Source organism: Mytilus edulis, chromosome 3, assembly GCF_963676685.1.
Source record: "Mytilus edulis chromosome 3, xbMytEdul2.2, whole genome shotgun sequence".
In the NCBI taxonomy this organism is placed as follows: Eukaryota; Metazoa; Mollusca; class Bivalvia; order Mytilida; family Mytilidae; genus Mytilus; species Mytilus edulis.
The window spans coordinates 49,761,774-50,050,131 of NC_092346.1; the positions used below are offsets into that span (position 1 = coordinate 49,761,774).

Consider the following 288,358-nt stretch of genomic DNA (forward strand, 5'->3'; position numbering starts at 1 on the left):
TATATAAATGATGTTCTCTCACCAAATAGTTCAAAGTTTGGTAACAATGTCATCTATCCCATCGAACTTGCGCTAAAGGATACAACAGATACAGTTAAGTCTGCCTCCTTTCTTGACTCACATCTAGAAATTGACAATGAGGGTCGGTTGAAAACAAAACTTTACGACAAAAGAGATGATTTCAGCTTCCCAATTGTGAACTTTCCATTTATATGTAGCAACATTCCAGTAGCGCCTGCATATGGAATATATCTCCCAGTTGAGGCGATATCCAATGCAGTGCTTGTATTTCCTATCATGATTTCTTCAATAGAGGGTTTCTGCTCACAGAGAAGCTAACCAAGAGTTCCAAGTGTTGAAGTTGAAATCATTCCTTCGTAAAATTGTATGGACGCCATCACGAGTTGGTTGACCGTTATGGAATATATGTTTCTCAAATAATGACGGATATGTTCCATTTGTTGGATCACAATCACAACGCGTTTCCCCCAATGTGACCTACCGAATTAGACTTACCTTATATGAGAAACAAGATGGGTGCCTTATGTGAAGCAGGATCTGCACACCCTTCTTGGGCACTTGAGATCATCGCCGGTATAGTGGGGTTCATATTGCTCGGTCTTTAGTTTTCTATATATAAAAAAGAAGATGTGGTATGATTGCCAATGAAACAACTCTCATTAACAATCATAGGTCACTGTACGGCCTTCAACAATGAGCAAAGTTCATGACCGCATAGTCAGCTATAAAAGGCCCCGAAATGACAAATGTAAAACAATTCATACAGAAAACTAACGGCCTAATTTATGTACAAAAAAAAATGAATAAAAAACGAATATGTAACACATCAACAAACGACAACCACCGAATAACAGGTTCCTGACTTGGGACAGACATATACAACAGAATGTGGCGGGGTTAAACATGATAACGGGATCCCTGATATGTTGTGTTTTGTGTGATGTTGTTTGTATTTTGATTTTTTTCACATTTTTAGCTCACCTGGCCCGAAGGGCCAAGTGAGCTTTTCCCATCACTTTGCGTCCGTCGTCCGTCGTCCGTCGTCGTTAACTTTTACAAAAATCTTCTCCTCTGAAACTGCTGGGCCAAATTAAACCAAACTTGGCCACAATCATCATTGGGGTATCTTGTTTAAAAAATGTGTGGCGTGACCCCGCCGACCAACCAAGATGGCCGCCATGGCTAAAAATAGAACATAGGGGTAAAATGCAGTTTTTGGCTTATAACTCAAAAACCAAAGCATTTAGAGCAAATCTGACAGGGGGTAAAATTGGTTATCAGGTCAAGATCTATCTGCCCTGAAATTTTCAGATGAATCAGAACTACCCGTTGTTGGGTTGCTGCCCCTAAAATGATAATTTTAAGGAAATTTTACTGTTTTTGGTTATTATCTTGAATAGATAGAGATAAACTGTAAACAGAAATAATGTTCAGCAAAGTAAGATTTACAAATAAGTCAACATGACCGAAATGGTCAATTGACACCTTTAGGAGTTATTGCCCTTTATAGTCAATGTTTAACCATTTTTCGTAAATCTTAGTAATCTGTTACAAAAATCTTCTTCTCTGAAACTACTGGGCCAAATTAATCTAAACTTGGCCAAAATCATCATTGGGGTATTTAGTTTAAAAAATGTGTGGCGTGACCCTGCCAACCAACCAAGATGGCCGCCACCGCTATAAATAGAATATATGGGTAAAATGTAGATTTTGGCTTATAACTCAAAAACAAAAGCATTTAGAGCAAATCTGACATGTGGTAAAATTGTTTTTCAGGTCAAGATCTATCTGCCCTAAAATTTTCAGATGAATTGGAAAACCCGTTGTTTGGTTGCTGCCCCTGAATCGGTAATTTTAAGGAAATTTTGCTGTTTTTGGTTATTATCTTGAATATTATTAGCTCACCTGGCCCGAAGGGCCAAGTGAGCCTGTCCCATCACTTTGCGTCCGTCGTCGTCGTCCGTCGTCGTTAACTTTTACAAAAATCTTCTCCTCTGAAACTGCTGGGCCAAATTAAACCAAACTTGGCCACAATCATCATTGGGGTATCTAGTTTAAAAAATGTGTGGCGTGACCCCGCCAACCAACCAAGATGGCCGCCATGGCTAAAAATAGAACATAGGGGTAGGGGTAAAATGCAGTTTTTGGCTTATAACTCAAAAACCAAAGCATTTAGAGCAAATCTGACACGGGTATAATTGTTTATCAGGTCAAGATCTATCTGCCCTGAAATTTTCAGATGAATCAAACAACCCGTTGTTGGGTTGCTGCCCCTGAATATGTAATTTTAAGGAAATTTTGCTGTTTTTAGTTATTATCTTGAATATTATTATAGATAAAGATAAACTGTAAACAGCAATAATGTTCAGCAAAGTAAGATTTACAAATAAGTCAACGTGACCGAAATGGTCAATTGACCCCTTTAGGAGTTATTGCCCTTTATAGTCAATTTTTAACCATTTTTCGCAAATCTTGGTCATCTTTTAGAAAAATCTTCTCCTCTGAAACTACTGGGCCAAATTGAAATTAAAGTGGTCTAATGAACTTAAATTATTTTATTTTTTTGCTTTTGTGCAATACAAAAGCAGTTGAATATAAGTCCCCTCAACAAAATATTTGAAGAAAATTCTTTTTAAATTTCTGAAATCTGAAATGAGGAAAATTTTAATTTTATCAGGGGGGGTTAAAATTTTCCTCATTTCAGATTTCAGAAATTTAAAAAGAATTTTTCTTCAAATATTTTGTTGAGGGGACTTATATTCAACTGCTTTTGTATTGCACAAAAGCAAAAAAATAATAATTTAAGTTCATTAGACCACTTTAATTCTGTGTCAGAATTCTTTGCTTAATTTAATTTTATTTAATCACAATCCAAATTCAGAGCTGTATCAAGCTTGAATGTTGTGTCCATACTTGCCCTAACTGTTCAGGGTTCGATCTCTGCGGTCGTATAAAGCTGCACCCTGCGGAGCATCTTGTTGAGATTTTAACTTCAAATTTAACTCAGAATGTTTGTAGATGCCTCTGCTGTCTGTATGAAATTGCCCCAGCTCTCCTCTAAAGCTTTCATTTACTACACGTATTTGTCCTTTTAAACAAACGTTCACTTTCCTTGAATCTCGCTTTTTTAGCTCACCTGGCCCACAGGGCCAAGTGAGCTTTTCCCATCACTTTTGCGTCCGGCGTCCGGCGTCTGTCGTCGTACGTCGTCGTTAACTTTTACAAAAATCTTCTCCTCTGAAACTACTGGGCCAAATTAAACCAAACTTGGCCACAATCATCATTGGGTATCTAGTTTAAAAAAAGTGTCCGGTGACCCGGCCAACCAACCAAGATGACCACAATGGCTAAAAATAGAACATAGGGGTAAAATGCAGTTTTTGGCTTATAACTCAAAAACCAAAGCATTTAGAGCAAATCTGACAGGGGCTTAAATTGGTTCTCAGGTCAAGATCTATCTGCCCTGAAATTTTCAGATGAATCAGAACTACCCGTTGTTGGGTTGCTGCCCCTAAAATGATAATTTTAAGGAAATTTTACTGTTTTTGGTTATTATCTTGAATAGATAGAGATAAACTGTAAACAGAAATAATGTTCAGCAAAGTAAGATTTACAAATAAGTCAACATGACCGAAATGGTCAATTGACCCCTTTAGGAGTTATTGCCCTTTATAGTCAATGTTTAACCATTTTTCGTAAATCTTAGTAATCTTTTACAAAAATCTTCTTCTCTGAAACTACTGGGCCAAATTAATCTAAACTTGGCCAAAATCATCATTGGGGTATTTAGTTTAAAAAATGTGTGGCGTGACCCTGCCAACCAACCAAGATGGCCGCCACCGCTATAAATAGAATATATGGGTAAAATGTAGATTTTGGCTTATAACTCAAAAACAAAAGCATTTAGAGCAAATCTGACATGTAGTAAAATTGTTTTTCAGGTCAAGATCTATCTGCCCTAAAATTTTCAGATGAATTGGAAAACCCGTTGTTTGGTTGCTGCCCCTGAATCGGTAATTTTAAGGAAATTTTGCTGTTTTTGGTTATTATCTTGAATATTATTAGCTCACCTGGCCCGAAGGGCCAAGTGAGCTTTTCCCATCACTTTGCGTCCGTCGTCCGTCGTCGTCGTCCGTCGTCGTCCGTCGTCGTTAACTTTTACAAAAATCTTCTCCTCTGAAACTGCTGGGCCAAATTAAACCACACTTGGCCACAATCATCATTGGGGTATCTAGTTTAAAAAATGTGTGGCGTGACCCCGCCGACCAACCAAGATGGCCGCCATGGCTAAAAATAGAACATAGGGGTAAAATGCAGTTTTTGGCTTATAACTCAAAAACCAAAGCATTTAGAGCAAATCTGACAGGGGGTAAAATTGGTTATCAGGTCAAGATCTATTTGCCCTGAAATTTTCAGATGAATTAGAACTACCCGTTGTTGGGTTGCTGCCCCTAAAATGATAATTTTAAGGAAATTTTACTGTTTTTGGTTATTATTTTGAATAGATAGAGATAAACTGTAAACAGAAATAATGTTCAGCAAAGTAAGATTTACAAATAAGTCAACATGACCGAAATGGTCAATTGCCACCTTTAGGAGTTATTGCCCTTTATAGTCAATGTTTAACCATTTTTCGTAAATCTTAGTAATCTTTTACAAAAATCTTCTTCTCTGAAACTACTGGGCCAAATTAATCTAAACTTGGCCAAAATCATCATTGGGGTATTTAGTTTAAAAAATGTGTGGCGTGACCCTGCCAACCAACCAAGATGGCCGCCACCGCTATAAATAGAATATATGGGTAAAATGTAGATTTTGGCTTATAACTCAAAAACAAAAGCATTTAGAGAAAATCTGACGTGTGGTAAAATTGTTTTTCAGGTTAAGATCTATCTGCCCTAAAATTTTCAGATGAATTGGAAAACCCGTTGTTTGGTTGCTGCCCCTGAATCGGTAATTTTAAGGAAATTTTGCTGTTTTTGGTTATTATCTTGAATATTATTAGCTCACCTGGGCCGAAGGGCCAAGTGAGCTTTTCCCATCACTTTGCGTCCGGCGTCCGTCGTCGTCGTCCGTCGTCGTCCGTCGTCGTTAACTTTTACAAAAATCTTCTCCTCTGAAACTGCTGGGCCAAATTAAACCAAACTTGGCCACAATCATCATTGGGGTATCTAGTTTAAAAAATGTGTGGCGTGACCCCTCCGACCAACCAAGATGGCCGCCATGGCTAAAAATAAAACATAGGGGTAACATGCAGTTTTTGGCTTATAACTCAAAAACCAAAGCATTTAGAGCAAATCTGACAGGGGGTAAAATTGATTATCAGGTCAAGATCTATCTGCCCTGAAATTTTCAGATGAATTAGAACTACCCGTTGTTGGGTTGCTGCCCCTAAAATGATAATTTTAAGGAAATTTTACTGTTTTTAGTTATTATCTTGAATATTATTATAGATAAAGATAAACTGTAAACAGCAATAATGTTCAGCAAAGTAAGATTTACAAATAAGTCAACATGACCGAAATGGTCAATTGACCCCTTTAGGAGTTATTGCCCTTTATAGACAATTTTTAACCATTTTTCGCAAATCTTGGTCATCTTTTAGAAAAATCTTCTCCTCTGAAACTGCTGGGCCAAATTGAACCAAACATGGACATAATCATCAATGGGGTATCTAGTTTTAAAAATGTGTCCGGTGACCCGGTCAACCAACCAAGATGGCCGCCATGGCTAAAAATAGAGCATGGGGGTAAAATGCAGTTTTTGGCTTATAACTCAAAAACCAAAGCATTTAGAGCAAATCTGACAAGGGGTAAAATTGTTCATCAGGTCAAAATGTATCTACCCTGAAATTTTCAGATGAATCGGACAACCTGTTGTTTGGTTGCTGCCCCTGAATTGGGGTAATTTTAAGGAAATTTTACTGTTTTTGGTTATTATCTTGAATATTATTATAGATAGAGATAAACTGTAAACAGCAATAATGTTCAGCAAAGTAAGATTTACAAATAAGTCAACGTGACCAAAATGGTCAGTTGACCAATTTAGGAGTTATTGCCCTTTATAGTCAATTTTTAACCATTTTTCGTAAATCTTAGTAATCTTTTACAAAAATCTTCTCCTCTGAACTACTGGGCCAAATTAATCCAAACTTGGCCATAATCTTCATTGGGGTATTTAATTTAAAAAATGTGTCCCGTGACCCGGTCAACTAACCAAGATGGCCGCCACGCCTAAAAATAGAACATAGGGGTAAAATGCAGTTTTTGGCTTTTAACTCAAAAACCAAAGCATTTAGAGCAAATCTGACATGGTTGATAAAATTTTATCAGGTCGAGATCTATCTTCCCTGAAATTTTCAAATGAATCAGACAACCTGTTGTTGGGTTGCTGCCCCTGAATTGGTAATTTTAAGGAAATTTTGCTGTTTTTGGTTATTATCTTGAATATTATTATAGATAGAGATAAACTGTAAACAGCAATAATGTACAGCAAAGTAAGACCTAAAAAGAAGTCAACATGACCAAAATGGTCAATTGACCCTTTAGGAGTTATTGCCCTTTATATAGTCATTTTTTTTAACAATTTTCACAAAAGTTGTAAAATTTTACAAACATTTTCCACTGTAACTACTGGGTCAAGTTCATTATAGATAGAGATAATATTAAGCAGCAAGAATGTTCAGTAAAGTAAGACTTACAAACACATCACCATCACCAAACCACAATTTTGTCTTGAATCCATCTGTGTCCTTTGTTTAGTATTCACATAGACCAAGGTGAGCGACACAGGCTCTTTAGAGCCTCTAGTTTGCAAATGGCGTTGTCAGTTTGTTTTCGACATGAGTTGGAATGACCCTTTGGTATCTTTCGCCTCTCTTCTACTTAGACAAATCTGTTAGTAGAAAAGGCATTTTTCTCAGCAACTGTGGAAAATAAGGATATGAAAGTGGTATTTGTTTTTATAATTATGACAATTACATGTGATCGTTGAATTTCAAGACATAAGAGGTGTTCCGACTAAAGAACGGCAAAATATTTTGATGAAATAGTTGAAGTTCGATCAAAGAGAACCACAAGAGACCAAAATGACACAAAAATTAACAACTATAGGTCACCGTACGGCCTTCAACAATGAGCAAAGCCCATACCGCATAGTCAGCTATAAAAGGCCCCAAAATGACAATGTAAAACAATTCAAACAAGAAAACTAACGGCCTTAAATTATGTATATAAAAAAAAAATGAACGAAAAACAAATATGTAACACATGAACAAACGACAACCACTGAATTACAGGCTCCTGACTTGGGACAGGCACATACATACATAATGTGGCGGGGTTAAACATGTTAGCGGGATCCCAACCCTCCCCCTAACCTGGGACAGTGGTATAACAGTTCAACATAAGAACGAACTATAAAAACCAGTTGAAAAAGGCTTAACTCATCAGATAAGTCCGTTTTTTAGATGATTGGTTGTATTTTTATGCAGCTTTAACACGGTTGGCTTTATCGTAGAGGCAATGTCAGAGCATGGAGATAATCACAGATCTAAGGCAGGAAAACTGGCAGTCCTTGCCAATTAAGATTGGAGTCGAACGATGCGTCACGTGCGGGGTTCGAACTCACAGCATCGGTGTTAACAGGCTGACGATACTGTCTTATACCACCTGGTCACAGAACGTAAATGTCTTTATGATTCACATAACCTATTAATCCTTTGAATAAACCTATTCTGAAAGGTTATCAAATTTATCACCGAAGTAAGATCGTGGAATATTGTTTTTTTTTTCTCTTGATATACTCACATTGATTTTGTTTTTGATAACTGAATATGTAATGCTATATCTTTATGAAACCCGTTTATAGTCCTACAGCCTGTAGTTACTATGTACTTATATTTTGGCATTGCACAAGGTCATAATTGTAAGAATGTCAGAATGTTAACTTGATGACATGTTCACGCTAAATCCATTTGATGTGTACTGATTAATATTTCAGTCTGAGAAAACATGATTTATGTTATTTAGATAGAACTAGGTTTCAGTAACTGCGAGAACTCTTGTATCTTGTATCTGTTGTCTATGTGATTGTTGTTTTTGCGTTTCTTACCAATCGGAACAGTCTATTCATTTCTAATTGGTTATCTACTATTTGTTGTTATGTTGTGCTGTCAAAGCATTGTCCAAGGTTATGGGAATACTGTGTGCTTTTTGACATGGTTAACCTCGCCACATTATATCTGAACCTGTAATGCAGCACTTGGTTGTCTGTTGGATAGATGTCTCATTGACAATCATAACACATCTCTTTTTTTTACATCGGATGACCTTGAGGGCATTCCGGTGTATTGTTGCAACAGACATTTTTACATTCGTTTTTGACTAAAAACCGTATAACTACGCGGATATTATCGTGTTCAAAATAACATTCCTTATCGCTTGTTATTTATTAATTGTATTAATTGTATTAATAAATGCTCGTGGAAATAATATTTAAGAACATAGATACATGATATGAAAATGTTTTGTCCTGAGAAATATATATCAAGAATACAAAAAAATTGTGTTAACGCATGCGGAAGAATATCTCAAGAACGTTTTGTAATAAACGCGGGAAAATATGAATGCCTACTCAAATCCAATCTATTTGAAAAACGAATTATTACAGAAGAGTGTCCACCATGCTCTTGCACTACACTATCGAGAATAAGAGAATAGAATGATATACTAATGGATGAAAAATATATAAATGATATACAATTTATGAATTTAATACATAACAACAAACCAGAGTATACTGAGTAACAAATATGTATATCACTACAATATAATAGTTATTACTTTGATGTTGAATTCTTTCATCATTCACACTCGAACTTGTCTCAGAAAAAAAATATATCTATGACCCTTAACCGGTACCTTTCAGGTATAGAGATGTGATTTTTTTCTTAGACAAGTGCTTGTGACCATCCACCAGAACTTGCGGTCATCCAATGTTCGAAACTTATGTACTTTGATCAATAAAGTTATGAACAACTCTAAAATTACTACATATTAGGGGGAAATTGATAATATATAATAGGAAAGGTATAAATTGAACGTGTTTGTTATATAAAAAAAATACGGAGATGTGGTATGATTGCCAATCAGACAACTATCCATCATCTATAGGTAAATAGTGTGAGATACTAAACATGTTGATTCTTCTGCACTTGATGTTCTAAATAAATCCACCTTAAATATCTTAAATTTATCATAAAAAATTCTCGAGTAATTAACCACCATGCATCATTTAATTGATGAAACACAGACATAAACATTATTGATAATTACTTTTAAAAAATTTATTGGACAGATATAATGCATCACACCAAACACATAATCTATTTAAAAAAAACACATCTTGATATAAATAGCACCGTCCGTTCCATTTGACAGCAAGATTGCGATAGAAACACAGCTAAAATGAAGACATTCTTGCTTGCAGTAGTTTTCAGTGCTTGTTTGGCTGTAACTTCAGGACAAAATTTCTTAGGATCCCTTCTAGGTCTTGGTATCGCGAGTGAACTTTTAGGAGGTGGAAATTTTTTTGGAGGAGGTAATAATTTTAATGGTGGTAACAGAGGAAGAGAAAATGTCCTGTTAGTTGAACGTGATAATGGTGGCTTTGATCGTGGCTTTGGAGGTGGATTCCCTCGTGCTGGATTTGGTCAACCATTCTATGTACCAGGTAAGTTATATTTTACCTTCTCCCTGAAAAGGATAAATAAATAAATATGAACATTAAACAATGCAGATAAAATTTGACTTGCGAAATTATTTGATTCCGTTACTTCTTCCATTTTTTTTCGGAGCCTTAATTTGGTTTCATTAGAATCTATGTATAGATAGTAATGGTAAGAGAGAAAAAATTCAGAGAAATCAACATTGTGCCTGGCCTGGCAGGCACATGGATGTTCTAACTTTTTTATATTTATGATTTTATAATTTTATAGCTTTGCACTATTTTTTCTAAAAAAAAATTCTATAATATATATGCCTGAACATTCTTCTTTTTAATATAATCTTGCGCATTTTTATTCGCTATTGTTCTTAAAACTTGATACGGTATGAATTTAGACCAGTAGATTAAGTACTCTGAGCTTGCTTAAATGACTGCGAGATTTCCTGGGCACCGTATACTTGTTTATAATTGTTTTATTTGTACCTAAGCTCTTTGTTGTCTGTTAACCGATATTACAGAATTCAGCGCTTTTCATGTATGGCATTTTCTTCTATGTCCATTTTGTTTGTCAAGGGGTGATTTGCATTAAACTACTCAAGCTGAGATATGTGCCGAACGGACGGATATTTCTATATTATGCGTGCCATACAACAAATTAGTACTACGATTGGATATATTAACTTTAAGCGGTGTGTGCATATCAGCCCAGTATAATACACAGTCAGTGGACGGCAAAAGTGAGCTCCCACTAAAAAAAAATATCCTATATCATTTCAACTATTGCTGATATGTATATTTACTTTGTTGTTGAATTCAAATGGTATTTAGACTCATTTCAATTGTTTTTATTTTTATTATTTCTTGTACATTAAACATGTGTAAACATAATGATTAAATATGTCGTGTTTTTTTCTTCAGATCACGGTTATGATGGATATAATGATTATTGGTAACATCATCCAGCTAGTAAATAATCATTTGAAGTCTTCAGAAGTCACATAAAATCATCACAAGAATAAAAAATGTGTCTTTCACTTATCATAAATAAATCAACAGGCCTTATGATTTTCAATTTAGTTTTTATCTGTCTATATGGAAAATGACAACAGCAGTACTATGTGTGTATATGCTATGAAGTATGTTGATATAAGGATGACTTTATACAAGAACATTTTAGGACTAATGAAGAGAAAGTAGTATTATCCTTTAACTGTAAATGGTGCAATGTCACAAAATAATTCAAATTTTTGGTGACAAAGTTGAACGAATATCAAGTTCATCGAACTTGGGATAAAGACTACTACATATCAAGTTAGAGCTTTTTTGATATTCCATGTTGATCAACAGTTTAAATGCCTAGTGCAAACTTTTTTGGTTGTTTACTTAATCCTATAATCAAGATTGACCCGTGCAAAGGGGTCTGCGGGGGAAAAAAAGTTTAAAGGTGAACCAATTTTGAAATGTATCAAAGATGTAAAGCATAAATAACTCATTTTAATTCTAAATATATAATTACTGTTACTATGATAATTGGTTAAAATATGATTTTTTTGGGTTACTAATTACGTTATGACTGTATAATATATTCTGCAAGACTTGAAGAAAAAAACTTCAGATCGCTTTCTTGAAAACTCTTTAAATTTTTACGATTTGAAAAATCAGTAGTTTTCGATTCTTTCAGGGCCACTGTATTAGTATTAATATAGGGAATATGACTGACAAACTCAAACATTTGTATGTATTTACTAACTTATGAATTAGAAATACATGTATTAACACAATTTTAAAAACTCATTCATTCATGTGTCTGGTTTAATTTTAACAAGCGTGCATTAAAAAAAAAATGAAACATATATATAGTTTTATTATAACAATCCAAATAAACCCAGGGATAGCATTTTATCAATTTATGAACCAACAAAAAAGAAGAAATAACTAAAAAAAAACACACACGTATATTGACGTCTTTACGCTTAATCCATTGGATGTTGGATGTGTACTGATTGATAATTTAGTCTTAGATGCATAATTTTTTTTATTAGTTGTTAGTTGCTTTGAACTAGCTGTCAGTAACTGCGAGTACTCTCAGATCTGAACTTAGTGTCTTTTTGTTGTTGGGATGTAAAAGTACCCGGCCACGTCCACATATATTTGTAGTATTTGTATCCATCTGATGAGTTAATATAAAAAAGAAGATGTGGTATGATTGCCAATGAGACAACTCTCCACAAGAAACCAAATGACACAGAAATTAACAACTATAGGTCGCCGTACGCCCTTCAACAATGAGCAAAGCCCATACCGCATAGTTAGCTATACAATGACCCGAAATGACAATGTAAAACAATTCTGTTCAATTGTATATTTCTTCTTTTTTAGCCATGGCGGCATCAGTTTTTGTTCGATTTATGAGTTTGAATTTTCCTTTGGCATCTTTCGCCTTTTTCACTTATTCGTGTAAATTGTATTGATAATATGAAAAACAAAAGTATTTATAAACATGATGATAAGAAATGTTGTTTCGTCTTCCAGTATTGAAAAAAAACCAAGTGTGTGCACAAAACCTTTCGTTCTATATAATAGAACAAATGTCATTCATCCCATCAAATCTTTCTTTACTGTCAAACTTGTATTAGTATCATTAATTAGTTTTCAAAATTGGTTCGCATTTTAAATAACTAAATATCCTTTTTCCTGTACACCCTTTACGTGTCTGACTAGAAACAATATAATATTATTCATTGTCCATTAAAATCTAAGAATATTCTTTGTATATAGTAAATGGACTGTTACTCCCTATCCATAGTTTTAGGTGTCAATCTCAGTCGGAAATCCGGTTGAAATAGAACAAAAGAATCGAAACTCTTTGTTAGAGAAGGCGATAAATGTGTAATGTAATGTTTACTAAAGTGACAAAAAATTTAAAAGTTAATAGAAACAAACAAAATTACAATTTTCTTCTTAATAACGAAGTCTTTTATTTTAAAAACACCATTTGCATAAGTTTTCAATTTATCTAGTACATAGTTAAGAAGAACAATTAGATATCAGGTCGACAACATGGGTATCTTTCAAGTTGGATGTAGAAAATGCATATCCTCCGATTTCTTTAAAAAAAAAATTACCACGGACGGAAAACATATCAATCTATTAGTTCAGTAATTTTCGTGTCTGCCCTTCTATTATGTGACTCAAGAAAAAATTCCAAAAAATGGGTAACAATAGTATCGAAAAGAGAAAATCGAGTGCACCTTTTTATGTTAGGGCGTGTTTGAGTTGAATATTTTGTCTTGATATCGTACAAAGCAAGAATATTTCATACACCGTCTCGCTTCAGATTCTATCATTTTTATATATCAAAGCTACAGGTTGACTTTATAACTTATAAAAATCACAGTACTAAAAGATGAAATATATGGGTCAAGTGAAATACCTATCTAATGAATCACAAAAACAGAGTAGGTGTGTTCGAATAGCTATTCTTTTACTAAAAGTACTTGACGACAGTCTTTCAAGTTGGATGATGAAAATGCATATCTTCGAAACATTATAATTTTTTGTGTGTGATAACTAGGGTTTATAGTCTTCAACCACTAAAAAAATCTAGTCTGCCCTTCCACGAAATATTTAATTAGAATTTCATTAACTGATGCTCATTAGCGAGTTGATACATTTCTCTTATAAAATGCAACTGACACATAAGGATCGTACTGGTGCAATGTTGATAAATTTATTGGTTTCCAAGAGCAAAATTGGTAGCGCGTCATCCCTACAATGGCTTCCATTTCTACGATTGTGAAAATGAACTGGCGTAATTGGGAGATAATTTTGACGAAGTAGGATCCTGACGATCTTAATTATAATGTTTGAAAAAAATTTGCGAGCAAGGCATTTAAACTTTTGATCAACCAGAAATATTATAAACGCTCTAAGTCTGCCTCATATCTTGACTTAGATCTAGAAATTGACAATGATGGTTGGTTTATAACACAGATATAACAACCTTTTACGACAAAAGAGATTATTCCAGCTTCCCAACTGTGATCTTTCTAATACGTAGCAACATTCCAACAGCGCCTGCATATGAAGTATACATCTCCAAGTTGAAACTATATTCCAGAGCTTGCATTTCCTATCACGATTTCCTTAATAGAGGGGTGTTCCTGACAAGGAACCTATTAAACCAAGAGTTCCTATTGCTGAAGTTGAAATCATCCCTTCGAAAAAATTGACGGACGCCATCACGAGTTAGTTGACCATTATAGAATATCTGTTTCACAGATGACAATGGATATGTGAATTGTTCCAATTGTCGTAACCACAATTTCGTCCTAATGTTGTGACCTTACGAATTAAACTGATCACTGGGTTGGTAATAACACGGACTAATTATTACTACGACGGGTTTCCCATGTGGAGCAGGATCTGCATACCCTTCCAGAACACCTGAGATCATCACCAGTTTTTAGGTGCGGTTTATGTTGCTCAGTCCCTAGTTTTCTATGTTGTATTTTGAGTACTGCTGTTTGTCGTTTGGTCGTTTTTCGTTTTTTGCCATGGAATTGTCAGGTGGTTTTTTTTATGACTTTAAATATCCCTATGGTATCTTTCGTCTCTCTTTTATACTTATATTTTCATTACTGTTGTTACACCCCGTCATCAAACACCACTCTTGTGTATTCGTTTAATCATTTACTGCTAGAGAAAAAACACATTGACGTCCATGTTTACATGTATTTTTGGGGTACCTGTAAAGTGCCCATTCAACGGTCAAACCCGTTTTTTTCGTTAAAAAAATAATAGTTTTCACCATGCACATCACTTATAAACCGGTCGTTGCACCTTCTCCGTAGTCAAATTTCGATGAAAAAAAGGATATTTCTTTAATATTCTCGAAAATATAATAACCATTTGACATTTCTAGTATATACACAAGAATGAACTCTTCGACGGATTAATCCATTCTACATTGGCACAGCCAAATTCAAAATTCATGGAGAGGGGGAATAGTTATGACCTTTTCAAAACCGACTTTAGCTTACAGAAATATTTAAAAAGATCGTGAAAATATTATTTAATAATAATAATAAAATTTCAATAGAAAATGGTAAGTGGCAAGGAGAAACGGTGTCATCTCTGTTGCACATCAATTGGAAACGAGTTCCATTATTCGTTTGAGTGTCAATCTATCATTGTAAAATAAACATGAGAGGATTAAAATAGAAAAAAAGTTCATGAAACCTAGTGGTTTTTAAAGAGTGAAAATAATATTCTTTAAATGTTTTCAAATATTTTTGCAGGTATCTCATAAAACTGAAAAGTTATTTTGCAATATGGATGGCTGTTGAAGATAGTTTTGATACATTTTGCAATTTCTACCAATGTTTCGCAAAATTAGCGCATCTTTTAACAAAATAATTCAATGCGTTTGAGAAATGTTCTACATATTGGGTAACTCCTGGTCATTTAAAAAAATTTTTTTTGTCCTGTTTGGAATGGTCTTATTAATTTTTAAGAAAAATACGCAAAACTTGTGTAAAAATCTACCGAAGTTGCCTTTTCAACCTCTCTTTAAGTATTTATAATTTGGTAACACATGGACCGTACATGTATTACACTGTCACCTATGAATATTTTTTTCAATTCAATGCAAAACAACTCTTTTGCAACCACATTTAACACTTTTGTGTAGTCTATTTTTCTATAGGAACACTTTATTTTACAACCAAGGCCAATTGTTATTCTAAACACTCTGTAAATGTAAAATAATAGATGTTCTCGTTTTATTCTGGGAGAATAAGCCTTATAGAGAAGAAAAGACGAAATAATGCGTAGCTAATGAGACAAATAACCATGTATACGACAAAGAAGGATAATTGTTTATCTTTTAGATTATGAGAGTAACCGAAATTGATAGTGATAATCAAAGGTACACTAAAATGATTTAAAAAAAAATCAATCTAATTAAAATATAGATCTCCGATTTCGTTATACTACGTTACTACATATGTAGTAACGTAGTATAACGAAATCGGAGATCTATAATATGTAGTAACGTAGTATAACGAAATCGGAGATCTATATTTTAATTAGATTGAAAAAAAATCTCTTTAAAGTACAACTGAGTAAAAAAAAAGTAAGTTCATTGCTTAAATCAAGAAAAACTCGTCCCAAAGAGATACCTGCAGCTACTAGTGTACATATTCTATACATGATAACTTCATATTTTGAGCAAACATCAGTCGGGTTTTAGAAAGAAAGATTCGACTAATCATCTATGATGGAAGAATCTGGAACAAAGTAATACGGTACTATTTGTGATTTGTGAAATCTCAAAAACATTTGATCGCTTTTGGCACAAGGAACTATTATAGTACACCTAGAAAATATGGGACAAAGAGAATCTTCTAAACTGGATCAAACGTGATCTATCAGATAGGCAACAAAGGGTGGTTATAAATGGATATTTCGTTCGAAATGGAGAACAGTAAATGATGGTGTTTCTCAAGGTTCTATTTTAGGTACTTTCTTATTTCTATTGTTTGTCAATGATATAGTCGAGCTTAAGATCAAACTTTTTTAGATTATATTGCTTATACTGTATTGTTGATGATGAGATGTCTGCTACTGAGTATGATTATCTAACTGATTAGGATCTATATTCTTGAAGTATTGGTCTTCTAACTGGGGTTTGAATTTTACTTTTAATGATACCAAAATCAAATCTGTTTTTTTTTAACAACAAAAAACAATTCTGATATTGCATCACTGTACATATGAATAAAATTCCCTTTGACATTTTTTCTAAGCTTAAACACTTGGACCTATGAATACTTTTTTTTTTTGCAAATGTCAAGTGGGCAGTTCATATTTAGATAAATGTTTATTAATTCCTGTAAGCGCATTAATATCATGGCATGAGATATCTAAAAACAAATAAGACTGACAGAGATACCTTAAAAAAACACTTTATCTCGGCTTTATAAGACCCATTATGGAATGGGAATATCATTAGAGATAACTGCAGCCAGGAAGAACCTGATTTTTTTTATTCAGTCAAAAAAGATGTTGCTCGAATAATAACTGGTCTAAGAAAGGGCACACTGGGTGAACAAATTATAGAAAGAATTTGAATGGGATTTCCCAGGCCTCAGACTATAGAAGAACAGAAAATAATTTATTATATTGTAATATTGTCTTATCTGGTAAGATCCCATATAAATGACTAAGGCTCATTTGAGGGGTGGTCTGAGAGGCCCTGATCCCGAAATCCCGGGCTTAAAAACATGAAATCCCGAGGTGCGTATTTTAACGAAATTCATATCCCGACATCCCGAAATTTAAAAAAAATTATTCCCGCACCTCGTAAAGATCAATCCCGAAATCCCGAGCTTAGAAACACCCGATCCCGACGTCCCGAATAAGTCATGCCTCCCTCTAATCTCCACCCTACTTTCTTTTTGGCCACTTTCAACAATAAATTTGTATGCCCCATTTATGGGAATTATGGTTTCTAGTCTGTTCGTCCGTTCGTTCGTTCGTACGTCCGTCCTTCTGTCCGGCTTCAGGTTAAAGTATTTGTCGAGGTAGTTTTTGATGAAGTTGAAGTTCAACCAACTCGAAACTTAGTAGATATGTTCCCTATGATATGATCTTTCTAATTTTAATCCCAAATTAGAGATTTTACCCATTTCACGGTCCACTAAACATAGTAAATGAAAGTGCCGATGTGGCATCCGTATCTGACTATGGACACATTCTTGTTTCCACATGTTTTACTTATTTCAATATATATGCAACTGGTATAACCCCTTAGATAGTAAATTTTTCAGAAAAAAGTAGAGAGAATACAGTGAGTCTCTGTATATTATAGTAGTATAATCGTAGTTTACAGGCGGATAAACGCGAAAACATAATTGTCTCTAAGGAGGTATAATAGTTGTGGTTTTTGCGATCTAATACCCATGATATGGAGAACGCTCTGATTGGCTTATTTATTTTTCATTTTTGTAATCTATCATACGATTGGTTGTTCTTGTGCATGTTTAAAAACGGAAGTCTTATCTATGACCAAAAGTCAGTCTGATAACGGAAACAATATCCGGACACCTATTTTGTCGATTTTCTCACAGGCACTTGTCTCAGAATTTTTTTTCCTATATACCTTATTATAACACCTTATTATACGTATTAAACGTGTTATAATAAGGTATATAGGAAATTTTTATTCTGAGACAAGTGCCTGTGGTTTTTCTCCCAACTGAAATAACTCAATCTGAATAATCATAAGAACGGATGACAAATGCGACTATGCATGTTACCTAAAGAACACAGAGGCATGATGATTAATTTATTGTGGAAAGAAGAGAAGCGACACATAAAATGAGGTCTTCTCGTTTAATAGTATAGATATTTATTTACTTTTTGGTTCGTTTTGTTTGAACATTTTACTTTGGTGTTAGTCGTATCTGAGTGGTTCTCTGCAAGAACCTACCGGAGTAAAACTATTCTTCTAACAGATCATATTTCAAAACAAACATTTTAGGGAACATGACCACGCGGGACTAGGAATGAAAACCAGAAGATATGAATTTTGTACAAAAACTCCAATTAAGAGAGGTAGAAATAAATTTATCTATAAAATACAGACGCAAAAGATATTCGTTTGCACATAAAAAGTATCAACATCTTTGGTAGAATGTGTTTACTTATCGTTAAAATTTGTCGTATCGCCTGACGGTTCTCCTGTTCGCTTTGACAAAGACTTTGCCTCTTTGGTCTATCTATAAAAATATTTCATAAAATTGCAAGAAAAAAAACAATAATATTCTGTCGTTTGTAGTGGTACATAATAGATTGATCGACATATATTCCAATGTTTAGGTGTAGCCAGGTGTATAGTGAGGCTGATAGAAAGTGACATATTTGATGATAAGATCTTTATTGTTTTACTAGTTAACAAAGGTGGCAGGTAGTCCTGCAAATACACAAAAAGAAGGTTTTTATAATACAATTGTCTACATGTAGAACACAACTTCAGTTATAATGTACACTATAATGTAAATGATATCAGCAAAATACATAGTTACAATAATTTGCTTGCCTTAGCCAATATTACTCAGTATTAATACCAATAACTCTTGTATACATTTAATATGACAAAGTATGGTTTATATGCAGTAAATATTGCTTAAATCATTTCATTAACTCTCTTTCATATTCAAAATGAAGTTTACTTAATCAAAACACTCATTTAAATTGAATTACAAAATATTGTTAAACATGCGTTCCATAACAAGACACATTAATGTTAAACAGGCTTTCCATAGTTTTTATAGCAAATAGCTCTCGTTTGTGTACAAAATAAATGTTAATTAAACTTTACAGAAGTGAACACGGATGGTTATTGTTCCATCATTATAGATGCATGTGATTAATATACCAAAACAATTATTTAACAATGAAAAATACAATGTTTATGCAACAAAAACAACTAACCTAAATTATAGTATTCTACGTGACATAAATTATGTGTCACATAATTACAGAAGATATAATATGATATGTTTGTCAGTATTATTAATTCATAGTGCTGCTGTATACACCGATAATGATACAAAAATATGGAAATACGTCGGCAATGGTTTGCCGTATGAATATTGTTTGTTTTGATGTGTTTATCATGTTTATATATGTGTTGAAGACTTTACACAAACAATAAAAGCAATTTATAATAATATAAAGGCCAGGAAATAATTAATACAATAATAATTTACCTGTAGATGGTATAAAAAGGCTTATTTTAAGACGTTTCTTTCATTCATTCCAGCGTTATCATAAGTGCATATTAATACGTCATCAAAACGGTGGTTCCGGTTACAATAAAAATAGAAAATTACCGGTTACACATGAATAAATTCCGGAATCATAAGTGACTTGCTCACATACTCCCCTGCTTATAAAAGTAACGTCCTCGTTACTGCAACCATAACACAAAAAGTACAATTTTACAGTATAGGACTCAATTTCAAAATATGATACAACTCATAATCATAATAAAACACACACACACACAAAAATAATTTCTTACTAGCAAGGTGTGATTATCTTTAACTTCAAATGCAATTACAAGTTATCTTTGACTAGAACTTGACTTCAAAACCTTCAATGCAATAACAGATTTACACAAAAAGGAAAAAATCAGCAAAAAGTCCAATTTTAAAGTGTCAAGAAAATAAAAAAATTCAAACAGGCACCTTTTAAAAATGAATTAAACAATTAATCAAATAGCATTAGCAAACAACCTTGACTAGAAATGGTAACGTTCACCCCTTTAAAAGTCATTAAACATTTTACATTGGTACAATATAAAAAAAATATTTGATTGTCAAAAATTTTCAAAGGCATGAATATACAATTTTAAACAGTCGATCTTGGTTCATTATAAACATTTGAGTGTTCACCAAAGTTAGTTCTGTTTGATCGTCTCAGCTGTCGGTATCCGTTGTATCCAACTGCAATAGGGTCTTCGTCTGAACTACTGTCACTGTCTGTTTGTGACTTGAATTTGCACACTTGTAAATTAGTTCTATTTTCGACGCGAGGTTGTCCAGATTTATCAATTGGTTCAATGAGATAAACATGACGGTCAGCGTCTAAGCACTTTATCACTTGATATTGTAAAGAATTCCACTTGTCCTGAATTTTATTTCGGCCTTGTACTCTATTACGAATAAGTACTCGAGTACCAACTTCAAGTTTATGTTCGGACGCTTTTGTGTTATGAGCTTTCTCTCGTAAAACAGCTTCTTTCCTTAAGTGCTCCCCTGCTTTTTCATACGCAATCTTCATTTTATTAAGATGTTCAGAGACATACTCATGTCTATTGTCACTAATATTTTCATCATCTTCAAAGTCAAAAAGAGAGTCAACAGGTAGTCTAGGCTGTCTACCCATCATAAGATAAAACGGAGAAAACCCTGTAGACGCATGAACTGTTGAGTTGTATGTAAAGATTAATTCTGGAAGAAAGTTTGGCCATTGTTGTTTCTGTTTTGGTGTTAGTGTTCGAAGGAGGTCATGTAATGTTCGATTAAACCTTTCACACTGACCATTACCTTGTGGGTGATAAGGAGTAGTTCTGCTCTTTTTGATGTTGTAAATATTGCAAAGCTCACTAATAAGTTCAGATTCGAAGTTCCTCCCCTGATCCGAATGGATACGTTCGGGTATTCCATAACGCATGAACCATGATGAAACTAGTACTTTGGCCGTAGATGCTGCAGTTTGATTTCGTGTCGGAATTGCTGCTGTAAATTTCGAAAATACATCTGTTATTACTAATACATTTTCTCTACCATCACTTGCTGGTTCTAGAATAGTAAAATCTATAGCTAGGATTTCATTTGGTTTGCTTGCTAACAAGTGACTCATTGGAACTGATATGCGCGGACATGGCATCTTTGCAACATTACAACGTTCGCATGTCTTGCAGTAATTGTCGATATCTTTGAACATTCCTGTCCAGTAACATCTTGAACGAATCAAGCTTGTTGTCCTTTCTATTCCTTGATGACCTGCTTGTTCATGTAACATTTCTAACACTTGCTTTTGTAAAGCCTCTGGTACAACGAATTGATGTGTTTCACCTTGTTGTGGATCAATCACTTTTCTATAAAGAATCCCTTTCTTGAGAAACATTCTGTCCTTTTGACGTAACATAGATATTACTTTAGGTGACTCTTTCATTCGCTCACTTGATGACGGTTTTCTTTGTTCATTGAAGTATACCAAAAACTGTTTAATCGTATTGTCAATATTTTGCATTAGTTTCATGTCAATGTTACTATATCTAGGTAATGCACTAACTTCATTACATAACGCTTGTAATATTCCATCCTTGTTAGGCTGTTCATGTTTCTTCTCAACTTCATATTCGATTGATTCTACGGTTCTCTGATATGCTATAACACGTAAATCGGTCGGTACATCTGTCGTGTAACTGGGTAATCGTGATAAAGCATCAGCGGCGCCATTTAATTTTCCAGAACGGTATGAAATTGTAAAGTTGAACTGAGCTAACTGAGCTGCCCATCGTTGTTCCACTGCTGCTAGTTTCCCGCTAGTTTGTAAATGTGACAGAGGATTGTTGTCTGTTATAATTTCAAACTTAGAACCAAGTAAGTAGTCTTTCAATTTTTCAGTTACTGCCCATTTGACGGCTAATAGTTCAAGTTTAGCAGAACTATAATTGGCATCATTTCGTTCACTAGGCCTAAGTGTGCGGCTAGCATAGGCTATTACACGGAGATCTTTTCCTTGTTTTTGCATTAAAACTGCTCCAAGTCCTCTGAAACTAGCATCAGTTTCTAAAATAAATTCAGATTTATAATCTGCAAACCCTAATATAGGTGAAGTTGTCAGCTTCTCTTTTAGATGTGTAAATGCGTAGGAGCATTCCTCTGTCCATGAAAGTTGCATTTGTTTGTTTGACTTCTGTTTTGTCTTTTCCTTGTTACAAACACTGATAAGATGATATAAAGGTCTAGCTACGTGTGCAAACTTCGGAACGAATCTACGATAATAACTCGCAAATCCAAGAAAAGAGCGCAAGTCCTTTACAGTCTCTGGTTGCGGCCATTTCTTTACAACATCCACTTTGTCTTGATCGGTTGCGATGCCATCTGAAGATATAATGTAACCTAGATATTTTACTTGTTCTTTGAAAAAATGACATTTCTTTCCTTTTAGTTTCAAGTTATGTTCTTTTAGCTTCGTTAGCACTTTATCTAATCTTGTCAAATGTTCTTCTATCGTTGAAGAGTAAATGATCAAATCATCTAGGTATATGAGCAAAATTTGGAAGACAGAATCATTAAAAATGTGCTGCATCAACCGTTGAAATGTGGCTGGACTGTTGCACAATCCGAATGGCATTCTAGTATATTCAAATAACCCAAATGGTGTACTGAAAGCAGTTTTCTGTTGGTCATCGGGGTGCATTGCAATCTGGTGAAAACCACTGGCAAGGTCCAAAGTACTAAAATATTTTGCTCCATGAAGTGCATCCAAAGTCTCATCTATCCGTGGTAGCGGAAATGCGTCACGGACTGTCTTAAGGTTCAACTTCCGGTAATCAACGCATAGGCGTATAGTCTGGTCCTTTTTCCTTGCGACAACAATTGGGGCCGCATACGGACTAATACTTTCTTTTATGATATTTTTCGCCAAAAGGTCTTTGATATGCGTTTTAACTTCTTCGTACTGACTTGGTGGTATACGTCTATAAGGCTGAGCTACTGGTTTATCATCAGACAACTTAATTTGATGTTGCATAGTAGTGGTGTATCCTAGATCTAATTCTTCGGATATGAACACATCTTGATGCTTCTCGATCAAATCCACTATTTTCTGTTTTTCAGTTTCGCTACAGTTTAATTCTTTTAAAAAGTCCACAGAAATGTCTTGTTTAGAATTGATTTCATTAATTTCAGCTTTTAAAACTATTGTTTCTTCATTATCATTGGTTTTAAAAAATTCTACTTCTGATTCCTCTTGGTTTACCAAACAAGTTACTTCTCTTATAACACCAATCCTAGTATTTGGTTTTAGCCATAAATCAGATGATTTTAAATTTGCTATCCTCACCGGATATCGGTTTCTTTCTGTAGTTGACACAGAGTCAATTACCATAACTTCTGTATTTCTAGATAATGGTTCAATGTTTATAATTTTGTCCTTTGACCTTGTCTGTGTTGGTCCTACAACTGTTACAATACTAACAGAATTAGCTGGTACACAAATTTCAGAACTTCCGGCTACTCTTGCAAATCCCTTAATTTCAGAATGTTCTGGTTTAATTGAGTTGTTTATAGTTTTGAAAAGATCCATACATTGAGATATTATGTTCATACCAATAAGGCCAGACGAGTCCTTCCTGTTTACTCCAGGAGAATCCTTTAAAATCAAAATTCCTCTGTCCCTAATAGTTTCACCAAATAAAGGTAAGTATACATCTGTTTCTATATATCCAACGTACGGAATGTCTAATCCATTGGCTGCCCTAAGCCGAAGCCAACTCTTATCTTGATGCAATTCAAAATTTGACTTTAACATCTTATTGAAAAACGATTCGGAAATAGTACTAACCATTGATCCAGTATCTAAAATACATGATACAACAACATCTCCAATTTTCATGTCAACAATAGGACTACTTCCAACGGATTTCTTAACAAGGGACGAGCCATTTGTACCAGCGCCTACGGACCGGCTCCCTGCCGTAGACTGTTTTCGTTTAAATCATTTGTTTCATTTCTTTGGTTATGTGTAGCATTACCTTGATCTCTGATGAAGCTGCGACAGTTTCTTTTTATGTGCCCAGTCTTACCACAATAGTAACAATCTCTAGGTTTTCTATATGCTCCTTGTTTTTCTTCTTTTAACGTTTTTACCTCTGATTTTATGCTTTGGAGTTCCGATTTGAGATCTTCAAGTACTTTTGCTATGTCGGAAGCTCCAGATGGTTTGGCTTGAGTAGCGAAAATGGGGACTTCAAAGTCGTCTGTCCTGTTGTCTTGTTGTTGGCTAGTTTCTTGTACATCGCCGTCCTCCATGAGCAAAGTTGCTTCCTCCCGAATATCATTAAATGAAATAGTGTTTGTACCTCTTATGCGTTTCTTTAATTCTCTTTTGAGCCATGTTGGTCTTACATTCTCAGCAAACTGGTTGCGCAAGACAATGTTTCTATCTGTTATGCATTTGTTGTCTCGCTTGCATATCTTGTCTAGTTTACACATGAGGATATGTGAAAATTCTTGCAGTGTCTGGTTTTCTGTTTGTCTGCAAATGTAAAAATCTGACAATAGTTCTGATATTGTTCCCCTTTCACCAAATACTTCCCTCAGTATACTCAACACACTTTTTGTTGTTTTCTTTTCAGAGAGTGGTCGGTACCTTATCTCTTCTTTAGCTGGACCTTCTAGGAGACTAATTATAAAGTTAACCTTTTCTTCCTCTGGGGTGGGCCTACTCTTTATTGTCAATTCAACATCTTCGATAAACTCCTCTAATGTTTGCGAGTCCTCTTTCCTACCTGAGAATTTCTCTATTTTCCTTTCTCTTGGTGTAAAAACAACCTTCGGTTCTACTGTTTCTTTACATGCTATTACCTTAGCTAATCTCAGCTTAACATCATCTAGTTCCTTTTTCAAAGCATTGACATCTCCGTCGGCCATCTTGAATGTTGTTCTCCGTCTACCACCTTCAGTAAAAAGTTGTCACATTAATCCTGTCGACGACGCCAAATGTAGCCAGGTGTATAGTGAGGCTGATAGAAAGTGACATATTTGATGATAAGATCTTTATTGTTTTACTAGTTAACAAAGGTGGCAGGTAGTCCTGCAAATACACAAAAAGAAGGTTTTTATAATACAATTGTCTACATGTAGAACACAACTTCAGTTATAATGTACACTATAATGTAAATGATATCAGCAAAATACATAGTTACAATAATTTGCTTGCCTTAGCCAATATTACTCAGTATTAATACCAATAACTCTTGTATACATTTAATATGACAAAGTATGGTTTATATGCAGTAAATATTGCTTAAATCATTTCATTAACTCTCTTTCATATTCAAAATGAAGTTTACTTAATCAAAACACTCATTTAAATTGAATTACAAAATATTGTTAAACCTGCGTTCCATAACAAGACACATTAATGTTAAACAGGCTTTCCATAGTTTTTATAGCAAATAGCTCTCGTTTGTGTACAAAATAAATGTTAATTAAACTTTACAGAAGTGAACACGGATGGTTATTGTTCCATCATTATAGATGCATGTGATTAATATACCAAAACAATTATTTAACAATGAAAAATACAATGTTTATGCAACAAAAACAACTAACCTAAATTATAGTATTCTACGTGACATAAATTATGTGTCACATAATTACAGAAGATATAATATGATATGTTTGTCAGTATTATTAATTCATAGTGCTGCTGTATACACCGATAATGATACAAAAATATGGAAATACGTCGGCAATGGTTTGCCGTATGAATATTGTTTGTTTTGATGTGTTTATCATGTTTATATATGTGTTGAAGACTTTACACAAACAATAAAAGCAATTTATAATAATATAAAGGCCAGGAAATAATTAATACAATAATAATTTACCTGTAGATGGTATAAAAAGGCTTATTTTAAGACGTTTCTTTCATTCATTCCAGCGTTATCATAAGTGCATATTAATACGTCATCAAAACGGTGGTTCCGGTTACAATAAAAATAGAAAATTACCGGTTACACATGAATAAATTCCGGAATCATAAGTGACTTGCTCACATAGGCAACATCAAAACAAACTTTTTGACTATTGTGCATCTTAAGGGCATAACTTAAAGGTTCATCATAACAAATGGACAAATATGGCCGTATTTTCACCTCAAAAACTGCTCTGTGTACAGACTTACCTGTGCAGTTTGGAAAGTTTTAAGGCCTGGCATTCACTAGATATATAAAAGTTAAATTTAAGATATAATCGTTTTTGGATTTTGATGGGCATTTTTTTTCGTTCCTGCAAAAGGTGTAAAAATAAACTAAGTTGGGATACAACGTTGAGATTGATTGTCCTTGATTGGCATGGACAATAGATATCTACACATCTATAGGTGAGTTAAAGGTAGTAACTGAGTGGACAGTATCAAATGCAATTCAGGTGTTTATTTTTACACCTGCAGGAAGGAAAAAAAATGCCCATCAAAATCCAAAAACGATTTTATCTTTATGATATGCAAAATAAATTTAACTTTTATATATCTAGTGGATGCCAGGCCTTAAAACATTCCAAACTGCACAGGTAAGTCTGTACACAGACTAGTCTTTGAGGTGAAAATACGGCCATATTTGTCCATTTGTTTTGATGAACCTTAATTTAATTTGAAGGAAATAAATAAACCAATCTTGAGTTGTTTTTATACGACCTCAAAAATTAAAATAATTTTGGTCGTATATTGGAATCACGTCGTCGTTGTCGTCAGCGCCGTCCAAAGATGGTTTCTGGATAATAACTTCAGTATAAGTAAATAGAAATCAATAAAATTGTAACACCAGGTTTATAATCTTTAAAAGAAGGTTGGGATTGAGTTTTGGGGTTATGGTCCCAACTGTTTTACCTATTGTTGTGTAGATATCTATTGTCCTTCTATTGTCCATGTTAATAAAAACAAAACAGCAGATTTTGAGAGGGAGCATCTGAAAGATTTAATACAACTTAGATTAATTTTACACCTTCTGCACCTTTGGCATGAACAATGTACATTGTACAATACCCCCCAGTACTGAGAAATTGATATTGAAAGTACAGGAATTGCCTTTAGTACATGATACCGGTTCACTCAGGTATTCTTTCTATTTTTAAAACATGTAAAAAATCAGTTCAAATTCCTGAAATCCTGTATGGAGTAATTATTGAATCTGATTTGATAAGATAAAAATAGTGAGGAAAGGATTTTCAACTTTCTATTTTGGTGACACCAATATTATTTTTAACTAGTCTCTCCTGCATAATGGTTGATAAGTTTTGAGGTAATTTGCCTGAGGTAGCCCTCCACAGTTAGCATCTGAAGGTGAAATTGCATCTTAAAGTCCAGGAACATGAACATGCATTTTGAAATGGATAAAGCCACTTTTACATTGATACCCAAACATGTATACAGTTTTAGAATCCTGTTCTTCAGACAATTCCAAATCATTAAAAAAAAGTTAAAACAATAATGCTTAAGTTCAGTATCCATGGATATATCTTTTCATTACAACCACTTACATACATGTAGCAACATTATTTGGTTTTACTAATTTTCAATTACTTTTACCATTTCAATTTGTTTTACAAAAAAATCCACAGGGGCCATATTGCAAAACTAACAATCCTAACTGTGGATATTGAACCAGGCTGGAATTAGTGGTTCTTTACCTCAAATGAAAAAGGCTATTTGGAACAATATCCCAGTGATCGTGAACGACGTGCGCCCTGCGCCTATAGCACATATTGACAATAAATGGCGCATACAGTGACAAATGTAAGCGCCCACGTGGCGCACAATATTTTTCACTTCGTTTCGAAACGTTTAGATATCGTCAAATAAATTTCCGATCGTATTCCGTGCGCCATGTGTATGTACACAACTGTGTAATGTTCCTCCAATAATAGGAGCACCTATATATTTTTGGGACCTCTCGGGTGTTTCCCTATGATAATAGAACCATGCGATGTAACATCTCGGGTGTTTTCCTATTGTAATAATAGAACCATGCGGTCTAACTGATAACCCGAAAAACGTAATTAAGCATCATTCATGATATATATGGAGGGTATAATGTTTTTGACCCGTCCGTCCGTCCGTCAGTCCTGTTTCTTGTCATCGCAACTCCTCTCAAACCACACAACAGAATTTCACGAAACCTTTTCAGATAATAAGGACATACTATGTAGTTGTGCATATCGACGGGAAATTGCGATTCAATTTTTTTTCTAGGAGTTACGCCCCTTTGAACTTATTTACTTTAATGTACTACTGCAACAGTTTGTCATCGCAACTCCTCTCAAACCACACAACAGAATTTCACGAAACCTTTTCAGATAATAAGGACATACTATGTAGTTGTGCATATCGACAGGAAATTGCGATTCAATTTTTTTTCTAGGAGTTACGCCCCTTTGAACTTATTTACTTTAATGTACTACTGCAACAGTTTGTCATCGCAACTCCTCTCAAACCACACAACAGAATTTCACGAAACCTTTTCAGATAATAAGGACATACTATGTAGTTGTGCATATCGACGGGAAATTGTGATTCAATTTTTTTTCTAGGAGTTACGCCCCTTTGAACTTATTTACTTTAATGTACTACTGCAACAGTTTGTCATCGCATTTCCTCTCAAACCACACAACAGAATTTCACGAAACGACATACTATGTAGATGTGCATATCGACAGGAAATTACGGTTCAATTTTTTTTCTAGGAGTTATGCCCCTTTGAACTTATTTGCTTCAATGTACTTCTGCAAAAGTTTGTCATCTCAACTCCTCTGAAAACACACAACAGAATTTCATGAAATTTTGTAGATAATAAGGACATACTATGTATATTGACAGGAAATTATTATTCAATATTTTTTCTTATACAATTTTTTTTCTTATACTTATTTAATTTCTCCAATGACAATGTGGGGACATGGGGTATGTGAGCGTGCTCACTAAGGTTCTTTATTTTTTGTAAACAACTTTACATTTGTGAAATTTGGCTAGTACAGACGAGATCTAATTGTAATAATAATCTCATATAGTTTAGCTTGTTATTATTTCGATTAAAGAACCCCAAAGACTTTTTAGGAATATAGTTTTTGTCTCCATAAAAGACGCTTTATTGTCCTTGTCATTTTTTGGTCTTTGGCTCGTTTTGACATTTTGTAAACATGACTTCAGCTATTTGTTGTTTTGTTCTATGAATTAATGGTACTCTATACTGTTATTCTTGTCACCGTGATGACGTTTTAATAATACAAGAAGTGCAGAGGAAATGTCTGAAATGTCCTCTGATACGGAACGTCTGGAATAAGTATGGTATCGACGAAGACCCAAATTTAATGTAAAAAAAAAAACAAGTTAAGACAAGTATAAATATGGCCAAAATCAAGTACACCTTTTAGGGTGTGCTCGACTTAAGTGACCCAGCACGAGGTGTTTTTGAATTTACAGGTTACTTAGAACATTTGTAAAAAATAAACACTAGCACATCATAGAAAATCAAGTGAGTAATTTATGTTTCAAATTTTATAACAAAAATCTCTGTATTAAAGGCTGTGGATTTTCTATAAAAATCTTGATTTATTTGCCACAAAGTCCTCTTTTTCTATCAAATGCAATGAAACAGTAAAAAATAATGCTTTGCATCAAGTTTCCCCTTGGAACATTTACTAAATGGCCTATCTCTATTATTTATTATATCTTTAGTTTTGATACAATTGAGGTTTGAAAAATTCGTACAAAAATGGCTACAGAAGGGTACATAAACCTTAATTATTGTTGGGGTTGGAAGAAGTTATCGTATATTCATTGAAATTGAAATTACAAAATCACAGGAACAATATCCAGTAAGTACCAACACCTCTTTGCCAAAATATACTGATACTTTTTTTTTTTTTTACAGAAGTCAATTCAAAGGGCCCACTCATTTGACAACATGGCCCATTATTTTTTAAAATAGCCCATTGAATTCATTTTTGAGGGGCCCTGGGCCCATAGTAAAAAAAACCTTCCAGATCACTGTATCCAAAAATACAATGTATGGTCAGATAAAAGGGATACACAATACTGGTTTTCTCTTGGGCAAATTCTAGTGATCTCCCCTTAATTCATTTCTAATCATCTCCCTTTTAATTAATTCAAAATGGTATCACTTTGGTTTTGAGATGACAACAGTTGACATGGTTGACTGTACATATAACTATTGTATATAATGTTGTGTTATTTCAAAAAAGTTTCCTTTTTTTATAGACTGCTGGTTCATTGAAGAAACACAGAAAATCAACATCAGCAAGACTGTTCAACAGCATTCCTCGACGCATGTGTTATCGTCTTTGTGCATTAGTTCCGCAAGATCTTCTTGAAGAAGGGTATGTGCTCAATTTCTACACTTTGTACTATAATAAAGTATTTTAAAAGTATATGCAATAGTATATCGATTCAAAAAAAAATTAATGATTGAAAATAACTAGCTACCATCCTGAAGTTAACCTATATGTTATTCACAGACACAATTTATGTGGATAAGGTATTTTAAAAAAGCAAAAGATTTACAGTTAATTTATAAAAAAAACTTGGATCATTATATTTAGATAAACCTTAAAAGCTTTATAACAATTAAATAATATTGATGTGCATCTTACAGACTTGTTTTTCTTGGATTCACCAAATGTGGTCAGTTTGTGGTATCGTATTCCTGTCAGTTGCTGGTTGCTGCAGAACATTCAACATTACCTGTCTATGTTTATAAACTACAATGGTGGAGATTTATACCCAATAGTCCATTACATATGGTAGGGAAATAAGTTTAGAAAATAAAAATCTGGTATCAAATAAAGGACAACTTATAATCCACAGACTTATTTTGGAGACATAGTTTTTACGTTTGGATTATGAAATATATCTCTTTTTATGCCCCCGCCGTAGTGGAGGGGGCATTAAGTTTTACTCTTGTCCGTCTGTACGTATGTATGTCATCCCAAAATTGGTATCCATTCTCTTACTTGAGTTTGCCTCAACCAAATCTTATAAAACTTATACACAATGCTTATAACCACAAAATACAGATCAAGTATGAATTTTGGTTAGGTCACTTTAACCATTCTCGAGTTATGCCCCTTTATAAATGAAAAAAAAAATGCAAAATTTTTAGTTTCTGTTCTCTAACTTAAGTTTGCCTCAACCAAATGTTATGAAACTTATACACAATGTTTATTACCTAAAAACACAGATCAAGGTGAATTTTAGTGGCATCACTATAACCATTATTGAGTTATGTCCCTTTATAAATAAAAAAATTGCAAAATTTTAATTTATGTTCTGTAACTTAAGTTTGCCGCAACCAGACATTATGAAACCTATACTCAATACTTATTACCACAAAACTCAGATCAAGTACAAATTTGGGTAGCGTCACTTTTATTGTTCTTGAGTTATGTCCCTTCATAATGTTGTATGCAAGCGGGGGCATCATCTGTGTCCATTGGGATACATTCTGCATTTATTTTCTATTCTTCCATGAATGAATACCTATCATCTGCAAATTTCTAATTATGTGCTTATACATATAGTATTTTGATCAAGCATTTAAAATCTTGTCCATTGAATAATATAATGTAAAAGTCTTGTTTTTGGTGTATATTGGCGTAAATACATACATGTACATGTACAACAATTTTAAACATTGATAAGGTTTAGGTAATATGTTGACAGTATTCTGAAAGGGCATGACAAGTATATATATTTATACCCCCGCTTTAAAAAAGGGGGGGTATACTGTTTTATACTGTTTTACCTCTGTCTGTCAGTCCGTCCGTCCGTCAGTCCGTCCATCAGTCAGTCCGTCAGTCAGTCCGTCCCATGAAACTTTCGTCACATTTTTCTCAGGAACTACACATCCATCCTTTCTGTAATTTGGTATCAACATTTATATATGTTAGCCATACCGTGTGATGCGTTTTCAGATTCATCACTTGACAACTTCCTGTTTACCGAACACTTGTATGATTTTACACATGATAGCCAAGTTGAAAATTTTCGTCACATTTTTCTCAGGAACTACACATCCACCCTTTCTGTAATTTGGTATCAACATTTATATATGTTAGCCATACCGTGTGATGCGTTTTCAGATTCATCACTTGACAACTTCCTGTTTACCGAACACTTGTATGATTTTACACATGATAGCCAAGTTGAAAATTTTCGTCACATTTTTCTCAGCAACTACAATACAAGAATTTCTGAAATTTGGTTTCAGGATTTATACAAGTCAGCTATACCGTGTGATGCGTTTTCAGATTCATCACTCGACAACTTCCTGTTTACCGAACACTTGTATGATTTTACACATGATAGCCAAGTTGAAAATTTTCGTCACATTTTTCTCAGAAACTACAATACAAGGATTTCTGAAATTTGGTTTCAGGATTTATATAAGTCAGCTATACCGTGTGATGCGTTTTCAGATTCATCACTCGACAACTTCCTGTTTACCGAACACTTGCATATTTTTACACTATTAATATTATCCACTTGCGGCGGGGGTATCATCAGTGAGCAGTAGCTCGCAGTTTCACTTGTTGGATCTTTTTTTTTCTTTCTTTATGAATCGTTTGACATAATTATAATATTCATAACCCTAGATACTAGTATTCTGGATTTTGAGTGTATCTATGTAACTTTTAAAAGTAAACTTGTTTTTATACGACTGCAAAAACATTTGGGGTCGGATATTGGTATCACGTCATCGTCGTCCAAAGACATTTGGTTTCCGGATCTAACCACAAAAGAAAGGTTGGGATTGATTTTGGGGGTTATGGTCCAAGCAGTTTTAGGAATTAGGGGCCCATATACCGGGTAAGCATTTTTATACGCCCGGGACGGGACGTATTATGGTATACCGTTGTCCGTCCGTCCGTCTGTCCGTCCGTCCGTCCGTCCGTCTGTCCGTCCGTCGTCCACACTTCGGACAATAACTCAAAAACACCTTCATCAATTTCCATGAAACTTAAGTGAATTGTTAATATCTATTGACGTAAGCTCCCTTTTGTTTTTTTTTAATTTCAGATTTTAAGTTTTTGATTTATGGGGCTTTATTCATAAAAAAAGGGGGAATTTTCAACACTTCGGACAATAACTCAAAAAGGCTTTCACTAATGTCCATGAAACTTTGGTGAATTGTTTATATCTATTGACGTAAGCTCCCTTTCGTTTTTTTTTAATTTCAGATTTTAAGTTTTGGATTTATGGGGCTTTATTCATAAAAAAGGGGGGATTTTCAACACTTCGGACAATTACTCAAAAAGGCTTTCACCAATGTCCATGAAACTTTGGTGAATTGTTTATATCTATTGATGTAAGCTCCCTTTCAATTTTTATAAATTTCAGATTTTAAGTTTTGGATTTATGGGGCTTTATTCATAAAAAAAGGATGATTTTTAACACTTAGGACAATAACCCAAAAAGGCTTTCACCAATGTCCATGAAACTTTGGTGAATTGTTTATATCTATTGATGTAAGCTCCCTTTCAATTTTTATAAATTTCAGATTTTAAGTTTTGGATTTATGGGGCTTTATTCATAAAAAAAAGGGTGATTTTTAACACTTCGGACAATAACTCAAAAAGGCTTTCACCAATGTCCATGAAACTTTGGTGAATTGTTTATATCTATTAATGTAAGCTCCCTTTCAATTTTTATAAATTTCAGATTTTACATTTCCGTGTTATGAATTTTTATGCTTAAAAAAGGGGGGATTTTTCCAATTTTGGGACTATAACTAACACTTTTACAAAATTTTATGTATGGATGAAAAATTAAGAAAACAAACTTAGTTAAATTTGAGGTAGCCTTAATAGTGCCAATTTTTTTGTGCATTTTTATTTATTATTTGTATTTGACAGGGCTCACACTATTTCTAGTTGATCATATAAATTCATTTAAAGCATAAAAGACAAGTTAAAAGAGCAACGGGCGTATCATGCGCCTAAGCGCAGCCCTTTATTCTAGTTTCCAGACAATAACTTGTGTGACAGTGTATGGATCGCTCTGAAATTATACCACAAGTTTCCATACCACAAAGGGATGGTAAGGATTGGCTTTAGGGGGTTATTTCTCAAACTGTAGGAATTAGGGGCAAAAAAGTGAGAAAAAACAATTATATGTACTTAAGTACAATGTTGTGTTTGAATTACCTCCCTTACACTGCTTTTAAATTATGTATAAAGAAATGTTGTATTGTCTTGAGGTGATTAGGTCCGAGTACACAGTTATCGTCCTTTGATTTTCATTGTCCACGAATATAGTCCTTAGTGTGGACAGTGTGTTACTTGCCAATTTTTGTTATACCCTTCCAAATTTATTTTTCCATGTTTTATGCCTCATATAGCAAGTTGGGGGTTGGAATGACACCGAAAAAAAATTTGGGTCATAAATATTAATGTAAAGTAGTGATTAGGTCCAGCTTAAAAAGGTAAAAAATTATCACTTTGGAAGCTGTCAAAAGATTTCAAGACCCCCTTAACATAAAATTGTCCATATTTTGAGTTAGAGCTGATGAAGTTTTCTATAATTTTGATATAATTTGTCCCAAAAGTAGTATAACACACTGTAAAAATATTATTGAGAAAGCGCAGGTGGGATTTTTTTAATTTTCATTTATTGTCTAAAAGAAATGCACTACGAAATAACTGTGTACTCGGACCTAAGAGGTGAAATCAGGAAATATAGAATCTGTACTTTGGCAACTTCCCTGAATGATTTGATGGTGTCAATTTGTCAAATAGCATAAAACTAAAGGATTTAAACTTTTATTTGATAGAATTTCTGCAAAAATTACCAATTTTGGCATTATATGGTCAAAATAAGCATTTTATAGCTTTTTCAATTTTGATGCATAAGTGGCATTCTGACTTTCTATCTGACATGTTTTCATGTGTCAATTTTTGTGTTTCTATGCTTTAATCCAGTTTTATTACTCATTTGTGAACTCTGAATCTACAGAATAGAAGATTATCTCAGACAATATGTATGAAATGTGTTGTATAAATGACCCTCGTCTAACGCCCTGTTTGGATCAAGTTAAATGTGAGGAGCATGGCACATAAAAGTTGAAGTCCATAATAAAGACCTCACTAAATTTGTATAAAAAGCACTTAACAATGTCTTTTGTACCTGTTTCATTTCACATAATATCTTTCTTTACTTCTGTAGGATAGCATGTGGTTCAATTATAAGCCTGTTGAGACTAAAATTGCATGCAAGTTTTTCACTAAAAAGTGAAAAATCTTTGTATCAGACCATACTGTCTGCTAAAAAGTTGAATGTTAGAGCCTTTTTGTGCTCAGATTTATTGTATCATGTCACCTGAGTATAGAAATGATAGAAAAGACACAAATTTTTATTTCCTATAGCTTCAATATGCATTTTTAAATGTAAATATGTGCTACGGCCTAAATTGACCCTAAATTATTTTTAGTCTTACTTGGCCTAAATATAAGACCCTTTTAAACTAATATGATATGTTATTTGCAAGTTTTGTTTCCATTTAAAGTACATTAAATACATATGCAAGGATTATTTATAATCAAAAAGCTTCACAAATTTAAAATTGCTGGAAAATATTACATCTTCATGTAAGGCCCCCCTTCATTGGAAAACCTCCATTTTTAGGCACAGGCAGTGTTCTCCCCAGGCCGTTTTAGCGTCGCGGTACCGCGACGCTATATTTTTTCACCGTGATGCTATAATAATTCCCGCGACGCTATAATTATTTTGAAGATGCTATTTTACTTGTCCTCAATTTTGAACTTTCATCTATTATCGATTATGATCATAAAAATTATATCACCTTTAATTGTAATCCCTTTAAGTCGGACACTAAAGGTAATTAAGAGATTAAATAGCTAGGTGTTAATTGCCCTCAGGGTGATAACTGTTTGGATGCGAATATCCCAAGCTGACACTTGTGACATGACTAATACCACGTGTCTGCAATCACCAATATCGACATGGAAAAATGCAATCACAAAACAATTCGAAATCTACGTTTTGTATTACGAAATTTCAAAGATTGAAACGATTTTTATTTTTTTTAAAATGTAGTTTATTTGTGCAACTCTCCAAAAATTACTTTCTTTCTCTTCCGGTAATACGAGAGCGAGAATTTTGGTTTAGAGCTAAAATAAGTTTAATACTTCTTTAAAAAGTTATCATAATTGGCTTCAGTTTATGTCTAATCCATTTAATGCATTAAAAGCGTCTTATTCATTCACAATCTCTTGTCAAACAATGTTTATTCTCGGACTCATTTTCGTAAATTTTACTACGGCCGCCATTGCACATTTTTGTGTAAACTACGGATCGGAACCGGACCAGATATGACAAAAATCCGCATTTTCACGATAATGACAACAGATGAACAGTAGACAGAAAAATTAAACCAAGAGAGAAAACTACGCATTACCAGACTATTTGTTCGATAACTGTGTTAAAAATACATATGATTTTGATGTAAAGATAAGAAACAACTGGGACTAATTCATTGAGTGGCATGAAACAATGAATTTCATAAACATGATAAAAAAAAGTTTTTAAATTGATTTTTTTTTGCTTCTTTTGTTACTTTATCTTTACTTGATATAATATAAAAAGCAGTTAATTTTGTGTACTAGATAATTTAGTTTTGTATATATACAGGTTGCACTCATTCATTTGACTTATTGTTGGGTAACTGAAACCACATATTTATTTTTATTTGGCACAAGAGGAAAAAAATAATTCTGTTACTATAAATGAATAAAGAAGACATAAACTGAAACAACTGTTTTTGTGGTTATAGTTTAATTGTATTCTCAGTTATGAATTGAACAATATAAACTAAAACGTATAAAGGAAATAGAGCATCAATGCGACGCGACAAACGACATTAAAAAAAATACAGTTATTTTTTTTTACGCAAAATGTGATGCTATCCAAAATTTCTGGGGAGAACACTGACAGGCTCATATTAATTTGACTTTTGAATAATTATGCTAAGTCTGATATATCAAATGAGTACTCTATTGCTTTAAATACATGATATATTATATATTAAGGCATTTTAAAAGTGTTTTTTTGCAATATTTAAATTTTAAAAGCCCCAAATGTTGATAGTTGAAATTTCTCAATTTTAACGTCTAAATTTAACACGCAAAGTTGAATATAGAATTACCCGGTAATCATATTGTCTATAATATATATCCTATTGCTGTGAAACTTTGTAAGCAGTCTTATAATATATTAAGCTTTAGTCATACCAAGTTTTATTAAGATTGGTCAACTTTTTCTATCCTATTAGGTCCAAGTACACAGTTATCGTCCTTTGATTTTCGTTGTCCACGAATATAGTCCTTAGTGTGGACAGTGTGTTACTTGCCAATTTTTGTTAAACCCCTTCCAAATTTATTTTTCCATGTTTTATGCATCATATAGCAAGTTGGGGGTTGGAATGACACTGTAAAAAAATTTGGGTCATAAATATTAATGTAAAGTAGTGATTAGGTCCAGCTTAAAAAGGTAAAAAATTAGCACTTCGGAAGCTGTCAAAAGATTTCAAGACCCCCTTAACATAAAATTGTCCATATTTTGAGTTAGAGCTGATGAAGTTTTCTATAATTTTGATATAATTTGTCCCAAAAGTAGTACAACACACTGTAAAAATATTATTGAGAAAGCGCAGGTGGGATTTTTTTAATTTTCATTTATTGTCTAAAAGAAATGCACTACGAAATAACTGTGTACTCCGACCATTAGCTGTCAATTTATTTTTAGAAGTTACTATATTAATAATTTTAAAAATGCTGATTAAGGTATATTAATTTTAGCCATGATTATGTAAGTTATTTTCTATTTTAATACTTTTATGATGTATTTAAATGGGTAATTATGGTTGCAAACTCCATTGCCATTGGAAATTTGAATTGAGGTTATGATCATATCTTGAGTGAAAGAATTAAACCAAATTGGGGGGGGGGGGGGGGGGGGGGGGGGGATGTTTAACAAAATTTGTGGTGGGTAAATAAAATTTTTTTTTTGGGAGGGAGGTCAATTCGCCACAGCATGTTTTATTGCACAAAAGCAAAAAAAAGGGGGGGGGGGGTAAATTTTTTTTTTTTCTGGGGCTGGGGGTCATTTTGCAACAGCATATGTAGTGTATTGCTGAAAGGCAAAAAATTGAATATAAATTCTAGTCATATAACTAATTCCAAGTTCTTTGACTACAGTTATTCTGTGTCAGAAACCTTTTTTGTGTCAAATATTGAATTACAATCCAAATTCAGACCTGTTTCAAGCGTAAATACTGTCCATTTTTGTCCCAACAGTTCAGGGTTGACCCTCTGCGGTTGTATCCAGCTGCACTCGGCAAAGCAATTTATTTAATTATCTATTAGTTGGAGCCAGAGGATAAGCTTTTTTCAATGCTTATTTTTTTTTAAACTAGATTTTGATTATTAACAAACTTTCTTCAAGACAGTTCTTTTTTGCTATCATATCATATGACAGTTCTTTTTTGCTATCATATCATATTTACTTATACTCTCTTTGCATTTTTGTTCTGTAAATATGATATTTTGTTTGCAATATAAATAAGATATCTTAAGTTATTTTTTCTTATTTTTCCTAATGTCCCAAATAAATTATTTATGTAAAAAGGCAGTCTTTTCACTATGTAAAAGTACTATGTTATGCAATATAGGAAAGGTGTAGTGACACATTAGCTCCAAATAGAGCTTTCGTTAGTAGAAGCCATATTAATTATGTGCATCAGCGGGGGGAAAATGTAAACATAAAAATATAGTTGATGTGCCAATACACATAATTAACAGCGCCTGGTGATGTTTCTTAGCCTGACCGGTAAAAGTACTATGTTACTTCATTATAGAAGTATTTTTTTGTTCTAATCTTTTCAGGTTTCTGAAGTATGGCTATTTGGAGAAGAAGATGTCACACAAGATTTGTTTATATTTTCAGGTTTCTGAAGTGAGACTGTTCGGAGAAGAAGATGTCACACAAGATTTGTTTATCACATTTTGTCAGTGGCAGGATGATAGTTCTAAAGTCCTAGTCTTGGGTCAGAGGTAAGATAGATTTAAATTCCAGCACATGTACAGTACCCCATTGATTGTGTGCTATTAAAACAAAAATTGAATCCTTGGGGTTCTTTGATATGCTGAATCTAAACATGTATTTTGATTTTTGATATTGGACCATAATAGGTAATGTCCAATTTAAAATTTATAGTTTTTGTCGAGCCTGCAACTTTTGTTGCAGAAAGCTCGACATAGGGATAGTGATCCGGCGGCGGCTACGGCGGCGGCGGCGGCGGTGTTAGCTCACTTCTTAAAAGCTTTATATTTTAGAAGGTAGAAGACCTGGATGCTTCATACTTTGTATATAGATGCCTCATGTTACGAACTTTCCGTCAGTCACATGTCCAATGTCCTTGACCTCATTTTCATGGTTCAGTTACTACTTGAAAAAAAAGTTCAGATTTTTTGTGATGTTAAATTCTCTCTTATTATAAGTAATTGGACAACTATATTTGATATGTGCGTACCTTGCAAGGTCCTCATGCCTGTCAGACCGGTTTCACTTGACCTCGACCTCATTTCATGGATCAGTGAACAAGGTTAAGTTTTGGTGGTCAAGTCCATATCTCAGATACTATAAGCAACAGGGCTAGTATATTCGGTGTATGGAAGGACTGTAAGGTGTACATGTCCAACTGGCAGGTGTCATCTGACCTTGACCTCATTTGCATGGTTCAGTGGTTATAGTTAAGTTTTTGTGTTTTGGTCTGTTTTTCTTATACTATATGCAATAGGTCTACTATAATTGGTGTAGGGAATGATTGTAAGGTGTACATGTCTAGCTGACAGGTGTCATCTGACCTTGACCTCATTTTCATGGTTCAGTGGTCAAAGTTAAGTTTTTTAGTTTTGGTCTATTTTTCTAATACTTTATGCATTAGGTCAACTATATTTGGTGTATTGAAATATTTTATGATCTATATGTTGGTTACACAGGTTTTATTTGACCTTGACCTCATTTTCACGGTCCATTGCTAAGTTTTAAGTGTTTGTGTTTTGGTCTGTTTTTCTTTATTTATAAGCAATAAGTCAACTATATTTGTTGTAATGAAGAATTGATAGCTGTACATGTCTGCCTGGCATGGTTCATCTGACCTTGACCTCATTTTCATGGGTCATTAATCAATGTCTCATTTTCTTGGTTAATGTTGAGTTTATGTGACAGTTGTAATAAAGCTTGATATTTAGGTCTATCAAGATAGTATCAAGGATTAGTAAAGAAGGCGAGACATTTCAGTGTGTGCACTCTTGTTAAGTTTAAGTTCTGAGACCACATTCATTATGTGTCAGAAACCTTTGTTGTGTCAACTATTTAATCACAATCTAAATTCAGAGCTGTACCAAGCTTGAATGTTGTGTCCATACTTGCCCCAATGTTCACAAGAGTTGTTTGAAAGCATCGTATAAAGCTGCGCCCTGCGGAGCATCTGGTTTTAAGTAATCAGGATGGATTCCGAAGTTTATGCTGCGGCTGTCTTAAAACCTAATTCTATATTGAAAATGGACAGATATATATAAGCTTACAGAATCTCAGTCTCCCCTGACATTACAATAATTTAAACCTCAACTTGAACTTGACTATCTCATGACATTTCAGTTTACCGAGTGGCTATAGAGATAGTTGTTATCAGTGTTACATAAAAATTATATTGTGTATTACAGTTTACCAAGTGAAGATAGAGATAGTTGTTGTCAGTGTTACATGACAATTACATCGTTTCCTACCTCCTACAGGTGCTCATTTTGTCAGCTGCTTCAGACAGGTAAATTAGGGGGGAGTTTATTTATTGCAAATGATGTTGTTTACAATGCTGGTCAGTAATTTAGTTGATCTTATATGTCTGCCCTTTGAACGTAATGTTAATGAAATGAATGGACCTACCAGACAAAGCATGTACAAGATACCATTCATGAAAGTACCCTTTACGAAAGAATGAGTGCATTCCTGTCATTTAAGTACATTGAAAAATAAATACTTTAAACTTGGTGCTAGTAGTACCGAAAGTGGCTTTTAACACCAACTAAGAATCAATCAGTCAATATACTTATAAACTTTCATTACAGCTAAACTATTTGAATGTGTACCTTGTGCATAAAAGTTAAGTTTGCTTGACTGTTAGGTGAGCCATTTTTTCAAACAATAAAAATCATTAAAATAAAAATACGAGTGAACCAACACCTGAAGTGGTGATTGTGTGGTAGGGTAAAAACGAGTGGATACCGCTAGGTATTCACAGTCATCTTGAAAATAAAGAATGTGTCGACAAAAAAGACAACAACACTCATGTTTTTACCGCATAGTATCTGTTTATTGGGTCTACATGTTTCGCCTAATCGATAGGCATCATCAGGACAATTGTACAAAGAAATATGACAGTGAAGTATGAATTTAGCGGTTAGCGGTTTTAACCGGAAGTGTAAGTTACATAATAGTAGTTATGGTGACGTTATATAAATAGAAAGTGAAAGTAAATTAAAATAGAAAATATATAAATAGAAATGTTAGTGTTTTCTTGAAAGGTAACAGCATCTCGTGTAGTTGACATCTATCTCCTTCTGTGTAGTTAATCTCATGGGATTATATTTATATTTAGTGTTGTTGTCTTTTTTGTCGACACAATAAAAATCATTGTCAAAAACTATGTTCAACTTAGGCACCCTGTGTGCATATGTTAAAAATCATTTCTGCTCTCTAACTTTCACAACCCTTATAGTTAGGTAATAAAACTTGGCACTTCTAGCACACTGACTCTTTATTTTATTCATGTAAACTTATTTTATACTGTTATCTAAATATACTTTTTTTGTCTTCTGCAGCACCAAAAGAATTACAGACGATATCAAAGTGCCTTGCTCATAAATATGCCTTTCATACAAAATTTGAATTGACTCCACCTTACCCACCGTTTTGTCCTAGAACTCAATTAAAGATTGATGGAGTAGCAGTGGTAAATACTGGTGATTCTATTGTGGCTCTTTCTGTATGTGTTGGTGATTCTTGTAAACATTCACCCATGTGTAGAATGGACTGTTCCGTAGTGGAAAGTATGGATGATCCTGGTTCTACCGATGGTGTCATTACTGATACTATTAAATATACTGCCGTAAGGAGTCCAGCCTCTCCGTCACATTTATGTAGTGAATGTAGAAAGAGACCGTTTTGTAAACATGAGTATGTGTTCTCTCCCTCGCCTAAAAACTTTTCTGATGAAAGTCAGAAGGAGAATATGGAAGCATATTTGTTAAAAGAATATAGCAAGCAAAAATCGCCAAAATCTCCACGTGTCATTGATTCAAATCAACGAAAAAATGGTAAACATGGGTCCCAAGGGATGAGTTCACAAGAGTGGTTTGAAAGCATGGGGGATGAAAATCAATCAAACGGAGTATTGACTGCTCATTCATCATCTGTTATTCATGAAATTCATGACGGTGGATCTAATATACATAGTATGGAGGTTGAACAGGACAGAATCTCCAAAGACAGGTGCTTAAGATCACCAAAAGATGAAAATTCTTGTGATTCAAAAAGTAGTGTTCAAAGCAGTATTTACTTGCCTTCTAAATCTAGTCCTTTACATGTGTCAGATAATTATGACTGTTCTGACAATCAAGTGGCACACAGTCCTCTCCGTATTACGACCAATACCCAGAATTCTCAATCAAGACAGGCATCACAACGATCGTTTTTCTCACCGTCCAACAGCACAAGTAGTAGAAGTACGACAGACAGTCTTGTGTTACAAGTGAATGATTCAAGGACAGTCACGTTTTCTGTGAGAAAATATACACAGTCACTTGAACAAGATGATGAATCACAAGAGGTTGTTGAAGGTAGGTTACATTGGGCTTCCTTTATGCATAAGTTCAAAGAACAAATATTTGCATAATGATTATCTGTAGTAGATAGACAAGTTACATGTCCATGTTGTCTGCTCTATGGTTTGGTTGTTGTCTCTTTGACACATTCCCCATTTCCATTCTCAAATTTATTGATAATTGTAAATTTCAGCTGAATTCAGGTAGCAAGTAAAATAATCTTGTTAGAAATCTCATTGTCTTTCCTAGGCAGACAAATTAAAGTCATGAGATGAACTGGAAATGATATAGGTCTGATCGATTGTTCAAATATTCTTGATTATGCATTGGTAAATTGTACATAATCAGTTTCATATATTGTACTGAGAGAATAAATACTCCTGATTGATTGTTCAATCGATATAGAAGATGTGTATGAGTGCCAATGAGACAACTCTCCATCCAAGTGACATTTTGAAAAAATAAACCATTATAGGTTGAAGTACAGCCGTCAACACGTGCACAGAGTCTTGACATTGTACATTTACATCGTAGACTATTAAAAAAGTGAATGACAAATAAACAGTGCACAAAGAACACATGTACAGAAAATCAAAGTTTGAGCAAGAAATTAAAAGTGGGAAAAATTTTAGCGCTTCTGAAAGGTCAGCAGTTATTGGTGGTACGTCACAGTATCTAAACAGTGAAATGTGGACAGAATTATTAAATCTTTCACTTTTTAAACTTTTTTCAGATGATTTAGACTTGGCCTATCGTAGTGTATTACCAGTTGATGTACAAGGTCCTGAGGGGAGATCACTCCTACTTTCACAGAAAAAAGACGTTAATCAGGTTGGTTGGATAATTTATTGTGAAAAAAAATTTGAAACTTATGTATAAATGCATTTACTTTATACATGTAGTAGCTTATCATGCTAATCTCATTTATAAGACATAAGAACACTGATTTGGTTTCTGACTTATGACAATCACATAGATAGATATATTGGGATCCTAGCTGAAGAACAATATACTGTATTTTGAATTTATTAATATACTTTTTGTTTTTGCAGAAACATTTGAATACTGTTAGTTGAAATTTTATAATAGATATAGGAAGATGTGGTGTGAGTGCCAATGAGACAACTCTCCATCCAAATAACAATTTATAAAAGTAAACCATTATAGGTCAATGTAGGGCCTTCAACACGGAGCCTTGGCTCACACCGAACAACAATCTATAAAGGGCCCCAAAATTACTAGTGTAAAACCATTCAAAAGGGAAAACCAATGGTCTAATCTATATATAAAACGAGAAACATGTATTACTTACATAAACAAACGACAACTACTGTACATCAGATTCCTGACTTAGGACAGGTGCAAACATTTGCAGCGGGATTAAACGTTTTAATGGTACCAAACTTTCTCCCTTTTTCTGAAACAATAGCATAACATCACAACATAGAAAAACACACGATAAAATATAATTGGAAGGCTTAACTCAATTATGCTTTTTAATTTTTTCCAGAAACATTTAAAGGTTGTGCAGTTAACGTTTGATGTTGAGCATTACCTTGAGGAAGTGATTGGTCAAAAAGCAGAGTGGGGTCATCGTTATGTTTCTTTTACAAACTATGACCTACAAATTCTTGATGTAAGCAAACATTAAAACTAATATCTAGATAATCATGAATAAAAAGTGTTTCTTTATATAGGTTAATATTTCATCTGTAGTAAGTTACTGCTCATTAAATGGCACATATAAAATATTTTTAAAATTTCTTTCCTGTTTAGAAAATTAGAATAAAGACAAATTTTTATGCCCCACCTACGATAGAAGAGAGGCATTATGTTTTCTGGTCTGTGGGTCCATCAGTTTGTTCGTCCGTTCGTTCATCCGTCCGTCCGTCCGTTTGTTCCTGCTGCTTCAGGTTAAAGTTTTTGGTCAAGTTAGTTTTTGATGAAGTTGATGTCCAATCAACTTGAAACTTAGTACACATGCTCACTATAATATGATCTTTCTAAGTTTAATGCTAAATAAGAGTTTTTACCCCGATTTCACGGTCCACTGAACACAGAAAATGATAGTGCGAGTGGGGCATCTGTGTACTTAGGACACATTCTTGTTCAACATCTTGTGGAGATGAGACACATTTATCTATAAAATAATTTCCATTTTATCAACACGAATGTTAAATAAAAGGGTTTTCGACAATTAACTTATATTCACTACTCTAGTCTATGGTGTCACATATTTTTCATCTGCATTTATGCATTCATCCTGAACATGAATGAAATATTTACTCTTCGAAATTTAGCAAACATCAGTCAATTATATTGTTTTGCTTCACTTTTAATGGACACCCTTTTGAGATGTTTATTTGTTTCTTAATTACAGGTATGTGCAGACAGAAATTTAGTTGTTGGAAAAGTCATTGTTTTATTACATGCCCGTGAAGAAGTAGACCTGCCAAAGAAAGTAAAGAGATGGTAAGGAATATATTATAAATTACAACATCCAGAAAAAATATAATTCAATCTACACTTTATATATAAAAATAAGAAAATGTTGTACGATGGTCAGTAAGACAACATTAACTATCCATCAAGGTTCAAATGAAGTAGAGGTGAGCAATTATAGACAACTGTACAGCCTTCAACAATGAGAAAAATGCATGTGACAGGGTTTATGTATTTTTTTTTGTGTATACACTAGATTTTCTGATAACTTGCACCATTGGATTGTTCCATGTAAACTTTTAATTACAGGACTTTGAATATTTATTAATTAAAGAATTGTGGGGTATTTGTTAGCCAGACAGAAATTGAACAAAATCAATAATAGAAAAAAAAGAACATCCTGAGATACAAAATAGTCTTTATTGATCATAGATAAATGCTACACATTGTGAATGGATTCAACAGAGACAGCAACAGATATAAAAAACACACTGAAAAGATTCCAGACCTGTGTTTAGTCTCGTAACAACATATCTTCTTGTTATTGACAAAATTAGGGTTGCTGTAATTATTGAGTATAATAAGGTTTAGAACTAATAAACTAGGAACTAAGAAGTGTTTTAAAAGTGCATGGTGTATCTTGTTATAAGTGTTCTAGAGGTTTCACATACAGATTTGTGCTGTTTTCAGAATTTTTGTTTTTTTTTCTTTGGGGAATTTACAGGTTGTTAGCAGACATTTTAGCGATACATTAATTCAAACTTTAAAAATATCATAATTAAACCAAATATGGAATATAAAATAAAAGTTGAGTATTCATAATTGCATGAAAATTATCTATAAAATGTGTAATTTCAAATTTTGTGATTCTTTTGTAGCAAAAATTCCATCAAGATGTACCAGACCAGTTTTTGTTTTACTTGGAATTTAACAAATGGTAGGTTGTCGTAATAGTATTATAGGCTTGATATGAGTTTAATCCCTACTTTCATTAATAATAAACCCAGCATATTGTTTTGATTACAAGATAAGTAAAACTTTGACTTTTTGAGGTGAAAGCATCCCATGAAATCAGTTGTACATGATAAAGGAGAAATTTGCATAATGAAAATGATGATTTTGAAATATATATATTGAATAACACCAGTGGAGCTATATTGCGATCACCAGGGACTAAGGTCATAAAATATTTTGAGTACAATTATTAATAAATTACCTATATCTATTAGCATATTTCTGTGCCATTATAAAACTTTCATGATATTTTAATATTTAAGTGTCTTTCTTGAACAAATCAGCCAGTTTGCAGGACATGCTATTTGCACTTCTAAGAACCACATGTACAAGTTCAGGTAATACTTGATACAATCAGTAGATTTTCACAGTCTACCACGAAGAGTTGCAATGCCAGGAAAACAGATCTTGAAAAAACTATTTTTAAATTTTGTAGGTTTTTATGACACAGTAAACATTGACAGATTAACTGAGGTCAATGAGACAGAGATGAGAAGGTATTTATTTATATATATATTTTGAATAAGTAAAAATGCAATTTTATTGTTTGCGATATAAAAAAAATCAAAAAATTTATTCATAAAAAAAATTTCAAAATGCGAGTTTTAATTATTGCGATTATAACCCTGTTGCATTTTTCACAATAATAAAACATTGCAATAATTTCTGAATTTACAGTTGTAGCAGTACAGGAAACCAAAGGATAAATGTTCTATAAAGTTTTAAGAAAGCTGCATTACATCAATGTTGATATTTTTTTCAGGAAAGAATGGAAGCCTGGACATAGAGAATGTGCCTTATTGAGACGTCAGATGTTTGTCCCTCAGTCCACTCATAGATATATCAATGTTCTCACTAATGAAGCTGTGTTCAAAGGTATGTATATAGGTTATGTTACTTAGGAACTTTTGTAATTTAGAATCTCAAAACTGTATTGTAAAAATGTTGTTCCTGTATGAGTAAGAGCAAGAACTGGTTCGTTGATGTTCTGAAAAATCTGTTTATTAAAGACGAAATGTATTCTGTGAATTTTCAACCAAGTGAGCTCCCTTTTTAGCTCAACCGGCCAAAAGGGCCAAGTGAGCTTTTCTCATCACTTGGCGTCCATCTTCTGTCGTACGGCGTCTGTCATCCGTAAACTTTTACAAAAATCTTCTCCTCTGAAACTACTGGGCCAAATTTAACCAAACTTGGCCACAATCATCATTAGGGTATTAAGTGTTAAAATGTGTCCGGTGACCTGGCCAAATAACCAAGATGGCCGCCATGGCTAAAAATAGAACATGGGGTAAAATGTAGATTTTGGATTATAAATCTGAAACCAAAGCATTTAGAGCAAATCTGATATGGAGTTAAATTGTTTATCAAGTCAACATTTATCTGCCCTGAAATTTTCAGACGAATTGGACAACCTGTTGTTGGGTTGCTGCCCCTGAATTGGTGATTTTTATGGAAATTTTGCTGTTTTTATACGACCGCAGAAATTGAAAATTTTTTGGTCGTATATATTGGTATCACATTGGCGTCGTCGTCTGAATACTTTTAGTTTTTGCTCTCTAACTTTAGTAAAAGTGAATAGAAATCTATGAAATTTTAACACAAGGTTTATGACCACAAAAAGGAAGGTTGGGATTGATTTTGGGAGTTTTGGTCCCAACATTTTAGGAATAAGGGGCCCAAAGGGTCAAAAATTAAACTTTGTTTGATTTCATCAAAAAGTGAATAATTGGGGTTCTTTGATATGTCGAATCTAACTGTGTATGAAGATTCCTAATTTTTGGTCCCATTTTTTAACAAAATGTTTTCCTCTGTAACTATAATGGGCCAAGTTCATTATAGATAGATATAATTGTAAGTAGCAAGAATGTTCAGTAAATTAAGATCTACAAACACATCACCATCACCAAAACACAATTTTGTCATAAATCCATCTGTGTCTATTGTTTAATATGCACATAGACCAAGGTGAGCGACACAGGCTCTTAAGAGCCTCTAGTTTACAATTTTTATTTATTTGGTAAATTTTTGTAAATTTTTACAAAATATTTTCCTCCGTTACTAAAGGGCCAAGTTTATTATAGATAGAGAAAATTGTAAGTAGCATGAATGTTCAGTAAAGTAAGATCTACAAACACATCACCATCACCAAAACACAATTTTGTCATGAATCCATCTGTGTCCTTTGTTTAATATGCACATAGACCAAGGTGAGCGACACAGGCTCTTCAGAGCCTCTAGTTTATTGAGCCTGCAACTTATGTCGCAGAAAGCTCAATATAGGTGATATAGTGATCCGGTGGAGGAGGCTATGGCAGAGGCTTTGGCAGCGCCATTAGCTAACTTCTTAAAAGCTGTATATTTTAGAAGGTGGAAGACCTGGATGTTTAAAGATGTATTATGTTAAGAAGTTTCCATCTGTCACATGCCCATTTTCCATGACCTCATTTTAATGGTTCAGTAACTACTTGAAAAAGAAGTTCAGATTTTTTGTAAAGTTAATTTCTCTTATTAGGCCAATTAAAATTAATTGATAGATTTTCATCCCCGCCCGCCCCTCTAAAATCGCCCCGCCCCGAATTTTTTTATTTTATAAAATTTACCATTTCCGGATTTTGTTCAATCCTGTTACCAGTAACCTTTAAAATTTCGTTTCATTCAATGCTTCCTGTTTCAAATTTCGGTTTTGTATCTCGAGTAAATCTAACCAAAATGATTAAGTCGACCTTTCCGCTGCTCTATGACGACAACATCATCTTCCGAGAGTAGAGATTGATAACGAGAATGACATGAAATATTGGTGTTACGAGAAAAATGCTGTTTCCAAGACTGCAAATCGCGGTATGGCACAAATTTGTGTGATTAGAAAACTGCGGACTTTTTTATTTATGCAATGACTTTGTCTCAGGAAATTTAAACTCTAAATGATACCCAAAGCACAAGATTCATGGAAACCATCGATACAGAAAACATGACTGAATTATATTGAAACACAAGCACAAACTTGTCAGATTTATGACCGTTTATTGAACTAACATACGCATTTTATTTATGCAAGTCCTTTGATTTTACCCATGGCTGTCTTTTTATGTTGACAAACAGCAAATGTCCCAATACACCCAGAATGACTCATTGAAGAACAACTTTTTTTTTTATTATTAAGTTCATGTTTTACATGATGATTATATTTTCATCTTGCATATAAACTACCAACCCCATTATTTTCAACACTCTCTGAGTTTTCATTTTATGGTAATACAAACCATTGTTTAGAAACCCAAATACATTTTGTGTAGGTAGTCTAACTGAAGAGAGTATTTCTCACACGGTTTTTTTGTTAAGTTTTTAAAGCTGCAATTAGATATATTCATTTAAGGATTTGGAATATTTTGTAAGATTCCTCATACTTGTGTATACATAATATAAGCTTATTATTACACTTGCATATATAAAGAACTCGTCACAAAAGGGTTTCATATGAAATAAAATTTAAAAAATAAAATCCTCCCACCCGCCCCATTATTTTCAAAAATTTGGATGAAAATCTACTTATTAATTTTAGTTGGCCTTATGAGAAAATCTGTACTTTTGATGTCTTTTTCAGATAATTTTTTAATATTTTAGATTATTTTATTTCAATGTAGCATTATCCCTGGAATAATACACTACATTTTATTATTAATACATAATTGTTATGGTTGATAGAAATAATCATCTTTTATTTATATTTCAGGAAAATCATTGTCAATGATAGTCTCCCCTCAGCATTTTGTCGCTATTCTAATGTGATTCTGGTGGTGCCAAGAGAAGATGGCAGTTATCAAAATGTTTTGTTACAAGACTCATTAATGATTTGACACATGACTTTTTAAGTTGTAGACCAAGACTTTGTAATTAAGCAGTGTCATATTTTAACTCAAACATCAGTGTTCAGATTTGTCAAATAAAAGTTTTCATTTGAAATGATTCTACTTTAAATATCATGCCAATGTTTAAAGAATATCAGGAACTTTGTTTCTAATAAAATGATACAAAACTGTAAAGAATAAGATCCTTATTTTATAGGAACTTGAAAAAATTGGAACCACTCAAACACATTTCTATTGTTGTAGAAATCGAGCTTGTAAAATTGAAAGCTCAGTTTATAACATTTATACAATAGGAGATCTATACAACTGCATGCCATTAATTGTCTCTAATTCTAACATGACGTCCTTCAATCGCTTTGAGTACACACCTGTGGTAAAATATGAATATACTGCCTGGGCTGTTCCGATTTTACTCCCACGTCATGTGCTATTTTTTATAAATGAGCTACCTGACGTCATAGAACAATGACGTCAGATTATAAGCATTTTACAAGAAAAATACACGCTTGTGAAACCAAAAATCCTCACAAGGAAACGTAAACAAAAGATGCTAAAATGTGGTATAAACCATTTTTTTAAATACATATAAGACATATAAGTTAATTATCATTTAAATTCATCCAAAACTATCTAAATACGTTATTGTAAATAGTTTGAGCATGTGACTTATTCTGTTTGCTCCGTTCTTTTACGCCAATTTAACAGTGCATTTATTTATGGGAACGGCAAATATTTGCCTCCTTCTAGGGTGCTTCGATCTAAAAGAATTGCCGTATTTGTTCTATTAGAATCAAAATAATTCATGGGGGCTTGAATATATCTAGGTTTTACCACGGGTTGTCCCTCTAGCTATCGCTCAGGGTAAAATATTTGTCATAAAGGGCCAACCCGTGGTAAAATCATGATATATTCAAGCCCCCATGAATTATTTCTTAAATTTAGCACTGGTCATTGTTATTCCATGACCAAACTTTTATATTGGAAAAAAGTGCAGAGTATTATGAATTTAACTGTGTGTTCAGCAGTTTCCTTAATGGAGCTATTGGGTTGAATTGCTGAAACTTATCCAAACAGATGTAGCCTGACTTTGGCCAAGAGATTTAAAGTAGACCAAAATACCTGTAAAACAGTTTTATTGAAAAAGTACAAAGTAACATATATAAGAAATAACAGACAAAAAATTATCTATAAACAACATATTCAAATACAACTTGAATAATACCCCATATATATAAATAACAATATTTTACGGTCATTATAAATGGACGGCATGAAAAGTATCACAGATATCTGATGGATAAATTGCTGATTAAAAAAACAACCATATTAAATAATACATATTACATTGTGCACATTGAATAATATATAGATACCATACACTTGACTGTCTTGAGTATTTAAAATAAAACGCACAACTATGCCGTCCTATTTACTATAGAATTGGTATTCAATATTTCACACACTACGGTAAAAAGTCTAACAAATGTCAGTTTTGTGTAGATTCTACTGAAAGGCTCAAGTTTTAAACATGTTCATACATTAAAAAAAATTGCAATGTAATGTACCGTATTGCCCAAACAAAATGTCTTGTTAAATTGTTTAGTTGTTAAGAATCTTATATGCAAATATTTACAAAATAAATTTTATGGATTAAACTTTATTGTCCAATTCTGTTTACATTAATTCAGATAATACAGGATATATGGACCATTATTATTTAGATCAAGCTTTCAACATCTATATTGACCTCACTCAAACCACAAAAATGAAAAAATGGAAATGTAATATACAGCCATACGTCACTTGTATTAATTTGATTTGATTGGATTAAATTTTTCAGATATTTTATTCTGAACAAATCAAATAAGAATATGCATCTACACAAACTTTCACAATTCTATGTTCATTTTAATAATTAAGAAATCATGGACTCAAGAACCCTAACTTGGCATGTATTCCAAAAGTTAACATAATGTGGAAACTTTCAAATTGAAGTGACCACAACTTCACGGTTCACTACCTAAATCAAAACTATTAAGAGGCTGCCCAAGTAAATATCAGGCAAATCCTATGATATGGGTGGCACAACATAATTTTTTTCCCACTGAATTTTTGGTTCCAAAGCAATGTTTATATCATACAAAGGATGTATATGTCAAAGATATTTTTGTATCAACAGTGGATGGATCAGAAAATGATTTTGAAGTTCACTAACAACGCAACCAAATTTTGTACAAAATGAAGAGTTATCTCCCCTTTTCAATGGATTTTCAGTGCTTTCTATGTATTTTTTTTGTATTTATTTGTTGCAGTTAATAAAAAAACAAAATTCAACTTTGAGAAAGAATGAATTTGTGATATGAAATAGATGAAAAAATTTTGAAAACAAAATATGTCATGTGCCATCCACTGCCTGGTTTTTCCATGGACACCCTCTTAACATGATAGGATTGATTAAGAGACACAATAAAACAGAATATAATATAAATATACATAAACATGTACTTCGTTGGACATTTTAATTCATGATTTACATTTACCTAAGGTGTTGTAACCCTTAAATAATATTGAAACCCCATTACTCGAAATGAATAATACTTAAACACTCACTGTGAAGGAAAATTTACAAAAGCAACTTCAGAAATTGCAACACAGACTGTAGAAATATGAACTTTGAGGAATCATTACTACAATTCCTTTAAAAATATTGCTTTTTTATTGCTTTAACAATATTAAATGAAAATTGATAATTCAAACTTTCAAGAAATTGACTCATTGATATTTTATACAAAAGTGCAAAAGCTTGAAACATAATACACCTTATCGCTATTTGTCCGCCATTACTGGAGATCACACAGGTTCCCGTAAAATTTTGACATCATAAATTATCTGACGCCACAATGGAAAAGTGATGGTTGTACGAGTCAAAAGTTCAAGCTGCTGGGTCAGCCGGGATTAGCGATAAGGTGTATAGATGTAGTTTCCTTTTCCAAAAAATGTTGACATCAGAATATAACTATAGATTTTATAATATATATATAAAAATAAATTAAAATATGAATGAAATAGTTCATGTTTCAGAAGATAATTTCTAATATTCTAAATCACTGCATTCCTCTTCGCTATCCTCTGGTTCTTCAGGGTCAGTATCTGGGTCATCTGGTTCAACTGACATGTCTTCTTCAGTTTCAATCTCCAGTTGAATGTTATAATCTAAAACAATTTAAATATATGAATGGTTTTTGGAAAATGACGCGTCAGCGGCATTGTTCCAATACCATTGACCAGAACAACAGGAAGTCGATTATTGCCTTCGCCTACCGCACTCGGTTTCATATTTACTATTTTACAAACTAACTGGTATATGCTTGTATTCTGCTACAGTCAAACACCGTGTTGTAGTCGGACGGGAACCAGTTTACATACTTTATTTTATTTACAACAAAAATGTTGACCTATCCATAGAAAGGCCTGTATAGTCCGCGGTTTTATTCACCAAAATTGGACCTTCCAGTGGGGGTGCGGACTATAGAGTACAATAAGCAAGAAATAAGAGAACAAGTTCAATTTCGCGGCGAGGTGGTTTGTTCATGTTCCGCCATCTTTGTTATTGATATTGTAGAGGGCGCTCTAATCATTTTTCAAACTAATAATTTTAACTCATCAATATTAATAAGTTATTTCTATTTAATATCAAATTAAAACTGATAAATATAAAAACAAAACCTTTCATTACAAATTTCTCGTTTCTTTTCAATGCATTTGAAATAAACTGGTATCTGCTAGATTGAAACGATTCAAACATAGTAAAAAAGACAACCGTAAACCAGCTTAGAATTTGTAAACTACAAAACGTAATCGGTTATTGTTCATTCCGTTTTGGTGTTTCATACCGACTTATATGGTTTGTATAAGCTTAAGACCCTTCAAACATTAATGTGATAGGTATATTAAAGACTGTTTTACAAAAGGATGGAACTGTTTTATTTTCAAAGTTGTATTATGCTTTTTAAACTTCCTGTTGAAACATCGCAAGTTTCAAAATTGTTTTTTAAGTGAATTAAACTTATTTTAACAATCATGAAGCGTTCTGGAATCATTTTCAGGCAGTTTCTACTTCTGTTTGATGATCGAAAACAGGTTTTCTCAAGAAAATACAGCAAACGATCGCAGAGGATTTGAAATGTACATGTCAAATCGGCACCTGGTTAAATCGACATCTAGTCAAATCGGCACCTATTTGAAGTCAATTCGGCATCCAATAATATTTGTTATAATATTTTATATTCAATTAAATAATAACTTTTACCAAGTATATAGTTAATATGTTGTTGTGTATAAAGGTAAACAACGAAGCCCTTACCCAAGCTGTTGTTTTAACAATGAGACAATTAGAAAAAATAAAATGGAAAACTATGAGTGAGTCCCTTTCAATAAATCAAACTTTCATGCCAAATAATTAGCAAATTTAGGGTGTTTTTTTCAGGAATGTTTAAACAGCATTAAACCATCAATCCTGTATTAAAAATGCTCAACTGGTTAAAAAATGCATAAAAAATATCCAAGACCTTTAATTCCTAAATATACCTCATATATATAATTAAAAATACACATTTAGTTGAGAACAATAAATATATACAAAATGTACATGAACCCCCCAAAAATGTGAAAGTTAATATATTTAGACAATCCCTTCCTTAGGTATTTAACTCTTTTTGCTTAAATACTGAAAAAAATTCTGGCAACCCCTTTCTTATTTTTACTCTTTTTGCTTAAAATACTGTTAAAAATATATATTTAACATGGGTGACAAATTGACTATATCAGGTGTCGATTTAACCAGGTGCCGATTTTACCAGGTGTCGGTTTGACTAGAATTCTTTGAAAATTACCTGAGTTTCATTAGACCTTTGATAATAGTAACAAAAAGATTATTTACCTAAAATTTTGTGGGAGAAGGTGGTTCGGACTATGTACCAGTGAGAAATATACAAGCCTTTCTACGGTATTTATTTGTACAATTCAGGTAGTCTTGACCTATTCATTTGTCTTAAAAAAAACCAGCCAGTTGTCATCTTCACTTCACACACACACATATACGAATATCAGTTATATGCTTACGAGACATGTTGCATTGTTAAACTAATTACGGTATGTGAAAATCAAGACTTGCATAAAAAATATCCCCATATTAGAGACAGTGGCGTCATTTTTCCTCAGAGCTTTCAGCTCTTTGATTATAATCAAGTATTCATTTTCATATTTTAGTGATTTAGTATAAATGAAATGACATTGCACAGTTCAAAGGATGCAATGTCATTCAAAAGAAAGAACCCATTTAAAAGTACGAAGTCATCCTGTTTACTCACTGTAAACAAACTCCTTGCTTTTGATTCCCAGATGGTTACCCGAACCCCATCAAGCTCCAAATCTAAAGACATTAAAAATAGGATAAAAGACTGGCTTAATTTTGTTGCTGAAAACCCTGTTTTCCATAGGGCAATATGACAAAATATTCAAGGGAGATAATTTCACTAAATATTTTACCCAATATTTTGCTAATGTAGATATTTAAAGATATTTATAGAAAAAGTTACAGGAAACATAGTGTATTTAAATTTGTCCTTACTTTTCCTTTGTATTTTAGGATAATCCTTTAAAGCCTTGGCAGTATGTCCTCCACCATGTAAACTCCAGTGTACAATGTTAACAGGATTATCTGTTGATGTTACAAATGTTTCATTGTCTCCACAAAAATGAAGATTCTTAAGCTGAAAAGAAACAGATAACAAAAACATAAATTATAAGTCCTTGGTCACAAATGCTTAATTTTGATTTTTATATATTTTTTTAAGAACAAATAGAAGTGTGAGCTAGAAAAATTTGAATGTAAAGTTTTTCATGAAGGCATTTTTAATAAAAGCCAAAAATACATTTCAATGGAAGTTTAAAAATGTTGGTACCCAAACCAGAGGGGGTCTCAGATGCTCTAGAAGACTTAGTGTTGGTACCCAAACCAGAGGGGGTCTCAGATGCTCTAGAAGACAAAGCCGATCCTGCTTCATTTGTGACACCATTGTGTTGTGAATTTAAGTACAAATTTGGTGGTGCCAATTAAGCAAGTACTTGTAATTAGAAAAAATTGAAAAATATTTGTAAGCTGTAACATTTTTTACTGCATTATTACACACAGAATTGCAGTATATCCCTATAGAGCAACTAAAATGATTATATATATATACTGTGGATTTGTTATTAGTCGTTTCGTGGAGCCCAGTGAACAACAAATTTAAATGTTCAACAACTTACAACTTATATATAGGCTTGAATAGAGACATCTAAACAACAAAATGCAAGTTTTCCTCAATCCATTGGTATCCATGAAAATAAATGAATTCACAGTAGTTTGGATAAAAAATATGTAAAATTAAAATGTCATACTTACAGTTGTGTCAAATTTAAATGATGAAAGGCACTTAAAGTTATTCCTGTCCCAGAGCTTGATGACTTCTTCATCCATAAACCCATAAGACAAGAAGTAAGGTCCATCGTATGGTACTGTTAACATTGCCTGTTTACTGTGCCCTGTTAATCTGTTCAGCAGTTTTCCTAATGAAACATATATATGAAACATACATATATATGTACTTTTTGTTGACAAATAATGTATTTAAAGTTTAAAGGCTTACTTGGGAAATAGGTATTTTTATGACACACTATTCAATGGACAAACAATATTTTTTTACCTATGTCAATACAATTTTTTGTACTAGGAACTTCAGTTTATTACATGAAAATAATTTTGACTGACATTAAGATATGTCACTAAATTAGGTATGCAGTTGTTTGAGAGATAAAAATATGATAGGCAGTGGTTTTAATCACATCTGAAATAACTTCTGATATCCATAATATTCAGATAGCTGTGATCAAAATTGAACAAAATTATTACATAATTAATCTTAATTTCTTGCTCTTATCACTTATAATGCAACTTGAAATATTAACTTATTACAGCGGCAAATACCAAAAAGCTAAGTACAATGTAAAAAACTGACAATAGCCAGCATTATAAATAAAACCCATTATTGTTGATTTGTAATCTGAAAATTAACCTAATTTAAAATTTTGAATCACTGTGAACATAATAAAATTGAGAATGGAAATGGGGAATGTGCCAGAGACAACAACCTGACCACAGAGCAGACAATTTAAGTAAAGTCTTACCACTTTCAATATCCCATATTCTAATGATAAAGTCATCGTGAGCGGACACAACTTTCTCATCATCCAGGAACTGCACCTCATCTAATGCTACTGATAAAGGACTGTCTATCCTCTTATATTTCATGTGATAAACTGAATCCACCAATTGAAGTGACTTATCTTATAAATAGAAAAAAATCTTTCATGAGTTTTTTTTATATATGTTACATTAGTCTTTATTACTGTGCCTAACCAATCACCTTTGGGGTATTATAATACCTACAGTGTTACCTGGATAAAAAATTGTCAACACAATTTGTCCATTTAAACTGTACAATAGGTTTTGTGAGAGATTATCAATAGGTGGTCATTTAACTACCTGTAGATTTTACCTGGTTGTTTTTTGCCCTAATTTTTTTTTCTTCAGGTAGTTAAATGACCACCTATTGATAATCTCTCACAAAACCTATTGTACAGTTTAAATGGACAAATTGTGTTGACAATTTTTTATCCAGGTAACACTGTAGGTATTATAATACCCCAAAGGTGATCGGTTAGGCACAGTAAAATGTTAGTCAAAATGCATCAAACATAATAGTTAATCTTTACCAGAATCTTGAATCAAAATTACACAATCCTTGATATTTACTTCCCAAGATATGTGTTAGAATATAGAGGTATTTAAACGACAGGAAGTTTATGAGAGATAAATTGGAAAATACATTTCACACTGTACATCATATTCCTATGAAACATTAAACCTATTGAGAGCTCTTAGAATGTTTAACATATGGATATCAGCAATTCAAAATCTTAATACGCCCTATGACAGGGGAAAATAAATTGATATTCAGTGATACCACTTTGTCTGAATATCATGATATTCTACTGGCCTGAATGTTCTTTAATAAAGACTTTGCAACAAATGACAACAATTTAATTTTGGATGTAACGTGTCTTCTGATTGGCTGACGTTATTTTGTTACGAGCCCATAGACATAATTTAGTCATGTGACCGTGACGTCATCAACGTTTTTTCATGGTTTTCTACGGTTTAAAATGGAATTTAGAATTTAATTATAAGAAATGACTGTAATATTTTTTCTGTCTATTCGAAATAACATAAAAAATGTGGTGCACACTGTTAAATAACCCGCTACGTGCGTTATTCATGTTATTTCTTCATAGACAGAAAAAATATTACAGTCATTCCTTAAATAACAATTAGCTACCTGTTTGAACATTCCATAGAAAGCCAATAGGTTCACTCTCCCATTCCTCAGTTGTAACAATCTTACACGCAGAGAGAACAACATGATTGCCATTAGGACATACTGCAGCTACTTTTGATAATACTTCCATTTTGAGATCTTTTGGTGTGACGGTACAAGTTTTACCATTTACTATATCAAATATGATAAAAGTTTCATCTGCTTTAGCCACAATAGTACTGCCACTTTTATTGGTCTGAAAAAGAAGTGAAATCATATCAATATTACATGTTTTTTTTTTAGAATCCTTAGAATCCCTTAAAAAAAAGGCAAGTTGTCATCTTTTTTAATTTTAAAACATGAATACACAGTTGGTTTTGATAGTTTTCAAATCCCTGCTTTTAAAAAAAATATTATTTGTTTCCTAAAAATGTGCCTTTTCCGAAAGCTGGTGACATGTAGGTATTAATATCACATACCAACTAAGAGGTCATAAATCCTTTTAAATTCTTTGTCAGCTGTAGATGTATGTTGGCTTGGTTTTGGTCACTTTTTAAATGTCTTATATTGAAAACCAATTTATTTTCATGGAAGCTTTGTTTTGTGTTTAGCCCTTTCAAGCCCAATTAATTCAGATTTATTTTTCACGATTTTTAAATTTTTTATGCTTTTACATAATATATAGTTCTTTCCTCTCAAAAAAATACTCATGAAAATTTGGAGAAAAAGAAGTAAATGGGTATCCATCTATGGCACATAATCAGTATTATGAACGGCAAAAAAACACAAAAAGAGAAGGAGCAGCCCTTTTCTTGCTGTTCTTCATCCTCACTGTGTATACGTAGCTTTCAGTTCAGGCATCGATTCTAAAAAGAATTCTGGTTGGGTTACGGTAATACTTACAAAGAAATCATCGATTCTAAGGTCTTTGTCAGCTGGTGACTTATGTATTTTAATCACTTTACCAGTTGTGGTACTATACACCTTAATATTTCTTCTTCCTCTGGATATACATATAAACTCTGAAACAATTAGATGATACAATTAATTTGTTACAACTAATTTGATTAGACATTGTCATTTTCTTTGAGGGACTTAATTCCACATAGTTTTCTACCAAAATGTTCTCCACAATCACACATGATGTTGTCTTACCTCTGTTAGTCTAAAATAAAATGTTCACACAATTTTACAACTGCTTCTAAACAAGAATATGAGACATGAAAATTTTGATGTAATTTATTTCTAGTCTACTTCAATTGTTGATTTTACAGTTACAACTATCTGTTATAAAAAAACTCTTAAATGAAATGTATTGGCTCAGATATTGCAGTGCACAGTCATCCAAGTTTAACTTATTGCAAACCAATCACATAAGCATTAAGTGCCAACCTGCCTAAGAATCACTCAGCTTTTCATTAATTTAAGTTCAGAATGTAAAATAGTGCATGAATATAGCATATGTTTCCGTATCATGTTCTGTTAATCCAAGATATGACGGAAATACACTAGAAAATATCAATTAAGGGGAGATAACTCAATAATTTGCTATATTTCTAACCAAAAAAAAAAATTCATGTTTTTTTTTCTGGTCAAGTTTAGAAATTTTTCTAAATAGCCTGATTCTTACAAAGACTGGCACTGTAAAAGTATTGAAGTCTAACCTTTTCCATCATTAGTCATTTTATATCGTTTACATCTGTCACAGACTCTGCCTTGGAATATAGTTTTTATGGTCATGGTTTGTAAATCAATTGTCTTTGGCTTCAGACTCATTGGTAGTACAAGTACAGTGTTATCATCTATAACTTCAAGTAGATGTGAACCTTCATCCTGTTCATAAAAAAAATCATCAACAATTAACAAAAATTTTTAGTTACTTTTTTTTTTTCACTTTTCATCCTTAACTTTCTTTTAAAATTCACATATAATGCATTGCACAGACAGTTTAAACAGTTTAACCAAATTTAGATTGTCTGGTTTATATATGACTGAGTTATACATATGTCTATTCTAATATTTTAACTAATACATATACCGTACCAATTCTACTTTTTTGGTAAGATTGCATGAAATATGCAATCGAAACCCTATGGTACTGACTTGATTTCTAGATCTTCCAAAGGTTTATCACTACCTTTAATATACACACAATATAGTGTATTGATCATAACATTCTTTATAGCTATTTTTTGCATTCTTTGATCTTTTTTGCTGATAATTTTTCATATGCTACTCGCTTGAGATGGAAAATTATAGCTAGAAACTAAGGAGGCACGTGGCGTTGCTAATGAAATTGACAATGTCGTCATTGGTAAAATAGCGTTAAACAGATTATCATTGGTCATCTCAACTCGATTGCTTTTCTAGCTTTCGCAGTACCAGCTCAAGCGAGAAAATCAATCTCGTTGAGATGATCAACGACAATCTATCAATACATCCGATCCATGAAGATTTTCATAAATTTATCAATGAAATATATGTTCAGATATTCAAGTCACAAAATTATGTTATACTTGTCCGGAAATTACATCACTTTTGCAAGGTGCAAGAATCTACTATCTGTTCTAAAAATATCAATGTCATTGTTTGTCATCTTTAAAATTTGAAGTTATCTTCTTTTGTCCAGAATTCTAGTTGAACAACCAATGCTTTATACAATACAATATGTAATTCTGCTTCCTACTGATAAATTAAATAATCATAACTCTTCAGTGCCTACAAGCACTTTGATTAACTGAAACATGTGGTCTGAGGTCTACTATAAATAAGAGCTTGCTTAAAAAAACATGATCTTACCAGTTCTGTTGACTGCACAATAGTTTTGTCTACAAGGTCATACACATACATATAGTAATCATCAGTCTGTGTAGAATCAGGGTTTCCAATCACGACTACATGTCTTAAGTTTGGTAGGGGTTTAAATTTCCTGAAATTACAAAATATATTTACAAGATAGAACTGTAACAACTGTTACACATAATAATATATCATCATGATCATAAGTTTATTATCATGAAACAACAATTTGAAGAATCTTTAAGAATTAAGTCCAGTAGTTTCATAGGAGAAGATTTTTGTAAATGTTAACAGACAACAATGGAAGACAAGTGATAGGGAAAGCTCACCTAGAAAAAAGAGATAAACAGATACCACAGGGACATTAAAACGCCATTACAAAAAAACAAAAATGAAAAAAAAGACAAGCTAATTGGTAATTGACTTTCTCTAATTTTTGTGCTATTTTCACATTTCCTGACCGGTGTGAGAAAAATATTTCTCCTCACTAGTGAAAAATCTGTTCTCGGCAAATGATTAGTCGAAATTTGATTATGACGTCAAAATGTTTTGTTTTCTTCTCAATTTTCCTATTGTGACGTCATGAAAAAAGGCGACCTTGCCTGATGACGTCGCATATAAAGAGCACAATTTTCTGAAAATCTTTGAAAAAGAACGATAAAAAGCATTAGAGAAACAGATTCCGACACTATAACTCGTGTATTACGATATTTCTCCACTCTCGACAGTTAAATTTTATTATTTAAAGGGCTCGGCAAGCCTCGCGCTTTAAATAATAAAATTTAACTGTCTCGAGTGGAGAAATATCGTAATACACTTGTTGCAGTGTAAGAATCTATATTTAATCTAAACCTAATCTTGTTCTAAGACCAATGGATATAACTTACACAATACAATGATTCTGTAAAGGTTTATCCTTATCTTTAATCTAAACCTTATCTTGTTCTAAGACCAATGGATATAACTTACACAATACAATGATTCTGTAAAGGTTTATCCTTATCTTTAATCTAAACCTAATCTTGTTCTAAGACCAATGGATATAACTTACACAATACAATGATTCTGTAAAGGTTTATCCTTATCTTTAATCTAAACCTTATCTTGTTCTAAGACCAATGGATTTAACTTACACAATACAATGATTCTGTAAAGGTTTATCCTTATCTTTAATCTAAACCTAATCTTGTTCTAAGACCAATGGATATAACTTACACAATACAATGATTCTGTAAAGGTTTATCCTTATCTTTAATCTAAACCTTATCTTGTTCTAAGACCAATGGATATAACTTACACAATACAATGATTCTGTAAAGGTTTATCCTTATCTTTAATCTAAACCTAATCTTGTTCTAAGACCAATGGATATAACTTACACAATACAATGATTCTGTAAAGGTTTATCCTTATCTTTAATCTAAACCTAATCTTGTTCTAAGACCAATGGATATAACTTACACAATACAATGATTCTGTAAAGGTTTATCCTTATCTTTAATCTAAACCTTATCTTGTTCTAAGACCAATGGATACAAGAAGTAATTGTAACAGGATGCTGTTACGAAGTCTCCCAAACAAAGCTCCCATAACTCGCCATTCATATGTTCATTTGATTTGATTTTTTGTCCCAAGAATATATATGGCTTACGAGTAGGGATCTCCACCATTTACAAGTATTCAAACAGGAGGGGGTGGTGGTGACCCCCCAGGGAAGTTACCTACATTTCATTTGATTTGTTTTATTGTCCCCTACAAGAATATATATGGTTTTAGGGTGGGGATCTGGACCGTTTACAAGATAATAGCACATTCTCAAATTGAACAGGGTGGGGCGACCCCCAGGAACTTCCCTTTAATTTAATTTCATTTGTTTTATTGTCCCCTACAAGAATATATATGGTTTAGGGGTGGGGATGTTGACCGTTCACAAGTTTTCAAACAAGAGGGGGTGGGGTGACCCCCTCCAGACTTCCCTTTTATTTCATTTCATTTGTTTTATTGTCCCCTACAAGAATATATATGGTTTAGGGGTGGGGATCTGGACCGCTTAAAAGATAATAGTACATTCTCAAATTGAACGGGGTGGGGGTGACCCCCAGGAACTTCCATTTAATTTCATGTGATTTGTTTTATTGTCCCATACAAGAATATGTATGGTATAGGGGTGGGGATGTTGACCGTTGACAAGTTTTCAAACAAGAGGGGGTGGGGTGACCCCCTAGGGAATTCCCTCTTATTTCATTTCATTTGTTTTATTGTCCCCTACAAGAATATATATGGTTTAGGGGTGGGGATGTTGACCATTTACAAGTTTTCAAACAAGAGGGGGTGGGGTGACCCCCCAGGGACTTCCCTTTAACTTCATTTCATTTGTTTTATTGTCCCCTACAAGAATATATATGGTTTAGGGGTGGGGATCTGGACCATTTACAAGATAATAGCACATTATGAAATTGAACGGGGTGGGGATGACCCCCAGGGACCTCCCTTTAATTGCATTTGATTTGTTTTATTGTCCCAATCAGGAATATATATGGTTTAGGGGTGGGGATCTGGAGTTTTCAAACAAGAGGGGGTGGGGTGACCCCCCAGGGACTTCCCTTTAACTTCATTTCATTTGTTTTATTGTCCCCTACAAGAATATATATGGTTTAGGGGTGGGGATCTGGACCATTTACAAGATAATAGCACATTATGAAATTAAACGGGGTGGGGATGACCCCCGGGGACCTCCCTTTAATTGCATTTGATTTGTTTTATTGTCCCAATCAGGAATATATATGGTTTAGGGGTGGGGATCTGGATTGGTTACAAGATATAAGCATATTCTCAAATTGAAGGGGGTGGGGATGAACTCCCAGGGACTCCCCCTATATTTCATGTGATTTGTTTTATTGTCCTATAATCATTTCTGAAGACTGCATGTATCTACCACTTATAGTTTTCAAGTTATATTCATTTGAAATTTTTAGAAAATAAAATCCCATAGGGTTCTATAGTAAAACCCTCCCTTCTTTCTACCCCCCAAAATAGCCCTTAATAGACCCCAATGCACAAACGAAAGATAGATGGCTCACCTAGACATATTAGTCTACCATTTTACGAAATCCTAAGTCAATCTGACAAGCGGTTTTGGAGAAACGCTGCGGACAAGTTCATTTTTTAAAGTGGCGGAAGAGGAAGAGGAAGAGGAAGAAGAATAATAAAAATAATAAGAACTGACCAAAAACAATAAGTCTCCAAACTTTGTTTGGGAGACTTAATAACTTACACAATACAATGATTCTGTAAAGGTTTATCCTTATCTTTAATCTAAACCTTATCTTGTTCTAAGACCAATGGATATAACTTACACAATACAATGATTCTGTAAAGGTTTATCCTTATCTTTAATCTAAACCTTATCTTGTTCTAAGACCAATGGATATAACTTACACAATACAATGATTCTGTAAAGGTTTATCCTTATCTTTAATCTAAACCTAATCTTGTTCTAAGACCAATGGATATAACTTACACAATACAATGATTCTGTAAAGGTTTATCCTTATCTTTAATCTAAACCTAATCTTGTTCTAAGACCAATGGATATAACTTACACAATACAATGATTCTGTAAAGGTTTATCCTTATCTTTAATCTAAACCTTATCTTGTTCTAAGACCAATGGATATAACTTACACAATACAATGATTCTGTAAAGGTTTATCCTTATCTTTAATCTAAACCTTATCTTGTTCTAAGACCAATGGATATAACTTACACAATACAATGATTCTGTAAAGGTTTATCCTTATCTTTAATCTAAACCTTATCTTGTTCTAAGACCAATGGATATAACTTACACAATACAATGATTCTGTAAAGGTTTATCCTTATCTTTAATCTAAACCTAATCTTGTTCTAAGACCAATGGATATAACTTACACAATACAATGATTCTGTAAAGGTTTATCCTTATCTTTAATCTAAACCTTATCTTGTTCTAAGACCAATGGATATAACTTACACAATACAATGATTCTGTAAAGGTTTATCCTTATCTTTAATCTAAACCTTATCTTGTTCTAAGACCAATGGATATAACTTACACAATACAATGATTCTGTAAAGGTTTATCCTTATCTTTAATCTAAACCTTATCTTGTTCTAAGACCAATGGATATAACTTACACAATACAATGATTCTGTAAAGGTTTATCCTTATCTTTAATCTAAACCTAATCTTGTTCTAAGACCAATGGATATAACTTACACAATACAATGATTCTGTAAAGGTTTATCCTTATCTTTAATCTAAACCTAATCTTGTTCTAAGACCAATGGATATAACTTACACAATACAATGATTCTGTAAAGGTTTATCCTTATCTTTAATCTAAACCTTATCTTGTTCTAAGACCAATGGATATAACTTACACAATACAATGATTCTGTAAAGGTTTATCCTTATCTTTAATCTAAACCTTATCTTGTTCTAAGACCAATGGATATAACTTACACAATACAATGATTCTCTAAAGGTTTATCCTTATCTTTAATCTAAACCTTATCTTGTTCTAAGACCAATGGATATAACTTACACAATACAATGATTCTGTAAAGGTTTATCCTTATCTTTAATCTAAACCTAATCTTGTTCTAAGACCAATGGATATAACTTACACAATACAATGATTCTGTAAAGGTTTATCCTTATCTTTAATCTAAACCTTATCTTGTTCTAAGACCAATGGATATAACTTACACAATACAATGATTCTGTAAAGGTTTATCCTTATCTTTAATCTAAACCTTATCTTGTTCTAAGACCAATGGATATAACTTACACAATACAATGATTCTGTAAAGGTTTATCCTTATCTTTAATCTAAACCTTATCTTGTTCTAAGACCAATGGATATAACTTACACAATACAATGATTCTGTAAAGGTTTATCCTTATCTTTAATCTAAACCTAATCTTGTTCTAAGACCAATGGATATAACTTACACAATACAATGATTCTGTAAAGGTCTATCCTTATCTTTAATCTAAACCTAATCTTGTTCTAAGACCAATGGATATAACTTACACAATACAATGATTCTGTAAAGGTCTATCCTTATCTTTAATCTAAACCTTATCTTGTTCTAAGACCAATGGATATAACTTACACAATACAATGATTCTGTAAAGGTTTATCCTTATCTTTAATCTAAACCTTATCTTGTTCTAAGACCAATGGATATAACTTACACAATACAATGATTCTGTAAAGGTTTATCCTTATCTTTAATCTAAACCTAATCTTGTTCTAAGACCAATGGATATAACTTACACAATACAATGATTCTGTAAAGGTTTATCCTTATCTTTAATCTAAACCTAATCTTGTTCTAAGACCAATGGATATAACTTACACAATACAATGATTCTGTAAAGGTTTATCCTTATCTTTAATCTAAACCTAATCTTGTTCTAAGACCAATGGATATAACTTACACAATACAATGATTCTGTAAAGGTTTATCCTTATCTTTAATCTAAACCTAATCTTGTTCTAAGACCAATGGATATAACTTACACAATACAATGATTCTGTAAAGGTTTATCCTTATCTTTAATCTAAACCTAATCTTGTTCTAAGACCAATGGATATAACTTACACAATACAATGATTCTGTAAAGGTTTATCCTTATCTTTAATCTAAACCTAATCTTGTTCTAAGACCAATGGATATAACTTACACAATACAATGATTCTGTAAAGGTTTATCCTTATCTTTAATCTAAACCTAATCTTGTTCTAAGACCAATGGATATAACTTACACAATACAATGATTCTGTAAAGGTTTATCCTTATCTTTAATCTAAACCTTATCTTGTTCTAAGACCAATGGATATAACTTACACAATACAATGATTCTGTAAAGGTTTATCCTTATCTTTAATCTAAACCTAATCTTGTTCTAAGACCAATGGATATAACTTACACAATACAATGATTCTGTAAAGGTTTATCCTTATCTTTAATCTAAACCTAATCTTGTTCTAAGACCAATGGATATAACTTACACAATACAATGATTCTGTAAAGGTTTATCCTTATCTTTAATCTAAACCTAATCTTGTTCTAAGACCAATGGATATAACTTACACAATACAATGATTCTGTAAAGGTTTATCCTTATCTTTAATCTAAACCTTATCTTGTTCTAAGACCAATGGATATAACTTACACAATACAATGATTCTGTAAAGGTTTATCCTTATCTTTAATCTAAACCTTATCTTGTTCTAAGACCAATGGATATAACTTACACAATACAATGATTCTGTAAAGGTTTATCCTTATCTTTAATCTAAACCTTATCTTGTTCTAAGACCAATGGATATAACTTACACAATACAATGATTCTGTAAAGGTTTATCCTTATCTTTAATCTAAACCTAATCTTGTTCTAAGACCAATGGATATAACTTACACAATACAATGATTCTGTAAAGGTTTATCCTTATCTTTAATCTAAACCTTATCTTGTTCTAAGACCAATGGATATAACTTACACAATACAATGATTCTGTAAAGGTTTATCCTTATCTTTAATCTAAACCTAATCTTGTTCTAAGACCAATGGATATAACTTACACAATACAATGATTCTGTAAAGGTTTATCCTTATCTTTAATCTAAACCTTATCTTGTTCTAAGACCAATGGATATAACTTACACAATACAATGATTCTGTAAAGGTTTATCCTTATCACTGGCTTTACTAGTTTCTGACATATCCCACAATCGTACTATAGGATCCTGGGTAATAGTTACTGCTCTGTCAGCAGAGTAAATATAGACGTCAGTGATTGAATCAGGATGGCTCCGGAATTTTGTCGTTTCCTTCTCTTCTTTCAGATTAATCACTACAACCTCTCTGTAGCAAGGGAAATACAAATATTTGCCATCCCCTGTCACATGGAAATTACTTATCTCTTCATATGGCTCATCTGTAAAATGAAAATTAGGAATAATTAACTTTAAAAACTAGGTGACTTGGAATAAAGGAGTATGTATGGTGAAGACTCTAATTCAAGATGTAATTTTTTTCAATATACATGTGAAAAAGTGAAATAAAATGATTTTGTGGAAATGTTCTTCTTTTTAATGATAACACATTTTATACAGTTTCTTCCGAAACAGCACCTTCAGCTGAAAGCCTTAAATATCGTTGAATTAAATGGTATGTTAGAAGTAGCATTAGTTAGAAAACCCAATCAGAAATCTTCTTTAATAAAATATCCTTTGTCAACTCATACATTGTAGTACTAAAAATTTAACTGTAATAAAATTGAGAATGGAAATGGGGAATGTGTCAAAGCGACAACAACCCGACCATAGAGCAGACAACAGCCGAAGTACTTATTTTTCTACAAACTTTTAGACAAGAATTCATTTTTGTTAAGTATTCATTACAATACTTTTCATGTTTTGTATACTCATCAAGTAGCAAATACCTGTGTTGTAAAAAAAATATTTCAAAATGGCATTTTTGATTACCTTTCTATGTATATTTTCTTAACTTACTGAGGAGGAATGTATACAATGGATGACAATTCATACCTCTAGTCTTAATCTGCTTTATGATTTTAAGTGTTTTTATTTCATGAAGTCTAATAGTCGATTCCAGGAATGAGGCACAAATGACTGTTTTCTGGTTTGGTGTTATAACTATGGCATCAACAGTGTACGATTCTGAGGTCTCACGTTTACTGGAGGACAATTCTTTGGTAGTGATATCGATTACATAGAATTCATCCTCTGTGGGATTAGTTAATGCTACATAATTTGAGGTGGCTGAAAATGAGAAATAAGAGGTTGCATATGTCGACATGCTTAGCATACATGATCTCTCATAATTTAAAGTATCAACAAACATGAAGTATAAAAAAAAGAAGATGTAGTATGATTGCCAATGAGACAACTTTCCACAAGAGACCAAATGACATAGAAATTAAGGTGGTACCTAACACTACAGGGAGATAACTCTGTAAAATCAGCCAAACGTTTTAATAACGTTGTGTTGTAAAGGGAATATTAAGCTTCTCAATGATAAAAATTGGTGTTTGTCAATCTGCTATATAACCAGTGTAATTTTTTTGATAAAATGGTTGGTTCAAAATTTTTGAAATTTATATATTTTGGTTAAAGGGTCAAAGTAAATACTTTGTCAAAATTTTATGAAAATTAAACGAGCCAAATTAATTTTAGTGAAAGTGTTGGGTACCACCTTAACAGCTGTATGCCAAGTGTCTGACAAATCCAAAAAGGGAGTATTCCAGATAAGTTACTATTTAAAAATGTCAAGCTGCAGATTAAATATGAATTCATGCTATTCAGTACTGCATTTGATGAAATAACTAAGGAAGGACAATTGATTTTTTTTCCTTTCAAAAGAATAGAGTTGACTTTACTTCATTATTCCTGTTAAAAACTAAGCCAGGATGTTCAGATTTTAATTTTAATTTTGTTTTAGTTATCCCTTCTTCAGTTTTGCTCTATATGCAGATGCTCCATAATATTTCCAATTGAATACTTCATTTTCATATTTAATATGTTTACTTTTTTTAATATTTGCAATTACACATAACAAAATGTTACTACAAACATACCTGAAGTACAAGACCTAATGTCGAACAAATTTTCATCTGTTTTATCAAATGAAACTTTCTCCCGTAACTTTCCATCAGCAGTGTTGTAGAAAGTGCAATCCCTGACGATGAATGTCCCAAATATTGATTTGTCTGGTCCAAAAACACAAAGCTGACACATGTTTGGAATTTGAACATTTTCCCGTGTGTTGTTGGCAATATTGATGAGGACTACTTCACTACGGTAATGAATAAGTATTTTTTTATCCTTGTCAGCGAAACAAGCTTTCTCTGGATCTTTAGGTAAATTATCATACTCTTTCTGAAGTTTGCCCTTCATTAAAGACCATGTTCTGATGACATCATCTCCAAACTGTCCACCTGTAAAACATTTTGCATATACATGTAATATAATAAATAGTAGGGTACCCAATCAACAAATTTTATCAATTTGCCTTAACGGAATAATACATGGCTATATTTTATATCACTGGAAAGAGGAGCACAAACCTCATCGAAATATCGTTGTCGTCGTTGTCTGCCGTGGTCACGTTTTTTTTTAAATCAGGGTCAAAGGTCAAGGCAAAAATTTCAGAAAATTGCACAGTCACTTTTAGATAGCTGGTTTCTCCTACACATATGCGTTTGGAGCAAAAATAAAAACAACTAATTTATAGAAATATATCTTTTGTATCTAATTTTAAAACTTATTTTATATTTTCATCCCCAAAAATGACTTTAGATTGACTTTTTGCATATAGGGTGCAAATTTGAAATTTTCAAAGAGCTGTTAAATAACCTTGACCAATTTCAAATTCTAAATTTGAAATTTTTGTATTTAATTCATTGCAAGTAACATCTAAAGATGTTTTTTAGATCTTAACTTTAATAATTTGTCGAAAACAAAATGTGTTTTTCACGTCTTTTGATAGTCAGGTGTTCATCAATTTCTAGATAAATACCAAACTTCTGTTATTGGTTGTGAAAGAGTATATATAAATGATTTGTTTTGAAATTTGTGTAACACTAACGTCAAACAGAAAGCTGCGAATTACATACAGTAAAACCTGTATAAACCGGCCGGCTACGGGACCATGAAAAAGGGCCGGTTTGGACAGTGAGCCGGTTAATTCAGGTTTCTGTTTTGACCGGAAGTTAATGACTTGTGACGTCCGACATTTTGCATGAAAAAATTCTCTCTGATTGTAAATTATATCTGATAAATTAAAATACTTTCACTTCGTTTTTCATTGTTTGCATTTGCATCATAATGCTCGCGTTGTTTGGATTGTAAGACGAGAGTTTCGATTTACTCCCATGATCAATAATTTGAAATGTTGGAATGGCCGATTAAAAAGCCAGAATATTATCAAACGTAATGTCATCACTTTCGAAACGTTGTCGTACAGTGTACAATATCCATTGATTGTTGTCATCCGGGTGTTTTTCATTATCAAGGTCATTTGTTTAGGGGTTCACAACAAGGAACCAAGGATTTCGCAATTACGATGTGAACTTTTTACTTCGCGATTTTAATTTGTTTATCCAAGTTAAAACGTAAGTTCAATCCGAGATATATATTCGGTGTGTCTTTTCGTTTAATTGACACGTTTTTATTGTTTTAATAAATAATACAGCTCACTACTGTACGATTGTAGGTTCACAGTTTGACACCTGACTAATTAATTATCACGAAAAGTTATATTGTATCAACAAATATGTTTTGATTGCATATCGATCATTGAAATTAATTAGACAAACCGGTTTTGACAGGTAATAATTAATGTAATTAAGAGTATTGGGACTTCATAATAAGACCGGAATTCGGAATACACAGGGTCCGGTTTACAAAGGGTATTTTAACAAAGACTTTGAATGGAAAAATATGGGACTTTCATTTTCGGCCGGAATGGACAGGAAACCGGTTTATTCAGGGTCCGGTTTAATCAGGTTTGACTGTATAATTATGATGTATCAGAAATTAATCAATAAAGTTTATAAATATACTTACATGTTACTGCTGTACTACCATTTGCAGTTACATCCAGACTTTTGACTGTAGATGTGTGTCCTGTCATAGTATAGATCAATTCTCCACCAGGCTTTAAAAGTACTTCATCACTACTAGCCAAATAAGGGACATCACTCTGTTTGCACTGCTCAACAAAACTACTGACAATCTACAAAATTGTTATCAGATTATTAATCACCATCCATTTGTATGCACTCCCCAATAAACTCAGTGAAAAAACACAAAATTTTAATTGTCCAATAAGGGACATACCTTAGTCGACATCACTCAACAAAGGCTCTGAAAACTGTAGTTTAAAGACTGTTAGACATTAAAATACAGTAAAATAAAGAGACTTTACCGTAGTTATAACAGTATTGGGTAACAAGGGCATATTTCATTTATAGAGTTGTTATTTTCTGTTTATCTGTATAAAAAGGGAGATTAAGGATAAATGTGTTCTGTTTATCTGTATAAAAAGGGAGATTAAGGATAAATGTCAATGAGGCAGTAACCCAACAACACTACAGATGTTATTTGTTTTATTTAGAATCATTATGACTTTCCAATTCAAACAGGTACATCTAATATGGTGTCCTTACCATACATTCTCTAGTCCCAATTTTAATGAAATACAAAACTTCTGAAAAGTTGTATCCAAACAATAATTAATTTTTACAGTACCTAACTTGATATCAAAACTGACAGCAAGACATTACAAAAGAATCACATGAACTCTTGACAGGACATGACTATTAAACCCTAGATGCTGATGCAGGATTTCTGAAAAAGGAAGGGCCCTGTTTGGAGTGGACATGTATGGCCATATATGTAGCTCCATATGCCCCATCCCATCTTCTGCAATGTCATTTTTAACTGACTCAGCATTAAGATCTTTACTGTCAATTATAAAGTGTGCACACTTACTTTTTCTTTGGACAGTCTGTCAATCATATGTGGAGCCAGTTGATAAGGATCATGTGATAGTGCATATTCTGACAATTTAAAGGCATCTGTAATCCAAGCTAACTCCTTGTCATTTTCAAAAGTATTCCTGGCAAGATTCAGGTCTCTGAACACATTCCTGAAATATTTTGTATGGTTAATAACTACAAATTCAATAAATGCATTTAATACCATAGTATTCATATATCTCTTCCATAAAGAAGATTTTTCCTGGATGGTAATCAGGATTTCGCCTGATCAATTATTTTTTCGCCACTTTCAATTTTATTTTGCCAACTATTATAAAGTGTAACATAACTTTATTTTTTGTTAAAAAAATTTCTTCTGTTTAACCAAAAAAAAATGAGTTTGTCCCATTGCTGTCTACGAAAATTCTATTCATCTTGTTTTTTAATCTACATAATGTAATGAATAAGCACTAAACATTTACTTTTTAAAAGATACTGTAAAAATTGCAATATAGATCATGAAATCATAACTTTTGACCTCTGGGAACAGATGATATACAAGAAGATTCCTCTGTTACCTTAGTACTTACCTGTATGACATTGCTATAAGTTTGGTCTGTAGAAATTTAAAGTTACATAGACATTCAGATTTGGCTTTCTCCAGTTGTCCTGCTTTTATCCTATGGTAAGGTAAGTGTCCTAACTTCCTATAGTTGTAGGAATCTTTAAATTTATAAGGTTGAGCTGTTACAAGTCTATCCTCTGTACCCTTTGTCTTATTTTTTGTATTTTCAAAAGGCTTTTTATTCCCTGAAATGAAATATTGAACTGCCAGTAGTAAATTCATGACATAAATCAGTAAAATAAGTGTGACAATTTATATATATATAGTAAATCATAAACATTTTGAAATTCATTTGTGCAAAATAATCACATTCACCATATCAATGATAGTTTTCGATAATTTGGGGTGATACATAACAGTACAGGGAGATAACTCTGTAAAAATCAACTTTGGATTTTTATCTTGTTCTATAATAAATGTTCAGGAAATATTAAGCTTCTCATGATCAAAATCAGTGTTTGTCAAACTGTTATTTAACCAATGATTTTTTTGTTTTTGATTTTTTTTGATTTTTTGTCAAAGGGTGTATTATTGTCAAAATTTTATGAAAAAAATAAAATTTTAGTCAAGGTGTTTGGTACCACCTTAAACATAGGAATATGTGCAACTTGAGAATACACAAAAACAAAAACAAATTACTTCATCCACAACTAAGATTCATGATTTAATAAGTTGTTCATTAATTGAATTTCAAAAGTATTTAGTTTCATTCATAGGGTAAACTTATTCCCTTTTTCGTTCACTTGCAAAAATCAATAAAAGTTTCACCAAAAAGTATAAAAAACTTTAATCATAAAACCACAAAGATGTGATTAACCATAAAAGATCCTATAACTGGGAGTAAACTCACAAAAGGATACCTGCAGCATTGGGGGATCCAGCAGGGTTCCGGGGTTGGAAGCCCCCTTTTATTGGGACGATCAATGCATTTGAATGGGGACATGTAATTGGAATGATTTGTCCTGGGTTAGGTACCTCCCACCATACCTGGATTCGCCCCTGTTCAGTCTTGCAATACTATTAGCATATTAATGCAAGTATTTGATTACCTCCCCTTTAACATGTTGAAGATTATATTCCTATTTGCACATTCTAACATGGTATTCTTCAATAGCATTAATTTTAACCAATATCCATCTTTCCAATTTGGAGTTGTTCTGACAAGGCACATGAACAGAATTATATAATAAGAAATATTGAGAAAGAATTGGCATCAAACCTTACCATTGGACCATGTTCCTGCAAAGAAATCAGCAAGTGCAGAATGTAGAAATGACTGTTTCCCTTTAATACAATATCTATCCTGGGCAGCCTCAATAAACTGTCGATGGTACCAGTATATCACTCTCACACCATCAGCACCTCTGTCCACTGCAAATATAATTTTTATTTTCAAATGCTCAATATATAGAACTAGCTGTTAAAATAAATATGAATGCAAATGACCTGATTGCAAATTTTTCATAAAATTCACAAGTTGCACATCTTTGCTTAGAAAGAATGCACACCCTGATATGTCTTGCCAAGGAGAGTTAAAGTGATAGTCTTCTGAAATAATACATGTCTATAATTTAAGTGGATAATGATGGTCTGTGTGGAGGTCCTTCATTTCTGTATTTTTTTATCTTTTTAGGCCAATTTTCTCTATTTTCTATATGCTTTGCCTATTATTCTTTATTTTTTGTTATATTTTTGGGCTTATATTTCTCTATTTTAATAGATCCCTTTTATTCTGCAGTATTGGCCTATTTTTCTCTATTCTTTTACCATCATCAGACCCTCATTAATTGTCTATCACTAAGCAATATAACGCAAGTAAAGATATATATCCAATGTTCTTCATAAAAAAAAGTATACTGTACCATATGTACAAAAATATTAAATAAACCATACCTAGATACTGCTGTAAATCTGTTTTTAATCTAACTAGGAGAAGAGGTGGAAGTCGTCTGATTGGTGGAGTCCAAAACTGGTAAAGGTCATTTAGGACATCATCATCACATGACAATATATCTTCTAATTCTGTTTCAGATAAACCATTTAAAGCTGTATAAAAGATAATGAAAAAAACATGATTCATGTGATTCATATGATGTTCAGTGGTTGTATTTTGTTGATGTGGTTCATAAGTGTTTCTCGTTTCTTCCTTTTTATATAGATTAGGTTTTCCCATTTGAATGCTTTTATACTAGTCATTTTTGGTGCCCTTTATAGCTTGCTGTCTGGTGTGAGCCAAGGCTCTGTGTTGAAGACCATACTTTCACCTATGTTAAGAGAGAGCCATATCTCTTGCATGTTAAAGACATCCTTGTAGATTTAGAAAAAGAGCAGGCTTATGCAGCTACAAGGCAGCACTCGCACCTGCAAAGTGGAAAGGGATTAATATAAGTTGCAAAACTTGTTTTCCAATCCACTACAAATAAATAGGTTTAAACTTACTTTCACCTATAATGGTTTACTTTTCTAAATTGTGACTTGGATGGAGAGTTGTCTCATTGGCACTCATACCACATCTTCTTATATCTGTAGACTTTGTGATTTCACAAAAGGTCCTTACCTATAGTCACATAACCCAGAGTTCTGCTCACAAATAAATCTCCATATCTGACTTCAAGCCGATGAAACAAACTATTTATGCTGTCTCTAACGGTTTTCTGTAATACGGTCTGATTAGTCGGTGTGAAAGAACTCCAGTGGCATGCTTCATCTAAACTAAGCTTCAGAAACAATGCTAGTGAACACTTATTGAAGGCTTTAACAACAATATCGTTCTGTGTTGATGTTAGAATACGATCCTGGGACTGCAACCAGCTCTGGATAATGGATTTGGCATCTTGAACAGAAAGATCGGGTATGTGGACAAAACTCTCATCTGGAAGCATGGTCTGCAATAGGAAGAATTAAAATTCCAGAGTGAATGTATAACTTACTAAGATAATAAGAAGCACTTAATTCCCTTCAATACAAAAATGAACAATTCAGTATAGGTTACCTGATCAAGTTTTTTTTTGTGAAACTGACTCCTGGCCTTCAAATGTTTGGGTTTGATCATTCCCATGTGAGTAAATCTATAAAAGCACAAAGACACTCAAAATTTATACCGGTAGTGTCATTTTCTTTTATGGTAATTAATACATTATTTGAATGCTCTCCCATTTTATGAACACAGTTTATATTATATATCAGAAATCATACCTTAAGTTTTGGAAAGGCTTCATACTGCCTATCCTCTAAGGTGGATACTATAATCTTGACACTTGCAGAGAAATCTTCAGGCAGCCATGATAAACTCCTCCCACCATTAGAAGCATCTAACTGGTCCAGAGAATCAAGGTAGATAACTAGGGGTATATCTGCTAGAGGCAATCCTAAGCATGTTATTAAGTCCTCCTTAAGTTCCTCTATGCTCTGAAAGATCAAAATAAATAACTAATAATATTATTAAGCAAAATCTGTGTCCAGGATTACAGTTTCAAAGCCTATATAAATTGTACAGCCTACACATACAAAATTCCTATTGGAATTTTCAAAACAAGCATACAAAATTTGTTTGAACATGCAAAAGAAACATGGCTGAAAGAAGGGAAAAAAATACATTGACATCTTGGTTATAAAGCTGAAGTGAACATTTTGATGTTAACAATTTAAATAAATTAAATGTTTTGAACTGATCAGGGCTATTCCAGAAAAAAATGTATGGGGGGTTGGAAGGCACATTGAATTAATAATACATGGGTGATGGGTATCAGAGCAACTTTTCACACAATAATGCACTATAATTCTCAATTACAATTGTATGGGTGGCTGGTGCTGACAAAAACTGCCTTCCAACCCCCCATACATATTTTTCTGGAATAGCCCTCAGTTTAATAAATAAACCATATAAACAAAGTTTCCTTCCATTTAAACTAGAGGCTCTCAAGAGCCTGTGTCGCTCACCTTGGTCTATGTGCATATTAAACAATGGACACAGATAAATTCATGACAAAATTGTGGTTTGGTGATGGTGATGTGTTTGTAGATCTAACTTTACTGAGCATTCTTGTTGCTACAATTGTCTCTATCTAAAATGAACTTGGCCCAGTAATTACAGAGGACAATATTTTCTAAAAATTTATGAAAATTGTTAACAAATGACTATAAAGGGCAATAACTCCTTAAGGGGTAAACTAACAATTTTGGTCATGTTGACTTATTTGTAGATCTTACTTTGCTGAACATTATTGCTGTTTACAGTTTATCTCTATTTATAATAATATTCAAGATAATAACCAAAGCATAATTATTGCATAGTACTAACATTGCTAAAAAGGCATACCAAAATTTATTTGACTTGGCTTCTGATTGACTTATATATCTTATATCAATGATATATTCTCAATTATTTTTTTTTGTTTTTATTCTTACACTTATTTATAAATCAGCATGGTCATATATACTCAAAGCCATCTGCTGTGTTATAAGTAATCAAAGATGGCAATATAGGATCAGGAAAACTTAAATAGTAAAAATTTGTCGATACATAACTTATTTTATTTTTGGTAGCCTATGACTTTTGTAAACATATTGGTTACATGGTTAAGTGCAAACAAACTAAAGTGGAATAATGTTATGACATTAATATATTGTATCTGAAATATTAATAAAAGTTTTCAAACACAAAATGGAACGTTTTCAATATTTCTAACATGGAGTCAAACTGTAGTATTAGGAAGGACAATTATCTTTAAAGTACATTGTTTACAAAGCAAAAGCACAATTTTTAAATGCAGATGCAAGTCTTTAATACTTTATCATTAATATAAGCACAGGTGCTTGGGAAATCTTTTTGTTAAGGATTTGTGAACTCCAACCAATGAAAAGACATGATTTGTATCAGTTAATTTCTTTTTCAAAGTGTTTCTATTGGTTGAGAGAACACATATTGCATTTAATTAAAGAAGATTTCCCAAACTCCTGTGGTATAAGCATTATTTCATAAAAAAAAAATCAAAATAACACAATAAATGTAATTTATTCAGGATGGTGTGTTAACCAGGAATTCAACATTAGACAAACAAATTAAGGGTATATATACTGTACCTCAATGTTGTGAAGAATTTCCTGTATATAAAACATCTTATTTCATATTACAATTTCACAGTTGTGAATTTCTTACAAAAGAGAAGAGATGAGTATTAACCACAAAAAGAAATATAGAAATCTTTACTAGAAAGGGGATTGATTCGGGGTGGGTGGGGGTGTTACTGACTATCCTTTCAGGTATAAGTGTGCTGACAGCACTTGCCAAATCATACCCTGTTCTAACCAAAAAACATTAACCTGTTTTAAAGAGAAATATTGAAAACCATACCCTGTTCTAGACACGCTCAGAAAACGTATACCCTGTTCTAGACTGTATAAAATAGATGCTGTTCTAGACCCGGGTTCTAGACTGTATCTTAAACATTTAATTAAGTAATCCTGTACTAGACAAATACCTTGTTTAAAAACACACCCTGTTATCACCAGCAGGGTATGAAAAAGCGACCCTGTTCTAGCCAACAGGACAGGAAAAAGGGACCCTGTTCTAACAAGCAAGGCATGAAAAAGGGACCCTGTTTTGCGGCACATTCATCATACCACTTAAAATATAGGAAGTAACCATTCTGGGGATTGATTGCTTGTTGCCAATCTTGTCAGACTATGTCAATGGTCAACAATATTAGAAAGAAATATGGAGATCAAATTTAATAGTTTATTTGAAAACCATATTTTTAAAATCAATTTCAACTTACAAAATTCATTACATGGAAGTGAAATGGTAAAAAAATCTCTGTAGCAAAAATAATTTGATATAAAATGTATCCCTGTACTGCAACAGATTTTAAGGAAATTTATCTAGCAAACATGGTACAAAATATATATGTTTAAACTTTGAAAGCATTTAATAAAATAAATTTACCTCCGAGGTAGCTTTATCCAGCCCATATGTCTGACGAATCTGTGATATCAAACTTTTAAGTAATGGTGCTATTGATGAACTGTCTGGTGTTGTTCCTATAAATCTAAAAATTGACATGAAGTTCTGCATAAATGTGTTTTCCCCTATGAAACAAACCATGACAAACACTTCAGTAAGATTTTTCATTCATCCACAAAATTTTAGTTCCGAAATAGTCTTGGTTTACCATGTCTGATTTATTTTTACACACTTAAATCATGTCAGAACGTCAGAAATATATGCAATGTTGGGATCAATACAACATTGTTTGCATGAAAACATCAACTCAAATTAACATCACTTGAATATAATGGTTCTTTTACAGTATTCAAAATTCAACAATTAGTTTTCAGTTTACCTGCATAGAACTACAGCTTGTTTTTTCCACATTGATTTTGTCAGTTTAGCAGCCATAGACATAATGGAAGTCTTACCGCAGCCTGAAAATCCATGTATCACTAAAGGATTTTCTGAATTCCCAGTTACATAGGCTTTTATTCTCTGAAATAATGTAATATAAATACTTGAATCAAAATTGTAATTTAAATGGTAAAAAAAACCCAACACAAAATCATGTGTCAAGCAATAAAAAGTACCCTTAGCTTTTTTGTATTTCTGTAATTCTTGTAACAATTTCTTGATAAGGCCTTCAAATATAAAACTAATACAATGGTATAATTTCGTCCTGAACATGCATGAAATATTTGCCACTGGATGCCGCGAGTGAGTGGATGTTAAGCAACCAACAATCAATCAGTCAATGACATAATTATATCACAATCAAAATAAATGAACATACCAGCATAATACAAAGAGATAAAATCAAATCAAACCTTTAAAATATCCTCCCGTCCTTGGAAACCAAGACATTTTTCCTGACAGAATACTAAATGCTGTTTACACTCTTCCAGCAAAGGATCAACTAGTTCCTGCTTTTCTCTTTCCTTGATAGCTTTATCTATCATATTCTGCATGTTGGTTACCAGGTCTTCACTGATCTGCTTTAAATATTTAGCATGTTCCTTGTTCTCTGGATCTATACCTGCAGATGAACAACAAATGCTAGAAAAACTGAAATTTGACTTTTGAAATCAGGAGCTGTATAAGTTCCATAGAATTATGAGCATAAGAAATAAGAATAATATTTTAACTAATCATTCATTTCTGACAATATAAGCATGTGTTTATACAAAATTCTGTTGAAATACAGGTTACATTAATAAGCACATTTATTTAACTAAAAATCATGTTCAAATTTATGCTAAGGGGAGATAATCATTAGTTTTATTATGACATCCATTAACACTGACCTAGTATACATATTTGTTTAGGGGCCAGCTGAAAGACGCCTCCGGATGCGGAGTTTCTCGCTACATTGAAGACCAATAAGTGGCCTTCAGCTGTTGTCTGCTCTATGGTCTGGTTGTTGTCGCTTTGACACATTACCATTTCCATTCAATTTTTTATAAACAACAAATGAAGCTCTCATTTGGCCATGTTTATCTGAGGTTAGTTTACAAATGCACTATTGATTCCTGTGTTTGGAATCATATATATATATATATAGTCTTACAGAGCCAACCAATTATAAAGGGCAGGTTTTTGGATCCTGAATGCTCTTCAACTTTGTACTTGTTTGGCTTTATAAATATTTTGATATGAGCGTCACTGATGAGTCTTAAGTAGACGAAACGCGCGTCTGGCGTACAAAATTATAATCCTGGTACCTTTGATAACTATTTCCTACTGAAAAACTGTCAGAACTACTCAATAAATTGACCACATAATTCCAAACATTCAACAAATATAAGTTTAATCGTAAAGTAGATATTTTTTGTCATATAAAATGACCAATATAAGTGCAACTCAGTTGATGTGAAGTGTTATTTTGTGAAATTGAGAATGCCATCTTCACCATTTTTTCCCCGTTTGCATTCTTTACCCTTCTGTGATGAAATGAATGTGATTATGACAAGTGACAGATGACAAGTTAAATACACTCAGACATCACTTATTACTAGTTTAAATGATATTTTATTGATATTTTCAGAAATTATTGAGATAATGGCAAATAGGTATTTTACACATGTCTATTTCCTTATTGTGTTATTTATTGAAAACTAGGTATTTATATGTTACTGGTAGTAACTATTAATAACTAGATGTGTCAAAATGACACAAATGACCCCGTCTCAAAAAGAAGAAAAATCTGCAATTTCAACAACACATGTGGACACAAACATGATGGTAGTCTAACATATAAAAAGTCAGCACAAGATCTGAAGGCGTATAGAAAAATAGTCTGTATAACTGAGATTTTCAACAATTTTTTTTAAGTCCAAAACCCTTAATTTCGGCAAAAATCAGAGGAGCGGAACTACACTTAAACTTGATCTGTAAATCTTTAACTGACATCCCAAAAATCAGCCTAATATCTGAAGGCGTTTAGAAAAAAGTCTGTATAATGGTTTGTTGCGAAATGACAGAATGACGGACAAGGGTAAAACTATATTGCACCGACAACGTTGTTGCAGGGCCATAAAAATTTTAATTTAAGAAAGCCTTCATTCGTAAATTAATAATCATTAAGATTGTGCAATCTGGAATATTTCCGCAATTCTATCTTTATACTTCAAGAATAGAAAGACCTAAAAACAAAACATTAAATTAAATATAGTTTCCAAGTTAAGTGATCTGACTTTTATTTCAAAATATATTTTTCATGCAAAATTAGCTGATCCAACCGCAGATACATCACTTTCAATTCATCATACTTTTCATTGACATAAGCCAACTTTTTCCGATATGGAACCAGTCGACGATTGACAAAGGGAAGTAATTTGTTTGAAAAGTGTGTAATAACAGAATCAAATAGGTAATTGGCAAATGGACTATAGTGTATATATGTATAATGACCATTTACTTAGTTGAGGAAAACTAAAGTTAGAAAACAGAAACAAATCTTAGGATGTACATAGGGGATGAAAGAGGGTATAACTTAACGCCCCTGTCACAGAGTGGCAGGGGTATTAAAATGTAAGAAATTATCTCAAGTGTTGAATCAGATATATGTGGCCATAATACTAATGTGGGTCATTTTTTGTTTGTTGTTGTTTTAAAGTCTGTTTTCAGGGGCAGATCCAGCCATTTTAAAAAGGGGGGGGGTCCTAACCCAGGACAAAGGAGGGGTTCCAACTACATGTCCCCATTCAAATGCATTGATCATCCAAAAAAAAGGGGGGGTTCCAACCCCTGCCCCCTGGATCGGCCAGTTGTTTTTCAGAGGTGTATAAAGTTGTTGGTGGCTGATGTGGTCTCTTGTTCTGTGTTGTATTTTTTTATTTCTTTATAAAATTATGTTGTAATATTAAGTTGTATTTTTTTCTATTTTTAGATAAGCTATTATTTTTCTGCACTGATCTTTTGTTATATCTGTTGCCACAAACATCCCACACATGATAACTTATATTTGTACAAGGTGCATGTGAAAAGTTTAAATACACACACACAAAATAAACATGCATTTCAAACATTTAAATACCTCTTTTATATCTTCCTTCTGATAAAATTACATGCATACACATTGATATAAATAGGGGGAAAAACATAAAACAACATCAAATGATATATAATATTGATTTCTTTATTACTTAAAAAAGTTACAATTCAAGATTGTAGATTGTGCCAGGAGACTTGCTCAATTTCTTGTTTTAATACAGACCACAAAATAGGTCCTTATTCAATTATCATTTAGAATATCCATAACAATTCTTACAATGAAGGTCTGTCATACAATTTCATTAGCAATACTTAAAATTTAGACACAATTATAACTTAGATATGAACTTGCTATTTTATTATTTCTATTATTTTGGATTCCTAACAAAAAAGGGAGAAGGTTCGGTACCATTAAAATATTTAATCCTGCTGCAAATGTTTGCACCTGTCCTAAGTCAGGAATCTGATGTTCAGTAGTTGTCGTTTGTTTATGTAGTTCATAAGTGTTTCTCGTTTCTCATTTTTATATAGATTAGACTGTTGGTTTTCCTGTTTGAATGGTTTTACATTACTAATTTTTGGGGCCCTTTATAGCTTGCTGTTCGGTTTAAGCCAAGGCTCTGCCTTGAAGGCCGTACCTTGACCTATAATGGTTTACTTTTTTGGATGGAAAGTTGTCTCATTGGCACTCATACCACATCTTCCTATATTTAATAAATTCAGAAAAGATATGGCACATAAAACTAAATATATGCAACCTACCTCCCTGTATCCAATTAACATTATATTGTACAATATTCTTGGAGGGAAGAACTTTTGACATTCTCTCATCCTTCAGTTCTGACAAAAGCTGGCGAGATTTCTTCCATTTTTTTTCCTCACCCTGACAATCTTCAAGAATAAATGGTTACAGATTAATTTTATTGAATTATTTGATTAAGGAATTTAATGTACACCAAAAGAAATCATTCTAAATTTTATTCAATACTTTCACCAGATATTTAAAAAAATATTTCTATATTTATAAAGGGACACAAATCAGGAAAAAATTCTGCTAATGAACACTGACAACTTTTTTTTTAAACTAAACATAAGCTTCATTGAAAAAAAACAAAAAAACTTGATCTGTATTTTGAGGTAATAGGCATTGTGTATGTCTAATAACATTTGGTTGAGGCAAACTAAAGTTAAAGAACCAAAACAAAATAAATCCACATTTTTATGCCCCACCTACGATAGTAGAGGGGCATTTTGTTTTCTGGTCTGTGGCTCCGTCCGTCTGTTCGTCCGTTCGTCCCTTCATCCCACTTCAGGTTTAAGTTTTTGGTCAAGGTACTTTTTGATGACGTTGAAGTCCAATCAACTTGAAACTTAGTACACATGTAGTACCCCTTGATATGATTTTTCTAATTTTAATGCCAAATTAAAGTTTGACCCCAATTTCACGGTCCACTGAACATAGAAAATGATAGTGCAAAGTTCAGGTTAAAGTTTTGGTTAAAGCTTTTGGTCAAGGTAGTTTTTGATGAAGTTGAAGTCACATCAACTTAAAACTTAGTACACATGTTCCCTATGATATGATCCTTCTAATTTTAATTCCAAATTAAAGTTTTACCCCAATTTCACAGTCCACTGAACATAGAAAATGAAAGTGTGAGTGGGGCATCCTTGTACTATGGACACATTCTTGTTTCATTTGTAAAGGGGCATAACTTAACAACAGAAAATTCAATCTTGATCTTTGCTTTATAGTATTAATAAGCATTTTCTAAAAGTTTCATAACATTTGGTTTATTCAGAGGCAAACATCAGTAAGAAAACAGAAACTAAATATTTTGTAATTTTTCTATTTATAAAGGGGCATAACTCTAGAACAGTTCTAGTCATGCTACCAAAATTTGAACTAGATCTGTATTTTGTGATAATAAGCATTGTGTATAGTTTTCATAAGATTTGATTGAGGAAAACTTAAGTTAGAGAACGGAAACTAAAAATTTGCAAAGGGGCTTAACAGTTAAAGTGATGCCACCAAATTTCAAACTTGATCTGTGTTTTTGGTAATAAGCATTGTGTAAAAGTTTCATAACATTTGGTTTAGGCAAACTCAAGTTTGAGAACGGAAACCAATTTTGGGAGGTACGAATGTATGTACAGATGGACAAGGGATGAAACATAATGTGCCCTCCAATACGGCAAGATAAAAAGTCACAACCAATGGAAGAAAAAGATCTTGTACATGTAAATATATGATATGCTATATTCTTAATGTATTGCTTTACAAGTTAAATGACACATTTCTTGTTATCAAAGACCATAAATTCTAACTGCATGCATCGAAGGAAGTAGGAAACATATCAGAGGAGGGGTCGGAGGGGTCATGATCACAAAATCCTGGACTTATAAACATGAAATCCTGAGGTCCCAAATTATACAAAAAAAATCCCACCATCCTGAAAAATTCAAAAGAAGTATTCCCAGATCCCAAAAGAGTCAATCCCTAAATCCCCAGCTTAAAAACACTAGATCCCGATGGCCGAAAAAGTTCATGAATTCTTGAATGTAATTCTGCTGAAGAAATTGAATTGTAACACTCTAGTTATAGCAGACTATATATAGTGTTACCAAAGAAATTTAGTACATGCTTGTTTTTCTTCTAATAGACATACCAGTAATGCCAAGTCTATAAAGTACTATGACTTTCAAGGGGCACTAGCTGTCAAATTCATGTTCACCGATTTTAATCAAATTCTCATATTTGATTTATTTATAACAATGTAATTTTTGTTAACATTTATCCAAACTATTAAAAGTCTAAAATAAACAATTAACAGGGCACAGGCATGAAAATATGTAGCTTCATTTGAAGTGTATTTTAGTCTAGGCGCCATCTAATTAATTATCTAGGTGACCTCTAAAGTCATCCGATGACCATATAAGTGATGTAAACATAAATATAGATATAAATAGATTAAGCAAACTTGTGCTGTTGGAATATTCTAGGTATATTTAATTTCATATTAGAGATGAAAAATAAATGTTTATCTGTGCTAGTGCCCCTTTAATATTTTTTCCAGATGATGATGATGTACTTTACTTTGACAATGCTCATCATGATGTGCTGGTCATCTTGGATTTCTATGGATGAAATAAGATATCTCTACTTATAATAATTTAAAAATATTACCTATATATCTTGACAGTGCTTTTGATGGTGTGTCATCTTCAATTTTCTCTAAGTTACGTTTAAACCATATACAGCTAGTCTCTTGATTCTTGATATCTAATAATCCCATCTGTACTTCTCTTTCTGTTACTGTTATCAGAAGAAATTATGTTTCAAATCAGTTTTTTTTTATAAAACTTGGAATTAAGCAATGCATATTTTTTTTTAAAGACTATATCAAAATTCAGAAGTTAAGTACCTAACACTTTCAAAGGAGATAATAGGAACCCTAAAATCAAGTCTTCATCTCATTGGTACATCTTTTACCACATACATATGGACTGATGTCCTATGCTAAATTACATATTTATATGAAAAATTCTTTTTACTAAAAGAAATGTGCTAACAAGATGAAGAGCCTTGTTGAAGAGCATAGGCAGATCCAGGGGGTTGCTTTTATAGGGAATCACTGAAGCGTGACTGGAGCAGCCCCCCCCCCCCCCTTACAAAAAGTTCTGGATCTGCCATTGAAGAGTAATTCAAAATCATTGAACATATATTAACAATCTTAAACAGAGTTGATGCTAACCTGACACCAAATAATTTCTTGCTTTCTCAGGACCAAGACATTTTTCTGCAGTAGTAGCTAAAAGATCCTGCATTTTATCACTGTCAATCCACCATATAGCTTTAGCTTTATCTTTAGCATCCACATTGGTGGAGATAAAATCAGGAAGTTGTGCACTAATTCTTTGTAGAACAAACACTGGTGGTACAGCATTATCATCTTTCTTGTACCATCTATAAAATAAATATATATTTCACCTCCACCCTATGGCTATTATAAATCTCTTTTTAATTTCACTTTCTGTACTGGGTTAGCTCATATATTTTCTAATGAATCTACTACCAGCAATTTAGATTCTTGTTTTTTTTTTGTTTCCCAGGATTTTAGTATGATCCTTATAAAAAAAATAATTACAGAATATATTGTTCTTAAAACACTTTATAAATAGATTACATCAAAACCTGTTGCATGTATTTTTTATCTTAAGGTTTGCAGTAAGTGATGGAAAATAAACAGCTGCGCCATGAGCGCATGATACGCCCGACGTCTTGTGTGGAAGTTTTATGCAATAATCATAAATAGTTTCTGAGAAAGTTTTAAGCAATTACCATTTATTGCTTTTGGGACACGGTGGGACATGTGAAACCCCACACCCCCCCCCCCCCCCCCCCCCCACCCACCCACCCTGTTTTTTTTTTACAAATATCACTAAAATAAAATTTTGAATCAGACCAAAAAGTATACAGATCTTTAGATTAATATAAAAAAGAAGTGTGTTAAGTTTTAAGCAATAATCATAAATCATTTTTGAGATACGGCACGACATGTAAAAACCCCCTCCCCCTTTTTTACAAAATACTCAATAACTCAAAAATGAAATTTTGAATCATCACCAAAAAGTATACAGATCTTTAGATTAATATAACAAAAAAGTGTGTAAAGTTTTAAGCCATAATCATAAATTGTTTTTGAGATACGGCGCGACATGTAAAAAACCCTCCCCCTTTTTTACAAAATACTCAATAACTCAAAAATGAAATTTTGAATCATCACCAAAAAGTATACAGATATTAAGATTAATATAACTAAGAAGTGTGTAAAGTTTTAAGCAATAATCAAGAATCGTTTTTGAGATACGGTGCGACATGTGAAAAAAAACACACCCCTGTTTTAGTTACAACCAGTAAAATCTTTAAGATTTACATCAACCAATGTCGTGTACTAAGCCTGGAGAACTATTATAAGTACCAAGATAAAAGGAATAAACTGCACTTCGAAAATCCCTTCATAGGTTTTAGTACAAGCCAATCTGTACTAGCAGATGACATCTATATACTCAATAACTAACTGCTAAAACAGGATCTACTTTTCCAAACAATTATGACCAAATTGTGTGAAAAAATTCCGAATGACAAGGCGGCCAAAATATTATTATAACCTCAGAACACTTTTTTCTTATTTACGCAAACTATATCAACCTACTTTGTTAGCAGTTCTTTATCTTCTGTAGAGTCTATTGCTTGTAATAATTGTTCAAATTCTTTAGCTTCTATCTGTTTAAGGAGATTTCTGTACCCATACTTGTGAGACAATAGAGTCTACAACACAGATATAAAACTGTAAGTAAAAACAATAGTTGAAAGAATAAATCATCCTTCAATATATAAGACTGGACAAAAAAAGGGCTGTCACACCTGCCAACTTTTCAATGCCCAATGCCCATGGGGGATTTACGTGCAAGAGAGATCTTACAGACCTAAAACAAACTTCAAGGGGCCTTCAAATGTATTTTAATATAGCATTTAGCCTTCTTCATACTTTAAAAACCCTACAGCCATTGCAAATTTACTGTTTTGTTTAAAATTGTGGACACAATTGCTCTTTCAAAATTCCCATTTGAGAGCTTTCATGGGGGAAATCCCCCACAAATTGTGACAGTTGGCAGGTATGGAGTCTGTGTTCAATTAGTGAACAGACAGACCATTACTATGTCGTTCATCTTTATACAGCAGAGGATCACTAATACTATTATTATTATTATATTATCAAATATGATTGCCATTATGATTTCAGATAGAAGCAGCAACTCAGGAGCCTGAACCAGAAAGCTGCAACCACTGTTACTTTACTTATCATTACTTATCATTACATTATTTTTATGGGTACAAATTCAGCAGATTGAGAAATAAAATGTACTTTCATGGAAACGTAACTTCATTATTTTGAAAAAAACTCTGAATATGAGAAACTGATATTTTGATGAATACCAGTACCTCATTTTGTGGTTAACCTTTTAGGCAAGAAATCAAAAAAGATATAGGCCAAAAAATGTATTATTTCAGTGTTTAATTTTCTTTTTTTTCTGTTTTTCTTCCCTAGTCAGGATTTTACAATACCCCTAAAATCACATGAAGTTGACTATGACTTTTGGGGTAAACATTGAAAAATTATGTACAAGACTATAAAATGTGGATTTCTTATTTAATCTGAATTTTATAATATATATATATATATATCAATACATGACAATTAGAAATTGCTATGTCTGTTGACAGTTTTTCTTTTAAAACTTTAGCTATCCATAGAAGATTTTAGCCTTTTAATGCCTGTAATTTATTTAATTCAGTAAAAATTTACATGTAACTTCTAAAGCAATTTTATATCAATTTAAAAACAAATATGGAGATCAAATTTAAATAACATTTCTATATATGACATTATTTCTTAAGGATTAAGCAATCAACAACATATTTAAGTACCGATATTATTACCTGCTTACTTAAGCTAAAATTAAATTGGAATTCTAGATAATATGCCTTCAGCGGAAATCCTTTAATTGAATTCAATAAAACAAAATGATCAACCTTGACCATTACAACTTTCTCAATATTCAATAAAGATACCTATCAAGTTCATATATTTCAATACAATGTCTACATTCTTATACAACTTTTTTGGGGGGTAAAATTATTTGAAACATGATACATTTAAATGTGTCAAATGTATGCTCACTGATTTGACTCAAATTCTCATATTTGACTTATAACATACTAAAATGTATATCCAAATTTCTATGAGTCTGAAATTTACAATTAACAACGCATGTACTGGATAAAATATCAACATTTCCTCTGTATTTTAGTCTAGACAGCATCTAATTATAATCATTGAGGTGACCTCTGAAGACTGCAGTTGGTCACATAACTTTATTTAAACATAAACATATATATAAATAGTTAGCAACCTTGTGAATTTTTTGCACTTTTCTAGGCCTATTTGGTTTCATGTTATAGGTTAAAATAATAAGTTAATCATCATGTTTACCTGCATAAGAATGATTTTTTGGGACTATATCATCCAAGGAGATGATACGATTAGGTACTCAATTATTAAGGGGACTCTACAGAGGATGAAAGACAATGCGTCAATAGACAAATTAAATAGCTTTTAAATTTTAGAACAATTAATAAACTGCAGTATCAAATCTGCAATCACAAATCTATTTACAGAAATCCAGTTTTAACCAAATTAAAATATTAACCACAAAATTGGGACCTGTTGACAGTTTTTGGCACTGTTCCAATTCCTTGAGACAAAGATCTACAGCGCTGTGATCATCTGTAGCTTCATCTCTGACTCCCCATCTCATATCAACAACCTGGAACTCATAACCATGGTCACGACAAAAAGATTGAATTCTGGGATAAGAATGAACCATCCAAGAATTCCTTTCATATTTTGTATCTACAAAATGAAATATTTAAATCATTCATAAAGGATCATAAAAAAAATGTCTTTTCTTCATATTTTAAATGTCAAAGATGATTAAAAACTATTTGCTTGACATCTTTTTCATAGTTTACTATTTCATTGTATCACTCCTAAGGTATCTCAGACTGTTTTAAAAGTCCTACTTCAAAAGCTACTACACTATTGTATCCTTTTGTTAACAATCAGTGCTTTTATATAAATCATGGTCTTTTGGATATTTGTATCATTAGTATGCTGTCTTATAGACATAACCAATATCTCATTTTATTCCTATTCATTAACTTCATTCATATTGACACAACTTAATAGTATATTTTGTATCAATTCTAATATAACTGTATTTTTTCTTACAGGCTACATATATAATAGATTGAAGTAAGAATTTTTAACATTGATATAAAATTGAAAAATCTGATAAATATAAAAGAAAACATTGTTTTAGGATATGAAAATTTAATCAAATAACATGTCATAAAAAACTCATATATATGTTGTTCATACCTGCCAACTTTTCAAAATGCCCATTGGGGTTTTATGTGAAAGATGGTTCTTATAGTCCTACAAAACCTTCAAGGGGGCCTTCAAATATATTCTAATGTGGGTTTTTTTTGTTTCTTCATGCTTTAACAAGTTCATAGCCATTGTTAAATTAATTGTTTTCTTTAAAATAGTGGACAAAATTGCTCTTACAAAATTTCCACTTGGGAGCCTCCATGGGTGAAATCCCCCGCAAATAGTGACAGTTGGCGGGTATGGTTGTCATCAAATCATTGATTAATTTACTGAGTTATCATTGTTGGGGCCACATTGATTTCAAATTGAAATGATTTGTTACAGCAAAATATTTATTCAGATTAACAGACTGAAAATAGTGTATATTTTTCTTTGGTATAATTAAATTTAACATTTGAAATGATTTTGATATGTAAAGAGTGACTTTGCACCTTTCAGAAATTCAACTATTTAATTAACCAATAGTATAAGTTATTAATTATGAAATCATATCTTGTAATAAATGTGACTTCAAATTGACTGCTTTCAAATCATATCTTGTTGTTATTGTAACTTCAATATGACAAATCAAATATTTTATTTCATATTTTGTGAGTAATATCTGAATATACCTGTAAATGTACTACTGGTGAATATTCTGACAATTTTGGCAGTTGGTGGAAATTGTTGATTTATATCTCCCAATAATATTGGATTACTTGTACATTTCTCTTTCTTGGCCTGAATTTTTGCCATGCTAAAACCACGGTTAAATTTTTTCTGGACATTTGCCTTCCTGCTAACAGCAGATGATATCCTTTTCTTTGCAATTTCAAAATCTGTCTTTTCCTTTTCATACACAGGACGGCCATTTTGAACTGTTGATTTCTGATCTTTTACTGTTTGTTGGTTGCTGGATGGTCCATTGTCTTGTCCTCCATTCTGCTGAGGAGCTGGCTTACTACTGTTTTGAACTGTCTTTGACAAGGGCTGTTTATTCTCTACCCTACATAAAACATTAGACAGTAAATACTCTTTGTGTTGTGATGGTTGCCACATGTGGAACAGGATCTGCTTACCCTTCCAGGGAATCTGAGATTACCACCGTGTTTTGGTGGTTTTTGTGTTGCTTAGTCTTGAGAGTTTGCTATGCTGTTGGGTTTTTTATTACTTTTTGTTTTTGGAGATGGTGTTGTCATTGACTTATGAGTTTGAACATACTCCAAACTCTCTTTTGCCAAAATTTGCCAATCTTGTCTTGATTCTCCCTTAAACTAGAAGAGGTATTTAGTAAAAAAAATATTCATTCTAATGGTATGATTTTGAAATTATTATAGATATTCCCCTCTTAATTTGTATGTAAGTGTAAGTAAGGCACAATCAAAGTTTTTTTTTATAAGATTTTAGAACATACTCACCCCTTCTCGTCCAATGAAAAGTTTTTCACCCTCTAATTTTCATAGTACATGGTTTTCCATGCACTATGAAATGCTATACATGAATGACTTTTCATTGTCAGTTATTTACTATGAACTTCATATAAAACGAGTACTGGGTGCAACAATTTATTACAAGTATCAAATAAACACAATTACACATATAACATTAGAGCAATGAATATAAAGCATGTCTTAAAAAGCAAAAAGGCATAATATAAGCTAACTGCTATAAGTAGAATATGAAAACTACTACCCCATATGAGCTGTTATAGAGCTCTGCTTAGTAAATAATCACATGAAAACATTACTGTTTAAAAAATACATTAAGCAATATAATATAACTAAAAAGAAAATTGAAGCTTCCCAAATATAAAGCATGAGCTAATTCAGCTCAGAACTGGTCAAAACGCACTATTAAAGCTAAAAAGAAGCAAAGCAAGCTACCAGCCAATAATACTATTGGTGTGGGTGGGAGGGTTATAAAAATTGCTTTGAATTTTGCCATCCAAAATAAGGCCTGGACGCAGCCATGCTACATTTAATTAAACAACAACCCAAAGCTGGAATGGACCCGACTCGATCTCCGTAAAAGCGAATTTACCCAAAAATTCTACTTTACTATGAACTTCATATAAAACGAGTACTGGGTGCAACAATTTATTACAAGTATCAAATAAACACAATTACACATATAACATTAGAGCAATGAATATAAAGCATGTCTTAAAAAGCAAAAAGGCATAATATAAGCTAACTGCTATAAGTAGAATATGAAAACTACTACCCCAGGATCCAAGGGGAAAGATAGAAAAAAAAAAAAAATATATATATAAAAAAAAAAAAAAAAAAAAAATAAGAATAAAAGTATAAAATTTGTCAAAAATCTTTCTTCTTACAAGATCAATTGTAATATTAACACATTAAAAAGGTAAAGCTGCCCCAAATTTTTGCAAAGCTTCAGATTTGCTAGATAGGCCCTGTTCAATGTATCTCAAATAAGCATGTCAGTTAATTATGAAAGTGAACTCTTAATAACTGCACTAATGAACAAGTGTACAATCACCTGAGGTATTTTCCCTTGGAAAAGAGCATACTGATTAAAGATGAAAGAGCAAAGATTAAAACAAATTATTTTGAATTTTGCAAATTTTCATAAATGTTCTAATGGTACACATATATAGAATAAACAAAAACAATGGGGGTAAGGATGTAGGTAAAATAATATTTAAACTGGGCATTTGAGAATTTTTTTTCTTTCAAGAAAACAATTTCAGACTGCTGATACATAAAGCAAAGGATTTTTTTTACGGAGAAACACAATACATATAAAGTTATCAACAAAAAAGTAAGCATTTAACGTTGAATGGTCTGAATTTAAATGCTTACCGGTATACAGAGTTTTATATTTATAAAAAAAAATCAAATTTCAAAAAGGGGATGTATATAACATTGTGTTGCTTTTTAAAATAAAAAAATCTGAAGATATATATGTATTAAATTTTACCTGAAACAGAAGAAAAACAATTTATCCGTTCGGTCCTCACAAACTATGTCAGTGCTATTTCATTCCATCCATTGAAATGATGATTACCTATGTTTTGGTTCATTATAAAATGTGAACTCTTTTTAAGGTTTGAATATTACAATGGGAAAGGCTAATTTTGTAAGGTCACTCGAAAGTGTGAATGCAATGAAATGTAGAAGGACAAGTCCACTATCTCCTTTAGATGAAATGATGAAATATATCACAAATGATGGCTTGATCAGCTTAGATATCAAAATTTTATGAGCCAAAAAGTGTTTAGAAGTAAAATCATTATTTTCTATTTATAGGTTAGACAATACTTCATAAAACATGACCAAGTGTTGTCTGACCAATTTAGAACATATTCATGTAACGGTTTATTTCTTCCTTTGTGATATTTTATCCTGAGGATAATTTGTCACGGTAATTTTTTTCCAGGCATGGTATTTCACAGGTAGAATTTTTCCAGAGGAGTGAAAATCTATCTGTGTTATGCGGATAGTATGTACCGGTATATATTTGGCGTATCATATTTCACAGAACCTTGTGAAATATTGTCCCATCAACTAGTATGTAAGTTACTCGTAATCAATATATACCTGAATTTAATTATAAAATGTTTCACAAAGGTAAAACAAATTTGCATAATTTATCAAAGGGAGGTAATTATAAGCAATTTATATTTTAAAGATATTAATACAATGTATAATATATTCCTGAATCTATTTCATAGTAAAAATTTTCCTTGAATCTTATTTTTTAAATATATTCATTTATATAACAAGATGACTTACAACATGAATTTTTAATAAGACAGATAACATTTCACAGGTAAATACTATCCAGCTGTTAAAATTGCTTTTGTTCCAATATATTGTTGTGCTATAATTAATCTGATTTCAATATAATCAACAACAACATCTTTGTCCCCAGACTATTTATATGATTAAAAATAGTATCATAATCACATAATTATTCCATTACTGTTAACAGTAGTAATGCAACTATATGTCTACCTTTACGTTTTAATTTAAATTTGTACTAAGATCTGAAAACAACTCACTTTTACATGTATTTCACTTACCTTATCTAATCATGATATTATTTCACAATTACAATCTTTGAAATTATTTCTGGTTTTCTTTCTTATGTTTAATGATAATTTTCTTTTTAAAAGAATATTGATTTACTTGAATTTTTTCAGGAAATTTTTTCGATGATAATTTATGAAATTATTGTTTTTACAAAATAGGTTTAATTCAAATACACTATTATTATTTCATAGTATTTGTAAAGGATTTTTTTTAATAACTATTCAATAAGTTAACTACCCAGATAAAATTTCGCGGCAAAGGAAAAAATATCCCAGGGAAATGTTTTCCTCCGGATAAAAAATTACAACAACTACTGTGACATTTTTTCCTCCGGATCAAATTTCACCTGGATATAATTTTGCTTTACACATACACATTAGTTATAATCAAAATTATTCAATGGAGATAACACATATTACCTACTGCTTCCCCCATTACCAATGTATTTGGTACTACATGTAGGTATATATAAGACATATATTTTCCAACTAGGTATGCCTACAGCTAGCATATCTTTTAATATCATTGCCACACTAAACTATATGCCAATTTTCATTACAATATATTAATTCAGGAATTATCATTTCAAAAGTTTGAGCAATTTATGGTATTTTTCCAAACAATTCTTATGCATTTGTGCCAATTTGAAAAAAAATCCAATCTTTCATTTGCGCCACAAGGTTATATTTCATTTGCGCCATTTTACAGGTAATTCAGGTAACATATAACAGAAAAGTTAAATATTCATTTTTGTATTGTGAATAAGATTTGTTTGAACTTTCTACAGTATTTCTCCTGGATGATTGTTCATACTCATTTCTAATAGACCTTTTCAACATCTCTCGACACCTACAGTTGAGAACGACTACGACAGGTAAAATGTGTAGGGTCATCTCAAAAATAAAAAAATTAATGAGATCATTATTGATTTTATTGCTTTCAATCATTGACAATGATAAAACTTTCATACAGAGTCCAAATGACATGGGTTTTTTTAATTTGTTATAAAGAAAATGATAGACTTTAAGTCACATTTCATCTTTTAGACATTTAGCTTCTAGCTGTCCTGGTTGAATTTGGAAAACGAAAAGAACAAATCATGTTCTATTGTAGTTGATATTTTAAAATTAAACAATGATTATGTTGGTTTACAAGGGCGGCACATGTCTGTTAGTTTTGGCCTTGGATGCCTCCATAATGTACTCAATACTTTGTATCATTTCAATTCACCAATTTAAATGTTGTAGCATTGAAACGAGGGGTCAATTATATTTTTTTTCAAAATTCATCAAGGAAAAACTTTACCTCAAACAAGATATCTTGAAGCGGAGAAGACCGTAGTTGATAATAATAATAAAAAAATCAAAGCCTTAAAGGCTGTAAAAGCAATTGCTGCCATGTTAATGTTTGGGGACTTTTATTTTTCATCCACATATATACAAGAATTAAACCTGACATGAGTGTTGTCTAGTTAAAAGTAAGAAGGTTTTAAATTTATATAAATAAAAGACTTTAGCAGAAAGTCATTTTTAATATGTTTTATATTTCACAAGGAGACAACACGTTTACCAGGCTAAAGTTGGGGTCAAATTTACATGTGCTGAAACATATAACTCAAAAAGAAATCATCATGGATTATCCCCTGGTAGTGTTTGTAACTTCCTTGGCAATAATTTCCTTTATTGATTTAATTTTAACAATTTTCATTATTAATTTATATTTAACCATTAACACAAATGATTTAAGTTAAAACATTTCAACTTTCCAGACGCAAATGTTAAAAAACGGGAAAGAAATAAAATATCTTACAAGACATAAACATGTAAAGAATAAATGTATATTTCAGCTTAATAAAAATATTTTCATAATGTTACTTTGTCATCATTTTTAAAACTAAGTTCCAAACATTATTGCTCAGTTGATATGTGTCCTTCTGATGCGGTACGAGCACAGGCACTTGTTTCTAAACTATGGATAATCAACCTTACTATGGATAGAAACAAGTGCATGTGGGTACGAGATAACTACAATTCTTATGCAATCCCGAAAAGGGGGTCATCACAGACAAACATGACATTAAATCGTTATCACTGAACTAGTATATATATTGTATAGGGGCCAGCTGAAGGACGCCTCCGGGTGCGGGAATTTTTCGCTGCATTGAAGACCTGTTGGTGACCTTAATTCTGCTGTTGTATGTTTTTCTATGGTCGGGTTGTTGCCAGTGTCTCTTTGACAAATTCCCCATTTCCATTCTCAATTTTATTATACGAACAAGAACAAACAGCTCTACGTTGCTTTGATATTTATCAATTTTCAGGAAACATTGCGAAAAATGATCTTCAATATTTCGAAAACATGTGAAATAAAATTGCTAACACGGTGGACCGTCGCATGTCGAGTGTCAACAAACGTAGTAGACTTGTTCACTGAAAAGACGAGGATAATGGTTTCATCTGACATTTGTTATGCAAACCCAGTTTTGATCATGATATTTAAAAAGACGTACTTTTTTCAATCTATGTATTAATAAACTAGAAAATTCCAAATTGTAAATATCTCTGCATCTGGACCAACTTGGCATCTACTACGTTTGGACGGGTCCATTTCATTTGTAAGGTGATCAATAAATATTACGGAGTTTTGACAGAAAAGGAAAACGAACTTATTGTTATGTGTTTTCAACAAGGGTTTCGTTCCGCTAAATTATTTGCGCAAATAAAGTTTGTCTATTTTTAGATTACAGGTAATAATTTGACACTACGCATTAACCTGTGTAGTGATTTTGATTTTACGATAAATGTATGAATGAACGATAATTTTATGAATGAACAAGAGCACCTGACCTCTTAAAGAAACACAAATTAAACATAAAAAACCGTATTTATTAGGAGATAATTCAGTTAAATTTTCAATACTAAATCAGCAACTGAAATGAATCCATATTTTGTTGAAACATCGTACGAACGGCGGAAAACAGAATCGCATTTATAAAAATGTACTTTTTTTCACTCGGACTTCTATGTTATTTGATAGTCAAACGGTTGACCCTTTAAATACAAAAATACATCTACAAGAACATATTCTGAAACTTCTTAAATCTACTAACTTTTTTTTAAAGTTTCAAGCTATGTATTGCATTAGAAAACATACATAGGTGTTAAAGAATGACTGACCAGGAGCCTGTTTAACAAAATACTATGGCTTGATCTGGGCGGAGTCTCTTATCTGGGTCACAAAGATGGCCATACGCGACGGCATAAAAGCAATTGCTTTAAAAACGTGATCTGTTCGTTCGACCTAAAAAATCAAGATGTAATTATGTTAAAATTGAAAATGTACATCGATCGACTGAGGTGAAGATCGGTGGAAAAACACAAAGTTGGTCGTGTTCACAAGTGTGATACGGACGGACCAGTATTCTTTTTCATTTTTGAAAAACATCATAAAAGCTTTTACACCAACAAATTAAATCGTTATTGGCATGCGGTATATATTTGGCGAAAGACTCACATCATCACAAAAGTGAAGAGAAAATGGGTTAGGATTCTGAATGATCGGAATATTTGTTTAATCAATTCAACATGAAATGTCGTGCAAATACATACGAAATAAGAATATTTTATGACAGAGACATATGTTTGGTAGACGTTTCCCCTTTCGGGGATATCCAGAAATCGAGAAAGGGAAATTAAGAAATTGAGAAATCGGGAAATCGAAAAATAGAGAAAGCAAAAACGCAAAATCGAGAATTCATTTCGCGTTTTAGCGTTTTCGTGTTTCCTCTTTCGTGTTTTGGCGTTTTTGCTTTCTTGATTTCTCGATTTCCCGATTTCCCGATTTCTCGAATTCCCAATTTCGCGTTTGCAAAATGAACGGAGAATTCACGAAAACGCGAAAAGGCGAAATAAATGGCCGCATCCGGCCACCATACATATATTTATTTATTTATTTATTTGGTTGATATATATTCTTAAACTATATAGTCAAAACAGTATAAAACCGTCAATCCAATATGTTACGTGATGATAATCATGATGATTTTTGTCTTTGAGACGACCCATCCATTTTACCTGTAAACTGTAGGTGTCATTAGTCGGTGTCGAGAGATGTTGAAAAGGTTTAATACAAAACTGAGGTTTAGAATTATAAAATACAAAACTGAGGTTTAGAATTATAAAATGTTTACATTTTTGAGGTGTCAGTTCAGAGACAAATAGAGGAAATAAGTCTGTATTCTTTTATGGTCACACATATGGTATATAGCTTTAATAGCATATGCATCATATCAAAACTGGTTTAGGTGTACATGTACCATAAAAATTGCAAAGCCAGAATAACAACTAATATGGACAGAATTATAACTTTACTATAGTGTATTAAGGCTCACAAATGTATAGCAATTTTTACTCGTTTTTGAAAAAGTTTAAATTCTGCAGATAAGATAGCATCAGTGGCGGATCCAGGGGGGTTTCCTGTTAGAACCCCATTTTTTTTTGGATGATCAATGCATTTGAAATGGGACATACAGTAGGGACCGACCCCCCCCCCCCCCTTTTCACCTGGGTTTGGAACTCCCTTTTAAACAAAGCAGGGTCTGCCCCTGAGCATGAGGTAGATTCAGCCATTTTTAAAGGGGTTCCAACACATGCAAGTCATTTAAAAGGGAGGGTTCTGTGTCATTAAATAAAACCGACCGTGCAAGGGCTGTATAGCCAGTCAAGGTCGTTAAAAACTTCCATTTGTTGTATTAAGGCAGCAACCATTTTATTTTCTGGGGGGGCTATGGTTTTTTTTTCTGGACACATTTTTTTTCGCGACAAGTCGAAAACTATTTTTTTCTTTCAATTTAGCATTACATATAGTGGCAGCTGAGGGTGAAACAAACAATTTTTTTTCTCAGAATCAAAAACAAATTATTTTTTTCTCCAAAAACTGGAAACAACCAAACAACTTCCCCCCCCCCCCCCCCCCCCCCCCAGAAAATCAAATGGTTGCTGCCTAAATAAAAGCACTATGCCACTAGTAGTCAAACACTTTGATTTGGTGAGAGGGCAACCCCATCTGGTTTGTAAATATGAATTGGCTCTTGCAGGCCGACAGGAGTGACACACTGACTCTCTTCGTCTGTTACCTTAAAATTGAGCTCACTGATGGGTGAGGGTCTGGATGGGGGAGTCTGTTATTCTGTAAACATTTAATTTTCATCCCTTTTTCTCTAATCTTTAAAAAATTAACCCCTTTTTTCTCTATTTTTCAAAAAATTAACCCCTTTTTTCTCTAATCTTCATTTTTTTGCCCCTTATTCTCTAATCTTCATTTTTTAAATCATTTAACCCCATCCAAACCCTCATGGGTCTTTCCAAAATGTCCTGCTCTTTTAAAATCATGCCTACTCATTTTATTAATTGCATATTTGTTCAGTATTAAGTATTCGTGAACTATTTGCCACTGGATGTTAAGTAAACAAAAATCAATCAATTTATCAATCACTATATTCTGCATGCATAAAAATGTGTTTACCTGTCCTTTTCGTAACAATTAATGTACACAACTTGACTTAGTTACAAGTAAATAAATTGACAATATCGATGTATCGATTTTCACAAAAATCAACACGTGTGGATTACATATGACGAAAATAAAATATACCTACCTTTTAGGTGCGGAGGCTGCAATTGAGGCTTTAGAACTGCCGGACCCCATGACCTCAAGATCACTTTTCGTACCGCGTATTGATAAGATATTCCATTCTAATGAAAACGTGTATAATTATAAATATTTACGGGTGAATAGTTATATTTAGTGTGATCAGCTGATCTGACTTTAAATAGATTTGTCTACGGTACTCTGTACAGGTATTTGTTAAGGTTCATCATAACCTTTTGGCTACCCCAAATTTTACTCTGAGTACAGACTAACCTAAACACCTGCAACAGTTTTAAGGGATGGCAGGAACTAGATATATAAATTTTAAATGCATTTTATGTTCCAGAAAATTATAAACTTTTCTAGATTTTGCTATCCATTTTTTTTCGTTCCTGCAGAAGGTGCAAAAATTAACTAAGTAGTGAAAACGATTGAGAAGCTCCCCTCATACACGCCCTCATATAATCAATGTAGTGAGTAGTATTGATTTAAATGGACAATAGATGGACAATAGACACCTGTAAACAATAGGTTATTTAACAGGTTTAAACTGTGTAACTGAGTGGACCGTATCAAATGAAACTCGGGTGTTTGTTTATTTTGCTATCTTCTGCAGACTGGAAAAAAAATGAACATCAAAATCCAGGTAAGTTTTTAATTTTCTGAAACGTAGACTTCATATAACTTTTATATATCTAGTTCCTGCCATGCCTTAAAACTTTCCTGGATGTACCAGTTTGTCTGTACTCATAGTAATTTTGGAGGTGTAAACACGGCCATATTTTTCAATTCCTTATGATGAACCTTAACACAGCCGCACGTGCACAGCGGTGCAGCCACCAGTCGGTGATAAAGTCTGTTAGTAGTCTCAGGTTTACCGAATAAAAGAGAGGAATCTTTTTAACAGACTTATTTTACAACATTTAACATGTGGGGGTAACAATTTAGTATAATAGTCCCAGTTCTATTAACTGAATATTAAAAAAATGCTTGAAATGTAAGTGAAACTTCAGTAACCTAAATAATTCATACCAAAGATCTCCAAACAACTTGTGAGAGGCACATGCACAAATGAAGTCCTTCGTGTGGGTGTCCAAGTAATCATATAATCACAATTTTTTCCCCAATATAATCACATAATCATTAATTATTTTTTTAAACAAGATAATCAAATAATACAGTCCTAGATTATCAAATAATCAAACAATCATGAATATTTGGTCTAGTAATCAAATAATCACCATAAAAACGGCCAGGTAATCGCATAATCAACCAGGTGCTCCACAGGGCGCAGCTTTATACGACCGCTGAGGTGGAACCCTGAACAGTTGGGGCAAGTATGGACAAAACATTCAAGCGTGATACAGCTCTGAATTTGGATTGTGATCAAATTTTTGACATTATATGGGTTTTTTACACAAAAGAAATGTCAAGATTTTACAAATCAATTAAAGATTTCTTCTTCAAACTTATTTAAATCTAAAATTAAATAGTTGACACAGCAAAGGTTTCTGACACAGAATGAATGTGGTCTAATGAACTTAATTTTTCTTCTTCAAACTTATTTAAATCTAAAATTAAATAGTTGACACAGCAAAGGTTTCTGACACAGAATGAATGTGGTCTAATGAACTTAATTTTTTGTTTGCCTTTGAGCAATTCACTATGCTGTTGAATATTAATCCTCTCAAAAAAATGTTTGAAGAAATTTTCTTTTTATTTATGAAATCTGAAATGAGAAAAATTTAACCCCCCCCCCCCCCCCCCCATTTTTTTCTCATCCCCCTTTCCCTTTTTCCAAAACTGATATCAATTCAGATTTCTAATGGAGTTTGCAACAATAACTACTCTTTTAAATACATCATAAAATATTAAAATGTAAAATAAAGTGCTTGTTATCACTGAATGGTAAAGATTGGTTGGTAGTAAAAGTGAATATACATTGTATATTGTATAAAACAATGATTTCATTTGATTCAACTACTATTCTGAACAAAGAAAGATAACTCCAATTGAAAATTTCTTGCTATTGCACAATATTGTGCAATTAGATATTTCTTACTTTTGCGCAATACTGTGCAATTGAAAATATTTTCTATTGCACAATACTGTGCAATTCAAGATTTCTTGCTATTGCACAATACTATGCAATTGAAAATTTCTTGCTATTGCACAATACTGTGCAATTGAAGATTTCTTGCTATTGCTGAATACTGTGCAATTGAAAATTTCTTGCTATTGCACAATACTTAATATGATAATTTTGGATCCTGATTTGGACCAACTTGAAAACTAGGTCCATAATCAAAAATCTAAATACATGTTTAGATTCAGCATATCAAAAAAGCCCAAGAATTCATTTTTTGTTTAAATCAATCTTAGTTTAATTTTGGACCCTTTGGACTTTAATGTAGACCAATTTGAAAACGGGACCAAAAATTAAGAATCTACATACACAGTTAGATTTGGCATATCAAAGAACCCCAATTATTCAATTTTTGATGAAATCAAACAAAGTTTAATTTTGGACCCCGATTTGGACCAACTTGAAAACTGGACCAATAATCAAAAATCTAAGTACATTTGGGCCCCTTATTCCTAAACTGTTGGGACCAAAACTCCCAAAATCAAACCCAACCTTCCTTTTATGGTCATAAACCTTGTGTTTAAATTTCATTGATTTCTATTTACTTATACTAAAGTTATGGTGCGAAAACCAAGAATAATGCTTATTTGGGCCCCTAATTCCTAAACTGTTGGGACCTCAACTCCCAAAATCAATCCCAACCTTCCTTTTGTGGTCATTAACCTTGTGTTTACATTTCATTGATTTCTATTTACTTATACTAAAGTTATTGTGCGAAAACCAAGAATAATGCTTATTTGGGCCCTTTTTGGCCCCTAATTCCTAAAATATTGGGACCAAAACTCCCAAAATCAATCCCAACCTTCCTTTTGTGGTCATAAACCTTGTGTTAAAATTTCATAGATTTCTATTCCCTTTACTAAAGTTATGAGTGCGAAAACTAAAAGTATTCGGACGACGACTCAGACGACGACGCCAACATCATACCAATATACGACCAAAAATTTTTAATTTTTGCGGTCGTTTAAAAACCTAATGAAGAGTCTCATGAATGGAAGGGTTACATTACAAAAATATCAACCTTCATCATTTTTAACCTTCAAATCACTGAATACTAAAATGATATGCTGTGCATCATAAGTTTGATATGAAAACTGAATGTATAATCAATTCTCATATCAAGGTTTGATGATTGCTATAATCAATTCCAGTTCAAGGTACAAATAAGAGTGTACAGGCTGAGGAATAGAAAATTGACATATGAACCATGTAAGTGATGTCAATCAAAGTCAGACTAACATGGACACCTTATATTCATTCTATACACCAAATATAGTTGAACTCTTTTAGTATCTTAGAGACAGATGTAACCACAAATTCTCAATGTTGACCATTGAACTATGAAATTGAGGTCAAGGTCAGTTGAACCCTGCTAGACTGAAAGGTACATCTTACAATAAATTTTCATTATGAAGTGGAGCTCATATTGTCTGAGAAATGGATCTATTTACCAAAAATTTACCTTGCTCATAGAAATGAGGTCGAGGTAATGTAAATTCTGTCTACTAGTATTAGAAATGTAAACATATGTTAGATATAATTATCCAAAGATTTTTATCCTTAAGGGTTGTAGGGCACTCCAGAAAGACAGAAACTTCTCTAGTCAGTCGTGGTACATTTGAATGCAGATACAGTAAAGGAAATGTTTTTAGATTTTTGTTGAGCATGCAACATTTTGTCGTGGAAGCAAGACAGCAATTTTGTGATTATATCTGTTTCTCAGATACCATAAGAGAGTCAATTTAAATTTCATGTATAGAATGATTTTAATTTTTACATGTCTGTCTGACAATGGCTCTTTAAGTCAGTAGAGTTCTTCAGAGCTCATGTTTACTGTGTTAATTTGTACATATCGTGCCCGACTTCAAATTAAATTTACCAACTTACTTACTTTAGAAATCCTACATTCTGTCATTGGCCTTTTAACGATTATAGACAGTCTCCAGAGTACAATTTTCAAAATTCCTTCTTCATTTTTCTATATTTTACTAATAAATGAACTTCAGTTTAATTTGGCAGTTAACATTTCGATGCTGTCTCAGGTTCAAGATGTTAGACATCTATAATTTTTCAAACCTAGATTTTTATGAACATCAGCAGAAGATTTTTTATAATTAAGATGTTTGATTGTTGGTGTTTAATGCCACTTTCAGCACAACTGACTATACTGTGGCTGTAAGTTTGTATTGGTGGAGGAAGCAAGAAAACAGAGAATCCTAGTCAATATAAAGATTGGATTCAAAGTCAGACCTTCATTGAATACTATAAAACTTGGACAGAAGCTTCCCCAAGATCAACAAATAGCATTTGTAAAAATAAATTATGTTTGTTACTGATCAAAAGACTTCTTTTTTACCTGTTAACATAAGGCATTTACACTGATAGCAGCAATCACAGACAAGACACAACAACATGTTAAAATTTTCTTTGTGTCTTAGTTTTATGACATATGGTATAGACATATGAAAAATGGAAGGTTTGTGAACACATTAAACAAGTTTAACTTAATCACATGTTGTGCCTTGCACAAGTCAGGAGGTCAGGAGCCTTTTATACAATGTTTGGTTGTCTGTCATACAGTTTTTCCTTTATTGTTTTGTTATTAATCACAGTGTTGGTTATATTATTTGCTCAATTTTGAGGGTTGTATGGTTACTTTATAGTTGCTTATAAAATCTACAAAATTTTGGACTCTATTGGATAATTGTCTCATTGTTTATTATGCCACATTTCCTTATTTCATACACGGTGAACCAGGTATGTGTTGATGCTAATGTTTGTCTTTGTTTGTATATTTATTTTTTGAGAAGTTTCGATTTCTTATCTTTGTTAAATGCAGCCATTATCTATGACTGACCAGTGTTAGCATATTGACATAGCTTGTTTGGATTTATCAAGAGGAGATAATAGAAGAAAATGCTTGAGTATTAGATACACTTGAGAATTCAAATGGAATAATTAGAACACAAAATAAAAAAAAGAAGAATTTATTCAGCAACATGAATTTATTGACTAGAATACATTGAAAATTGACTGTAAAACAAAATAAATCCCTTTTTTCCACCCTTTTACCCTGAATTGCAAGAATCTACAATGAAATTAAATTGTATAAAACAAATACATTATTTTTATTATTAATAAATTTAATCTAAATAATTTTTGAAAATTCTTATGTTATTGATATTCAGTTGCTTTTTTCTAACTTTAGCAGAATGAAATAAAATGTTTTGTCCTGCACTGTCATGACTTTCACATAAAACAAACAACGAACATTATCAGAAATATGATATAATAAAAGAAAATGTTCATATATGAAGTATAATATTAATGTAACATTACAGGCAACAGAAATATTCTGCCATAAATTCTTATGTCACATAAGACTGTATATTATTATGAACTACACACATTAATTTCCTCATTGGCCTCTAATTATTAAAATAATCAATAATGTACTTAGATTTGAATAAAATACAACCGATGTATAAAAAATTCATAAAAATAAGACCATAAAAAATATTTCGTTGGTTTTCATTAAATATCAATACCGGCTTATTGTATAATTTATATAATTTTGTTCGGAGGCCTATAACTGTTGCTACTTTCTGGACAGAAGCCGGGTCTTCGGTCCACTTTACTTATAGTGGCTCATCTCTCATTTTTTTAATCTAAATATCTAAATAGCTGATTTGATAACAATGACAACACTAAATTATATAAGAAATTTCTTAGTTGAAAAATAGTTTTCCCTTTACCTTTTCAAACACTAATCTTAATTTATATTCCATTAATGTTTCAGAAATAAGAATTTATTACCGGTACTATTTTCAAATAAAAATGGATCATATTTTTGAAACCATGATCACTTATAAAGTATATCTGGCAAAATCCTTATTTTGTCTTTTTTTGGCACATATGTTCTGGCATATAATTAAAGAGCAAAAAAAACATGCATTATGTAAAATGTGAAGACATATAGTTTGTTGTTACTTCAAAAACTTATAATAACAACAAATATAAACATGACAATAATATATACAAAAAAAAAAGAAAAAAAGAAGATTTCTATTAATAGCTATCTACAGATCTAAATAACGAGACAAATTTGAGTATTCATATTCAAATTGGCAGTGAGAAAGAACATTTTATACATCACAGAAATAAAATAACATTTGAGCATATCAAACTATATTGAACTATTATTTGCAGCATAATTTCAACGTTGAAATAGTAAGGCACATATGGTTATTGCCATTCATACATAAAACTATTTCTCCAATCACTCACATATTTAGCCATCATTAATTAATTGTTCACTTAGAAAGACATATTAAACATTTTTGACACAAACTTGACATCTACTGACACGTGTACGGAGATTTCCAGCTTTAAGAGTTGCTGGTATTGGACTAGCAAATTGTGAATTTTGATCTATTGTTGTGAGCCAGAAACTGTATTTGTTTGCGTAAAAGTGACAGTTTCCACCATCACCGTTACACTCTATAAATGGAGTAGCTCTGAAATCTTCTAGACAACTGCCAGGGCTGGACAATGACTGACCACCTCCGCTTGGTCCTGCTCCAGTGTGCTGCAAATTTAAAAAACAAACATGTCAATTACATTTGAAAGTCATAATAAGGTAAATAATAAACAAAGAAGTGCATGGTGTTCCTATAAATCACTGTGCTTGTCCATCCTTTTTACCGATTTCAATACCGGATTAGAAATTTTACAATTAGAAATGTACTGTTGTAACATCAAAACTTTATCTAACCAAAAATCAGAAATTATATAGTTTACAAAATAAAAAGGTTGTCATATTGGAATTATATTCAATTTATTGTAATCTCATTTCTCCTTTATTTATAATAATCTATTGTTAAAATTTTTACAATGGAAATCTGTCTTATCAGAATTATATCATACTTTTTTGCCATAATTCTTCCCCTCAAAGTTAGCCAGTCTTTAAATTTAAAAGCAGTAAACTTACCATAGCAAAACTGTATCCAATCCACATTCCTGACCAACCAATGGGACACTCTGGAATCTGTAATGTTTGACTGTGAACAGCAATTACATTAGCTGGGGCATCACATACCACACATCTACTGATGTAACGAGAGATATCGTTATCTGTCACAGGCATCATGGGTAATGGTGCATTTGTAGCCAACCAATAAGATTTATCATTTCTGTTGGCATAGTTACAAACATTGTTTGTATTACAGAAGAGGAATGGCATAGTGCTGAATCTCTGGAGACAGGAACCGGCCATACCTAAAATATCAATGGTCAAATTCATTATTAAAATCAGAAATTAATTCTATAATACCTATGGTAAGATCATATGTTTTCATATGTCATATGAATTCATACTATGCAACCTTTCTGAATGCATTCTTAATCATACCACATCTTATATCTATTAACATGAGACAAGGATAATTGTTTAAGAAATCTTCATTAACCATTAACTTCATTTTCATTTAATTTTAAAAAACAACTATCTGACCATATGCCTTGTTTCAGTTTTTTTTTTAATCTATTAACTATAACCTTTCTATAAGCATTGTTTTTATTTTATTTTGATGTTTTCAATCATAGGATCTGTTTTTAGTAAATCTACCTTTTAGGATACCAAACAACAGAAATAAACACATGATTTTCTTTGTTTAACTTTCTGACAGAAATTTACCTAAATCTTGATGCTGAGATCTTTCATTTCCTTCAATGTACAATAAACTGTATCCCTCCCATATTTTGGTAAGTCTTTCTGGACAAACTGGAATATCTTGACTCTGACTGTGACGTACTAACAGGAAACCAGAGGGTGGAGTGTTGCCTGGCAACCCTGAACGTCCAGGTTCTCCCTCTAATCCACGAGCACCTTAAATTGAAAATTAAAAACATTACTTAAAATCCTGTAAATTCAGAAATAATCGCGCTGTTCTTATTATTGCCAAAAATGCGAAAGAGTTGTAAACGCAATAATTTAAACTCACATTTTGAAATATCTTATATGAATAAATCAGGATTTTTCTCAAATTCGTAAAAATTAAAATCGCATTTAAGTCTAAAATGACAAAATCACATTAATAAATGCACTCAATAATTTCTGAATTTACAGTAGTTCTAATCAAGGAACAACTTGAGGACAGCCAGAATAACTGACAGATAAATGAAGTTGCAGCATTAAAGGGTTATTCTTATAGGGTTTCAGACCAAATCCCGTAACATCACTTTTATTTGTAAGTTTCCATTTTCATGGTTTGTGCAAGCATGCATGATTTGTGGGTTTTTAATTTATTGATTAAGATGAACAAATTCCTAATCAATGAAAATAAATATTCCTTTTGGTATTAAAATGTACCTCATAAACAATAGATGTATGCAAATTCCTCCACCTTTACATAATATCACACAAATTCCCATTAACTTTGACATCACAATTTGTAAAACATGATGTCATAATTAAAAATTAAAAAAGTGAGAGCCGTGGTGTAGTGGTTAGTGCATCGGACTATTAACACAAAGGTTTCTGGTTCGATTCCCGTTGCGGGATGAAAATTTCAGGGACTGAATTTTTGGCTCTCCCTTGACACCATTTGCAAGTATGGTCTTGAGGAAATGATGATAGTCCGTCAGAAAGGGACGATAAATGGCTTACCCGTGTTAAGAGAGAGCAATATCTCTTGCACGTAAAAGACACCCTTGTAGATTTCGAAAAAGAGTAGGCTAATGCCGATACAAGGCAGCACTTGCACCCGCAAAGTGGAAAGGGATTAATATATTAAGTTGCAAAACTTGTTTCCCAATCCACTATAAATAAATATGTTTAAACTAATTAAAAATTTATTGCTGCTTGACATCAAAAGGTTATTCAGAGACAAAATTCAGCTAAATACCAAAAGTGTAAATAAGTTTATTGAAACTTACCTGGAAGTCCATCCTGACCAGGAGTACCAGGGAACCCACGCTGTCCTATTTCACCTTTCATACCAGGTAAACCATCCAATCCATGAGCTCCTTTAACACCAGCAAATCCAGGTGGTCCTTAATAGGAAATATAAAAATATTAAAATCACAAGCAGACAAAGGAAATTGAACAGGACCAATATTATATATATTATTATTCATTTTAGTACATGTAGTAATAATTTGACCAAAACATCCTTCAATTCTTCTTCTTTCTATACTGTGCAGGGCTCCTCAGGAGCATTATCGCAAACCATATTAAACACATAACTTCAGTTTAATAATAACACAAGTCTAATCCCCATGACTGTTTATCTGAAAATGAACCCTTAGGAGAGAAAGGATTATTTTTCTTTTTATAAACTGACAACTAATACAACATGAAAATAAGAATTTTCTCTAAGAAAGGCGAAACTTTTACAATCATATCATTATTTTTTAATACTGACTGCATGAGCTGATCCTAGTAGGCTCAAAAGTTTGTTATCCTTGCTTATAAAGTTATTATCAAAAATAGTCCAATTAATTATGACGTCTTGAAAGGCTATTCTATTTTTTTGCTTTGATGTCTAGCAAGGCGTCAAAGCATCAAAATAAAATAGCCTTGCAATACGTCCTAATTATTTGGACTATATGAAAAACAGATATTCCAGTATTTTATAAATGTTACCTCTGAGTCCAATTTCTCCTTTCTGTCCATCTAGACCAGGGAATCCTCTCAATCCGGGTATTCCGGGTTCTCCTTTAGGACCTGGAGGTAATAGTGCGTTATTTATAACACCTGGTAGACCTCTGTCTCCCTTATCTCCAGGTAAGCCACTCAATCCTTCAAAGAAAATAATGCATAGAATGAGTTTGATGTGTGAGCTTTTGATTTTGCCACTTGTTTAGGGACTTTCTGTTTTGTCAATTTTGCTCTGAGTTAGGTATTTTTGTTAGTTAACTTTTTTTATGTAAATAGAAACTAATATCAACAAGAGTGCACACACTGAAATGTCTCCCCTTCTTTACTAATCATTGATATTATGTTGATAGTCCTAGATATTAAGCTTTATTACAACTGTCACATAAACTCAACATTAACCAAGAAAACTTAAAACATTGATCAATGAACCATGAAAAAGGGTCAAAGGTCAGATGAACCATGCCAGCCAGACATGTACAGCTAACAATTCTTCCATACAACAAATATGGTTGACCTATTGCTTATAAATTAAGAAAAACAGACCAAAACACAAATACTTTACACTTAGCAATGAACCGTGAAAATGAGGTCAAGGTCAAATAAAACCTGCGCGACAGACATATAGATCATAAAATATTGCCATACACTAAATATAGTTGACCCATTGCAATTAGTATTAGAAAAAAAAGACCAAAACTCAAAAATTTAACCTTGACTACTAAACCATGAAAATGAGGTCAAGGTCAGGTGACACCTGTCAGCTAGACATGTACACCTTACAATCATTCCATACACCAAATATAGTAGACCTATTGCATATAGTATAAGAAAAACAGATCAAAACACAAAAACTTAACTATAACCACTGCACCATGAAAATGAGGTCAAGGTCAGATGACACCTGTCAGTTAGACATGTACACCTTACAGTCCTTCCATACACCCCCCGAAAATATATTAGACCTATTGCTTATGGTATCTGAGATATGGACTTGATCACCAAAACTTAACCTTGTTCACTGATCCATGAAATGAGGTCTAGGTCAAGTGAAAACTGTCTGACAGGCATGAGGAACTTGCAAGGTACGCACATACCAAATATAGTTATCCTATTACTTAAAATAAGAGAGAATTTAACATTACAAAAAATCTTAACTTCTATTTCAAGTAGTCACTGAACCATGAAAATGAGGTCAAGGACATTGAACATGTAACTGATGGAAACTTCGTAACATGAGGCATCTATATACAAAGTGTGAAGCATCCAGGTCTTCCACCTTCTAAAATGTATAGCTTATAAGAAGTTAGCTAATGCCGCCGACGCTGGATCACTATCCCTATGTCGAGCTTTCTGCAACAAAAGACTCTCACACCGCTAAAGAAAGGTGAAAATAGCACAAAATTAGAAAACTAATTCTCTAATTTCAATCTTTCCAATTTTACCATTTTCTCCAGGAAGTCCATCAAATCCATCTCGTCCACTTTCTCCTTTAGGTCCAGGATTTCCAGGCAATCCATCCAAACCGGACTGTCCCTTTTGACCTTTAGATCCAAAGCCACCGGGAATACCAGGTTCACCTGTATAGGGAAAGTAATTCAAATATAATATACACATTTTGTTTTATACTTTCTGTTTGATTAAAACTGTTTCTATTCTATATCTCATCATTAGATTCTGACATCAATTTTAGTAAATTTTTTCTTTAGTAATCATACATTTTTACATCTGTTTGTTTTTTTACCAGCTGAATGTCAGGGTGCCTAAATAGTCTGATGTCAAAACACTTTTCCAATTGGTACTAATAATTATTTTCGAAATGAATGTTATATTCAATATCAAACTTCCTTTTCTTATTAACTCATCATTCAAGATCTCACTCAACTTTATAAAATGATAAACTGAAATGAATTTTGTTTGTTAACAGATTTTAAGTATGTATTTCTCTTTAAAAATACAAAATGAAAGAAACTAATAATAACAAATCATAGTCCAAATAGGATTATTTACAAACAAATAATTTCAAATGAAGGAAAGTTCTCCTAGATTTATTTTTTCCAAGGAATATACTGTTAATTCAGAAATTATTGCATGCATTTATTATTGCGTCCATTAACTATTGCGATTTTGGCATTTTAGATTGAAATGCGATTTTAATTTTTGCTATATTGAGAAAAATCCTATATAATTTAAATCAAAAATATCAAAATTCAAGTTTGAATTATTGCGATTATAACCCTGTCACATTTTTTACAATTATAAAAAAATCGTAATAATTTCTGAATATACAGTATCATGTATGGATATCAAACTCACCTTTACGGCCATCCAATCCATTGTTACCCTGAGGACCAGGTAAACCATTGAGACCTCTATCTCCTGATTCTCCTTTACGACCATTCACCCCAGGTAATCCATCATTACCAGATTCTCCACGGAGACCAGCACTACCTAAAATAGCAAGTAAATAAAAATATAAACAGTGATAAATGGGAACATGATTTTTGTTGTCTCCTTGACATTTTACAAATTGTGACATTTAAAATTTAATTTTTTTTCATCCTCTTCTTGCACCTCAATAATTTTAACAAAAAAACATTAAACTATAGATAAATAAATATATGTAATGTAGTGATACATACCTGGTAATCCATCCAATCCTCGTGATCCTTTCTGTCCAATTCCTTCAAGTCCAGGATTTCCTGTTTCACCCTTAGCACCTGGGAATCCATCCCGACCAGGGAAACCTAAAAAAAAATGTTACATTTATTTGATGTAAAACAATAGAGGCCAGATATCAATTTTTACAACACATTTAATTTTATTTACAAAGTTCTTTAAAAGTAAGTAAGTAACACAAGTACTTCTAAATAGACTATGGATACACATTTTTAACATAGAGAAGCAGTATAATAGATTAAGTCAGAAATGGTGTCCTAAAGAAAGTCATTGAGTTTGATGTTTCTGACTGGTTATGAAGTCATTATGAAGTTGCAGATTCAACAATGTAATCTAAGAGAATATAAACAGAATTTCTGAAACTGAAAAACAGCAAAAGCAATTTTGATTGTTAGAAATTCTAAATTTTACTCCCACTACCAGACACAACACTTTTGGTGTACTATTGAGGTTCGTTCAGATAAGTTATGAACCAGCCAAAGTTTGAATTAGAAAAAAAACTTATAATATTTAGGCCCTTGTAAATTATATACTTACCAACATCTCCTTTCATTCCTGGTAAACCATCTAATCCAGAACGGCCTGGTAGACCTGGTTCCCCTTTGCTTCCCTCTGATGTTCTTCCTGGCTCTCCCTTACTTCCATCTCTTCCATTGAAACCTGTTCAAACAAATACATTGTTATTGAAATTAAATTTCCAAAAATATGAAAGTATCAAATTGTTCATGAAATAAAGTATGTATATAACAACATCTTCAATAGCACACTCAATATGAAGAGAATAAGAATACCAGTTTTTGTTATTCAAGATAAATTCAGCTTCTGTTTGAAAGGGGGTATAGTTTTATTATCTAAAACAACTTGACATCATTGAAATGGAAGCCATCTCTGTGCGCCCCACTGAGAATAACTTGGGGTAAAAAATTTGTACCATTACCATATGATATGGGATTGTCAATTGAAACAAAGTCTTTAACCTTGACCTTTGCCCTAGGGAGAGGGTGTTGTAAAAACATTATGACACACCCTCTGGTGTGGGTTAATATCTACTTCAAGTATAAAGTATGAGAATATAATGGTTCTCTATATAATGAGCGTACACAATTTGTTGTAGATGGACAGACTGATCACTATAGGGTGACACGCTATTCTGTGATTATATAAAAGAAAGACATATCAGTAATTTATAAATAATCTGACTTTACCTCTTTCTCCTTTAGGTCCAGGTAATCCTGGTTGTCCATTAGGTCCTGGGAATCCAGGATTTCCTTTCTCTCCTAATTAAAAAAGATATATATATATATATTAGTATATAAAAAAAAATACATTCATATGAGAGAGAAAACCAAAAAACTTCAAGTTAAATGAGGGGGGGGGGGGGGAGTAGGACCTTTATCGGGACTCCGGGATCGGGTATTTTTAAGCTCGGGATTTCGGGATTGACCCTTTCGGGATCTGGGAATCCTTTTTTTCGGATTTCGGGATGTCGGGATTTGCTTTATTTAAATTCGGGACCTCAGAATTTCGTTTTTTTAAGTCCGGGATTTCGGGATCAAGACCCCTCCTATCCCCCCTCTTAAATACATTAGCCAGTTAACAGGAAATAAATAATGCATTCATGGTTTTTTTTGTTTTTTTTTATGAAATGTTATGTAAAGTAAGAACAAAACTTTGAAAATTTAAAGCCAATGTGATTTTGGTAATTAATTATTGATTTCATTACCTTATAGGTATAGAATTACTCATTTGGGCCAAGTCAGCATGAACATATAAGAAGATACGTCAAATTTCAAACAAAATTTTAAAAAGGATAGAAAAAGAAATTTATGATGTAAAGAAATGTACATACCTGAAACACCTGGGAGTCCATTGTTACCAGGGTTACCTTTAGGTCCAGGTAGACCATCAAATCCAGGTAATCCACCATCTCCTTTCATTCCAGGAAGTCCAGGTTCTCCTACAACACAGTCAAAATTATTGGTCTCAATTGGTCATTTGTTTATTAAGTTTTATTTTAGTGTAACATGATTTTTGTTAGTGTGTATTTCCTGCTAACTTGTATGCCAGACTGATGATCAAACACTGTGGTAGTGTATATTTGCTATAACAAGGCAATTTCATTTAATAAATATCCAAACGTTGATTCTGATCAATTACAGTTAACCAACATAGTTTGCCAAAGGACACACATCAGGATCATATAGGTCATCTAAATCAGATCTTACTGTGGATTCATTTAGCTCATCTAAATCAGATCTTACTGTGGATTCATATAGCTCATCTAAATCAGATCTTACTGTGGGATCATATAGCTATTCTAAATCAGATCTTACTGTGGATTCATATAGGTCATCTTAATCAGATTTTACTGTGGATTCATATAGCTCATCTAAATCAGATCTTACTGTGGGATCATATAGCTATTCTAAATCAGATCTTACTGTGGATTCATTTATTTTCTTGGGGGTCAATTTTCGTAAATCTGGGATAATATATTTTTTCCTGGATATTTGAATTTGTGGTTTTGCCACAGTCTGCAAACAAGCTTACAGAAAATTTGTATTTGGTTAAACATTCAATTCGCCAATTTAGAATCTAATGCATTCTGGGTAATATTTTTAAAAGCATAATTGCTTTAGAATGTTATGAACAATGGGAATCCATCCAATGGTATAACGTTATTTTCATTTTGGAGTACGAACAATTAGATTACCCATAGTCCTTTAGATGAGGGTGGTAAAGGGGGATGCTTGCACGAAAAAAACGTGAAATAAGACATAATTTCACGTTGAACGTGAAATAAGACATAATTTCACGTTGAACGTGAAATAATTTATGTAATGAACGTTGCACGAAAAATAATTACTTTTATTTGAACCTTTTGTGACTGAGTCACTGTCTTCTTGTATATTTAACTCTTTGTTTTACTTGATATTCCCGATTTAGTATACACATTTATGATATATGGTTTACGGCTTTTAAAAAAGTATTTCTTGACGATCCCTGCCAAGTGTTTGAATTTTATTTGAAAAATACCGAGCACACAAAATAAGACTGAAAATCACGATGCATGTAAAATTGAATAAGCAGAACACGTTGAACGAGTTACCCGTCTTGCACGACTGAATGTTAAATAAAAAAGTAAAAACACGTTGAAGTTGAACGTGAAATAAAAAACGGCGATCACGTTGCACAATTGCAACAATTGACTTACCATCTCTTCCAGGTAAGCCAGATGGTCCATTCTCTCCTCTGGGTCCATCTAAACCAGGGGATCCATTAAGTCCTGGTGGTCCACTTTCTCCTTTGTTACCTGCTCTACCTCCTTGTCCAGGGAATCCAGAATCTCCCTTTGGTCCTCCAACACCTGGTAAGCCATCCAAACCTGATTCACCTACAAACAGAAAATATATCACATAAAATCATTTCAATGCAATGTTTATGAAACCTACTATGGTGATTTGCTTTTAAACTCAGCCAAGATATACTCAACAGATCCACCCCGTGAAATAATAGGGTGGTAAAGGGTTATTTTTGTGCAACATGTTTTGCCATTTTTATTTCACATGCAACTGTGATAAAGGTTCGTTATTCACTGTGTTTCGTAAAATCGGTAAAAAGATAAAAGTGCTAGAAATTTTTAATTGTATGTTCATCATGAAAGGTAATTTTATTTTGTGTTCTTCCGTGCAAATACCCACCCTTTTAAAGATTTTTTTATTCTAAGTAGTTAGACTACAAACATTTACCTACAAATGAATAGCAGGTTTATTATACCGAGAATCATATTTTTTCTGACTAAGGTATCTAAAGGGTGCCATGAAACAAAATTATTTTAAATCAACAGGAAAAATGGAAGCCAGTATTTATTATATAAAGAATGGAATATCAATTGATCAAGAATTGCTTATAAATTTGTTTGTTGATGAACTTTTGTATGATTGAATTCATCTAATTTTAAAATATACTATTTTGCAAATGGATTTTTCTTTTTTTACAAAATCTATTTCTGTAACTACCTTTCATTCCAGGGAGTCCATCTTGACCTGGTCCTCCAGGACGACCTGCATCTCCTCTTGGACCCTGTAAGATGAAAAATATTTATTCAAATATCAGAACTTGTTTTCAAAGGAAAAAAAAAACAAAAACAAATATCAACAAAACTGAAAACAAATATTTTTGCAGCACCTCTTACATAATTTGAAGTTCATTCTGATTTATTGGAACAGATTGTCCAAGAACATATACCCCATTGTTTATAATAACTTATCATCTTTTCACATGAGGGTTAGATCAAGGTTCTTTCATAAAAAATTATCATAAAAAAAACAATTAAAATATTTATTGATAGGAAATAGAATGTTTTTACACATATAAAATTAAAGCTTATTGTTATGTCTACAGCAGAGATCTTTTTCTTTTTGTTCAAAATACAACAGACTTTGAGAGGGAATTTTGTATTGCCTATAGGCCAGTTACGGGATATGGTTTTCAGACGAATCTGTCATGTGACCAAAATGTATGCATAGAAATTTCCAACACATGTTGAGCAAACGGGTGAAAAAGTTTAATGTTATACTGCACAAAATATTTGGGAAATTAAATTCTAAAAGGATGGTTATCCTCCCTCAGTTAAACGGCAATCACGATTATGTACTTACAGAACATTAAATATTTCTATACTACCATACAGAATGACGATTATGAAAGGGCTGGAAACTTTTAATAGAGCAGGGATACAGGCGCGCCTTCTATCTGGTTAATGACGTCATAAAGGCGTGTGAAATTGACGATCTTTTTCAGTGAAAGACATGATTCCAGAAATGACCTATTGGCAGGCTTTATCCTGGGGCTGTTGTCCAACTCCTTAAATTATATTTCTGAACTTCTATAGTCATATCATTTTCTTACCCGTTCTCCCTTCATACCAGGGAAACCTGGTACACCTTCATCTCCCTTGGCTCCAAATGGTCCCCTGCCTCCTGGTAGACCCTCTCTGCCTGGCTCTCCAGAAATACCAGCCTCACCTGGGATACCAACTCCTGGAAGTCCATTATCTCCCCTGTTTCCATCTAAACCTGGTAAGCCTGCATGTTTAAAATATATTTGTCATTATATGGTATAAAATATTCCAAAAACCTACTAAATAATGATGATTATGATGATAGTTCTAGTAATAATAAAGAGCTGTGCCTTGAAGGCATGATACGCCTTTCATCGTCGTATAATACAAAATAATTTTTCAGTCTGTACAGTTCTCATATAAATCTTCTAGAAAGTGTATTTCATAATAAAACATTTCATTTCTACAGTCTCCTCATTGTTACAGTATTATAAACACCGTACAAAAATCAGTTTTTAATTGTTCAAAATAAGGAAGTTAAGAATGGCTCTTCCATTTAAGCAATTAATATAAATATCTGAAATCAAGTTTGTATTCAGTGTGTAAATCATATAAAAGATACTGACCATCTCTGCCTGGTTCCCCACTGATTCCACGTTGTCCTGGCAATCCCGATTCTCCCTTTGGTCCTGGTAATCCATCTACTCCTGGACGACCTTCAAATCCTGGTAGTCCATCCAAACCTCTATCTCCCTTACCACCTGAAGAAATTAATAAATTATTATAAATTAATTTGTTTATATTGAAGCTTTCAGAAATATTCAGATAAATAAGATTATTTTGCTTGTCAATTTTTCACTTTGAAAAAAAACATTTTTTATCCTGATATTCTTGAAAAGTGGAAAGAATAGAGTTATAGTTGACTTAAAGTTAGGCAAAATTGTGAGAGTTGAAACAGAATTTCCTATTATTTAAAAGTAATTCCTGACATTTGTTCTAAGCTAAGATTACAAGCTTGAAGTATGCCATCCACACTGGTTGTCATAGGGGTTTAGATGTCTTGATTTTTACTGATTTTTTTGGCTGCATTTCATTTACATATACCTTGTTCCTCCTTTTTTACAAAATTTAAATGGCCATACAAATATTTGAACCTGACATTTTGTTCTACAAATGGATTGCTAACCTGACAATCCTGGGAGACCTGCTGTTCCTGGTACACCATTGAGTCCTCTGTCACCTTTACCACCCTTCAAACCAGGTAATCCAGGTAAACCATCACGTCCAGGTTCTCCTGGGAATCCAAATACACCAGCATCACCTTTAGCTCCTGAAAATAAAATGGTAAAAATTTATCACACACGAAATTCATATCATTACAGTGTTGGTACTTAAAAAAATGAAAAATACAAAGACTAGACTAAATGAAAGAAACATTCTGTAAAACAAATCTGTGTGCCGATATGTCCAAAAATTATCACTTCATAAAAAAAAACAAGAAATTTGCTGATCTGTCATTTTTTAATCCAGATGTGTTCAGACAAAACATAAAGAGATTATGAGCACTGACCTGGTAGTCCATCTTGCCCTGGTAATCCTGGAGGACCCTGTGGTCCATCTAATCCTGGTAATCCTGGTCTGCCACTTGATCCAGCCTCTCCTGGGATTCCTGGTTCACCATCAATACCTCTAACACCTGGTAAACCAGGCTCTCCCTTAGAAGCAAGGTCACCAGGTAATCCAGGTAAGCCATCTGCACCGGTACGTCCAGGTTCTCCAGGTATTCCGTTTCTTCCACTCTCTCCCTTACCACCTGGCTGTCCAGGAATTCCAGATAATCCCGATGGTCCAGGTTCTCCCTTCATACCAGGTAATCCATCCAATCCAGGTACACCTTAAATAAATATCAACATATATATATGTGTGTACAAGCTTCATCTTCTTATTTTTGTATTTCAACTTTTAATATAATGTGGATTCATTTATTTTCATGGGTACCAGTTTTTAATGGATTGAGGAATCTTGCATTTTGGTGGATATTTGATTTCCTGGTTTTGCTAATGTCTCAATTCAAGCCTATCCTATATAGAATTTGTAATTTGTTGAACATTTAAATTTGTTATTCACCAATACATAATAATGAATCCACAGTATCAGACGATTGACAGTAACAGTTAAAAAAAAGTTTCTTTCTTAGGAAAATTAAAAGAAGGGATAGGGTGTATTAATTCCTTATATAAAGTTCCTTCAGAAATTTACAAAAGCTAAATCTAAGGGACTGTCCAGTAATTGCTGTTCTCTAGTTCTTTCTCTTTCTGTCTTAGGATTCATCAAGTTTTGCTAAATAAAATGGAATTTTGTTTTTTTTTAACAGTAGATTTTCTTTGTCTCCATCTTCCCTTAAACTTACCATTGGATACTGCCAAACTTAGTCTATCTTACCCTGCCTTGCCCTCACACTTACCATCTTGTCCAGGACGACCTGATGGTCCCCTTTCTCCAGATAATCCATCCAACCCTCTTTCTCCCTTGGCTCCTTCTAACACAGTACCAGGTAAACCAGGCAAACCACCATCACCTACAATCAAACAACTTTATTTTATAACTTTGTAAAAAACATGTATACATAAAGTATTGAATGCATATGTATAGGTCTCTTAAAAAGAGAAAATTTATCAAACATTTTCTCAGAAAAATATACAATTTTTCCTTCTGTTTCAGCCAGTTACAATGTTTCTCTGCATCAGGTAAATTACTTATTTCAGTATGCTATAAATATTGTTTCAACTTACAAGTGAAAGAAAAAAGTATAGGCATTAATGGGATCAAAGGCGGATCACATCTATGCAATACATTGTGTGTACTTACAAAAAAGCAAGTAGAGAAAATGGCTAAAATATAGCTTTTCATTCTATATCAATAGGGACCTGACTGCACATTGTTTGATCTTTGACCCCCTAACATCTAGTTTTTTTTTAATGATTTTAACCATATATAATATGAGAGTTAAAGGAAGACAAAAGTTTTTATGCTGACCTTTCATTCCTGGGAAGCCATCACGTCCTTGTTCTCCTTTGAGTCCATTAAGTCCTGGTCCTCCAGGGAGTCCTGAGGTTCCTTTGTCCCCTCTAGGTCCAGGAAGTCCTGTACACAAAATATCAAATGTTGTGTTATGAGGAAAAGCAAGACACCATCATTTTATCAAGTACTTGTAATACTCTGTAGTGGTTCTTATCTTTATAACATTCTTAGATATTAAAGTAAAAAAAAACCAACTATGAATCACAAAAATACAGAATCATGAAAAAGATGATAGAACTCCTAATATAGTTTCTTGTTTGGGATTCAATATCCATTTTATACTCTTTGTTCTTTTTAAAAAATGATCATGATTTTTTTTTAAATTTAGTCATTGAAAAAAAGGGAAGATTCCTGAAAAAGTTTCAATGCAAACAAAAATGATTAACCAACTAAGCCATATACCTCTTGGTCCGGGAAGTCCTGGTAGTCCATCTTCACCACGGGGTCCAGATTCTCCTGGTCTGCCATTTATACCTGGTAGTCCGTCCAAACCTACAACAGATTGGTTATTAGCAAATAATTCATAAGACACAGCATTTTGAGTCTACCTGAATTTTAAGTTCTTTGGCAAATGAATAACTCTTAGTTTATCAAGATTGTTATATTTTTTAATTTTTCAGGTTAATGTTGTGGTAAACGCAACTCTTTGTTTGTTATCTGAATAAAAACACATACACAACATGTTTTTTTTAACATATTATGTCAATTTGAGATTAAGGGAAAAAATCCCTCCAGAAATGATAGAATTGAACCCACAGTAATATAGAAATAGTTATCATGATAACTTTTGTGTGTTTTTTTAATCAAATTAAACAGCAGTTATATAAATTTTGCAATGAAGTCATTTCAGAAGTTTGAGAAACAGTAATAATCATAGAAATAATCCAATTTATCCTACATAATAATAATGATATTGTGGGGTTACCAAGGGGTAATTGCAAATGTTTTTCGAACAGGAAAATACAGATTTAGATATAAATCAATAATGACTCACCATGTTCACCCTTCATTCCAGGTAATCCATCTCTACCTGTGCTACCAGTCAAACCAGGTGCACCTTTGTCACCTTTGTTTCCTTTGATGTCTGCTATATTAACTGGAGTGCTCACACCTAAAATGCCAACATGAGATATTTTTAGTTTTAATGGCAATTATTATGAATGAAGATTATTTAGTTCAATATAATAAATCACTAAAGAGTATTGTTGACTCAAAATACAATTTAATACACCTATTTGGAAATCTGTCCCGCTTGACTCCAGAATCTTCCCACTTGAAATTTTTACGTCATATACAATAATCACTTTTTCATTGTGGCGTCAAATATTTTCTATTATGACAGAGTCTTTGTGTCAGGGCAAAGAAAATAAAGCTTTATCATAATAAAACAATTAAAAAACATTATACATAATGTGTATTTCAGGATAAAAATTAAAAGGTAAAGGGAAAGTCTTGGCTGAATCGAACTGAAAACTGAAGATAATCTTTTGCTTAAAATTAAGATATGTTCAAAAGATAGAGGTAGAAAAGGAGAAGACAACATTAGCAATAAAGAAAAGCTATAAACCTGGTTCTCCCTTCAATCCTGTAAAGCCTGATGTTCCAGGCAGTCCATTAGATCCAGGTTCTCCTCTAATTCCAGGAAGACCTGGGATACCGATTCCAGCATCTCCCTTCTGTCCTGGTTGACCGGGCAGTCCATTGCTACCAGGAAGACCATCTAGTCCTGGACGTCCGCCATCTCCCTAAAGTACAAGGTCGTGTTATATGTTTTTGCATTATAATACATTAATTGCTTTTGATGGTTGCTTTATGCCGCATTATCACAAAGAGGCTATATCGAGTTTAATATTACAATACATGTTTTTGAATAAAGTCAGTTAAAACCAAAAAGACAGTTTTCATCATGGTTTGCCAAGTATGAAAATTGTAAATCATTAATATTACTTATTTAGCCTAGAAACATAAATTAACCCTTTGATGACCATGTGGTTTTTATCTACACCCTACATGACATGTGTTCATGTATAAAATGTGTACCGGTACTCTTGAAAGAATTCAATAGTTATTTAAAAAAGTAAAACCATTATTTCTGGACAAAATGCATGGTTGGAGTGAATGCAGATTTTAACTGTAAACTTCTTGAGATTGAATAATGGGGAACATCAATATCTTACTTTGAAGTTTTGATGAAAACCAATATTTGAGGACCAAATCATATTCATGGTATCCAACCCAAACCCCATATTTCTGGCATTATATTACCTTATCACCCTTAAGTCCTGGGAATCCAGAACTACCAGGTGGTCCTTGGGGTCCTGGTCTTCCTTGGTTACCTTTAGGTCCAGGTAAGCCATCCAATCCTTGACCTCCCTTTTCACCTGTAAGGCAAGTATCATACAGGTGAAATGATTTACACAGAGTTCACATACCTCAGTTTGGGGACTGTACACAGAGACCACAAAAAAATGTTACATCTAAGAAATTTTGAATTCAACTCCAATTAGTTTTTTTAAATACTAACTGGGTCAAAAGTCAGACTCAATATATATATATACACTGTATATAGAATTTGACAAGAAAACATGTGTATGACCGATTATTCATAGTTATACACTTTAAAATACTGTATAGCATGTTATTAGTGTTAGCGGTAAGTAATTAAATTTTTGCTTATTTTTGCAGATAGAAAAAAAAAATGACAAAATAAATTCCGCCAAATTAAAGGTGTACATGCAAAGGTATTGATAAATGGTTTAAATCTGCCAAAATATTTCTTATACCTTATTCAATGAAAATCGTGAAATTTTACAACCACGAAAATAACCCAGTATCAAGGAGAACCAATATATATTGAATTTATTAGGCAGAATCACCTATAATGAATTATTTGGCTCAATACTTAAAATTAATTATCTGTTAACTTAAAAACAACAAAAATTTACAAACTGTATTGCTTTTGAATTAATATAATGAATTAGGTTTTTTAAATAAATTAAACTCTTGCAAAATATTTCAATACCACAGAAACTCGAAAGCAAGCATTTTTATAAGCATTCTATAAGCACTTACAATTTACTTGATAATCAGGAGGAATAAAGGCAGCTTCTCCCTTAAAACCTCTTAATCCATCCAAACCTGGTTGTCCGGGAATACCCTACAGAAAATACAGTGTCATCAGTATATAATTAATCTATTAATTTGCAAAGGAAAATATATTCTAAATCAAACTATAGACATAAGTGAAGGTTAAAGTGAAGAAATAAAGAGTATAAGGCAGATATTAGTGCACTGATGTTGCACACTTCCAATGATGAACTGTCAATTTAACAGTTTACGTCAGATTATATCAAATATTTAATTAACTACACTGTTATTGGACTTAATATGATGAAAACTGCCTATGCAATATAAGGTGTAAACTCGGCCAATACAGAATAACTCGGCCAATATAGATTTTTTTCTGTATTGGCCGAGTTATTCTTTATTGGCAGAGTTGACACAAATACAGAATTTCGGAACGTCACTAGTTTTTATATCGAAAGTCACGATAAACACAAACTGAAAGTAAACAGTTGTTTGGAAGACGCAGTTTTCATTTAGTCATCATAAACATGCTGTAAAGTTCAGTATGGCATATATTTCAGGCTAAAGACGGTCACATTAATTTAAAAAGGATTTTGAAAGCAGACGATTAAATTATTTCAGGTTTGGGGAACGAGTAGATTATCACAAAGTTCATTTCTTGGCGACCTCATAATTTCACAATGGTACAATTATTTCTTTACTTTTGCTTTTTTTTTGGTAAACTTTCATTTATTTTTAAACCCCGAACCAGGCATATGCATTCTATATTTATGCAAATATTCGTTCTTTGGTCATTTGGCTTATGGATAGTTGTATCATTTTCAACTCCTACATTATTTTTTTTAATTTTCTGCATAACAATAAAAAAGTTTCTGCATAACACATGCAATGGCAGTACCTTCCCAATTACTATTTATGTGTTGAGTCTAAATTAAAACTGTAACACTTCATAGTGACTGGAAAGGGTAGAAAAATTCATCAGATGAGAAAATGCTGAAGACACCTGGAAACAGCACCAGATCATTATATATTGCATCTAATAAAAAGAAACTGAGATTTGGATAGTTCCACTTCAAGGTAAAGATATTTATCTCTTGTGAAATGAAATTAAAAAAATATTGTAACACTGTAGTTAATTAATAAAGATACTATTACATGTATTTCTGTATTGGCCTTGTTATTGGTCCGAGGCCAGCTGTATTGGCTTCGGACCAATAACGAGGCCAATACAGAAATACTTACGTAATAATATCATGGTAAAGTTTAATTAATTTTTTTTTAATGTCAATCATTGAATATAGGATGGCCAACTGATTTACTTAGTCTTAAAACGCATTAAAATCTGGATTAGACAAAAAATGTCCAGCTAGGTCAAATATTTTTTTGGAGCCCTGACTTAGAGCCTAGATAAATTTTTGAGACTTAGGAGCCTAGATAAATTTTTAAGCATAAAAATTATAGCAAAGTTTGTTACATACAGGCTCTCCAGGTTGTCCCTGAAATCCTGGCAGTCCATCTAGACCTCTGTCTCCTTTGTTTCCTTGAGGACCAGGGAGTCCAGGCTGGCCATTCCTTCCTGGGACACCATCAACACCATTTAAACCACGCTCTCCTTTCAGTCCAGGGAGACAATCACTGCAAGATCCTCCTCTGTCACCTTAATAACATTAGGATTTAGAACAATTTATAAATCTAAAGATCCAATAAGATGTCTCTAACAGTTGAAGGCATATTTGTCTCTAGTAAATCTGATCAGTGTAATGCCAAAAAAAAAATTATACATGTGTTTCCGCTAACCTAACCTACCCTAATTTTTAGTGCCTACCCTAATACTTTTTATGTCATTTTGGAACAAGCACTGTTAAAGTCAGACTGATTCCCTTGAAGTAACCACCTAAAAAATGTTAGCAAAATAAAAAGATATTGCCTACCTACGTACCCTATTTTTTTACAACTAGTTAGCGGAAACATAAGTCTTATTTTTTTGGCCTAATATCTTAGACGATGTCAATTGTTTTTTGAGTTAGATAATGGAATGTTGATACTAATATCAAATAATAACTTGAAAGGAGTAGGTCCGGTAAGGACTGATTTTGGCCTCAAATTTCAAGTTCATCTGACGAAAAATTTAAGAGACTTTTTAAACACGTATGTGTCTATTTCAGTTGATTCAATCAGTTTAAATGGAAGATTTTAACTGATTTACTCATTAAAAACCCTCCGATTCTAGCTTAAATCTGAAAAATCTATCAAATATGCCAAAAAATGTTACTTTTCAGATGTTTTTTGTCAAAAATGAAAGTGGCCGCATCGGTGTTCATCCTCAACCTTTATATATGTTATGTAATATCATCAAATACAACTTACATTTCAATATTAAGAATGAACACAAATGCGGCCACTTTCATTTAAGACGTAAACCGTCTAAAATTTAACTAAAATGCTAAAATTGTGAAGATTTCAGTAATTTAACATGACTTAATGATGCTAGTACCCGATATATGTGCATTGTACTGTCAAAAAAAACCCATATGTATGTAGCAGAAGCATTCTACTTTCCAATAAATAACTAAAAGTTTACATTTTAACAATTTTGTAAAACTGCTATATTTTGGGGCCAAAAAGGGGTCTTACCGAACCTACTTCTCTGAAGTATTTTACATTAAAATTGTATATAATTTCCTTAAGTGTTTTACATGACTTGTGGTTTTACATACATATATATACAAAAATGAAAACAGTATGTAATCCTTAGTTGGGCCTGTTGTCAATGTTGGTTTTTTTTGGATATTGAAATTCATGCTAATTTTGAAAGATGATATGTAAATTGTAATAAAACACTTATTCCCCATCTAGTCATTGTGTAAACTATGATATATAGTGATTATGGCCAAACAATCCAAATTTTAAATTGACCGAGTAGGTAAGAAGAAAGGCCGTATTAATCCTGTTTCCATTCTGCTACTTTCAACTGACCTTTGAATCCAGGAATACCAGGTTCACCATCTCTTCCAGGCAATCCACCATAACCTTTCAACCCCTTTTCACCTTTTGGTCCAGGTAATCCAGGTCTGCCTCTTGTTGAATTACCAGACTCACCAGGCACACCATCCCTTCCTCTTTCACCCTTTATACCTGGGACACCATCCCTTCCTGGGAATCCTGAAGGGCCTTCGGGACCAGGAATAGACCTGCCTGGTTCACCTGTGAATCCAGGTTCTCCCTTTTCACCTGATAATCCATTCAATCCAGGTAAACCATCTATTCCAGGAAAACCTGCAAAAAAATTAGTTCAAAGTATATTGTACTAAAACATTCTTCAATGAAAAGAGAGACATACAAATGAAACTTGCTTTTGTTTTCTGTTTTACCAGGAATATATAAATTTCTGCTACCAAAATCTATTAATCTCTCGAAATCTTGTAAAATATCCCATTTATAGATATACTGTTCCAAGGTTCTACCAAAAAGAAACCTATGATGATTAATAAATATTTACTAATATTTATTTAAAATTGGTCATAAAGTTTAACTTTGCAAACTATCTTACCTGAAACCCCCGGTCCTCCTTTGTCTCCCTTTATTCCATCTTTTCCTTGTGGTCCAGGTGGTCCTGGTACTCCTGGTCCTCCAGCTGGTCCAGTTTCTCCTTGAGGTCCAGGAAGACCAGGAAATCCATCATTTCCAGGGAAACCTCTTGGACCTGAAGGTCCTCTATCTCCTTTTGGTCCAGACGGTCCATTACCACCTTTTCCCTAATAACAATTACTTATTCATAAATATGAGTAACACAAATTCTTCACTGAATACCATCAGTTTATGACATATTTATTAATAATTAGATAAATGTTTCATTGATACTTTTTACCATATAAACTATTTTTTTTGAAAAATATTGATTTTTATTGAAATGGTAGAACATTTTTTGAGTGGAAACTCACTTTTGTCCTATGACTGTACATGTACTCTAAATGAAACAAAAACATTTTTTTTTATATGTTCCATGATTTGATTGGATATTAAAAACAAAAGTTATTTTTTCCAATTGTAAGTTCGCAAAGCCAAAGGTAAAAATTACGTTGATTCCATTGTTTAATTAGAACACAACCAAATTAACTTTGTAGTTATTTAGTTACATTCAAAAACATGTAGATATCTATAAATATGAATCTTCAACTTTCCATACTACATAAAACTAAATTAAAATAATTTCTTACTCCTGCTGGGCCAGGAAGACCCCTTGGTCCTAAATCTCCCTTAGGACCTTCAAACCCTAGGCCTCCCTTTTCTCCTGCAAGTCCGTTTAGCCCAGGAAGTCCATCCATTCCACGGTCACCTTTCAATCCGGGCAATCCTGGTAACCCTGGCAATCCTTGTTTTCCCTATCAGAAAAAGTTGAAACTTAAACTAGTGCAAGTAACAAACATTCTTATGCAACAACGTTTGTAACGTTCATTTTGATTGGATAACGTTACTTTTTTACATGGCATCAATTGACACTGGGATGTACGCGCAAGCGTAGACGGCATTTGTCAGATTTTTATTACATGTTTTAACGTGGTTTTCTGTCAGTTTCATTAGAACGGAGATAACAATATTGTATTTTAAGCTTGACGGCATCAATTGGGGATTTGATGGTCGCAAATACCCGTTTACTGTCTCCGCTAACGCGTCGCCAGTAAACTTAATTTGTGACCATCAAATCCCCAATTGATGCCGTCGGAGCTTAAAATACAATACAGTTATCTCCTAAATATCATAGTAGAAATGCCTAGAGTCTGAACAAAAAGAAATATTTTCTGAATTAATGTTTTAAATTGATAAAAATCATGTCAAATGATTTCAATCAATAAGTGTAGATGGTTGATGTTTTGATACTGGTTTGAATCCTGAGTAGAAATTCTAAAAAATTAATATTGTTATCACTACTGTAGTGTAAACCATATCTAAGACTATAGGCTTTGAAATAATTTATAGTGCAGCTTAAATTACAGTTTATATACTACTCAGTGTGCATTCATTTACTTTCTTGGGTATTAATTTTCGTGAATTAAAAAACCTTACATGATCGTGGATATTTGATTTCAAGGTTTTGCCGAAGTTTCCATACAAACCTATAGAAAATTTGTCATTCATCGACCATTTAATTTCCTGGTTTACCTTTACCCACGAAAGTTGGTATCCAACGAATATTAATGAATCCACAGTATATCAAAATCATAAATTCTATAGTTTTTTAAAAATGAAAATGAACAGTAATCTTTGTCTTATTGAATCACTTTAGGAAAACTCTAAATCCTTACAGTTGATTGACATACAATACAATTAAGAAAAGAGGGAGGGGTGATCATGAAAAAGAATCCAGCAAAAAAAATGTATATAGAGTTATTTCCCTTGCCAACCTATATTTTTTTGTTGAATTTGGTTATATTTTGGCAACCAAAAAGTTTCAATCAATTGTATTACATCATAACTGCAAGATTTGATTCATTGAATGAATCCCATTATATATTTAAAAAAAAAATAATAATCTATACTTTTCGTTGAAAACATTTGATAGATCTCTAATATAAATGACCCATTTGTATCAATAACTTATATATTTACAGAGAAAAGAGATCAAGGGTCCATAAAAAATATACCTAAGAATTACATTATATCCATAGATACTTAATCTTACAAATCCATGACAAGGAAAGATGATCACAAATTTTTTTCTACATGCACCTCCATTTCTGAAATTTCTTCAATAAATGTTGCAAATTCAAGGTTTTCAGGTTAGGGTTTATAGCGAATTTGCTCGAAATTTTCCATAAAAAATCTTACCCTAGGTCCAGCTATTCCAGGAACACCTTTCTCACCAAACATACCAGGCATACCTTTCATTCCCTGAAAATATATGAAAACCTTCATTTATCTCATCATAAAGGTACATATCATAATCTTCTTGAAAAGGAGTAGGTTCAGTAAGTAAGACCCCTTTTTGGCCCCAAATTATAACAGTTTTACAAAAGTATGAAAATGTAATCTTTTAGCTATTTACTAGAAAGTAGAATGATTCTGCTACATAAATATGGGCTGTTTTTGACAATACAATACACATATATTGGGGACTAGAATCATTAAATTTAAGTCATGCTAAATTACTGAAATCTTCACAATTTGAACATTTTAGTTAAATTTTTGACAGTTTCCATCTAAAATGAAAGTGGCCGAATTTGTGTTCATTCATAATATTGAAATGTAAGTTGTATTTGATGATAATACATAACATATATTAAGGTTGAGGATGCAGCCACTTTCATTTTTGACAAAAAACATCTGAAAAGTAACATTTTTTTGCATATTTGATAGATTTTTCATATTTAAACTTGAATAGGAGCGTTTTTAATGACTAAATCAGTTAAAACCTCAGAGGGACACAACTAACTTTAATTTGAAAACGTGATAATACTGTGCAATTGAATATTTCTTGTAATTGCGAAAAAACTGTGCAATTGAAAATTTCTTACTATTGCGCAATTAGATATTTCTTGCTACTTGTGTAATACTGTGCAGTTGAAGATTTCTTGCTATTGCACAATAGTATGCAATTGAAGATTTCTTGCTATTGCGCAATACTGTGCAATTGAAAATTTCTTGCTATTGCACAATACTGTGCAACTGAAGATTTCTTGCTATTGCTGAATACTGTGCAATTGAAAATTTCTTGCTATTGCACAATACTTAATATAATAATTTTGGACCCCAATTTGGACCAACTTGAAAACTGGGCCCATATTCAAAAATCTAAGTACATGTTTAGATTCAGCATATCGAAGAACCCCAAGATTTCAATTATTGTTAAAATCAAGCTAAATTTAATTTTGGACCCTTTGGACCTTAATGTAGACCAATTTGAAAACAGGACCAAAAATTAAGAATCTGAATAACAATTTGAAAACAGGACCAAAAATTTGAAAACAGGACCAAAAATTAAGAATCTGAATACACGGTTAGATTTGGCATATCAAAGAACCCCAATAATTCATTTTTTGATGAAATCAAACAAAGTTTAATTTTGGACCCTTTTAGCCCCTAATTCATTGGGACCAAAACTCCCAAAATCAATCTAAACCTTCCATTTGTGGTCATAAACCTTGTGTTTAAATTTCATAGATTTCTGTTTACTTATACTAAAGTTATTGTGCGAAAACCAAGAAAAATGCTTATTTGGGCCCTTTTTGGCCCCTAATTCCTAAACTGTTGGGACCAAAACACCAAAAATCAATCCCAACCTTCCTTCTATGGTCATCAACCTTGTATTTAAATTTCATAGATTTCTATTTACTTTTACTAAAGTTAGAGTGCGAAAACCAAATGTCTTTGGACAACAATGACGACGATGAAACAACGCCAACGTGATACCAATATACGACCAAAAAATTTTTGCGGTCGTATAAAAAGTGTTCAAATCTTTCTTTCAACAAACCTGAAATTTGAGACCAAAATCGGCCCTTACTGAACCTACTCCTTTAGGAACTACAATTTTATATGATTTTCTTTATCATCCACACTTATAAGATGAAAATTAATTACAAAATTTAAATGATATTTTTGTGATCTATTTGTCTGGAAACCCATTGAATTAGTATTTTAATTGTTCAAAATGAAAAATGGATCAGACACAAGTTTTACAACTTAGTAACATCTTCTCCATATTTGAGTCAAATCAGTGAACATGAATTAGACAGCTAGTGCCCCTTTAATATATAACACTTCAAACAAATAAAATTGATAAATGATAATAATTTGACTGACAGATAAATAAATAAATAAACAATTAAATAAAATGTATGCCTTACATCTCTTCCAGGTTCTCCTTTAAATCCGTCTCTTCCAGGTTCTCCAGTGAATCCCTACAAAGACAACCAGATCAATCATATATTCTGTCTATACATGTATTGTAAATAAAGAAATTACCTGCACTGTGTGCATTTATGAGGGGGGGGGTCCTGGACCTGAAATCCGTGGCTTAAAAACATAAAATCCTGAGGTCCAGAATTTCAAGAAATTGAAATCTCAACATCCAAAAATTCGAAAAAAAATTCCTGGATCCCAAAAGGATCAATCCCGAAATCCAAAGCTTAAATACACCCGATCCTGATGTCCTGAAAAAGGTCCTGACCCCCCTCCCCCCAACCCCATTTATTATTGGTATTTTGTCATTTGAGACTAAAAAATTATTGATTTTAATATTAGCGTATATTTGAGAGATACCCTGCTTAATTCTTAAAAAAAGGTTCAAAATGCGAGTTCAAATTATTGTGATTGCAACCCTGTTGCATTTTTCGCAATAATAAAAACATCAGAATAAATTCTAAATTTTCAGTAACTTTTCTTATAAAAATTATTTTTTTTACAGTTTTTGTCATAATTGGATCAGTATGGACTTCAATTTTATTAATCCATCATATCTGATTATCGCTATTTTGTGCATTATCCTTTGATCTTTTTTTGTGATAATTTTTCATGTCATACTACTCGCTTGAGATGGAAAATTATTACTAGAAACTGAGCAGGCACATAGCGTTGCTTTCAAAATTGACATTAAATTGACAACGCCCTAATAGATAAAATAGGGAAAAACAGATTATCATTGGTCATCTCAAAATTGCCTTTCTCACTTGAGCCTCTTGCTTGAGCCGTCCCGGCTCAATCGAGAAAATCTTGTTCAGATGATCAACGATAATCTATAAATATAGATATATTCTTATAGACAGGCGCTTAGTTAAGATTGTTTTTTATAGTCATGTTTGCATTTATTTTTCTGGTACTTTTTTTCTTGGAATTTATAAATAGACAAAAGCTCAGTATACTAGAAAATCTTTATCAGAAACTATTTTCAGAATATAAATAAAATTACCGTGTTTCCTTTTCTACCCCGATCTCCTTTTGGTCCAGTAAATGATCCCTTATTCCCTGTGAAAGTGCTAGTAATGTTTCCTGCTGGACCAGGTGGACCTTGAATTCCATTTTCTCCTGGTGGACCAGGGGGACCTTTTACACTAATGCCATTACTTCCTTTTTGTCCTTTTTGACCAAGGTCACCTTTAAAGCCCTGAAAAAAAATGAAAACATATGATAGGTTTTTGATAATATTCTGTATTATGAACTTTTAGCTGTTATATTCTGGTTATTCAACATTATAAATGTTGAACTTTTAAAAAATCTCTTCCAGAAAAAAACCTATCAAATTCACAACTGAAATAATAAGTCTTATATAGTACTTTACACACTTTGATATACGTTCGTTAAGTTACTTCCCTTTGATATCAGTCTGATATGATTTATGAAAAAACCAATATATCATTTGTTGTATCATTATTCGTGTGGAATACAAATGAACATGCTGCCTCTTGTTTGTCATTCTTATTATCGCCATACGACCCCAAAGAATATTACAACTTCTAAAAAACTCTTATGCAATATTTAAAACATTATGTCTATTTGGCATACATTCCTGCATGTAATTATCAAATTTAAACTAAAATGGACAAGTTAAAAACAAATAAATTTAGAATAACAAACTGATATTAGGCTCTGACTATAAAAAGACAAATTCTTTTGGTAAAAAAATATCGATCAGTATATAGTCTTTTTAAATGAAGGATTGATAATAAACATACATTTCTTCCATCAAATCCTCTCTCTCCTTTAGGACCGGGTCCTCCATCTCTACCATTTGGTCCCTGAAAAAATATTACACAAGTAACTAAAAAATCAAAACATAAACATACTGTAATCTAATTTTTGCAAATACAATGTACTTTATGTTGCATATGGCCCTTTTCAGCTGACTTTGAGGCGATTTATTTTCCTGATTTAAAACATTTTCTTGATGTATTAATGAGGGAGGCCCAAGTGTTGCATATTTGCACTAATTTATATTGGCGTTCTATTTCTACACGTGAAATAAAATGCTCATGAAAGTTAGTTGGTTTACATTATGGAAATATAAGTATGGTAAACTGATAGATTGATGGCAGATGAACATTTTTGTGTTAGTTTGTAGATATGTGCAAATGAGCCAATTCTCCATCAAAGTCACAATTTGTAAAAGTAAACCATTATAGGTCAAAGTAAGGTCTTTTAAAACGGAGCCCTGGCCAGTAAATAGAACTTTTCATCTTTATTTAAGATTTTCTATTTTATTTTCATTTGGTATAACCATAAGAAGAAGATGAGTGAAATGTACATTAAGTGATGCATTTGGTTCTATACATTTATTTCCTGTGCCTGAGGGAGATATGAAAATTTGTTCACCCAAGAATATTTATATTTCACAAGGGCTCTGCATGAAGGAAATATGATTTTTCGAGGGTGAACAAATCTTCATATCTTCTGAGGCCAAGGGAAATGAATGTTTTATTCCACCACCTAATCTTTGTTAACTATCTGAACTTCAAATATTAGTTTGCATACAAGCATTTTTTCTTATCCTCTTTCTTTTATTACTAAGCACCACATACATATTGATAAACAGTACGGATAAACATTTATTATTTAATTAGTCTTTTTGTTTTAACCTCTGAATTAAATTTGAATACGATAATGATATGTGCTATCGCCCCTAATTCCTAAACTGTTGCGACCTCAACTCCAAAAATCAATCCCAACCTTCCTTTTGTATTCATAAACCTTTTGTTTAAATTTCATTGATTTCTATTTACTTATACTAAAGTTATTGTGCGAAAACCAAGAATAATGCTTATTTGGGCCCTTTTCCCTAATTCATAAACTGTTGGGACCAAAACTCCCAAAATCAATCCCAACCTTCCTTTTGTGGTAATAAACCTTGTGTCAAAATTTTATAGATTTCTATTAACTTAAACTAAAGTTATAGTGCAAAAACCAAGAAAATGCTTATTTGGGCCCTTTTTGGCCCTTTATTCCTAAACTGTTGGGACCAAAACTTCCAAAATCAATCCCAACCTTCCTTTCATGTTCATAAACCTTGTGTTTTAATTTCATAGATCTCTATTTACTTATACTAAAGTTATAGTGTGAAAACCAAAAGTTTGGACGCCGGCGACAACGACTCCAACGTGTTACCAATATACGACCAAAATATTTTCAATTTTTGCGGTCGTATAAAAATAAGAAGTTCAAGACGTTATGTATATAAACAGCATGTAACATCGCACTATTTAGTCCCAACATTTCAGAGGGGAATATGAAGTTTTGTTCGACGTCACGTGTGATAGTTTCAACCAATCAAATGTTGATTTCGCTATCAGAATCATCATGCAGTGGAATAACATCATTTATCATTTTTATAGAAAATAATTACTAAGTATGTCAGGATGTAAAAGTGAAGTTACTGTTCAAATAAGACCTTATTTTACAAACTTAGCAAACCAGTTTTACTGACCACTTGTCCTGGAAATCCAGTTACACCAGGTTCTCCCTAAAAAAAAAGCAAAATAATGTTACAAATTCATGTATCAAATATGTAAATAAAATTCTACATAAAAAATTCCTGTACTTGTCAGAAATTGATATCAGCTCTCATTATTAAATCTAGTTAGTATTAATATACTCGCCACAGGATGGTTTATTATCATATTGAAAATAAATAACTCAAGTTAATATCAAGTGATATTCAATTCTCAAGCGTTATAAGACATATTGATCTTATGGTTTGACACTCTTGTTGCGTTATATAAGTTGTTTGCACTTTCAAGTATGAGGTTATATGTCCTGTTCTGATGTAAAACTTTTAACATCGTTTAAACCTTTGAAAGTTACCAATGACCAAATTAATAGCCATTGGAAATTTCTTAATATCATCTGATGATGGTGGATAGGCCAATCACATTGATAACAAGTCACAACCATAAGAGACAAAAGTTTACCGTGAGAGTATTCAATAATATAGAAAAACATATTGATGTAAAATATTTTCCCTAAAATTTCATTTAAGGAATGACTGTAATATTTTTTCTGTCTATGAAGAAATAACATAAAAAAATGTGGTGCACACTGAATAACGCAAGTTCGGGTTATTTGACAGTGTGCATCACATTTTTTTTGTTATTTCAAATAGACAGACAAAATTTTATCTTATAATTTAATTCCAAATTCCATATTTAAGGAGTAATCATGAAAAAAAGTTGATGAGGTCACAGTCAAATGACATCATTATGTCTATGGGTTGATGAAAAATTCTCACAGCCAATCAGAAGACATGTTACATCCAAAATTAAATTATTTCTAATTAAAAAATTTGCAAAACTACAATCTAATTTCAAGGTAAAACTGAAATCTAAGTAATAACATAACAAATAATAAAAAAAACAAAAACATTTTGAACATGCAAGTTTGAACCATGGCTTCATATATTCTTAAAAGAGGTTCTAAAAATCTTTTAAAAATCTTCTTTTTTTTTTTAAATCAAATAAATTATATGAATAAATAATGTTTTAACAATATTAAAACTCACCTTGGTTCCCTTGATACCAACACCATTTCTAGCAGGTTCTCCTTTTCCTCCTTTGGATCCAGGGAAACCAGGAGGTCCCACAGGTCCAGGAAATCCAGAAATTCCAGGATTACCAGGTTCTCCCTATAAACATATATAAATCAGTGCAGAAATTGTCCTTGGTTCATGTATGTCATATTTGTTTTTATAGTTTGTTCTGTAATAATCTTTTGCAGTTGGTTTTCTCATTTGTATTGTTTCCTTTTTTCAGTTAAGGGACTTTTATACCCAAATATACATTCATCAAAAACTTTTTTCTCATTGTTGAAGGCCGTACAGTTGCCTTTTTTTTTATTACTACCACTTCTTTTTAACCCTGGTGGATAGTTTTCTCATTGGCAATCATACCACACTAATTTTTCTATTATCAAATACTCAAGGATTAGCAGGTTCTCCTTATAAATACAAATATATCGGTACATTTCTATAAGGATCCTTTAGATTACTACACACAAATTTGATTGTCAATAAGACAACTTTCCTAAAAAGATGAAATGACATATCTACGTAATGTCAACATAAGTCTTATAACAACAATCAAAATCCATACATTATTAAAGCAAGCTATGAAACATGACAAATGTAGAACAATTAAAACTAGAATACTAACGGTCACAGTTATGAATGAAACAAAAAATAGATATTTTACACAGCAACTATAGACCACCACTCAATAACATTCATATTAATAACTTAAATATCACTAGGCTCCCCCTGTTATTATATTTAATCAGAACATTTATATCTGACACTTTAGATTTCTATAAGGATGTAGAGGTCCTCAAAAAAGGCAAACCAAATACGTACATACATATGGCTGGACATACAAGTGATGATAAAATGATAAAACTTGATGCCCCCTCATCTACAGCAGGGGCATAAAAAATGTGTCTGTTCCTGCATCATTCCGGAAATATTTAATCCTGATTTTTCAAATTCCCAACATTTGTCTACTGAACTATACCCCAATTCCTGTATATTAAACAGCTCAGTCTTTAAATTCCTGAAAAGGTCCTACCTCTTTAAAAGACTTTTATTATACATTTTCTCTGACTAAGGGTATAATCACCAAAGTCAAAAGTAAGACAAAAGAAAATCCCTGCAATTACACTGAATCTACACTGAATGATAGCCATATAGTTCCACTACATTTTTTCTCTCTCGAACCAGGGAAATAATTTGCTTTATTCTGATTGCAGAAATGACTTTCTTGAAAGCATCATACTCACACATGATTAACCATATCATTTCACTTTTTAAAAAAATAGAATGTTAATAAAAAAACAGAAAATTTATTTGTAAATGCAACTTTCCATTAAAACAACAACTTCTGGTCATGCAATGATTGATAAAACAACCACACCTGTAGATTTTAGCAAACAGTATACATGCTGACAGCTCAATTCTGAATTCACTGATAAGACCTCCTAAGGTTATCAGATAACTTGGCATACACAAACAGGATGATAGAATATCTGAGTGCATTTTACTGTTGCAGTCTTTAAAATGCAGAAACCTGACAATCATTACAGACCATATGAAGATGTCCTTTGGCATTTTTTTTGTTTGGATAGCTGTCTCATGGATGAAAACATAACATCACTTTTAATTCATATCTACATACAAGAGTTGTTTCATTAGCACTAATATCACACCATCTTATTCATAATGACCACATCCTTTTCAAAATTACTTGTGATATATATTTTTTTTACTTTTTCAGAAAATTCATCTGTGACAGCTGTTTTTGTCCATAGCATTAACAAAATGAAGAAATTTAAGAAGAGAACATAAAAATGTCCATACCTTTTGGAAAGAAAAATTGAAAAATTTAGTATAGGAGACAACTAAAAAATAACAATTTATCAAATGGCTTTTAATAATTAGTAATTAGTTATGAACAAATTCAAAAGAAATGATGGCAGTGGGAAATGATTCCATAGATACTAAATCAATTCTCTTTAATAAAAAAAACCATGTGAGATCAATGTTTTTGGAAAGATTTTTCAGTTGACAAACCACTAAATTCCACTTTATACCCAATTAAACCATTCTCTGAAACATTCCCAGATTTACACATATGTTTCTTATTATATCAGAATAAACAAAATTCATCCTGTTTTATCTCAAGAGGTTTGGGTAAAACCTGACTATTTTCAATTTACTCAGTCAACATGTGTGTGTTTTAAGTGGTAATTACTTTCAATTTACAGTCTATTAACTACACACTTTTCAGTCTGTTACAATGTGTCAATAACCTTATCTCTAGAAAGTACAGAAGGATTTACAAATTATCATTATCTAGTGAGGGTCCCATAAGATTAGGGTGTTATATAATAACCCTTTGATAATTAATAAGAAGAATCATATTACTGATTCATATATTAAGATTATATCATTATTAGAAGATTATATATGTATCTCCTTAGAAACACAGCTTGTAAGAAAATGTAATTATTGCGAACCCTATGATAGTTTTCCATAGATTCACCTGCAAGTTACCTGTCCATTTAAACTTTTGTAAGTTCTATTGTCCCATCTAACAAATACAACAGGTATTGTTCTCTGTATAGTTTATTCACTAGGACCTTTAAATTTCTTCTAGGAGAAATATATCACTCATTGATTAATTTACCTGACCAAAAAATTATCTGTTTTTTTATTGAAATACTTCTATAAACTCACATAAACTGTATGCAATATTGTATTTATTCAATATATCATTAATATATTTTCAATCTGTTCAATATAAAATCTGATTTAATAATAAAAAGTTTATTTTAGACACATTTTTTAGTATTTTCCAATGAATTTGCATGTTTTTTTTTGTTGTTAATTTATAGACTATGTTTATGAAGACCTTAATTCAAAAATAATAATATTCACAAATTTTTATTTATCAATTATAAACACACAAAAAAATTTATTGAATATTTGATCAGAAATCAACTTTTAATTTTTAAATCATTATTAATATTGAACACATTAAAAACGAGTTTTTGGTATTGAATAAATACAACACCACATGCAGTTTTGTGAGTCCTTTCTTAGTATTGGTATAAGTATTTTTTCATCATTGACAGTTCAATTTTTTGTTCAGGTAGATTAATCAATGAGTGATATATTTCTCCTAGAAGAAATTTAAAGGTCCTGGTGAATAAACTATACAGAGAACAATACCTGTTGTATTTGTTAGATGGGACAATAGAACTTACAAAAGTTTAAATGGACAGGTAACTTGCAGGTGAATCTATGGAAAACTATCATAGGGTTCGCTATAACAAACCAAAATGTTGTTTTATAACCAACATTTTTTTTTATGGTTTTTGAAAAATACTTATTTCTTTTACAACTGTATCTTTGATATTGTAGTATTCTTTCTGTAATTTAAGACAAATTTGACATGTTTGAGTTTTGATGGTCCTTTGTTTCAAGATTAAAATCATTAATCTGAACTTATCAACATGTACATGCTTAAGGTGTTTGCTCTGAATTTTAAATTATTCAGACTTTCTTACCTGAGTTTATTGTTTGTTCTCTATTTTAAATTATTCCGACTTTATAACCTGAGTATATTGATTGTTCTGAATTTTAAATTATTCAGACTTTCTTACCTGAGTTCCATTACATCCATCCAGACCAGGTGAGCCTCTTGGTCCAACAGGGCCAGGGATACCCTGTAAAAAATTATAAAAAATAATGATATAAACATTAAGAGGGAAACTCTAAAAATCCAATAGAGGCTATTATTTTTTTTTTTTTAAGTTTGCTTCTCAAAATATGTAAATATATGTTGTTGCATGGTGTATTTTTTCCAAGACAAGACAAGCAGATTTATATCATAAGAGGGTATCAATGCCCTTTACCGTCAGGCGTCAAACAGTCATTGTTCCTACCTTTAGCCTCAAATTGGTTAAAACTTTACTGTCAAAGTATCCTTTCCTGATTCCTCAGATGTAAATTATTATCATGTCCGGTTTTTTTTTAAGAAAAAAAATGAATGTGATATGTCCAAATCAGTTGATTTTTTATTGTCATGCAACAAAAAATTACTGTTAATGTCATTAAGCATGAATTTGATGAAGGTACCCCCATTTCTACCCTCTTATAATTGTCATTAGTACTATTCAAATACAGCTAGTTACAGACATTTTACACCTAAAGTACTAATACACATATATCTTGAAGTGTGTCGACATGCACAATTTACTGTTGAACTGATAAAAATATTAACCTTTAAATTGGCCAGATCTGTTTCTTATTAAGACTATGCACTTAAACACATGTTCTTTTTACAACAGACATACTAACACAGTTTTTGGCATTTATTGTGTTCATTCAGTTTTTTAAAATAAGTCTGGCTAAAAAATAAGTGTGATTGATTCAGTTTGCACAAAAACCTGAGTCTGAAAACCAATATTTTGACTTTTTTGTTATGTGCGTCAACAATTTTTTTCAAAAACTTACTAATCCGAAAAAAAAATACTTGTCTAGGGCATCCACGACTAGTGGCTAACAGTGCAGAGTGCAGACTGTTTATTTTTTTCCATAAATACATGTGTCTAAACAAAGATTTTCAAAAAATTACTAATCCGAATAAAATTTATTTGTCTGGGGGTATCCAACTAGTGGCTAACAGTGAAGACTGATGATTTTTGTCCATAAATACATGTTTACTCTGGATTCTTTAGATTTTCAGATGATTTAATTTTTTAATGTTAGAAATAGAGGAAGTTTTCTGTATGTACTTTTCAGAGTGGAGGAAATGATTCTATAATTGAAGATCTGTCAGACGGTAGACCAGACTATAACCTATTTTGACAGTTGTGGAGCTAATGTGTTTGCTTTTCTATCATTTTAACAAACTTTTTAAAAAGAAAGCGAAATATGGTTTATGTTAGGATAATTAGTAAGTGAACTTTCCTCAAGACCTAATTACAACAATTTTTTGGTGGAATTTCCACTTCTATAAATATATAAACTTCTTGATACTTACAGGAATACCATTCATACCAGGAAATCCAGGCATACCCATCTTACCCTGAAAATATACAAACAGAAATCACTTAAGCATAACTTACAATAGTGTAAAATACATTGCAATTTATCACAGACTTCACTATAATTTTACTGTTATCAATACTTTATTCTAACTATATATATCTGACAGACTGCAGTTGAACAAAAAGACCTGACTTTCAAAGTTTCTATAAACCAAGACATTGGTCATTGCAATTCTTCAAAATGCATTTTATTTAACAACCAAGTGCATGGTTATCATGTTTTTTTGAATCTGATGAAATTCATTTTTGAGATTACAAGAGTACAGAAAAATAACCTTATAGTTTTTGCATGACTTTGTGTTTATCTTTAAATTGTTTTAATTGATGTATGGGCTATAAATAGACTTACCCTGTTACCCTTTGGTCCATCAGGTCCTTCAGGTCCATGTTCTCCTTTCATTCCTTTAGTTCCCTGAAGACCTTCCATACCAGGAAATCCCTGAATACCTTGGGGTCCAGGAGGGCCAATGGGACCAGGTGATCCCTGAAAACATTCAAAATTATTTCACCATGAAAATAAGGGACATACTCTTCATAAGTAATCAAGTTCACTCAATCAGTCATACCAAACTCTTTTTTTAAAGATTTTTTCACAAGAGAAACTTCTTACAATGTCTTATTTTTTTATGCATTATATTTCTTAGTTAAAGAGCGACAAAAAAACAAAACTTTTTTGAAAAATTTGAAAATTTGTATAGGCATTAATCCCATTTTAATATAACGTTTATTGATCAATAGGAGAGAGAGCTGCAATAGAAATTGCTTAAGGGCTTAACTACAAGCCGCTTATATTCACTTATGTTTAGTAGTACGAAAGTCATTTGGAAGGGCCTTAAATACCAGCAACTGGTTGATGATTACATATCATGACATGTAAACATGATTATAGTTACGTTTTATTACAACTATACAAAACAATGCCAAGTTATTTTTGTTGTCTGACAATACTGCTATTCTTAAATAAACCTGTAATAAGAATATTATTAACATAAACATCCTTTATTATCTTTTCAGTTTCTCAGTTTTCTACAGAAAATCAATCTGTACACTTATTATTGATTGATTGTGTTTTAAGGCCACTTTTTGGTACCACTTTTGGGCTATTTTTTGGCAGCCAGTTTTTATTGGTGGAGGAAGCCAGAGTGCCCTGAGAAAACCACTGACTTTCGGTAGGAAAACTTACAATCCTAGACAATTAAGATTGGAATCGAGTGTACCCGCAAGGTCAGGGTTCAAACTCACAACCTAAGTGTTGACTGGCTTAAGTGATTACAATAGTAGAACTACTTAGACCACTTGGCCACCGGACCCCACCATCATTATATATTAAAACCTCAACAGAACTTCACTGTATGTGTTACAATAGTAATGGACCAGGACTTTGATTTATTGCATTTTGGATAAACAAAAACCTGTACCAAGAATGTCCTTAACTTTATCAAAACCACTCAGAATTTTGGATAAACTTAAATTTCAGTCTGGCAATTTAAAATATGGTTTGATAATATTTGTAATTTTTTCCAATTTTTTTCTTTTTGCAATAATATTGAAAGAAAGAATACATTTAACTGCCATAAATCTTTTCTAATAAATTACTTTAAACTATCTTTTCTAATAAATTATTTAAACTATCTTTTCTAATAAATTACTTGAAACTATAATTTTCCATTAACACTTCCTCTTTTAATAATTCATGACACATGGCAAGAACAGATTACCTCCTGTTGGGCTTCTGTAATGGATTATGGTTTTATAATTAAGATATTTGGGTCACTGACCGTGGATTATATAAAATAAAGGTCATGCTGTTCTCCATCCTTCCATGGAATGTTCTTCTATCTTTCTTATTTTCTACCATATCGAAAAATTCATAGAAGTTAAATTTGTTTTCAATGAAGACAAAAAAGGGGAATGGCAAGAGAACACAGTCATTTTGTAGTGCATTTCTCTTAACCTTAGACAATAAATGAATATAAAAAAAATCCAACTTGCATTTTCTCAATAATATTTTTACAGTGTGGTGTAATACTTTTGGGACAAATTATATCAGAATTAGAGAAAAACTTCATCAGCTCTGACTGAAAATATGGACAATTTAACGTTCAGGGGGTCTTGAAATCTTTTGACAGCTTCCAAAAATACTAGTTTTTTTAAAACCCTTCTTAGCTGGACTAAATCACTACTTTACTTTAAAATTCATGACTAGGAACTATATTTGTAGACAACAAAAATCTTGGACGATAACTGTGTTCCCAGACCAGGTTGAGATCCCAAAAATAGTTGAATCCTACTACATCTCTATGTGCCTGTCCAAATTCAGGTGTCTTGGCAGTTGTTGCTATTTGTTATACCAATAATGACAATAACCATTAATGTTTTTTTATCATTTGGGTAATTCTGTGCTGATGGTATACCTTTGATGTCTGTTTAGTTGTTCACAACCTTTTTAAGAATTGGGATCAGAAAAAACAAGACATAATTTGTACTCTATTTATTAAATAAATATTTTCTAGATATCTTTTGGTAAATTATGTTTTTGGGTAGATGTTGCATTGACATTTAACCAACATCTACCTTCAGTCGCGAAAATATAAAGATGTCTCATGTAATAACAAAAGCTATAAAGCTGTGTAAAATAGAACTATAGGGAAAAAAGAATTTTACGCAGCTTCTCTCTGCAATGTGAAGGTTTAAGATAATTCAGGAAATCCTGACAACAAACAATTTTTTTCTTGCATAATATGAAAAGATGCAGGTTGTAAAAATGCAAAATATTTTGATCCCAAAGTATGATACAACAAAAATGTAATTTACATGATGTAAACACATGTGGAAGCCATTGACTTATTTAACAAGTCTTCTCACATAAAATGTGCACCTGACACAAAAGTGACAAGCACTCCCACTGTAATGTTACTGCACTTTGTTTTTTTCAAAAAAAGAAAAGTTGTAGGTGATTTGTTTCATCAGATTGATAAGTGGATAAGTCATTCTTCATCAAAAACAATACTTGCAAACGTCAGAAGAATAACTGTAAGTCTATAGACTTCGGCATAACAAAAGTTGGGGAAGAGGGATTTTTAAATTCTTAGACTATATTTTTTTTCACAATTTATGAGTAATTTATTTCATAAAACAGAAAAAAACAAAGAGGACACATATTGTAAATTAATTTTGGTACTAAGAAAGTCTTAATTCAATAAAATTGCTTTATTCATTTTTATTCAAGTGCTATTTATATTTGTCCTCCTTATAAAACCTTTTGTCAGTTGATCGTGAAAGAAATACTTTTCACAAAAAAACATATTATCTTTTAGCTGATGAAGGAAAAAGTCAAAGCAGCTAAACTACAATTTGCTTGGCCTAAGCGTCTTGATTTAATTTCATCATTAATCAAATGATCATGCTGTAATATTTCATACATATGAATATAACAAGTTCAAAGACTTTGGGTGTAACTAAGTAAGAATATCACAAAGTTTATAAGTTAGCATATATCAAAACTTTGAGGCTTTAGTCATAATCCTACTGAGAATAGCTTAACAGCTTCCCTCTAATAAAGTTAATGAGCCTATTCATATACTTTTTACAATCAGAAAAGTGAAGTGAAGTACATACCCTAGATCCTTTTTCTCCAACACATTTACATCCATTATGGAAAACACAGTTACCACCCTGACATTCTGGGTCATTAGGGTCACGTTGCTGTGAAGAAAAAACAATATATTTATTATTATATGATAACTATATTACATATTCTTCCACTTGGTACTTTATCCTGAAAAAAATGATGTCACAAGGTAATTCAATATCTTTAGGTCACAATGTCCTATGACCCTTTTTCAACAATATATTCAACAAAACACTACCACTGAAAAACAGACTAGGCAACACAAACCCCAATAATGTTGGGTAAACTCAGAGGTTTCACAAGGAAAGGCAGTTTTTCTGCTCTAGATGTCCTGTACTAGTGTTTCTCTTGTCGTGTAAAAATAGGACATGTAAGAAGAAATTAAGATTTATATTTTTTTCAAATTGTATATAAATATCTCACTGTATTTTACTAGATTTAAATAAAGGGCAATCTGATTGGTGTTTAATGTCCATCTGTAACAAAATTTTTCAAGTAATGAAACAATCAATAATTAATGTACAGATAAAGATGATAGGACCGAAATCCTCCAGTTGTTTCTGAAAAGATTAAGAACTTTGCAGTATCTTTCAAAAGTTTTGGCAGCAGTTATGCATTTTGATGGACTTTTTATTGATTGACAAAAGATTAATGTAATATTTCTGGTTGAATTTTTCTTTTACAGGTGTTTCATGTATTGAAACTGACCTCTTCTTGCACAAAGTACCTTTAAGATGAGTTTATAAGATATCAATCAATTTGGTTTCCATATCAACTAGACAGGGTGTGACTTATATCAACGTTGTTTATATTTATGTATAAACAATTTTAGCTCTTGACTCTCTAAATGAAGAAAGAAAGATCATCATAATGCATGTTATCACGACTGTTGGTATTAGGTTTTATCTTCAACATTAATACTGCAGTTTTTATACATTAACATACTCAGACAGAATTCTTAGTTTTAAGTTGAGAAGCATATACATGTTTAATTTACTCTAATGTGAAATACCAAATTATCAATTAATTTACCTCCACTTCTTTTATTTTGGCTTAATATTTATCTTAAGGAGATATAAAATCTTAAACTCTGATTATTTCTAGCTAGATGAACTAAAAAATTCCTCCAAAATCTTCATTTATTGCTAGAACACAATTTTATGCAAACCTTTCATCTTTTCACTGACAAAATAGCTTTGAGTTTTAGATTACCCCAGTCTTCACAAAGGTACTTAAAAGACAATCAGCTAGACTATTGCTCAGCTAAATTCCTTAATCAAAAATTCATCAGAAACCAGACTTCCAATAAACATTGTTTTCTAAAGTATATATCTTTTAAATAGAAACACAATTCACATATATATACATGTGAGGCAATTCCACTTGCAGATGCACATCTAGTTAACCTACTAACTTACATTGCATTAATCTTATATCATGTTTATTCTTTTCTTTTTAAAACTACCACTGATGAATCAGAATTGAGGCAATTCTATCTTCTAATATAAATAAACCAGTTCTAAATAAAACATTGTATATTTTCTTTGAAATTAGTTTACAAGAGTACAGATGTGTTGTCCAGATCACAGTGGTCCAGACATATATCAATTAGAATTCAGCTTACTCAGCTGTTTTTCAATATCCTTGAAATCATGAATCAGATGATAGATTAGTTATATAGATCTATGCTCAGATCAATGCTATCTCTGAACTTACTAACAGCATGTTTGCCATATCATTTGGGGTTGGTACAGGTACAAACATTTATCTCTTAAAAAATACTATTCATCTTTGTCAAAATTGAAATTCAATAAAACTTCAGAACTGAGAGAAACAATTTCTACCATATCATTTGTGGTTGGTACAGTTACAAACAGTTTCCTCTTCAAATACTATTCATCTTTGTCAAACTTTGATACTTGCATTATTTAATAAAATTTAAACCAAGGTGAAGGATAGGAAAGACTCCTTAGTATCTGAAAAAATCTACTTTACTTCTATGTAATGCATATTTCCTAGAGCTAATTTTTTAAATTCCAGAAAATCATGACAAAATATTACATGGGGTCTTTTAAAAATTTACAAAAATGCAACAAAATTATGTAATCCATCACATAAACTAAACATTACAAGTACACCTTAAAACCTGCCTAAGATATAAAATCTGACAGAATCAAGCCTATCTAAATCAGAACAATATTGAGGGCTGCATGTTTTCATCAACTCTAGATTAGATTATAATCTAGAGTGCAAACAAATCATAAGTCAAAGAAGAACATACAACATCATCTGATATCCAAAAGATTGATTGATTGTTTGAAAGGTGTCTTACACCACTTTCAACACTAAATTTGTGCTATTTCATGGCAAAGGGTTTTTATCAGCAGTGGAAGCTAGAGTGTCTGGAGAAAACCAGGAATTTGGTAGGAAAACTGACAATCCTTGTCAACTAAGATTGGAGTCCAACACATCAGCCATGTGAACGAGCGTCTCTTGTCAAAGTCTTAAACATTACAAATTCATTATATACCATTGATTACTGTTAAAAAATTTAGTAAAACATTTGTATCTTAATGTATAGACAGGTCAAACAAGTGTCTACAAGTAACTTAACCTAATATTTACCCCAGTTCTATGTGAAGAGGTTTTAACGTCTGATGCTGTCTAAACAGCTCTTCAGAAGTCATGAAAGAATTGCCCACTTGTAAGAAATTGTAAATACCTTTCTTTGTAATGCCTAACATTGCTTGCATTTTGTTTTTGTTACAACATATGTTTGTAGAAAAGGGACAAATATTGTTAATGTAATCATAGAATGGTTATAGCAGAAAGGGTAACCACCTTGAACTTTGTTACAAGTTACAAAGTAAGATACCAAATTTTAATTAGTTTTCCTTAGTACCTATGAGGTTAAAAACCTTCAGGCTGAATGGTTCTTTTATCAAACTGTTACAGGGTTCTTAAAAGTCTTAGGAAGTAATTAGTTACATAAAGAGGTAATAACACAGTGTCAATGACTTTTAGTGATCAGTGCACATATTCCATAAAATGGATTCAGGAATGCTTTATTACTAGAGAAATTTTATATGACAAATGGATAGACATTGCAAAATGTATTATGTGCCGAATAAAGTAGACATTCAAATTTTAGTTTACTATCCACAGCGGTCACTGAATTATATGCTTGTATATATTGATATGTAAATTTTATGTATAATCAGAGACCACTGTCGCTTAGTCTTTAGTTTTCTATGTTGTATCTTGTGTACTATTGTTTGTCTGTTTGTCTTTTTCATTTTTAGCCATGGCGTTGTCAGTTTATTTTCAATAAAAGTTTGAATGTCCCTCTGGTATTTTTAGGTAATGAGTATATTTTTGCAAGTCTTACCTACATGTATATAGAAAAACATGAAATAATACTGAAAATTAAAAGCAAAGGAAAAGATAACAGACTTTGGGAAACACCGGGAGCAAGAGCAGATACAGCCACTTTTAAAAGGGGTTGTTCAAACCCAGAATTAAAGTGTGGGGGTTGTTCAAACCTGGAACAAAAGTGAGGGGTTCTGGGGTGGTTCAACAATTTGTCCCTATTCAAAAGCACTGATCGCAAAAAAAAATTAATCTGCCATTGGAGAGGCAAAACTAAAATTGCCCTGTCCTCATACATCAAGGACTGTTCCAGGATTTGATGCTAGAGGGTTTTCCTAATAATGAGGAGTTAAAGGATATGTTTCAGGCGTGGATCCAGGGGGGGGGGGACCCCCCTTTTTTCTTGACAATCAATGCATTTGAATGGGGACATGTAGTTGGAACACCCCCCCCCTTTTGTCCTGGGTTAGGAACCCCCCCTTTTTAAAATGGCTGGATCCGCCCCTGTGTTGACAACATTTTTGGTTGAGGGTTTGATATGTATACAATAAATGGAAATAAAAAACTCAACACCCTCTATGTCTATGAAACTTTTCCACTTCCAACTAATGAATGTTTCTGGTTGCATCGCCTGGACACAAATAACAATGAAATTACCAGACAGAATCTAAGACCATACTATAATACGGGTAAGAGCAGTTCCTCCTTTAAAGTTTTGTTGCAAAAGTTCAGATGTACTCTAAGAAACCTGAATATCTAAATTCAGTATTTAAGTTTCGCATTAAAGCTACATTGTTGTGTAGTGACAAAATGTGTTTTTACTTCAGAAATTACGTAAAATTTTATCTGTAATAAAAAATATTATTATGTTTCAGAGGAATTTATTTTCTTATCATTTGTTATCAAAGCATTTTGATCATTTATCATTCTGATGTTAACTTTATGTTGCTTGGGATTGTAAGACATAATTTAGTACCTGTTGCTGCTGTTGGGTTCGTTTTCAGAAGAAATGTTCTTTAATACTTTCTTATCAATGTCATTGATATTGTGTATCATGTAAAATGCACCTATATTTTGTTTATAATAGTGTAACTAGACATTTATAGATATATAGTACGTGTGATAAAAAAAGAAAGAAAAAGGGGGAGGGGTGCAACTCCTAGAATCAATGTTATTTTAGATTGTATAAATTGAACTATGCCAAATATTTTATTTTATTCATATCACAATCTTCGACCTCCATTTGTATGTACATAGCGCTACAGTTCCATGATATGCTACACTCCCGCACTGTACCAGACAGTGGCAGATCCAGAAATGTTCTTAAGTGACTGTGGGCCTGGGGGCCCACTGACTGCCTAAGAGGGGGCCCAATCCAGTCATTCTTTAGTGATTCCCTATATAATCAACCAAATTTTTCCCAGAAAAAGTGGGAGGGGGCAGGTCCTCTGAAAAACCCTCTACATCTGCATCTGCCAGAGTATTTCCCATACTAGGAAAAAGAAGAAAGTGTTAATGGCTAAAGATGAGACTCACTGACACACAAAATATATGACTCTACTTATCACTTTCATAAAAACTACTTTGGAGATATATCTAATGAAAGACTTGCATTTGAAATTAATTGAATACCCTCCATCGGTTGAATAATGTAGTCATTGTGGGTCCAGAAATTTTTATAAGGGAAGGCCTAGGCCAACTGACTGCCTTAAGAGGAAGCGCTCCAGTCATGCTTTAGGGATTCTCTATATAAACAACCATATTTCCTACAAAGCATTTTTTTCCATTTGTAACTCTAGAACGGTATTAAAAGAGACACAATTTTTTTTTATTTGTTTTAGACAGACTTCATATGTACATGTATATAAGTTCTTCAGGTGTTCAAATCACCCTTGAAAGCTGGGAGTGAACAGTGGACTCTTTACACTTCATATTATGACTATTATATAAGAGGGTAAGATAGCCCTTTACTGTCAGGCAGCAAACTGTGTGTTTTCTGCTCTTCTTCTTCTTTGGTTGTAGAACAAAGCTTCAGAATACTGAAGATTACTTGCCGTTGCTAAATTTTTATAGCATCAATTTGGTTAAGATTTTATCCTGATTCATCAGAGGCCTCAAATTATTATTGGTTGTAATTTTTTTTTGAAAGAATTTAACATGATACATCAAAATCATTCTAATTTCTTTTATTTTCATAAAGAAAATGAACATTTTTCCTTTATACAAGGTAAACAAACAAAAACAACAAAAAAAACCAAAAAAACGTCATGAGATATTTGCAGATTGATCTCTAAGTCAACAAGGCCCTTAAAGTACCAATGCTAGTTTAATCTCAGGTCTGGGTAACAGAGATGTGTTAGGGAGGGGAGAAATTCGGAATTACCCTGGTGATTTGCTGAAATTTCAAGCAACCTCAGTTAGGATCGAAGCACTGTAGCTAGGGATCTTGATTCTTAACCACTGGGCAATGAACCCACATTATACTGATTTTTAAGCTTGCAATTCACCTTTGCAAAAATATTCTGCTCTTAGCAGGTGCAAGATGTGGTCTGTCATCTTTGATGCATGCATACAAAATGTATGTTATTTATTGTACTGGTATGTAAGAAGGGTTACTAAGTGTGGACAAAGTCATTGTTCAGAAGAATAAAACACCATGAATAATACTTTCTTTCTACTCGTGATCTATATATATAAATTAGATTTAACTGAAGTTGACAGGAGTTGGATAAAGAGCACCTATCTTTTAATTAGATGATTCATTATGTATCTAGCAAAAATGTAGGCTATCCAAAATGACTTCTTCCTTAATACTTTATATTATTAATATTTTGTAGGAATTATGATTGCTGATCTTAATGCTAGTCAGTCGTGAAGTACAAAATTGTTGAGTCAGCTGAATTCATTTTGAACTAACCTATTGCTAATGATTTCATAATAAAGATTTAAGAAAATGTGGTAATGATGTCATGATTAAAGCAGTTTTCTTTCATTCCAATTAATTTAAGTTCAGTGATTTGCACTTGAGAACAAAGTGACTCGTACATTCATTTAAACAATAACTGTACAAAGATAAGCACTTTAAAATGTTTTTAAAACACTATCAAATATGATTCAGCCTTCTTCCTTGGAAAGTACACGAAATAATGTGAATAAAAGAGAGAAACAATGAGAGTATAAAGGAAATCAAGAAAACTGTCAAGTTTTTTGTTGTTGTCGTTTCTAGCTAGGAAAAAGAATGCACTTAACTCAAACAATTCCATTGTCCCAAATCACGTTTTTTTAAATGCAACAAATGGAAAAACAACCCGGGCTATTCATTTGGAGGCGTAACTAGTACTTTTACCCTTCCATTCTACTGAAACATGCCGCCTGAATTAGGATTTTTCATATAAGGTATTCAAGAAATATATTACCTCTCAAAAATATATTGATTTGCCTTGACCATGTTTTTTTGGGGTAACAATATTCTCTTTCACACTCTTATGTATTTGTTAATTATAAAGTAACAAAAAAATATCACAAAATTTTCTTTTTTTTCCAGAAAATAAGTCATGTCTAAGGAAAAGACACAGCTAACTCAGTTTGGGGAAGGTAATAATTCATATATTACAGGGGTCTTTAATCTTTACATCAAGAATCAAGTAGATAAAAAAATTAGAAGAAAATTCAAAAGGACTTTTCACTAAGAAATTCTTAGTTAAAATAAGATGTGGTATGAGTGCCAATGAGACAACTCTCCATCCAAGTCACAATTTGTAAAAGTAAACCATTATAGGTCAAAGTAAGGTCTTGCTTATTTCACAAATCATTAAATTAACTACAGAAGATCCTATTTTCTATCTTGCCCATTCAAACTACTTATATTCCATCAGATAAATCTTAGTGGGCATGAGAAACAAATAATCAGTATGACATATCCTAATGTTTTCTGTTGTAGTTTGGCAGTAGTCATGTAGATGTAAGAACAGATAAAGTTGCTGACAATTTTCCACAGGTTTGTGAGTCACTGTAGAAACAGACACTTTCTGTCTGATCTGCTTCATAAATACTATGATGTCATATCTTTGATTCTTTAATAATTAAGGCCAAAGCAACATAATCATGGTTATATCTATGATTCTTTAATAATAAAGGCCAAAGCAACACAATCACTGTCATATCTATGATTCTTTGATAATGAAGGCCAAAGCAGTTTAGTTCCTTGTAATAATAATTCATTGAAACATTAATTCTTTTACTTATTAATTGTAAATTACCCTGAACTAGCTTTCTGTAGATGTGAAAACTCTTAAATCAGTACATATTGCCTTTTTTTGGGGGGAAAATTGTTTATTTTTTAGTGCATGTGTCTATCTGACGACTCAATCCTTTTTCAACTGATTTTTATAGTTTGTTCTTATGTTCAATGTTTTGTGAATAAATCAGGATGTCGGTTTTCTCTTGGAATTCTTTTACATTTTATCAATAGTGGGACTGTACCTTGCTACTTATTTTAGTATTGAGACAAAACTCATAGAATTTATTACTTTGTTTGAAATGCTCTTGCCTAATACATTCTGTTTCTAACTATTAAGGAAATGTTTAATAAATTTCTGCAACTATTGACTTCTTTAGGAATAACAACTTTTCAAGGGGATATAACTCATGTGTTAAAATTCAATCCAGGGGAGATAATTTGGCTGGATGTTATTGGAAATAAAATAACAAGAAAATAACAATTGACACCCATATTTTATTTCACAAATTCATTGTGTTAGTTCACAATAGTTTACACTGTAAGAATATTTAGATTGCACAGGGAACTAATGGTACCTAACATCATGCTTTTGTCTAACAGGTACACGTTTCTTAAAATTATTTGTTTTCCTATATATACATTTAGGTGTATAGTATAAAAGACATTTTTGGGGACAAGTGCCTGTGTTTTGACATAGCTTATTATAGTGTTTTGCTTTTTTTTGTTATGTTAGATAGTAATGGATATTCAATCTTCTTATTGTTAATTAAAATATATGCCGTCAACCATCTGGTATTTATTGTGCAGTTGATTAATATTTGGCACCACTGACAAAAGTTAAATTTTGAAAAACATCATATAGTGTCTAAAACTAGCTTTGTCATGTACTATGTCAAATTAGCTAAACTTCTAGAGATTAATACCACATATTGAAAGCATTTCATTATGATATGTATTGGAAACCTACCAAAGTGCATATTTGTTAAAAATATCTTTAATATATATTCTGCAAAGTGCATTAAATATAAAAAATTTCGACCTCATTTTACTCAAAAAGTAGCACATGAAGGTATATTTTTTATTACATATTTGATTTAATTGGGTAAAAAATAGTCTATATGGAAATTTTTATCAAAATGTAAATACGGGATCAAAACTGTATCGTATGTCACAGTATACAGGGGCGGATCCAGCCATTTTAAAAAGGGGGGTTCCAAACCCAGGACAAAGGGGGGTGGGGGGGGGGTACAACTATATGTCCCCATTAAAACAGGGGGGTCCAACTCCTGGAACCCTCCCCTGGGTTTGCCACTGGTATATACCCTGTCTGAGACCTGAATAACATATAATATACATATGTATGAGTGTATGTTAGGTTTTTTTTGTTTTAGTTTGTAACAAACATGTTTCATTTGTTTATATATATTGTTTGCAATAAAGATTATTATTTCTAAAAAAAAAAAAAAATTAAACAGAAAATCATATCAATGTGTCCTAGCAAAATTGCCATAGGCAACTCTAGAAGTAATAAAATGAAATAATTGGCAAGTAAGATATTTGATAAGTAAGAGACCAGCACATGAAATGTTACCCACAGGAATGCTTATGTTAATTTTGACATCTTCTTTGTGAGATTGAACAAACAAACACACCAATAATGCATTGAGGTGGCCTAACCAGCCCTCCTCTGTCTTAATTAACTCATGTCTGTAGAACCTGTCAGAAGGAGTTGTTTGGATGTTCAGCATTAAGGATCATGTTGATTTCATGCTATTTACAAAGCTATAAAATTCTTTTTGAACTGACTGGTTGAAATCAACATCATATGTCAGAGCTTTCAAACTCCAACTTTGAAAGAAGGCAGGGAACTTAAAGTGTAGGAGGAAAAATAAAACCACATCATCAGTACAGTTTTTAGTTCCCAGGAAATTATACCATTTAGATATTAATTGATTTTACACCAAGGCATTTTTGAAATATTGCATAATCAGCCCACGCAGGAAATGACAAAATTAAAAACTGGTAAAAACCAAGTTGTGGTAGTTTTAACTAATTCAACAGCCAACTAATTAGAAACAAAGTATGTTGTGGTAGTTTTAACTAAGCGAACAGCCAACTAATTACCCCAAAAGGTCATTTTGTTATGTATTTGCATTGCTTGAATTGAATACACTTTTTGACCATTAATTAGTCAAGTCTGGTTAAGAAAAAAAATATCTTACTGTTTGAAGGTCTCCATTTGTCTATCTTGGTTACACATGTTACACATTTATTTGGCTGTTTTTACACCATTTAGAGAGCTAATTTACTTTGAAAGTAGAATTCGTTTTCTTTTGTTGAACTGTTTAGCAAAAATTACATACACAAACTTTCATAAACTCATGGAAAATTGTCTGTTTCAATGAGTATTATTTTCAAAGAAATATTTTTTAGTTAGTCTTATAATCTGAGTATTTAGGGATAGAAGGCCACACACAAATACAAGGACCCTATCCCCCATTTCCTCCCACACAACACTAACTCAGCTTAGTAAGCCTTTAATAAAGTTATAGCAGTAATTTAGTCTTTCTCTTTCCTAGTCCTTAGCTTAATAGTTGTATGCATACATTCAAGTTTCCATGAAACTAAAGCAAGATCAATTCAAAGACACAATATAAAAAAAAACTTATAGCAGACATTGTTTGCATTTTTAGCAGATTATTAGAATAATAAAAAAGTGAACACATGCCTCTGCTCTTGTTCTATATACAAAGTTTAGAGAAAGTATGAATCAGATTAAATGTATAAGTACCAAAATAGCAAAAACACTTGTTAGAGTACATATATAGTAATAAGTACATCAGCCAGTACTTGACAAATATTTATGTTCATTTTGCACAACCAAAAATTTGGATAATATAAGGAAATATACCTCAGCTTTGTAAAATATGTATTATATGTCTTTGTCTTAGTGAGGGCCCTCATGGGGTTTTTGATTATGTGATTACTTGGCCGTTTTTTTAATGATTATTTGATTATTAAGCCAAATATTTCATGATTATTTGATTACCTAGGACTGTATTTTTAGTTTATGATTATTTGATTACTAAAGATAAGCAAATATTTATTGATTATGTGATTATATTGGCAAAAAAATGGTGATTATGTGATTACTAGGACCCCCCCCCCCCCCATGAGGGGCCTCCTTAGTGTACCTTTGCAGGTTACCTGGTCAGTGATATTTTACACTAGCTTTTACCGTTCTGCCTTTGTTAAGGCATCTTTTCTGGCCAAGGGTTACGATCCAGTCACCTTCTCTCCTATATCTACCTCCTCTCTGAGAGATCATCATGATGGTGACAGGATTGAACCCTTGGCTTGAGAAGATGCCACTACAATGGTAATACAAAGCTACAGTTAGTATGTTTTAGAGAAAATTGAGTGTGTCACTGCTGTGACCGATTGGTCATTCAGGTCACTAAGCTAGTGTAGATGCTTGTTCTGAATTTTGTATTTTTTGCAAAGTCTGCATAATTTCTTTCGGTAAATATTTGCCGTATTTTGTGTTTAAATGCATGAAGGAAAAGGGGTGTTCTATTTGGAATAGTGCCACCGTAAAACCAGGACAATGCCCTTCACATCGAAGTTTAATTAGGTTTATATTATCAAAAATTCATAGTTATATGATCTTATATAATTGATATAACGATAACAAAATGTTTACGATATTTTCTTGGGAATATTGCTAATGTTTGAAATGCCGTTTTAACTGACTTTTGGAGGAAAAAGATTGATGTGTGTGTTTGTGATATATATCAGTGATGATAAACTTTTCTCATGTTACTTCTATAGCTGATAAGTACGGTTCTCTAAAACTGATTGCAATAAATAAATAATTTTACAAGAAAACTTCTATGCGAAAATGTACCAACCAATGCTAAGTGTGTTTGATCAAAGTTACAGAGGCACTTAATTATAAATGTCAGAAAACACCTTCTATACCTTGATACACACATGAAGGTATTATATCGGTATTTTTTCAGAGACAAGTGTCGGTAATATGCTTACAGAATGTTAATTTTCTCGTTTGAATTGTTTTACATTTGTCATTTCGGGCCTTTTATAGCTGACTACGTTATGGGCTTTGCTTATTGTTGAAGGCTGTATGGTGACCTATAGTTGTTAATTTATGTGTAATTTGGTCTTTTGTAGAGAGTTGTCTTATTGACAATCATACCACATCTTTTTTATAGTAATACATTAAAAATTAAGTTAATTTTATCTTATTTTCCACGGTGTGAATTTTACTGTACTAGAGCATGTGAACAGACCCCCTTCCCCTCCGTAAAAATGTCCCCCCCCCCTCCCTTTTAATCAACAAATTATGTCAGTGCATCTTGAACGGAACGTGACATGGCTCTTTGTTTATTCAGTTTTATGAATGTGTTAATTATACATGTATAATTTATGAATGGACAGTGGTTGAGAATCTTAACATAGCAAGATGCTGACTAAGACGGTCTAGACGCCCCACAAAGTGCTTCAGGCTTACCACAGCTGTTTCTCTCTAGTGTCAATATCCTGTGGAGATTTCCTGTTCTCAGCCAAACATAAATAATTTCACACTATTTCATGCATGTAATTAATAAAACGCTTCTTATTTTATTGAAATATTTCTAGTGTAAAACAATTTATATTAATCGACCATTGTATTTTATATACTTATGTGGATAAATTATATATGAGTGATAGATTTATGTGTATTTACTATGCAAACTCGTTTAGAAAGCGTAGGAGAACTGCTGTAGATATTCTTCTTCATAAACCTACAAGGATCATGATTTTGTTGTACTCAGTTATCAAAAAGTTTTTTTATATTTTCTCATATGTTCGTGTATAAAAAGAATTTGGGATATTTTTGTTTACCAAAAAGGACCACAGAACACGCAAACCAATAATACAATTGGAAACAGTTACATAACAATACATATATTTATATATCAAACTAACAATCTAAATATATAAACTATCAAAAGTGGGTGCTCACTCAATTAAAACTAAAAACTCATATTGGAGATTGACTATGGCACCAGAAAAATGTATTGCTAATTTATAAATCTGCAGAAGACACCAATAAATCCCTACTAGTTACTACTGCAGACAAGTTTAACGTACAGCTTATTGCATGGAATAATATATCTCAAGTTATATACTTTAGACATATGTCTCTGAATATAACTTAATTACATTGTACACTTGATAGTGTCACTGTGACTCATCTGCAGAAATTACTTGGAATCAAAAATTTGTATTTGTATATATATGCATGACAACCAACAGGCACCTGTTGCATGCACCCCTCGTGTTTTTTAAGATTCTTTTTGATAAATGCTCTCTTTAATAGTTCAATTTATCTTCCATTTCTAGTATTTCATGTGTTCTTGCTGCTATCAAGACAATTTTGCAACATCTTTTGGTATTATGTGCCCTCTAATAGTATAGATGAACAGAGCGTATATATATAATAAACCAGTTACTGCAATATGCCTTGACTGTATGGGTTAGAGCAAGAACATATGAAATGATGAAAAAGTGGAACTATGAAACATGAAAGAGATAGTAAAGGGTGCCCTTGTCTCAATTATCTGCTTTATAGCCACTACAATGATATTTTTCACCGTGAACGCAGATCAGTTTGGGGATATGGTGACGTAATTCATATCAGTATTTGAAAGCCATGTATAATGGGTATCTGCCGATACTCCTTTTGAGAAATTCGTGTCGAGCTTCAAAATATATATACCTTAATCCTATTTCTATTAAGGGTTAGTTATATCAGGACTTGGTAGGATTCTTTCAGCACAGCGTGTAATAAAAGATATAAGAAGCTCCAAACAAGTCAATTTATAGCTTTTATCATTTGTTTTCTCAAAGACATATTTAATATGTCTGATATTTGAACAAGATCATTAAGTAACTCATTGTGTCGAAATGGGGAAAAAATATCATACAGGCTCTTTATAAGTCTTTGTGGCGAGAAATAAGAACTTTTGCAACCATTTCCTTTCAGTTTTGTGTAAAACTTTATCATTATCTGACAGTTGTTAATGTGATACCGATGGTCAATAAACTCGGTCAATTGCAAACATATACACGGGTCAGTATACCACAGCTGTATAATGATAAGAGTGAACATGGTAAAAGGGATTACTGATATCCCAACATTAATAGCAGATTATATAAGATTAATAACATATACTTACAGCTAACACGGCGTGATAACTACATAATGATATCAGACAGGCAATCTTCAAAAGCCTAAAAATCATGACATTCAAAAATTATTACAATGTTAAAATGAAATATTTGATAGCCGCAAGGAATATCTAAATGAAAAACCAAGAAATGGTTGTATATTCCCTAAAAAAAATTCAAAGAAACTTATAGTTCGAGGAATCTGCAATAACTTCTTTGTATCATAGATATATTAAAATAAAAAGGCAATGTATCAAAGCAAATTAAGAAATGGTTTTGTTTCGTTATTTCATCTTCTCGTATTGATGTATAAGTATCCATGGAGTTTACAGTAGTCGCCCGCCATTATTGCATTTAACTTATTGAAACAGACTATAGGTCGCCCAAAGAAATGCAATACCACCCGCAAAATCTTTAAATAATATTTTTTATTGAAATTTCAAATATGAGTTACAAACAAAAATTGTAATAATAATATAGAAAGCACTTACCATTCATTCATGGCTTAAATTTAACAATGGAAAGAACTACGGTAGAAGTATACGGAATCAGACCGCTAATATTTGTGTGTCTCCTCTGGAAACTCCTAAAATGTCCTCAGACGGCCAGATCTGCCGCTTCCAATCCGCTGAGATAAATCTCAGCCAAATTTCACTTTCCACTTCAAGAATAAGTTTGTTTTTTCAAGAAAGCATTAAAAAGCTAGCCGCTTTCAGAGTACGGTGATCTCCGTTCTTTCTGTGTAATTCGGCTGAAGATAGTGCCACTGCAGTTTACCGATTTGGAAGCGGTGGGCGGCGCTTGTAATTTGTTGGTCGCGCAAAATGTTAAACAGGCAAAAGTTAATAAGTTTTAACTGGACCTTGCGTTACACATTTTATATCAAAGTCACACATTTTAGTACAACAATAAAATAATATTATCCCTTCCCAATTAATAATTTCTATGAAAAAGCGACACTTGATTGTTTCTTTTTAATCCACGTGTTCTGAACATGTAAATGAAATAAACTTTCCTGTCTGTTGTATCCAAATATTAATTTCCAAAATATTTGTTTCGCGTATTTTGGAGATTTTTCTTTTACTGAAAGTGTCCAGCTTTATCTATGTTGTTACATAAGAAACAGAAAAGAGCCTTGTATTTGTTAATTTTTATCTATTTGTAACTTAATACAAAGACTTATTATCTTATCAACACTGATTTGCATATGATTGACAGATGCCGAGAGTGTATGTAATTCATGAAGAATTTTGCGTTTATGACAAACATCCGACATAGGAAAAAGTTCTTGAGTACAGAAAGTGGGATTTGTCATGAACGTTTTATCTAGTACTTTTTGATTTTATCCCGACAAGTGCATTATATTAGATTAGGAATTTCCGTTAAAAAGTGTATGTTTGAGAACTGTAAGAAAAAAGTTTTAGCTGTTATTTCATGCGCGCAAGGGCGTAGGAGTTGAGGAAACTGACTGCGCTTTAATACATTTGCATTTTTACACGATAGAAAATGGTGGAAATGTAGTCTGCTACCACGGAAAAGTTAAAAAGAAAATTTAAGATCTGTGGTGCGGATTTTAGGATTTTTCCGCTGTTGAATGTTTGTGGAGAACTAGGATAATTATTTTAGAAATGAACGGACGGACATTTTTATTTGGTCTCTTAGTTTTCACGCTGATTGTAGACATCTCTTTAGGAGCTGTAAGTATAGTCTGTTTCTTATTTGTAAACGGGATCGCGAACACTATTATAGCAATACCGAAGTCTGTGCCTTTAATAATAAAAGAACGAATTAAGGTCCATCTTAAATGTCACATTTTGTGACGTACATTGGTTTCTAAGAGAAAAAGTGTGAATCCAGTCAAATGGACTTCATTGTTTAATCATACGTTTTTTGATTGAGTTAAGTCTGCCAATTGATATTTTATCGTATGTTTTTCTTTGTTGTGATGTTATGCTATTGTTTCAGAAAAAGGGAGAAGGTTTGGATCCATTAAAACGTTTAATCCCGCTGCAAATGTTTGCACCTGTCCTAAGTCAGGAATCTGATGTACAGTAGTTGTCGTTTGTTTATGTAATATATACGTGTTTCTCGTTTCTCGTTTTGTTAATATAGATTAGACCGTTGGTTTTCCCGTTTGAATGGTTTTACACTAGTAATTTTGGGGCCCTTTATAGCTTGTTGTCAAGGCCGTAACTACCCTTGAGGCAAGTGAGGCAATTGCCTCACTAAAATTTCGACACTGATTTTTTTTTATACATATATCTATAAATATAATAGTCATTTGTTGTTCTGTCTCAACATTAATTTCCATAACTTGTCATCCTTCCTTTTAAACTATTCTTCCTGGATATAACTCGGCATCTCAACGGGTGATGTTTCTCGATTACATTAACCTAGTAACGATAATCATCCTGGATCTCTAATTAAAAATACGCTCTTGCAGATAAAGGAAAAGCGACACTGAAGGTAAAGAAGGAATAATTCTAGTAAACTAGTTTTTTGTGAACAGAGTCTGAGTATTGTATATAACTTCATTAGGATAAGTAGACTGACAAATCAAGTACTGGTCTTCGGAAGGGAGCAATCCTGTCTGCGTATTCATTTCACGAACTTTAATCTTTCTCTTTACAGATAAATGAAATATAAATAATATGAAACATGAATGCATGGATTAGCTTTTATCCATGATGATGTTTCTTTAACCTTAAAAATTGGAAGAATATTCCATGTTCCAATTTGATATTATTGAGGAATGGTAGAACCTTTAACACAGGATTTTGTCTTTACTTATTCGGGACTACGGAATTTCGTTTCTTTATATTCGGGGTTTCGGAATCGGGCACCCCCAACCCCTAACCCCTAAATTTATAGATTCTGGAACTAAAATACCACCAACTATTTCCAGAAATAATTTGAAATTACGGAACTACATGTAAACGTCAAAAACTCTATTCCAATTCCCCTGTACCCATATCATATACTTACTCTATACTAGATAGAATCATATATATGTATCTTATCTCATTCTATTCCTAGTTTGTCTACTCTTTGCCAACATAAAAACGAGTTTAATATTTTGTAACTGCGACTGTATGATGGTGCTTACAGGAAAACTTAATTCCATTTTGCAAACAAAACTGTTACTACCGATGCTGCTACCGAAGTGCTGATGGAGAAGGAATTGGAAGAAGACAATTGATCATTGTGTTGATGATAATGTGCTACCTTTAGAAACACAGACTGCCCTGAAACGACTGAAAACTTGGAAAAAAGCATGCATGAGTGGCAAGAGATTGTGCGGTCTTGTCATGCTCCATGTTCATCGCGATAAGGATATCAGCAGACCAAATTATGATTCTGAAACGATTTGACTGAACCGGCCATAGAAAAATTTGGCAAACTCTACTGAATCGATGTTTGTTCTATGTTCTAGCAGCAGACTCAAATCAGTGATATTTGGATGATTATCTTACATATAAATTTAAATAAAGTTGTTAAAAATTAGGTGTTAGTAATTAAAAGTCTTAAAATATGAAAAATTTATATAAAAAGTGTCCAAATTCAAAACATTATCAAACTCTCTGAAAATGCCTAGAATGCAGGATTTTGCACCATTCATTTCATACCCTCCAGAAAAAAATTTCGCCTCGCTTCGCTCGGCTCAATTATTTAGCCTCACTAAAATAAGATGCCTAGTTACGGCCTTGGTTGTTCGGTGTGAGCTAAGGCTCCGTGTTGAAGGCCGTACTTTAACCTATAATGGTTTACTTTTTAAATTGTTATTTGTATGGAGAGTTGTCTCATTGGCACTCACACCACATCTTCCTATATCTATCATAAATAACATGAAAGTTTACATAACAGAAATACAAAAAAAGCAAGATTATTCAAAGGAACAACCTTACATGCATAATTGTTAACTAGAAATTAACATTTTTATTAATTTACAAAACTCATAAAAGAGCAAAATGTAAAATACAAAGGCTAAATTAGTATTCATGATATAAGATCGTTTATGTTTTATCATGGTTGGATATTCATCAATGTTTGTCCCTCTGAATTCTCAGGAACTCTTGCTTAAATGAATTTCTGTAGTAGGAGTGCTAAAAAGCTCTATATTGGGGGAAAAGGGGGCCTGCCTCCTATCTTTCAATAGTTGTAAAATAAAATATTTGCTATCCCCCTTTTTTTGGCAATTTTATTTTGTCTTATTGAAAATACAAAATGAAATTGAAAGAGGGAACTTTTTAACAGTTTTTCTGTTTTTTTTTTTTTACTCTTTTAGGGGGATCTGGCATGTATCTTTTTCTTATTGCTAGAGGTCCTCTGGGAAAAATCTTGATTCAGAAATTTTTTTTTGTCATCTGTTTGACCACAATATTTTTTTGGCGTCAAAGGAAAAAAATACCCCTCCCCCTTTTGAAGTTAAATGGATATTCCCTACATTAAGTTACTAACTGTAGTTTATATGTGCTGCCCTGGTAGATCATACATACAAATTAAATAAAGTACACAGCTGTGTTGCCCCACTTTACTATTTTGTACATTTTTTTTTTAAACAAATTTTAGACAGGCATTCAATTTTAACTTGAAATTAAGAATAGAAATCTGGAATGTGTCAAAGAGACAACAACTGGAACCAAAGAACAGAAAACAGTCCAAGGCCACCAAAAAGTTTTCAACACATTGAGAAAATTTCAGCACCCGTAGTCCTTTAACAAAAATGTGCACTAGTTCAGAGAAAAATGGATGACTCAATAAACACCAAAACATATAAACCAAACGAAATTTAAAAAATATACAAGACTAATAACTGCACCAGTGCCATAGGTTTTGTGTAATTGAAATTGTACAATTTTGTTAGCATAATTCAAAATTGCCACTTGAGCCACCTGTAGGCTTAACGATTTATTGTGTGGTTATATGTTAAGAGAATATGGTTAATTGTAGTTAGAAATTGGTTCTGAGATTTGAGTAAAAGTTGACTTTTTGTATGAAGATACAGGAAATTAGTAACCTCCAACAAAAAGAAGGTCACACTGACCTACACATGTATATTTCATGCTACATTGTACATGTAGTCTAGTCTGAATTTGAATCTGTTTCTCTGATACTAACTTTATTTATGCTCAAGTCATTTTTTTGTTGTTGCAAAAATCTATCAAATATGGAGTTCTATTGTGTTGAACAAGAAATAGGTTTATTTGACCTTCACCTTCTGCTTCACAAATTGCTAACTTCGTTGTCATTTGGTGTCATTGGCAAATTATCTTGCATCCCTTTTATTTTCTCATCCATTAAATGCCATACGGTAAATCTTTTGTTCACAACTTTAGAGTGGACTGGACTGGAGAATTTAGAATCATATATTGTATAATTGTGTACACCTTTCTATTGTTAAGGGCCTATGTTGCCCTCAAAATTCATTTTGGTTACTTCTTTTGGTAGGTTGCTGTCTTATTGACATAGCCAATATCTCTCTTTTATTATAAGTTGCTCTGAAAAAGCATCTAGAATGTACATTGTATTTCTGGCTAGTTTGACCTGTACCTATTTGTCTGTACACAGCTAAGTTATCTGCAGTTTTGATGTGTATGGGTTCAATCGAAACATTTTAGATCTTTTATTTGCTGCTTCTTTTCCACACATAGAATTAAGGAGATAAGAGCAAGATCTGGTTATATATTGTGATCAAGCACATTTAATAAAAATACATGTAAGTAATCAGTATTGTAAATTGTCCAAAGCAGGTATATTTATTTAGCCATAGTGTAGTCAGTTTATTTTCGATCTATCAGGTTGACAGTCCCTCTGGTATCTTTCGTCTCTCTTTTATATGGTACAAACAGTTAACTTTATATTGAAATATTTGCCACCAGAAACTTAATATTGAAATATTTGCCATCAGACATTTATCCTGAATCAATTAATCAAAGCTTTCCTTTATATAGTTATATCATACACTTACACATGGTTATTCTACTTACAGGTGTGTAAAGGATGTCACCAGACAACATGTACGTGTGCTGGACAGAAGGGAGTCAGGGTAATGGTTACATTTTGATTTTTCATGAAAATATACTTGATTATTATTCATCCAGATGGCCTGAGAACACAGTTATTTCGTAGTGCATTTCTTTTAGACAATAAATTTAAATGAAAAAAATCACATCTGCTCTAGCTCAAAAAGATTTTTACAGTATAGTGTACTGTATGGGACAAATAATATCAAAATTATAGAAACTTCTACTAGCTCTAACTCAAAATATTGACAATTCTGTTTAAAGGGGGTCTAGAATTCAGTTTGACAGCTTCAGACATAATAAAAATTTGACCTTTTTGAACTGGACCAAATCACTGCTTAACATAAAGATTCTGCACCCCACTTTTTTTAAAAGATGTAATTTCATCCCCCTACTTAATATTTCATGCATTAAATATCAAGAAATAAATTGGGAAAGTGTATCAAATTAAAATCCAAGTTATACACTGATCACACTAGGGACTGAATTCCTAGACAACAAATTACTGTGTCCTTGGACCAGATGTAATGTATTCAAAGTCAAATTTATGAAGACGATTATTTTATAATAATATTATGTATTATAACCCAACTTTACTAGCTAGCCTGATTCATACCAGAAATTTAATGGGATTGTAAATATTCTCCTGAATCTGAAGGTTATTTGGAATTTTTATGTTTGAAACATTGCTATCCTGGTTCGACAATATCTGCTACTTAAAATATGAAATATACTGAAATTCTGGAAGTAATTTTTCTTTATTGAATAACTTAAGATTATGATGGCAGTTTATAAAAAAGAATTATCACTACGAAAAATAAAAAGCTTATTTAACATTAAAGACTTCAAGGATGACCTTTGAACAGAAACTATTGTCATGTTCATCTGCATTTTTTTGTTGTTAACATAAAATCTGATTAGAAAAGTTATAAAAAGAGTTCATTTTCATAATCATTATTTATAGTTTCTGTTTCAAATAAAAAAATCTTAGTTTGATTTTTGATTCAACTATAACTCGAATAATTCAAGCCCTTTCCGTGTCCGATTTTCTCCCACACAAGGGCTTGAACTCCTTGTGATCATTGGCCGCGTCGCCTGCTCTCTGTGAGAGAGAGCCAATCAGCGGCGATGAGGATAATGAGTCTGCGCAACTCTCTTGTAATTGTCTTACCTAACACGTGTGTTCAATTAACACAAATCCGATAATAATTAATTAACATCAATTAACATCAGTTTACATCATTTAACATCAATTAACATCCGGAACTCCTCCTTCTTAAATCAAAATTCCCATATTGAAAATTCCGGTTGAGGATCTTGATTGAGGAAGACGTTCAGGCGTTAATGTAGCCTTCGTAGATCAGCGGAATATTAAGACTGAATTATTCGGGTTAATTCAACTAGACAGATAAGTTATTTTATACAATAAGGGAGATAACTTAATTTTTAATTCTTCAAGGGAGATAAATCAGATAATTTATTATACATTTATTTACTTGACTAATTATGCAGTCAAAATTCCTTTTCAGCAAAAGATTTTTAATTGAACTTTTATTTAAAAACTTATTTTTCTACATTTATTTCATAAATAGTAGATCTTGCAGATGAAAAATAAAACTCTTTTGTATTTCCTGATTAAAGGAACACCCACAACCATTCACAACATAAACAGAAATTTTAAAAAAGTCACAAAAACATTGATTAACAATTTAATGTAGCAACTGCCCTTCCAGCACTTCAGCTCTTTGAATTAAGTAAGAATGATTGGGAAAAATAGAAAAGTGAATGAACATCTTTAACAAATATTCTATGAATCAGAAATATATGGAGATTTTTTTAGATTTGTTAATTGTTTGCAGATATGATATGTTTTTCTTTGATTATAGTAAATACTTTGTTATTTTACAGGGTGTTGGAGGTTTGTCAGGCTTGAGGGGACCTAGAGGATTGCCTGGATTTTTGGGCCCAATGGGTCGAGATGGACAAGTCGGATTTTTTGGTGATAGAGGAGAATTTGGAGGCCAGGGTAATCAAGGAATTAGGGTTGGTATCATATACTTTGTATTTTTCTTAAAAGACCAGAGTAAAATTAATTAATCTTTACATTTATAATGTTTGATAGAATTGTTACCTCTTAATAAAAAATAGAAAAAAACAAAACATTAAAAATAAAGAGGTATAAGAATAAGCCATAATTGAAAATTTGATAATTGTTGGACATTTATTTTATTATTTTATAAATAATTGTGTATAGAACTTATAATATGTTCTAGTCTTACAGATTTCTTGGAATGTTATTCTAAATCATTGCATTATTTCTTTGCTTCAGGGTGGAGCTGGTTCTCCAGGTTTTCCAGGTGTACCTGGTACCCCAGTAAGTATACATGTACTCTTATGGCATTTTTTTTTATGAACACTTCAAATTTTAACAATTCATCTATTTTAAGATACTATTCTTAAATTGAGCTTACAAATTTGTGATTTTATATTCTGGATGAAAATATTCACATATGTTATTGTATTATGTTAAATTTAGTACAATGAAACAGTTAAATCATATATTTTTTTTCTTCTGATTTTGTGTTACTTGTATGACATATAGAAGCTTGAAAAACTGTATTTTAAAAAGTAAAATTGGAAATTGATAACTGTTATACCAAAATATGTTAAAATTATCAGTTTAATAATAGATATTGACAATTTAGACACAAAATGTGATTCATCTTTCAGCCAAGAAAAGATCAGCATTTGTAGTTGCTTCAGCCGAAAAAGATTAACATATAAAGTATCGTTTGACTTCATAATTGTATAATATGATTTCTATTGAATAAACTTTTATGATGTTTACAGGGTATTGAAGGAATAGAGGGTATAGTTGGTCCACCTGGTTTTTCTGGCTGTAATGGAACTAAGGTAGGACAGCATAACATTTTTTCAATTAGTCATTTCAGAATCTAATGCATTTTGAGTATTATTTTCAAAAGCGTACACCGAAACGTTTTGATTGGTTAAGAACGAACCAAACAATAGAAATTCTACCAATGGTATTAAGTTGTTTTCATTTTGGGGAACAAACAATAAATAACCACAATTGTTTAGATTCTGAAAAAAAACAACATATTAAACTACTAGTGAAATCAAAACCGGATTTATACATTGTATTGATAGTCTAAGCATTTTCTCAGAGCCTACTTATCACTGCACCTTTAGTCATAGTTGATTTACCGACTTTTTTGCATATAATGTATGTATGCTATTTTATTTTCAACATTTGCATTATACTTTCAGAATTAAAAAGTGAAAAATATCTCTATTTCATCAGAAATTCTAATTTATTTCATTTATCATTTTTAAAGTCAATGGTTATAACAGAATATATAATCCATATATCAAATATCAAGAAATTTTAACTTTTGACCTACATGTACCAACATTGATAATTAACCCAACATGCTCCAGCACTATTTGCATTCATGAACTATTGTGTTGATCTGTCACTTGTTGATTTTTTTTTATATTTGAATTTTTGGATCAATTATTTTACAAATTATTTTGTACAGATAACATATTTGGCAGAGAAAATTAACATTTAGCAAGGACCGGTAAGTAAATGAGAGACGAGCTGTAATTTATCTCAGACTTTTGGACTATTTTAATCCATCTTTTTGTGTTATACAGGGTATAAGAGGAGGTGATGGTATCAATGGATTGCCTGGTTTACAAGGTTCAAGAGGACCATCCGGTCTTAGGGGTCCAAAGGTAATTTATTTATGAATGATTGTAATGGAACTAAAATAAAATTTGGGGAACATGTCAGAGACAACAACCCAACCAAAGAGTGGAAAACAGCTGAAGGCCACAAATGGGTCTTCAATACAGGGAGAGAATCAAGCAACCAGAAGCGTTCTTTAGCTGGCCCCTTAACAAAAATGTGTACTAGTTCAGTGATAATGGATGTCATACTTAACTCAAACATTGCATTATAAAAAATGAAAAAATAATTTTAATAACTTGTAGATCATAAATGAATAACACCATCTAGTCTTCAGTTAAAACAGAAATTGTCATTTAAATTTAAGTATAAAATATTTGCATAAAAAAATGAATAAATGATGTTTATAATCATGTTCTCTTTTTAGGGTGAAGAGGGAGATCTAGGATTTCCTGGATTAGGCTTCAAAGGAGAGACAGGAGAACCAGGCCCAAAAGGATTACCGGTCAGTATACAATATAGTGGCAGAGGAAACTGTAAAAGTGAAAATTCACTTGTTTTCCAATCCCTATTAAACTGCTATATTGGAATGTTCATGTGATTATGTCAAAATAAAAAATATTGTTTACAAAAAAACATAATCAAATAATATCTATAACATCTTAATGATTGTGAAAGGAAAAATGTCTACCATGTAGTTAAGAAGAAAAAATAAAGAAACTGAAGAAGGCCATTGGCCGAAACATCTTTAATAATGCTTTATTACTACAATAAATGTAATGTAATATAGGTTCCCTACTAGAATTCTTAAAACAAAGAAAATCAAATAAATTAAAAATTAGAATTTAAAAAAAATATGGTTAGGTACTATCCTTTATAAAGGTTTGTATCTACAAAATTACAAAGGTCTTTAAAAGTGAAACACTGTTTTTTGCAAGGAGTACATTCTCTTTGGTGTTTTTTTTATGGTTTTTAAAATATTCTTTGCTAAAACAAATATTGTTCAGGACCTTTGAACTGTGCAATACTAGTTGCTGTTCCAAACTACAGTTAACTCTTGTTGTCTCAAACTTGGTTGACTCGAAATTTCGGATGAGTCCAGGTTATCACGTGCTCCCGAACTTTGTTCCATATAAATGTATGTATTTCGACTCCTGATGAGTCGAAATTTCGGTTGAGTGGAACAAAATTTACAGTCCCAAGGTTAACAAAAACATTCAAAATTCATTATTTATCTTGAACTAATGCAAATATGTCAAAACATGACCTCTGGGAATTAAATAGATTGAAGAGTTCATCTGACAATACACGTGTAATTAAATTTCCGATCTCTGACCACTGTAATTGATTTACGACATGTCTGTCAAACTTCTGGTTTTTGTTTGAGTCGAACAACATGTACCGTATCTCAAAATAATTATCTGGTCCGGCTGACTTTGAGATAACGAGAGTTGACTGTATATGAAATTATAATTGAATTGTTAACACTGGTTAGCACTTTCATGCTTTTGGTTGTGATGCTGTAAAAATACAATTATATTATGGAATTCTATTTTAGTTGATTGTGTGGTTTAAAAGTCTCAGAACAACCAATTTTTTTTTTTATTTATGATTTTTTTTTATTAGATTCTTAAAACTAGGATTAAAAAAAACAACAAAATCATCAACTGTCTTTAAAAGAGTTATTCCCTTAGAAGATGATGTTTATTCTTTTTTTCATCTTTTGTGGAAACTATAGTAGATATTGGATATCTTTAAATATTTTTAAAACTGTTCAGCATAATTAACACAAGATTCTTAATTCAGTCAAATTATCAAAATTGACCCTTCAGAGGAGTTATTGTCCTTGAAGAGAGGATTTTTACCCATTTTGAATTTTTTGCAGAATCTATATCCATGTACAAAAGAGTGAAATTATAAAAAGCTATAAAAGCTCTGTAATACAAATTCTTCAAATAAGTCAACATGGCAGAAATTGCCAATTGACCCATTATACCATTATATGAGTTATTGCCCTTGGAGGATAATTTTACCAATTTTTGGTGTTTATTTCAAAACTATATCAGGTAGAGAGAGAGTAAACAACATTTTTGTTTTATTTAATAAGATGTTGAAATGAATGAACATGGCTAAAATTTTCAAAGAACCCTTGATAGGAGTAGTTGCCAATGAAAGATAATTGAAGGCATTTTTGGAAAGATTGGAACTTGTTCTAAATCTTTCCTTAGGCACTGGCCTCCCTAACAACACGACAGGTTAGATACTATTACTAAATTTATTCACACTGAAATATAGTTCTCTATAGTTCACATGTATGTGCACATAGTAAACATATAAACTGTGAAAAAATGGGTATAATTGGAGCAGTTCATTCAAGAATTATGTCATTAAGGTGTGTTGAAGTGAAGGCTTTTTTTAAACATTTTGATAAGGGAATTGAGTATTGATACAATACTATATGATTGACAACTGTCATTATCATCAAACAATCAGGGACAAGGTGGACCTTTAAGGTGTAGTACCACCAAATCATGGTACGTCACATCTGGTTGTATACGAAAGTAGGTAGAAAAAATATTCCCTTGAATTTGACAGTTGTAGGTAATTAATCCTACATTTTATAGCAGTAAACCCATTTCTGTGTCATAAACATGTGTCTTGGGTATTTCAAAACACCATTATTTTTTATTTGGGATTTCTATAGAAAATTTTGTAATCTTGAGGTTACATGGTGACTAAACCTTGTACACAGATAAAATAAGGGGAGAAATTTGATTGGTTAACTTCCAATGATGGTTATTTTCTTATATGCAATGAAATGTTATGTGATTTTTTTTCTATAGAACTGGACAGGATAAAACTTTACTCATGCCAAATATTTCTTTATTTGAAACAAGGATAAATTCTGCACATTTTTTTGAAAAGTGCAAATTTAACAAAGACTAATAGGGGAAAATCAATGGTGGTATTACACCTTCATTACAATGCCCCATCCCTAAACTGTCAATCAAATTGACATCATTACTTATCAACCTCAGTCTTACATAATTATACAAACCTTACAATAAACATCCTAATATATACAAATATCAGTGAATATTTGACCTCATAATTTAATACACAAATGTATATATTAGATGTTTGATATATAAGGAAGATATATTTATTTATTGCCTATTATTACCTTTGATCAACATTACATAAAGTGATTCTGTAAACTATGTCTGAAAGATAAATGATAAATAAAGCATTAACAAGATCTTAAAAAAAAAAAATATAATAAAATATGAATATTATGCTTGAAACAGTTTTAAAATTTTAAAACTTTTAATTACATTTATAACAAACTATTTTTTATTGGTTTATTCCCAATCAATCATTATGTCTATTTTAGTCATTTGAATTTTTATAAGAAGTGAATATGTATTTTTGCAATCAAGAAAAAATCCACATTTCAATATAAAAAGTTTTTTATTTGTTTATATTGAAAAAGTACATTTTCAATGCCCTGTCCTGAAAAATACTTTTTAAATTGATCAAAAGGCACTCTACAACTTTAATCTTCAATGTCATGTATCCTATGTTTTAACATACAAAATGCTCCAAAACAACATTTTTAGATTATTTTTGTTGACACTTTTAAAGTTCTTAGCTGTTGGTCTAGATCTTATGTCTTACAAAGATAGTTGGTAACATTAACTAGAAGAATTTTCATTAATAATGCTTTATTGTTCTTTTGTCCCCACCATACCTTAATATGAAATTATTCAAACTACTCTTCCAATCTTTCCATGAGTGATTTCCATCACTTTGATATTTTTTTTAAGCTATTTATAGATAAGAGATATCATACAGAGTTAATTGTGTTGTATATAATAAACTTCAAATGGTCAACATGGCTGAAATTGTCAATTGATCCTTTAATGAAAAAATAAATTCCCTTTACATATTATTTAAAAAATTACAATAGAAAACAGTAAAGCAACAAAAGTAACAGATATTATTATAGGACTCCTAATTGAATTATGCAAGCACTTTCACGGGTACAATTCTACCAGATTTTTACTAAAACTTTTACTAATGGTTAATATCAGTGATATCTAGGACAAATTTTATAAAGGTGGACAATCAACTTTTTTCAAAAGAGTGATGCCCCTTGTAAATATTAAATAAGTGCAGCACAAGGGACATTGGAACTCTGTTTTTATATCATTTTTTATATAAATTTTTTGGTATCGTAGAATGATATGATGTCGTCGTCTGCGTCATCCTCGTCCGAAGACACATTGGTTTCCGGATAATAACTTTAGTTAAAGTGAATAGATCTTCATGAAATTTTTTCAGAAGGTTCAATACCATAAAAGAAAGGTTGGGATTAATTTTGGGGATGAAGGTCCCAACTGATTAGGAATTAGGGGTCCAAAAGGGGCCCAAAACTAGCATTTTTCTAGTTTCAGGATAATAACTTGTGTAGAAGTATTTCAATTGCTCTAAAATTATACCGCAATGTTTAAAACCACAAGTAGAAGGTTTGGATTCATTTTAGGGGTTATGGGGCCAAGGTTTAGGAAATAAGGGCCAAAAAGGGGTCAAAACAAGCATTTTTCTACTTTCAAGACAATAACTTGTGTGTAATTGTATGGATCTCTCTGAAATTGTACCATAATGTACCATATAATAAAGGGGAGGCTGGGATTAAGTTTTGGGTTAATTGCCCAAAATATGTAGGAATTAGGGACCAAAAAAGGGACAAAAAGAAGCATGTTTCTAGTTTCCAAACAATCATGACAGAAATTGTACTACAAGGTTCAATACTACAAAGGAAAGCATGGGATTGAGTTTAAGGGTTATTGCTCCAAGGGGGTTTCAAAAAGTTGGGGGGGGGGGATTTTTTGTTTACCATTTTTTAAAGGGCTTCCTTTTTTTTCAAAATTTTTCAAATTTCAAATTTTGAAATTTCAAATTTTGAAAGTTTCAAGAAATCTCCAATTGCACAGTATTGCATGTATTGTGCAATAGATTTGTCAGATCTTTGACCACATTAATTTTGTGACAAAAACCTACATTATGTCAAAAATTTGATCACAATCCAAATTCAGACAGAATCAAGCTTGAATATTGTGACCAAATTTGCCCCAACTGTTCAGGGTTCAACCACTGGGGTCGTATAAAGCTGTGCCCTGCAGAGCACCTTGTTGTAATTTAACACATTTAATTTTTTTTTTATTTTTATTCAGTTGCAAATTGTAACTGACCAATCTTTCACATCTTGTATTATATTTAATTCTATGTATGCTTTTATTTAAAAAAAAAAAAGGATACCTTTAAAAAAAACACGTCTAAATTGAACATCATACTACAGTTATTTATTCTCATATTTATCAAATTACAATTTCGAATTCAATTTTTGCTATCATTTTGTATAATAAAATACTGAAAAATATGATGTCTGCATGAACACCATTGTCTAGAGTGGTTGGTTGATACAAGCTTTACTTCAGTTTATAGAAAAAAAGCAAGCTGCATTAGCATGATTAGGTAGCACTTCTCAATTAAGATTGAACCACAAAATGTTTAATCATCTTCTATTCTTGGCTTTCTAATACATTAAGCCAACTGTGTGTGACTCACAGTGTCATACATGTGCATATGCTTGTAATCAGTATCTTCCACAGAAAAAAGATCAAATGGTGAAATGTAATTCCTTTTGTGTATATCCATGGCAACATTCTGCATTTATTTACCTTAAAATATTGCAAAAAGGGGGATAAAAATGTCACATATTCCCAAAAATTTGTTTCAAACTAGAATTGCAATAGCTTTGAGAGAAAGCTTTTCTGAAACTGTTGACATGAATCTACCAAATGATCAAATAATAAATGGGTGTCATTAGCCTAATGTTTGTTGAGCCTGCGACCTTTGTCGCAGAAAGCTCGACATAGGGATAGTGATTTGGCGGCAGTGTTAGCTTACTTCTTAAAAGTTTTATATTTTAGAAGGTGGAAGACCTGGATGCTTCATTCTTTGTATATAGATGCCTCATGTTACGAAGTTTCCTTTTTCATGGTTCAGTGACTACTTGAAAAAAAGTTAAGATTTTTTGTAATGTTAAATTCTCCTTTAGTATAAGTAAAAGGATAACAATATTTGGTATGTGCATACCTTGCAAGGTCCTCATGCCCATCAGACAGTTTTCACTTGAAACTCTACCTCATTTCATAGATCAGTGAACAAGGTTAAGTTTTGGTGGTCAAGTCCATATCTCTGATACTATACGCAATAGGTCTAGTATATTCGGTATATGGAAGGATTGTAAGATGTACATGTCCAACTGGCAGAAGTCATCTGACCTTGACCTCATTTTCATTGTTCAGTGGTTATAGTTAAGTTTTTGAGTTTTTTGTCTTTTTATGCCCCACGTACAATAGAAGAGGGGCATTATGTTTTCTGATTTTTGCTTCAGTCTGTTCGTTCGTCCGTCTGTCCCTCTTCAGGTTAAAGTTTTTGGTCATGGTAGTTTTTGATGAAGTTGAAGTCAAATCAACTTGAAACTTAGTACACCTGTTTCCTATGATATGATCTTTCTAAATTTAATGCCAAATTAGAGTTTTTACCCCAATTTCACAGTCCATTGAACATAGAAAATGATAGTGCCAGTGGGGCATCCATGTACTATGGACACATTCTTGTTTTCTAATACTATATGCAATAGGTCAACTATATTTGGTGTATGGACATATTACATGATCTTTATGTCAGTTGCACAGGTTTTATTTGACCTGGACCTCATTTTCACGGTTCATTGATCAGTGTTAAGTTTTGTGGTTTTTTTTCTTTTTCTTAGGACTGTATGCCATAGGTCACAGTTAAAGTTTTTCAGTTTTTATACGACCGCAAAATTTGAAAATTTTTTCGTCGTATATTGCTATCACGTTGGCGTCGTCGTCGTCGTCGTCGTCGTCGTCCGAATACTTTTAGTTTTCGCACTCTAACTTTAGTAAAAGTGAATGGAAATCTATGAAATTTTAACACAAGGTTTATGACCACAAAAGGAAGGTTGGTATTGATTTTGGGAGTTTTGGTCCCAACATTTTAGGAATTAGGGGCCAAAAAGGGCCCAAATAAGCATTTTCTTGGTTTTCGCACTATAACTTTAGTTTAAGTTAATAGAAATCTATGAAATTTTGACACAAGGTTTATGACCACAAAAGAACGGTTGGGATTGATTTTGGGAGTTTTGGTTTCAACAGTTTAGGAATTAGGGGCCAAAAAAGGGCCCAAATAAGCATTATTCTTGGTTTTCGCACAATAACTTTAGTTTAAGTAAATAGAAATCAATGAAATTTAAACACAATGTTAATGACTACAAAAGGAAGGTTGGTATTGATTTTGGGAGTTTAGGTCCCAACAGTTTAGGAATTAGGGGCCAAAAAGGGGCCCAAATAAGCATTATTTTTGGTTTTTGCACCATAACTTTAGTATAAGTAAATAGAAATCTATGAAATTTAAACACAAGGTTTATGACCATAGGTTGGGTTTGATTTTGGGAGTTTTGGTCCTAACAATTTAGGAATAAGGGGCCCAAAGGGTCCAAAATTGTACTTTGTGTGATTTCATCAAAAATTGAATAATTGGGGTTCTTTGATATGCCGAATCTAACTATGTATGTAAATTCTTAATTTATGGTCCCGTTTTCAAATTGGTCTACATTAAGGTCCAAAGGGTCCAAAATTAAACTTAGTTTGATTTTAACAAAAATTGAATCCTTGGGGTTCTTTGATATGCTGAATTTAAAAATGTACTTAGATTTTCAATTATTGGCCTAGTTTTCAAGTTGGTCCAAATGGGGGTCCAAAATTAAACTTTGTTTGATTTCATCAAAAATTGAATAAATGGGTTCTTTGATATGCCAAATCTAACTGTGTATGTAGATTCTTAATTTTTGGTCCAGTTTTCAAATTGGTCTACATTAAGGTCCAAAGGGTCCAAAATTAAACTAAGTTTGATTTTAACAAAAATTAAATTCTTGGGCTTATTTGATATGCTTTATCTAAATATGTACTTTGATTTTTGATTATGGGCCCAGTTTTCAAGTTGGTCCAAATCAGGATTCCATATCAAGTATTGTGCAATAGCAAGAAATTTTCAATTGCACAGTATTGCACAATAGCAAGAAATATCTAATTGCACAATATTTTGCAATAGCAATTAATTTTCAATTGGAGTTATCTTTCTTTCATAGTTATCCCATAAGGACGCGGTGTGTCAGTGTAAGATCATCCCGATGTAAAATTAAATTGAACAATCAGTCTGACAACTCATTTATATAACGAAAAGGGTTTAGACACCACTGAGTAAAGGTCTGCCAACTCGCCCCAGTTATAAAAATATCTTGCTTCCTTTAAGTATGTTAAATTTCTGATAGTTCGTATCCAGTCGTCCTGGTGAAGTGGTATGTGTCGTGGCTTGATATGCTAAAGGTCTTGAGTTCGAATCCTAGCATATACACTGAATTTTTTCTACGTGAATTTTGATAGATAGTCTTCTCCGTATAATTAATTATAAGTTTTATACTGGATTTGACATTCCCGCCAAAATGTTACAGAACAAAGGAAAGCATGCATAACAAAGAAACTAAAACTGGGGTGATCTGGTAGGGGTGATCCGGCTCAGATCACCCCTGTTAGAACAAAGGAGCTGGGATGTAATTGTATAGAATAGTAGTTGATAATATATGTTGGAAATTTGCCAGACATGACTATGATGTCATTTTCTATTTTTATTTGCCAATAACTTTATGTAAATAACTTCATTGGAAATTTGCCAATATAAAATGTTGCTGATGAAGTTTTTTTTATTGTTTTATACAATAAACAATGTATATTCACTTTTACTACCAACCAATCTTTACCATTCAGTGATAACAAGCACTTTATTTTACATTTTAATATTTTATAATGTATTTAAAAGAGTAGTTATTGTTGCAAACTCCATTAGAAATTTGAATTGATATCAGTTTTGGAAAAAGGGAAGCGGGGATGTGAAAAAAAAAGGGGGGGTTTAAATTTTTCTCATTTCAGATTTCATAAATAAAAAGAAAATTTCTTCCAACATTTTTTTGAGAGGATTAATATTCAACAGCATAGTGAATTGCTCAAAGGCAAAAAAAAAACTTTTTAAGTTCATTAGACCACATTCATTCTGTGTTAGAAACCTATGCTGTGTCAACTATTTAATTTTAGATTTAAAAAGTTTGAAGAAGAAATCCTTAATTGATTTGTAAAATCTTGACATTTGTTTTGTGTAAAAAAAAACCATGTAATGTCAAAAATTTGATCACAATCCAAATTCAGAGCTGTATCACGCTTGAATGTTTTGTCCATACTTGCCCCAACTGTTCAGGGTTCGACCTCTGCGGTCGTATAAAGCTGCGCCCTGCGGAGCACCTGGTTTTGTTTTGGTCTGTTTTTATGCCCCACCTACGATAGTAGAAGGGCATTATGTGTTCTGGTCTGTGTGTCCGTCTGTTTGTTCGTCTGTTCATCCGTCTGTCTGTGCGTCCGTCTGTCCCGCTTCAGGTTAAAGTTTTTGGTCAAGGTAGTTTTTGATGAAGCTGAAGTCCAATCAACTTGAAACTTAGTACACTTGTTGCTTATGATATGATCTTTTTCTTAAACTATTGGCAATAGGTCAACTATAATTGTTGTATGGAAGAATTGTTAGCTGTACATGTCTGCCTGGCATGGTTCATCTGCCCTTACCTCATTTTCATGGTTCATTGGTCAATGTTTAGTTTTCTTGGTTAATGTTATGTTTATGTGATAGTCTAATAAACATGATAAAGCTTTATATTTAGGACTATCAACATAATATCAAAGATTAGTAAAGAAGGCGAGACATTTCAGCATTTGCACTCTTGTTAAGTAAAATTTAATCACAAAGTCATGCAGCAAAAAATTGGAAAAAAAACATACAATAATTGCCACACCAATGTTTGGTATGGATATGAAAATACTGACTGTCATACAGAAAACAGCAAATATTACATACATAACATAATCTTAATAATCCTATAACCCACTATGAAGGCTGTATTAACCTTCAGCTATCCAAAAATTATTAATTAAAGCTTTGAATTATATGCAGGGATTAGAAGGAAGAGCTGGTTATGATGGTGAACCTGGAATACAAGGAGATAATGGTCTACGAGTATGTATATCATGTATATGTTTAGTACTAAATTGTATGTGAAAATCTAGACTATATAGTAGATCTTTATATCAGTTGTTTTATAAATGTTTTTCCACAAATCATTAAGAAAGTAAACCATCAATTTTGTGATATCTTTTCAAGGTATGTATGGCAATTGGTATTTCATTAGCTGTAATGGGTATTCTAAATTGCACTTACGTTTTTTAAATGAGTATGGAGCCTTAATTTCTATAGACATACAATTTAAGGACATTTCAGATTTATGATAAATATATTATCTAGGTATAGCCAAATTGTCAGTAGACATATTTCATATAACAATTTTTGCAACAACTGAAAAATTACGACAGATTGAAAAATTTTAGCTTGATGCTCAAGTTTGGGTAACCTAAACTATTAATTGAGTACTACCAGTAATAAGAATAAATAATATTTCTTCATATTTAATTTTGCTGAAACGTCTGAATTGTTTTAGGGTATAAATGGTATGGAAGGTGAACCAGGTGCAAAAGGAGATATGGGAAGTCCAGCTGTAATAAGACTTCAAGGAGACAGGGTATGTATGATGAATAAAAAGTAGGAAATTAAAAAAACACATAATTAAGGATATACAAATGTACTACCAGTATATAGGTGAAATTAAAAAAAATCTAGAATTCAAAATTGATACATTACGTCAGAAGAGCATTAGTTAAGATAAGCTAAAAATATTGATAGGCTATGGAGCTCATTTTTGAGATATTTGTGTCATTTGCTTTTCCATCAGAAGTATCCACTAGGGCTAAAATGCAACTAATAGTAACAGAATACTGGATTCAGACTTGGGAAACACACAATTTTTTCTGGATTTTGACAATCAGAGAAAAAAAATCGCTAACCTTCTAACCCTATTTTTGGGGTAAAGATTGTATGGAATTTTACTGACTTGATATCTAAATCTTTCAAGGCTTATCACTACCTTTTTGATACAAAAAAATTAGAGCATTGATGATAACATTCTATACATTCTGTCCATGAACAATTCCAGAAATTTATCAATACATGCTCAGATATTCAAGTCACAAAATGATACTACACCTATCAAGAAATTCACATAACTTTTGCAAGGTGCAGGAATCTAATATCTGTCCTGAAAATATAAATGATGTCATTGTTAAGGTCATCCTTAAAAATTGGAGTTATCTCCCATTGTTTAGAATATTGACAATGCAATGTTCAATTTAAACTTCCCACTGATAAATTTATAAAGCAATTTTTATCCTTCTGTGCTAACAAGTACTTTGATTTAAAGGATGTAACTGGAACCACACACATACTTTTATCTGGCCTAATTATGATAATTAAAAATAATCAGCTGTCTTAGAAAGGTTTAACAACTATTTGACGTTTATGTTTTGCTGGTGTCTTATAGATTTTATCTACTAATATTGTAGGGACAGAAAGGTGGTAGAGGACCTCCAGGTCCCCCAGGTAATAGTAATGATCAGACAGGGGGAGAGGGAACTGCAGTACCTGGCCTAACGGGAGACGATGGAGAGAACGGAGAGAAAGGAGCAACGGGAGTGGGAGGTATCCCTGGCCGTCCTGGAGAGGATGTAAGTAATTTCATTCTCTATTTAGAAGGACTAATAACTTCTTATTCATGACCCCATTGCTCTCTATTGTTAGGTAGTTGTTGAACAGAAAATTAAGTTCAAATTGTAAGTTTTTGAGAAGACAAATTTTAAAATTACAAAGGAAAACCAGTCAGATCCTGAAATCTCGCAATATTTGCTGATCCCAGGCAGTCATTAATAAATTTCAGTAAATTCACAGGTTACACCCGTAAAATATGGGTCAGTTAATTGGTATGTGCAGGAAATATTATGTTTGAAATAGGAAATTCGTCTTAATTTGTTTTTCCTCTGACCAGGACAAATTTGTGGCTCTATCCAACAAAGCCTCTTCTTTGGTGTGTACTCAATTTCATGGTTCAGTGATCTTAGGTTACATTTTTGCTAGTTTCAGGCCTCAAATAGTTTGCTGTGAATAAGATGCGTACCACAATGTTTTTAAAATTACAGAAAATTTGTGAGAAACAATGTTTTTCTGAAAAGATAATTAATTGTCAGTCTGCTTGTCTGCAGTACAGCTATTGGTCTTCAGCCTTTGACAATGAGCAAATTTATATGGTATAGTAAGCTGTAAAAGGCCCTGGTTAACAAAATGTGAAACAAAACAACTGAGAAATCTATTTTCTAAATGTCACAAAAACATCTTACAGGAAAAAATACTCAAAAGTCATGAACTACTATGAATTTTTGTTTTTATATGCTAGTCAATATATAACTTCAAATGGAAAATTTAAACCTCATGTTATAAAGGAAGTATATTGAACAATGAATTACATATGATAAAAGTTTGTCAACTTTAAATAATCTTAAGACTAAACTTAAGATTATTTATTACATATTCTATTTTGCTTTGGAAAACACTAATAAAGAATCACAGTACATAAAAGAATAGAAAAAGTCCTACAAATGATCAGATATTAAACTAATATAATATATTTATAAATATTCATAAAATATAAACTTACTGTGGTTATTCATATCATAAGAATTAAGAAGAAGTGGTTTTATGGCCAATGAGACAACTATCGTAAATTTTGGTAGATAAAATAATATTTTTTTCTGGGAATCACTAGAGACCAGAGGGCATAGCTGTTAGCATATCATGTTCATGTATGTGGAGTATAAAAGACAGAAAAAAGCTTTTTTCACAGAAACATTGTAAAAAATCAAGGACTATAAATAACATGTACATACTGCTTCATTAGCAATATAATTGTTATTATTGTATAGCAATATAATATTTCCAACAGAAAGTAACCAAAAGTTAGCTTGCAATAAATTCTAATATTGCACTAGTGCAATAAATCTTCAAAATTCATGACGTCATCAATGACAAAATCTTAGTTTAAACCAATTTTTACTTTCAAATATCATATTGCTATACAATAAAAGGGTTATTGCATGAATATTGGGGAATATTGTCCCTCGTAGAACATATATTGCACTCGCAAGCTCGTGCAATATAAAATTCTACTCGGGACAATATTCCCCAATATTCATGCAATAACCCTATAATATTGAACATAATATTTCAGGGAAATAAAGGAATGGATGGGATGAAAGGACCAGCAGGAGAACAAGGTCCAGAAGGTCGTAGGGTATGTATGTTTTAACTGCAGAATTATTTGATCAATGTAAATGTTTAAACATTTTATATCGTTAAAAAAGAACCCCCCCACCCACCCCCAAAAAAAATGAAGATATTATAAGGTATGGTATTTTTATTATTTTGGAACATTTTATTCATTCCTGTATTTTCAACGAAACATATTTTGTATTTGTGAACATTTTTTTTTTTTTAATTTTCAATGTAACAAATTTTGTATTTGTAAACATTTAATCCTGTATATTCAAAGAAAAACATTTTAAAGTGGTCATTTTAATAAACTTATGAGAAGAGGTATTGATAAAAAAAAGAGTTCTAAATTATCAATGTTTATAACAACAAAAACTGCATTTTAATAGAAAAACAAAGGATATGGGGTGTCCATATATGATAGAAAATCAGAACATGCAGAAAAAAACACACAAAAATCAATGGAAATTTGAATTGATATGTATTTTATAATTATATCTTGACATATGTATTTCTACAGGGTAAGAGAGGTAAAGATGGACCCACTGGGTCTTATGGTCCAAAAGGAATGGCTGGCGACAAAGGAAGGGAGGGTATTGATGGATTTAAAGGAGTTAAGGTAAGACAAATGTTACCCAATTTATATCAATCCATTATTATTATAGATTGTTATGCCCCTCTTATTATTGTGCCCTACTTAGGGGCATTATGTTTTTCAGTCTGTGCATCATTTTGTTCGTTCATCAGTTCTTTTGTCTGTCTGTCCCGTTTCAGGTTAAAGTTTTTGGTCAAGGTAGAAGTTGAAGTCTTATAAACTTGAAACTTAGTTCACATGGATCAATATCCTTAATTGATTTTCCATAGGCTGTAATGGTAATGTTTTTTTCCTGTAGCTCAGTCCATATAGTAAACTTGGATATTTATGATTGCTCGTTTCGATGCTGAGACATTTTCATATATGTGGTTAATTTTTGGGGTTCAAAGTTTCCTTAAATAAGCGTACCCTGAAAATCCTTTCGGGATGCTGTTTCTCATGGTGAAAAATCCCCCTTTTAACACAACAAGTTCTTTGAAATTTGATACTTTGAACACAGTTAATAGCTCCATAGTTTTTACACATTTATTCTATGTTCCTCTACTTTCCATATCAACACTAACGGTTAAACTCAGTCACTTGTTAAAAGTAGAAACATGTCCAATATCACTACACAGAGATTTTTTGTTTACACACAACTTTTGAGTTCCTCATTTTGAGGCACATTAGGGATATTGACCCACATGTTCTATATGGTATGATATTTCTAATTTTAATGCCAAATGTCAAGGTCTACATAGAAAATGATAGTGCAAATGGAGCATCCATGTGGGCAAATTCTTGTTTAAGTAAATTTTGTAATTGAGATTTCTCTATGCTAACATGACTATAAATATAGCTATTGAATGCAAATTCTAATAGTTTAGTGGGGTTCCGGTTGCTCAGTGTTTAATAATCTATGTTGTGTTTTGTGTACAGTTGGTAGTTTTTGTCTGTTTCTTTTTTTACCATGGCTTGTCAATTTATTTTTGACTTTGAATAAGTTTTGAATGTCACTTTTGTATCTTTTGTTCCTCTTATATATCATTGTTACTCTGATTTAAATGCTAATGTAAGTGAAGTTAAAACAAAGTTTTAATGATAGTAATAAGATAAATTAGTGCTAATTTGTTTTAAATTCTTTTGTATTTCTGTGTGATAATTCTTCATCTCAAGCTATTCACTGAGTTGGGACTTATTTGTTTTTTATTTCTAGAGAAGTTATTTTCTTTAGCTTGTTATTCCAAAAAGGCATAAAGAAAATGAAAATGTTAGCACTGTATTTTAATAGGAGGGTCTGGATGGGGTTTACAGACTAGAGAATAATGAATAAAAGTAATAATGAAGAGAGTTAATTTGACAAAAAATAAATAAAAGCCAGGTGTGGGGTGTAAAAGTATAAAAATAGCTGGAATATCCACTCACACATGAGAAGTTATGACCTAACTTTCCAATAATGATTATTAATTAGAATTTATTGTATTTTAGGGGATAACAGGAGATACTGGAAGACAGGGAACCAGAGGAGATGAAGGACCAGTAGTATGTATTTTGCAAGATTTGATTTTTGATTTTTGGTGTTTTAACGCCACTTTTAAGCACCGCATTTAGGCTATTTTGTGGCGGCCAGTTTTCATTGGTGGAGGAAGCCGAAGTGTCCGGAGAAAACCACCGACCTTCAATAAGATAACTGACAATCTTAGTCAAGTAAGATTGGAGTTGAGTGAACCTACACAGTCAGGGTTTGAACTCACAACCTCAGTATTGACTGGCTAGTGACTTAGACCCCTTATTTTGCAAGAAACAATGTATTAAAAATATGCTGTTTTTTATTTTATTTTAAAGAAAAACCTTTTTTGTTATCTTTCTAGGGAATATAGTTTCTCTTAAACTTTGAATTGATTTATAATTTTTTTTTATAAAATTTAATTTATCAATTCAGTATTTTTAGTAGGTAGATGATAAGAAAGTTGTTTAGATAGCCACTTATGTCAGTAGATCAAAGTATCTTTTTGTCTTCATAGGGATATCCAGGAGATATCAGAAATGATCTAGATGGTCAGCCAGGGGCACAGGGACGTCCTGGAGATGTAGGATTTACAGGGGAGAAAGGATTCTCTGGACGAGATGGTGAAATAGGAATTTCTGGTCCACCTGGTGGGCCAGGTCTGCCTGGACTAGATGGATTGCCTGGACTCCGTGGTGCAACTGGATTTTCTATTCCAGGAGAACCTGGAGAGAGAGGTAGGTATTTTTCTTTCACCAAGTAATTAAAATTTATCAGACACAAATTTAGAGGGGGAGAGCAGGGTTCCCAGGCCACACCCATATGGAGATATGTATATGGTTACTTTATAGACTTATTGCACATCCCACTCCAAATGTTGATGACTTTGGCTGATATGGGCTTCCCCTATTTCAAAATCCTGGATATACATCTGTTAATAAATTATATTCTATGCATGAAAGAAAAAATATAGACAATATTTTAGAATATTTCTTTCTATTTCATCAGACTAGTTTTACTTTTATTATTTTTATTTAGGTCATTTCAAATATAGATATTGATTTAAATTTAGATTGATTTTTGTCGAGCCTGCAACTTTTGTTGCAGAAAGCTCGACATAGGGATAGTGATCCGGCAGCGGCGGTGTTAGCTCACTTCTTTAAAGCTTTATATTTTAGAAGGTGGAAGACCTGGGTGCTTCATACTTTGTTTATAGATGCCTCATGTTACGAAGTTCCCGTCAGTCACATGTCCAATGTCCTTGACCTCATTTTCATGGTTCAGTGACGACTTGAAAAAAAAGTTCAGATTTTTTGTAATGTTGAATTCTCTCTTATTATAAGTAATAGGATAACTATATTTGGTATGTGCGTACCTTGCAAGGTCCTCATGCCCGTCAGACAGTTTTCACTTGACCTCGACCTCATTTCATGGCTCAGTGAACAAGGTTAAGTTTTGGTGGTCAAGTCCATATCTCAGATACTATAAACAATAGGGCTAGTATATTCGAAGTATGGAAGCACTGTAAGGTGTACATGTCCAACTGGCAGGTGTCATCTGACCTTGACCTCATTTTCATGGTTCAGTGGTTATAGTTAAGTTTTTGTGTTTTGGTCTGTTTTTCTCATACTTTATGCAATAGGTCTACTATATTTGTTGTATGGAATGATTGTAAGGTGAACATGTCTAGCGGACAGATGTCATCTGACCTTGACCTCATTTTCATGGTTCAGTGGTCAAAGTTAAGTTTTTCAGTTTTGGTCTTTTTATCTGATACTATATGCCATAGGTCAACTATATTTAGTGTATGGAAATATTTTATGATTTATATATTAGTAGCGCAGGTTTTATTTGACCTTGACCTCATTTTCACTGTTCATTGCTCAGTGTTAAGTTTTTGTGTTTTGGTCTATTTTTCTTAAACTATAAGTATTAGGTCAACTATATTTGTTTTATGGAAGCATTGTTAGCTGTACATGTCAGCCTGGCATGGTTCATCTGACCTTGACCTCATTTTCATGGCTCATTGGTCTTTGTTTAGTTATCTTGGTTAATGTAACGTTTAAGTGACAGTTGTAATAAAGCTTTATACTTAGGACTATCAACATAATATCAATGATTAGGAAAGAAGGCGAGACATTTCAGTGTGTGCACTCTTGTGAAAAAATGCAAGTGTAAACAGGGTTTTGAGCCTCTGTTACTAAAATGAAATAATTTAAAAAAATAAATTCTATATCAGTATGCAAAAGGGGTTATTCCAATAATAATTACAATTAGGTCAATTGTTTTCAAAGTTTTTGCCTCAATAATTAACTCATCTCTAGAAATGATTTAACCATATGGATTGCTGAAAATGAAAAATTTAGTGCTGTTTAATAGATCTTTAATTGTGAGTTGAACTTTGCAACAGCTGATCTGTTTTGTTCAGACTTTAGAACAAAAGAAAAAATGAAACATACTAATAATTGGATTATGGTAATTTTTACCATAAATTCCTAACTCATCATGTTTACTAATATATTCTGAAGCACTTTTCAGCACAGTATATTTGCAAGCTCTTCTCAAAATAAATTTTGTTATTTAAATGTTTTTCTTTTCCATTTTAGGAGGGTTTGGTGGTAACGGAAATCCAGGTCTTCCTGGAACTCTTGGACAGAAGGGTCAAACTGGAGTCCCTGGTAGTCCAGGACGTGATGTAGTAGGTGAGCCAGGGTTCAGAGGTCGACCTGGTCGTGATGGTGTTAATGGTATTTCTGGTCGTCCAGGAGACGATGGATTTCCAGGTTTGCCTGGTATTCCTGGAATCGGTCTTGATATCACTGGTCCTCAAGGATCATCTGGATTGTTTGGTGAGCGAGGTGATGGTGGAGATTACGGCCGGGATGGTCTCCCTGGAATACCTGGGTTAAAAGGTAATGTATTTACTATTCATCAGGATGAAACTGATATTAGTTTTCACTGCCTTTAATTCCTGAATATTTGTCCAATTTTTATACACAGAATAAATTGTATGACAGTAGGGCCTTTTAGTTTATTAAGTAGGATAATTGATTAATACCAATGTAATTTTAATTTTGACAGAAGTTACCTTTTTCAGGGGCTAATATCTAGTGTGAAAGATCTTCTAAAGTTCAAAGATAGGGCTACTGTACATTTCAGCAAGTTTTCATCTCAGTTTTCATAGGACAACAAGCAAATAAGCAATTCGGAAGCTGTCAAAAGATTTCAAGACCCCCTTAACATAGAATTGTCCATATTTTGAGTTAGAGCCGATGAAGTTTTCTATATTTTTGATATATAAATTGTCCCAATAGCAGTACTACACATTGTAAAAATATTATTGAGAAAGCGCAGGTGGGATTTTTTTAATTTTCATTTATTGTCTGAAAGAAATGCACTACATAACAACTGTGTACTCAGACCAACATATCATGATTTAAAATTTTGTTTTCCTCTAATTCTACTACTGTGGATTCATTACAATTTTCGTGGATTTTGTGGGTACAGGTGAACCACGATTTCAAATGTTCAACGAATTACAAATTTTATAAAGGCTGTGTATACAGAGGTTGGCAAACCACAAAATTAGAATCTACGAAAATTTTTGCTCAGGAAAATAAATGAATCTACAGTATTGTGAGGTCCCCTTAAATAAATCCTAGTGATTGTTTCTGGTGATCTGGTTTTATTTTGTTGACATGTAATATAGGATTAGTTTGTAAAATTTCTAATTCTTTTTCAACGGAACTTCTTAAAAATCACCACACTTAATACCAGTAGGTTTTTCCATGGCCAATTTAGTTTCTATCATGGCCACATATATAACCCAACCACTAATGATTAGGGTATGAGTACTTAGATAAGGACAGATCACTTTAAGCCCTCTTATAGACATTCTTCAACATTAGTAATTTTTTTTAAAGAGTTATGTCCCTTGAAGATATAAAATATGTGTAACTTGGGGGAGAATCCATGACAAATCGCCCCACTGGTAAATCGCCCCACACCTAATCGCCCCACTTTTTCACAAACTCGCCCCATTCTTGTTTACCAACTCGCCCCACTTATGAAAAAGGCTAAAATCCTATTTCGATTCAATTAACAGGTTTATTTTCAATTGTTATACAAATAACCAAGCTTACAAGTATAAAGTTATTCTCCAATAATGATACGAACATGTATTTGCAATTATATTCTAAGAATGTCAAACATCATTTAATTCTGTACATGTGACAGTATAGACTTACTAGATTAGTTTTCATTTAAGTGGGGCTAGTTGGTAGACCTGAAAATTATAGAATGAAGTATACCTTTTTTCAATAAGTGGGGCGAGTTGACAGGAGAAACATTAACGGGATTTAACCCTTTTCACAAGTGTGGCGATTTTTTAAAAAGTGGGGCGATTTTTTTAAAAGAGGGGCGGTTTTGGCTGTGGGGTGATTTGACCTGCTTCCCTTGGGGGACATTTTTTTTAATTATTATTAAACACAAGTTTGTTGGTTTGTGTATTCTTTTTAGATCAAAATAATAGAAAGTATAAACACATACGTACACAACATGTTAAAACTTAATATTGGTTATGATTTACAGGAGGTAGCGGAGAGGATTGTGGAATTTGTCCAGGTGGAGCACAAGGATTCAAAGGAGAATCTGGATTACCTGGTCTTCCTGGTAAGATGTTTTTACTAACAAAAATCTTGAACCTGATGATGATAAAAGACTTTGTTTGATTGTGTATAACTCATTTGAAATATATTGATGTAGAAATTGTTACAATGTAGTTTATCTGTATATTTCATTTCCATTCACTAAGTTTTTACCAGTCTATTTCTTGACCAGCCATCTTTTATCATGTTTATTATTGAACAGCCATCATTCATTTAGTATAAACCAGGGTTTGTTTTTTTTTTTTTTTTTGTCAGTGACCTGTAATTAATTGAAGTAAACTTACAATTTTTATTTTACCTAAAAATCTACGTTCAGCAAGTTCAGGACAATGTTAAAGGGAAAATTCACGATTTTTTACTTATGGTTTAAATATGTTCATTATGACATAATATATATATTCACAAAGTTTTATCGCTATATGTGCAGTAATAAAGGAGAAATTCAATAATTAATGAAAAAATATCAACTACTTCCTGTAGGTCGTGACGTTTTCTCCTGATTTTTGCATGCCGGGATTTAAAATACAATCATTAAAAGTCTTGGTTTTTAATCATATTTTAACGTAATCGTAAGCGCGCCGATGACTTATGCTTTATCTAATAACCATCCGATAATAAGAAGATAAAACGCACAGACGTTCAATTGTACTCATTCGTGAGATAAATTATCTATGTTAAACGTATATATTCGAATTATTTTTGTAGACAACACAAAAAGTTATAAATTTATTTTTATTTTTTTCGGACTGATAAGGTGAACAAATTAAAGTACAATAATCTGTAAAGACAATATGTTGGTGTACTCTTATTGACCTTTTACTATCTCTGCTATGACTAGGTTTATACAATGTGTGTATTCACGGTTATGTGGCAATACTCGTAGTGGCTTGTTGAAAGGTAAATTTGTATTTGCACTTCGGTATTTAACCACGCCTTTAGGGCACACCTTGCCAGGTGTGACTGTCTATTCGGATCAGTGGGAGCATTTAATACACACATTAAAAATACATATTCAAGTTGGTGACAAATAAAAATTGATCGCCGTGGAATTATTTAATTATATTTGGTGTTATTATTTATTTGAATTCAAATAAGTTAATTTACTAAGAAATACACAATTTTCGATTAAAGACGGGAAACTTAATTCATATGTCAGAATGAAATGATATACAGTTTACAAGTCTTGTCCTTGCTTTATGTCTCATAAAAAAGGGGGACTTAGAAATTAGAAATAGCTTTACTAAATTATTTTTATTTGTCTTTATTAGGCGAAAAAATGTACGAGAACACTTACATTTAGACTTTTGAAAGCCATGTATTAATTAATATCTGAAACTATCTGAAGATAACTCTACCGAAGCGGAATATAATATGTACGATAAAGAAAAAATACTTTTGTACTTAAGAGGTTTAAAAAGATGACAGGAAATTTAAGGATCTTCATGGAATGGAATCGAAAAATTACGAATAGATATTCTATAAGTGTGAAAAACGTCAACCAAATTAATTCATAATCGGGAACGTCCTTATTAAAATCTGAGACTACAGTCATTGGACAAAAGTGAGTTCCCAGTCAAAAAAAGTCCTATCATTTCAACTAAAAATGTTATTTTTCAAAAAATTATTACAAAGTAACTGTATGAGCGATTTTCATAATATAGATACCAAAAGATGTAGAAATTTCTGAACTTTTATTGTTTATTTGGTTATGATATATTATGCATGCTCATTTTAATTTTTTGACGAGATGAACACAAAGAAAACTATTTCTTGAAAAGTTTGCTATTATTCTAACCAAATTAAAATCGCAAAAATTTGCATTTGTGTTTAACTCATCAGATGATGGAAACGGAACTCAAAAAATTATGACTAAATAAACAATAAAACTCCAGACATTTTTACATCTTTTGGTATCTATTTTTTTTTAAATCGCTCATACAGTTACTTTGTAATATTTTTTTGAAAAATATTGATTTTAGTTGAAATGATTGGACATTTTTCGAGTGAGAACTCACTTTTGTCCCATGACTGTACTATAATAGTCGTCGTCTCCCAAAGTTTATATATATATACTTAAATAACTATTTGACCAACGATGTTCAAAATTAAAAGACAACGAATTTAATGTTATCTTTCCACACTTTTGAATGTTATTATAAGTCTGTTCAACTTGCAAGAATACCCCTAAAGCGGACAAATATCCGACAAGCAGTTTATTCTTTAAATTGCTGTCATTGAATATCAAGAAAGAAAATGAATCCCGAAATTGATACTCAATAGTTTTCCTAGAAAATATTCACATCCCTTGGGGATTATTAGTGTACGTCCAGTTGCATATATTTTACATGAATTAATGTCGGATTAATTGTGATGATGACGAATTTCGTCCTTTATTCGAGAACAATCTAATTGATATATAAATCTGTGAGTTTACTATGTTCTTAACTTCGATGAACCAAAGCAAGTTATAAATTGACCTGTATTTAAAACAATTGTTTCTTTTTTTCTTCTTCTTCTTTTGGTATACAATAGTCTATCAAATTCTTTGATTACATACTGTTGGCATAAGTGGACTAGTCTATTTACAAAACTTTTACCACAATTTACACAAAATGTATGTTTCTTTCTTATGTTCAAACATGTATACATATTTAAAATTGCGCTATAGTTCCGAACATTTTTTTAAATCAATAATTCTGGTATGTTCCAATCTGTCCTAAACTATTGACAACGAGTATATATTACATTTTCCCAAATTAACCCTTGGAAAAATATGTAAATAGATTTGTATTTCTTCAATTTTTTTTTTTTTTTTTGTATTTGTATTTTTATAAATAATATTCTTTACACCAGATATGTTATTTATAAACAAGCGTATGACTTCAGTAATGACTGGTATATTATATCACTTTCGAACATGCAAGACAAAATACATGCACCTGATAGTTCAAAATGGAAAGTTATAAGTTACGGTCGTGTACACTGATCAATACCTACAGAAGTGAAACGATGCATGAACTTGCAAGCCCGCCGGACAGGAAATCGATTGAATACCTGGACGTGTCACCTTACACCCCTTTCAATACCTTTGGGAGTAATACCTTTAGCCATGCTGGTGATCAGATGAGGGAAGATCCGAATTTATTTAAATAAAGTTTATTACTATAAAGAATTAAGAACGAATTAGATTTTCGAAAACAATTTCCACGGAACACTTATTTATGATTTGAACTTTGACTTTTTAACTAATTACAATATTATCAGTTTAAAAATAACAGACTATATGGTTATTTAAAAAAATAAGACCATTTTCCGTATCAAATTAGTCAGTCAGATAAAACATCCGTACGATTGACAAGATATCGACACGCAATTACGACTACATCGTTTACTGTAGTTTTGTTCCTTTGTGGTTTATAGACATATCGGGATTAGCGCAGAGAACTGATACTCAAAATTTAAAATCGATGGTGATCTCTTATTTAGCGGAATAAAACTTTAATATCTATAAATTTGAGCATTTTTATACAGAATGGACATACTATCAATTTTTGATTTTTTTGCGAAGTTTCCCTTTAAAGTCTTAATATTTTTATTCAGAGATGACTGAAGTTAAATTCTGAAACACAAAGGGAAAATCTTTTAAACATTTTCTTGTCCAAACATGATAGAAAAATATCATCAATATATTCATGATATATTTAGGACTTGAAGGACTTGATGGTTTACCAGGATTACCTGGACAGAAGGGACAGTCAGGAGTACCTGGTAATACGGGAAATTCTGGTGCTGATGGAAACCAGGTGAGCTAAATTTATGTTAACTAGGCTATTCAATTGACTTAATCTAAAGGGGTATTAATTATATTTATATTCTTTCCTTTGAAGATTCATACAATATCTATCATGCTAAATCTGGCTGAAGAAAATATATAAAAAATATCAAAATCTGTACTTAACTGTCTGAACAACATTTGCAATTACCCCATAGTTACCCCACGCAATCGCTACATATTTATCATAAACAAGGTTTTTACCTTAAAATAAAACATAATTATTTTAAAAGATGATGAGTAAAAGCCAGAATTGGTATCTTCAACGTATACATACAGATGATCCATATTATTGTGAGAAGATATGTAGATAGAAGAAAACCTGAACGTAAAAAAGGGGTGCAATGTAAAATGATAATCATTTATTATAATTGCCGATTGTTACAGAAAAACAAAAAATGTCATATGAAACTTACATAATCATTTCCTATCTTAATGGCACCATAAGTGAACCATCAAATTCATACTTTTAGACAACTGTTTACCTGGGTTTAAAATTGTAAACAAAGGCGAGAAAGAGAATGACAGAGTTTTGACTAGCAATGATGATTAGCGAGAAAAAAAAAGTGAACATGGCTGAAATGTCTATTGACTCTTTATAGGAGTGATTGTCCTTAAATGGGTCCTCATGGGAGTTATTATCCTTACATGGCTCCTTATAGGAGTTACTGCCCTTAAATGGCTCCTTATATGAGTTATTGCCCTTAAATGGATCTTCATGGGAGTTATTATTGTAAATAAAAACGAATTGATTCTCAGGTGATTGACTTACACTTCTTAGAGCCTTTAGTAAGACAATATGAAGCCAAAATGTAATATTGCCTTTAAGTGATCTGTATATAAATTGTCGGAGAATTACAGAAATAGAATTACAGAAATAGAATAACAGAAATAGAATTACAGAAATAGTTTATATATGGGCAGATATATTTTTTTTTAAATATGTGCATGTTTTCCGTACAGGGCCGACCAGGACGTCCTGGTGAAGAAGGGTCAACAGGACTTAAGGGTTTCCCTGGTGATGTCATAGATCCTAACCCAAACAAAATATATAGAGGGGAGGCAGGAGAGCCAGGAAGATTTGGATTACCTGGAATGGCCGGAAGTCCAGGTGAAGCAGGTGAAAGAGGAAATATTGGCCTGTCAGGATTACCTGGATTAAAGGTAAGATAAGGTCATAGAATGAAAAAAGACTCATGGAACTCCACAGACATAATATAGCAGTGTAGCCAAAAAACAACTGTACTGTTAGGTTCTGTAGAAAATTTAACAATCAGGTATGCAAGAAAAAAGATGTCAATGATAAATCCTTTTGTTACAGTATTGCATGTTTTTTTCTCCTCCGAATTAACAGCTGAACCTTGGACTTGTGGCACAGCAAACAACCAGACTAGCAATAGAGATTGAAAAAGAGTCCAAAAGGTTAATTGGTAGCTCAGAATATCATACTCTACTGTACTGCTTGGATAATATATGAGCTCAGAATATCATACTCTACTGTACTGCTTGGATAAAATACTCTACTGTACTGCTTGGATAATATATGAGCTCAGAATATCATACTCTACTGTACTGCTTGGATAATATACTCTACTGTACTGCTTGGATAATATATGAGCTCAGAATATCATACTCTACTGTACTGCTTGGATAATATATGAGCTCAGAATATCATACTCTACTGTACTGCTTGGATAATATATGAGCTCAGAATATCATACTCTACTGTACTGCTTGGATAATATATGAGCTCAGAATATCATACTCTACTGTACTGCTTGGATAATATATGAGCTCAGAATATCATACTCTACTGTACTGCTTGGATAATATATGAGCTCAAAATATCATACTCTACTGTACTGCTTGAATAACATATGAGCTGCATAGGATAGACCTTATGCAAATGAATATCCATACAGCTATTAATCTATTTTGAGTGGGAAAACACATTAAAGGAAAGTCTGTCACTGTTTCAAAATTAGCCTTTTATAAGAACCACACAAGACAAACCAAATAATCTTTTTTTATTTCGTATATAAATGTTCCAAAATTAATCAAAGTTTTATACAGTTACATGTTCACATACGCTTGCATAAGGTCGATTTCTATCGGATACGGCTCATATATCAATGTTGCCAATGAGAAAACCTATATTTGACAGAGTTGTGTAAAGGAATAAAGAATTAAGTTATTGCAAAACTTAAGTCTTAGGACTTATTTCCTTCTGGAAAAGGTTAAAATGAGGCCTAAGGTATATGCAAATTTGAGGTCTTAATGATAAAATGTTTCAGACTGAAAAGGTAGGCATGAGATCAGTGAATAAATAGGACCTTTTCTTTGAATCCGTATAAAGATGGGAATTGTTTCAAAGAGGTTTTTCCATGTCTTTCTCTAATTTTTGTGCTATTTTCACATTTCCTGACCGATGTAAAATAATATTTCTCCTCTCACTAGTGAAAAAATCTGTTCTCAACAAATGATTGGTTGAAATTTAATTGTGACGTTCAATTTGGTTGTTTTCTTCTGAATTTTCATATTGTGACGTCATGAAAAAAGGCGACCATGCCTGATGACGTCACATCAAAAGTACACAACTTTCGTCAAATTTTTGAAAAGGAAGAATAAAAATCATTAGAGAAATAGATTCCACCACTGTAACTCGTGTATTACGATATTTCTCCACTCTCAACAGTTAAAATTAATTATTTAAAAAGCTCGGCAAGACTCATGCTTTAAATATTAAAATTTAACTGTCTCGAGTGGAGAAATATCGTAATACACTTGTTGCACCTGTGGAAGCTATATTTTTCATTCTGTAGAAAAATGTAAGAATGGGATAGGAGATGGTAGGGTTAACAATAATTCGAAGGACAAAATTAATATGATTTTATTAGTACAATGTATTGTAGAATTTCACTATTTTTGCTCTTTCGATGGCAATTTAAGGGCTCTCCTCACCAATGTACATTCTTTTTCATGGAAAATTGTAAAACTATGACTATGCTCTTTAACTCTTGATATTAGTAAATTTACTAAATGTAATATGTGATCTGTATAGGGAGATGGTGGTAGTGATGGATTTGATGGATTAGACGGTTTGCCAGGTATTCGAGGAGAACCTGGATTCAAGGGTGAAATAGGAGATTCAATCCCAGGAACAAATGGATTCCCAGGACTTAAGGGATTAGCAGGATTTGATGGCTCACCTGGTGCAAATGGACGTAAAGGTTGGTAGTTGTTTAATATTGCTAAGAAAATACATTATGTAGGCTATTTAAATTTGAATGCAGTAATTCCTTTTTGTGACTCCCTTAAATATTTTTCTTTTTTTCTTTAATTTCTAATGATTCTGAATTTTTTTTTAAATATTTATTTATTATTAATTGAAATGTACTTTTCACTAGCTAAATTGTACAACAGTGGGATTAAGACAGAAAGAATGATAAAACAGATTAGCTATCTATTAGAATTTTAACCCCCTCTAATGACACATGGTTTCATCAAAAACTAATCTGTGTTATGTTATCTGTGAAATCTTCTTAGTAGAGAGATTAAAGAAATATTTTACTGGTTTTACATTATGTGTAACTAAATTATTCATATTTTCTTGGTTGCAAAACTATGTGTATTATTTTAGTGCTTTCCTTTGAAATAGAAAGATATGTGGAATATCTATGTCAATGAGATAGCCTTTAACACATCTGTAACAAACATAAACTTTTAGCTACTTCTTTACAAGCAGAACCAAACACAATGAAAGTCCCAAGTATGTACTGGCTTCCGAAGCTGCACAAAAAACCTTACAAATATAGATTTATTTCATCTTCCAGCCATTGTTCAACTACTAAATTGTCTGTTTTACTTACTAGTACACTTGGTACAATAAAAAACCTGATAATAAATTGTTCAAATAAGGCCTTTGAAAATAGTGGAATTAATTACTTTTGGAGTGTCAAAAACTCGTTGGAAGTACTTGATAAATTGCATGCATATATTGGTGATTTTGAATCTGTTCAAAGTTTTGATTTTTCTACCCTATATACCACTTTGCCTCATATTCTTATTAAGAAAAAATTCACATCCCTAATTAACTGGGCATTTAAAAAGTCGGAATGCGAGTACATATGTTCAAACTCTTTTAGATCATTTTTTAGTAGCAATAAACAAAAGAACTATGTCAATTGGACATGCTTTGATACTATTTATGCACTTGAATTTTTACTTGATAACATTTTTGTTCGCTTTGGAGATTCCGTATATCGTCAAGTTATTGGAATTCCAATGGGGACTAACTGTGCACCACTTATTGCGGACCTGTTTTTGTATTGTTATGAGTTACAATTTATGACTAAAATTAGCAAAGACCCATCAAAACAACATTTGATACAAAAATTTAACAATACTTTTAGATATTTGGATGATATATTGGCTCTAAATAATGACGACTTCAGTATGTATACTAAAGAAATTTATCCTGTAGAACTTACTTTAAATAAAGCTAATGATAACAATGACCACTGCCCTTTCCTCGATCTTGATATCTATATCATAAACGGGAAGCTTAATACAAAAATTTATGATAAAAGAGATGATTTTTCATTTCCTATTGTTAATTATCCATTTTTAGATGGTGACGTTCCCTTGTCACCATCTTATGGTGTTTATATATCTCAACTTGTACGATTCGCTCGTGTATGTAACAATGTATTAGATTTTAGCGAGAGAAATTTATGTATTACTGAAAAATTATTACACCAGGGTTTTCGATATCACAAACTGGTCAAAACATTTACTAAATTTTATCACCGGTATAAGGAAATAATTCGTAAATATAACTCAACATGCAGACATCTTATACGTTCAGGTATTTCACATCCAAAATTTTATGGAAATATTCTTTATAAAGCACAAAAATGTCAGTATTCTCCTCAGAAACTAACAAAACCTTTAAATAGACTTATTAAAAGGGGATATAGTTACGATACTGTTGTCAGGTCATTAAAGATTGCATATTTTGGCTTTAACATTGATTCACTGATAGGGTCTTTGCATCGGAACTAAACACATTTATTTCTAAAAAAACAGTTGTTGGCATGACACGGGTTATGTTCTTCTCATATATTTTATGATAGTATGATACTAAACCCCTAACGGGAGGGATTGTACCTGATATTCATATGATGAAGACATAATCTTTCAATCAGTTTAATTGAGGTCTGGAGCTGGCATGTCAGTTAACTGCTAGTAGTCTGTTGTTATTTATGTATTATTGTCATTTTATTTATTTTCTTTTGTTACATCTTTTGATATCAGACTCGGACTTCTCTTGAACTGAATTTTAATGTGCGTATTGTTATTCTTTTACTTTTCTACATTGGCTAGAGGTATAGGGGGAGGGTTGAGATCTCATAAACATGTTTAACCCCGCCGCAATTTTGCGCCTGTCCCAAGTCAGGAGCCTCTGGCCTTTGTTAGTCTTGTATGATTTTAAATTTTAGTTTCTTGTGTATAATTCGGAGTTTAGTATGACGTCCATTATCACTGTACTATTATGCATATTTTAGGGGCCAGCTGAAGGACACCTACGGGTGCGGGAATTCTCGCTACATTGAAGACCCATTGGTTGCCTTCGGCTGTTGTTTGCTCTATGGTCGGGTGGTTGTCGCTTTGACATATTCACCATTTCCTTTCTCAATTTTATTTAACATAGAGAGGAATATATGTCAATGGGATAGCCTTTAACATAGCGTGGAATATATGTCAATGAGATAGCCTTTACCATAGTGTGGAATATATGTCAATGAGATAGCCTTTAACATAGTGTGGAATATATGTCAATGAGATAGCCTTACCATAGCGTGGAATATATGTCAATGAGATAGCCTTTAACATAGAGAGGAATATATGTCAATGGGATAGCCTTTAACATAGAGAGGAATATATGTCAATGGGATAGCCTTTAACATAGCGTGGAATATATGTCAATGAGATAGCCTTCACCATAGCATGGAATATATGTCAATGAGATAGCCTTTACCATAGCATGGAATATATGTCAATGAGATAGCCTTTAACATAGTGAGGAATATATGTCAATGAGATAGCCTTTAACATAGCGTGGAATATATGTCAATGGGATAGCCTTTAACATAGCGTGGAATATATGTCAATGAGATAGCCTTTAACAAAGCGTGGAATATATGTCAATGAGATAGCCTTTAACAAAGCGTGGAATATATGTCAATGAGATAGCCTTTAACATAGTGAGGAATATATGTCAATGGGATAGCCTTTAACATAGCGAGGAATATATGTCAATGGGATAGCCTTTAACATAGAGTGGAATATATGTCAATGGGATAGCCTTTAACATAGAGAGGAATATATGTCAATGGGATAGCCTTTAACATAGCGTGGAATATATGTCAATGAGATAGCCTTACCATAGCATGGAATATATGTCAATGAGATAGCCTTTAACATAGTGTGGAATATATGTCAATGAGATAGCCTTACCATAGCGTGGAATATATGTCAATGAGATAGCCTTTAACATAGAGAGGAATATATGTCAATGGGATAGCCTTTAACATAGAGAGGAATATATGTCAATGGGATAGCCTTTAACATAGGGTGGAATATATGTCAATGAGATAGCCTTTAACAAAGCGTGGAATATATGTCAATGAGATAGCCTTTAACAAAGCGTGGAATATATGTCAATGAGATAGCCTTTAACATAGTGAGGAATATATGTCAATGGGATAGCCTTTAACATAGCGAGGAATATATGTCAATGGGATAGCCTTTAACATAGCGTGGAATATATGTCAATGGGATAGCCTTTAACATAGAGAGGAATATATGTCAATGGGATAGCCTTTAACATAGCGTGGAATATATGTCAATGGGATAGCCTTTAACATAGCGTGGAATATATGTCAATTGGATAGCCTTTAACATAGAGAGGAATATATGTCAATGGGATAGCCTTTAACATAGCGTGGAATATATGTCAATGAGATAGCCTTTAACATAGCAACACAATAAAGCCTATAAGGACATCTGGAGGTCATGTATTATTTTGTCCTCTTTGGTTCCTTCTGTAATTTTTTGGCCATGTTGGTCGAAGTCTGAAATGGACTAATATTATGGTCACTGGCCTTCCTCAGTTTATCTTTTACTTGTCTTAACTACATGGTAGACATTTTAATTTCCCAATCAATAAGATGTAATAGATTTAGGTCCTTGTTTACAAATATCTTGAAGCTCTATACTATAATTAAAGTATAAACACTTAAACAAAATGCAAAAAGTCCTAAATTATGCACCTACATTTAACTTTTAAATACCAACTTGGCCTTTTTACCAAATCTAATGAAGAGTTCCGTTTCTTTTGTTTGATTTTAACTGAGTTTCACATAGGAATTTCATTAATTTTTTTAGAAGATTAGAAGATGAAAAGTCTTCTTTCCAGATCCCTTTTTAAAGTACCAAAGGATAAACCACTTTTATTATATCTTTCAATATTTTCTTCTTAATTTTCAACACAGGCTAATTCTAACATCTCCTTTGTTAAGAGGGGTGTAAAGGGGGGTATCTGCATGGAAGAACGTGAGATGAAACTGCCATTTCAGGATAAATGAAAAGTTTTAAAAATCTTGCACATTCATCTTTTTACCGATTTCACGAAACATGGTGAATAACAAACCTTTTTCACGGCTGCGTTGAAATAAAAATGGCAAAACACATTGCCCGAAAATAACCCTATACCACCCTCTGTTAACATAGAGGCCGTATAGGAGGAGACTTCCTCCAAATCTAATGTTATACCTTCCTTCATACTTACAGCATTTTCTATTGAAAATATCTTGATGAGAAGTAAAATCTGTTCTAACCAATAATTTCTAACCAATAATTCTAATTTTCAACAGGTGTTAAAGGAGAGCCATCTCAGCCTTCGATTAATCCTAATATAGACATACGTGGAGACTTTGGAGAATCAGGAGAACCTGGATTGGACGGTCTTAATGGATTCCCTGGTCAAAAAGGTAACATTTTAGTTCTTGTTTTAAATCAGGATTTTGTTCATCATTTTGTCCACATATACTTGTTATGCCTAACAGAAGTTCCCCTAGAAACTTTGTAAAAACTATGCCATAATGGAACAAATAATCTATATTATTACATTGGTTGCAATGAATTACATTGATTTCCCAGTTATTGCAAACCCTATGATAGTTTTCCATAGATATGTATTGAAAGATACATTTTGGCTACTTCCCTTTGATTTATCCGTTTTAAGTTATTTTTCTTTTAAAAATGTAAATTGTCGAAAGAATATAAATGAATAATATTTAAATCAAATAATCATATATGGGTGGTAATATTTTAGGAATCTAGACTTCTTTTCAAAGATTAAATTGAAATTTATATATAGATTATTACAGGGTTTCCCCTGGGTCAATAATTTTTTTCGCCACCTCTTTCGCCAAAACAATATAGTTTTCGCCACTTTATTGTTTTTTTCGCCAAGTAAAATAAATTTATTTTTCGTTTAAAATTTACCTTTTTTTCTGATCCCCCTCCATATACTCATTCAAGAATAAGATGATTTTTCCCCATTGTGTCTATGATTATTCTCTCAAACTTATTTTAGAGTCTACGTTTAAATGAATAAACACTAAACATTTACTTTAAAACAACAGAAATTTTTAAACTTAAAAAGGGAAAAATATTCATTGTATTTTAAACAACTTTTCTAAATGAGGGGGCCACTATACTTTTATTAATAAAGAAGATATAAGTCCTGGAATATAACAAATTAATGGACATGTTTTTTTATCATATAATACCAGTATAGTTCGTAGGGAAAGTTTCTTTAAAAGAAAAATACTGATGTGCCTTTTTGTACTAAGAAGTGGTTTTTACAACAAAACAAAAGCTTTTATCACATGAAATTGATCCCTCATTCCATGTGTAGTCATTACATTGAAGGGTTACTCTCATTCGAGGGGTTTTTCCCAACCTTTTTGATAGATTTCTTCATAACGACAGTTTTCTTTTCTTGGCCATCGTAAGTGAAAAAGTTGAGACGTAAAACTATGCTTGAAACACGTGCGTTAATCAAACGACTTTAAAGTATTATTACAGTCAAAGGATAATTAAGTTCTAAATCTGAGATTTTTCTTGCTTTTGAATATTTTTCGTCACAACAACAGCTTTCTTTTCTAAACTATCTTTAAAAGGAGAGGAGACGTCAAAAGTTTGCCTCAAACACGTGCGTCGCAAAGTGGTAAATAAATTCTGTATGTGACATGTAGCGGAAGCCATTTAACCATTTCATTTTGTCAAACAATTCAATCAACACCTTTATTAATTAGTCCTTTGTTGTCGATAGCTATAAAATGCAATCAGCTGATTATTGATTTTCTGTCCAAATCTTAATGAGGTCAAGTTGAATTCCGAGTATTGTCTGATCGGGTAAAGTCCGAGAAACACGAAAAAAGGTAAATAAACAAGATGGAGGAAAATAAAACGTTGTATATATTTCTTTCGCCAAATTCTTTCGCAAATGACGAATTTTTGTCGCCACAATTATTATTTTTTCGCAAATTGCGAAAATGGCGACCGCCAGCGGAAACCCTGTTATTATACAATGTTCAATTATTATAGCCAACTGTGCAAGGGCTGTATAGCAAGTCAAGGTCGTTTAAAACTTCCATTTGTTCCGTTATTACAGCCGACTGTACAAGGACTGTATAGCCAGTCAAGATCGTTAAAAACTTTCAATTGTTCAGTTATTAAGAATAACAATCCTTGACAGTTGTATTACTTGATTTATTTCAGTTGACTGGGCTGGGTTTAACTGGCTTGCTTATTTAAGACAAGTCCATCTATAGACCGGTGTGTCGGGATAAATTAATCAATGAAGTGTCCAGTTATTCGTCCCATATTGTACACTCAGTTCATTTGTATACCCGTTTGGTGACAATGATAGGTGATTAGAAATCAATTATGATTAACGGCCATCATCCTTATCACACACATCTTCAAATAGACTGTCCTTATGCAAATTAAAACATAAGCTCCGCCCAATTAGTTGAAATAACATTAGTAATACTTCTTACAAGACCCTGATTTTCAAATATGTTTAAGTAATATTTGTTAGGGTATTACATTTGCAGTGCTTCAGCAAAAAATAGCAAAATATTTTACACTGTTTGAGTTTTAAGTTTCCTAGAAATATGACATTCATAATAGTTAAAAACCATGCAAAAATAAAACAAAACAAGAAACAGATTCTTCTCAATATTTTTATTTAATAATGTGATATCATTCTTATAGAAAGGCAGCAAGGGTACTATAAACATATTACATTCTGATGGAAAGACAATTTCTACATCATACGGTTACATTTACGACAAAATTTATGTTGATAAAAAACCTCCTGATCTGACTCCTAATCTCCTGACCAAAGTTACCAATCTCCTGATCTGAGTTTCACTGTTCATCACATGTATGGTAATAGGTTGACTTTATATGGTCAATAAAATACTTGAAAAGTGTACTTGTTCATTTGACAGGGGTGAATTGACCATGGTCTTTTTTCATGGTACATTCATCAACATTAAGATTTTATTTTAGGGTAATTTTCTAATTTATTAATAATCTGTCAGTTTTGGGATTGTAAATTTAATGCAAAGGAAAATCCATGATAGCTGTCCTGAAGGTGATCAAAATCTATGATAGCTGTCCTGAAGGTGATCAAAATCTATGATAGCTGTCCTGAAGGTGATCAAAATCTATGATAGCTGTCCTGAAGGTGATCAAAATCTATGATAGCTGTCAGGTGATCAAAACAAATGTCAGCATGCCAAACATAACAATATCTTTCTATGATTTCAGGACAATTAGGAGAGCCAGGCGAGATGGGAAGACCTGCTTCTAAAGGATTACCTGGTCCAAAGGGAGGACCTGGATTTGATGGGTTACCAGGAACAGGTGGCCAAAATGGACCCAAAGGATATTCTGGAATCCCTGGTGATGCTGGATTACCAGGTATTCCAGGAAACTCTGGTCCACCTGGAGAAGATGGATTACCTGGTTTCAAAGGACCACCTGTATGTCAATTTAAAATTTATTTTATGCTTCTTTTTTTTTAACAACAAGTAAAAAGATATTTACATTTGATATTTGATGAAGAATTTTAATTATAGAAAACATAGTAAAACTAAAAAACAGTAACTAAAAAATACAAAACCTTTAACAATTAAAAATCAATTGTTCAGAGAACAATTGAAAGTCTTTCCACATCAAAGAAATTATGAAAAGAAGCAAGTGTCTTTATACTGATTCAATAAATGAATGGTTTTCATATACTTTTGAGTTAAATAAGGGAGATAATGTGCTACTTCCGGTGAAGTATATGTCGATTCCAGTCTCATATGATAGCTTCTTCAACAGTTATTCCTAAAATATAAAGTTTCTATATACTTTTACCTTTTAACCAGAAGATAATTGGCACCTTCCAGTTTATCAAAAGTCACTTTTAGTCTACGGTGATTAGTAAATGTATTTAGATTACAAAAATATATGGATTCGGGGTATTTTTTCATGAAAAATGTGCAAAAATGGCTACTTCCGGTTTTCTCAAGGTCACTTCCGGTTGGTATTTTTCAAGGTCATATGTCACCCAACACTTTGGTAAAGGTCATATGGCTATATAATGAACCAAGTTGAAGTAATAATCAATAAACCTGATAACTATACATTTCAGGGGCACTAACTCCTATAAGATGCCATTAGATTGTTTCAGACCAAACGTAACATATCTACATTACAATTAAGCAGACATTTTGCACTTTGTTCTTTTATACATATCTTTAAAGGTGTTGGAAAAAATGCTGAAACAAGGAAAAGTCAACAGTGAGAACTTGACCTTGACCTTTGACCTTGACCTTATTTTCTAAGTTGGGACCCAGGGGCCTCAAATAAAAACATTCCAGGGTTATACCGTTAACGGTTTATAAGTTAAAAAAACATACCGACAAATTCATTTCGTAAAGGTAGATAACTCCTATAAAATTTCAGCGAATCGCTTCGATCCAAATAAGCCAAATATTTCTGAGGATGTAACGAACAAGTTAGAAAAAGAAATTTGCCAATATCTTTTTTTGTTCTGAAGGAGAGGCACACAATTAATAAACAATGAATAGGGAGATAACTCTTACAAAGAAAAATTGTTCGTCTTAACAGGGTGAAATTTAAAAGCGCATAAACTATACGATATAATATATGAAATATCTAAGCGACATATATATTGTGAAACAAATATTTATTGCAAGAACAAACTTAGGCGGAAGAAAAAAAAAAATTAAATAATTAAAAAACCAATTGTTCAGAGAACAATTGAAGGTCTTTCCACCAAAAACAATGTATTTTAATATGAAAATAGTAAAATTAAGTTTAAAATGTCATTTCAATCGTCAAATGATAGCTTATTGTACGCTGATTCCAAAAATATATGGTTTCTATACAATATTATTTGAATAAGGGATATACATTCGTTACTTCCGGTTTGAAAAATGTTACTTCCGATAATATTTGAATATTTACACTGATTCCAAAAATATCTGGTTCTATATATAGAGAATATCATATGGCTTTTTCAATATCGCATCAGTATCAACCCGAGACACCAATATAATCCCAAGAGCTTTGCTCGAGGGATTATAATGGTTGAGGGTTGATACGGTGTGTGATATTGAAAAAGCCATATCATATACACTTTATTATATACATATATCTCAAGTAGATGCTTTTTATGTGACATGACGTCATACAGATAAGGAGGATTGAAATGACGTCAGACAGATTATAGGTCTGACCACGGTTTGACATGACGTCATACAGATTAGGGTTTTGATAAAGCCTTTGCAACAGTGACTGCAATCGATGAAGTGACGTCATACAGATTAAAGGTGTGATAAAGCTTTTGCAACCGTGCTGATATCGATATCATCACGGGTGGCTGATACAGCACGCTTGCCATTGATTGTATTACACATACAATTTATCTGTATTTACTACTAAGTATATAAAAACTTTTATATTAATAGAGTACAAAAATAGCTACTTCTGGTTTACACAATGTCACTTCCGGTTGTTGTTTTCAAGGTTAAATGGTTTGATACCTATTGCCAAAGTGTCATGGCTTTATTATGTATACATATAAGGTAAAAGCAAAGGACAAAATCTAGAACGTCAAATTAAGCTATGACCTTGAGATCAATTTCAAGGTCATAAACCAAGGACCTCAAATCAAAAGACCATAGGTCTTAATTATATTTGGTTAATGAGTTATATCACCATACGCGTATTTTTAAATACAAGAGGGGAGAAAACTCCCTTTAACGTTCTACGTACTCTACCAATCAAAATTTACGTGATACGACATGTGGCAACTAACAATTTAGTAAAAATAATTTGTTGATATCTTATACTGTTTTTGGGAATAAGTGAAAATAAGCCAAATTTAAAAATTAGAATATGACCTTGACCTAATTTTCATTTTTGTGAACTCAAATCAAAAGATCCTAGGTCTCTATCACTTATGGTTTACAAGATAAAAATGCATATCATTTATATCAAATGCATAAGGGGAAATTACTCTCATATGGAGTGTTCATATTGCTTCGGTCAAAATAGGACAAATCATGCAAAGGATATACTGAGCAATTTTATAAAATAACTTTGTCGTAATCTTTTATGGTTGCAAAGGAGAAGTGGACACAAGGAAAACAGTGTTTGGGGAGATAACTCCTACAAAAAAAAGTATTCGGTTACGCAGGGTAAATTTCAGAAGCGCATAAACTGTTCGATATCATATACCAAATATCTAAGCCACATATTGCGATACAAATATTTATCGCAAGAACCAAATAAAACATTTGGTTTTCGCACTCTAACTTTAGTAAAAGTAAATAGAAATCTATGAAATTTAAACACAAGGTTTATGGCCATAAAAGAAAGGTTGGGATTGATTTGGGGAGTTTTGTTCCCAACAGTTTAGGAATTACTAGGGGCCAAAAAGGGCCCAAATAAGCATTTTTCTTGGTTTTCGAACAATAACTTTAGTATAAGTAAACAGAAATCTATGAAATTTTAACATAAGGTTTATGACTATAACAGGAAGGTTGGGATTGATTTTGGGAGTTGAGGTCCCAACAGTTTAGGAATTAGGGGCCAAAAAAGGTCCCAAATAAGCATTTTTCTTGGAATTTGCACAATAATTTTAGAACAAGTAAATAGAAATCTATGAAATTTTAACACAAGGTTTATGACCACAAAAGGAAGGTTGGGATTGATTTTGGAAGTTTTGGTCCCAGCAGTTTAGGAAATAGGGGCCAAAAGGGTCCAAAATTAAAATGTTTTCAAATTGGTCTACATTAAGGTCCAAAGGGTCCAAAATTAAACTTATTTTGGTTTTAACAAAAATTGAATTCTTGGGGTTCTTTGATATGCTGAATCTAACATGTACTTATAATTTTTATAATGGGCCCAGTTTTCAAGTTGGTCCAAATCGTGGTCCAAAATTAAACTTTGTTTGATATCAACAAAAATTGAATTCTTGGGGTTCTTTGATATGCTGAATCCAAACCTGTATTAAGATTTTTGATTATAGGCCCAGTTTTCAAGTTGGTCCAAATTGTGGTCCAAAATTAAAGTATGTTTTTGATTTCAACAAAAATTGTATGTATGGGGTTCATCGATATATGCTTAATCCAACCATGTATTTAGATTTTTGATGTTTGGGCCCGGTTATCAGATTGGTCCACATTGAGGTCTAAAGGGTCCAGAATTGAACTTCATTTGATTTCATCAAAAATTGAATTCTTGGGGTTCTTTAATATGCTGAATCTAACCATGTATTTAGATTTTGGATATTGGACCATAATAGGTAATGTCCAATTTAAAATTTAAAGTTTTTAAGTTTAAGTTCTTAGACCACATTCATTAACAGAAACCTGTGTTGTGTCAACTATTTAATCACAATCCAAATTCAGAGCTGTATTAAGCTTGAATGTTGTGTCCATACTTGCCCCAATGTTCAGGGTTTGAACTCTGCGGTGGTATAAAGCTGCGCACTACAGAGCATCTGGTTAAGTTTAAGTTCTTAGACCACATTCATTCTGTGTCAGAAACCTATGTTGTGTCAACTGCTTAATCACAATCCAAATTCAGAGCTTTATCAAGCTTAAATGTTGTGTCCATACTTGCCCCAACTGTTCAGGATTTGACCTCTGCGGTTGTATAAAGCTGCGCCCTGTGGAGCATCTGGTTACTCTTAATTTACATAGAAGTAGTAGTTGTGAACTTTGAAATGAAATGTTTCTGTATTACAGGGAGACAGAGGATTACCTGGACGGGTACCAGATAATTTTGTGCCAGGACCACCTGGTGAAAATGGACGCCCTGGCCGTAATGGAGACAGAGGTATAGATGGGGAACCAGGCCGACCTGGATTCCCTGGTAATGATGGAAATAAAGGAGGATCAGGTACGTTTAATTTATATTTATATTCCATTTCGGTAAAGTCAGTCTATAGTCTCCAGATCTCAGCTTGTTATTCAAAGAAGATGTTGGTGTAAATAACACAACATGCAAACAGACATAATTTGATATGGAATCAAATACTGTTGATTCATTTATTTTCGTGGGTATCAATTTTCGTGGATAGAGGAAAAAAGACGTTTCGTGGTACATGTATATGTAAATTCGTGGATCGCTGATTACAACAACAAAAAATTAGATACGTAATTCGTGGATTTCTTTTTGATTTAGGAGATCATATAAACTCCTTGTTTTGATCAATAATAAAACAAAACAAAAAAGAAGGAATTCATTGAAAAAGCTCGCTTGGTCATTCTAGGTTAAAGTGTTCATTGATTACTTCGATTACAATAATGGACAGAGACAATTAATTATTTGTTTGTTTTACAATTTATAAATTCTTGTCTGAATTCTATAAGGCTTCAAAACTGTATGATTGAAAGCTCATTTCCCTAATCACGATATAATAAACAGTGATATAAGTATAAGGTGTGAAAATAAATGTTCCTGTCATAAACACTATTACCTACGGGCAATATCCCCGTACTTAATCCTATTGATTTTTAATCACTGGTAAACCAAACTATGACACGGTAATTAACAACTTGCAGTTATTTTCCATGAACAGTTTTAATCAATTTTAAAAAGTAAATTATCACTGATATTAGATATATTTAATATGGATTTAATCAAATTACTTGTATCTTTTTTCAATAAAAAAACATGTGTTATGTTACAATGTTTATCGCAAGTCAACACTATACTAGAACTGCATAACATAACCGTAAATAAACATCCGACTCAATACACATTTCTCGGGATTATTCTTCGTTGATTCTTAAATTCGTGGTTCGCTGTTACCCACGAAATCCTAAGCTCTTCTTAAAAACAGATAGAGGAATTTTAGTGCATCTACTTTACATATGTAAAGCCACAACTAAATTTTTATAAAAATTTGTTTGAAAAATTGTAATTTTAGGATATGAGAATTTTTTAATAACTAGCCTGTAGTATCTGGAGGAAATAAAAATTTCTGATGATTCATATTATCTTATTTTAAAGGTGAACGAGGTCGTGATGGACTGGCCGGTATGCCAGGATTTAAAGGAGAACAGGGAGAATATGGATTGGATGGACTTCCAGGACCTGACGGTGAACGTGGATTTAATGGACCAAAAGGTTTGATTCTTTCTTTAATATGGCCACACTAGATCTTTTTTTAATACTAAATGATGTTTCAATATTGGCATGAGGTATTACATTTTTTATTTAGGAATGTACAGGGCAGGAGGCTGCCAAACAGTGTTTGTTTAATAGCAAGCAAACGCTTTGACAAATTTTTTTCACATTTTTTAATATTTTTAATTTTGATGAAGAAATTCAATGTTCTCTAATTGTGTTCTTGTGTTTGACCATTAACCTCTTCTATGCATACTTATATGACATAATTTACATTATATTTCAATAGGAGAAAGAGGATTCAATGGTATACCTGGTGACCCTGGGTTACCTGGATTCCCTGGTCAGCCAGGTAGGAAAGGTCAGCCTGGATTTATTGGTCAAGATGGAACAAATGGTGAGGATGGTAGAACAGGTCCAAGAGGAACACCAGGTCTACCAGGCATTAATGGGTTAAAAGGTAGGTTACCACTGTGGTGAAATGAAAGGGAACAAATAATATCATATAAATTAGGCTTCGTGAAATATTCTACCGAGACTGTTGTTAGCAGATATCTTTTGGTTATTTGTGTCAATGTGTTGCTGTCTAATTGAAGTTAACCTGTATCTCCTTTTATTCAAACTTTTTTTCTGAATATTGTCTACTTATCAACTAAATGCTATGAAACTTATTACTGCAAAACACAGTGAAGTTTGAATTATGGTGGTATCACTTTTCAATTCTACAGTTATGCCCTTTTCAAATGGAAAAATTGCATTTCCGTCTCTAACATAAGTTTGCTATATAAGTTATGATTGTGTAATTAAAGCGTTTTTTTTTGTTGTTTTTTTTTCTTAATTTTTGTTTATAGGTCTTGTTGCAATTGTATGCAGAGATTAAAATATGTGAATGCAAGTGTCAGAAATGTTATCGTAAAATATTTCTAATTGAATTTCAGGTTTAGAAGGTGACAGAGGTGCAGGGGGTCCCAATGGTAATCCTGGAAGGAATGGAGTAGATGGAGAGCCAGGCATATTAGGTATTCACATAAATATCAATGAACAGTGATATAATCTATTTAAGTATAGTCAGGTTTGATGTATTTATATTTTTTATAGAAAATACAGTTTAATATGATAGTAAATAGTAAAAATGACTTTATTTCAATGTAATATACATTTTTAGATGAGTGAAAATAAGGATAAATATAGTGTATGTTTGACTATGTATGACTATAACTGATCAATAACTAAATATAATTAAAAGTTGCCTAAAAATGTGTTTTCATGATTTTCTAATAAAAATTATATATTTATATAATTGGAGATCTATCTTTAGCATATTCCTTATAATTCATATTCCTGTTAAATTTCTACTTAGAATGGCTTGTAAAAACGAGCATTTTAGACACGATCATTTCCACATGAATGAAATTTCTTTAACTTAAATTTATGTGATGTTTTTGCATAGGTGAACCTGGCCTAAATGGTAGAGATGGATTACCAGGATCCAGAGGTATAAATGGAGAGAAAGGGGGATCAGGAGAAACTGGATTCCCTGGTGCTGCTGGTGCCGATGGACGACCTGGACAGTCAGGTCTTAAAGGTTTATCTGGAGAAAATGGATTCCCAGGTAAGAAATATTCATTATTGTAGAAAGCAGCGTTGTGTTAATACTGTAATCTTGAACCTAGAAATAAATGATTAAAGAGAATATGCTATGCGAAAAAGAATTTCATTCAATCGGGAAAAGGATGAAAAAAACATTGTTGATCTAAAAGTTTCTAATATTGTATTATAATGATGAACTTCATCAGTTTTAACATTTAGGTGTTTAAGTATTAGCTATAATTGAAAGTTTGTTGCAAATTTACTTTACAAGAGGCAATTATTACTATGTAGATTTTGAAGATAAATATTTATCCTTCACTTTGTTTGATTTTTGTTAAATAAAGTTTACAAGAATCTGATATGATATTACTTTTTTTGTTGACAAAATTAATAAATGGACAGATTTAACAAAACATAATAAATTTTTCTATTGAACCTTTTTTTATATATCAGGTCAGAAAGGATTTGCTGGTCCTGATGGTCTCCCAGGTGTCTCAGGTCGTAAAGGTGAAAGGGGATTTCCCGGACCATCTATTAAAGGAGAACAGGGTAAGTTGTTGTAGAAAGGGGAGGTGAAAAAAATTGGTGTGGTTCAATTTTTCTTATTTCAGATTTCAGAAATGAAAAAGAAAATTTCTTCAAATATCAAAGGATTAATATTCAACAGCATAGTGAATTGCTCAAAAGCAAAAGAAATATTTTAAGTTCATTAGACCACATTCATTCTATGTCAGAAACCTATGCTGTGTCAACTATTTAATCACAATCCAAATTCAGAGCTGTATCCAGTTTGAATGTTGTGTCCATACTAGCCCCAACCGTTCAGGGTTCGACCTCTGGGGTCATATAAAGCTGCGCCCTGCGGAGCATCTGGTTGGTCCTGTTTTCAAATTGGTCTACATTAAGGTCCAAAGGGTCCAAAACTAAACTTAGCTTGATTTTAACAAAAATTGAATTCTTGGGGTTCTTTGATATGCTGAATCTAAACATGTACTTAGATTTTTGATTATGGGCCCAGTTTTCAAGTTGGTCCAAATAGGGTCAAAAATTATTATATTAAGTATTGTGCAATAGCAAGAAATTTTCAATTGCACAGTATTGTGCAATAGCAAGAAATCTTCAATTGTACAGTATTGTGCAATAGCACGAAATTTTCAATTGGACAGTATTGCGCAATAGCAAGAAATCTTCAATTGCACAGTATTGTGCAATAGCAAGAAATTTTCAATTGCACAGTTTTGCGCAATAGCAAGAAATCTTCAATTGCACAGTATTGCCCTGTTTTCAAATTGGTCTACATTAAGGTCAAAAGGGTCAAAAATTAAACTTTGTTTGATTTCAACAAAAATTCAATATATGGGGTTCTTCAATATGCTGAATCTAACCATATATTTAGATTTTTAATATTTGGGCCCGGTTATCAAATTGGTCCACATTGAGGTCTAAAGGTCTAAAATTGAACATTATTTGATTTCATCAAAAATAGAATTTTTGGGGTTCTTTGATATGCTGAATATATGCTGAATCTAACAATGCATTTAGATTTTGGATATTGGACCATAATAAGTAAATGTGCAATTTAAAAAATTTAAGTTTTTAAGTTTGAAGTTCTTAGACCACATTCATTCTGTGTCAGAAACCTATGTTGTGTCAACTATTTAATCACAATCCAAGTTCAGAGCTGTATCAAGCTTAAATGTTGTGTCCATACTTGCCCCAACTGTTCAGGGTTCGACCTCTGCGGTCGTATAAAGCTGTGCCCTGTGGAGCATCTGGTTAATTATTCAGATTTAAGATATGCTGAAAATAGGGTTTAAAAAATTTTGAGTGCTATGGCAAAATATGAAATGGAATTTATATATCTGTAGCTAATTAAGATGATATCAACTTGGATAAAGCTGCAATCAACATTTGATTTTACCAAAAGCTATAAATAATAGGAATTAAATATTATTAGTTTTGTAGGATCTTAGAAAATTCAATATCAAGACCAACCTTAGTACACAGTGATTCTATGAGATTGTAATTGTAATTCAGATTTTCATTGCACCACCTAGACAAGAAGTAATATTCCAAATGAGATTATTTTGCAGCAAATAAGTTGCATTAAAAATAATGAATGATTGTGAATTGTTCCATTTTAGGTCCCCCTGGTCGTTCTGGACTGGATGGTTTACCTGGATTACCTGGATTAGCAGGTGGCAAAGGAGAACGAGGTGGCATGGGACAACCAGGTATATATCTAGTAGGCTGATTTTGTGGAAATCATAAAATAAAACTGCATCCGTTTAATTTTATCATCATTAATTCAGTTAAAAGTAAAATAACAAAAATACTGAACCCCAATGAAAATTCGAAATGGAAAGTCCCTAAGCAAATCACAAAATCAAAAGTTCAAACACTTCAAATGAATGAATAACAACTGTCATATTCCTGACTTGGTACAGGCATTTTCTAATTTAAAAAATGGTGCTTTAAACCTGGTTTTATAGCTAGCTAAACTTCACACTTGTATGACAAGTATATATACAGAAAAATGAGGTCATAGGAACTATTAACAATATGTTGTGTATGCTGTAAAATTTATATAGATATTATTATATATATATATATATTTGTTTTTTGTTTTTAACTGAACCATCTTTAGGATAAAGCAAAACAAGAATAGAATACCAAAAGAGATACTGTGATTAATCTTAAATTAGGATTGATTGTTTCAAATGACTTCAACAAGCAAGTTTTTCAAAAGATATCATTTTTCTTTATAGGTCTTGATGGTTTACCTGGTGACCAAGGAATATCTGGACCAACAGGAGAAATAGGCCAGTATGGATTAGATGGTGTAAAAGGTCCTCCAGGATCAGATGGTCGTCCAGGTTTCCCTGGACCAAAGGGGTTGAGGGTTAGTTTTAATTTGTATATGGATATATTAAAGTACACTCAAAGGCATTTCAGCTGTTAAATTGGCAATTGTCATATTCTTCATTTTGAATAAAGAGTTAATAGATATGAATGAATTTGAGTTGTTTAACAACAATTTAATGATAAAGTATGGTCAGATTTTTTCATAAAGACCTTATTTTAAAAACAAAATTTTAAAGGGATACCTTGAGAAAACTTTTTTTAAGATCTAATTGTAAAAGTAATATTTTACAGGGAGAATTTGGTTTAGATGGATTTGCTGGATTAGACGGTCAGAGAGGAGAACCAGGTCTTAACGGTATAACTGGAGAGCCAGGACGTGAAGGTTTCCCAGGATTACCAGGACCTGATGGAAGATCTGGGTTCCCAGGATTACCAGGTACCAAAGGAGGATTAGGAGAAAGAGGAAGGAGTGGTAATCCAGGAACCCAAGGACCTCTTGGAGATTCAGGATTACCTGGTTTCCCTGGATTGAGGGGTAGCAATGGAGATAATGGTCTAGGTGGATTACCTGGTATCACAGGAGAACCAGGAAGGCAAGGTATGATAGTGTTTTATAGTCTACACCAGATAGTACAATGTCAGGGGCAGATTCAGTCATTTTTATAAGGGTGTCCAAACGCAGAAAAATAGGGTTCTTACCATATGTCACCATTCAAATGCATTGATCATAAAAAAAAACCTGGACACCTTTAGATCTGTCATTATTCTTCACCATATAGTACAATGTATAGAATTTAACAAGGAATATATATAAAGAAAGAACTTAATTTGACTGCCGTTGAGTTTATACATAAATTTTATTGTAAAAGTAAAAAAATATCATAATGAATGGTGATATAATTTGATATACCGGTAATTTCTTTTATCAAATGTTATTGAGGTCACCAGGGAAAAGGTCAAAGTTACTGAAAGTAGACGGAAATTTGTGTAAGGAACTTGTTTGTGGATTCTAAATTAAAATTCTATATGTAGGATTGCAATTTTACTTCTATATTTACCCATAGTTACATTTAATGAGAGAAAGATCTTTAATGATTTTCACATCACTAGGTTCAAGGTCGATTTTATAAATAACTAAAAATATGCAATAATATTGTTCGCAATCATGAAAAAGAATTATACTTTGAAGAAAACAGGAGGGGGGGATGCGCAAGCAGATATTTCCCTCCATATAGGAATGTTTTTACAAAATATGTTTATTAAATAATTGTTTTTTAACCTTGAAAATTCAAAATATATTATGAAGCATGTTGTATTTCTTTATATTCATATACATAGATTTTGTTCCTAGATAATTACTTCTGAGGTTGTTATAGGTATTTTTATGAATACATTACTTGGTAGAATAAGGTGATGTATTTATCTGTGTTAAATATATACATCTGTTTATTTCAGGTGATGATGGGTTACCAGGGTTACCAGGAGCCCCAGGAGATGATGCACCATTTGGTAAGATCTTATTTAAAAGTGAATGTCACTTGTGATGCCCCTCATGGGGATGTCCAAGTAATCACATAATCCATTGTTTTTTTGCCAATATAACCGCATAATTTTTTTTATAATTTTTTTAAACAAGATAATCAAATAATCATGAAATATTTTGTCTAGTAATTAAATTGTCACTATAAAACAGCCAAGTAATCACAAAATTAAAAACCACATGCAGAGGCTCGCTTGTGGGGAGTAGGTATTTGACCTTAATAAAAGCGAAGATTGTTTTTCAGTACAATGTATGATATTATGGTGGTTTGATAGGACTTGGTTCCTTTTAGATTAGTTGCATCAGGTCAAATCCCTCCTATCTCTTTTTCATTGGGGTATTGATGAAAACAAAACCACCTGTTGATAGAGTTATAGGAAGTAATAATGTTGTATACACTTTGTTTACTTTACACTTAATGAAAGTTCACCAATTTCCCAGCCACAGATCAAGTTTGAATTTGGTAACTTCAATTTTATAGTTCTTGAGTTATGTCCCTTTATAAATTTTAATGCATGGACACATTCTCCATTTATTATATGACCGCAAAAATTGAAAAATTTTTGGTCGTATATTGGTATCACGTTGGCGTCGTCGTCTGCGTCGTCGTCGTCCGAATACTTTTAGTTTTCGCACTCTAACTTTAGTTTAAGTCAATAGAAATCTATGAAATTTAAACACAAGGTTAATGACCATAAAAGGAAGGTTTGGATTGATTTTGGAAGTTTTGTTCTCAACAGTTTAGGAATTAGGGGCCAAAAAGGGCCCAAATAAGCATTTTCTTGGTTTTCGCACTATAACTTTAGTTTAAGTGAATAGAAATCTATGAAATTTAAACACAAGGTTTATGACCATAAAAGGAAGGTTGCGATTGATTTTAGGAGTTTTGGTCCCAACAGTTTAGGAATTAGGGGCCAAAAAAGGGCCCAAATAAGCATTATTCTTGGTTTTCGCACGATAACTTTAGTTTAAGTAAATAGAAATCAATGAAATTTAAACACAAGGTTTATGAACACAAAAGGAAGGTTGGGATTGATTTTGGGAGTTACGGTGCCAACAGTTTAGGAATTAGGGGTCAAAAAGGTGCCCAAATAAGCATTTTTCGTGGTTTTCGCACCATAACTTTAGTATAAGTGAATAGAAATCTATGAAATTTAAACACAAGGTTTATGACCATAAAAGGAAGGTTGGGATTGATTTTAGGAGTTTTGGTCCCAACAGTTTCGTAATAAGGTGCCCAAAGGGTCCAAAATTGAACTTTGTTTGATTTCATCAAAAATTGAATAATTGGGGTTCTTTGATATGCCGAATCTAACTGTGTTTGTAGATTCTTAATTTTTGTTCCCGTTTTCAAATTGGTTTACATTAAGGTCCAAAGGGTCCAAAATTAAACTTAGTTTGATTTTAACAAAAATTGAATCCATTGGGTTCTTTGATATGCTGAATCTAAAAATGTACTTAGATTTTTGATTAGTGGCCCAGTTTTCAAGTTGGTCTAAATCGGTGTTCAAAATTAAACTTTGTTTGATTTCATCAAAAATTGAAAAATTGGGGTTCTTTGATATGCCAAATCCAACTGTGTATGTAGATTCTTAATTTTTGGTCCCGTTTTCAAATTGGTTTACATTAAAGTCCAAAGGGTCCAAATTAAACTAAGTTTGATTTTAACAAAAATTGAATACTTGGGCTTCTTTGATATGCTGAATCTAAACATGTACTTAGATTTTTGATTATGGGCCCAGTTTTCAAGTTGGTCCAAATCAGGATCCAAAATTATAATATTAAGTATTGTGCAATAGCAAGAAATTTTCAATCGCACAGTATTCAGCAATAGCAAGAAATCTTCAATTGCACAGTATTGTGCAATAGCAAGAAATTTTCAATTGCACAGTATTGCGCAATAGCAAGAAATCTTCAATTGCACAGTATTGTGCAATAGCAAGTATTTTCAATTGCACAGTATTGCGCAATAGCAAGAAATATCTAATTGCACAATATTGTGCAATAGCAAGAAATTTTCAATTGGAGTTATCTTTCTTTGTCCAGAATAGTAGTTGAATCAACTTAAATCATTGTTTTATACAACATACAATGTATATTCACTTTTACTACCAACTGATAAATTAAAACAATCTTTACCATTCAGTGATAACAAGCACTTTTTTTACATTTTAATATTTTATGATGTATTTAAATGAGTAGTTATTGTTGCAAACTCCATTAGAAAGATGAATTGAGATCAGTTTTGGAATAAGGGAAAGGGGGATGTGAAAAAAAAAATTGGGGTTCAATTTTTCTCATTTCAGATTTCATAAAGAAAAAGAAAATTTCTTCAAACATTTTTTTGAGAGGATTAATATTCAACAGCATAGTGAATTGCTCAAAGGCAAAAAAAAATTAAGTTCATAAGACTACATTCATTCTGTGTCAGAAACCTATGCTGTGTCAACTATTTAATCACAATCAAAATTTAGAGCTGAATCCAGCTTGAATGTTGTGTCCATACTTGCCCCAACCGTTCAGGGTTCAACCTCTGCGGTCGTATAAAGCTGCGCCCTGCGGAGCATCTGGTTTTTATATCAAATAATTTTAAAATAAGTTCCATACTATGTATTAACCTATACCATTGAATATGATTATGTTCTATTTTTAGATTTCCGAGGAGCACCAGGTGATCTAGGTTTACCAGGATCTGATGGAAGACCAGGTATCAAAGGTCCTCGTGGAGAAGATGGAGGTGCAGGATTAGATGGTCTCCCTGGAATGAAGGGAAATCCAGGACTCCAAGGATTTGGAATCAAAGGACAGCCAGGAGATAATGGATTCCCAGGAACTCCTGGTAAGTCTTATAATGTTTTAAACAAATTGTCAACTAGGGTTAAACCATAAACACATCTCACTATGAGGCAACATTATGACTAAATTACAGGCTCACATTTCTTCAGAACCATAAGGAGAAGTGGTGTCTTCTAGTTAGTCATGGCTGTCAAGTTTTTACAAATCAAATGCAGAAGATTTGGAAAAATTGTAAAGATCAAAAAGAGAGAGAAAAATAGTTCAAAGGAAAATGCTGCTAAATCATCATAAAATTGTGTGTGACTTGACAGCCCTGGTTACATAATGTGATATAGTAAGTATCCTTCAAAGATGATTATTCCCATAAAGTGTAATGATGCTGTAATTGGTGATAATTGCTTTGAAGTATAATTGACCGTACTACATATAGTTATCTGTTTAAAAAAAAAAAACATATAATGATAAAAATTAAGAATAATTCAGAATGGTTTGGTAGGACTAAACAATGAATTTTATAGTTACAACCAAGGCTTCCAAAAGGGTCATATATTCCGGACTTGACCGAAACTTTTATAAAAAGTCTGGCTGCTCTCAGCCTCAAACAGTCAAATAGAATTGGTTTGTTATTCAAGGCATTTTTCATAAAAAGGTCATTTCAATTTTGATCAACTATCGATCATTAAAAATGTCCGTTTGGGGCTTTGGACATGTCCGCTTTGGCATACTATTTCACAAAGATATTTCGGTCATAATTGGGTTTATTACAACAAATGCAGCATATTTAAGATACTTAAATTCTCTGGGTACATAAATGTACAGCTTGGTCTTTAGCTTGTGTTCATCAATAAAAAGTAGAAAAACACGTTTTCTTTTATTTAAATAACAACAATCTGTCATACAATCATCCCTTCAATAAGTTATATTGAAGCCATAAATCATTCACTGATTACAGGTTTGTTACCTTTAATGAGGTGTCCTTAGCTTGTCTTTATCAATAGAACTAATGATGCATAACAATGTACATAAAGGTGATAAGGTAATGAGGTCAAATATGTAAGAGTGTACGGAACAACATCCTATTTCATTACGCTTTATAGATATTATTTTAAATGAGCGTTCAGTTTAACAAAGTTTTCTGATATTTAATAGTTATTCTTTAAATAAATATATTTATAAATGAATAAGTATGATATCAGATATATATTAATTATTTAACACTGTACATCGTGTTAAATACTGGGGTACTCTAACTGTTTTATGTTTTTATTTATTCCTTATTTTCTAAATCAGGTTTGAAAATTGTACAAAGAAAAATGTTATCACTGTTCAGTAGATTTTACACGGTTTAAAACAATATCCTTCATTGGGCCTCCTCAATGTTATCTTTAAATACCGCATCAGTTGTAAAAGTCACGTGGTCAGATAATCAATACACAAAAAGAAAAGTATCACGTGTATCAAGTTGTAGTACAATTAAAGCCAGTTGTCATCAACAGTTTCAAATAAGATGGCCTGAATTTGCAAAGTGTAAAGTACTCACAGAGAGAAGACAGATTATATAAACAAAAACAAAAACATGAGAAAAGTCAGGTACTGAAGCTGACTGGTGCAATGATGGTTCCTGTATTACGATACACAGAAAAATGACACAATACCGAGGATAATATTTTATTTATTTTTAGAATGAAGAAAACAAAACAGTTATAATAATTTTATTGCATATAACACTTCTAATTACTTAGACACATATATCTTATGCATCCTCTCTGAGTGAGTTACATTTAAGTATCCAGCTGATCATTGACCGTCAAAAATATTTCTTTGTAAAATGTCTGGCTGTCGTCAGGAAATTTTGGAAGCCTTGGTTACAACTGAAGTATTTCTATTGTAAAAGTACTAAGATTTATGCCAGATTACAACATTGTTGCAATATTTTTCTTTAGGAAATAGTGGGCCTAAAGGTTATCCAGGCAGACCTGGAATAAGTGGATTAGATGGACCGAAAGGTGAGCGTGGTTTTGATGGAATTAATGGAGAGCCAGGTCGTGAGGGAACACCAGGACTTTCAGGATTACCAGTAAGTTTAAGCTGACATTGCTTAGCTTTAATTAACACCTCTGTTAATTGTTCATCATGATTTTTTGGAGAATTTTCTCTTGCTGTTTTGTTCATCATGATTTTTGGAGAATTTTCTCATGCGTTTTTTGTTCATTAATTCTATATAAGCACTTGTGTAAAACAGAAATTAAATAATCTTTGTTCCTTAAAATGTCAGTAAGCATATCTGGTTACTGAAACATTGATTATAATTTGTTAGTATAGTTATAGGGATTGTTTTTATGCAAAGTATATGCCAATAACGTGAAACTCAATACCAAAATTTATGATAAAAGAGATGATTTTTTAATTATCCCTTGTCACCGTCTTATGGTGCTTATATATCTCAACTTGTAAGATTTGTTTGTGTATGTAACAACGTTTTAGATTTTAGTGAGAGAAATTTATGTATTACTGAAAAATTATTACACCAGGGTTTTCGATATCACAAATTAGTCAAAAAAAAACTAAATTTTATCATTGGTACAAGGACATCATCACCGTGTATCATCAGTACAGCGGATATTGGTACTAACCAAGCGGGCATGAGCGATTTTGACCTTACACGGTAACAAAAATCTTTGTTTTGTTCACATAATATCAATGTGTCCTTCAATCTAAACATAATTGTTGTTTTAAGAAATGATTTGGTCGTAGGTTGATGATTAAAGATGTCTCATTATTTTCACAAAACAAGAACGATTACTAAAAACATGTGCAAATACTTGTCAAAGAAGTTGACGGTCGTCTCATCTGATATAATTCTATATTCATTGCAACTCTTTTTCTAACAGAAGGCCACTGTGTGTGTGTAATAAGTATAGTTGTTTCCATAATTGCCATTGAAATCTTTCATAAATATGTTATTTTTCTATATTTTATTCTGAAAAGAAGCATTGTGTACAGTGTTTAGCTGACCACATAAATCCTTCTGTACGGTGCAAAGGTTACAGATGCTGTACACCGAACACAAAAACTTTATTTTTTATACTCGTTTATTACACGAAAAGTTTCAAGGAATGAGTATTCACAGGTAGGTTTATGATTGGTAACTATTACCTTTGCCCTGTATTAGCTTTCTTTCAGATAAAACTATATATATAGGTATATTTGTTGTCTTTAGGGAGAAGATGGCATAGTATTGATATATTTGTTGTCTTTAGGGTGAGGATGCCATTAGTATTGATATATTTGTTGTCTTTAGGGAGAAGATTGGCATAGTATTGATATATTTGTTGTCTTTAGGGAGAAGATGGCATAGTATTGATATATTTGTTGTCTTTAGGGTGAAGATGGCATAGTATTGATATATTTGTTGTCTTTAGGGTGAAGATGCCATAGTATTGATATATTTGTTGTCTTTAGGGTGAAGATGGCATAGTATTGATATATTTGTTTTCTTTAGAGTGAAGATGGCATAGTATTGATATTTTTGTTGTCTTTAGGGTGAAGATGGCATAGTATTGATATATTTGTTGTCTTTAGGGAGAAGATGGCATAGTATTGATATATTTGTTGTCTTTAGGGAGAAGATGGCATAGTATTGATATATTTGTTGTCTTTAGGGTGAAGATGGCATAGTATTGATATATTTGTTGTCTTTAGGGTGAAGATGGCATAGTATTGATATATTTGTTGTCTTTAGGGAGAAGATGGCATAGTATTGATATATATGTAAGATGCTATGATGCTAGGGTTAGTACTTCGCTTTTGTAGGCAATAAAAAGACGTTGTGTTGCTTTCAATTCTATAATTCAGATCCCATACAAGTTTGCGTTACAATAACGTTACGTCAACAATAGTAACGTTGGGTACGTTTGAACAAGGTCGTGAATCTTTGACACTCCGGGCGCCGAAAGTGAAATATAAATAGAAATGAAATGAAAATTTGACTAAATTGAAGACATAAATCATAATTCATCACTTAACTTTAAAGTCTATGTATCATAAAAGAAAGAATTAATCACTTTGAATTTGAACAGTCTATTTCGATCATAATTTGAAAAGTTATTTTGTCCACTCGTGAATCTTTTGTACGGCATCTGACTTCGCCTGACGGAACATCTTGGGTCGTGTTACATCCTCCGGTTCAGATTCAATACAGTTCACTTCGATTGGGTATAATTTCGAGATTGGGCGGTTGGTGGTTCCGTTTTTAGTGCGAAGTTTTACAGTTCTGATAAGATTATCCTCTCCTTTTACGAGTTCTTCGACAACGGCGAGTTTCCATGAATTTCTTAAAGTTTCGTCATGTATTTGAACAACATCACCAATAGCTATCGATTGTTCGTTATTTCCTACACTTCTGTGATGTTCCCGTAATGAGGTCAAATACTCATATTTCCATCGCTGTTGAAAGTGGTTTAGAATGTCTCTTTGTAATTGAACACGTTTGTTAAAGTTAATTGGTTCAAAATGTCCATTGTTTTCACTAGCTGGATACGGAAGTCGCGTAATTTTTCGACCATACAAAAGATGTGATGGTGTCAGTGGTTCTGGATCCGTAAGATCGGATGAAACAATCTGTTAGAGGTCTATCATTGAGAGTTGCTTCGATCTCTGTTAACACAGTTTGTAAAGTCTCTAAATCGACACAGTTACTTCCTAATACTTTCTTTAAACACATTTTCGTTAACCCAATCAACCGTTCATAGAAACCACCAAACCACGGAGCTTTCTTTGTAATAAATTTCCAATTTGTTCCTGTAGAGCTTAGACTTTTGCGCACTGAATTTGAGTTTGTAAGATGTTTGATTTCTCGACTGGCAGCTTCAAAAGTTAGTGCATTGTCAGATATTAGTAACTTCGGTAAGGATCTCCTGCTGGCGAATCTTCTGAAGGCTAACATAAATGTAGGTTCTGATAAGTTATTCACAAGTTCTAAATGAACAGCTCTCGTCGACGCACATGTAAACAAACATAAGTATACCTTTGATTTTGTATCATCTGTATTTCGCACATACATAGGACCAGCAAAGTCTACGCCTGTAACAGTAAACGGTATATCCTCGTGTAACCTCTCTTTGGGCAGTGGCGGTGGATCAGGTTGTTGGTAAGCATGCCCTGTTACTTTCCGACAGTTAACGCATTTTCTAAGAATAACTTTGACTCGTTGACGAATTCGAGGTATCCAGTATACTTGTCGCAAGTGTGTTACGGTAGAGTTGACGCCTTCATGTAAATGATTGATATGAGCATCCATAATAATGAGTGAAGTGAGTCTATGTAACGGAGGTAACAAGTATGGATGTTTAGCTGATTCCTCCAAAGGTGCATGTTGAATTCTCCCGCGGCAACGAAGTGCATTTTCTTCACCAAAGTACAAGTTCAATTGTCTTACAATAGACGGCTTAACTGTCACAGATTTGTTGAAATAATTAAACACTTCATGATATTCTGATTTCTGAACCGTTTGTATCCATGTCAATGTAGCATGCTGTATTTCATTAACGGTTAATTCCGACAATGTTCTATCACTCCGTGCTAACTTACAGTTTTGTATAAATCTTATTACATAGGCTGTAACACGTATTAATGTCTTCAAACTGCTATAACGTTCGATATCCATAATCTTATGTATGCCAAATTCTTGACGTTTCTGAGATGTGAGTAAGACGTGGTGTTTTTCTGAGGTTTCATTAGTGGGAATCTCCATTATATTCTCGTTTTCAACAATTTCGTTTCCGCTCCATGTTGGCCATTGTGTTTTGTCTGTTATCCACTCGGGTCCATGAAACCATAATCTGTTGTTTATGAATTTCGTTCCTGTTATGCCTCTAGTTAATAAATCTGCAGGATTTGCATCCGTCGGACAATAATGCCATTTTTGATTTTCATTTGACTCCTTAATTTCCTTGACTCTGTTTGCGACAAACTTTTTGAGTTGTTTTGTTGATTGAAGCCATTTCAAAACGATCTGACTGTCACACCAGAAGTTGATTTGTAAGTTTCCAATATGTAGATTTTGAATAAGATGTTTCGCAAGTCGAGCCCCTAAAAGGGCAGCCATCAGTTCAAGATTAGGTAAAGTGACACTTTTCAATGGGGCAACTCGATTCTTTGCCATTACTAATGCAGACTCCTTTTCTGTGACAAGATACGCACAGGTTCCATAAGCTAGTTGACTTGAATCTGTGAAAATATGTAATTCTGCTGTTTCAATGTCCGTTATTCCTGAACACTCAAAATAACATCTAGGAATCTCAATGTTCATTGCAAATTGTAGATCTTTGGTCAAATCACTCCATGTTGATTCGATTTCTTTTGGTAAAGGGCAGTCCCATGCAAACTTTTCTTTCCACAACAATTGCATTAACATCTTTGTTCTGACGGTGACGGGGCTAAGCAGACCTAGCGGATCATAAATGTTTGAAGATTGTTTTAAGATCTCACGTTTTGTTATTATCCTTTCCGTTGTTGTATTTATGTTGTTTCGAAACGAGATTTGATCGTTGTTCACATTCCAACGGAGACCAAGAATTTTGATGTTCGTATCTCTTTCTATGCATTTTTCAGATTGGGCTAAGCGTAGTAATTCTGTGCTATTTGACGTCCATGATCTCAGATTGAATCCTCCTCTTGCCAATAAATCTCGTGATTCTCTGTAGAATTTCAGCATTTCTTTCTCATCCCAGAAGCTTGACAAAACATTGTCAACATACAGGTCGTTTTTCAGTATCTCGGCTGTTTTACAAGAATTGAGTTTGAAGTGCTTCATAAGGGTGGCATTCAAGATGTAAGGTGAGCATGTAGTTCCAAATAGAACGACTCTAAAACGGTAAGTTATCAGTGGACTGTCTGGGTCAGATGGATCACTCAACCAAAAAAATCTTGTGACGTCCCTATCTTCTTTATCCAGTTCGACATTCAAAAACGCTTTCTCTATGTCGGTAGTCACTGCGTGCTTGTGTAATCTGAATCTAGCTAAAATTCCCGTCAAATCATTTAACATCGGCGGAACTGACATGAGACAATCGTTTAAACTAGCCTTGTGAGGTGATTCATGACAACTACAATCATAGACTATACGTATAGGAGTCGTAGATGAGTCCTTTTTTACTGCATGGTGAGGAATGTAGTGAATTCTGTTTGACTGGTTTCCATTTTCTGTTACCCGCTCAATGAACCCTCGGCGTTTTTGGTCCTTAATTATGTCGCCATACATTTTCAGCATGTTGGTATCCTTTTTGAGTCTATCGATCATATTACAAGTTCTGCGTAAAGTGACATTATAGGTCGTAGGTAACTCATTGAAATCATTTCTCCATGGCAGTTTTGCGGTATAGCGATTATCTTGGTAAGTTATGCATTTTGTTTCGTATTCATCATTGAAGTCTTTCATGGTGGTTGTTTCTAATTCGTCTGCTTTGACACCAATAGATTCTAAATCCCAAAACTTTTCCAGGCTGCGTTCCTCTTGCTGATGTTGAATCAGTACATTAAACATTCCTGTTGATGATTGTTCTCCTGTAAAAGTATGCATCGGTCCTGACAACAAGTATCCCAAACGGGATTTTACGGCCGTTGGCCCATCTCCTCTGATCACGTGATCCTGCACAATACTCCAATAGTAGTCCGCTCCAATTAAAAGAGAAAGCTCAAATTTCCTATCCTCTGTGACTGGGTTAGCTAATCGTAATCCTTTGAGATATGGCAGTTTTGAAGCGATGACATTTGTAACATTACTGAGGGGTGCGGCAATGCGCGGTACTATCAGTACATCCATAGGAATAAATCCACCAGTTTCAATTTCTAAAGTAATCTGAGCCTTATCCATGTGTCTCACGTTCTGGTTGGCGTTTCCAAAAGTTGATAAACTAATTGTAGAATTTCCACAAGGTTTAAGTTGTAATTGTGCTGCTAAATCTTCTGAAATAAATGATTTCTGAGACCCTTCATCTAGTAAAATGTTAGACATCACGCTCCGATCCTCGAACCATACAGGTGCTACTGCTGTCTTAAGAAGTATCTCGGTATGTGCCTGTGCTTGTGGTGTTGACGTGTAAAACTTTGACATAGGGTTACTTTCTTCTCCATTAACATTTACTGTATTGACGGCGGCGGCATCAGCGGGAGGTACAGGTGCTTGAGTTTCCTGATTACATAGAGCAGTGTGATGTCTCTTGTCACATTTACGACATTTATATCGTGATCTACATTCTGATATCTTATGTTTACCAAAACAGTTGAAACAAAGTTGTTTTTTCTTGACTATTTCGTAACGACTGGCATTATCTTTAATCTCTGAGCAATCAACAGCTGAATGGGATTTGTTGCAAAATATGCATGGCTTGGGTTTATTCAATTCAGTGTTGTTCCTGGAGTTTGAGTGTACTCTATTGACTTGTCTATAATTTCCTTTCATTGTAGCCTTTGTTACAAACGATGCGGTAGGGGTTAAATTATCTGTGTTCATAGCGTGGCCAGCTTGTTGAGCGCGCAGCTCCTTACCTATAGCCTTCCGTAGTAAGTCTATGGTCCATGTACTTGTATCATGCTCTCTTGTCAATGTAGTTCTCAATTCCGGTGGTAGTTTTCTAAAGATGATGGGGGTAAGTACTGTTCCAAAATTTGTTTGACACTGTCCTAGCGATTCTAGGCCTCTAATACTAGTTTCAACTTTGTCATAGAATGTTCTGAGACTGTTTAATGACATTGTGGGGTTTGGCAAATCAACTAGTTTTTGCATATGTGCATCAATAATGATTCCTTGTTGACCATATCGCGCTTGTAGTAATGAAATTGCTTGCTCATAGTTTGCGTGTGTAAGTGACAATCCCGATATGCAACTTTCCGCTTCTCCGTGAAGCTGGGCCTTCAAGTATGTGAAACGTTGTACGTTTGTCAATGATGGGTTTGTATGGACAGTAGTTTCGTACGATTCCCAGAAAGTTTGCCATAGAAGTAATTCTCCCGAAAAAGTCGGCAAATCTAGTTTTGGAAGTTTGTGATAGAACTTATAAGTTTCATTTAATGGCGGATCTCTGTTGATCTCATATTCTCCTTGTGAGTTTGTACTTGCCGATGTTTGCATGTGCTGATTTGTATTCTGATTGAAATTATTTGAAGATGAATGCGTTGTACTAGTATTTTGTACGATACTTGAGGTTAATTGACTCACCGAGTCCTGAGGTGTACTTGATCTCAACTCCAAATCACATTCTTTGTAGCGGCGAATATTAATGTCTATATGCTGATTAAATTCGTCTGCATCCAAAATTTCCTGTTCCACACTTTCTGCATCCAAGGAATCCAATATTTCAGCGTCTAGTTTCTGCAAAAGTTCATGTTTCCGTTCAAGGTTTTCAATGGCACTATGAATGTCCCGTCGGGTGATCTCTCCTTCGTTGATTTTCTCGTCAGTTTTGTGAATCTGTCTGGTTACGGCGCTTCTGTGGTCTCCTCTCACTGCTTTCAGCTTATCCATCGGTCAGGGTACCAATATGTAAGATGCTATGATGCTAGGGTTAGTACTTCGCTTTTGTAGGCAATAAAAAGACGTTGTGTTGCTTTCAATTCTATAATTCAGATCCCATACAAGTTTGCGTTACAATAACGTTACGTCAACAATAGTAACGTTGGGTACGTTTGAACAAGGTCGTGAATCTTTGACAATATATTTGTTGTCTTTAGGGTGAAGATGGCATAGTATTGATATATTTGTTGTCTTTAGGGTGAAGATGGCATAGTATTGATATATTTGTTGTCTTTAGGGAGAAGATGGCATAGTATTGATATATTTGTTGTCTTTAGGGAGAAGATGGCATAGTATTGATATATTTGTTGTTTTTAGGGTGAAGATGGCATAGTATTGATATATTTGTTGTCTTAAGGGTGAAGATGGCATAGAATTGATATATTTGTTGTCTTAAGGGTGAAGATGGCATAGAATTGATATATTTGTTGTCTTTAGGGTGAAGATGGCATAGTATTGATATATTTGTTGTCTTTAGGGTGAAGATGGCATAGTATTGATATATTTGTTGTCTTTAGGGAGAAGATGGCATAGTATTGATATATTTGTTGTCTATAGGGTGAAGATGGCATAGTATTGATATATTTGTTGTCTTAAGGGTGAAGATGGCATAGTATTGATATATTTGTTGTCTTTAGGGTGAAGATGGCATAGTATTGATATAGTTGTTGTCTTTAGGGTGAAGATGGCATATTATTGATATATTTGTTTTCTTTAGGGTGAAGATGGTATTGCTGCTCTTCCTGGAAACAAAGGAGAATCAGGAGATTTTGGATTTGATGGTAGGCCAGGGTTACCAGGAGAACCTGGAGCACAAGGTCGTAATGGTTTCCGTGGGCCCAGAGGTCAAGAGGGTTCACCAGGTAATGAAATATTGGATTAAACATCAATATAGTTCATATTTGATATAGCTCTTTAACAAATTTATATATTTTGCTATCTGTTCTACTTAAGTCAAACACTGATATTTTTCATAGTTTTCCACACTATTTTGCTAATCCTAATTTGACCAGAATTATTGACATACTGTAAATGTATTCCAAATCAATGACAGTAAATCTAATAAAATTTATAAAGTGTTATAGCTCTTGACTGCATTGACATTAAAAGGCCTCGTCTTACAAATGACCTCATTTTCGTTTGTAATCCTTGGCTAACAAAGTATGATACTTGTCATTATTAGCTTTTGTTTTACCAAATTAACTATATGGACATTAATAGTTCTTGTCTGACAAAATATAACACATTGACATTAACAGATCTTGTCTGACAAAATATAACACATTGGCATTAACAGATCTTGTCTGACAGAATATAACACATTGACATTAACAGTTCTTATCTAACAAAATATAACACATTGACATTAATAGTTCTTGTCTGACAAAATATAACACTTTGACATTAACAGTTCTTGTCTGACAAAATATAACATATTGGCATTAACAGATCTTGTCTGACAAAATATTACACATTGGCATTAACAGATCTTGTCTGACAAAATATAACACATTGACATTAACAGTTCTTTTCTAACAAAATATAACACATTGACATTAACAGATCTTGTCTGACAAAATATAACACATTGGCATTAACAGATCTTGTCTGACAAAATAGAACACATTGGCATTAACAGATCTTGTCTGACAAAATATAACACATTGACATTAACAGTTCTTTTCTAACAAAATATAACACATTAACAGTTCTTGTCTGACAAAATATAACACATTAACAGTTCTTGTCTGACAAAATATAACACATTAACAGTTCTTGTCTGACAAAATATAACACATTGGCATTAACAGATCTTTTCTGACAAAATATAACACATTGGCATTAACAGATCTTGTCTGACAAAATATAACACATTTGACATTAACAGTTCTTGTCTGACAAAATATAACACATTGACATTAACAGATCTTGTCTAACAAAATATAACACATTGACATTAACAGATCTTGTCTGACAAAATATAACACATTGACATAAACAGATCTTGTCTGACAAAATATAACACATTGACATTAACAGTTCTTGTCTGACAAAATATAACACATTGACATTAACAGATCTTGTCTAACCAGTATATAACACATTGACATTAACAGTTCTTGTCTGACAAAATATAACACATTGACATTAACAGATCTTGTCTAACAAAATATAACACATTGACATTAACAGATCTTGTCTGACAAAATATAACACATTGACATTAACAGATCTTGTCTGACAAAATATAACACATTGACATTAACAGATCTTGTCTGACAAAATATAACACATTGACATTAACAGATCTTGTCTGACAAAATATAACACATTGACATTAATAGTTCTTGTCTGACAAAATATAACACATTGGCATTAACAGTTCTTGTCTGACAAAATATAACACATTGACATTAACAGTTCTTTTCCAATTAAGTCTGACTGCATTGACATTAAATCTCTGGTCTGTCAAATCAGACAACATATGTATTTACAACCAATGGCTGATTTGACTACGTTGATATGAACAGTTGCTGTCTGTTAAAAATCAGAGGACATTTTGCCTTAACTGTTTTAGCCTGACAAAATCTGACCACATTAACAGCTCTTGTGCGGAAAACTCTTTCTACATTTACCTTATCAACTATAGTTTGACATCTTAACTCCCAATATTTGAATTATAACAAGTTTAAAACCTTAAAAACATTAGAAATTCATTAAACATTTTAGGACCTAAGGGAGCGAGGGGACAGACTGGTCCAGCTCCAATTGTAAACCCTGGTGATGGACCAAGAGGACAGAAAGGAGAATCTGGATTCCCTGGTCAAGCAGGAAATGATGGCCGTAGGGGACTTCCTGGTGATGAAGGTCCTAGAGGTAATTCTGGGTTCCCTGGTCAGACAGGAGAGCCAGGTATTCCCGGGCCAAAAGGTGAAATAGGTAATCCTGGTCCTGATGGCTTTTCTGGACAGTCTGGACGAGGAGGAATTGACGGAATACCTGGACGTCCAGGGGCGGATGGACCAAATGGTCGACAAGGTGTCTCACCAGGAATATACTTTGCCAGGTTTGTTACATAAAATACGACTGTATATATGTTGTTAAGCTCTTTTTAACGTTTATTCCTCAATCCAGAATCCCTCTTAAAAAAATGAAAGATGAACTTTTCGAACATTATTTGTTTCTTGTTGTGTTTAGTCCTCTTTATTTTGATAACAAAAAAACAATGAATGGAATATTTGTGGCATCATTCGATAATTTATATGCTTATTATACATCAATTAGACAACAACCCATGAAACATGAAGGGAAAAAAACTGAAAGTAATGTATTATATTCTTAAACAGTGTGAGTATTAATTGTGTATTGCAGGCACAGTCAGACAACATTGGTTCCAGAATGTCCTCGTGGTACCAGCAAAATGTGGGAAGGCTTCTCTCTCAGTTTTATAATGGGTAATGGAAGAGCTGTAGGACAAGATTTAGGTGTGTAATTTTGTATTTATGTACTATTAAATCATAAGGATTAGTCAGGCACAGATCACTCAATAACGTAAGGGGGGAAAGTCCTGAGAATTATAAGGAGTTAGAGGACTATAATTTGACCCAAAAAATAGCTGTAATTTTATCTATAAATAACTTTTTTTCCCTGTTTTAAAGGGGTTGTGTGCCCATGTTTGAATCTATTTCTATAAAATTAAAGAAAAGAAAATTAAATTAAATGTACAGCTTAATATAGATAATAGAATATAATGTTTATACAATTAACAACTATCATGATCTGTGTTATGCCGAATTGCCTGAGAAAAATGTTCATCAGTAAATATTAAAACACTTTTACAAGTATGAAATTAAAAATTTGATTTGCTTTTGTTTGTTTTTAGAAATCTTAGTACTTTGCCAGTTATAATAAGCTTCACAGTCTGTTTTTAGATTTCTTATTATGGATAAACTAACACTTTCATGAAACTTTACTTTTTACATCTTTTATTTCCATGGTAACAGGTACTTCAGGAAGTTGTCTGAGAAGATTCAGTACCATGCCATTTATGTTCTGTAACATCAATAACGTTTGTAATGTGGCCAATAGAAACGACTACAGTTACTGGTTATCTACCTTGGAACCCATGACACCAATGATGAATCCAATCTCAGGACGGCCATTACAGAATTACATCAGCAGATGTTCTGTCTGTGAAGCTGTTGGAGAGGTAAGAGAATGGTTGTTGGACAGAAAGATATCAAAATTATAAGAAAGATGCCTTTATATATCATAGATATTTGAATGGGAATTAAGATCTGTTCCCCTTTGCAACCATTTGTACCATTAAAGTCACAAATGTACCAATATTTGAAATTTTTAAAAAAATATGACAAAAGTAAAAAAATCTAAGCAATCCTGTTATATCCTGTTGTCAAGGGCTGTGAGTGTTAAAATGGGTGACCTTACTACAGGAAGAATTGTGGGAAAATCCTTTAGAATGAATAAAAATTAGCTAAGTATCCACATTTTTTTTAAATTCACTACATGGAAAAGAAATAAAATAATAAAATTTGATTGGATGATTCAAGGAAGTATTCAAAATACCTGCCTAATCTAGAGAGAGATTGAATGTAGATATACTTAAAAGAAAATAATAGTAAAAATCATGATAAACCTGGAATGCTTGGACTGTACAAAAAGATTTAAGCAGCATAAACGGAGTAAATACATACAAACCTGTGTAACCAATAAGGGGCCTATAGAAAATAGCTCTATTTTGTCCAATATTTACTTTGCATGAGAGAATTGTTAACTTAGTTTTTGTAAAATTTACAAATTTATCAGCTATGACTTTATAAAAATTAAGGTGTTCAATAATTGCCAAAAAGATACACTGACCACTGGGCAGATGACACTATTTGGTAGTTTAAGAGTAAACAAGCATTTGTATTTAGTCATATCTATAAAGTCTCATGTTGACCTCTATATTGATAAGTTTGTATTTTATTTCAATCTTTTCAGGTAATGTCAGTCCATAGTCAAACATTGAGACTACCAGAATGTCCAGTAGGATTTAGCAGCATGTGGATTGGATATAGTTTCTTGATGGTATGTTCCATGCAATTAGCTTTTTGAGCTTGGAATATTACATGCAGTATTGCAAATAATGAGTTTATTTGAGGTGTCAAGATGAAGCATTTTTAAATCTGATTTATGGAGGGTCTTTTAGGACTTATGCAGATGATTTTGTTTTTGTTATTGAAAAATTTGATTTCTAATTGTTAGTTTTTGGAATAATTGTTTTCTCACGCACCTGCATACTAGATTTTTTATATGTTCTAATATTAATCTGAAAATTGGTATATCAGATATCAAATAAAAAAACTAATACATCGTTTGAAGATAATGAAAAAATGATTCCTTTCTGCATGTTCAGAAGAACACCAGAAAGGTTGAGACATAATAATAATAGAATAATAGTTGATCCAGGTAGAAAGCTGAAAAATGCCTTGAATATTGATCTAACAATTTTTTTTAACCCATTTATTTACTACCTGGTACCCTATATTTTTGTTTTGCAAAATGCTGATATTTCAAAGCTATATAGTACACGATATTGAATAGTAATGGTGCTTTTAAACTCATCTTGTTACACCAACAATTTTCTCTATGAACTATCTCCCCTTACATTGTTTTTCTTGTTATTTCATTGTTTATTTATGTATTTCAGAACACTGGAGCTGGTGGCCGTGGATCTGGTCAGAATATGCAGTCCCCTGGATCTTGTTTAGAAGATTTCAGAGCTGCTCCATTTATAGAGTGCCACAGTAGAGGCACATGTAATTATTATGCCACTTCTCTCAGTTACTGGATAGCCACAATAGATCAATTTAATCAATTCCGAAGACCGCAAGGTCAAACTCTAAAAGCAGGAAACTTAAGAACAAGAGTCGGTCGTTGTCAAGTTTGTATGAGAAGCTAATTTAATGGGTTGTTTTGACTTTAATCTAAACTTGACATGTTGTCTAAAAACTGAATCGATTGTTCATACATGTGAATTAATAAAATGTTAATTTGTTTATGTAAAAAATTATTCTATGCTTCTGTAAGATGTATGAATGTGTGAGAAAATTGTGATTTCTTTGCTCGCTCAAACAGTTTTGACATGTCTACTTTTATTAGTTTATATGTGAAATGTAGTTATATTACTTGTAGAATAAAACTCTATGATGGTAGGCAAGTTTCTTTTTTAACAAAAAGTAAATTAAACCAAAAAAAATTTGATAGAAAGAAAAAATTTGAAGCAATTGAAAAACAGAAAACAGGTAAAAAAAGAATAATACAGATGTATCTAGATAAATTCAGTACTGAATCCAAAGCTAGTTGTATGAGGGAATGTTATTTTATGTCTGTAAAACAGGGGAAAAGTCAACACATGACTATATTTTTTTAGCATACTGTTTTAATTAATTGATTGGAAATATATGAGATGGCTTATCAAAAAGGGCTAAATGACCTTGCTTGTATAACATTGCATGTAAGGAAGTAAAGAATTGTTTATGACAAAATTACATGAGGTGGAAAGAAAAATAACAGCTGATTGACAGGCTTGTGTTTAGTATTGAAAAATGCTATCTTAGCCCTATTCAGACCCATTCAGTACTGAATTTAATTCCTATATCAGTAAACTGTAGTTTAATTCTCTTTGCAAGTTTAATAAAGATGTACGAATTAAAAGTTTAGGGAGGGATGTTGTAAGATTTTAATGGTTATTTCTTTCATCATTGCATTAAGCTCAAACTGTATAATAGTTTTTTAATGGTTTCATAAGGTGCTATGGTTGTATGTATATTTTTTGAATTTTCATTGTATACTTTATGTTTAGTATTTGCTAATGTATGGGGGGTTATATGATTTTTATCATCAACTTGCATTGATGAAAATGGAGAGAATACTCAAATCGTAGGACTTGATATGAACAAAATGCATTTACTTTATAATATAGTTCCTGAATTTTACTGGTTATGAAAAATTATTTCAAGGTAATTATTTTATTTAATTAAACAAGAGTTCCACTTCATGAATTACATTAATAACCATCATTATAAGAATGTTTTATGAAGAAGGGACAGGTACCACAATGTCTTTCAAAAACTTTTTATTACTTTATATTGTGCACGATTATCTATATTTTTTGATAGTATCATTCTATTATGACTTTGTACAATAATTTGTAATACAAATTTCAAAATAATCATCTTACTTCAAAAATTTGATTTCCTTTTATTTTAAATTTGCAATATTCGTCTGCTGAATGTATTGTCAAAATTAAAACATCTAGTCAGTATATTCTGTCTCTAGTCAGTCAATAAATCTTTTTACAACCAATTTTGATTTAATGTTTTGTACTAAATTATAATCCTGGTACCTTTGATAACTATTGTATCTAATGTAGGCATTTACACATGTCCTTTCATTCCCTTAGGGAGCTACCATTTGATTTTTATGGGGGGGGCTAGGATGAAATTTGAAAAAAATAGGCAGGACAGGAGTTTTGAGTAAAAAAAAAGGCAGGATGAGACACTTGCAAAAAAAATAAGTCAGGACAACAATTTAGGTAAAAAAAAGTCAGGATAAACTAAGAAAAAAAAGGCAGGACCGAACAGAGTGAAAAATAAAAAGGCAGGACAGAGATTACAGCTAAAAATAAATGCAGGACAAAATTTTTCATCCTAGCCCCCCCCATAAAAATCAAATGGTAGCTCCCTTAGGTGTGAATTTTTAAATGATGCTGCCTCACCATCAACGAAATTGGGTAACGTCACTTTAAACATTCTTGAGTTATGGCCCTTAACAGATGAAAAAATGCTGAATTTTTTCGTTTCCTTTCTTTAACTTTAGTTTGCCTCAACCAAAGGTTATGAAAGTTATACACAATGCTTAATACCACAAAACACAGAGCAAATTTGAAATTTGGTGGCCTCACTTTTACTGTTCTAGTATTATGCTCCTTCAAAAAAACACAAAATGAGTAAAATGGTCATTAGTGTAAGAAGTTGTCTAACATTTCCATCTGTGAGGTCATTGTATATAAAACAAAAAGATATGGTATGATGGCCAATGAGACAACTCTCCACAAGAGACCAAATGACATAGAAATTAACAACTATAGATCACAGTACAGCCTTGTACAATGAGCAAAGCCCATTCTGCATAGTCAGCTATAAAAGGCCCAGAAATGACAAATGTAAAAAAAATCAAATGAGAAGAGTTAGACTTACGGTCAACTTATGTACAAAAAATGAATGAAAAACAAATATGTAACACATCCACATAGGAAACCACTGAATTACAGGCTCCTGACTTGGGACAAGCACATACATACAGAATGTGGTGGGGTTAAACATTTTATAGGGATCCCAGCCCTCCCCTTACCTTGGACAGTAGTGTTACAGTGCAACAATAGAACGAACTGTAAAAACCAGTTAAAAAAGAAATACATATATCAGAGTGGGTGTGGACGGGTGCTTGTATTACAACAAAAACACTAAGCAATGATCTGAGAGTTCTCGAAGTTACTGACAGCTATTTCAAAGCCACTAACAACTAATAAAAGAAATCGTGCATCTAAGACTAAATTATCAATCAGTACACATTCAACATCCAATGGATTTAATGTAAACACGTCATAAACAGTTAGAGAAAAACATGACCTTGTGCAATGCCAAGAAACAGGTATCAATAGATTATAGATCCATGAACGTGTATATGTATATAACAATAATATTTAGTTTGCTTTTTAATTTACTGATACCAAAATTAATATTAATACCAATAAAAACCATTTTCAATGATCTAATTACAGCATTGAATTGGTAACTTTTTAGAATGAATAAGTTTGTTTAAAGGATTGATAAGTTTACCAGGATCCTTTCTAACTTTCCAGGCAAGGTAAACAACATTTCCGTAAAAGATCGTAAAACTGAGGGTGTGCTATCCCGTTTGAAATAAGTTTTCTACAGGTGCAGCCAAAATTCAAAACCAAATCGTTATAGAATTTAGTAAAGGTTTTAAGTAATTTGTGGTTACAAAATCCCATGCTTAATAATTTACCAGTAATACCTAGATTATGTTTGTAAGTTTGTCTTCACCTGCTGCTTATTCTTGCAGGTTAGATTTCATTTAAATATAGTTTCAACAAACACGGCTAAAAATCATCATTCAGGGGCAAAATTCATATGGGAGTCAACTGACAATTTTAAATATCATTGATGTGAAATAAGCCTTATCTAAATCTTAAGTTTACACTGTTGACTGCTAAGAATATATTGCTGTGCTGTTCTTTTCTCTTTTGACTTTTTACTGTAGTTTCTATAGAAAAAATATAGATGAGTTACAAGAGTGCACATGCTGAATTGTCTCGCCTGCTTTACTGGCCATTGATTTTATGTTGAAAGTCTTAAAGATAAAAGTTTAACTAAAGCAGAAGCAGGTGTCAGATAAATGCTGTCAGACAGACAAATACACCTGACAATTTGTATACACAAACAAGAGTGCATAGCTGAAATGTTTCACCTTCTTCTTAACTTGATCTAAGAAAATGAGGTTAAGGTCATATAAACCAACGAGAAATACATGTACACCTTACAATCATTCAATACACTACATATAGTTGACCTATTAAGTATAGTTTCTAAGAAACAGACTTAAAACCTAAAAACCTTAACATTGACCAATGAACCACCAAAATGAGGTGAAGATCAGATGAACCATGCCAGGCAGACATGTACAGCTTACAATCCTTTGTTACAACAAATAAAGTTGACTTACTGCTTAAAGTACCTGAAAAATAGACCAAACCCCAAAAACTTAGCTGTGACCTATCAATCCTGAAAATGAGGTCAAGATCAGACAAAATTTGCCAGATTGACATTTTCATATTACAGTCATTCCATACACCAAATATAGATGAATTATAGCTCATAGTACTTGAAAAACAGATCAAAGCAGAAAAGTTTAACATTGACCAATGAACCATGAAAATGAGGTTAAGGTCAGATGATAACTGCCAGACGCAGACATTTACAATTATTCCATACACCAAATATAATTGACCTGTTGCTTATAGTACTTGAAAAACAGACCTAACAACATAAACTTAACATTATCAAATAGGTCAAGTAAGATGAATTCTGACAGACTGACATGTACCCATTATGGTCATTCTATACACCACATACAAATGCTTCTAGTATTTGAGAGACATACCTTATCACATAACTCAAACCTTGATCACTGATTTATGAAATGAGGTATAAGACAGGTGAACTCTCTTACAGATGTGTACACATTGCAAGGAATCCATATACCAAATATGGATATTGAGTTACTCATGATAAGTGAGAAATTAACATGAAAAAAAAAATCAACTTGTTTTTTCAAGCAGTTTTTGAACCAGGAAATGAAGTCAAAGACATCTGACATATGACAGATGATAACTTTGTATCATAAGGTATCTGCATACAAGACATGGAGCATTTAGCTTGCCGCCAAATAGAAATACCTGTGACTTTCGTCGCATGCGAGACAAAAATTGTTATCTAGAATAGAAATGCACCTGGATCTATTTACGTCTTCAACGGCCTATTCCAACACTGTAGACTGTGTGTGTTCATTATCACTGAACTAGTATATATATTTGTTTAAGGGCCAGCTGAAGGATGTTTCTGGGTGCGGGAATCTCTCGCTGCATTGAAGACCTGTTGGTGACCTGCTGTTGTTTTCTCTATGGTCAGGTTGTTGTCTCTTTGACACATTCCCCATTTCCATTCTCAATTTTATGTGATATCATTCATAACTGAAATCTCTTTATGGTGCTGATAATTTTTATTGTTTTTTATCTTCAATGTTTTTGTCGTAACAAAAATAGATAAAAATTTGTCATTAAGGCTGCCCAGTATTTTTTGCTGTTTTCCCGACTTTCTTTATCCAATACAGGGTTATGGCAACCTATACAAGGAATTTGTTAATTTCTATGTCATTTGGTCTCTTCTGAAGAACTGACTGATTGGCAATATTAAATCAGATGCTCCGCAGGGCGCAGCTTTATACAATCGCAGAGGTTGAACCCTGAATGGTTGGGGCAAGTATGGACACAACATTCAAGCTGGATACAGCTCTAAATTTGGATTGTGATTAAATAGTTGACACAGCATAGGTTTCTGACACAGAATGAATGTGGTCTAATGAACTTCAAATAATTTTTTTGCCTTTGAGCACTTAACTATGCTGTTGAATATTAAACCTCTCAAAAAAACGTTTGAAGAAATTTTCTTTTTATTTATGAAATCTGAAATGAGAAAAATTTACCCCCCCCCCCCCCCCATTTTTGTTCACATCCCCCTTTCCCTTTTTCCAAAACTGATCTCAATTCAAATTTCTAATGGAGTTTGCAACAATAACTACTCATTTAAATACATCATAAAATATTAAAATGTAACAAAAGGTGCTTGTTATCACTGAATGGTAAAGATTGTTTTAATTTATCAGTTGGTAGTAAAAGTGAATATACATTATATTGTATAAAACAATGATTTAAGTTAACTCAACTACTATTCTGGACAAAGAAAGATAACTCCAATCAATTGAAAATTTCTTGCTATTGCACAATATTGTGCAATTAGATATTTCTGGCTATTGCGCAATACTGTGCAATTGAAAATATTTGCTATTGCACAATACTGTGCAATTGAAGATTTCTTGCTATTGTGCAATACTGAGCAATTGGAAATTTCTTGCTATTGCACAATACTGTGCAATTGAAGATTTCTTGCTATTGATGAATACTGTGCAATTGAAGATTTCTTGCTATTGCACAATACTTAATATAATAATTTTGGATCCTGATTTGAACCAACTTGAAAACTGGGCCCATAAACAAAAATCTAAGTACATGTTAGATTCAGCATATAAAAAAAGCCCAAGAATTCAATTTTTGTTAAAATCAAATTTAGTTTAATTTTGGACCCTTTGGACTTTAATGTAGACCAATTTGAAAACGGGACCAAAAATTAAGAATCTACATACACAGTTAGATTTGGCATATCAAAGAACCCCAATTATTCATTTTTTGATGAAATCAAACAAAGTTTAATTTTGGACCCCGATTTGGACCAACTTTAAAACTGGGCCAATAATCAAAAATCTAAGTACATTTTTAGATTCAACATATTAAAGAACCCCAAGGATTCAATTTTTGTTAAAATCAAACTAAGTTTAATTTTGGACCCTTTGGACCTTAATGTAGACCAATTTGAAAACGGGACCAAAAATTAAGAATCTACATACACAGTTAGATTTAGCATATCAAAGAACCCCAATTATTCAATTTTTGATGAAATCAAACAAAGTTCAATTTTGGACCCTTTGGGCCCCTTATTCCTCAACTGTAGGGACCAAACTCCCAACCTTCCTTTTATGGTCATAAACCTTGTGTTTAAATTTCATAAATTTCTATATACTTATACTACAGTTATGGTGCGAAAACCAAAAATAATGCTTATTTGGGCCTCTTTTTGGCCCCAAATTCATAAACTGTTGTGACCTCAACTCCAAAAATCAATCCCAACCTTCCTTTTGTGGTCATAAACCTTGTGTTTAAATTTCATTGATTTCTATTTACTTAAACTAAAGTTATAGTGCAAAAACCAAAAGTATTCGGGCAACGACGACGCTGACGCCAACATGATACTAATATATGACCAAAAAATTTTCAATTTTTGCGGTCGTATAAAAATCAAGAAAAATGCTTATTTGGGACCTTTTTTTGGCCCTTAATTCCTAAAATGTTGGGACCAAAACTCCCTAAATCAATCCCAAACTTCCTTTTGTGGTCATAAACCTTATGTTAAAATTTACTGTGCTTTATCCAATAACCTTTGCAGTAGTGAATTACCTATTGCCTGATCAGATTAAAAAATTGTCAATACAATTTGTCCATTTAAATTGTACAATAGGTATTGTGAGAGCTATTATCAACAGGTAGTCATTTAACTACCTGTAGATTTACCTGGTTTGTTTTTGACAGAGCTAATTTAAATGAATGATAGCTAGCTTGCTTTCCTCATGTCCAATGTCCTGAATGGACTATTCTATTTAGTTGTGGGACATTTTACATTTAATTCACTATTTGTTTTTTCTTATAAAGATATTTATTGTAAATTTATTTATTTTGCTTACAATCACAAATGAGTCATTGCTGGTAAATCCCACTTTCATAATGAAGAATAAAGCACTGAAATTTCTATTCACTAAGCCAATTGTACTTTTTTTGATATGTTGAAAATAAATTTAATTTTTAACAGTAATTCCAATTGAAGTAGATCCTGAATATTAAATGAAACTTAGCATCACTACTATTCCATTTCAGGAAATGTAATATAACATGAAAATATATCCCATTAGAGAACACCAAGACACACATAATTCATTTTGTAGAATTATTCACAATTAGATGGGCTATCCAAAAAAATCCATTTCACACACTTAATTCCATGTCAGGAATCTGAAATTTAAAATACATCCCACATTAAAAACACCATGAAGCAAACATATATCTACTTTTTTTATAAATTAAATTCACTGATTGAAATTTCCATCTCGACTATTTAGAGACACAAAAAGAAATGGCTTAAAATGTCCCATATCTAAATAGAATAGTCTATTCAGGACATTTGTCATGATACATGAGGAAAGCAAGCTAGCTATCAGTCATTTAAATTTTACCTTTTAGGAATTGTCAAGATTTTTTACTGGGTAGTAAAATAACCACCTGTTGATGAGCTCTCACAATACCTATTGTACAATTTAAATGGACAAATTGTGTTGACAATTTTTTATACTGGTCAGGCAATAGATATTTAAAAACCACAAAGGTGATTGGATACTGACAGTAATAGATTTCTGTTTACTTATACTACAGTTATTAAGCGAAAACCAAGAAAAATGCTTATTTAGGGCCTTTTTGGTCCCCAATTCCTAAACTGTTGGACCAAAACTCCCAAAATCAATCCCAACCTTCCTTTAATGGTAATAAACCTTGTTTTTAAATTTCATAGTTTTCTATTTACATATACTTAAGTTATAGTGTGAAAACCAAATTTCTTCGGACGACGATATGACGACGACGCCAACATCATACCAATATACGACCAAAAAATTTTCAATTTTTGCGGTCGTATAAAAACTGCAAAATTTCTTTAAAATTACCAATTCAGGAGCAGCAACCCAGCAAAGTTTTTTTTTTGTGGGCATATAGATCTTAATCTGATTAACAATTAAACTCCCTGCCATATTTGCTCTTAATGCTTTAGTTTCAGAGATATAAGCCAAAAAACTGCATTTTATCCAATGTTCTATTTTAAGCCATGTCAGCCATTTTAGTTGACCGTCGGGGTCATCGAACAAATTTTTAATACTACATACCCTAGTGATGATTGTGGCCAAGATTGGTTAAATTTAGTTCAGTAGTTTCAGAGAAGATTTTTGTAAAAGATTTCAAAATTGTATAAAAATTGACTATAAAGGGCAATAACTCCTTCACGGGTCAACTGACAATTTTGTCATGCTGACTTATTTGTATATCTTACTTTGCTGAACATTTTTGCTGTTTACAGTTTATCTCCATCTATAATAATATTCAAGATAACCAAAAACGACAAAATTTCCTTAAAATTACCAATTCTTGGGCAGCAACCCAACAACAGGTTGTCCGATTAATCTGAAAATTCAGGGCAGATATATCTTGACCTGATCAACATTTTACCCCCTATCAGATTTGCTCCAAAATGCTTTGGTTTCAGAGATATAAGCCAAAATCTACATTATACCCCTATGTTCTATTTTTAGCCATGGCAGCCATCTTGGTTAGTTAGCCAGGTCACTGGACACATTATTTAAACTAGATACTCCAATGATAATTCTGGCCAAGTTTGGTTTAATTTGGCCCAGTAGTTTCAGAGGAGAAGATATTTGTAAAAAATTACGGACGGGGGACGACAACGATAATGATGTCATTTTTACTTTCTAAGGGATGACTTTGCATTACCATGGGACCCTAAGTTAGAACGATTCCTTTAAAGCAGCAACCCTTAATAATAGAAATCATGATAGGAAGCACAAGCTCAAGAATATTGTATCAACTTGAAAATATATATTTTCCTAATGCATGCACTGATGGAATGTTGTTAGATAGAATTAAAAAGTTCACAAATGGATGAAATTAAGCAACCCTTAGTGTCGATTTCTATTATGTCTACCTGTTCTGTCCCTAATAAGTGTTCATTAAGTAGCTTTCCTGCATTTTAAACTATGTGTCTTGTTTTTTTTTATAATTTGATACATGTTTCTATTTTCTGATAGGGAAAGGCCTCCAATAAAAAACTTCAAATTCTCTTCTTTTCTTTAATCACATTTTAACTGCTTGCATTAGCACTGACAATACCCATTCTTATAAAGAATAGCAACATAATAATCTCAGTTCGCCAATGTCTTAAGGACATTAACTTACAATTAATGCTTCTGTATGAATGACGATGAATTAATAAATACATGTACAAAATGTCTATACAGCTTACAATGAACTTTATATGCAATCATCTTTAACAGAGAAATGAATATGGACTGTTCCCATTATAAATATGTGGTGCCAAAGGGTAGCACTTCATAAAATAATAGCAATTTCTGTGAGTTTCAATTCTTTAAAGAAGTATCATCATAAATTATACAAGAGGTTTCAGAGTGTTTCACATGCTCTGATAACCTAAATGGAACAGTCCTGATCAAACACATTTAGTTCTGTTCAATATGTTAATGATATGCAAAATTATACAATAAAATATCAATATTTATATAATCTATTATCAAATTTGATTATTTATTCTTTTTCTACAAGTCATAAATGATTTAAAGACTGTTTTCTCCTCACAAAATTCTTATCATAACAGGACTTTTTAAAGTTCAAATTTCTTAATTGGAAATACAAGAAAAAATTACAGGTTTCATAATTTGGGCACACAGCATTTGAATTCCCTTCCATCACTTCAGAATGGTTTGCAATTTACTAATAAAAATACCTCTTTTATGTTAACTTTTTTCAGGTTTCACGTGATTGAAGTTCATTATCTTCCATATGCATCAATAGATATTAAAGAAGCACAGCCCAGAAAGTATTTGAGGTCAAATAATTTAACTGAAGAATAAATATTCCAAAAATCAATTGTATTTTACACAATTTAAAATACAAACATTATGCTACAGAATAAATAATTGCATTCATTATCAAAGAATAGTACATTAATTGTGACATAACACACATAAAATTAACATCTATGCATTGTCATTGGATGGGAAGCACAGAAACATGAACTAGCCCTTTCCCAGAATTATAACAATCTGACCCAATCATTTTCCATGTTTTGTAATAGCAGCTCTAATTTCAATTGTTTATGACATGAACAAACAGAAATAAGACATATGAACATATCTACAAATGATTATTTTTCCCATATTTTCTACAGAATGAGAAGCCATAGAATTCTATATATAGAAATCATACTACAGGGGAAACAATTTCAACGAACAATGAATCTGTGAACTTCAGTGTCGACAAGCTTAATCTAATCCTCTTCATATTCCAATGTAATCCCTGTAGAACTTCTATCTCTTTCTTACTACTGAACACATACTGTCTTCCTGACTTGATGGTGATAACATATCACCAAATACAATAAACGGTCATTTGCAAATAAAATCTAAATCTGAAATAGACAGAAAAAAGATAATTATAATAATTTAAAGATTTACAGTTTAATGAAATAATTATTTATTTTTTTTAGAAATCTTCTATATCATTAAATTAATAGGCTACAGAATTCACCAAACATTGAAAATTCACTTTAAATTGTAAGCTTCTACTTCAATTCTTGATGACTTTGAACAATACAGTTCATCAGTATAAACTTAGTATGTCCAAATTTCTTTGTTAAAGTCAGTTCATAAGTTGTTATTTTTTTTGTGATTTTTGCTTTTATATTTTATACATTATCAGCTATGTATCTGTTATTGAAAACATAGTTCTCCTTGATAGAAACTTTATGTATATTGTATAATGTATATTAATAGGCATTTACTCTGCTTAATTAATTAGTTGTCATTGCTTATTGTCCAGTTGCAAATATTTCATAAACATTCATTCAGGACAGTAGTCTTCTGTCTTGTTGCAATTAAATATACTTTAATTTTCCTTCTTTTTTTGTAAATTTGTTGTTCGACAGTGTGCAAGTTTACAAATATATATTGTGTATTTTTTTCGCCAGTGCATCAATTTATATCCATATTAATGATGAATTAGTAATTTGTTGATGTAGGACAATTCATAATTGAATCTTGTTAAAATATATCTAGGCTTACATTTTTTCACAAAACATGTTAAAATATATCTAGGCTTACATTTTTTCACAAAACAGTGTCCTGATGCATATAGTTAATAATAGAGTATTCAAGAATTTATTTTTTTCAGTTCTGGCCTCAACCTTGAAAGATATTATACTTACGTTTTATATACATCTAATGTTGTTCCTTCATTGCTCTTCATATGCATAACCAATTAATGTTGTTTCTCTACAAGATAAATATAACAATGGTTGAAGAACTTGCTTTTGTTGAAACTGGTTCACAATCATAACTTGCTACACATTCTCAAAACAAAGATACAAACTACATGAGGAATAATCATCTTATTCTTTTATTTTTTTAAACATTAGAATATCTGACATTTTTATATTAAATCTTTTATAAAGTTTATTGTTAGACATGTAACATATGCTTGAATTAATTTGGAAATTTTTTATATTCATGAAAGAGAAGTTGGTCAAGTTTCCAAGCATGTATTTCACATGATGATTATTAATCTTGCTCTAATTTCAGGGAACTACAACTTTTTCGTGTGTACTTAGAATTCTGATATTATATTTCTGCACAATTCATGGAAACAAAAGTTATTAGAAGTGGACATAAGAATTTCTTACAAATACAAATACATTTTCATTCTGATTGGTCTTTTGATTCAGAATTTTATTTAGTATTACCAAAATTGTCATCAACAGTATGTAATGCAGGATGTGACTATTTGTACAAATGATGTAAAATTATTTAGAGTTTATCTTTTAAGTGTACTTAAATTCATATATAAAAGTTTTAAAAAACTTACTGATTAGGCAGTTGGTAAGCAGATGCTTGACTTCTGAAAAAAAATATTCAAAGTTATAAATTCATTTATAATCATTTTGCATGATGACAAAATTGGTAAACATTTAGTGGAATATTTCCGTCTAGAAACTAGTTTTCATTAGACTGTAATCTAAACATGTTCTCCAGTTATTTATTACAATACAATTTTTTTTTTCAAGTCAACAAAAAAAAAATAGACTGGTATTAATGCCAAGAAGACTTTTAACAAAATAGCAAAATACAAGTGTGTAAACATATATACTTACAATACTAAACCATCATCAAATGTCATTATCTTTTCTGTGTTTGAAACAGCACTGTCAAAACAAGACAAAATATTTTTTTATTATCATCTACAAAGTCATCTTCTGCATTGATTTAACATGAAGGCACAACTATGATAAAATGTCATTAACAAAATAAAATTTATGATGACCTCTAAATGTCATTGGAATTCTTGTTGGGTAGCTGTCTCACTCACACTATTAGATATCTTGGTGTAATCAGGGGTGTACAGAATTTTACACCGTTGTTGAAAATTCATACACCCTGAGGCGCAGTCGAATGGGTGTATGAATTTTAAACAACGGTGTAAAATTCCGTACACCCCTGATTACATCAAGATAACGAATTTATTTCTTATGAACAATTCCTTTACTCATTTTGAAACCAGGACGTAAAATTGTAAAAATGGTAATGAAAAATTTTCAGCGTAACATTATTTCAATGTCCATGTTGCTGCACATCTTCAAATACTTTTTTACTTTATTTTTGGAAAAATTCAGAAAATTTTTGTGTTCTTTTGAGTTTCCAAAAAAAAAAAAAAAATTTTCTTCTTATTATTTTTTTTCCAATTTTTTTTTTTTTTCTTTATTTTGGGAACATTTACTTTTCTTATTTTTTTGGGCAAAATTTCATATTTTTAAAAATTTTGGCAAAATTTTATTTATCCCCAGGTGAACAAGGGTGGGGTGTTATTTACACCGGGGTAGTCAACCAATCAGATTGCAGTACTTTTGCTGCATAAGAAATAAACATCTTTACATCGTTGTTAAATAATATATGAATTGAAAACTGGTTCTGTGTAAAGAGAGTCATATCTCTTGCACGTTAAAGACACCCTTGTAGATTTCGAAAAAGAGCAGACTAATGCCGCTACAAGGCAGCACTCGCACCCGCAAAGTGGAAAGGGATTAATATTATTTGCAAAACTTGTTTCCCAATCCACTATAAATAAATATGTTTAAACTAAAACTGGTTAATACATGTAAGAATTTGGTTAATTATTTTTTTTATAAATGTATCAATGTGTATATATGATCTGCAAATGATCTGATAATGGTAGAGTTGACTCACTTGGCTTTAAGGTGGTATGGGAGTCTAAAATAAAAATGATAGAATTTGTTCATACTTTGCCAAAACGTTGTATCTATTGATACATGTTGAAAAATATAATAAAAAGGATAGGTCACCGTGCATTTTCTCAGGCTACAGGACAGGACAAAATGACACATTTTGTATGGATTATACAGGAAAAAACACCATTTTGTGATTAGAAACTAAACAAAATGATAAATTGATAAATACTTCAGGAAACGATAGCTTTCAGACACTGCTTTGAGAATATCAAAAGAAAAGATAGGGTCACCGTACGTTTTTTCTGGCTTAAAATACAAAATAGGAAAATTCCATACAGAATCCTTTAGAAAATGCACTTTTTTAGAGTTACCTCCCCTTAACCCTTTCACCGACTGCTGCCCAGACAGAAGCTACTCTGAGACGATGGCTTCCCTGGCTACTTTTACTCAAGTGGGAGACCTTCATAATAAATGTCAATAAAAACTTGTTTATAGTTATTTGTGTATTTATTTCATTCACTAACACCATGTTCACAGTTTTGTTCATGTTTTAATAATTTTTCTTCATAAAATGTTCAAATTTTCAAATTTTCGGCATTATCTAGGTGAAATTCTCAAAATTTTGCTCTAAGACCCCAAATCGTAATTTTTTAACCCAAAACGGCAAAATTTTGAAAAAAATTTATGAGGCTATACAAATTCCTCACACTGAACGATGTCCATTCCAAGTGTTTTGTATATAAAACTACATTTTATGTCAAAAAAGTATACTAGTTTGGCTTCAATTCTTCCATACTTTTCAAAAAAAATGTTCCCTCATTTCAAATTCTCGTAAATTCCGTAAATTTCGTCTGATTTTGACACGGTTTTCAACAAACGGAAGCGCCATGTTTACACTTTCATCCGGGTATTCATCAAAGAAAGATAACTCATGTTTGCACTGTTTTAAGCGGGAAATATAAAAGAGGTATTCCGATCCCGGTAAAACGGGACTCATCGTCAGCTGTCTGAAGCGTGAATCCCGGTAAACCGGGACTCATCAGCGAAATGGTTAAAATGCCAATTTTTAAAAAAATAAAAACAACCAAAAATAATTAACATTTGAAAAAATATTAATATTTAGAAGTTATATTCTTATAAATTGGTACTTTTAAATGAAAATGTACATTAAACATCTGCATTCCTGCATCAAATTTTGCTAACTTGATGGAAAATCTGGACCTTTGATTCTCTATTTTTTACAATCCAAGATGAAGGAAGACACCCATACCACCTTAACACATTATTATATGTATTTCAACATTGTTTTTTTTATTAGCATGTAAGTCTTTATTACACCTTGTTGGTTGAGTTGAAAAAATTTTGGTTTAGTATGTATTACATGCAACTTATAACTGGTTAAGTTGATTTACTTGGCATTAGCATGCATTTTTATATTTTACTTACTTTGCTTTAGCATGTGTTAGTATATGAGACTTGAGGTTGGTAGATTGTGCAAACTTTTTATTGCAGCCATCAAACGGACAAACATATGGTCTGTCCCCTGTATGTATTCTAACATGTGTCCGTAAGTTAAAGTCCAGTGAAAATCTTTTCCCACATCCTTCAAATGTACACTGCAAAATAAAATGCCAACAATAGTAAGAATTCAATAGTCAAAATCATAATAAAAAGTTAAAAACTCAGTTTTAATTGAACTACCTTCTCACTTGTAAGTAATACAAGTAATACATATTGTGTTGAAATTGTGAGGCCAATAGTTTTAAGTTTCAATTATATCAAGGACTATTTCACTTTCAGCCTTAAAGTACACTGACCCTGTTGCTCATATGTTTGGTCATGACCCTATTAGATATAAGTTCCTCCATGGTTATATTATAAAATTTTATGTACTCTTCTGCTATCATTTTCAGCAACAATATGCATAAGACATTTCTTCTGCTGTGAAGAGAGCTTTTTGGAATTCATGGGAAAATCAACACCAAATAATGAATATATCTTGAATCTTTTTTTACACTTTAACTTAAGTAACTAGCAATTAACCCTATACTTATTAAATTTCGTATTCGTATAATACCTGAAATGGTTTCTCCCCTGTGTGGACAAGCTGGTGCCGTTTTAACTTTGAACTTTCAACAAAGGCTTTCCCACATTCTGCACAGACATGTACCCTTGGTCCATGCGTATGTAGATGTTTGCGCATGGCTGAGTTATCACGAAACATTTTATTGCAACCCTGTAAAAAAAAAGTACAATCAATCTAGAACAAGCTATTTACAATTAGTTAAATAGAGCCAGCACAAAAAATCTTAAAGATTATGGTCATGTAGGGAATTGACAGTGACTATTATAGACAATTTAAAAAAAGAGAGTTTAAAATTTGAAATATAGCAAACACACTGGTCTGTTGTCAAACAAATTATGATGAATGTAGATATTTTTGGTTTTTGTTTCTTAGGTTGCTGTCTCGTTTGAACATATACTACACATCTTTCATCAACCACAACAAATTGATTAATTTTTCTTTGACATTGGCTTAAAACAGATACAAATACATGCAATACAAAATTTGAAAATTTTATAAAAAAGAACAGGACAGCTACCCTTCAACACATAATATTCTTGACCTTGAGGAACAATATTGATTCAATTAGATAAGGATAGAGATTTTTTTTTACTGCAGACATTTTTGCTTAGCAGCAGTACAATTATTGTTTTTTCTTCACCACAGGACTGAAATATTTTATTTATCTACATGACACATTAAACATGGAACTTTATCGCTCACAATAAAACACACAGAATTATTCAAGGAAAAATGAAATCTTTTCGTTTATGCCCATATATATACATCCCATTTCAGTGAAATGTAATGACCATTTTTTACATGGGATTATAACAACTATACAGAGAATATTGACAGTTAAGCCAAACTATGTACTATGGATTCATTATTTTTTGTTGAATATCAATTCTTTGTGGATTTCGTTGGTACAGGAGAACCACGAAATCTAAAGTTCAACAAACAAGAATGTGTCCCCAGTACACGAATGCCCCACTCGCACTATCATTTTCTATGTTCAGTGGACCGTGAAATTGGGATGAACCCTCTAATTTGGCATTAAAATTAAAAAGATTGTATCATAGGGAACATGTATACTAAGTTTGAAGTCAATTGGACTTAAACTTCATCAAAAACTACTTTGACCAAAAACTTTAACCTTAAGCGGGACAGATGGACGAACGGACGCACAGACCAGAAAACATAATGCCCCTCTACTATCATAGGTGGGGCATAAAAACACATTTTTATAGGTTTTTATGCAGACTTCGACTAAACCACAAAATTAGATATCCATGAACATGAAAGTTTTCCTCAAACCATAAAAATTGGTACCCACGAAAAACAAACGAATTCACAGTAACTAAGTTCTATATTCAGCCTAGAATTATACCTTATGTGGACAAGGAACTGTTCTTGGCACATCATCTGCAGCTTTTCTTGGCTTTATTCTGAAATAATCAAATATAACTGTTAGTTCTTTCATTTTTTTAAATCTCTTTTTGTAATTAAATTTTTAGCGCCGCATGTACATGTACATATAGTTAATAAATTTTGGACAAAGTTGCATTAGATTACAAAGTTTGATGATTTAGAAATACAGTCCTTAATATTATGGCGCGACAAGCTAAATTTTTATTCATATTTTCTTTCAGCTAAAGAGTATGCATCCAAACTCCTCCCCATTTTTGCTGCAATTATTCTTTACTGGGTTAAATTAAAAATACAGTAACACAAATCTACCATTTAATATTCAGGTCCCAAATCTGAATCCATTAACGTAAAAATGGTAAATAATTTCAAAAAGAAGTCTTCAACAACATGGTTCATCTGTTTGCTCAGCTTGACATTACAAAATCACAATGCTTTAAAAATGTTCATATTCATGCATGATGTAATGAGGTTATAAGAATTAACATGTGACCAATGAATGATTTTATAGACGTTACCTTGTCAATGATCAAAAGCAGACAATATAATAGCTAATATTGAAATATTTGGTCCCTTCCCCGTCTGATAAATACCTTGAGTGCTGTAGCAACTGCATGTCTCTTGGCTGGAGACTGAAATTAACAACAAATCCAATTTGTTTATTTGAAATGAATATGGATTTCTTTTAACTCATTATTCTATATTGAAAACAAGCTAATATTAAAGCAATCAGCGCTTTAAAAAAATATAGAAAAAAAAACAGCCTTTAAACTTAGTAATAAGAATGCAATATAATCAATCTACTGGCAAAGGCAATAACTGAAATGTTATCTGGGATCTCAGTTAGCTTTTTAATTAGAATGAATTCTAACTACATACAGAGAATTCAAGTTACGAAAGCCATTTGACCAACATTGAGGAAATGAGCTTTAACATAGATATACATGTAAGAAGATGTGGTATAAGTGCCAATGAGACAACTCTCCATCCAAGTCAAATTTTATAAAAGTGAACCATTATAGGTAAAAGTACAGTCTTTAAAACGGAGCCTTGACTCACACCGAACAGCAAGCTATGAAGGGACCAAAAAATGACAAGAGTATAATCATTCAAATGGAAAACTAACAGTCTTATCTTAATAAAAAAAACAAGAAATGAGAAAACACTTTTGAACCACAACAACAAATTTTACTTGCTTGTTTAATTTCCATACCAGATGTTGGACAAATCTGTTCTGTGTATTTTTGTTTTTTCATGTTTTGACTGTTCCTTTATAATGCACTTACCTAATGCATTCATAAAGGTACCTAATGCATTCATAAAGGTACCTAATTGGCACATGGATCATTAAATGCCATGATAATTCTTTAGACTAATAGTTGAAAAAAAAAATTGAAGTGCAAATTGCAATGTTAGTTAGAAGTAAAAAATACTGTTAGAGAAGTGACTTATTGAGTTACTACAGCACTCAAAAATAATAATAAGAACTTTGTATCAAATAACAATACTAGTACAGTAACCTTGTAATGTAGGTACATCATAACATGTAAACTAAAGGCCATTTATTGACTATTTTGTAATTTAAAATATATTTATGAACTATACTTCAAGTGAGTCATTCAAGGAAAGTATGAGTTTATGGCAATGATATGTATTTACACCAAATACATTTAAGCAATGATAAAACCATGCAATAGCTATATTGAATTTAACATTTAGCAGGTGCATTATTTATTATAAAGGCTAAGCAAAGGCCAAGGGGAGAACACTGACCCCTTGTTTGAAAAATTAGATCCCATGTTATAAGGAAACTCCACGCAGGAATAAACTGATGGGTTATGCTTTAAACTAGGTGGAACACTGTACATTGTAAGTGGTTCAAAATTAATGTGTCTCTTTCATTTATAGATGTCATTCCAAACTACATGTACTGTGGAGAAAAATGCCAAACAAATATATTCTTGTACTGAAAAGTTCTTGTAATGGAAAACTAATCATTTGACCTATCCACTGAATTATATGGCAAAACAAAGCAAAGTGTGCTCAACCCTTCTTTAATATCACAGTCAAGTGAGACAGCTAGCAGGGATGTTATTATTTACCATAATCAATAAAGTGTTGCTATGAAATTATATACAATGTATTTGTGTGGTATCTACTTTCCTTCTTAAAATAGTAAAACAATTCAATGAGTTAATTTGAGTCCCTTTGTGATTTCGATAACCCCCCCCCCCCCCCCTCCCCCCTTGTACAAATGTGAGTTAAATTTTTACAAGAGGTTATACTGAGTGATCACTAAGGGAGTGGGATTGCTTGAACTTTTGTGAGACAAATATGTCGTTAGGCCACTTGGTACATGTACATGTTATACAATAAGTTAGTGCAAATTAGTGTAAACAAAATTAAAATATCTTAAAGGTTAGTACTGATGTTAAAGGGGCACTAGCTGTCAAATTCATTGTAACCGATTTGACTCAAATTCTCATATTTGGTTTATAACAATGTAAAACATTTATCCAAACTATCAAAAGTCTAAAATAAACAGTTTACAGAGCATGGGGTAGATAATATATAGGTTCGTTTCGTGTGTATTTTAGTCCAGACGCCATCTAATTAACTATCGATTTGACCTCAGATGACCATATAAGCGATGTAAACAAAAATAAAGATACGAATAGATTAAATCAACACGTGCAATTGCATTTTTATAGGTCTGTTTGATTTTATTTTATAGATTAAAAATAGATGTTTCTCATTGTTTTTAACCATATAAGAATGATTTTATGTGCATCGAATTAGTAATCAAATGATTTACCGTAGTTTCACTTTCATTGTTGACATTCTTTTTCTTTAAATAACCAGTACACGTACAATGCATGCGTTGTCAATCTCTAGCTAGGGGTTAACTTGAAGTTCACATGAATACCGGTTAGAATGATGATGACGTTTTCACTTGCAAGTGAATCAGTCAAAAATTATGTTTAATCGCTTATTTCAACAAAATTAAAGGAAATTGATTGCTAAAAGCAAATTATTATTTCATTATTCCAATTTGATTAATGATTGATCTAAAAAAAATCATACTTTATTTTTTTATATATATCGTAGCTAGTGCCCCTTTAAGCAAAATTTTAATTAAATAAAATATTTTGCTTATAACAGGATAACATTTTGTTATTATGATTTATTAAAGCATGAAAATGTGAAGTGGTGGTTGCAACATAGAGTTGACAAATCCCAAAGTTATGCCCCTTTGTACATATTAATCATAGTACTAACAACTACATAAATTATTCAGTATGAGTAATACATTAATATGTATACCTAGATCATTAATGATTACTGTGACACCACATCATAGTAATGATACATGTAGTATTTAAGGCAAAGAAAACTTTGAAAGGGTGAGCTGCCCTTGAGTGTTTCTACTATTTTCAGGGTTTTTTGTAATTTTTGCAATTTGAACAAAAGAAATCCAAATCTTGAAAGAAAATTTGCAACAGGACCTTTTTTTACATTGCTCCCTCTGACATGTTGTATCCAGATTCTGAACCATAAATTTTTTTTTATGCACTACTATTTTACATGCTAAGAATTGTTTTTTTTCTCCTAATATTTTTCATTGAACTGCACGGTAATAAATAACATGTACATAATTATAATATATATGATATATGGGAAAAAATCATTTATATTCATATAAAATAATAACAAGAACACACAGTGACTTCAAAGTGCTTTTTGTAATGTTTAAGACACAGCTAAAATTTTGTTAGGTAGGGAAACAAGAAGCACACATATTATTTTGAGTAACAAATCTAGCAATAAAAATAAGGAGATGAAGTCTGTTTTTAAAAGAGACAACTGTCAACCAAAGTTTTAATGACCAAGATAAAATATGCTAGTCCAGATTACTAATTCAATGTTACATGTTCACAAATCCCTCATTACCCATCTTGGTTAAGAATAAAAAGTACATAAACACATTTTATCAACAAAATCGAAATAATTTTGCAAGTTTAATTTTTTTTTCAATTATACCTGGCAAATTCTGCAAGTTGTTTAGGGTCACTTAAATCAAGTCCAGGAATACCACCAGGTGGAAGTTTTTTGCCAGTCATATATTCTGTAAAATCAGCATCTGTTTCTGATACTTCATCTTCAAGTTTTATTTTGTCATCCCCACCTGGAAATATGTGAAAGCTTATATAATTGAATGACATAATATTAAAATATCTTGCCTACAGTGATACATTCACAGTAAATTCAAACATTTAACTCAAAAGTTTTTAGGTGCTCTTTTGTTCTGATTTTTTGTAAATACATGTATATTTTGTTGGTCAACCAATAGTCCAATACAAATGTACATTAAATATTTAAAAGAGAGGTTGGAGCTTCTGTCCTTTACAATACAGCTAACTGGTTTTTATCACATTTTTATAATTTTCATTGTAAAAGCAATAAAGGGCAATAACTCAGAATGGTAAAAATGAAAATCCTCTTAAAATATCAAACTTGATCTCAATTTCTCATCTTTAAATATCAAACTTGATCTCAATTTTTTGTATCTGACAAAACCATTAAATATGAAACACATTTGTAAAACAGTTCATGTACAATGTACTCATAATTTATTTTAAAGAAAAGACAAAGTGCCATTTTCAAACCAATTAAGGACCATAAGGCATAACTCCTAAATGATAAAATGAAAATGTTGAGCTTGACCTCAATTTTGCATTTTTGTCAACCAAAAAATACCAATAATTGGAAATTGTTGTGGTTGTTTAAGTGTATTATATCACTTTGCACTTCCATGAGTTGATGGTGCATTTTCTACAGCAGAACTTATCTCTCCTGACCAGTTGAACTGTGAGTAAGCAAACTGTAATTATGTTTGTAATATACAGTTAAGTATTAATATGACTTGTATGTTGGCAGGGATCTCCATGGCCTGTTTAACGATGGCACCCCGCCATCGTTAAATTCAAATGTCTTGCGCCATCGTCAAATGACTAGCGCCATCGTTAAATTGTCTTGCGCCATCGTTAAATTGTCTTCCGCCATCGTTCAAAACTTCATCGTTTTTATTAGCCGGATGCCATTTTTTTATCAATTATAATCAAATGCATGTAATTGCATAACCCTTAGGCTTTTTATGTTATAATCCAATACAGTTCTAACGCCTGAGGGATATCCGGATTAAGATCGCTAATCACTTGCACCTGAGCTTGTACAGGTAGGTCAACAAACCAGACAGGAGAACCAACTAGGTTAAAAAAGCTCTTTTCAACTTTGTTACAATTCAGATCTTTGATATGAGTACACAATATGCCTAGCCTCACTGGACACAATTACGAACGATTTTTGAACTTTAATTATTTTTTTTCTTTGTAGAATACTTTTCTTGAATTGTTTGTACCATAGAATTAAAGATGTATGAATGCTTTTCATTTTGAATCATAACACACATAATTTTCTATTTACGTTGGGATACTTTGATAAGATTTTCATGACCTGGTTTTATGGGTCTAGCAAGCCCAATATGGATGCAATTACAAACAGCACTATATTTATATATCTGGCAGAAAAAAATCAACGAAAATGATCTAAATTTATGAAACATACATTAATCTTATCTTAAACACATTTCCTAAGAAAATAAGAAGTGTAATATGGTATTTTACTTCAAATTCTTTAGCAGTAGTTGAAGACGAAATTAGTGACAAAAAATTTTCTTTGAAAAGGAAATAATTCAGATTTTTGGTTTTTATGCAAGTTCTTTCGTCTAAGAAGCACTGAATTCTCTTTTTAGTTAGGCCAACTAAAATTAATTAGTAGATTTTCATCCGAATTTTTGAAAAAAATGGGGCGGGTGGGAGGATTTTATTTTTTAAATTTTATTTCACATGAAACCTTCTTGTCAAGTGTTATTCATATATGCAAGTGTAATAATAAGCTTATATCATGTAAATACATGCATAAGGTATCGTGTATAAGACAATAAAAATCAAAACCAAGGAGTAAACAAAGACTCATAAAACCAAAAGACGTTTACATCTACAGTTACAAATAATAAATAAGAAACAACAAGAACTCCACTGAAAACCGGGAGCGAAATCAGGTGCTCTGGAAGGGTAAGTATTTCCCGCACCGTATACGGCACCCGTCGAATTATTTCTTTGATAGAACTAAGAAGGTTATTATGACTGCAGAAGAATATCAGATATGATTTCTGACACACGTTTATCATAATGGTCAATCAGCTCATGATAGCGCCCATAAAATTTCTTAACTTACGATTTTTATAAATTTGATTGATTCATAGCCCTGTCTTGGCAACTTTTGAGAAAGCAGTATTCCTCGTTCAACAAAATCAACGTACTTTGAGCTAACTCTAGAGTAACGTATCAATTGAGACAAATATACTCAATATGCTGGTGCTGCCTTTTCAAATTCGTAAATATACATCTCTGATTGGCAAACCACTTTTTCTACATGTAATTGCCGCTTTAGAAACCTATTTTATAGTAAACAGAAGAAACTTGGAGAAATGCTCTCTTCACCTACACCAAAATTGTGCTTTCTAAGCAATGTTTTGTTGTCCTATTAAAATGAAGCAAATACATTGGTATGCAACAAAAGTATGATAAGTACAGCATAAAATGAAAACTCAAACAGTGTTGAAATAATAGGGTTGGTCCTAGTCCAAATAATTATGACATCTGGCAAGGCTATTTTAACTTTTTTCTCGAACGCCTTCCAACAAAGGTTGTAGGACTAGGTTGGTCCTTAATATGCAAGATGCAAATATAATTACAATGTAGAACAAAGTTGTTTAATGACTCTATCGTGGGTAATGGGACAGTGAATGTAATCTGTTTGTCTACAAAAAACGAATGGCTAATCTAAATCTAAGGGCTTGCTATAAATTAAGAAATTAAAAATGTGTATGTTTGTCGATTTTCTGAACTCAAAATACGGCCAACAATCTAACAAGTTCATGCTTGTGTGTATTTCTTTATTCAAGTCATGATTTGTGTACTAATGTGTTCCACGATTCCTACGCTTTTGGGTTTCATTCACAGTCCAAATTTCTTGACAAAAAGTTATTGTGTAATTAAAAAAAATCCAAGGTGTTTTACTCACAAACAGTTGTGACATACGGCGATTTCCGTTCTTGGACGCAGCGTATTACCCGTAACCCGCATATTTCACGTCCGTCTTGTAATCAATCTCTATTCTCGGTAAATGATGTTGTCATCATAGATCAGCAGAATATATCGACTTAATCATTTAGTGAGAATAATCTTAAGAAATACGAAAACCGAAATTTGAAACAGGAAGTTTTAAATGAAACGAAATTATCGACGGTTACCGGTATTGGAAATGAACAAAATCCGGAAATCGTAATTTTTTCAAAAATAAAAAAAATTGGGGCGGGAAGATTTCAGAGGGGCGGGCGGGGATGAAAATCGATCAATTAATTTTAATTGGCCTTAGTGAACCTATGATTTTAATTTATATTTAACCTTTACTTTCAGAGTTCTTGGGACTTTTCAATAAATATACTTTTTTCTTCTGACAATGCTCATTTTCACCCGAGTCTGAGAAAACGTTTATTTTTGGATTATTTGGGAAAAATAAAGGGTATCACACATATGAACAGATTCAAGAGATATTTTTCTATCTATATCATGACAAAAGAAAACAATTTGCACTAGCTTGTGTGCTTACTTCATGTAATTTCCAAGAGAGGGAGTCATTATTTTGACATTTACTTAACTTAATTTTTCGTCGTTTGCTACATTAACCAAGTGCGCATTAACTTTATTTCCGTGAAAACACAAGTAACAGTGCTCTAGCTAGAAATCAAAAGGGGCAGGGTGCCAGTGGAGGGAAGGGCACTTTTTATGATAAGAAAAGGCACTGCTCATTTTTTTGTCTACGTTTCTGTGTGTATCACGAGTTAACGAATCTTTTTTTTTTTTTTTACTGTATATGTTGTTTTTTTTAAATAAAGATGCTTTTCAACTATAGTCTTTATTTCATTGTTTGTGTAGTTATGAATGATATAGTACATCTTCATCAACATATTATGTTTTTACAGTTTAACTTCACTCAACCCGTTATGAAAAAATGTGTGTTTTATTTGAAACAACAAATGGAAGTTTTTAACGACCTTGACTGGCTATACAGCCCTTGCTGAAACTGAGAGCATTACTAATTTAACAATGTTTAGAACATGGATTGCTAAAAGTATAATTATCAAGTAGAAATTGCAATATATATTTTTTAATATGTTCAAAGACAGTTAATATCTTTAAGGTAACATTATTATGTTATTATATATTCAATTGGTAATTTATTCCTATTTTTGATACTAGATAAAATTTTTATAGCACAAATTTGTAATAAGCTAAAACAGGGGAAGTAACTCTAAAATCAATTTCCACCACGTTTGGGTTAATTAAAAACTGTGCTTGTCGCTAACAAGTTGAGATGGAAGGCATTTCTGTAAAGGCATAGTTTTATTTTGATAACTTAAATTCAATTCTAAAGTCATGAAAGTCTTCATTTATATGTATACGCTCTTCCATTGTGACTTGGAGATCGAAAATGCTGACCCAAGCTAAACACTCTCGCTGACACATTCATCAAAAGTATGACAAAAAGATACATTGTCCTAATTAAATTACCTAGTTATTAACACCTTTGAAGTCTTTATCATTGTAATTGATTGTAATGACATGATTAACCTGGGGGCAATCCACAGGTGTCATATATGTAATTAACTTGGAGATCAGAAATCGGTGAAACAAAATTTTAACAAAACGGCACAAGATAATGTTGGAAAAAGATGTCAGGGCAGAAAGGCGCGGATGAAGGCACCCAGGGCGCGGCTCCCTTCTATTTTGGGATAGCGAGACAACTGAGTAATGTAGTGGGTTTTTAATTAATAGAAACATTTATTATTTTATCAGGCATAAATATAATATATGGGGGCAAACATTAAAAAACGTTTGTAATTCTTCCAGTAAGGCTACATGTATCACTTTTTTAAGTTCCATAACTCCAAAAAATTAATTCAGCTGAAATTTCTTGCCTGCTTTTACTGATAATTGAATGACAGTCCCTAAAAACAAAGCTTTCTTTTGAACATTGTGTGCAGTTTACAATGTACATAATCTAAATCTTTATCTGGTTTTTTTTTCATACATATGAATCTCGTATAATATCTACATACATGTACAATAAATGAATATAACTATTTATAAACTCCTCCCCTTTAAATCAAATTGTGACCTTCACCTAACAAAATTTTCTAAATAAAGAAATCACGTGATGAATTTCACGGTTGAATGCAAAGAAAGGAGCCATCTTGTCCATTTCCAAGGTCATTTTCCATTTTCAATAAAATATTCTTAGTTTCAACAAGAATCAATGTAATTAATTCACAATCATCTCCATCAATATTTTTTATATCAGAATTTACATTAAAACCATTACAAGACTCCAGCACATACTAAAACTGGGCTAAAATTCGCGGTCATCTTTCTGCAAATGGCCGCGGTCCGCCATTGCAAATTTACACCGCCATGTTCTTGCAATGGCTGAAATAATATGGCGGCGCCCATGAATTCACTATGGCCGACAGCTAAATCAAAACAAACATCTTAACTTGACTTGAAAAACATTGTCAGCCCTCAAATTGAACGAAAAAGGGTAAAAATACGTTGGGTGTGTCTACTTCAACATTCCATAAAAAGACAATGACGTCATTTCAAACTATCCTGTCTGTACGAACTATTGACAAGATTTCTTTGATTATCTTGACTTATTTTCGCTATTTTGACACAATAATATGCCAAAACTCATGACCAATAGTTTAATTTTTAAGAATAAGATATATACTGACCCGTAGCCCACATTGTTACTGAAAATTCTCCTTCCAAAGTTTTTATTTGAACCTGTTTTTGTTCCCATTTCTTCGATGATGAAGGCGAATCAAAGTTCAATTCTCCAAGTGTTCCAGCACTAACATAATTTTTTGAGCGACTTCCTTTCTTTTTACTCCCTTTGCCCTTTCTATATGTACAAATTTCTTCTGTAGATACTTCTATCTCAGGCGCAGGAACAGGTATACTGTCAACATACACGAGGTTAGGATCACCGACAACTTCCTCACGAGTTTGTAAAATTATTTCTTCCTGTCCATCTGGCAAGGGTTGTAAAGCTATCATAGGTTGCACTTCAATTGTTTCATCGGTCGTTTCAACTGTCTCTATCGGCACCTCAACAGGGATCGATTCCACCTCAACTTCTTGAATTTCAACTTCCGAACCAATGATGGACGCCATGTTGGTAATGGCGGCCAGCAAGTTTTGTTCGCTGGGGGTCGTAGTTAACTCATTTGTCACGTGATAAAATCATTCATGTGTATCTGAAAGTCGTAAGATCATTTTAGAATAAAGTTAAATGGTCTGATATTGAGGAACAAACGATTTATATTATAGGAGCAAACAGCTGTTAACATATTAAAAGTATGGGCGCTCAAGTTTCTCAAACGGACTATGAATGGGTGTATACGGAAGAACCACATGCAACACGAAGAAAAGAAATATTGGGTAAGAATAAATAAAAATTTTGAGTGAGACATGACACCACTGGCACTGCAGTACTATATAACTGAGACACCGGTAATCTCCACACCCATTTTTAATGTTGTATAAGGTCTAAAATTTTGAGATTTACTTTTAGTCGAGTAGCAAGTATCAAGTTGCAAAAAGCGAGTATCAAGTTATGAAAGGTGAGTATCGAGTTATAAAAAGTGAGTAGCGAGTAACAAAAAGCGAGTATCGAGTTATAAAAAGTGAGGAGCAAGTATCAAAAAGTGAGTAGCGAGTTATAAAAAGCGAGTATCGAGTTATAAAAGTGAGTAGCGAGTAACAAAAAGCAAGTATCGAGTTATAAAAAGTGAGTATCGAGTTATAAAAAGTGAGTAGCGAGTAACAAAAAGCGAGTAGCGAGTTATAAAAAGTGAGTAGCGAGTAACAAAAAGCGAGTATCGAGTTATAAAAAGTGAGTATCGAGTAACAAAAGCTACCATTTATATTTTTGGTTTTTCAACGAATGATCATCTCATGGTTTGTTTCCCTTTTCATTACTTACTAATTCTGAAGGCTTTCAATACAATTTGATACCTTGCTATTTTATATGAATTCATTGCAAAGGATAGTCGTTTTACTTTATTTATAAATTACTCTAAATTAGGATAAATGTTTTTATTTCGTCATCTAACCTGATTATTTGTTTATAGTTTGCTTAGTATCGACCCGATGAGTTAAAACTTAAAAGCTGTTCTCTTCAGAGTTTTACTTGGTTGTTCTTATGTTGTGCTGTACCGGTAATGCCACTGTCCTATGTTAGAGGAAAGGGACAGATCCTGCACATACTTTTAACCTCCCTAAATATATATACGGTTTCCTAACTTACCTGTTCCAAGTAAGAAATCTATGATTTTTGTTGTCTCTTGTTACTGTAATTCATATATACATGTTTTAACATTGATGATTTCGTATTTAAATCTGGGTGTTGTTTAATCTCATCTGAATTGTTTTACATGTGAAGTTGGGGGATTACAGCTTACTTTGCGGCACAAGCCAATGCTCCATGTTGAAGGCTGTACCGTGACCTATAATTGCTTACATTGAAGAGATTTTGTCATGGATGGAGATATGTCTCATTGGCAACCAAAGAGGGGAGCAAGGGGTTTAACTGTTATGCTGTTATGGGCCAAATTGATTCTTTGTTATCTGTTATTCTGAAAATATATTTGCTGTTAGCTGTTATTGTCTTGTTCATTGTTAGCTGTTATTGGACTATTAGGGTTTTTGTTATCTGTTTTTGTGATAATATATTTGCTGTTAACTGTTATTGAAAATTGGAATGTTAGCATTTTTTTTTTTTGACAGCCCATATTTGGTAGAAATTGAAGACTGTTGAACATTGGGGTCTACCACTAGTAATATTGTGGTCCCGTATTCGGTGAAGGATTTCATTAACATATATACCCATCACAGATCAACACATAAACATATTAATATCAGTGAGGTCAAAGGACAATTCCAGTATAATTCATGATGATTATCCTTTGTAATAAAATTCATCTTTTATGAACGTGTAGCTTGTTGTTCGGTGTGAACCAAGGCTCCGTGTTGAAGGCTGTTTTTTTTTACCTACAATGATTTACCTCTATAAATTGTTACTTGGATGGCGAGTCTGTCTCATTGCACTCATATACCACATTTTCCTATATCTATGTATTTAGAATCAATTTTCTTTGTCTGGGGATAATGTTCCTTGTTTCCCGTACGTACATATTAAATTCGAGCATTTCTTTATATGACAAAAAGGAAAATATATGACCAGGGATATCTGATGAGGATCTCAATTAAGAACTACATGTAGGTCCTTACTACCAATATTAATATGCATTTTTTAACAAAACTAATACAGATATAGTGTATGTTTTCTGGATTATTGCTTAACGTTTTGATAAATATTCCCATAATTAGCTAATTTGTAAATTTATTCATAAAAATACAAAGTGTAATTATGAAAAATCTTTTATTCAAACACCAATATACAAATTGAAATTATAGCCTCAGTCCTCCCCGGAGTTATGTTGTTTCGTTTTCCAATACAAAGCACTAGCATGTCAAGAAGAATACTAATTAGACTTGTATTATTTTTAATTTTTGTTTCTTGTGTACAATTAGGAGTTGAGTATGGTGTTCATTAGCAATGAACTAGTTCATGTAGTATAGATATTTGTTTATGGGCCAGCTGAAGGACGCCTCCTGGTCTGGGAATTTCGCTCTGCATTGAAGACCTGTTTGTGACCTTCTGCTGTTGTCTGTTCTTTGGTCGGGTTGTTGTCTCTTTGACACATTCCCCATTTCCATTCTCAATTTTAATTCATCTCCAAACAAGCGTTATGGTATGGTTATAAAAGTATTCTTTCACAATGGAACAAGTAATGAAATTCATCACCTATATCATTACTAGAGCAAAAATTACAGTCATAGGTTTTGAATCCAAAAATTACTATTTAAAGTTCCAATTGAGGATAACATATTATAAACTTTGTCATAAGTTTACAAATTCAAAATTTAATTTGAAAAGTAAAATTCTTTCCTTGTATCTATTTTCAGTTCCTTAATTGTAAAGAAAAGGTGTATCTTACAGATAGGTTTTCACTATATTTTCATTATTTTTTTATACTAATTGGAAATTTCAAGCTGACGTACTATTTTAATAAAGATGTCTCTGTTTATAGTTTAATATAGACACATGATCATCTAGGGGTAAGGTAGTTGGCTGTGACACAACGAAATGGGCGTAAGCAAACTTAAACACACATGGGGGTCTTGCACAGTCGTACTGCATTTATAAGAATGATATGTATTTTAGTATATTACTTTAACATTAGTTCTTTCAAAATGGCAAACAAAATGTATCAATTTAAATTAATGAATTAAAATGAATATCCTTTGCAATGAACTATGATGTGCTGATATAAAAATGATAAGTACCTTTTGTTACTCGCTACTCACTTTTTATAACTCGATACTCACTTTTTATAACTCGATACTCGCTTTTTGTTACTCGCTACTCACTTTTTATAACTCGATACTCGGTTTTTGTTACTCGCTACTCACTTTTTATAACTCGCTACTCACTTTTTGTTACTCGCTACTCACTGTTTATAACTCGCTACTCACTTTTTATAACTCGCTACTCACTTTTTGTTACTCGCTACTCACTTTTTATAACTCGATACTCACTTTTTATAACTCGCTACTCACTTTTTGTTACTCGCTACTCGCTTTTTGTAACTCGATACTCACTTTTTATAGCTCGATACTCACTTTTTGTTACTCGATACTTGATACTCGACAAAAAGAAATCCTCTAAAATTTTACCAGAGACATATTTTATCTGTTTTTACATGTAGCAAGGATTTGTATATTTTATTTTATTATAAATATTATTGGATACAACCTTGACTAGTATAATATTTTATGACAACTGATTTTTTTTTTTAATCTTATTATTTTTCTCATACTGTATACATGTAGGTTCTTGTGGACAGGACATTTTTTTTAGCCCTTCTTTTTTCTGAAATTAATTATTTTTGAGTAAATAAATCACTATATTGTCTGAACATAAATATACTAGAAATGTTCCATGGAAAATGGAAAACAAAGCATGAGAAATAAATATTAGGAAAAAAGTACTAGATGCTATTACAGCCATTTTTGGAGATCATGCATTCATTATCAATGGACATGTCAGAAGACCCTGTGGTAACCTTTTAGCATCCGCTATTTGTATATCCGATTAAAAGTTTGATTTGTATATTAAATGGCACTCATTTCCCCTGCAATAGATTTGTTTTGCATTGATTGTTCTTATTCAATTATTTTACAATATATCTTTGTTTATAAAATACAAGTGAAACATAATACATGTACTTGTATCATGTGTAGTGATCGAAGTACTGATAATTTATAACCCTTAACTTAAGAATGAATACCCTAACTTAAAAATGAATACCCTAACTTAAGAATGAATACCCTTAACTTAAGAATGAATACCCTAACTTAAGAATGAATACTCTTAACTTAAGAATGAATACCCTAACTTAAGAATGAATACCCTAACTTAAGAATGAATACCCTAGCCACCACCCTTTTTTCAAGTGCAAAATTTTATATTAGGCCACACCAATTTAATTTCTTGTTCTACGGATTTTTGGACTCCAAAATTTGGGGCGAACGAGCGATTTGACAATTTTGATAAAAAAATATTTAATTTGCAAATTTTTTAGGCGAAGCTTGAAAAGTAAAGGCGAGCGATTATAATTTTTTTTGTAAACATAAAATAGTAGGTTTTGACAATATTAAAACTTGATTTATCACTTGTACTTTGACATTTCTTTAATTTCTGAAGTATTTTTTCCCTGTTCACCAAGAAATAATTAAATCTGGTCTATGTATGTGTGACTGAAAATGAGACAATTCTCCATCCAAGTCATAATCAGTTTGGGGGCAACTCCTTAATGTTATAAATATCCCTTTTACATGTTTTATGAGGGATCAATATAAGTTATAATATATTTGTTTGTACAAAAGGGCTCATATTTTCTCAAAGAACTATATATCTAAAAAAATTATCTATCTGTTATTAAATGGTCAAAACATGTCCAAGAATTTTGTAATATTCCTGGACTTTAACCATGTTACAAATGTAACACATTTATTTTTAACAGTTTAATATTATTCAAAATAATCCTCTTTTAGAAAAAGTTGTTTAAAATATGATGTAACTCTCCTCTTTTTCAGTTCAAAATTCTAAGTTTTCAAAGGTTTTGTAGAGAAGAACTATACAAATCCTTGGTATTTCTATTTTCTTTTCTACATCAGTAAAATGACCCCTTGTCTGAGGGAGGGTTGTTCTCAACCTGATAATAACAAACAAAGGTCAAAGTACGGCCTTTTACACAGGGCTTTGATACAGACCAAACAGCAAGCTATAAAGGACCCCAAAATTATTAGCGTACACAATTCGAAACAGGAAAACCAACGATCTAATTTATGTATCCAAACACGAAAATACCAATGAACAACATCAACAAACATAACTGCTGAACGACAGGCCCCAGAATCAATTAGGACAGGTGCATAAACATGCAGCGGCTATGGATAGTTTTGTTTCGCCAGCATACAATATAATTGCAGTTGAAGGCAAATCCTTCAGAAGTTCTTTGTACTTTATTCTAACAACGTACATTTTTTCATAGGGAATATAAGTAAGGGGGAAAGAAACCAATATTTTGTTCTTTACAGGTATTTATGCTGCTATTAATTTATATCGCAGCACTCCCACTTTGGACAAATAGGTTTTATGCTGAAACAAATATTTAAAAACAAATGTTGATATCTTTTTATAATATTTACAAAAAAAAACCGGTGCGGGAAATGGACATGATTACATTTGCGGAGGTGGGAAGCGGGAATATAAAAAAAAAATTTTAAATTCTGTTTTGAAAAAAATAGGTGCAGGCGGGTCCGTCGAACAAGGAATCAAATTGGTGTGGCCTTAATATGAAGTGTAATATTAAATATTTTTAAAACTGCGAATTATTAGGATTTTTTTTTTCTTTAAATTTTCATCTATTGACAGAATATTTAACTTTTATTTGCTATTTAAAAGCCAAGTTGTACATTGCACTTTGAATTAACATCACTTAAAGGGACACTAGCTGTCAAATTCATGGTCACCGATTTGACTCAAATTCTCATATTTGATTTTTAACAATGTAAAACATTTATCCAAACTATCAAAAGTCTAAAATAAACAATTTACAGAGCATGGGGTAGTCGATAATATATAGCTTCGTTTCGTGTGTATTTTAATCCAGATGCCATCTAATTAACTATGGATTTGACCTCAGATGACCATATAAACGATGTAAACATAAATAAAGATATGAATATATATTAAACCAACACGTGCAATTGGATTTTTATAGGTCTGTTTGATTTTATTTATAGATTAAAAATAGATGTTTCTCATTGTTTTTAACCGTATAAGAATGATTTTATGTGCATCGAATTAGTAATCAAATGATTTACCGTAGTTTCACATTCATTGTTGACATTCTTTTTCTTAAATAACCAGTACACGTACAATGCATGCATTGTCAATCTCTAGCTAGGGGTTAAATTGAAGTTCATATGAATACGGATTTAAAGAGGTCGACTCATTCACTTGCAAGTGAATTACTAATTATCAATGTTTCTTAGCGTTATTTGACAAAATTGAACCTTTTTGGCTGCAAAAAGCGAATTGTTATTTCACTATTTCACTTTAATTATTGATTGAACAGAAAAAAAAATCAAACTTTAGATTTTTTATATCTCATAGCTAGTGCCCCTTTAACTAAATCCCATGTCACTTAAATCTATGGATTGATAAGTGATTCATATCAATAAAGACAGTATGCCCCATTAATCATCAATTTATTTTATGTGTTGTTTATTGAGTTTTATATAGTGGCTGGGATTAGGGAGCTACCATTTGATTTTTATGGGGGGGCTAGGATGAAAAATTTTGTCCTGCCTTTTTTTTTTTAGCTGTAATCTCTGTCCTGCCTTTTTATTTTTCACTCTGTTCGGTCCATCTTTTTTTTTTTAGTTTATCCTGACTTTTTTTACCTAAATTGTCGTCCTGACTTTTTTTTTGTAAGTGTCTCATCCTGCCTTTTTTTTTACTCAAAACTCCTGTCCTGCCTATTTTTTCCAAATTTCATCCTAGCCCCCCCCCCCCCCCCCCCCCCCCCCCCCCATAAAAATCAAATGGTAGCTCCCTTAGTTCTAGATACTGAATTGGTAAATTATGTTTTATTAAAATGAATTAACTTTTCTATTCTTGATTTATTTGATTGGGTCCTTTCTACATTTAAATGACCATTAGATTTATGAACTTTAAATTAGGTGTAGAAGATTTATGTAATATGTTTAATACATAATTGTTATGAAATTTCTAAACTAAAACATTTGTCGTGGATATATAATAGGGTTTACAGAAAAGAAAAGAAAAACAGAGAAAGAATATAAAAAATGGAGTTTAATATGATGCAAAAGTGTAAAGAAAAGCTGTTAAAAAAGAACTATATGTGCAATATTGACAAAAAATATGATGAATAGAATAATAAAGATATCATTATTAAATTACATGAATATTTTTAATAATAGTACAATGCATACAATCATTTTATAAGCATTTTACAGAATTGGTAATATTTGCAATGATTAAGAAAGATGTATGAGGAATTTAATGAAAGTAGAAACCAAGAACCTCCTATCCCTACCCTCATGTGTATTGCATGAATACATGTATATCACAGAGAAATGAACATCAGTGTTTACATTGGTATTGAATGTAGTCCCAGCAACATGGTCTATCATAGTGTTAACAAAAGAAAGAAATTCAATACAACTAAATTGAATTTTTAATTGCAAGTATTTGTAGATATGCAAATCCTTAAGAACTATTCCACAATCATATTGATTATGAAGACATGAATATTTTGCCAACACAGTTGAGTACCGCTGTCCAAAAATAAAATTGGGCCCTATTTCACAAAATATACACAGTGACAATAGACTCTGAAATTATTATAAAGAAGCTAAAGTTGGTTGGCTGTTTATGTATAAATATACCAACTTCAAATGTTTCATTTTAGAATGAACAAAAGATGAATAGTTGTAAATTGAAATCCCACAAAAGACATTTTTCTTGTATTGTCAGAGGTGTTTTCAATTTCATACATACATTGTGTAATGGCCTGCACAAACTTGCTAACCTAGTACATGTGTACACTCATGACTGAATTTAAATATGTCGTCATTTATGATATGTATCTGTGTAGACTGTATCTAGATCAAACCTGCATGTCAATATTGTAATGCGTGTTTTACAAATAGTGCTTAATCTTTGATTGAATGGATAAAGTTTTTAAAGGTATCACGAAGTACATTGTAATAAATGTATAAAAGTTTTAAATAGATTAATTTAACGTTAACACATTCATGCCGCCTTATTATTTTGTGTTACTGTGTTCTTCCACCGAAATAATTCTTCATATATATTATATTATAAGAAGACGTGGTATAATTGCCAGTGAGACAACTACATGTATGTTGCAGCTGTATTGATTGATGAAAGTAACTGATTCAGATCAAGGATTTTGAAAAAAGGGGTTCCTGGCAAGACACAAATGTTAGGAGTGACATGTATAGTTTATAAAATTACCCTATACCAGTACGTATGAACATTGATGCTCCTTTGTGGGGGTGGGGGCTTTATCTATCTCTGAATAACAACAAGTAGATCATTTAAAACACAAAATACCATAAAACAGGCTATTATTTGAACTTGGAATTATTTTTAATTATGGAATTTGCATAATTTCTTGTGTTTAATTTTTTTTTATAAATTCCATGTTTATTTTGTATTATGATCTTTTGAGCGGTTAATAACACTTTCCATACAATGTTTTTTGGTTAGATAGTGTTGTGCGCGGCACAGTACATTCTATTGAAAATATATTATTTTCTTTGTAATAGAAAGTGTTGTGCGCAGCACAGAACATTTCAGTACAGAATAATCATGGAATTTATTAAAAATTTCAATAACAAGAAATCAAGCAAATTCCATAGTTAAAAATAATTCCAAGTTCAAATAATAGACTGTTATAAGTACATGTGATGATAAATGTACATGTTAATGTGAAGTATACCTAAAGATAGCTACAATGTACTGAACAACCATTTTTATCTAACAAAAAAAAATCTAGATGAAAACATAGTCTTCAGATTATGTATTTATAATTGTTTTTAATATGACTAGCTTAAACACCATAAGATTGACCTGAATAGACAAAACATTCACTCACTCAGGATTAAAAAAACCCTGAGATTACCGGTACTACAAACTAGGGATAAACACACAGAAAAATGTGGCATAATAACAACTTTCAAAATCAATATACAATATATGATCTTTATTCTAAGTATCATTCAACAGCATGGATTATTCCTTATACACTTTTTTACTTACCCTAATAATTCATTCATTATATACACTGCTCTTAGATGGCTCTTGCAAGTAGGAGAGATCAATTTAAAAATGGAAAGACTATTATTCTGGTACTTTTTTACTTGCTAAGTGTTTTTTTTATTATTTACATTATTATAAACTGATTTCCTGTTATGATGATTTTTTCAATTATTTTTTTCCAGCTAAATATCCAGAAGTAAAAAAGCTGATGGGACATGAACCTAGAACAAAATACATTGTGGCAGCTGTGGTGTTATTCCAGATTCTCAGTTTATATTTGATAAAAGATGCATCGTGGGTAACAGTGGTCATATTAGCATACTGTCTTGGTGGGACAATAAATCACTCATTAACTCTTGCTATTCATGAAATATCACACAATTTAGCATTTGGTCATAGCTATCCTTTGGCCAACCGAATTTTAGGATATATTGCCAATTTGCCACTAGGAGTGCCAATGTCTGTTTCCTTCAAGAAATATCATCTTGAGCATCATCGTTACCAAGGTGACGTGGAAAGAGATGTAGATATTCCAACAGAAATAGAAGGAAGATTTTTCACTCGTACATGGTCAAAATTTGTATATTGTTTACTAATGCCATACTTCTACACTATTCGACCACTGTTTGTACGACCAAAACCTCTCACAGGTTTAGAACTTATAAACATAGTAATCCAAGTAGCATTTGACATTTGTATATATAACTTTTGGGGTATTAAACCTGTATTTTACATGATAGCAGGAACCCTTATGGGAACTGGATTACACCCATTGTCTGGACATTTTATAGCAGAGCACTACATGTTCATCAAAGGCTGTGAGACTTATTCATATTATGGACCTTTGAACTACCTAACCTTCAATGTAGGCTATCACAACGAACACCATGACTTCCCATATATACCAGGATCAAGACTTTATAAGGTTGGTACATAATCAGTTACTAATTATTTTTTGCTCTCAAAAATTTGAGTAAGTAAATACATACATGGTCAAGAACTTGCATACTAGAAATTTTCTACACAAGATGGAGCAGTTTTTTTCTTTTGTCTATAAAATAGCAGAATTTGCTTTTATTTTTTCAAGTTTGATTGTTGTTATTTTTCAGGAAATGTTGACTTCTTTTTACTATCAGTTTTGACTATTGACAACAGCCATATCATAGAAAAAGCTGAATTTTGCACAAGAAGGGCAAACAATACCACTGTCCAGAGTGTAATTCAAACTCATAGATCAAAATTAAACTGACAACAACATGGCTACAAGAGAAATAAACAAACAATAGTATGCAAAACACAACGTAGAAAAATAAAGACTAAGCAACAGTCTGTTTATTGTTTAACATAATATGTTAAAATCCGAAGGCAATATTTTCGTACAGTAATATCAGTTTAATATTGTTTTTGATATTGTAGAAAATCTATTTTAGTATTTATTTTGCACTAGTTATTTGCACAGAAAACAATTCCAAATCTTTACTCATACATCTGCTTGGATATGAAAATTACAAAACAAAAAGTAATGTGACTGGTGTTAGGCTAAATGGCATGTACCCAAAACAGTGAGAATGTGGAATGAAAACTGATATATATATATACATGTGTAGTGTAAAACACTCAAGGTTATTTAAGCCTTAAACATGTTAAAGGGATTATGTTTTACTTTCAAACATTTTATAATCACTAATTGTAAAGTGTCAGGAAAAAACCCCAGATCAATCACTAAATACAATGTGCATATATAATAATAAATATTTATTCTATTATAATACTGGCATGTACATTTATGAATTTCTATCTTTGATACAAACAAAATTATGTCACTGCTAATAAGCAGTTCATCAAACACCCTAGAGAGTATGTATAATAGATTATCAGATTGATATGCTAGTCATTATAAAGTAATATTGTATATATCAATTAAGGTCATTGAAAAATGGATGAAGTTACTTTAAGAAGCACTGGTATAACTGATTTTTTTTAATTTCTGGACTTGTTCTTGAATTTCTGTTTTATGGACATGTGTTGGAGTTTGGATATTTCTGGTGTATATAGATTTAAGAAGATGTGGTATTAGTACCTATAAGACAACCCTCCAAGTCACAGTTTGTAAAAAGCAAACCATTTTATGTCAAAGTACAACCTTCAATAGTTTTTACCAGACAAATCCTAATAAGATTCTTCCTTTCAGAAATTTTAAAGGAAAAAAGATATATTTTAAAACTGTTATTCACATTATTCAAGTGTTTGGATAGATTTTAAAGTGACAAGATTATAATATTTTGAAGGATTTAATGGTCAATATTTAAATCAATATTTTTGACTTTAGATAAAGTATGATTGGATGGTAATCCTTCTGAATATGAACAAATATTTGAATTTTTGAATTATGTTTTGGTTCTTTATTTGTTTATACTTGTAAAATTAAATCTATACTGTATACATGTACAAGTAACACTCTGGTTGTCTAATCAAACAAGTTTATAAAGTTACCCCTTTGACCAGAGAATACTTACATTAGTAGAGAGATGAACTTGAAATTAAAATCCATAGGTGCTATCAAAGCTGTACAAGAAGAAGGTGACCTGAAAGCATAGTTTTTTGCTTAATATTGTTGACCTTTACTGTTGGGTGACTGTAACTATGCTAGGGTCGTTCTACATTCTGTTCATTTAAAAGTTGAATGAACCAGGAAGTATTTACTTTGATAATTTTTAAGTAAATTTTTACTATGCAAATTACCTTTTCAGTAGAGTTTAAACAAAAAAACTAAAAAAGTACATGCTCATATATCAAAGTCAATAATATCTTATTTACATAGCAAATATCTTAATTTCAGGTGAAAGAGATTGCTCCAGAGTATTATGATAATTTACCCCAGCATTCATCTTGGTGTAGAGTGATCTTCAACTTTATAACTGATCCTTCCATAGGACCATTTTCTCGAATCCGTAGAAGAATGAAAACTGACTATGAGGAGAAACATATAAAAGATGTCCAAACACCAAATGGAAAGACACATGCCGATTAGAAGAAGTTATATTCATCATCTTGTAATCATGAATTTTCACCATTGCTTTTTGTCATTATTGTATAGAAGGTAATTTGAAGAAATAATAGATTACAATGTCAATAACAAATAAAATGGCAGTACATATATTTTAAGTCTCCAGGAACTATAATCCAGTAAGAAAGGCATGACTGGGGAAACATTTTTATTTGAGTATTTCTGACAAGAATTGGCAGGAAAATGTATTTAACATGTATTGAACTTGTACAGGTTATTTAACCTTTAATATTTTAAGAAGGACCTTTATTTTTTACAATGTTATATAGATTCTAATGTAAGATTGTTTTATCAGTTAGTGACTATGCAAAGGAAACATATTAAGTTTTCATTGATTCACAATAACATGCATAATGTGAATTTATATGCCATGCCTGAATTAGAAACTTGGTACTGTGGTTACATTATTATTCTCGGAATATCATATTTCATTGATTTTTGGGGAAAAGATGAAGAATTTTATTTTTTTAGACATTTTCTTTATTGGTGTATGCAGACTTGGAAAAACCACAAAATTCACAGAAATACATGTACCAGTTTTTATATCCATGAAAACTGGTATCCATAAAAAATAAATGAATCCATAGTAATTTTGTCTAAAGTATTATGGCTTTAAAGATCCATTAGAAATATGTATTTGTAAAAAAAAGTTGTGAGGGGGAGTGAGTTAGGAAAAGAGAGAGAGGGAGTTAAAAAAGGGAATAACCCGGAGTAGTAGGGAAGTGGAAGTAGAAGGGATGGAAGTAGGAATGAAGCACTCCTGTCCTCCCCCCTCCATTTACAGACCAATTATTTTTTACATTTGATGTATATAACATTGTCTATTTTTTTTAATTAATTTAAAAAAAAATGTTTTAAGAGATTTGTATAAATACAATGTGCCCTTATTATGTTTTTGTTTGTCCTTGCACACCAGCTAATAATTAGTATTTGCTTGTCAACATATATGCTGCTTTACGGTTTCATAATTTTATTTTTGTCTTTAGCTATCCTAAACTAGATGGGGTTTTTTTCTGTAAAGAAGAAATATCTTTTAGCTGTCCTGAATATTGGATTCCAATGCTAGTCTGTGATTTCACAGTATTAATTTTTCACTTGTCCATACGCCACATAACCGCAACAAGTTTTCAGGCATCCGAATTGTTAAAAGCACAATTGTGATATTCTATCCATCTTTAAGTTGAGCTCTTTCATGAATAAATGAGATGCAAATGAAAAAAAAGTGAGGGGAGATTATATATATATTTTTAATGTGACCATGGTGACCTTATTCTTGTTATTAAATTATTTTAATTAGCTTCAGCATTTAAACTAGATCTGAGAGCATCTATCCATCTGTTTTCCATTGTTTTTCATTAAAAAAAAATCAGGATTGATCTCTGCAGAATTTAAACCATGTGTTTTAGTGCATAATATTTTTTAGACAGAGGGTAAGGTAAATACACTTTTTTGGATGAACTATTTGATATTGCAAGGATAAAAGTATTTTTTCAATTTTGATTGGTTTGTTCCAGACAGTAATTTTTTTTAGTAAAAAGGATAACTTATGCCAGGTCAATGTCTTTATTGGTTTATTGCCAGTAAAAGCTAATAACCAATACATTCTGTCTGCATTTTGTTATTTGAATTAGTAAGTTTCAGTTCAATAACAGTAAATACTTATTTAAATCTTTTTCTAATGCAGAACGAAATGATTGTACATGCGAGATATGTATATAGATGGCCCAAATTTAAATTCACTTAAATGCTATAATATCTACCTTTGTTCCTTTATGGTGAAAATATCAAAACCACTCGATTCTTTTTGTGTAAACATTTACTTTGGATGGAGACATCATTATGATATGATAAACATACAAGTAGTATCCTAGAATTTGTGTTGTTTGTAAGCTAGCAGTATAGAGTCCTTCCCCCTATTTATTAGTGTTTTTTTTTTAAAGATTGACAGTCATCTTATATTTGATCAAATCTATTTATTATTACCCTAACATTTACTATAAACATTACAAGTAAATTGCACTGCTAGTGCTAGTCGAACAAATTGTGCCCTGACAGTGATGTGGAATTATCATGCTCAGTTTGTACCCCAATATCAGTAGGGACAAGTCAAAACTTTCCAGGCCAGTAGATTTTTGTTTAAGGGCTACCTGGTAGCCCCTTTTACAAGTGTAGAAGTTTGATATTTTCACATCCCTGAATGATTAAGTTATCTTGGCAGGTCTGTGTCTGAAAAGTTTTATGTTAATTTGTCATTATTTATAGATGTCATTATTTTATTATTTCATATAGTCCGTTTTTGACACAATTTATTGTTTATTCTTGTACTTGTAGTTAAGTATTATACAATCAATTTACTGCTTCAAAATCCAATGTATTCTTATTTATATTTTCAGTAGCAAACACTTTTTTAGTGTGACCGGTGAAAAATGTCCCTTTAAATGAACAGTTAATCATGAAGTTATCTTAGTTTTAATTTATGATGCAAATGAAATCACTGTTACTCCTTTTTATTCTGATAGGGAGACCAATAAAAGACATTTTCAAATTGCCACTATTGTGAAAACATATTTACATATGATATATAAATATAACATGTTCAGTTAACAAAAGCATTGGATAAAAAATAGTTAAGACAATTATTTCATACTAGTGCACTCACTTTAGTAGTGAATTCCACTGGTTCTTTGATATATTTTGTACAGATTGATAAAATTTCGACCATGCACTTTCTTTTTTTTTAGGATGATATTGTTTTACTTTTGTCATACTGAAATAATGGCCAGACTTTTTAATTAGTCTTGTTTTTTTTTTTACAATGAAATGACTTTATTTTTGCCATACTGTAATAATGGTAAGATCTTGTTCGAACTTGTTTATTGATTTTGAAATTCATAACTCATTTAAAAATATTCATAAAATTGTCAGTGTTATGTTCGATTTTTTGTCTACATCTATTCTAATTCATGAGCATATTTTCTCATATATTTTTATACCTTCAACATTTCATTGTTAGCACTATTCATGAGGAGGAGCTGATTACTATAACTACACTTACTATAAGGAGTGGATGTGTGTTGGTTATGCATAAAAGTTGTTTTGAATTATTAATAAAGATTTGCATTCAATTGTATTATTATTAATTTATAATACCTACAGTAATATAACACTTCATTAATTAGAAGGTAACATGATTGTTATTCTTCATTCTGATGTTTGTTCAAACCCCAAGCCATGAATAGCATATATAAAAAGTGGATTCCAATTAAAATCAAACACAAGTCATGAAGAAATTGAACAAAGCAAAGAGAAAGACATATTCTATGGTGACCTGTTGTATGATATCTATTTTTGGTGAGCTTGTGTTGATTAATTGCTGTCAAAATGATGTGGATCTCGAATCTCTTTTGATCATCATATCTATTATGGGGTTGCAAAAAAACTGGTTTATTTGTACCACCGTTTAGTTTGATTGTCATGATCATATACTGTTGTTTTAATATTAGATTATGAGAACCAGTTTCCATGGGTATAAGCTTTAGTGAACCAGAAATTTAAAAGGTTATCAAAGTTAACATTTTCTATAAGTTTGTGCAAAACAAAGATATACATTCATGAAAATTCAATTTTCCCTCTATCCACTTAAATAAATGCCCATGAAGATAAATGAACTAACACTTCACTGCGTAAGGGAAGATTGAAAGCCAAAGAATCTTAAACTCTTTGGTAGTCTTGTTTTGGAAAGGTTGTTGAAGATTGAAAGCCAAAGAATCTTAAACTCTTTGGTAGTCTTGTTTTGGAAAGGTTGTTGAATTGACCGATGGCTACGTCAAGTGAAGTACAGAAATAATATGTAAAGCTTCTCTTCTATGCACAGAGCCCTTTTTGAGGTAGCAGTCAAAATAATCAGTTTGGAGTTTGATAATATGTCTAGGTAGGGTTACATGTATTCCTGTGTACTGCTTCCTTGTGAACTAAAAACACATTGAAAGAGTTGGTATTGCTTTGTTTCATAAAAAAAGAAAGGCCAGCGTAGATACACGTATATTGTCTTTAGGAGGAATAAATCCTACCTAATAAGAATCACTCTGATTCAAACAAAAAAATCTACGAAACTGACACTATCAATATGATTGATTGACAACATATTTGATACGTTTGGAGGACGTGTTTTTCAACAGACTTTCGGAATTCCAATGGGATCCAATTGTGCCCCTCTTCTGGCAGACTTGTTACTTTATTATTATGAGGCTGACTTCTTAGGAAGAAAGATAAGAGGTTAGCAATATCCTTTAACTTTGGAGTTTCTATCCCATCGAACACTAAGAGTTCAGCTAATTTACTATCTTGTTTGAATTGATTTAACCTGAGAATAAATAATGATAGACATGGGACCAAATAACGTATTTAATGTTTAACCAATAACGTTTAATGTCTTGACCGTTGCCCTATTTCACTTGAAAAAATGATAATTTTCATTTAAATGTGCATGTCTAAAGTGAACATCCCTGTCCCCTGCTATTAGAAATGCTAAGCCCTACCACCTCAACCATCTAAATTCCTTTGACTATTATATCAAGATAAAATAAATTGCTACATAAGAGTTCGCATAAGGCCCCCTCTCTACACATACACACATATTTCAAGAATGTTCTCACAATATGAAATTGGTTCTTCATCCAAAACTTGTTATTTTATTGTAAGCTCTTCAGAAAGCACATTTGATTGCATTTGTTTCAGGGATTTGATAATCATTATCATGACCGCTTATTTTTTAAGCCTAACCCGCTATATGGTAAGCTCAGGTGGTTTTTGGTTGTTGTTTTATGAACTCTACTCAGGTTTATTTATACATGTATTCATTCAGTTTTTACCAGAACATAGCGTTCAGCAAAGCAAGGGAAGTCTTAATAATGGGATATTCCATATACTAGTAAATCCGAGATGTGCAATCTAATTAAAAATAGATCTCTTATTTAGTTATACTACACATCAGTATAACTAAATCAGAGATCTGTATTCTAGTTAGAGCCGAGAGGTGTTGACTCGATATAAGGTTTGAACTCGATTTGAAACTGATATAAGATATATCTATAAATTTTTATTGTCATTCAACTAGGGTAATCATATAAAAGCCGTCCAATGCTCAAAAGGAATTGCTAGCTATTCAAACAATTGTATGACATTAGTAATAATGTTAATTTTAAAGTAGAGACATGTGATAAATATTATATCATATTATATTATATGTCTCTGGTAAAAGTTGTTAACTATCAAAATCGTTTGCGACATTCATTTGGAATTAGCTGTATCTGGCAAAACTTTTAGGAATATGTTGGTCCTCAATGCTCTTTAACCTCGTACTTCATTGTGGCCTTTTAATCTTTTTTTTTATTCAAGTGTCACTGGTGAGTCTTTTGTAAACGAAACGCGCGTCTGGCGTAAATACAAAGTTGCATTCCTGGTATCCATGGTGAGTTTATTGTAAATATGCATAATTTCACACTGTTTTCTGAAACCCCTATATTTCCCGTATTTTCACTGTATCTCTTCAACTTCGTCCTTTTTTTTTTGCCTTTTAATCATAAAAGTATATTGATTCGAGTGTCATTGATCTTTCAAGTCGAAACGCGTGTCTGGCACATGTAACATTTCAATCCTGGTGTCTATGATGAGATTATTTATATTTATTCAACCTATCGCAATTACGGAATTGAAGAAAATTAACTTACAAAACACATTTTACCCCTTCATATGTAGATTTGCTTGTGTCTATAGTCAATACCCTTTGCTCATATAGTTTCCCATGTAAAACATCTCAGGATTGCAAATATCTGGTCTTAAACGTCCTACAGGAATACCAAGAAAGTGCTACAGTATAATTATATCTACAATGATTTCTGTCCATTTATAATTTCTTTGATACACTGTGAAAATTCGTGGTTTGGACAAGAAACCATAACCAGAGACATATATGGCTCTGCCTTAACATTGTCCATGTTATAACATATTTCTATGTTTTAATGATTGTTTTGTCTTTATCGTATTTGATACAACTTTTCGAAATTTTTGTGTTTGTAATGCCATCCTTGAACCTCGCATTCGAATTGGCCATCCGGTGTTTTGCGTCACGACGCTGAGGGGTTTAATGTAGACGAAACACAAGTCTACAAAACCAAATCATAATCCAAGTATCTTTGACTAGAAAACGTATACAAACGTTTAGTCACCAGCTACTTATTTACTCTTCCTGCAAAATTTCTGACCTGAAGAAAAAATGATAAGTAACATCATTTGATGATTTCTTTTGAATTAAAATGAATCTCGACGTAAACGTGTGTAAGTAACATCGGACATATTTATATTTTGCAAATATAGATGTATTGGTGACAATAGTGTTAACGACAAGTTATTTCGATTGAAAATTCTGCCTTTGATATTTTAAAGTCTAGGCAAACACATGTAATACGTATTCTATGTCTCTGGTCAAGGTATTTATAACATGTACTTATTTTTAAAACCTAATTTAAAGAATTCTTTGTATAAATACTTCTAATGAATTTTTTAGGTCAAATATATGTTATTAAATGTAAAAAGCTCTATAGATGTGAAATAGCTTTATTGTAATTCTGCTTAGTTCAAGGACGAAACATACGCTAAACCTAATAAATGTTATGAAACCAGTTTAACAATATGTATAACTCCTTGTTGTTATTCTGTTCATCGTTGGTTGGATTTTGCAATATAGCTTAACCTTTTAAGTTGAGCCTTCAATTGGTCATATTTGCATATGATCAAACGTTGGACAAACACATTCATCATTTGGTCCAAGATCAAGCATACAATGTATAGTATCAACTCTAATCAAACTTTTTTTGTTTTTCAAAATATTATATTTCGGGTATACAAGGTTAACAGAATTTCACAGCTATCTATGACACGGGAAGCTCAAACCTTACTAATACTTTTTGCATATCAAATGTATTTAAACCTGTTAAGTCCTTAAAAAATACCAAGGTAATATATATGTTTTTCATTATCACTTTCAACACTCTAATAGATATATTTATCAAATAACTGTTTCGAACAAATTCTTCTACTGGCTAAGCCATATTATAGTGATGAAAAACCATTTGCCAACACTGAATTACAAGGTGCAGCTTGAAACGAAAGCAGAGTCGAACCCTGACCAGGTTTGGCAAGTATGAACACAACATTCAAGAATTTTGGATCCTTCGGACCTTAATATGAACCAATTTAGAACAGGGGCCAAAAAAAAAAATTATATATAGACATACTTTATCTATTGAAAGAGGGCGATATCTAAAAATACCAAAGCAGAGTAGGGTATGTCTTTGCTGCAACAATGGACACATTGAAGATGAACTACACTTTCTTTTAAAATGTTCCTTCTATAACTAAGTGAGAGATAACCTTATTAGAAAATTAAATAATGTTCTATTGAACAAAAAATTACCTTCTATATCATATATTTTGCTTATACCAATTCTAAATAGTAATTCCCCAACAATATTAAAAAGTGTTGTCAACTATTTGAATGAATGCTTGAGAAACTCATTATTAAAAGGTACTTGATTTCTGTAATAATGGATATGCTTCTCTTTTATTTTTTATATATTTCTCTCATAATTATCCACTGTCACTCCTTCATTTTATATATGTTATTGTAGTTTAATTTGTTGTCATGACCATTTATTGTCAATGCGTTAGTGCTAATAAAGTTATCTTATCTTATCTTATCTTATAATAATACAGCTTAGTATATTTGTTCAAAGGTCGTAAAACAAGTTTGTGAGTGTCGTCGGGAAATGTGGTCAATTTGTTTCATTTCATTTCATTCATATATGCCTCTATATATTCTTTTAATTAAATATCGAGGCTCTTAAGAGCCTGTGTCTCTCACCTTGGTCTATGTGCATAGTAAACAAAGGACACAGATGAATTCATGACAAATTGTGTTTTGGTGATGGTGATGTGTTTGTAGATCTTACTTTACTGACGATTTTTGTAAAAGATTACAAAAAATTGGTAAAAAATAAAGGGCAATAACTCCTCAAGGGTTCAGCTGACCAGTTTGGTCATGTTAACTTATTTTTAAATCTTACGGCAAAATTTCCTTAAAATTACTAATTCAGGGGCAGCAACCCAACAACCGGTTGTCGGATTCATCTGACAATTTCAGGGCAGATAGATCTTGACTTGATAAACAATTTTACTCATGTCAGATTCGCTCTAAATGTTTTGGTTTCAGAGTTATAAGCCAAAATCTACATTTTACCCCTATGTTCTATTTATAGCCAAGGCGGCCATCTTGGTTGGTTGGATGGGTCACCGGACACATTTTTAAAACTAGATACCCCAATGATGATTGTGGCAACATTTGGTTAAATTCATTTAAGTTTCAGAGGAGAAGATTTTTGTAAAAGTTAACGACGACGACGGACGACGGAGACGGACGCCAAGTGATGAGAAAAGCTCACTTAGCCCTCTTGGCCAGGTGAACAAAAAATAGATGTCAATGTTGAAATCTTTGTTTATTTTGATCTTTCAAAGGCGCCATTTTGTAAAATTTATCGTGGATTTACTCAATACAACAGAAATAATTCATTCAGAAATAGTAAACCAGTCGATAACGTGATCCGAAGAGAAAAATTAGCAGGAAATTTGAAAATTTAAAAAAAAGCGAAAAAAACATAGCAACGCGCTTGCGTTGGTTAGCGCTGCGGGCAGTGCAATAGAGCAGCGGTCAACGTTCTTCAACTTTGTACTTGTTTGGCTTTACAACTATTTTGATCTTTGCGTCACTGGTGAATCTTATGAAGACGAAACGCGCGTCAGGCGTATTAAATTATAATCCTAGTACCTTTGATAACTATCATATTGATATAATAATAATAACATGTTCTTGTCCAGATAATCATATAATATTTGCCTCTGGACATGAAGCTATTATCCATTTGTCAAACGAGTAACTTGCATGTTAGTTGCATCATTAAGTCTCCAATACAATATTTAGAGGCTAGTTTTGGCTACGTTTCCTTACTCTCATCTGAATGTGTGTGCTATTATTCTTAGATATCACTTTCAACTTACATTGTGCATGCTAGTTCCCATGCAAGTCTGGTGTATCAAGTGTTAAACAATGCTCTAGATTTAAATGTCTAGTTGTGCATCAACGAATGTGCTGTGTGCATGGTAGTCTTTTAAGTGGTATTTTAATGGATAAAAAGAAGAGTAGGGTTTACATAGAAACTTTATCCAGGAAAAAGTTAACAATCTTGTTTGATTTTTAAAAAAACTTGAAAACAATAAATGATAAACGCGGGGTCTCAAGTAGTTTAATATGGGATCAATTATTAGCATATTTAATGGTAAAACAATGACTATAAAGTATATATTCAATAGGTCGAGACGGTCTCATTTACAGGAAACACAATATGGTATCGTGTTACTCTATATGAAATTCTCAACATAAAGTCACATGATTCTTCTAGTTTTATCATACAAAAAAAAAAAGACTCATAATAGTTATCAAAGGTACCATGATTATAATGTAATACGCCAAACACCCGTTTCGTCTACATAAGACTAATCAGTGACGCTCAGATCGAAACTGTTATAAAGCCAAACAAGTACAAAGTTGAAGAGCATTGAGGATCCAAAATTCCAAAAAGTTGTGTCAAATACGGATAAGGTAATATATGCCTGGGATAAGAAAATCCTTAGTTTTTCGAAAAATTCTAAGTTTTGTAAACAGGAAATTTATAGAAATGGCCAAATAATTGTTATTTCATGTCAACACCAAAGTGTTGACTACTGGGCTGGTGATACCCTCGGGGACGAAACGTCCACCAGCAGTGGCATCGACCCAGTGGTGTTGATAGTTATCAAAGGTACCAGGATTATAATTTAGTACACCAGATGCACGTTTCGTCTACATAAGACTCATCAGTGACGCTCATATTTGTTATATTTAAATGTTACAACGCAGGCGGATTCCGGCGAGAGTGGCGGGGTTGCGCCCCCTAAATTTTTCAAAGCTTGGATTGTCCTCGGCTTAATTATTTTCAAATTTGCCTTAAAGCCTTGAAGTATGACTATAAAACAAATGGACGTATACTTTCTTTAAACAGAAATTTTTTATTTTATACAAATCTTCAAAAAATGTACTGCTATTGAATTAATGTACAATGTATTCCCTATCTGAAATTCGCTTACAGCTTTTCCATATGCAGTGACCTTTACCAGCAACTATCACAATTCGCACAGCATAAGAACGAATGGAAAACCCGTGATGTAAAAAAGAGTAACAAATATGGAAAGGAGTTAGTATTTGCCGATTCTGAATAGAAGATGCCTACACGAAATCAGTTATGTAGCAACATTCCAGCAGCGCCTGCATACAGAATATATATCTCCCAATTGATACAATATTCCAAGACTTGTATTTCCTATCATGATTTCTTTGACAACAGGGTTGCTGCCCCCAAAGAAGCTATTAAACCAAGAGTTCCAAGTGGTGAAGTTGAAATCATCCTATCGTAAATCTTACGGATGCCATCACAACTTGATTGACCGTTATGCATGGAATAACCGTTTCACAGATGATATCGAATATGTTACTTATGTTCTAACTACAATCCCCTTCCCTTTTCACGAGTGTGACCTACAGAATAAGACTATTTACTGGATTTTTAATAACATGAGTAACATGACGGGTGTCACTTATGGAGCAGCATCTGCCTACCCTTCCGAAGCACCTGAGATCACCCCCAGTTTTTGGTGGGGTTCGTGTTTAGTTTTCTATGTTGTGTCTTGTATTATATTATTTGTCTGTTTTTCTTTTTCTTTGATAGCCATGGAGTTTTCGATCTATGAATCCCTCTGGTATCTTTCGCCCCTCTTTTACTGTGGATTCATTAATATTCGTTGGATAATAATTTTCGTGGATTTCGTGAGTACAGAGGAACCACGAATTTAAATATTCAACGAATTACAAATTTTTCTCAGGAATGTATGCAAACATTGAAAAAAACACGAAATTAGATATACACGAATATGCAAGTTTTCCTCAATCCACGAAAATTGGTACCTACGAAAGTAAATGAATCCACAGTATAGTGTCATGGTTACTGCATTAGTTACATAGTTTCCTTAGCTTTGAAATCACAGAAACTCGTTTCATATGTCTTTGATTCAAAAATACTAAAAACCAAATACAGTTTCTCAATAATTAAGCGTTTCTGACATACACTATGCAGATCGGAATTAAGAAAATTGCAGAGTCATAGATCATAAAAAGACATTTATGGTAATATATAACAAACGATTTGTTTGATACTTTGGTTAAGTTTATATCATGTTATACTAAGGAGGTAAACAATGATCAGTAAAATAATTTGATAAAATATTTTGAAAAAAAAATGTGAATCTTGATGAAAGCATGTTTAACATTGGACATATTTATAGTTTGCCAAATATGGGCCCAGCTAAGATATAGATGTATTGGTGATAATTGTAAAAATATTTCAATTGAACATTCTGACTTATTTTAAAGTCTACTACTAGGGAATTATAACATGTACTTATTTTCGAACTTAATCTAAAATATTCTTTATATGTGAATACTACTGAATTATACGGTTCAAAGATATATTAAATAAATAGGCTCTTTATATAAATTTGAAATAGCTCCATTGTTATTCTTTTCAGTTCAAGGACGGTATATTATTTAAACATATTAACTTTTATGAAATCAGTTGAACAATATATAGAACTCTCTGACGTCTTTGTTTTCATCCTTGGTTAAAGTAAGCAAAATATCGTGACCACTTTTAATGGTATGCTCTGAACGAGTCGTATTTAATCCAACCTTGGAGAAAAACATTCACCCTTTGGTCCCAAATCATGCATGCGCCCGTGTATTAACTCTACTATGACATGGAAAGCCTACACTTCATTCACTATTTAAAATTAAGAATGGAAATGGGGAATGTGTCAAAGAGACAACAACACGACCATAGAGCAGACAACAGCCGAAGGCCACCAATGGGACTTCGATGCAGCGAGAAAATCCCGCACCCGGAGGCGATTCAACTGGCCCCTAAACAAAAATGTTTACCAGTTCAATGATAATGGACGTCATAATAAACTCCGAAATATATAAAAGAAACAAAAATTAAAATCGTAAAGACTAACATAGTCCTGGGGCTCCTGCCTTTTGGAGTAAATATATATGTCATTATCACATTCGAATAATCACGAAAACAGAAAGATTTATCCAGTAATTGTTTCGATCGAATTTTCATACTAGTTAATCCATGTTGCAGTGATGAAAATAGATCTACCAACACTGAATATAACAAGTGCAACTTGATACGACTGCAGAGATTGAACTCTGAATAATTGGGGCAAGTATAGACACAACATTCAAGCTTGATACAGCTTTGAATTTGGATTGGTAAATATTTGACACTGCATAGGATTGTGACACAAAAAAATGGGGTCTAGGATCTTAAAAATTTGAATTTTGATATTATCATATTATGGACTAATATTCAAAATATATATATATATATATGGTTAGATTCAGTATATCAAAAAATCGCAAGCATTCAATTATTGATGAAATCAAACAAAAGTTTCATTTTGCACCCTTTGGACCAATTTGATAGCTAATAATCGAAAACCTGAATACAAAGTAAGAATGATCTTGTCAAAGAACCCAATATATATATCTGTATGCCTCACCTACGATAGAAGAGGTGCATTATGTTTTCTGGTCTGTGCGTCCCTTTCGTTTGTCCTTCTGTCCCGTTTCAAGTTAAAAGATTTTGGTCAAGGTAATTTTTGATTAAATTGAAGTCCAATCAACTTGAATCTTAGTCCACATGTTCCCTATGATATGATCTTTCTGATTTTAATGCCAAATTAGATTTTTACTCTAATTTTACGGTCTACTGAACATAGAAAATGATAGTGTGAGTTTCAGGTAAAAGCTTTTGGTCAAGGTAGTTTTTTTGTGAAGTTAAAGTCCAATCAGCTTGAAACTTAGTACACATGTTTCCTATGTTATGATCTTTCTAATTTAAATGCCAAATGAGAGTTTTTACCCCAATTTCACGGTCCACTGACAATAGAAAATGATAATGAATTTTCCAGTTTTCGGTTATTCTCATGAAAATTTGAACAAGGTCATTCTGCAGCCTCTAGTTATTATATTGGTATTATATAGAATTATGATAGTAATAAGTTGGGGTAAGACATGCAGTCGACATTTCCCTCATACAATTTAGTAACCCACCAAACAACAGACTATATGTTATTATGTATTATAACAGTCGAAACTATTTTGATCCTATTGAGCAAATACAATATCACATGCAGTTTTTGTGTGTCATTACTCATCAATTAGTACAGTGCTCCACAACTTGGAGTTTATCTTTTTTGCACAGCCAAAACAATCAAAGAATGATTGGTTTTTCAAGAAGAACTTTAAAGTTCCTTTTGAATAAACTTCAGAGAGAACAGTATATATTGTAATTATATAATGGGTCGATTCACGTTACAAAAATATAAATGCCTAAATGAACAGGTACTGATCTGGGGAATGATGTTTTTCACTTTGCAATAATTCTTTGTAAAATTAAATGCAATATAAAAAGAAAACACTTGTTTTGCTATTTAAATTCTGTATTTCTTAAAAGATAACAATCCATTTACATGTATAATTATACGATATGTTATTTCTCACAAGGTAAATGCATTCATAAACACTTGCATACCAAATAATACAAATCAAAACAATTTATTTAATTTCATTTTCTCATTTTGTAGAATTTGTTTTATAAAATTTCATATTTCTTTAATGTTTTACAACAGTGTATATGAGTTATAAATTTCATATTCAACTTTTTTTTGGGTAGTTATTACAGAAAAAAATATAGATTTTGGTGATTTAGTCTATCATAATATACATAAGTGTAAGAGAAAAATAATAAATGCAAGGTTCTAAATTGTAATCATTAAAAGATATACACCCTGTTTTATTTATCTCAAAACTTACTACTAAATATCATCAAACAACAAATCATTTGTTTGAAAA

The 288,358-nt window shown here is 32.3% G+C and overlaps 9 protein-coding genes across 18 annotated transcripts in view; 4 read left to right on the forward strand and 5 right to left on the reverse strand.

The window, feature by feature from the left end:
• The first annotated feature begins 9,400 nt into the window (after positions 1–9,400).
• LOC139514878 (uncharacterized) lies at positions 9,401–10,819 on the forward strand. Its single transcript, XM_071304471.1, has 2 exons — positions 9,401–9,753; positions 10,666–10,819. Exons 1-2 carry the CDS (start codon positions 9,489–9,491, stop codon positions 10,698–10,700), a joined length of 300 nt encoding a protein of 99 aa, XP_071160572.1. The 5' UTR covers positions 9,401–9,488; the 3' UTR covers positions 10,701–10,819.
• A 7,400-nt stretch (positions 10,820–18,219) lies between these two features.
• Positions 18,220–50,444, forward strand: LOC139514334 (DDB1- and CUL4-associated factor 15-like). The gene is made up of 13 exons (XM_071303432.1): positions 18,220–18,366; positions 30,331–30,449; positions 30,725–30,872; positions 39,091–39,197; positions 40,872–40,972; positions 42,027–43,043; positions 43,762–43,859; positions 44,539–44,664; positions 45,409–45,500; positions 46,349–46,407; positions 46,921–46,981; positions 47,248–47,360; positions 50,215–50,444. Exons 1-13 carry the CDS (start codon positions 18,334–18,336, stop codon positions 50,268–50,270), a joined length of 2,130 nt encoding a protein of 709 aa, XP_071159533.1. The 5' UTR covers positions 18,220–18,333; the 3' UTR covers positions 50,271–50,444.
• On the reverse strand, positions 24,009–24,983 carry LOC139514335 (uncharacterized). Its single transcript, XM_071303433.1, has one exon. It carries the CDS (start codon positions 24,981–24,983, stop codon positions 24,009–24,011), a length of 975 nt encoding a protein of 324 aa, XP_071159534.1.
• Positions 50,445–53,325: 2,881 nt separating the features above from the next.
• On the reverse strand, positions 53,326–101,098 carry LOC139514333 (NACHT domain- and WD repeat-containing protein 1-like). 3 transcript variants are annotated; one of them, XM_071303429.1, is made up of 30 exons: positions 100,939–101,098; positions 91,857–92,230; positions 90,503–90,705; positions 88,444–88,559; positions 86,983–87,194; positions 86,415–86,543; positions 83,993–84,121; positions 83,274–83,291; positions 80,566–80,774; positions 80,091–80,233; positions 79,694–79,796; positions 78,832–78,852; positions 76,945–77,157; positions 76,307–76,634; positions 75,643–75,795; positions 74,974–75,120; positions 73,715–73,934; positions 73,138–73,294; positions 72,211–72,379; positions 70,221–70,580; positions 69,172–69,405; positions 68,285–68,558; positions 61,567–61,696; positions 60,432–60,600; positions 59,671–59,789; positions 58,789–59,023; positions 57,578–57,736; positions 56,796–56,959; positions 55,980–56,121; positions 53,326–53,563 (listed from the first exon to the last, which is right to left on the reverse strand). In XM_071303429.1, exons 1-30 carry the CDS (start codon positions 100,986–100,988, stop codon positions 53,442–53,444), a joined length of 5,202 nt encoding a protein of 1,733 aa, XP_071159530.1. In that variant the 5' UTR covers positions 100,989–101,098; the 3' UTR covers positions 53,326–53,441. The 3 variants fall into 3 exon arrangements, with proteins under 3 accessions (XP_071159530.1, XP_071159531.1, XP_071159532.1); XM_071303430.1 differs by lacking the exon at positions 83,274–83,291; XM_071303431.1 differs by lacking the exon at positions 78,832–78,852.
• Positions 101,099–106,048: 4,950 nt separating this feature from the next.
• Positions 106,049–160,794, reverse strand: LOC139514336 (collagen alpha-2(IV) chain-like). The gene is made up of 40 exons (XM_071303434.1): positions 159,976–160,794; positions 159,493–159,547; positions 145,629–145,715; positions 142,360–142,494; positions 141,944–141,988; positions 140,562–140,624; positions 136,909–137,031; positions 135,838–135,873; positions 134,093–134,155; positions 133,330–133,524; positions 132,269–132,322; positions 130,251–130,313; positions 128,642–128,806; positions 127,975–128,179; positions 127,401–127,700; positions 125,903–126,081; positions 124,410–124,494; positions 123,603–123,718; positions 122,905–123,082; positions 122,332–122,448; positions 121,740–121,829; positions 121,293–121,400; positions 120,721–120,834; positions 119,827–120,150; positions 119,443–119,586; positions 118,883–119,017; positions 118,325–118,500; positions 117,433–117,496; positions 116,628–116,807; positions 115,263–115,370; positions 114,619–114,690; positions 113,951–114,073; positions 113,377–113,481; positions 113,051–113,185; positions 112,180–112,314; positions 110,723–110,878; positions 110,014–110,130; positions 108,773–108,964; positions 108,068–108,354; positions 106,049–107,665 (listed from the first exon to the last, which is right to left on the reverse strand). The coding sequence occupies exons 1-40, from the start codon at positions 159,984–159,986 to the stop codon at positions 107,408–107,410; spliced, it is 5,298 nt and encodes a 1,765-aa protein (XP_071159535.1). The 5' UTR covers positions 159,987–160,794; the 3' UTR covers positions 106,049–107,407.
• LOC139515298 (collagen alpha-1(IV) chain-like) lies at positions 115,253–235,730 on the forward strand. The gene is made up of 50 exons (XM_071304866.1): positions 115,253–115,403; positions 116,640–116,783; positions 118,345–118,494; positions 119,911–120,144; positions 120,631–120,810; positions 120,978–121,003; positions 121,958–121,969; positions 122,853–123,021; positions 127,485–127,676; positions 151,848–151,881; positions 152,595–152,604; positions 152,951–153,007; positions 165,474–165,530; positions 167,416–167,550; positions 167,837–167,881; positions 168,358–168,420; positions 169,186–169,266; positions 169,647–169,724; positions 179,366–179,428; positions 179,907–179,987; positions 180,865–181,026; positions 182,580–182,642; positions 183,141–183,239; positions 184,683–184,736; positions 185,219–185,438; positions 187,308–187,613; positions 189,292–189,372; positions 193,074–193,171; positions 194,164–194,364; positions 196,262–196,430; positions 201,138–201,254; positions 204,112–204,326; positions 208,611–208,764; positions 209,881–209,997; positions 210,287–210,457; positions 210,936–211,016; positions 211,448–211,609; positions 212,041–212,136; positions 213,732–213,821; positions 214,356–214,489; positions 214,744–215,050; positions 215,908–215,961; positions 218,646–218,831; positions 220,732–220,865; positions 229,078–229,222; positions 231,090–231,426; positions 231,732–231,844; positions 232,364–232,569; positions 233,364–233,450; positions 234,073–235,730. The coding sequence occupies exons 1-50, from the start codon at positions 115,253–115,255 to the stop codon at positions 234,322–234,324; spliced, it is 6,573 nt and encodes a 2,190-aa protein (XP_071160967.1). The 3' UTR covers positions 234,325–235,730.
• An 8,059-nt stretch (positions 235,731–243,789) lies between these two features.
• LOC139514341 (transcriptional repressor protein YY1-like) lies at positions 243,790–261,891 on the reverse strand. 6 transcript variants are annotated; one of them, XM_071303442.1, is made up of 10 exons: positions 261,397–261,838; positions 255,522–255,666; positions 252,074–252,112; positions 251,443–251,500; positions 250,065–250,223; positions 249,434–249,603; positions 246,896–246,946; positions 246,610–246,642; positions 245,954–246,020; positions 243,790–245,158 (listed from the first exon to the last, which is right to left on the reverse strand). In XM_071303442.1, the coding sequence occupies exons 1-9, from the start codon at positions 261,836–261,838 to the stop codon at positions 245,981–245,983; spliced, it is 1,137 nt and encodes a 378-aa protein (XP_071159543.1). In that variant the 3' UTR covers positions 243,790–245,158; positions 245,954–245,980. The 6 variants fall into 6 exon arrangements, with proteins under 6 accessions (XP_071159543.1, XP_071159546.1, XP_071159545.1 ...); XM_071303445.1 differs by lacking the exon at positions 252,074–252,112 and having other exon boundaries at positions 261,397–261,883; XM_071303444.1 differs by lacking the exon at positions 246,610–246,642.
• LOC139514344 (sphingolipid delta(4)-desaturase DES1-like) lies at positions 260,850–277,361 on the forward strand. Of its 3 annotated transcripts, none has more exons than XM_071303453.1 (4): positions 260,850–260,874; positions 261,995–262,105; positions 271,352–272,094; positions 274,009–277,361. In XM_071303453.1, the coding sequence occupies exons 2-4, from the start codon at positions 262,024–262,026 to the stop codon at positions 274,198–274,200; spliced, it is 1,017 nt and encodes a 338-aa protein (XP_071159554.1). In that variant the 5' UTR covers positions 260,850–260,874; positions 261,995–262,023; the 3' UTR covers positions 274,201–277,361. The 3 variants fall into 3 exon arrangements, with proteins under 3 accessions (XP_071159554.1, XP_071159553.1, XP_071159552.1); XM_071303452.1 differs by lacking the exon at positions 260,850–260,874 and adding an exon at positions 261,099–261,203; XM_071303451.1 differs by lacking the exon at positions 260,850–260,874 and having other exon boundaries at positions 261,895–262,105.
• A 10,567-nt stretch (positions 277,362–287,928) lies between these two features.
• The window catches only part of LOC139514343 (probable methyltransferase-like protein 24), a 9,598-nt gene continuing 9,168 nt past the window's right edge, over positions 287,929–288,358 (reverse strand). Inside the window, exon 6 of the mRNA XM_071303450.1 lies at positions 287,929–288,358. This exon is cut by the window's right edge and continues 3,980 nt beyond it. The gene's annotated coding sequence lies outside the window, so the exon portion shown is untranslated.

Bases quoted from the DNA above. Each gene is read 5' to 3' on its own strand.
- LOC139514878 (XM_071304471.1), top strand. From the start codon at position 9,489: ATGAAGACATTCTTGCTTGCAGTAGTTTTCAGTGCTTGTTTGGCTGTA. The intron at 9,754-10,665 runs GTAAGTTATATT...TTTTTTCTTCAG, and splicing joins TCAACCATTCTATGTACCAG to ATCACGGTTATGATGGATAT.
- LOC139514334 (XM_071303432.1), top strand. From the start codon at position 18,334: ATGAATTTTGTACAAAAACTCCAATTAAGAGAG. The intron at 18,367-30,330 runs GTAGAAATAAAT...CTTTTTTTATAG, and splicing joins AAAAACTCCAATTAAGAGAG to ACTGCTGGTTCATTGAAGAA. The intron at 46,982-47,247 runs GTATTTATTTAT...TATTTTTTTCAG, and splicing joins AATGAGACAGAGATGAGAAG to GAAAGAATGGAAGCCTGGAC.
- LOC139514335 (XM_071303433.1), bottom strand. From the start codon at position 24,983: ATGGCCGACGGAGATGTCAATGCTTTGAAAAAGGAACTAGATGATGTT.
- LOC139514333 (XM_071303429.1), bottom strand. From the start codon at position 100,988: ATGGGGTCCGGCAGTTCTAAAGCCTCAATTGCAGCCTCCGCACCTAAA. The intron at 90,706-91,856 runs GTATATTCAGAT...TTCATTTTGTAG, and splicing joins CACCAGTAGTACATTTACAG to ATACAAAATATGAAAGGAAT. The intron at 79,797-80,090 runs GTAAACTGAAAA...GTCAATTTTTAG, and splicing joins CAAGCTGTAGTTCTATGCAG to ATTTATAGGAACAACACCAG.
- LOC139515298 (XM_071304866.1), top strand. From the start codon at position 115,253: ATGTACATACCTGAAACACCTGGGAGTCCATTGTTACCAGGGTTACCT. The intron at 179,988-180,864 runs GTATGTATGATG...CTAATATTGTAG, and splicing joins TAAGACTTCAAGGAGACAGG to GGACAGAAAGGTGGTAGAGG. The intron at 196,431-201,137 runs GTTGGTAGTTGT...AATTTTCAACAG, and splicing joins TGGTGCAAATGGACGTAAAG to GTGTTAAAGGAGAGCCATCT.
- LOC139514336 (XM_071303434.1), bottom strand. The intron at 121,830-122,331 runs GTGAGTCATTAT...AATCTGTTGTAG, and splicing joins TGGAATGAAGGGTGAACATG to GTTTGGACGGACTACCAGGT. The intron at 110,879-112,179 runs GTAAAATTGGAA...TTTTCTTTGAAG, and splicing joins TGGACTTCCTGGAGAAAATG to GATTGAGTGGCTTACCTGGA.
- LOC139514341 (XM_071303442.1), bottom strand. From the start codon at position 261,838: ATGGCGTCCATCATTGGTTCGGAAGTTGAAATTCAAGAAGTTGAGGTG. The intron at 252,113-255,521 runs GTATAATTGAAA...TGTTAATTTCAG, and splicing joins CAACTTGCAGAATTTGCCAG to TCTCCAGCCAAGAGACATGC. The intron at 246,021-246,609 runs GTAAGTTTTTTA...TTTATCTTGTAG, and splicing joins GCTTACCAACTGCCTAATCA to AGAAACAACATTAATTGGTT.
- LOC139514344 (XM_071303453.1), top strand. From the start codon at position 262,024: ATGGGCGCTCAAGTTTCTCAAACGGACTATGAATGGGTGTATACGGAA. The intron at 262,106-271,351 runs GTAAGAATAAAT...ATTTTTTTCCAG, and splicing joins ACGAAGAAAAGAAATATTGG to CTAAATATCCAGAAGTAAAA. The intron at 272,095-274,008 runs GTTGGTACATAA...TCTTAATTTCAG, and splicing joins CAGGATCAAGACTTTATAAG to GTGAAAGAGATTGCTCCAGA.